At 43.8% G+C, this 288,358-nt stretch overlaps 1 protein-coding gene across 1 annotated transcript; it reads right to left on the bottom strand.

Annotated features, from left to right (window-relative positions):
* Positions 1–77,163: 77,163 nt before the first annotated feature.
* HIP1 (huntingtin interacting protein 1) lies at positions 77,164–251,328 on the bottom strand. Its single transcript, XM_077480445.1, has 30 exons — positions 250,239–251,328; positions 201,085–201,148; positions 189,251–189,393; positions 189,006–189,062; positions 188,533–188,613; positions 179,652–179,728; positions 170,038–170,099; positions 156,736–156,876; positions 145,829–145,886; positions 145,617–145,692; positions 141,851–141,991; positions 138,275–138,372; positions 136,383–136,455; positions 133,490–133,673; positions 129,298–129,386; positions 128,416–128,532; positions 123,227–123,328; positions 115,337–115,469; positions 115,169–115,255; positions 114,475–114,564; positions 109,147–109,283; positions 106,124–106,234; positions 104,373–104,431; positions 104,171–104,264; positions 103,951–104,051; positions 101,589–101,694; positions 100,037–100,160; positions 97,525–97,586; positions 96,471–96,579; positions 77,164–78,316 (listed from the first exon to the last, which is right to left on the bottom strand). The coding sequence occupies exons 1-30, from the start codon at positions 250,254–250,256 to the stop codon at positions 78,306–78,308; spliced, it is 2,805 nt and encodes a 934-aa protein (XP_077336571.1). The 5' UTR covers positions 250,257–251,328; the 3' UTR covers positions 77,164–78,305.
* Between the last annotated feature and the right edge of the window lie 37,030 nt (positions 251,329–288,358).

Genomic DNA, 288,358 nt, shown 5'->3' with positions numbered 1-288,358 from the left:
GTTAAGCAGTTTGCCATCTTCTCCCTGGGCACCAAATGACCATGTCCCGGCTCTAATCCTAATGTGCATGGACACATAGGGAAGATTTACTGAGACTGGTGCACTCAAAATCTGCTGCAGCTGTGCATGGTAGCCAATCAGCTTCTAATGTCAGCTTGTTCAATTAAGCTTTGACAATAGAACCTGGAAGCTGATTACTATGCAGCGCTGCACCAAATTTTGCACTCTCCAGGTTTAGTAAATAACCCCTCATAGGATAACATTGAGCTGCTTCTACAGGCAGAACACACTCTACTCCTGTAGAAGCAGCATCCGTTAAGCCAGTGTGCGTGGATCCTGAAGCTTTGCGTATTTTAGATAAATGATAGAAGCGTGCAACACTTGGATTGGTGATTTCTATAAACTGGTGTTCATCTTTAGTGAGTAAATGTTCATTATAGGCCTGGTATAAAAGTTGTCTGAACTCACTTTCAAGCGATGATGCAGGATCTAATTATTAATCTGGTATAATAATTATGGTCATTCAAAATGCTCATGGCTTCAGCATGGTAGTCTTTTTTTTTTTATCTTGTTCTATGATTCCTCCATGATTATCAGCCCTATGTTTCATAATATATTGGTATTGTTTTGAAGGTTCTGGAGTGCAATAATTTCTTGGCCACTTACATTTTTTTTATCTAAAATGGTTCTAAAGCTTCTAAAGTTTTTTTTATTTAAATGCATTTTCTTACCTGAGTCTCGAGCCAACTCTGTGCACAAGAGCAGCATCTCTCTCTCCTCCCTTCCTCTTCACAGGGTGGATTGATATCAGCAGGAGGCATTGGCTCCATAAGTATGAACAGATTTCATGTTGATCATTTTCTACACAAAAGGGATCAGCCAAAAGCTCAGATTGTGGTCTCTGTGATGTAATGAAGATCTTTAATTTCTTATAGATTTTCTTGCACATCTTATGAGAAAGGTTTAAAGTGATACTAAAGTCAAATTTTTTTTATTTAAAAATAACACTGTTTGAGATGTCTGTCACGGGAGCTGTGGTAACAGAGGCACGTGGGGGGACTGGGAGCACATGTGGAGTCCACTTCTGTAAATTTAAATAAATTGTGTATAATGAGTATATAGTGGTATTATATTTATAAAAGTAAGAGGAGCCCATAGCCAGAAGAAATGCAGGACATGGACAATAAGTGAGAAAGCGAGGATATCCAGAAAACGCGAACATAGTGTAAGAAAAGGGAACTGTGAAACTACTTTGTGATGTGATGGACTGAGCAACACCACATAACCACAAGGGAAAATATGTAAATAAGAACAGTGCTCAAAAAAGTGCTAAAAAAACATTAAAGTGAATGAAAATAAACTCACAGAGTAATTACCTTGTAGTATTAAGTCAATGTGTGTATGCACAGGATGTGCTGCCAAGGGGACTCACTACCACCAAGTGAGCATGTTAACTGATCCCAGCATGTCCAACATGTCCCTACCATCGTCACGCTGGCATGATGGAAGAGGAGAGATGTCCTCAGTGGAGAGGCCGAAGCCACCTACCGAGACTCACACAGCACAGCACTCCCCAAATGTCAACCAAGATGGCAAAAGAGCATGTGCCGGGGTTCTGTCAAATTCTCTAATCCATCAGAAACTCCAATTGTAATCGGAGTCAATCTGTGGATAGTATAGGAAAGGAACAAAGAGCAACAGAGAACACAGATCTGAAGTATGTTGGGGTCACGTGGTCAGTATGCCTAAAAGGGGGCATACCCAAGTATGAAATAAAATGAAATGAAAGAAAAAGAAAAGGGGAATGGGAGATTGGGACACGAGAGCCTACGACCACAAGGGAGGAGGCAAAGGAGGGCGGGCTTCTGGATCCCTGAGAATGGCTAAAATAGAGTGCACAGAAAATAAAGAAAGCCTTATTGGGGTCTTCCAACAACAAGAAATGCTGAGTCTCAGCCAGATACGCCCCGATAGTGGGCCGATACGAGTTGGAAGAGGAAAAAAAACAGAAAAGCTAATAGGAACTGGATGTTAACCGACAGGACAGGACTAGGAAACCTTGACCGGAAAACATGGAAAACATCCCAAGCAGTGTCATGAACCTTCCTGCTATTCAAAATAAAGACTTATTGATCAAGGCTGCTGCGTCAGCCAAATGGAAACCCAATCCATCACAAATACCAAAGAGAAGGCATGACGTCGGCATCTGCATCCGAGACCTGGGCCTACTGGTACTGGCCTAGGCAACGAGAAGGTTCCGGAATCCACTAAAGCCCCTGAGCCAGAAGATGCTGCTGGAGCTGCAGTAGGCTGACTTACCAAAAGTTCCATACTATTATGCCACCCCTGGCTGGACGTAGCTAGGAAATTAAAGGTAGCAAGGATTTGGGACAGAAAATAAACCACGGTCTGCAGGGTAACCTGCTCTGCACTCGTGCTTGGCGCTCAAGGGAACAGTAACCTATATAGCTGGGCTTTCCGAGCTGAAGCTAGGAAAGCAATCCCCCTGCGTTGTAATACTGCCATCAGATCAAAGAGTTGAAACTAGCTATGTGTGAACAATGAAGCCTCGGGACGGTCCAGGTTCCGAGAGAGGGTGAGCTACTGTGCTCCAACCCCCCCCCCCCCCCCCAGCTGGAGAAGGAGGGATAGAAGCGAAGTCCCCAATATCCGCTGCTTTAGACATGACCTGCATAACCGAAACTTGAAACCTGAAAACGTGTCCGGGTACTGAAGTAGATGGCAAGATGTAAATTTATGAAACAGAAACCAAGATATAAAGAATGTAACCCGGAAGAGGATGGGAACAAGAAACATGGGAAAACAAGAGAAACATGGGTAAACGAGAGAAACATGAAAACGTGAGTTGACATAGAAACAAAAAATTGCATGAGAAATGTAAATTGCATGAGAAACTTAATTGCATGACAAACTGCATTGGATGAGAAACTGAATTGCATGAGAAACGTGAGTTTGTACGAAATATGTAAGCAGCGTAAGAACAGATGAGGAGACTTGCCACCGAACAAGCTAATTAAAAACGATCACCTCAATCTGTTAAACCCATAGACGTGATGGGTAACCTGTAGTGGAAGAACATAGACAACCCAGCTGTGTGAAAATGACCAGAGAACATAACAGACAACCAGTCCATGACATAATAACACCCCTGGAACCTGACAAGTATGAGGATGTGGGTGCAGAAATGACAAGACCAACAGCACATGAATGTGAACCTAATGACAACACCACCCTACTGTATGTAGTAAGCGAGACCGAGCAACCTGCAATGCTAATACAGGAAATTGAAAATGAACATTCAGGGCTAAGGTACCCACAGACTTTGGTGGGTAGTAGTAAAGGTGTCATGGTGAACGTGCACGTATAACATATGGAATACAGGTGAGAAGATTGTGGGACGACAATCAATTAAAAACTAAACCTCAGCCCATAAGGATCTGTAGACGTGACAGATCCTAGATGTGAGTACTAACTAACGGAAATGCAGCGAATAAAAGGAAATTACATGAAAAGGCATATGACATGAAACGTGAGCAACATGGGAAACCTGAGAAACATGGGAGACATGAGAAACAAGAGAAACATGGGAAACGTGAGAATCCTGAGAAACGTAAGAAACATGGGAAACGTGAGAAGCGTAAGAAACACGGGAAACGTAAGAACATGAGAAATGTAAGAAACACGGAAAACATAAGAAACGTAAGAAAACATGGGAAACGTAAGAAACATGGGAAACGCGAGAAATGTAAGAAACATAGGAAACATAAGAACATGAGAAATGTAAGAAACATAAGACACATGGGAAACATGGGAAACATAAGAAACATAGGAAATGTAAGAAACATGGGAAACGTGAGAAACATGGGAAACGTAAGAAACATGGAAAACGTAAGAAACATGGGAAACATGAGAAAAGTACGAAACATTAAAAATTTAAGAAACATGAGAAACGCAAGAAACATGGGAAACGTAAGAAACATGGGAAACGTAAGAAACATGAGAAACGTAAGAAACGTGAGAAACATCGGAAACATGAGAAATGTGAGAAACATGAAAAAATGTGAATTGGCATGAGAAGTGAAAAATTGCATGAGAACCGTAAATTGCATGAGAACGTAAATCACATGAGAACTGTAAATTGCATGAGAATGTAAATCACATGAGAACTGTAAATTGCACGAGAAACGTAAATTGCATGAGAAACGTAATTTGCATGAGAACGTAAATTGCATGAGAACGTAAATTGCATGAGAAATGTAAATTGCATAAGAACGTAAATTGCATAAGAACGTAAATTGCTTGAGAACGTAAATTGCATAAAATTGTAAATTGCATAAGAACATAAATTGCATGAGAACGTAAATTTGCATGAGAAATGTAAATTGCATGATAACCACAATTGCCTGAGAAATGTTCTAGAACCATGTAGCCCCCAAGGACCCCCACAGAATATAATGAGATGACAGGTGATGAGCAAGTGTCATGACATGTCCACAGCCTGAATTAACCCCTGAAAACCCATACTTATCGTGTGTGCATAGCATGTGGTAACAGGGCACTAGCAGCGTGGCCCCAAGCAGGTGAAATGGCAGCACACCGCAGGCCGCCCTGTCTGCTAACTGTGCTACCACGGACACCCCCATCTGCAGCCTTACAGCATGAGGGGAAACGATTGGGCTGTGTGATGGATGCACTGTGCCCACTGACAGGCGAAGACGCTAATGAATTTGTGACGGAGCTCTTGTAGCAGGTGTCAATTAGGGAGTAGGATCGGGGGCAGTAAAAACCTGAAAATAATCCCCAGGATGCCCCCCCGAGCCGCCATGCCCCCTGCGAATAGGCTGACCCCCCCCCCAGCTCGGGGCGGTACCTGAGCGGGACAGGTGGCATCCGATGCGGGTCCTCCATAGATGCCACGCGCCCATGCCTACCCGAACCGTGACCACTGGCGAGATCCTACAGCCGACCGTGCTACTGCTCTGTAGCCGAAACCGGAAGTGACGATGTGACCTGTCCTAACCCAGAAATGACATGTCGGCTCACACGAGACCCTACGACCACAAGGGAGGAGGCAAAGGAGGGCAGGCTTTATGCAGCCTGACTCCTCCTACAAATACAGGCTGACATGCGGTCAGCCTTATACCTATTAACTTCCGGTTTCTTTAAACCAGCAGTAATTGGAGTTTTTGGCCAATTGGTGGTTTCGACACAACACTGACAGCCAAATAGAGTCCGGTGCAGGATATTATGAGCGGACATTCTTACTCCGCTCTGATACTAGCCAACAAAATGACAGCCACAGAGGCGGCGACAACTTTGTCCTCGTTAGCTGCTGTGCAGTAAAAACAGCTCAATCTTCCTGTACCAGTCTATATTCGGTGGCCAATGTTGTGTCCAATCACCAATTCGTCAAATTCTCCAATTTCTAAGGGTTTAAAGAAACTGGAAGTGAGACCTGCAAAACGACACCCAGAGGACATCACATGCACGGAGTGGTGGCGTGACGCAGATGTGCAAAAGGACATGCCTGCCCAAACCCCTGCCTCCAGCCAATGCGGACACAGGCAAAGGGGAAAGAGGAGGGGTGCCAAAAGTGCATTGCAGATCCTGGAAGGCAGACAGGACATCAGCCCAACAACCTCTGATCACACAGCACTGAATAAATACCAACAATAAGGAGCAGGGTGCTAAAAAATTATGATGTGAGCTTGTATGGCCTAGGAGTCCTAGAAACAAGTGAGCAGACCATGGTCGGGTCCACCATAGATTGCATAATAACAATAGGAAGATAGTTGCAGACTGTATGGTAGCCAATTACATACCTCCATCCCTGTCAAAGAATGAGCTAAGGAAGGGTTTTGGGACCTTTTGCACAGAGCAGCACAGAGCCTCCTCTTCTCTGGTCCCTCGCTGGCACTACTAGCCCCTCCCTCCTGCTGAGTGCCCCCACAGCAAGCAGCTTGCTATGGGGGCACCAGAGCCGAGCCACTGCTCGGTGTGTCTATTCAGACATGAAGCCCCCTCTCTCTTCTCATTGGCTCACTGACTTTTATTGAACACAGTGGGAGCCAACGGCACCCCACTGCTGTCTGAGCCAATGAAGAGGGAGAGTCCAGGACAGCAGACTCTTCTGCAACATCGTTGGATCTAGATGGGCTCAGGTAAGTATTATGGGGGCTGAGGGGTTCTGCTGCACACATATTTTTTTGTTATCCTATTGCACAGAATGTGTTAAGATAAAAACCTTCTGACAATTTAAGGGTTATTACAAGATTGTACAACTTCCTGTTCTCCATCCCATCTTTTATCCAATAAATCTATATTTAAAATTTTCAGTTTACCCAAGTCAGACATTAACTTATCTCTTAAATGGAGTATATACTCTGGTCATTGATTAACTTACCTTGTAAATGTAATAAGGAAATCTCATATTTTAAACTGCACTTTATGAGCTACAGTAGTTGTAGGTTTTGACTCAAATCATGAACTAAAATTGCAAATTAAAATGGTTGTGTCTCATGCACAGCACTGGATCGAGATGGGGCTTAGGTAAGCATAAGGAGGGGGGGAGTCTGTGACACAGAAGGTTTTTTACCTTAATGCATAGAACTTTGAGGCTTTAGAACCACTTCAGGTTCTCTTTCAGATGGGTAGTCCGGGGACAGTTTTTTTCAGAGGGCACAGCACTTCACCATGAGGGTGAAACAGCCCTAATAGTTTAACTTTAAAAAAAAATGAAGACAGGGGAAGAGGGGTTAAGCGAGAACCCCGGGACTTAAAGGTGCTGTATAAACATATAGTAAATGGATATTGACAGAATATGTATCGTAAAAAAACACTTTTTTTTTCATTAACAAAAGTACAAAAGTATTCACAATTAAATAATAAAAAAATAAAATTGGTTATCCACATCAGTATTCTAAGATGGAACACAACAAAAATATGTATCATGTATCACTTCAGAGTATACCACTCGACATGTTTCGCTCCTCCGAGCTTCCTCAGGAGTTAAAGGTACACTTAGTGGATAAACTAAAAACAATAAAGAAATACAAATCAAAAGTATATCATAAACACATTGCCATTGACAATAATCTAATGAGGTAGCACATTCCAATAGTGACCAAAGTACTGAGTATAGCAAAATTATGGCAATATATAGTATTCACATATTATAGTTGATTTAGGCATTTTTCAAAACGTAGGTCCATAAATGATCTTACCAACAAAAGCCAATTACCAAATGCGCCACAGAGTTTGGCCGTAGGCCGATGAATGACACTCAAACAGGGATTTGAATTAGGCACCGATATGTCCGACTGAGGGGGCCACAGGAGGGCTATTAATAGTAATCTGTATGGAGATTTAACATTAAATATATCGCCATTAACTGTCGTTAGGCATTTGAGTCGTATGAAGACTAAGTAGTAGGGATGAGCCGAACACCTCCCGGTTCGGTTCACACCAGAACTTTCGAACGGACCAAAAATTTGTGCGAACTTTATAACCCCATTGAAGTCTATGGGACTCGAACGTTCGAAATAAAAAGTGCTAATTTTAATGGCTAATATGCAAGATATTGTCCTAAAAAGGGTTGGGGACCTGGCTCCTGCCCCAGGGGATATGGGTCAATGCCTAAAATGTTTTTAAAAACGGCCGTTTTTTCGGGAGCACTGATTTTAATGATGATTAAAGTGAAAAAAAAGTTAAATATTCCTTTAAATATCATGCCTGGGGGGTGTCTATAGTATGCCTGTGAAGTGCCACGTGTTTCCTGTGTTTAGAATAGTCCCTGCACAAAATGACATTTAACGGAAAAAAAGTCATTTAAAACTGCTTGCGGTTTTAATATAATATCTGGTTCTGGCAATATGGATGAAAATCATTGAGAAAAATGGCATAGGTAACCCCCCCCCCCCACCCATTACCAGCCCCTTTGGGTCTTGTATGGATATTAAGGGGAACCCCGTACCCATATTAAAAAAAGGAAAGGCGTGGGGCCCCCAGGCCCTATATACTCAGAACAGCAATATACAGGCGGTGCAAACAAGACAGGGACTGTGTAGGTTTGTTGTGTTAAGTAGAATCTGTTTGTAATTTTGAACTGGTACATTTTTAAAGTGTAGCTCCAGTCAAATAAAAACTATTTTTAAGCTTTTTGGAAAACATAGGGAAGGGTTATCACCCCTGTATAATTTGTTTTGCCGTCCATCTTTTTTTCATCTCACTTCCTGTTGTCTCCTTCCGTTTGCAAGTAGGAGACGTTTGTAAGTTGGATGTTTGAAAGTAGAGGCCTGCTCTATATGCTCTGCAGAAATGGCGGAACAAGGTGTTGTTGTTGCTACAACACTGTAAGCCCTCAAAGTGATTCTTGGTGGGTGCTGGAGCGCCCTGCTGTGAATGATTATATCTAGAATTGTAATTACATGCCATTGTTGAACAGTGGTAGAAAAATTGGGCCTTTGGTGGTTGTGATGGTGGTACTGGTGCCACAACACTATAAGTCCTCCCAGTTACTCTCGGTGGGCAACGGAACAGGCCCTGCTGTGAAATATTATATCAAGAATTGTAAATTTCATGCCCCTGTTAAAAAGGTGCTGAAAAATTGGGCCTTGGGCACTGCTTGCTGGTGCCACAACACTGCAACCTCTCCCAGATACTCTAGTTGGAGTGCAGGAATGAGCCCTGCTGCAAAGCATTGCATCAAAAATTGTATTACATGCCCCTGTTAAACATTGGCTGAAAAAATGGGCCTATACTCTGCAACCTCTACCATATACTCTAGTTGGAGTGCAGGAATGAGCCCTGCTGCAAAGCATTGCATCAAAAATTTTAATTACATGCCCCTGTTAAACAGGGGGTGAAAAATTGGGCCTTAGGCACTGGTGCTGGTGCCACGACACTGCAACCTCTCCCATATACTCTATTTGTAGTGCAGGAATGAGACCTGCTGCAAAGCATTGCATCAAAAATGTTAATTACACACCCCTGTTAAACAGGGGCTGAAAAATTGGGCTGGTGGCATCACCCAGAACCAAAAATGTTCTTCCAAGATATCAGCGTAGGAGGAAGAGGATAGACAGTCAACATAACAGGACAGTCACTCAGCATCAGCGTTTGAAGTCTTGAAGGGATGTGATATATCAAAAAAAAATATTTGGTTACATCAGCTTCAGGTGCTTGGTAGCTGGTGGTGATCCAAGACTGATTCATCTTTATGAAGGTCAGTCGATCAACTGAGTCAGTGGACAGGCGCACCCTGTGACAAAGCCACCAGCAGCACTGAAGGTGCGTTCACGAAAGAGCGCTGGATGCAGGACAGGCCAGTAGCTCAATTGCATACTATGCAAGCTCTGGCCAGTGATCCATCCTCAAGACCCAGTAGGCCAGAGGATTTTCGGTGGGAAAGTCTGACCTTGCCCCTAGGTATTCCTGTACCATGTAAATCAGACGCTGGCGATGGTTGCTGGAACCGATCATACCTTGGGGCTGCGGACTAAAAAATTGTCTGAATGCATCGGTCAGACGGGCACTTTCTCCACCGCTCCTTCTGACCGAAGCCTCAGCAACACATTGTCCAGGACCAGGAGTTTGTAACCTCCTAGTCTCTGGGAACGCATTGCACAGACCTTTCTGCAAGGCCTCCCGGAGATGTCTCATCCTCTGCTCCCTCTGCAACGGCAATATAAGGTCGACAACCTTACCCTTGTACCGTGGATCAAGGAGAGTGGTCAGCCAGTAATGATCCCTCTCCTTGATCTTAAGAATACGAGGATCCTTCCGCAGGCTTTGCAAGATCACGGAGGCCATGCAGCGTAGGTTAGCTGAGGCATTCGGTCTGGATTCCTCTGGGTCACTAAGGACAACATGATCCGCAGCCACCTCCTCCCAGCCACGTAGAAGTCCACGGGTTTCTTGGGACTGTAAATCATCCCCACAAGACTGCTGCTGCTGATGCTGAGTGCCAGGCTCCACCTCCATGCTGACACAATGATCCTCCTCCTCCTCCTCCTCGTCCTCTTCCTGTGTGATGGGTGGGACAGCAGGAACACTGTCTGGATAAAGGGGGACTTGAGAGGCAAGGAAGTCCTCCTCTTCCTGCCTCTGTTCTGCCTCAAGTGTCCTGTCCATTATTCCACGCAGCGTATGCTCCAACAGGTGGACAAGAGGTACAGTGTCACTGATGCATGCACTGTCACTGCTCACCATCCTTGTGGCCTCCTCAAACGGTGACAGGACAGTGCATGCATCCCTGATCATGCCCCACTGGCATGGTGTGAAAAAACCAAACTCTCCTGACCCTGTCCTGGTGCCTTAGTCGCACAGGTACTCATTGATGACCATCAGCTGTGTGTGCAGCCGCTGCAGCATGGCCAACGTTCAGTTCCACCTGGTGGGCATGTCACATATAAGGTGGTTGTTGGGCAGGTTCAACTCCTTTTGGAGCTCAGGCAGCCGAGAAATGGCATTAAATGATCGGCGGAAATGCACACAGTTTTTTCTGGCCTGCTTCAGGACATCCTGTAAGCCCCGGTACCTGCCCAAGAACCGCTGCACCACCAGGTTAAGGACATGAGCCACACAGGGCACATGGGTCAGTTGTCCCTGTCGGAGGGCGGAGAGGAGGTTGGTGCCATTGTCGCAAACCACCATTCCTGGCTTAAGCTGGCATGGCGTCAACCACCTCTCGGCCTGCCCCTGTAGAGCTGACAAAATATCTGCCCCACTGTGGCTCCTGTCCCCCAAACAAACCAGCGCAAGCACGGCATGGCATCGTTTTGCCTGCGTACTTGCGTAGGCCCTTGAACGCCTACGGAGCACCACTGGTTCCGAGGACAGAGCACTGGAAGAGGCCATGGAGGAAGAAGAAGAGGAGGAGGTGGAGGAGAGAGGTGTGTCACAACCAGTAGTAGCATTTTAGAGGCGTGGTGGCGGAACAACCTCCAACACTACTGCACCTTGTCCTGCATCCTTCCCAGCTGCCAGAAGAGTGACCCAATGGGCCGTGAAAGACAGGTAACATCCCTGTCCATGCCTGCTGGACCATCAGTCAGCGGTAATATGCACCTTACCACTGGCCGCCCTGTCCAGCGAGGCAAGGACATTGCCTTCCACATGTTAGTAGAGAGCCGAAATCGCCTTCCGTGAGAAAAAGTGGCGTTTGGGGACCTGCCACTGAGGAATTGCACATTGCATAAACTCACGGAAGGGGGCAGAGTCTACCAACTGAAAAGGCAGCTGTTGAAGTGCTAGCAATTTAGCCAAGCTAGCATTCAACCGCTGGGCATGTGGATGGCTGGGAGTGAACTTCTTTCTACGGTCCAGCAACTGGGGCAGGGAAATTTTCCTGCTACAATCGGACGTGGGTGTACTGCTAGCAGAGTGCCCACAATTCTAATTCTACACCTTCATTCCTCTCAGTGCAGGTTTCAGAGAGGACTGAAGGTCTAGTGGGGTTGAAGATGCCAGCTGATGAGGAGCAAGGAGAGGTCCACTTTGTTCTTTGGTGTGGGTCTTTGAGGTACGCTTGCCAATGAGCTGCATGGCAGCTCAACATATGTCTGGTCAAGCATGTGGTGCGAAGTGGCTGATGTTTTGGCCATGCGAGATAGGCTTGAGACATATGTTTCAAATAGCAGCGGTGCGATCTGATGCACTTGTCTCAAAAAAGGCCCACACCAAAGAACTTTTAGAATAACGCGCAGAGGCAGCACCCTGCACAGGCGGAGCTCTGTGGTGTGATTCAGTCAGTGTGCTGCCCCTAAGCTGGCACCAGGAGGGCATCCTGCCTCGTTGGAGATGCCTCCTACCAGGCACCCATGTGGAGTCAGTGACCTCATCATCCCCTCCCTCTTCATCACTGGAGCAAACCTGGCAGTATGCTGCAGCTTGTGGAACATGACTGCCAGATTGCTGTCCTTCTTGAGCATCCCCTCTCTCTGCCCTCACGCTACTGCTTTCCTCTAGCAGAGTATCGTCATCAGAGTCTCCAAACCACTGGGCATCCTCCTGGAGAATGTACCCAACACTGTACTCAAACTGTTCGGGGGACTCCTCAGGAGGACATGGTGGGTTTAGGGAAGGAGTGACTGATGATGACATTGAGACGAGGGAAGAGGATGCGTTGGCAGCTGTTTTGCTAGTACCCTGAGCCTGGGTGAGAGAGGATGAGGAGGATGAAGAGGGCTTGGTCATCCACTCTACCAAGTCTTCGGCATGATGCGGCTCAACACGTCCAGCAGCCGAAAATAAGGACAGGTGTGTCCCATGGCCACGTGCTGATGACGATGCGCTGCGTCCACGACCAGCACTGTTGTCTCTAGACACAGAGCCTGCTTGCACTCTTTTATTGGCTCGTGCCTGTCTGCCTCTCCTTGTTGGCCTTCCAGAAATGGTAATGGCCTTCAGGGAGATAGGAAAACCAGCAATTGGGTAGTGTATATTGTGCTGGAGGCACACAACACCCACTAACTCCTGCAGATGCCTGTATGATAGAACATCAGCAATAAAGGGTAGATACAGGTGTATACTTGGCTGGAGGCACACAACACCCACTAACTACTGCAGATGCCTGTATGAGAGAACACCAGCAATAAAGGGTAGATACAGGTGTATACTGTGCTGTGCTGGAGGCACACAACACCCACTAACTCCTGCAGCTGGCTCTATTAGAGAACAGCAATAAAGGGTAGATACACGTGTATACTGCGCTGGAGGCACACAACAACAACTAACTCCTGCAGATGGCTATATTAGAGAACACCAGCAATAAAGGGTAGATACAGGAGTATATTGTGCTGTGATGGAGGCACACAACACCCACTAACTCCTGCAGATGCCTTTATTATAGAACACCAGCAATTAAAGGGTAGATACAGGTGTATACTGTGCTGTGCTGGAGGCACACAACACCCTCTAACTCCTGCAGATGGCTCTATTTGAGAACAGCAATAAAGGGTAGATACAGGTGTATACTGCGCTGGAGGCACACAACACCCACTAACTCCTGCAGATGGCTGTATTAGAGAACACCAGCAATAAAGGGTAGATACAGGTGTATATTGTGCTGTGCTGGAGGCACACAACACCCACTAACTCCTGCAGATGGCTATATTTGAGAACAGCAATAAAGGGTAGATACAGGTGTATACTGCCCTGGAGGCACACAACATCCACTAACTCCTGCAGATGGCTATATTTGAGAACAGCAATAAAGGGTAGATACAGGTGTATACTGCGCTGGAGGCACACAATAGCCACTAACTCCTGCAGATGGCTTTATTAGAGAACACCAGCAATAAAGGGTAGATACAGGTATAAATTGTGCTGTGCTGGAGGCACACAACACCCACTAACTCCTGCAGATGGCTCTTTTTGAGAACAGCAATAAAGGGTAGATACAGGTGTATACTGCGCTGGAGGCACACAACATCCACTAACTCCTGCAGATGGCTCAATTAGAGAACAGCAATATAGGTAGATACAGGTGTATATTGTGCTGTGCTGGAGGCACACAACACCCACTAACTCCTGCAGATGGCTGTATTTGAGAATAGCAATAAAGGGTAGATACAGGTGTATACTGCGCTGGAGGCACACAACACCCACTAACTCCTGCAGATGGCTCAATTAGAGAACAGCAATATAGGTAGCTACAGGTGTATACTGCACTGGAGGCACATGACACCCACTAACTCCTGCAGATGGCTCAATTAGAGAACAGCAATATAGGTAGATACAGGTGTATATTGTGCTGTGCTGGAGGCACACAACACCCACTAACTCCTGCAGATGGCTGTATTTGAGAACAGCAATATAGGTAGATACAGGTGTATACTGCGCTGAAAGCACACAACAACCACTAACTCCTGCAGATGGCTCAATTAGAGAACAGCAATACAGGTAGCTACAGGTGTATACTGTGCTGGAGGCACACAAAACCAACTAACTCCTGCAGATCGCTCAATTAGAGAACAGCAATAAAGGGTAGATACAGGTGTATACTGCGCTGAAGGCACACAACACCCACTAACTTCTGCAGATGCTGGAAACACTACACAAGGACGCCGCGCTGGCGGCCTTATATAGTGTGGGGCGTGTTCTAAACAGCCTGAGCTATAATTGGCCACAGGCATCCTGCCTGTGGCCAATCATGGCTCTCCTCGCTGACGGCGCTGTGATTGGCCAAGCATGCGGGGTCACAGTGCATGCTTGGCCAATCATGAGCCAGCAATGCACTGCGATGGCGCAGTGCATTGTGGGCCTTGACCGCCACACGAATTTGGCACAAACGGGCCACAGAGTTCTGGCTTCACGGAATGGGCGAACAGCCGGTGTTCGAGTCGAACGTGCATTCAGGGTTTTCGCTATCCGATATGTTTTGATTAGTATTGGGTAGGTCACATGGACACCCAGGGCACAGTGTTTGGGGGGGGGGGGGCGGAGAATCAGCTGCTGTACTTACGCTGTGCCTGACTTGAGATTTGGGTAATCTGAAGCGGTGTATTTGGGATGCCTTACAACAGCGCTTTCCAGTGTCTGCGTTTCCAAAATTGAAGAGGAGATCCAGCACTTAAGATGGCGCTGCCATCGTAGGAAGTGGATTTATGCCCTTCTTCCGGTTTACTACTGATTCAGGTCAGGCTCATGCGCAGTACGCGAAGTTGATGTTTGTTACGTCACTTCCAGAAATGTCTTCCTCAACAGTGATAGGTTGGTGATACGCATGCGCAGTACCACTGGCATGGCGCTGTATGTGCCATCTTGCTATATCTAGCCAATCCCCTGTTCTGGATGCCCCTTCTCTGTATGCGTCCTCAACCCAGCGGGGACGTCAGACTACGCCGGGTTGGGAGAGCTATTTAAATGTGGTTTATTCACTGCCAACCTTCTGCCTCTGTCAATGCGCCTGTGGGATGCTACCTCTATTTCACCCCATGGTCTGTCAGTCTCTGATAAATTTATCACAGCAGGTATGTTGAGGGTTGTGCTTTGTTGTCTCAGTGTATATGATATATGCTGGAGGTCAATGATAAATTACCCCCTACTACTTGAATTTATATACTTTTATAGTAATACTGCTTGGGGGCTTTCCATACATTGCTGTTTCGCCAATGGGCTCAAGTTTACCTTATATGATCAAACCGGTCTACACCTATTGATGTGGATATTTCCTCTATATAGAATTCTCTGATTCTATGCAAACAACCAGGTAACCTACTTAGTCTTCATACGACTCAAATGCCTAACGACAGTTAATGGCGATATATTTAACGTTAAATCTCTATACAGATTACTATTAATAGCTCTCCTGTGGCCCCCTCGGTCGGACATATTGGTGTCTAATTCAAAACCCTGTTTGAGTGTCATTCATCGGCCTACAGCCAAACTCCGTGGCGCAATTGGCGTAATTGGCTTTTGTTGGTAAGCTCATTTATGGACCTCCATTTTGAAAATGCCTAAATCAACTATAATATTTGAATACTATATATTGCCATCATTTTGCTATACTCAGTACTTTGATCACTATTGGAATGTGCTACCTCATTAGATTATTGTCAATGGCAATGTGTTTATGATATACTTTTGATTTGTATTTCTTTATTGTTTTTAGTTTATCCACTAAGTGTACCTTTAACTCCTGAGGAAGCTCGGAGCAGCGAAACATGTCGAGTGGTATACTCTGAAGTGATAAATGATACATAATTTTGTTTTTGTTCCATTTTAGAATACTGATGTGGATAACCAATTTTTTTTTTTATTACTTAATTGGGAATAATTTTGTACTTTTGTTAATGAAATAAAAAATGTGTTCTTTTACGATACACATTCTGTCAATACCCATTTACTATATGTTTATACAACACCTTTAAAGTCCCAGGGTTCTCGCTTAACCCCTCTTCCCCTGTCTTCATTTTTCTAATTACGTAGGGATGTGGTGCTAAGTCTGTTTGTGTCTACCCCTGCTGTTGTATAGTTTAACTTTAAGGTGAGTACATTGCATTGTGGGTGTTAGGCATTCATGAGTTCTGAAAGTTGAAATACTGATCATGCCCCCCCAGAATTTATGAAAGAAGCTTTGGTATGGAAAGGCACAATGTTCTGCTCATTTTTGCAATGACAGTTTCCTGCCAAAGGATAAGACCATCCAAACATTTTTTTCGGTTGGGTGTTTTGGATGGAATCCCTCCACCCTTACTCTCCAGAAATATTTTCCTCCCAGCTTTCATTTGAACCAACCTGGCTTCAGTCAATATAATGATGTCACATTGCATCACAATTATTTTTTACATACTTTATGGCAAATTAAGACAATGGCACAGCACCCTTTTTTGGTGTCATAATGACCACTGAAAAACGTGAGACAGGACCAAGCAGACAAATAATTTTATGATTTGACCAGCTAGTATCCATCAGAAATTGCTAGTTCAGGTTTGAGTTGACTTCTCTTTTCATTGTCTCAAGCAAACAAGATTTATGATATGTCTTTGTGCAGCATACCAGTTCAGAATCCTTTTTAATTACTCCAGCAGCCAAATTGGTATACCACAAGCATCACTTAATGGGGGACCACGGTACGCATCTGGACTGACTCACTGTCCCATCTTGACCACCACAGTCCTGCCATTTATAAGCCGGTTGTTCCCTGTAGCCTTCACCGCTATCATCCTCGTAGCCCACAGGAAGAGGCAGAGCTGTTCTGGATGGAGGGTTTGCTTCCTGAGTTAACAGGCAGGTAACTGGTAATCACCAGCTTGTAACTCCCATCCTCTCTCCAGTTCCGCTGTGTCTCCGGAGAAACAAACTGTCATATCAGACTAGAATGCCCACCCAGACCAGAATCCAGTGCTAGGCCACCTTCTTTTTTTAAATCAATTTTTTACAGGATCATAAAGTATATCTAAACCCAAGAACACAAATGTAATATAATGTAGTTTACCAGTCCAAGCATGTGGTGGTTGCATTCATTTTCTTTTTTAAGGCTAAGAACAGTGTCTGCAAGTACAGAAAAATATACGTTGTTCATGCCAGTTGTTAAGGACACGAGGGCACTAAGGAGTGCTAAGGAAGCACACATGTGTGTGCTCCTGAGCTGGACTGTGTGCATCCATAGACACACACACAGCACCAGTGTCACACCCCTGCTCCCTTCTCAGAGGAGTTTGACTGACAGCAGCAGAAGCCTATGGCTTCCGCTGTCCTGTGGGGTTTAATTACTAAAACTGGGGAGTGCAAAATGTACTGCAGCTGTGTATGGTAGCCAATCAGCTTCGAATTAGTTCAATTAAGCTTTGACAAAAAAATCTGGAAGCTTATTGGTTTCTATGCAGAGCTGCACCAGATTATGCACTCTCCAGTTTTAGTAAATCAACCCCTCAGTGTCTTCTGTGAGACCAGGAAGTGAAGAGAATGGTGCTGCAGCTGCGACAGTGCCAAAGTGTTGTCAGGTAAAGGTTTAGGGATGGGGATGGGTAAAACGTGCAGTGGAGAGGTTTTTTTTTTTTTACCTTAATGCAGGGAATGTGTAAATAAATAAAAATTTTATTTTATTTTTTATTTTAATTTTTTTTACAAAGTTGTAATTTTAACAACCTATTTCTCCACACAAAATAAACAAACTTAAAATTGCACCCCAAAATGCATTCTGCTACTCTTCCTAAATATGGGGATAACTTCCTAAGTATGAGACCTTTTTACTGCATACCTATATAAAGAGACCCAAAATTTAAGGATCACCTTAACCACTTATCTACTGCACTATAGCCAAAAGACAGCTACAGCGCAGCTCTCCAGTTCTGGGAGGGTGTCCATAAATGTCCTCCCAGAACCATGCCTCCCATGCACCCCCTGGGCCATGCTTTGGGTGCGCTCTGTGATCATTGTGTCCTTTGGATACAGCTGATCACAGATCACAGGGACCCTTACCATGTGATCAGCTGTGTCCAATCACAGTTGATTACATGTAAAAAGACTTGCTGGTTATGAGCAGACCTTTGCTCACACGCTGTGTTTGTGTCAGGAAAGGAGTGCCGATAACTAGCAAGGCTATCAGCAGACTGTTTACACTGATAGTCAGGGTACTGATTATCAGTGCAGCCCCATCAGTGTCAATCAGTGCCCATCAGTGCAGATCAATGCATCTTATCAGTACAGCCTCATCAGTGCCACCTCATCAATGCCCATCAGGGCAGATTATCAGTGCCCATCAATGCAGCCTCATCAGTGCTCATCAGTGTAGCCTCATCAGTGCTCATCAGTAAAGAAGAAAAATGACTTATTTGCAAAACTTTATTACAGAACCCAGGAAAAATGTGTAAAAACCTTCGGTCTTTTATCGTTTCTTTAAAAAAAAAAAAAAACAGTGGTGATTAATTACCACCAAAGAAGGCTCTGTCTCTCTCAAAAACTGATAAAAATTTCAAATGAGTACAATGCTGCATAACCGTTCAATTGTCATTCAAAGTGCTGTATTACTGAAAGCTGAAAATAATTGGCTTGGGCAGGAAGGGGTGATTGTATTGAAATGTTTAAAAGAGAAGTAATTTTTTTGCAGTTTTATACTTACAGTACCTAGGTGGATGCAGCATTGGTTCAATGCTGCATCTGAACTTTAATGGCATCCCAGTCTTAGTCCGTAGGGTTCAATATAGAGTTGGCCCACCCTTTGCAGCTATAACTAGTACAACTCTTCTGGGAATGCTGTCCACAAGGTTTAGGAGTGTGTGTACAAGAATGTTTGACCATTCTTCCAGAAGTGCATTTGTGAGGTCAGGCACTGATGTGGACAGGAAAGCCTGGCTCACAGTCTCTGCTCTAATTTATCCCAAAGGTGTCCTATCAGGTTGAGGTCAGGACTGTGCAGGCCAGTCAAGTTCCTCCACCCCACACTCACTCATCCATGTGTAGCACCCTGATGTTTAGGCAGGGTTGCTATTAAATGTATTTGCCAAGCAATAGTTACCTTGGCCAATTGTTAGGAGGTCAATAGATTTTGCCCTTATTCTGGAATTGCTGCACTTCTCTCTTCTGTCGCTAGATGGCCGGGTATCTGGTGACATTAAAAAAGACAAGGGCATTGCAAGGACAGATTAGTAATGAATGGGGTGTCTCAACCAATAGGCAAGGATTTTCTTGGGTCCATTGGCCTGCTGGGAGAACTTATTTATTTTGGTGGAGTCAGGTGATCGGGATTCTGTGCCACCTGAACAGCTGTCTGGGTGGACGTGTGTTGTATTGCCCGGGCTGCTAGGCCAGAAACCTAAGATCTATACTGGGCGCATCTGGCTGCTTGGCTAGTTGAAAGCCTATCCAGAAGTAGTGCAGGGTTGGGACTGCGGTCTTGTAATCCAACCAGAAGTAACGGTTCCGCCAGCCGAGGAATCAGTCGAGGGTTAGAGGTAGAGGGGAAGCTGTCTCCACAAAAGGAACATCCACCTTATTACCAGAGATCATTGTGAGTAAGCTGAGGCCAGTACGAGAGCAGACTTCTCGCCAGCCGGGGACGGTGAAGAAGTGGGAAAGCATCAGAAAGTGCCAATTCAGGGACCCAGCGGGACAGCAGAGGTGACACTTGTGGAGTGCCACGCCAGGGACCTAACATGTCAGAAGGAGTAAAGCTTGAGCAGGATACTGAGTGCTACTGTGAAAGAGCTCAGGGGATCCACTGTCTAGTGAGAGAGACTGGGAGCTTGTTGAGTGAAGACACACAGTGAGTGAGTGTGGGGTAAAGAGAACCGTTCATGTTGCAGATAGTTGAATACCTTTACTGTTAGTAACAGTTACAAGATTGTTGCCATAGGAGACAGCGTTCCTACCTATACAGAAGTGTTGGGTGGCTGGAGGCCTTTTACCTAAGGATGCCATCCCCAAACTGTTCCTACAAAGTTCGAAGCATGAAATTGTCCAAAATGTCTTGGTATGCTGATGCCATAAGAATTCTCTTCCCTGGAACTAGACACACTACTAAACCTTGTAGACAGCCTTCCCAGAAGAGTTGAAGCTGTTATAGCTGCAAAGGGTGGGCCAACTCAATATTGAACCCTACCGACTAAGACTGGGATGCCTTTAAAGTCCATGTGCGTGTAAATGTAGGTGTCCCAATACTTATGGTAATATAGTGTACCTGAGTACAGCCATGCACATGCACAATCATTCATGTCTATGGGAGGCTAAATGCAGAACCTGAATGGGTGGGGGTGAAAGATGCCAGAATTTACATTGCGTGGGCTCAGCTATCTATGAGTAAGAGCCTTGTCCACATACATTATAATAACATAAAATAAAACAAATAACAAAGCATCCCTAGAAGTTTGGTGAGTTTACATTAATTAGGTTTTGGGGTACATATGATAGGAATTCATAGTTCTGCAAGTCTTCTGGTCCTGGGTGATTTATTAATGTTAAGTTTCCCAAATCTAATTTTAACTCTGTCCTCTGTTAACCATGGAGGTACTTTCTGTGATGTGTCATGAGGATAAACACTGCAGTTTTGGTTACTGAAGTCCCCCGATTCCCTTGGAATAAATTCAGTACCTTCGCCATCTCCCCATCCTTTGTAACCAGATGTCCTTCCTCATTCTTTATGGGGCCAATATGGTCTGTCCTCCATTTTTTACTGTTTACATACTTTAACCACTTTCAGACCGGACCAATTTGCTGGTCAAAGACCAGACCACTTTTTGCGATTCGGCACTGCGTCACTTTAACTGACAATTGCGCGGTCGTGCGACGTGGCTCCCAAACAAAATTGACGTCCTTTTTTCCCCACAAATAGAGCTTTCTTTTGGTGGTATTTGATCACCCCTGCGGTTTTTATTTTTTGCGCTATAAACAAAAATAGAGCGATAATTTTGAAAAAAACGCATTATTTTTTACTTTTTGTAATAATAAATATCCCCCAAAAATATATAAAAAAACATTTTTTTCCCTCAGTTTAGGCCGATACGTATTCTTCTACATATTTTTGGTAAAAAAAATCGCAATAAGCGATTATTGATTGGTTTGCGCAAAAGTTATAGCGTTTACAAAATAGGGATAGTTTTATAGCATTTTTATTAATAATTTTTTTTTTTTTTTTTACTAGTAATGGCGGCGATCTGCGATTTTTATTGTGACTGCGACATTGTGGGGGACCCATCGGACATTTTTGACACATTTTTGGGACCATTGTCATTTATACAGTAATCACTGCTATATAAATGCAGTGATTCCTGTGTAAATGACACTGGCAGTGAAAGGGTTAACCAGTGGGTGGCAGTGTAGGGGTTAAGTGTTCCTAGGGGTGTGTTACTAACTGTGGGGGGGTTGGGCTTTCATTTAGTGTACACTGATCTCTGCTCCAATCACATGGAGCAGAGATCAGCGTCACTAGTTGCTAGGCAGAATGGAAAAATGTTGTTTACACAGCATTTCCTCCATTCGGCCGCTCCGTGAGACGATCGCGGGGATGCCCTCGGCGATCGAGTCCGCGGGTCCCGCGACCGGACTCACGGGGGTCCCGACCAGCGCGGGAGCGCGCCGCCGATGGCACGGCGGCATTGAATATTGGACGTACATGTATGCCAATATGCCTGCCCGTGCCATTCTGTCGACGTACATCGTCGTGCGCTGGTCGGGAAGTGGTTAAGAATTTATTGGGATTTTTTTTGCTCTCCTTCACTATGTGTCTTTCATGTTCTATCTTAGCCACCTTATTGCACCCTTACATTTCTTGTTGCATTCTTTATAAAGTCTAAATGCTGATGATGATCCCTCAACCTTGTATAGAAGGCCTTTTCCTTTGCTTTTTATATGCATTTTTACATTGGAGTTTAGCCATCCAAGACTTTTGTTTGCTCTTTTAAATGTATTACCCAATGGGATGTATTGGCTAATGCCCTTATTTAATATGCTCTTAAAGCAAACCCATCTCTCCTCCATGTTCTTTGTTCCTAAGATTTTAGCCCAAATTTATGCCTTCTAGCGAGGCTTGTAGTTTAGGGAAGTTGGCGCTTTTGAAATTCAGTGTCTTTGTATTTCCCTTATGTTTTATGAAGCTAGTTGACCTGTTATTGCTGTTACCTAAATTGCCCCATATTTCCACATCCATGATCAGGTCTGTATTGTTGGCAATCAGTAGATCGAGTAAAACTTTATTTGTAGTTGGTTGGTCTACCATCTGACCCATAAAATAGTGCTGAAAGACGTTTAGGAACTGCCAAGCCTTAGATGAATGCGCGGTTCTCTCCACCCAGTCTACGTCTGGATAGTTAAAATTCCCCATTATGATAACACTTCCCATCATTGCTGCTAATCCAAATTGTGATAGGAGATCTGTCTCCCCTTCCTCCCTCAGGTTAGGGGGCCTATAGCATACTCCCAGTATTATTTTACCCTTAGCTTCATTGCTTTGGAGCTCTACCCATAAGGATTCCACCTCCTTCCTAGCTCCCTTAGTGATGTCATATCTTACATTCACTTGCACATTATTCTTGATATATACTCATACCCTCCTCTTTTTTTAACCTCTATACCCTTGCCATAAAGGGTATACCCTTGAATGTTTGCCAGCCAATCATGATAACTGTTACCGGTTGGCAGTTTTTTTAATTCTAACTGTGTCACCACTATACTGCATATCCATTATTAGATGCTATAAGCAAGTAAGTATGGGGCATTTTGCAAAATAGTGTAGGGAGTGGGACTGGCCACAAAGGGATGAGTGATGCAGTTGGCCACCTTGAACAAAACATGCATGCCAAAAATCCCTGTTTTTAACAAGATTGCGAGATATATGTAAGGGTGTACAGTATAGTAATGTTCAGAGCATTATTTGAGAACTGTATTGTATTGTATTGTAAATGTATTAATATGTGGTCACACCTCTCTAGCACCTACTATGATTGATAATATTACAGAAAATTGTTATCAAATACTTACTGTAATTTTCCTTTCTTGGTCTAGCCTCACGTCAGCACACAATGGGTTAACACCTCTTCTTGAGCCCACAGAACCACCTATCCCTAGCTACATAAAAGACAGCCCCTTACCCACTGAAGCGTTTGATAACCTAGCCTGCAACAGGCCACTAGGGAGGGAGTCCTGTGCTGACGTGAGGATAGGCCAGGAAAGGAAAATTACAGTAAGTATTTGATAACAATTTTCTGTAATCCTGGCCCTACCTCATGACAGCATACAATGGGATATAACTAGCTGAATAAATGGGTGAGCAAACACATGAAAAGAAACATTGGCAATCAAAGAAAAGTTGCCAAAGACAAAAATAATGTATATGTCTCATCCCAAACTTTGCAGAACTTGCTGACTGCACACCTAGCCTGTAAAGTTGAATGAAGGGCTAGCTGCCTCACATATATAATTTACTGAAATCATGGCATAGCTGCCCAAAAGTCTACCAGTTCTTCTGGTCAAAGGAGCCTGCACCTGTTCCTACTTACTGCATGCCAATCTAATCACCCTGGTAAACCAATAGAAGATGACTCAAGAACCTGATAGCAAAAGTAAAAGATTGTCCACTTTCCTCACGTCTTTGACCTTTGCATGTACACTGTTAGCAACTTATCCATGTGCAAGGGCCTGAAGTATTTCTGCTGTGTACTCAGTGACTCAATGTGAATGCTTGGAGGGACTGCCCCCAGATTTTCCTATAACCTGGGTTCCACTTTAGAATTGAGCTTTGGAGGTGTACATAGTATCACTATATTTGGTAAAAAGACACAAAAGGGATCTTTGCAGGAAAGTGCTGCAACCTCCAACACAATTCTGTCTGAAGCAACTGCTGTTAGAGGAAGTAGCTTTACCACTAGGAACCACAATGGAAAGTAAGCTAATGGAGCAAAGGATGCCTGTAGTGTACTAGTGCTTTCAGAACCAAGCCTAAGCCCCGTGAAGGGAACCAGAATCTCCTTGTTGGTCATATATGGATTACAGCCTGCATGAAGCATTTGTTCAATGGAGTTGTATGCCAGACCAACCCCACTTTTCAATCCATCGTTTTCTAAAAGGTATTGAAAGGCAAAGACACTTGCGCACCAGCTGATGGCAGGCCCCATCCACTGTTGGAAGTGCGTTGCTTATGTAGTGCCGGGCTCCTGAAGAGCATGCGCTATGTTTTTGTCAATTTAAATGTTTATAAGACCATAGTTGGATTTTAGGGTTAATTGTAGTAAATTATGGTCTCAGTATCAGTTTGGCTGGACTGTATTGTGTTCTGCTTGGCTATAGGTGTGGGTGTCACCTTTGGCAGGCATTGGAACACAGTCCAGTTGGACGCATTGGGTGCCAATCTTTCTCAAAACCAATCAGTGGGTGCATTGTCTCACTGTGTATTCTGGGAAAGGGTAATTAAGGTACTGAGGTCACATGATTCGGGGTTACGGTCCAGAGGATTCTTTCTGACTACCTAGTCCTGGTCCTCCTGACCAGCCCCCAGAGGCCCTCGTGGCCTGGGGTGTGGATCCATCCATTTCCGAGTCTTGTGGCTGGCTAGCCTGAGGCACAGTAACTGGAAGGAGGGTTCCAAGGTGGTCCGGTGCTGTCTCAGTTTTGGAGAGGCCCAGAAACTGAAAATGCAACCAGGGGAAGACTATTCAGAAGAGGGCCACGCACAAGGCTGGCTGCTCAGCAAGAGCCTGGAAGCTAAGCTGGAAAAGACACCAGGTGAATCCACACTCATACGGTATCGTTGGACTGGCTGCAAGATACTGGTACCGTATGAGAGTTCTCTAATTTCATCCTTCAGTTACAACCAAGTCTGTGGCAGAGACTTTCCATTCTAAAGTTCTACAACCAAGTCTGTGACAGATAGTGATGGACGAACTTCCGACGGGACGTTTCGCGAACGCGAACCGCGAACGCGGCCGGTAGTTCGTGAACCGTAACGTTCGAGGCGGGCCACATTGACTTCAATGGGAGGCGAACTTTACAAACCTACAGGTCATATTTGCAGCCACCAAATAATTACTAGTTGTGCACACATAGTCCCACCACATGGCCAATGACATAACACATGTATGAGGTGAATCTGGGATCGACAACTACAAGCATTCTTTTTTTATATGTGAAATTCTGACAATTCAGGACTCTGGAGCGCATGAAGGCAATAGAGGAGAGGGAAAGTCAGGGTAGGCAAAGAAGAGGGTGCAGGAGATGATCACCAGCACTGTGATATAGAGCACTGACACCTGCACCGTGATAGAGTCATCTGACACCAGCACCGTGATAGAGAGCACTGACATCAGCACCGTGACATAAAACACTGACATGAACACCGTGATATAGAGCACTGACACCTGCACCGTGATAGAGTGATCTGACACCAGCACCGTGATAGAGAGCACTGACATCAGCAGCGTGACATAAAGCACTGACACCAGCGCCATGATATACAGCACTGACACCTACACCGTGATAGAGTGATCTGACACCAGCACCGTGATAGAGAGCACTGACATCAGCAGCATGACATAAAGCACTGACACCAGCACCGCGATATACAGCACTGACACCTGCACCGTAAGCAGTCCCAGGGGGAAGTCAGCATAGCACAGGGATGGTGGGAGCCCCTCATAATGAGCATAGCACAGGGATGGCGGGAGCCCCTCATAATATGCACAGCAGTGGTACAGCCCCAGGAGTAAGTCAGCATAGCACAGGGATGGTGGGAGCCCGTCGTAATAAGCAACCCCAGGAGGAAGTCAGCATAGCACAGGGATGGTGGGAGCCCCTCATAATGAGCATAGCACAGGGATGGTGGGAGCCCCTCATAATATGCACAGCAGAGGTACAGCCCCAGGAGGAAGTCAGCACAGCACAGGGATGGTGGGAGCCCTTCATAATAAGCAGCCCCAGGAGGAAGTCAGCACAGCACAGGGATGGTGGGAGCCCCTCATAATGAGCATAGCACAGGGATGGTGGGAGCCCCTCATAATATGCACAGCAGAGGTACAGCCCCAGGAGGAATTCAGCACAGCACAGGGATGGTGGGATCCCCTCATAATAAGCAGCCCCAGGAGGAAGTCAGCACAACACAGGGATGGTGGGAGCCCCTCATAATAAGCAGCCCCAGGAGGAAGTCAGCACAGGGATGGTGGGAGCCCCTCATAATGAGCATAGCACAGGGATGGTGGGAGCCCCTCATCATATGCACAGCAGAGGTACAGCCCCAGGAGGAAGTCAGCACAGCACAGGGATGGTGGGAGCCCCTCATAATAAGCAGCCCCAGTAGAAATATGACACCTCTCAACCTCTTCAAACAGGAGGGTACGGGCATATAGTACTTTGTGCTTTTTTTGTACAAGGAAGTGAGCCAAATGAAGAAAGAAGGTCTGTGTGCTCGATTAAAAAAATCGTTTATAGACATATACATGGTCTACTGGTCACATGTGTTGAATTCCTCCGAGATCCATGCCTCATTCATTTTTAGAAATGTGAGGTAGTTAACACTGTCGTGAGTTAGGCGAGTATGCTTATCGGTCACGATCCCCCCTGCTGCGCTGAACGTCCTTTCGGACAGGACACTGGACGAGGGGCAAGCCAACAGTTCGATTGCAAATTGGGCAAGCTCTGGCCAGAGGTCAAGCCTGCCCACCCAGTAGTCCAGGGGTTCATCACTCCTCAGAGCGTCCACATCGGCCGTTAACCCGATGTAGTCGGACGCCTGACAGTCTAGGCGTTCCCTGATGCTGGATCCGGATGACACCTGTCGATGGGTCGGCTGAATGACCTCATATCCGAAGTCACCAACACATCTTCAAACCGGCCTCTTCTTGGGCGTGGGAATTGCTCCTCTGCCAGCGCACGCAAAAGCAGAATGCAGCATTTCTCGAAGCAAGGCCTGGAAGTGCTCCATTCTGACAGCCCTCTGTGACAGCGGTAACATTTCCGCCATTTTGTGTTTGTACCGGGGGTCTAAGTACGTTGCCACCCAGTACTGGTCCTTGACCCTTATGCTTTTTATACGGGGGTCCCTATTAAAACACTGGAGCATGAAGGCCCTCATTTGCACTAAACTGGAAGCGGTGTGGTGGCCTGGCTCCTGCTCATCATCCAGGATAATGCCGTCCTCTTCATTCTCCTCTCCCCATCCACGCACAACAACAGGGATCCCAGAAAGGTTTAAAGCATGCTCTTCTTACTCCTCCTCTTCCGCCCCGGCACCATCCTCCTCTGACTCCTCTTCAGACTCCTGTTGTTCACTTGTCTCAGATAGAGTAGCCCCCCCTGGGAATTAATCCAGCATTGCGACTTCCTCATCTTCCCGCTCCTGCTCCTCCACAGCTTGATCAATGACACGACACAATGCACGCTCCATAAAGAAGGCATAAGGTACCATGTCACTGATGGCGCCATGGCTGCGACTGACCAGTTTGGTGATCTCCTCAAATGGCCGCAGAAGTCTGCATGCGTCGTGCATGAGCAGCCACTGGCGCGGTGAAAAAAAAACAGCTCCCCAGAACCTGTTTTGCCGCAGAGTTCATACAGGTAGATGTTAACTGCACGTTTCTGCTGGAGCAGCCTATCAAGCATATAGAAGGTTGAGTTCCATTGCGTCGGGCAATCACAAATAAGACGTCTGACCGGCAGATTGTGTCGCCGCTGAATGTCAGCAAGGCGAGCTATGGCCGTGTAAGATCTTCTGAAATGGGCCGAGATTTTCCTTGCCTGCCGCAAGATGTCCTGGACCCCAGGGTATTTGACAACGAATCGCTACACGACCAAGTTTAAGACGTGTGCCATGCATGGCACGTGCGTAATTTTGCCCTGTTTCAATGCGCTAAGCAGATTGGCACCGTTGTCACACACAACTGTCAAATTGAGCGGTGTTAGCCACTGATCTGCCTGTGAACGCAAAGCTGAAAGGAGTGCCGGACCAGTGTGGCTCTTGGCTTCCAGGCACAACAGACGCAGCACGGCATGGCAACGTCTCACCTGGCATGTCAAATAGGTTCTGGGGAGCTTGGGCGGCGCAGCGGAAGAGATGCTAGCAGTGGAAAAGGAGGAGTCAGCCGAGGAGGAGAGGGAGGAGGATGGAGTAGGAGGAGGAGGAGACGAAGAGCCAGGCCTGCATGCAATCCGTGGCGGTAAAACCAAATCTACACGGGTGCCACAGGTTACATGCTTGACGGCCGTCAGAAGGTTCACCCAGTGGGCAGTAAAAGTGATATACCTTCCCTGCCCGTGTTTGCTAGACCACGTGTCTGTGGTCAGATGTATCTTGGCACCGACACTGTGTGCCAGAGATACATTCACTTGCCGCTGAACATGGCCATATAGCTCTGAGTTCATACAGGTAGATGTTAACTGCACGTTTCTGCTGGAGCAGCCTATCAAGCATATAGAAGGTTGAGTTCCATTGCGTCGGGCAATCACAAATAAGACGTCTGACCGGCAGATTGTGTCGCCGCTGAATGTCAGCAAGGCGAGCCATGGCCGTGTAAGATCTTCTGAAATGGGCCGAGATTTTCCTTGCCTGCCGCAAGATGTCCTGGACCCCAGGGTATTTGACAACGAATCGCTACATGACCAAGTTTAAGACGTGTGCCATGCATGGCACGTGCGTAATTTTGCCCTGTTTCAATGCGCTAAGCAGATTGGCACCGTTGTCACACACCACTGTCAAATTGAGCGGTGTTAGCCACTGATCTGCCTGTGAACGCAAAGCTGAAAGGAGTGCCGGACCAGTGTGGCTCTTGGCTTCCAGGCACAACAGACACAGCACGGCATGGCAACGTCTCACCTGGCATGTCAAATAGGTTCTGGGGAGCTTGGGTGGCACAGCGGAAGAGACGCTAGCAGCGGAAAAGGAGGAGTCAGCCGAGGAGGAGAGGGAGGAGGATGGAGTAGGAGGAGGAGGAGACGAAGAGCCAGGCCTGCATGCAATCCGTGGCGGTAAAACCAAATCTACACGGGTGCCACAGGTTACATGCTTGACGGCCATCAGAAGGTTCACCCAGTGGGCAGTAAAAGTGATATACCTTCCCTGCCCGTGTTTGCTAGACCACGTGTCTGTGGTCAGATGTATCTTGGCACCGACACTGTGTGCCAGAGATACATTCACTTGCCGCTGAACATGGCCATATAGCTCTGGGATGCCCTTCTGTGAGAAATACTTCCTTCCTGGGACCTTCCATTGTGGTGTTCCAATGGCCACAAATTTTCGAAAGGCCTCCGAGTCCACCAGTTTATATGGCAGTAGTTGGCGGGCTATCAGTTCTGACAAGCCAGCCGTCAACCGCTGGGCAAGAGGGTTATCCGGCGTCATCATTTTTTTATGCTCGAACATTAGGCCCACGGAAGACTGCCTTTTTGCAGAAAAACTTGAGCTTGGCGTGATGGAAGGTGGAGTGGAGGACAATTGTGAGGAGAGAGGCGAAGGAGAAGTAGAAGATGAGGCTGGACGGTGAGAGCCTGGAATGTGGCTTTGTGTGTTCCATTGCTCCCACTGGGCTCGGTGATGGCAGCTCATGTGCCTTCTTAAGGCGGTCGTCCCTAGGTGAGTGTTGGGCTTACCACGACTAATGCGTTGACTGCAAAGATTGCAGATGGCAACACTATTGTCAGCAGCGGACACGTTAAAAAAAGCCCACACTGCGGAGCCATGTGCCGGCTTCCTGGGAGCGCCAGATGTGACCGTACATGGTTGATGCCTCGCTCCTGATACATTAGCAGTCTGCTTTGTCCCTCCTGTGCAATGTAAGTTATTCCTGCTTCTCCTCCCTATCTGCTGGTCCATATCTCCCTCTGAACTCCCCTCCTCTTCCTCTCTTGTGGGCACCCACGTGACATCACTAGATACGTCCTCATCGACGTCACCTTCCCCACCGCTATAATTAGAGATCTCGGAGTAGGCAGCAACATCGGTGACCAACCTCCTCCTTGGGCTGATCTGGGTACTGTCGTCAGACGGCTGAGTGGCGGTTGTTGCTACCTCCTCTTCCTGATCCAATGCCAAGAGTGGCTGCGCATCAGAAATGTCTTGATATGGATCGGAAAATAATTCCTGTGACTCAAGCGGAAGGTATGTGGTGGTGGTGGTGGTGGTGTTGTTGGTGGTAGTGTCTTTGGGGGTGCACATAGCAGAGAGTGAAGAAGAGGGTGCAGATCGAGAGGATGAGGAGGGTGCAGAAGAGTAAGGCTGAGTGAGCCAGTCAACCAATTCTGGTGCTTTCTTCGACGTAAACGCACGCACCTTCTGCAATTTCCCACTTTGGCTCAAGCCTGTTGCTCCTGCCCTACCCTTACCACCCCTGCGGAAGGGCCTCCCTCTTCCTCTGCCTGTCATTTTTTAAATGACCCTGTGACAAAACTCTCAGTCCCTATACTGATAAAGGACTGCTGCAGAATAGGGCAGCAGTCAGCAGTAGTGCACCTCAACCCTATATATTGTGGACCTATACTAGGCCTTAAGGATTAGCAGACTGTACCTCACTCAACCCTATATACTCTAGTACGCTATACCTTACCAGTCCTTAGAAGGACCTTTGTGGAACTAGTAGGTTGTGATTAGCAGACTGTACCTCACTCAACCCTATATACTGTAGTACACTATACCTTACCTGTCCTTAGAAGGACCTTTGTGGAACTAGTAGGTTGTGATTAGCAGACTGTACCTCAGTCCCTATACTGATAAAGGACTGCTGCAGAATAGGGCAGTAGTCAGCAGTAGTGCACCTCAACCCTATATATTGTGGACCTATACCAGTCCTTAAGGATTAGCAGACTGTACCTCACTCAACCCTATATACTCTAGTACGCTATACCTTACCAGTCCTTAGAAGGACCTTTGTGGAACTAGAAGGTTGTGGTTAGCAGACTGTACCTCAGTCCCTATACTCATAAAGGACTACTGCAGCAGAAGGGCAGCAGTCAAGTATAATATTCTTTCTATATTTGGAAGAAAGAATATTATACATGTACAACCCTATTACCATACCAGTCCTGAAAAGGACCTTTGTGGACCTAATAGTAACAGCTAATGATTAAACTGACTGTCCCTCACTGCTACATACAGCTTCATGTCTGTCCCTATTTAAACTGACAGAACACAGGCTGCTGCAATAATAACTTGAATAGCACTTAAAACTATATCCTGTACTACTACACTATACCAGTCCTGAAAAGGACCTTTGTGGACCTAATAGTAACAGCTAATGATTAAACTGACTGTCCCTCTCTGCAACACACAGCGTCCTGTCTGACCCTATCTGCATTGAGAAAAGACAATCTGCTGCAACAATGACTTGAATAGCAGTGCCTCAAACCTATATCCTGAACTACACATATACCATACCAGTCCTTAAAAGAACTTTTGTGGACCTAATAGCTAGAGATTTGGGTCACTGCAATCTCTCCCTGCTCCACACAGCAACCTCTCCCTATAGTGACAGTAGAAAGAATGTAAAATGGCCGCCGGATCGGGTCTATTTATAAGTTAGGGGGAATGTCCAAGTGTCCATGTGCTGTAATGTCTCAATTGGCTGTCCTGTACCCCATGATGGATGTGTCATTATAGGTCAAAGTTCTTTTACACAGTAAGCACGTAAGTCCGCCGGGCGAACAGCGGCAATAGTCCGCCGATCGGGCGGACCGCGAACAGCCGAAATTCGCCGCGAACAGACAGCTGGGCGAACCGTTCGGCCATCCCTAGTGACAGAGACTTTTTATTCTAAAGTTCTACAACCAAGTCTATTGCAGAGACTTTGTTTTATCTGAATCACCTGTCGGATGCTAAATTCACCAAAAGGGGTTTTATCGGATGGTTGTAATATCCAGTTGCGAATGGCTATTTCCTGGATTGCAAAGCTAGAGACATTCAAGTGTCAGTAGTTCCAAGAGTACCTGAGCATTTCTACCCATACCCTCTATTCCCTACTGAGAGACTGTGTTCTGTTCAACGTTTTGCAAATAAAAATCCCTAAAGTGGATTCAAGTGTCAGTCTCTGTAGTTCGTTGGGCCATCAACCTCAGGAAACCCCTAGATGCGCACGAGGTCAAGAAGGTAACGGTAAGCCCAAAAATAACCAGCCGCTTCTTCGGGGGTCAGTGCTACACTTACACATGCATTAGCCAGCTTCATTGGATAAAGCTTGGAGACCTTTACTATAAAATTGGTCTTCTTAACAGAACTCTCCCATTCTTTTACTTTAGCTGACTGTCCTGAAACACACTGCCACTACTGCTAACAAAATGTTCAAAAAGTTTCTTGGTGCTGTGCCAATTCTAAAAATGGAAAACACCTGAACTGGAAGTGACAGCCGGTCAATGCAAATCATTATGACAAAAGGAGGCCCAAATCAAAACGTTGTTCAAGTAGTGGTAGAGCCTTAACACTTCAGTGGGGGAGGGGCTGTCTTTTATTTAGCTAGTAAAAGGTGGTCCTTTGGGCTCTAGAAGAGGATTTAACCCATTGTGTGCTGACGTGAGGTAGGGTCAGGAAATCTAATTTATCTAACCTATGTAATTTATCTAACCTACCAATCACTGACATTTTTTTCACTTCTATAGCTGTTTTTGTAATCCATATGTTGTCAAGGATGCTTTAAATAAAACAGAATGTGCAGTATAGATCAGTGTTTCTCAACGTTAGGGAGATCAGGGCCCAGTAAATTCATCCAAAACTTTCCAAGCCCCAATGTGATCGATGGGTAGATTATGATGGACCTCTTGTTGCCCCTGTTTTAAACCTTTCTTACTCTTTTCATAACAAACACTAAAACTGAAGAGAATAAAAGTAGAACATGATTGAAGTTGTATCCCAAAGAAACTGATCAGAATTCTTTGTTAATATATTCCCCAAATAAACCACTTGTGTACCTAGTACTTGATCTGACATTCAGGGGTCTGGGGTGCATACCACCTGCGACCCGCTCCAGCTGTGATCAAACATAGTGGGAGCCCAGCGGCGGATACTGCAGACTTGATGTTTGCCGGTACCCGCACATAAAGCTAACTGCAGACCATCCCTGTTCTCTTCCTAATAATATTGGCTGGCAGTTGATTAAAGCGGGAGTCCACCGGGACTCCGCGTTTTTTTTTTTTTTTTAGAAGCCAGCAGCCCGATCTCTAGATCGTCTGTAAGGTGCTGCCACCGCCATCTTGGGTATGGGAATCAGGAAATGGAGCCTTTCGGCTTCATTTCCTGGTTCCCTACTGCGCATGCGCGAATCGCGCTGCGCAATAAGGACGGTCCCCGCTGCCTCTGGGATCTGTGTGTTTCCCAGCAGGCAGCGGGGCACTTGCGGAAAGGGGCGTAATCTACGGCCCTTTCCGCAGAGAGCTATCCCGGAAGTGGGTGCAGAATACCTGTACTGTACAGGTATCTGCACCCCCCTCCCCCCTGAAAGGTGCCAATTGTGGCGCCGGAGGGGGGGAGGGTTCCGATGAGCGGAGGTCCACTTTAGGGTGGACCTCCGCTTTAAGCTAAGCTGCAGTTTATTAAGTCAGTGTACTATATACTGGGCTCAGTGTGCACGTAAAGCTGACTGCAGACCAACCCTGTTCTCTTCCTAATAATATAGGCTGACAGTTGATTGAGCTAAGCTGCAGTATATTAAGCCAGTGTACTGTATACTGGGCTCAGTGTTCAGGTAAAGCTTACTGCAGACTATTCCTGTGTACCTATTCCAATACATCAAAGACAGTATGTCTGTAAGGCCAACAAGGAGAGGCAGACAGACACAGGCCAATGAAAGAGGGCAAGCAAAAGGGCCATCTTTAGCGCAGGGCAAACGGGGCACCTGCCCTGGGCCCAATGTTTGTAGGGGGGCCCACACTGCTACCCGCGAATTGGGGCCCCAATGAAGGTTTTTCAGAGGACACGGGACGGGAGGCTGTATTCCGTGCTAGCCAGCTGAGAGGGGGCGGGGCCAAGAGCTCCACTGACGCTCTGACCCCTCCCCCGTGCAGCCTGTATGCTCAGAACAGAGCAGCTGTAGTGAGAGCCAGTGATCGGAGTGGGAGCGTCAGTGGAGCCAGTATAGAGGGGCGGGGCCAGGAGCTCCCACTCCGATCACTGGCTCTCACTACAGCCGCTCTGTTTCGAGCATACAGGCTGCACAGGGGCGGGGTCAGAGAGTCAGTGGAGCTCCCGGCCCCGCCCCCTCTCAGCTGGCTAGCGCGGGAATACAGCCTCCCGTGTCCTCTGTGCACTCTGCAAAACCTTCATCGGGGGCCCCAATTCACGGGTAATGGGGCCCCCCTACAAAGCATCAGTGGAGCTCCCGGCTGTTGTAGTGAGATCAGAGAATGGAAGCCCTGCCCCATACCTCTAAATGTATGTAGTGTGTTTGGCTGCTCAGGTATGTCCTTGCACCCATAAAATGCCTGACTGCTTAAACCCTGAGCTGTGGTATTCACCTGTTAAGCTGTGCGTTGCTAAAAGTTCTCTGACCATCACCTGTAGCATGTATGCAGTCTTTGATTGTCTCCTGCAGTATGTCCGCAGTCTCTGATTGTCTCCTGCAGTATGTCCGCAGTCTTTGATTGTCTCCTGCAGTATGCCCGCAGTCTTTGATTGTCTCCTGCAGTATGTCCGCAGTCTCTGATTGTCTCTTGCAGTATGTCCGCAGTCTCTTATTGTCTCCTGCAGTATGTCCGCAGTCTTTGATTGTATCCTGCAGTATGTCTGTAGTCTTTGATTGTCTCCTGCGATATGTCAGCAGTCTGATTGTCTCCTGCAGTATGTCCGCAGTCTCTTATTGTCTCCTGCAGTATGTCCACAGTCTCTGATTGTCTCCTGCAGTATGTCCGCAGTCTCTGATTGTCTCCTGCAGTATGTCCGCAGTCTCTGATTGTCTCCTGCAGTATGTCCGCAGTCTCTGATTGTCTCCTGTAGTATGTCCGCAGTCTCCGATTGTCTCCTGCAGTATGTCCGCAGTCTCTGATTGTCTCCTGCAGTATGTCCGCAGTCTCTGATTGTATCCTGTAGTATGTCTGCAGTCTCTGAACCTCTCCTGTAATATGTCTGCACTCTCTGACACTCTCCTGTAGTATGTGTATTAATGTGCCCCTTTACTTGCTCAATTATTTAGGATTGCTCCACTGCTCAGCGAGAGGTAATGATGTGTATTAGCCTGTAGCAACCAATCAGCAAACAGTAGTGATCTGCTTTAATCTCTAGCAGCCAATCAGTAAGTGGTAATGATGTGCATTAACCTTTAGCAACCAATCGGCAAGCAGAAATTATGTGTTGTAACCTCTAGCAACCAGCCAGCGAGCAGTAAGTATAGGCTGTAACCTCTGGCAAACAATTGCAATCACTGCGTGATCTGCTGCAGTAAACAGATTTTGAGTCTACCTGCTATTTTTTGTATGTCTCAGAATGGAGGGGGGGCCCCAAGAAAATGTTTGCCCAGGGCCCAATCAAAATTAAAGACGGCCCTGGCAAGCAGGCTCTGTGTCCAGAGGCAACAGTACTGGTCGTAGACTAGGTGCATCCTCATCAGCACGTGGCTGCGGGGCACACTTGACTTTTTTTTTTGGCAGCTGGCCATGTTGAGCCGCAACATGCAGAAGAGTTGGTAGAGAGGATGATCAAGCCGTCCTCATCCTCCTCATCCTCTCTCTCACAGGCTCAGGGTACTTTGTCTGCCAAAGCAGCTGCCAAAGCGTCCTCTTCCCTCAGCTCAATGGCAGCAGTGACTCCTTCACTAGCCCCACCATGTCCTGAGGAGTCCCCTGAATGCCATTTTTTTTCACGGAAGGCGATTACGTCTCTCTGCCAGCATGTGAAAGGCAATGTCTTGACCTCGCTGGACAGAGCGGTCAGCGGTAAGGTGCATATTGCAACTGACTCTTGGTCCAGCAGGCATGGACAGGGATGTTACTTTCACGGCCCACTGGGTGACTCTTCTGGCAGCTGGGAAGGATGCAGGACAGGGTGCAGTAATGTTGGAGGTTGTTCGGCCACCACGCCTAATTTGTCCTCGGAACCAGCGGTGCTCCGTAGGCTTTCAAGGTGCTAGGCAAGTACACAGGCAAAAAGATGCCATGCGGTGCTTGAGCTGGTGTGCTTGGGAGACAGAAGCCACACTGGGGCAGAGTTTCTGTCAGCTCTGCAGGGGCAGACTCAGAGGTGGTTGATGCCATGCCAGCTTAAGCCAGGAATGGTGGTTTGCAACAATGGCACCAATCTCCTCTCTGCCCTCTGAGAGGGACACCTGACCCATGTGACCTGGGCTTACAGGATCTCCTGAAGCAGGCCAGAAAAGTCTGTGTGCATTTCTGCCTGTCATATAATGCCAGTGCGCGGCTGGCTGACCTCCAAAAGGAATTTAACCTGCCCAAGAACCGCCTAATCTGTGACATGCCCACCAGGTGGATCTCAACGTTGGCCATGCTGCAGTGGCTGCACATGCAGCAGAGGGCCATCAATGAGTACCTGTGCGACTACGGCAACAGGACAGGGTCAGGGGAGCTTGTTTTTTTCCCCACACCAGTGGGTCATGATCAGGGATGCATGCACTATCCTGTCACCATTTGAGAAGGCCACGATGATGAGCAGTGACAGTGCATGCATCAGTGACAGGCTACCAAGCACCTGATGCTGATGTAACCGAATAATTTTTTTAAAAATGTCAGATCCCTTCAAGACTGGTCATGCTAATGCTGAGTGACTATCCTGTTATGCTGAGTGACTATCCTCTTCCTCCTCAATTTTAATGCTGATAGCTTGTAAGAACATTTTTGGTTCTGGGCACCGCCACCAGTAGCCCCCAGCTAAGGCCCAATTTTTCTGCCCCTGTTTAACAGGGGCGTGTAATTACAATTTTTGATGCAATATTTTGGAAGAGGGTTTGTTGCTTCGCTCAACTACAGTATCTGTGAAGGGTTGCAGTGTGGTGGCACCAGCACCAGTGCCTAAGGCCCAATTTTTCTGCCCCTGTTTAACAGGGGCATGTAATTAAAATGTTTGGTGCAATAGTTTGCAGCAGGGCTTATTCCTGCGCTCCAACTAGAGTATCTGTGAGGGGTTGCAGTGTTGTGGCACCAGCACCAGTGCCTAAGGGCCAATTTTTCAGCCCCTGTTTAACAGGGTGTCAGGTCACCTTGAGGCGAGGTGACAGATGCACACCGTAGAGATCAGGAGTGCACCGCAAGGTTGTGGACCCTACGGCTGACTGCTGCGGATGGTAGACAGGTCCCACCGGGGTTAGAGTGTAAGATTCCCTGAGGCGCGGAGTCTAAGAGCCAGCAGGTGTTCACCAGAGCCTCGAGTGCTGAGGATGGACTTGGCTGCAACTGGCTCCAGGTCGCGACCCCCAGGGTCCCCCAGCTCACACCCACAGTAGGCAACAGGAGGATAGGAATGGTGAGGGACAAAGCCAAGGTCGGGGCCACAAGCAGACAAGAATAGTCGGGGACACGCCAAAAGGTCAGGATCACAGGCAAACAGGGATAGTCAAAGACACGCCAAACTCAGTAACGGAAAACAGTAGAAGAGCACACAGCAGGTAACAGGAAGCTAACACACAAAGGAATGCACAATGGTTGATCAGCACTGATGGCCTGCAGTGCACAGGTTAATATAGGGCTCCCTGATAGGGCCTTGGGTGGAGCCATGCTTAGAAGAGAGGTTATAAAAACCACCAGGTGGAAGTGGTTGGCCTCTTAGTCTGAACACATGAGGGGAGGTAAGCAAACACAGGAAGATCACTGCATAACCATCACACAGGGGCTTGTAATTACAATTTTTGATGCAATACTTTGCAGCAGGGCTCATTCCTGCACTCCAACTAGAGTTTCTGTGAGGGGTTGCAGTGTTATGGCACCAGCACCTGTGCCTAAGGCCCAATTTTTCTGTCCCTGTCCAACAGGGACATGTAATTACAATTATTGATTTATTATTTCACAGCAGGGCCCATTCCTGCGCCCACCAAGAGTAACTGTGAGGCCTTACAGTGTGGTGACAACACCACCACACCGTCCACCCCCAAAGGCCCAATTCTTCCGACCCTCTTCAACAGGGGCATGTAATTACAATTCTTGTTCTAATATTTCACAGCAGGGCCCGTTCCTGCGCCCACCAAGAGTAACTGTGACGGCTTACAGTGCTGTGGCAACACCAACACCTAAGGCCCAATTTCTTTCGCGTATATAGGGCAGACCCCTACTTTCAAACATCCAACTTAGAAACGACTCCTACTTTCAAACAGATAGCGGCCGTTTACTAATCAAATAATCAAATCAAATACAATAATCAAATGACAGAGCGATCACTTGTAAAAGAACCGGCGTCATGTCATGACATCGGTTCCTCCCTCCCCTCTCTGTACCTATCGGTACAGTGAGAGGGGAGAGGGGGAGAGATTGCAGCAGCACTGTGGGCTGGATGTGTAGTGCCCACAGCACTGCTCAGTGACAATAATCTGCAGTACTCTGCCCATACTCTGCAACACTGTGCAATACTCTGCCAATACTCTGCAACACTGTGCAATACTCTGCCAATACTCTGCAGCATTGCAATACTCTCCAATACTCTGCAAAAATCTCCCAATACTCGCCAATACTCTGCAACACTGCAATACTCTGCAATAATCTACCAATACTCGCCAATACTCTGCCAATACTCTTCCAATACTTGCCAATACTCTGCAATACTCTGCAATAAATTTTAAAAGAAATGAAGATTTATTAAATTTTTTTACCAAATTTTCAGTCTTTTTTGATTAATAGCACAAAAAAAAAAAACAGTGGCTATTAAATACCACCAAAAGAAAGCTCTATTTGTGTGAATAAAAAGGACAAAAATTGTATTTGGGTACAGTGTTGTATGACTGAGTAATTGTCATTCAAAGTGTGAGAGCACTGAAAGCTGAAAAATGGTCTGGTTAGGAAGGGGGTTTAAGTGCCCAGTGGTCAAGTGGTTAAAAATGGCAATTTTTAAAACTTTTTTTTTGCATTAATTTATGTACCCTGGGGCAGGACCCGGGTCCCCAAACCCTTTTTTAGGACAATAACTTGCATATTAGCCTTTAAAATTCGCACTTTTGATTTTTCATGTTCGAGTCCCATAGAGTTTAACAGGGTTTGAAAGTTTGCGCAAACTATCGTTCCTTCGCAAGTTCTGGTGCGAACCGAACCGGGGGGTGTTTGGCTCATCCCTAACCACTATGAGATAATAAACACCTATACTATGTATAACCAGAGATACAGAATAAACAAGGAAAAACAGAGAAACTTCCAAGCCTGAACATAAATCTGAACATGAATAAGAGGAGAGGATTATGTGCATCACGTTCACTGACTGCACATGACACAAGTAAAACTAGATGACTCTATGCTAGACAAATATATCCTGTCATATTTTTCCTTCACCTTGGGCAAAAAGCAATGAGGTGTTTTATATGAAGAAATTCCAACATGCTTGATTATTGTCACTATATTACTACTGCTACTATATTTATCACATACCGCCATTTTGGGGGTTACTGCCACTAATGTTAAGTTACAGTGTTTTGAAAAAGTATTCATACCTCTTGAAATTTTCAACATTTTGTCATGTTACAACCAAGTGGCACATAATTGTGAAGTGGAAGGAAAATGATAAATGGTTTTTAACATTTTTACAAATAAATATGTGAAAAGTGTGGCGCGCATTTGTATTCAGCCCCCCTGAGTCAATACTTTGTAAAACCACCTTTCACTGCAATTACAGCTGCAAGTCTTTTGGGGTATGTCTCTACTCTCTACCAGCTTTGCACATCTAGAGAGTAAATTTTTTTCCCATTCCTTGCAAAATAGCTCAAGCTTTGTCAGATTGGATGAAGAGCGTCTGTGAACAGAAATTTTCAAGTCTTAGGCCGCGTACACACGCCGGGACTGTTCGCTCAACTTTGTCCGTCAAACAGTTTCAGCGAACAGTCCGCTCAAAATTAGCATGGACGGACTTGCCCACACACGACGAACGAACAGTTTGCTGAAACCGTGCGCGATGACGTGAACGGCGCATACGACGGGACGGAAAATACGACGTCCTATACACTGCATTACAACTTTCGGCGTGTAAATCCTTTCTGAGCATGCGCGGAACGTAGTTTGACGAACAAGCCTACACACGAGGGGACTGTTCGCTGAAACCAAGTTTCAGCGGACAGTTTTTCGGAATTTCCGAAAAACTTTGTTCAGCAGACTGTTCGCTGAAACTGTCCGCTGAAAGCCCACACACGGGCGGACTGTCCGCTGAAACACTGTTCAGCGGACAAAGTTGGGCGAACAGTCCCCGCGTGTGTACGCGGCCTTACACAGATTCTCAATTGGATTTAGGTCTGGACTTTGATTGGGCCATTCTAACATGTGAATATGCTTTGTTCTAAACCATTTCATTGTAGCTTTGGCTGTACGTTTAGGATCATTGCCCTGCTGGAAGGTGAACCTTTCCCCAGTCTAAAGTCTTTTGCAGAAAGGTTTTCTTCTAAGACTGCCATCCATCTTCCCACCAACTCTGACCAGCTTCCCTGTCCCTGCTGAAGAAAAGCATCCCCAAAACATGATGCTGCCACCACCATGTTTCACAGTGAGGATGATGTGTTCTGCCGCTCCTCCACAGTTAGCAAGGGCCTCTTGGCTGCTTCTCTGATTAATTCTCACCCTGGAATATGTTAGGAATATGGAGGAGCTTGATATTACGTTCGACTTAAACATCGGGTGTTCACCTAACAGTGAACATTATGGGGCGTTCATGGGAAATTCAAGCTCCGTGGAACACCCCATAATGCACTGCAAGATCGCAGTGTATTGCTGTATGATGATTGCACCTGACCTGCGCACTCTGCTGAGAGAGCCATAATTGGCTAAAGGCAGGGTGCGTTTCGCCAATCATGGCTCAGATAGCTTGAGTTAGATTAAGCAGGCAGGTTATTTAGTTAATGGCAGTGTATTTTTTATATATATATATATATATATATATATATATATACACACTCTGCATTTAGCATAGACTATATATTTAGTGTATGCTCTATATTCAGTCAGTGCAGGCAGTGTATATATAAATATATATATATATATATATATATATATATATGTATGTATATGCTCTGCATTCAGTGTAGCCTAAATATACAGAGAATTTGGTAGTGTACAACATATAATACACTTCAGGCGGCGTATTAACCACTTGATGACCGCCGCCCACACATTACATCGGCAGAATGGCTTGTACAGGTAAATGCCTGTACATACCTTTGAATTTTCCGCCTTGCAGGCGCGCGCCATGGGAGCCTGCCCGCGTTTCCTGCAAACTCGATGTTCGCCGGCGGCCCGCGATCCTAAAACAGAGAGGCAGAATGGGGAGATGCCTATGTAAACAAGGCATTTCCCTGTTTTGCCTAGTGACATGACAGGGATCTACTGCTCCCTGTCATCAGAATCACTGATTGCTGTCATGTCAGTGGTAGCCCATCCCCCCAGTTAGAATCACCCCCTAGGACACACTTAACATCTTGATCGCCCCCTAGTGTTTAACCCCTTCCCTGCCACTGTCATTTATATAATGATCAGTGGCTATTTATAGCAGTGGTCATTAACCCTGTCCTCAGGGCCCACTAACAGGCAGATTTTATGTATTACCTTGAGGAGATGCAGACTAGAATACTGCAATCACTGAGCAGCAAATGATATCACCTGTGATGTATTTCAGTTATCTTGCAAACCTGACATGTTAGGGCTCTTTCACATGGACATGTCCCTGTATGGAGCCCACTCTGCTGATCCCCGCTGAGCAGGAAGATGACAGGTCCATCTCTGCACACTGTGCAGGGACGGACCTGTCAGAGCGCCACTCTCCCCTATGGGGGATCGGATGACGACGGACTATAGAGTCCATTGTCACCCAATCCGATCCTCAGACGACGGACCTTAGAGTCGGTCATCACCCGGTCCGATCCGCAGATGGATGGAAAACTAGGTTTTTCCTCCATCACACTTTTTCGGACCGGAGAAGGGCGGTTGTCAGCGGACATGTCACTGCTGACATCCGATGCTCCGAAGAGGTCTATGGAGCGTCCATTCAGGGCGGACCTGAACTGACAGTCTGTGTGAAAGAGGCCTTAGTGGGCCCTGTGGACACTGATTTATAGCACTGATCACTGTATAAATGACAATGGTGACAATAATGTTGCAGTCCCGATAAAAATTTCAGATTGCCACCATTACTAGTAAAAAAAAAAATAATAATAAAAATGCCATAAATCTATCCTAGACACTATTTTTGCACAAACCAATCAATATACGCTTATTGCATTTTTTTTTTAATGAAAAATATGTAGAAGAATGCATATCGGCTTAAACTGATGAAAAAAATGTTTTTTTTTAATATTTTTTGGGGGATATTTATTATAGCAAAAAGTTAAAAATATTGTTTTTTTTAATCAAAATTGTCGCTGTTTTTTTGTTTATAGCGCAAAAAAATAAAACCTGCAGAGGTGAACAAATACAACCAAAACAAAGCTCTATTTGTGTATTACTTTAGAAACTGTTACTGTTCCTTTAGGACTGTTATGAACATAGGAAAGATGCACTACTTTACAGGCAGACTAAGGAGACCGCTCCAGGCACAATATTTAAAGGAATATTTAATTTTTATTGTTTCACTTTAAGCATTATTAACCACTTGCCGACCGCCGCACGACGATGTACGTCGACAGAATGGCACGGGCAGGCATAAGGGCTTACATGTACGTCCTTGCCTGCCCGCGGGTCGGGGGCCCGATCGGGCCCCCGCCCGGTGCCTGCGGCGGTCGGTATTCGTTCAGGAGCGATCCCGGACGAGGGGACGGCCATTCATTCATGGCCACCCCCTCGCGATCGCTCCCGACGAATGAAAATGTCCCGTGACATCACTTCCTCTCCTGTAATGTAAACACAGGAGAGGAAGTGATGTATTCTCTCCTCCGTGTCGGTATTTTTCGTTCCGGCACCAAGGAGAGAGCATCGGTGAGTTGCACAAGCACTACACTACACAGTAGAACATGCCAGGCACACTCACACCCCCCCTTTACCCCCCGATCACCCCCCAATTACCCCTGCCCCCCCAGTCACAGTGACACCAATTGCTTTTTTTTTTTTTTTTGCATTGGTGTCATTTGTGACTGTAATAACTGTTAGGGCAGTTAGGGTTAGCCCCCTTTAGTTCTAATGTGCCCCCCTAACCCCCCCAATAAAGGTTTAACCCCGTGATCACCCCCCGTCGCCAGTGTCACTAAGGCTGGGTTCACATTGCAGCGGTTTATGAGAACGAATGTGATTCGCACCGCACCGCAGTGCAAATCACATCCGATCTCTGTGCGATTCGAGTTCAGCCATACAGATAGTATGGCTGAATTCGTGTCGCACCCGCCGCACCCGCCGCAAATTCGCACGGGACCCTTTTTTTGGCCCGCAGCAGAATCGGATCGCATGGGTGTTCACACCATGCGATCCGAGTTTGCAGATCGCACTGCGATATGCGAACTGATCTGGGGGTGTCATTAACATTTCACTGACACTCCCAGCAGTTCGCATAGGGCAGTGTGAACTGCCGCCGGGAGGCATGCGATGCGGGAACCCGCCGCGGATTCATGGCGTTCCCGCATCGCTCCAGTGTGAACCCAGCCTAATAAGCGATCATTTTTCTGATCGCTGTATTAGTGTCACAGGTGACGCTAGTTAGGCAGGTAGGTATTTAGGTTCGCCGCAGCTTTTTATAGCGCCAGGGACCCCCATATACTACCGCATAAAGCCCCCTGATTTCCCCCTAGTTAACCCTTTCACCAGTGATCACCATATAACGGTTACAGGTGACGCTGGTTGGTTAGTTATTTTTTTATAGTTTCAGGGCACCCGCCATTTATTACCTAATAAAGGTTTAACCCCCTGATCACCCGGCGGGTGTCATTTGTGACTGTAATAACTGTTAGGGCAGTTAGGGTTAGCCCCCTTTAGTTCTAAGGTACCCCCCTAACCCCCCCAATAAAGGTTTAACCCCGTGATCACCCCCCGTCGCCAGTGTCACTAAGGCTGGGTTCACATTGCAGCGGTTTATGAGAACGTATGTGATTCGCACCGCACTGCAGTGCAAATCACATCCGATCTCTGTGCGATTCGAGTTCAGCCATACAGATAGTATGGCTGAATTCGTGTCGCACCCGCCGCACCCGCCGCAAACTCGCACGGGACCCTTTTTTTGGTCCGCAGCAGAATCGGATCGCATGGGTGTTCACACCATGCGATCCGAGTTTGCAGATCGCACTGCGATATGCGAACTGATCTGGGGGTGTCATTAACATTTCACTGACACTCCCAGCAGTTCGCATAGGGCAGTGTGAACTGCCGCCGGGAGGCATGTGATGCGGGAACCCGCCGCGCATTCGTGGCGTTCCCACATCGCTCCAGTGTGAACCCAGCCTAATAAGCGATCGTTTTTCTGATCACTGTATTAGTGTCACAGGTGACGCTAGTTAGGCAGGTAGGTATTTAGGTTCGCCGCAGCTTTTTATAGCGCCAGGGACCCCCATATACTACCGCATAAAGCCCCCTGATTGCCCCCTAGTTAACCCTTTCACCAGTGATCACCATATAACTGTTACAGGTGACGCTGGTTGGTTAGTTATTTTTTTTATAGTTTCAGGGCACCCGCCATTTATTACTAGTCTCACTAGTGTACCCCTAAATTTAGGGGTGTCTACTTTCCAAAATGGGGTCATTTGGGGGGGGGGTTTGTGCCATCTTGGCATTTTATGGCCTTCAAAACTGTAACGCCCTTAGAAAGCCTGAAGGCGGTGCTTGGTTTTTGGGGCCCCGTACGCGGCTAGGCTCCCAAAAAGTCCCACATATGTGGTATCCCCGTACTCAGGAGAAGCAGCAGAATTTATTTTGGGGTGTCATTTCACATATGCCCATAGCATGTGTGAGCAATATATCATTTAGTGACAACTTTGTGAAAAAAAAATAAAAAAAATTAAAGTTTGTAATTTTCCCGCAACTTGTGGCAAAATATAAAATATTCCATGGACTCAAAATGCCTCTCAGCAAATAGCTTGGGGTGTCTACTTTCTAAAATGGGGTCATTTGTGGGGGTTTTGTGCCATCTTGGCATTTTATGGCCTTCAAAACTGTAATAGGTAGTGAGAAGTGAAATCAAAAATTTACGCCCTTAGAAAGCCTGAAGGCGGTGCTTGGTTTTCGGGGCCCCGTACGCGGCTAGGCTCCCAAAAAGTCCCACATATGTGGTATCCCCGTACTCAGGAGAAGCAGCAGAATTTATTTTGGGGTGTCATTTCACATATGCCCATAGCATGTGTGAGCAATATATCATTTAGTGACAACTTTGTGTAAAAAAAAAAAAAATTATTTTTTGTCATTATTCAATCGCTTGAGGCAAAAAAATAAAATATTCAATGGGCTCAACATGCCACTTATCAATTTCCTTAGGGTGTCTACTTTCCAAAATGGGGTCATTTGGGGGGGTTTTGTACTGCCCTGCCATTTTAGCACCTCAAGAAATGAGATAGGCAGTCGTAAACTAAAAGCTGCGTAAATTCCAGAAAACGTACCTTAGTTTGTAGATGTGACAACTTTTGCGCAAACCAATAAATATACAATTATTGACTTTTTTTTTACCAAAGACATGTGGCTGAATACATTTTGGCCTAAATGTATGACTAAAATTGAGTTTATTGGATTTTTCTAATAACAAAAAGTAGAAAATATCATTTTTTTTCAAAATTTGCGGTATTTTTACGTTTATATCGCAAAAAATAAAAATCGCAGAGGCAATCAAATACCATCAAAAGAAAGCTCTATTTGTGGGAAGAAAAGGACGCAAATTTTGTTTGGGTACAACATTGCATGACCGCGCAATTACCAGTTAAAGCAGCGCAGTGCCAAATTGTAAAAAGACCTCTGGTCATTTACCAGCAAAATGGTCCGGTCTGAAGGTGGTTAAAATCACTGCTCCTGAAAAAACTGCCAATTTTAAAACCTTTTTTGCATTGATACATGTCCCCTGGGGCAGTACTCAGGTTCCCATACACTTTTTATGGCAATAAATTGCATATAAGCCTTTAAAATTAGCACTTTTGGTTTTTCATGTTCGTGTCCTATAGACTTTAATGGTGTTTGCGTGTTTGCACAATTTCTTTGCTGTTCGCATGTTCTGCTGCAAACCGAACCGGGGGGGGGGGGGGGGGGGGATGTGTTCGGCCCATCCCTAGTCAGGTACCATGAAACAGACAGAGACAGAAAATATAGTAAAAATCACACCTTTTAATAGAATGGTATAAATGGTTCAACTGGTAAACGTAGTCAAATCATAGCCAAATCGGGTAGTCACATAAGCAAGGAAATTGGGGAGCCAGAGATCAGCATAGTCAGATGCAGCAGGCAGGATCAGGAACCACAAGGGATGTAAGCCAAGCAAATCTTCAACAGGAACACAGCAGAGTCTCTAGATATGTTTGATCAAGGTAAAGGCAATTGATGAAATGAGCCAGGCAGTTTAACCAGTTGCCGACCGCCGCACGCCGATGTACGTCGGTACAATGGCACGGGCAGGCATAAGGACATACATGTACGTCCCTTGCCTCCCGCGGGTCGGGGGCCTGATCGGGCCCCCGCCCGGTGCCTGCGGCGGTCGGTATTCGTTCGGGAGCGATCCCGGACGAGGGGACGGCCATTCATTCATGGCCACCCCCTCGCGATCGCTCCCGACGAATAGAAATCCCCGGTGACATCACTTCCTCTCCTGTAATGTAAACACAGGAGAGGAAGTGATGTATTCTCTCCTCCGTGTCGGTATTTTTCGTTCCGACACGGAGGAGAGCGGATCAGTAAGTTGCACCAACACTCACACACACAGTAGAACATGCCAGGCACACTCACACCCCCCCTTTACCCCCCGATCACCCCCCCAATTACCCCTGCCCCCCAGTCACAGTGACACCAATGTCATTTTTTTTTTTTTTTTGCATTGGTGTCATTTGTGACTGTAATAACTGTTAGGGCAGTTAGAGTTAGCCCCCTTTAGTTCTAATGTACCCCCCTAACCCCCCCAATAAAGGTTTAACCCCGTGATCACCCCCCGTCGCCAGTGTCACTAAGGCTGGGTTCACATTGCAGCGGTTTATGAGAACGAATGTGATTCGCACCGCACTGCAGTGCAAATCACATCCGATCTCTGTGCGATTCGAGTTCTGCCATTCGCCGCACCCGCCACACCCGCCGCACCCGCCGCAAATTCGCACGGGACCCTTTTTTTGGCCCGCAGCAGAATCGGATCGCATGGGTGTTCACACCATGCGATCCGAGTTTGCAGATCGCACTGCGATATGCGAACTGATCTGGGGGTGTCAGTAACATTTCACTGACACTCCCAGCAGTTCGCATAGGGCAGTGTGAACTGCCGCCGGGAGGCATGCGATGCGGGAACCCGCCGCGGATTCGCGGCGTTTCCGCATCGCTCCAGTGTGAACCCAGCCTAATAAGCGATCATTTTTCTGATCGCCGTATTAGTGTCACAGGTGACGCTAGTTAGGCAGGTAGGTATTTAGGTTCGCCGCAGCTTTTTATAGCGCCAGGGACCCCCATATACTACCGCATAAAGCCCCCTGATTGCCCCCTAGTTAACCCTTTCACCAGTGATCACCATATAACTGTTACAGGTGACGCTGGTTGGTTAGTTATTTTTTTATAGTTTCAGGGCACCCGCCATTTATTACCTAATAAAGGTTTAACCCCCTGATCACCCGGCGGGTGTCATTTGTGACTAATAACTGTTAGGGCAGTTAGGGTTAGCCCCCTTTAGTTCTAAGGTACCCCCCTAACCCCCCCAATAAAGGTTTAACCCCGTGATCACCCCCCGTCGCCAGTGTCACTAAGGCTGGGTTCACATTGCAGCGGTTTATGAGAACGGATGTGATTCGCACCGCACTGCAGTGCAAATCACATCCGATCTCTGTGCGATTCGAGTTCAGCCATTCGCCGCACCCGCCGCACCCGCCGCAAATTCGCACGGGACCCTTTTTTTGGCCCGCAGCAGAATCGGATCGCATGGGTGTTCACACCATGCGATCCGAGTTTGCAGATCGCACTGCGATTTGCGAACTGATCTGGGGGTGTCAGTAACATTTCACTGACACTCCCAGCAGTTCGCATAGGGCAGTGTGAACTGCCGCCGGGAGGCATGCGATGCGGGAACCCGCCGCGCATTCGTGGCGTTCCCGCATCGCTCCAGTGTGAACCCAGCCTAATAAGCGATCGTTTTTCTGATCGCTGTATTAGTGTCACAGGTGACGCTAGTTAGGCAGGTAGGTATTTAGGTTCGCTGCAGCTTTTTATAGCGCCAGGGACCCCCATATACTACCGCATAAAGCCCCCTAATTGCCCCCTAGTTAACCCTTTCACCAGTGATCACCATATAACTGTTACAGGTGACGCTGGTTGGTTAGTTATTTTTTTATAGTTTCAGGGCACCCGCCATTTATTACCTAGTCTCACTAGTGTACCCCTAAATTTAGGGGTGTCTACTTTCCAAAATGGGGTCATTTGGGGGGGGTTTGTGCCATCTTGGCATTTTATGGCCTTCAAAACTGTAACGCCCTTAGAAAGCCTGAAGGCGGTGCTTGGTTTTCGGGGCCCCGTACGCGGCTAGGCTCCCAAAAAGTCCCACATATGTGGTATCCCCATACTCAGGAGAAGCAGCAGAATTTATTTTGGGGTGTCATTTCACATATGCCCATGGCATGCGTGAGCAATATATCATTTAGTGACAACTTTGTGAAAAAAAAAAAAAAAAAAAAAAAGTTTGTAATTTTCCCGCAACTTGTGGCAAAATATAAAATATTCCATGGACTCAACATGCCTCTCAGCAAATAGCTTGGGGTGTCTACTTTCTAAAATGGGGTCATTTGTGGGGGTTTTGTGCCATCTTGGCATTTTATGGCCTTCAAAACTGTAATAGGTAGTGAGGAGTGAAATCAAAAAATTACGCCCTTAGAAAGCCTGAAGGCGGTGCTTGGTTTTCGGGGCCCCGTACGCGGCTAGGCTCCCAAAAAGTCCCACATATGTGGTATCCCCGTACTCAGGAGAAGCAGCAGAATTTATTTTGGGGTGTCATTTCACATATGCCCATGGCATGCATGAGCAATATATCATTTAGTGACAACTTTGTTAAAAAAAAAATAAAAAAAAAAAAGTTTGTAATTTTCCCGCAACTTGTGGCAAAATATAAAATATTCCATGAACTCAACATGCCTCTCAGCAAATAGCTTGGGGTGTCTACTTTCTAAAATGGGGTCATTTGTGGGGGTTTTGTGCCATCTTGGCATTTTATGGCCTTCAAAACTGTAATAGGTAGTGAGAAGTGAACTCAAAAATTTACGCCCTTAGAAAGCCTGAAGGCGGTGCTTGGTTTTCGGGGCCCCGTACGCGGCTAGGCTCCCAAAAAGTCCCACATATGTGGTATCCCCATACTCAGGAGAAGCAGCAGAATTTATTTTGGGGTGTCATTTCACATACGCCCATAGCATGTGTGAGCAATATATCATTTAGTGACAACTTTGTGTAAAAAAAAAAAAAAATTTTTTTTTTTGTCATTATTCAATCGCTTGAGGCAAAAAAATAAAATATTCAATGGGCTCAACATGCCTCTTATCAATTTCCTTAGGGGGTCTACTTTCCAAAATGGGGTCATTTGGGGGGGTTTTGTACTGCCCTGCCATTTTAGCACCTCAAGAAATGAGATAGGCAGTCGTAAACTAAAAGCTGCGTAAATTCCAGAAAACGTACCTTAGTTTGTAGATGTGACAACTTTTGCGCAAACCAATAAATATACAATTATTGACTTTTTTTTTACCAAAGACATGTGGCTGAATACATTTTGGCCTAAATGTATGACTAAAATTGAGTTTATTGGATTTTTCTAATAACAAAAAGTAGAAAATATCATTTTTTTTCAAAATTTGCGGTCTTTTTACGTTTATATCGCAAAAAATAAAAATCGCAGAGGCAATCAAATACCATCAAAAGAAAGCTCTATTTGTGGGAAGAAAAGGACGCAAATTTTGTTTGGGTACAACATTGCATGACCGCGCAATTACCAGTTAAAGCAGCGCAGTGCCAAAGTGTAAAAAGACCTCTGGTCATTTACCAGCAAAATGGTCCGGTCTGAAAGTGGTTAAACAGCCAGGAGGGGCTGGCTGTGGGTTTGAGTGACGAGCAGGAGATTATCAACAGGTGAGCCAGTGTGGAAGGATGATTTTCTGGCAATTAACCGACAGCTGAGCAACCTGAGCACAGAGAAGGAAGGGCTAAGAGCCCAGCCCTGACACCTTGCCTGGCCTGTCAGTTTAGGTGGACGGCCATGTCTTGGTATTTTTACAGTTGTGCCATACACTTTCAATTTTCGGATGATGGATTGAACAGTGCTCTGTGAGATGTTGAAAGCTTGGGATATATTTTTAGAGCTTAACCCTGCTTTAAACTTCTCCACAACTTTATCAATGACCCGTCTGGTGTGTCCCTTGGCCTTCATGATTCTGTTTGTTCACTAAGGTTCTCTAACAAACCTCTGAGGTCTTCACTATTTATACTGAGATTAACTTACAGACAGGTGGACTCTATTTTTACTAATTAGGTGACTTCTGAAGGCAATTGGTTACACTAGATTTTAGCTAGAGTAAAGGGGGCTGAATACAAATACATGCCACACTTTTTGGATATTTATTTGTAAAAAAAATTGAAAAACAATTATAATTTTCCTTCCACTTTACAATTATGTGCCACTTTATTGGTATATCAAAAAAAAAATCCCAATAAATTACACTTACGTTTTTGGTTGTAACATGACAAAATGTGAAAAATTGCAAGGGCTATGAATACTTTCTCAAGGAATGTGTGTATGTGTGTGTATATATATATATATATATATATATATATATATATATATATATATATATATATATAAATAGATAGATAGATAGATAGATAGATATGAAAGAAAGTTCAAAGGTTGCTGCACATAAAAATTATTGTTTTATTTCATCAAATTCTTGAAAAAAGATTACATGGTAAACGAAGTTCCGTTTTGGGTATGCTCACGCCCTTCCTCAGATCAGAACAGTTCTGTCTGATCCGAGGAAGGGCGTGAGCAAACCAGCCCAAAAAAGAAATTTGTGTAACATGTCATTTTTTTTCAAAAATTTGATGAAATAAAAGAACAATATTTAAGTGCAGCAACCTTTGAACTTTCTTTCATATATATAAGGTCAGTGGGAAGACCTGTTTGCTGACACTAAATTTAAAACTGGGTGCGGTTCTCCTCCACATTTCAGTATATATATATATATATATATATATATATATATACTGTATTCACATTACCATTCTTTAGTTATGAGTCAGTATCATTTCACATTCTGGGGGGGTAACAGTTCATCTTTTCTTCCTTAGTATTTGTTTAGTTTATGTGGGAACACATATTGGCGACATTGGTGATTGTCACTTTATTTGTAGGTAGACTCATAGTAACACAGAAGTTTTATTATTTATCCTGGTATCCTGGTTATTTAATTAAGATGTTTTCTAACAGTAAGTAAGGCCGCGTACACACGCCGGGACTGTTCGCCCAACTTTGTCCGTCAAACAGTTTCGGCAAACAGTCCGCTCAAAATTAGCATGGACGGACATGGCCACACACGACGGACGAACAGTTTGCTGAAACCGTGCGCGATGACGTGAACGGCACGTACGACGGGACGAAAAATACGACGTCCTATACACTGCATTATAACTTTCGGCGTGTAAATCCTTTCTGAGCATGCGTTAGTTTGACGAACAAGCCTACACACGAGGGGACTGTTCGCTGAAACAAGGTTTCAGCGGACAGTTTTTCGGAATTTCCGAAAAACCTTGTTCAGCGGACTGTTCGCTGAAACTGTCCGCTGAAAGCCCACACACGAGCGGACTGTTTGCCGAAACACTGTTCAGCGGACAAAGTTGGGCGAACAGTCCCCGCGTGTGTACGCGGCCTAAGGGAAAGTGTTTTATTTTTTTGGTCTCGATTATATATAAAAATTAAACCTCGGTGGTTATTAATTATCACCAAAAAAAGGTGCCCTGAGCTAAATGATGCCAATTTGGATGGAGCTCTGCTTTGAAAGTAATACATTTCTCTTTTGCTTCCCAAACATACAAGAGACTATAGTCCATGGCAGGCCCGGCGGCAGCATGGAAAGCTGTAATTGGCTGGGCATGCTGGAATTTATAGTTCCTCATGTCAAACACAGCTCATTACTTTTGCCCAAAGTGTAGGTAAGTATGAGGGACCTATTTGTCTAGCACATAGTCCTCTGGTTTCACTTGTGTCATGTGCTTACAGTGAATGTCATGCATGTAATCCTCTCCTTATTTCTGTTGAGATTTATGTTCAGGCTGGAAAGATTTTCTTTTCTTCTTTGTTTACTCTGTAACTTTGGTTACGCACAGTGTAAATGTATTTATTAGTTCATTTATTACCTTATAGTAATATGAATGTAAATAACGGCTAAAAACAGGTTTAAATGCCATTGATACAATTGTTTCATTTTATCCTTTAAATAAAAAACACAGGCATGCATACTGTAAATATTTCTGTTAGGATACATTTTAAAGTGTATACAATGCCTTGAAAAAGTATTCATACCTCTTGAAATTTTCCACATTTTGTCACGTTACAACCAAAAACGTAAATGTATTTTATTGGGATTTTCTGTTATAGGCCAACACAAAGTGACACATAATTGTGAAGTGGAAAGAAAATGATAAATGGTTTTCCATTTTTTTTTTTACAAATAAATGTGTGAAAAGTGTGGTGTGCATTTGTATTCAGCCCCCCTGAGTCAATACTTTGTAAAACCACCTTTAGCTGCAATTACAGGTACATGTGTTTTTGGGGACGTCTCTTCCAACTTGTCACGTCTAGAGAGTGATTTTTTTGCCCATTCTTCTTTGCAAAATAGCTCAAGCTCTGTCAGATTGGATGGAGAGCATCTAATGAACAGAAATGTTCAAGTCTTGCTACAGATTCTCAATTGAATTTAGGTCTAGACTTTGGCTGGGCCATTCTAACACATGAATATGCTTTGAACTCAAAACCCTTCCATTGTAGCTCTGGCTGTATGTTTAGGGTCATTGTTTTGCTGGAAGGTGAACCTGTGCCCCAGTCTCAAGTCTTTTACAGACTCTAATGCCGCATACACACGACCGGACTTTCCGTCAGAATAAACTCTGATGGTCTTTCTGAAGGAGTTCGGACGGAGTTCTGCTGAAACTGACTTGCCTACACACGATCACACCAAAGTCCGTTCATTTAGAACGCGATGACGTACGATGGGACTAGAAAAGGAAGTTCAATAGCCAGAAGCCAATAGCTGTCCTTGCGTCGTATTTGGTCCGTCGGCATAGCATACAGACGTACGTTTTCTTTTAAAGGAATTGATTCCGTCGGAAAGATTTAAAACATGTTCCATTTCTAGGTCCGTCAGAATTTTTGAAAAAAAAAGTCAGATGAAGCCCACACACAATCGGAATATCTGATGAAATGATTCTGCCTGACCTTTTCCTGCCAAAAAGTCTGGTCGTGTGTATACGGCATAACTGGTTTCTTCTAAGACTGATCTGCATTTGGCTACATCCATCTTCCCATAAACACTGACCATCTTCCCTGTCCCTGTTGAAGAAAAGCATGGTGTGTTCAGGCCCAGGTGATGTGCAGTGTAAAGCCCCATACACACTATCAGATTTTCTGCTGATTTTTCCTTCAGATTTACCAAAACCATATAATATGGGGTCAAACCTTAGGAGTTTCAATGTGTATACAATCAGGCAGGCCCTTGCACTACATGATTTTGGTAAATCTGAAGACAAAAATTAGCAGAAAATCTGATAGTGTGTATGGGATTTTAATTTTCTGCCACACATAGCGTTTTGCTTTTAACTCAAAAAGTTCAATTTTGGTCTCACCTGACCAGAGCACCTTCTTCCCCATGTTTGCTGTGTCTCCCACATAGCTTCTTGCAAACTGCAAACGGGACTGCCTAGGGCTTTCTTTCAACAATGGCTTTCGTCTTGCCACTCTTCCATAAATGCTATATTAGTGAAGTACACAACTAATGCCGCATACACACGACGTGACTTTCCGGCAGAATAGGTCAGACGGAATCATTCCGTCGCATAGTCCGATCGTGTGTGGTAAAGGCTGATCATTTTTCTTTAAAAAATTCAGATGGACCTAGAAATAGAACATGTTTCAAATCTGTCCGATGGACTCAATTCCTATCGGGAAAACCGTTTGTATGCTGGTCCGACGGACCAAATATGACTCAATGGCAGCTATTGGCTACTGGTTATTGAACTTCCTTTTCTAGTCCCAATGTACATCATCACGTTTAAAATGTTCAAAACGACAAGTCCGTTCGTTTCGGAAGTTCACCGAAAGTCCATTGGGAAGAACATCTGACCTTTTCTGCCAGAAAGTCCGGTCATGTCTACGCGACATAATAGTTGTCCTGTGGACAGATTCCCCCACCTGAGCTGTGGATCTCTGCAGCTCATCCACAGTTATCATGAGCTTCTTGGCTGCTTCTCTGATTAATGCTCTCCATGCCGGCCTGTCAGTTTATGTGGACGGCAATGTCTTGGTAGGTTTGCAGTTGTGTCATACTGTTTCTATTTTCGGATGATGGATTGAGCAGTGCTCCATATGAAGTTCAAAGCTTGGGATATTTTTTTTTTATAACCTAACCCTACTTAAAACTTCTCCACAACTTTATTCCTGACCTGTCTGGTGTGTTCCTTGGCCTTCATGATGCTGCTTGTTCTCTAATGTTCTCTAGAGAACCTCTGAGGGCTTTAAAGAATAGCTGTATTTATTTTATTTTTTTTAAAAACAGATTTTATTCAGAGAAAGCATGTACAGAAATCTCGAACATTTTGTACAGAAACAGATTTTGAGACATCAAAACTTTAGTAGTAATACAGGAACAGGTATTTTAACATAAACAAATTTATGCAGTTTCGGGAGTTTTTGGTCCCAATCGGGTGGTCTAACTTGTGTAGAAATGTTTTGTCTTATTGATGGGACCAGAGACTTGCATTAACTACGTCCTCCTTTTCCAGTTGTCTGTTAGGGTAGATGTCATACCGCCTTGGTATGTGGGGGTCATGCCTATATGTCTCAGCCGCTTGGCGTGATATATCCCATGATCAATGGGAGGCCTGTTTAAGATTGGTTATAGTCTATGGGAGGTGGGGTGCGATTATCAAGGGGTTCTGTACCTAGTCAGGTCATGGTTGTGTATCATTGAGTAAGGGGGTATAGAAGTATGGGGGACCCGAGTGGGGCCGTGGTATGGGAGGGGCAGGGGCTAAATAGGGGGAGAGATGAAGTAGGAGGAGGGGGAGAAATAGGGAGGCGGGAGGAGGGAAGGTAGTGGGCCAAGGGGGGATGAGATAGCGGAGGCGGAGGGTGGCTGAGGGGAGAGGAGAGAGGAAGAGGGAAAGGAAGAAGAAGAGGGGGAGAAAAAAGGGAGGGGGGACAGCTATATTTATAATGAGATTAAATTACACACAGGTGGACTCTACTAATTAGGTGACTTCTGAAGGCAACTGGTTCCACTAGATTTAGAGGTATTGGAGTAAAGGGGGCTGAATACAAATGCACACCACACTTTTCAGATATTCATTTGTAAAATATTTTGAAAACCATTTATCATTTTCCTTCCACTTCACAATTATGTGCCACTTTCTATTGGACTATCACATACACTCCCAATAAAAAATATATACGTTTTTGGTTGTAACATGAAAAATGTGGAAAATTTCAAGGGGTGTGAATACTTTTTCAAGGCACTGTATCAGGCCAAACTTTAAAATTCATTATAACAAGTGTATGTCGAGCTAAATAGCTTTTTTTAGTTTTGGATAGAATGAAGAATAATTAGAACTCCTGCTGCATTTTTATTTCTATTCGGGACTCCTTTAAAGAGACTTACCCTCACTTCCTGTGTTGCTGACAACAAATTCACCAAACTGAATTTGAGGGAAAATCTGCAGGGAGACAGGCAGAAAATAGTTTTTACAAAGGTTCTGTTCTTCCCCTACATTTTTTTTTGTCTGTGATGCTGTCAGAGAGATAAGCCTGGTATACACTATAGGTTTTGCTGGGTTGAACAAAAAAAAAAAACAGTCAGCTCTGGTCGGAGCCACTGTACTAACTATGCAAAGTAATTTCAGCGATCTCCCCTGCCAAACTATTGTGTTCTGACAGGGGGGTGACCCCCTCGCCAGAAGACTCCAGTCAGCATTTTTCACCATTGGCTGGGAGCCAGTGGCGTAACTAGAACCTTCAGGGCCCTGATGCAAGAAACCATGAAGGGTCCCCCTGACCCCAGTCAGGGCCCTTCCCTCTGAGGCTGGCGGTGGAACTCCAGGGCGTGGCCACAGGTATGACCTTTGTGAGCCCTGTAGTTCCACCACTGGCATCAGTATTTTTTTTTTTTTTTTTAATCTGGCTGGGGAGAACAGACATCGGACTGAGTGGCAATGCATGGAGCAGGAGAGGGGTACTCTGAGGAGCCTGCCGAGGACACAGGTCATGCGGGGAATGCACAACTAAAGAGCAGCCAGTGCGATAGTCGAGCATGGAGCTCTGCTAGTCACCCTCCACCTCCAGCCACCCGTGTGCATGGTGCACTGGTACCCCTAGCTGCCTATGCTGCTGCCGGCCATATGTAGAGGGGGCTGCATGGGCCCCCTGCAGCACAGGGCCCGGTTGCGGTCGCTACTGCTGCACCCCCTATAGTTACGCCCCTGCTGGGAGCGCTGATTGGAAGTTGGTTGGCTTCTGCCAGACAAACCGACATACACACAGGCCGAATGTCAGACTTTTTTTTTAACCAGCAAATGTCTCCCGACATTCGGCCTGTGTGTACCCAGCTTTACCCTCACATATGTTGTCAGCAACGCAGGAAAAAAGGAGCCCAAAACAGGTGTAAAGTCACAACCAGAGTTCTAATGTCCAAAATATTTTTCTGTCCAAAACTAGAAAAAGATATTTATATTGATATGCATTCTACATACAGCTGCCACTATTACATCTAGGAAAGCATGGTGAAGGGAACACAAATGCCAGCCATTTTAAAATTCCTTGTTCCTGTGCACATACCCATTTTATTTCTATGTTATAATAATGCTAAATATATACACGTTCAAGCTTGTAAATACTTATGGAAAAACATCACTATAATATAAACCATAAAATCAAATAAATCTTCTCAAGACCTCGGCCTGCCATAAAAAGGACTCCACATTACATTCCAGAACATGATTTCCTACATATACATTCCAAAATACATATTATCATACAGATAAAAAAAACTTGTTCATCCAGTTCACCGGTTTATTAGGCTAAATTAACTCAGTTTTTCATTTGTGATCAAAAATACTAATATGCAAAACAGTGGGGAAGGCTCCCCGCTGTCAGAATACAACAGCACAGTGGGAAGGATTCCCCGATCTCCCTCAAATGTGTGAATGGGAGAACCAGAACTTTTTTTTTTCATGCAACCCACTGGTTAATTTAAAAAAAAGATCAATATATGGGCTGCTTTAGGTACATAAAGCACCAATATACTGTAAGGCCAGCCATACACGGAGAAAATTTCTTTCCTGCAACCCGTGGTTGGAAATTTGTTAGGTTCTCCCATTACCACAGATAGTGTTAATGTAGGAATCCCTTCTGCCGAGCCTTTGTCTTCTCCCAGTGGGTGGGCAAGGCCTTAGGCTGAACCGACCAAGATTCAAACTGTGTATGGGCAGGCTGAATATACCAGTTGATCGATTGGTTAACTTGGATACAACCAGCATGGGTTTTACTTTTTATCATCGCTAGCAGCTGCTATAGCCACTAGCAATAATCACTGTCTTTCCCCGGGGGACGGGGGGGCAGTTGCCTAACCCCCCCCCCCACTGGGAGAAGACAAATGCTCGGCAGGAGGGATTCCCGCATCAACACTGTCTGTGGTAATGGGAGAATCTAACAAATTTCTTACCTGCAATCCATGGTTGCAGGACAGAAATTTGCTCCGTGTAAGGCTGGCCTTACAGTATATTGGCGTTTTATGTACCTAAGTGGGGCTGGCTATACCCTGTTTATTTAAAGAGGAACTTCACTAACCCCATAACCATGCCTGTTATGCAAATCCAATGTTGGACTACTGAGATTTGCTGCTTAGATGCCATAGCCAGGATCCGTGGCAAAAAGTTAATATTTGCTGTTATAGGGAATATGAAGAATTGTTAAGGCTCGGTTCACACAGGGGCAATCCGACTTACAGTGCGACTTTGCAAGGCAATTTGGAGGCCACTTCAGTGCGACTTTGCGCAACTTACAACACATCTTGCCAATCACAGAATAGCCTGGGTAAACATGGGAAGTACCTGTGTAAATTATTTTCTTTTTCCTGTAAAGTCGCTTCAATATAGATGGAGATCGGCCTTGTAGGCAACTTGAAATCTATGGGTACAAGTTGCCTAGAAGTCGCCTTGAAGTAGTACAGGAAACTTTTCTGAAGTCAAAGCAGCTTCAGTAGTGTACATTAAGACGGTTCTCATTCACTTCAATGGAATTTCTTATGTCCAGCGACTTGGGGCAACTTGAGGTCTGACAAGTCGGATCCCAAGTCACTGTAGTGTGAACCGGCACTAAATGTGCCTAAGTAGTACCCGAAAAGATTTATCTTTTATCTGAAATTCAAAAATCAGTTTACTGAATCAGATCAGGCAGCGATTGCGATTGGTTGCTAGAGGTTACAGCTCACATTATGGCTCACTAAATTATTTGCTAGAGGTTACAGTACATGACTTCTGCTTGTTGATTGGTTGCTAGAGATTATTGTACATCGATACTGCCCACTGATTGGTTGCTAAAGATTACTGAACATCCTTACCACTCACTAATTGGTTGCTAGAGGTTACTGCACATTATTACTGCTCACTGATTGGTTGTTAGAGATTACTGCATATCCTTACTGCTCAATGATTGGTTGCAAGAGGTTAGTGTGCATCATTAGTGCTCACTGGTTACTAAAGTTTATAGCACATCATGTCCTCACTGCCGGCACACTATGGACTGGGGAGGTGAGGGGACCCATCAATGGGCATAAAACATCCAGGGTTCCTAGGACTCCTGGGATCAGTGGCAATGCTTGTCAAGAAAGGCTTGCTGGGAGTAGCAGTTCTATGCAAGTGGGTGCACACTTGCGGATGCCTGTGGGTACGTGAATATGCGCGTGCACATGCGTGTGTACAAGCACGCGATTACCGGCACCAGGCACACTATTTCAACTCTGCCATGACAAGGAAGTCCTGCTGTCTGATCTACAGCGTTCCCTGACAGATATCTGTGTTTCCTGATCCGTTGCTGTGTTTTCCGGCTTGCCTTGTGACTACCCTTTGCCATCCGCCTGCACCTGACCTCGGCCTGTCCACGACCTTGCATCTGTCTGATCCTCTGGCTCATCTGTACCAGCCTGTTACCAACTCGGCTTGTTCTGTGACTCTCCTTCAGCCTCCTGCATCTGTTCCTGTACTGCTCGTTTGTGTATGACCAGGCCTGTCTGACCTTCCTGTGTTCCAATCCCTGGGACCATCTTCCTGTATCCTGTGAGTGTCTGCCTGCCTGCTCCAGCTTCCAGTCTGCTGCATCTCACCTGCTGTTCCAGTTGTCTCAGCAACACCCGAAACTTCAGAACAGCCCTCCAGCTGTCGATCCTGCCAGTCACTTGTGCTGTCCTGTACTCCTGTGCTTTCTGTCTACTCTACCATGGGCCGCGAGTCAGGGATGTAAGAGAGGCTTCCCTCTGCATATCGGGCTCAACAACCAGGTACATGACAATACTGGGGGAGGGGGTAGGGGGTGATCAGTGCAATGCTGGGGGGTTGATGGGATCAGTGGCAGTGGTGGGGGGCATGGGATTAGTTAGAAGGCAGTACACAGTGGCAAATTCTGAATAATGTAGAGCAAAGCTGGAAATCTTTGGCAAGTATATAGTGGGGTATTCTACACTGGCCACCAATGTATTGGGGAATTTACAATGACCACCAATGTGAGGGGGAGATTTACACTGACCACCAATGTGAGGGGGAATTTGCACTGATCACCATGTAAAGGGGCATTTTACGCCACCCACCAATATTAACAGGGATTTCTACACTGAAAACAATGCAATAGGAGCATTTACACCAACCAACAGTGTAAGGAGGAATATACAATGACCTCCATATAAGGTGACACTTCTGCACCGACCACCAATGTTAGGGGGGATTTACACTGACCACCAATGTAAGGGCAATTCTGCATTTACCGCCAATGTAAAGGGAAATCTACTCTTTTTACCAATGTAATAAAGATTTTACCCTGATAACCAATGTAATGGTGAATTTTACATCAAAAACTCATAAAGGGGGATTTCTGCACTGGTCACCAATGTAAGGGGGATTTACACTCACTATCAATTTAAAGGGGGCTTTCTACATGGACTACCAATGTAAGGGAGGTTTTAAAACTGACCACTAATGCAAGTTTGGATTTACTTATTACCAATATAAAGAGGAGTTTCTACACTGGCCCCCAATGTAATGGGGATTTACACTGACCACTAATGTAAAGGGGATTTACGCTGACCACTAATGTAAAGGGGATTTACACTGATCACTAATGTAATGGGGATTTACACTGACCACCAATGTAATAGGAACATTCGCCGTAAACACCAGTGTAAGGATGGATTTAGAATGACCATCAATGTAAGGGGGACCCTCACACTGGCCACTAGTGTGAATGAAAAGATTGCACACCAAGCCCCTATATAATGAGAAGATTCCCACTGACCACCAATGTAACAGACATTTAGCCTACATTCACATTTGTGTTAGGAATGCATGCAAAATCGCTTTCCTGACACCACAGAACCGTGGTGCCTTTTAGCAGATACACAGCAGTTTCATTAATGGTTAATGACACTCTCACGCATGGGCTGGAATGTGTGTATTCACATGCACCAAAATTCACAGTGCTGTGGCACCATGTTATTTTGAAAAAGGGTTCCATCTCGAATTTGCTTACCTTTGCAGAACAGGCTGATGTTAGGCTGAATGACCACAGTTGTAGGCAGGACTTTCCAGCATGCCTCTTTACCTCCCCAGTGGGCAGCATTCAGCAGAAGTGAGGGTGGATATCACCCCAGGGGGGCATGATATACATATCAATGCCGCAGCAATTAACATATCAATGCCTCCGATCCGCAGCTATTTACATATTCATGCTGCCGCAATTTTCATATCAATGCAGGTTATTTACATATAAACACAGGATCTGCAGGTTAGTCATCTGTATACGGCAATAGGGCAGAGTTGGTGCAGCATGAGAAAGAGAACTTCACACTGAGATATTGAGACACAGTACGGAACTAAAACTTCAAGGGACAAGGGAATTTAAACTGGGATAGTTGGCAAGTATGAGTCTGCTGCTTTGGGCCCCACAACAATGATGGAGCCCAGGGCAGCTGCCTCTTTTGCCCTGCCTTAAAGATGGCCCTGTGAGCATGTCTAGGCACAGGAGCTGTATATCTCCTCGCAGAGGCATAACTTGAAGCTTGTGGGCCACGATGCAAAAGTTTACCTGCCCCCACCCCCACACTACTTCCAACGTGTGTGCAGATACATCCACCGCATGCCAAGATACTCAAAGTGGCTTAGGAGTTTTGTGCTCCCAGAGTTCCTCTTTACATCAGAGGACACTTGGCAGAGCTCCTTTCCCATCCCAGTACTGTACACAGCCCCCCCCCCCCCACACTACACAGGGTTGAAATCACATTCCTTTACACACAGTCTGTCAGTCTTCACAGGGTGTATCTGGCTTTGATGTTGCCCTTCTGACCTGTGAAATTCTCTTCTCAGAACGCTAGTGTAGTTGCAGATACACCCTGAGCAGATCATGGCTAACTGGCTGTGTTGTAAAGGAATGTGATTTCAGCCCTGCGGAGGAGGAACAGTATAGAGTGCTGTAATGGGAAAGGAGCTCAGCAGCCGGGCATAGCATGCACATCCACTGGTGAGGTAAGACACTGCTCAGTGTCTCCTAGTCACCAGCTGGTATTCTCTGTACCCCCCCCCCCCCGGGATAGCTACTTACCCCACTTCCCTGACAACTGAGGAAAAGACACACACCTCCGGGAGGTGACCTTCCCGCCAACACTGTCAGAGAAACCTTCAGAAATTGTTAAAACAAATCTCTTGACACCTCTTCGCAGGGGCCCCTGAAGGGATGCAAGCTCCAGATTTTGTGTCACATGGCTTTGCCCTCCCAGATCTAAGTTGTCCCCACCCCCAAAGCCCCCTGACCACCCCCTCCACTGCTATGTTGTGGAAGGCAAAGTAGAAGCCAGTACTGGAGCATGGCTGTGGGGCCCTAGGGCAGATCGGAGCTGGATTTTGTGGAGGATATGATAATATGACAGGGAGGCTGGAGCTAGCGGCGGAGTTGCGATTGTGACCTCTGCAACCACTTATGCTACACCCATGATCAAGAAAAATAAAATTAGTGGATTCCCCCATGTACACATTAGAGGTGGACGCTAGAGTCCTCCCCACTGTGCTATTGTGTTCTCACAGTAGGACTCCTTTACTGTCAGAATACACTGAACAGCAACCGGTTGGCTGCAAACGCTCATCAGCAGTCCCGTTCGAGAGCAGCCGATTATTAGACTAACACTTCTAGAACAGGAATGGTAATAGATGGATCGAAATTTGGCTGGGCCCTGCTGAACCGGTCAAATTTTGATCCATCTATAGCTAGCTTAAGGAACTGCTTCTGACTGACTAATCTCTAAGGTTTGGAGTGAGATTTGATCATGTCACTTTGACATGAGGAATCAAAGCCTATTCCACACAGGAGAACCACATGATTAATCGTTAAAAAAATTGTGATTCATTCATTCACGTAAAAAGTGCAGAGCCGGTTATCTGCTCACTCACAGCTTAAAGAAAAAGAAAAGAAAGAAACAACCATCTGGCAATTGTTTATCAACATTGCTCAGCACTGGGATATAAAAGGAAACATTGTAACATTTGGTTCTTTCAGATCAATGTCCATACACACGGTCGGACATTCTGACCACAAAATCTGTCGGATTTTTTACGATGGATTTTGGCCGAAACTTGTCTTGCATACATGTTTGCACAAAGTTATCATAAAATCCCATAGTTCGGAACGAGGTGATGTTATACACGTACGACAGGACTACGTAGAGGCCAGTAGCCAATAGCTTTCGTCTCCAAATTTTTCTGAGCATGCGTGGCACTCGGAAAATTTTGGATCCAGCTCTCAAACTTTTTCCATTGGAAATTCCGACAGAAAACGCCGGATAGAGACCACACACGATCGGATTTTCCGACAACATAATCCGATCTGACTTTTTCCGTCAGAATTTCCGACCATGTGCATAAGCCTTTTTCTGACACTTGTTTACAAATTAAAATCAGTATTTTCTACTAGAAAATTACTTAGGACAACCAAAGATTATATATTTATTTTTTTAACAGAGACCCTAGAGAATAAAATGGTGATTGCTGCAATATTTTACGTCACACTGAAAATGCGCAGCGGTCTTTCAAACACAATTTTCTGGGAAAAAATACATTTTAATGAACTAAAAAAAATTTAACAGTAGTCACCCCTTTTTTTTGTGTAACATGAAAGATGATGTTATGCCAAGAATCATGAGAGAATTGTGATCTTTAATTTAAGCAAAAGAATTGTGATTCAAATCGTGCAGCTCTACCACACAGAGATACAGTAATAAAGAAAGATTAGGTGCAGAGAGACCACAGGCATTGTTGCTGACTAGTTGTTGCCTACATTGTGCAGCATTTGATGGGCACAGTGGCAGCAATTGATGGGGCACAGTGGCAGCACTTGATGGACACAGTGGCAGCACTTGATGGACACAGTGGCAGCATTTAGCATTTGATGGGCACAGTGGCAGCATTTGATGGGGCATAGTGGCTACAATTGATGGGAACTGTGGTGGCATTTGATGGGCACAGTGGCTACAATTGATGGGCACAGTGGTGGCATTTGATGGTACAGTGGCAGCATTTGATGGATACAGTGGTTGCATATGATGGGCACAGTGGCAGCATTTGACAGACACAGTGGTGACATTTGATGGGGCACAATGGCTGCAATTGATGGGTACACTGCCTGCATTTGATGGGTCACAATGGCTGCATTTGATCAGCGCAGTGGCTGCAATTGATGGCACATTGGCTGCATTTGATGGACACAGTGGCTGCAATTGATGGGCACAGTGACTGCATTTTATGGGGCACAGTGGCTGCAATTGATGGGCACAGTAACTGCATTTGATGGGCACAGTGGCTGCATTTGATGGGTACAGTGGCTATATTTGATGGGCACAGTGGCTGCATTTGATGGGCACATCGACTGCATTTGATGAGTACAGTGGCTACATTTGATGGGCACAGTGGCTGCATTTGATGGGCACAGTTTCTGCAATTAATGGGTACAGTGGCTACAATTGATGGGCATAGTGGCTGCAATTGATGGGCACAGTGGCTACATTTGATGGGCACAGTGGCTGCATTTGATTGGCACAGTGGCTGCATTTAATGGGCACAGTGGCTGCTATTGATGGGCACAGCAACTGCATTTGATGGGCACAGTGGCTGCTATTGATGGGTACAGCAACTGCATTTGATGGGCAGAGTGGCTGCAATTGATGGGGTTTTTTTTTCAGTATTCTTCAGAATTTTTCAGTTTGTTTGCGCCACCCCAAAAATTTTGAGCACCAGCCGCCACTGCTCGGGAGCGTGCCAGCAAGTCTACCCCAATGCTATGAGGGCACTCAGAGAAGAGGAGGAGAAGACTGCGCCTGTGGGGGACAGTAGAAAAAGAGGTTTGGGGGGCTCTGTGCAATGCCACTGCACAGAGCATGTAAGTATAAAATGTTTATCATTTTATGAAAAAAATAATCACAACCGCTTTAAGTTGATCATGAACATTTCTAAGAAGTGTTTAGATTAAAATAAATGGCCTGTTAACATAACGTACCACTTCCAAATTCTTGCTGCAAGTGGACTTGGTTATATGACTGTTAGCTGTGAGCCTTGAGAAACATACTTGCCTCTCTGTAATAACAAGGGGCCAGTAGGAAAAAGCTGTTTGTTAAACCTCAGATGTTGAGAAATTCAGGAATTTAACAGAAGAAACTGTCAAGGAAATAATGTGGAGGTTAAACTAGAGTATGTCAAAATACTTTGTTTCCAAACCCACAGAGATATGCTTCCTTAAATAGACTCTGGGGGTTATTTACGAAAGGCAAATCCACTTTGAACTACAAGTGTAAACTACAAATGCAAAGTGCACTCAGAAGTGCAGTCGCTGTAGATCTGAGGGGGACATGCAAGGAAAATAAAAAACAGCATTTGAGCTTGATTGAGCATGATTGGTTGATAAAATCAGCAGGACTTCCCCTCATTTCAGATCTACCCTTCAGATTTACAGCGACTGCACTTCCAAGTGCACTTTCAGTGCAATTTCAAGTGCACTTTCCACTTGTAGTTTGCACTTGTAGTGCAAAGTGGATTTGCCCACAGTCAGTAAAAAAAAAGAAGGGCCTGCTCAAAGCTATAGCAGCCTCCCAATCCTGCTGTTATAGCCCCAGCTGTTCCTGGCTGTTTTGAATGGCAAAGTTTTGGCACTTTCTTATTGTGACAAAGCTTGACTACCCCTTTCTACATAAAGCACAGTCCTATTTGCCGGTGAAGCAAATATATAGTAACATATAAGATTAGGTAGAAAAATATTAAACAGTATATAAAGTATACTGTTACAGGCTTTTCTGTTGGACTTTGTTGAGTTTTGGATGAATGTTAGTGTTGGTTGGTGAAACCACTGAGCACAGTGGAAGACTCAGGTTTTAAACTCTCCTGAATGTGTCAATTTCTGAATAGCAGAAGACAATTTTTGTGTCACATGGCTTTGCCCGAGATCTTCGTTGCTCCCCCAAGCCCCCTGACCACCCCCATCACCCTGCATGCTATACCCAGCTGCTGAGCTCCTTTCCCATTACAGCACTCTATACTGTTCCTTCTCCGCAGGGCTGAAATCACATTCCTTTACAACACAGCCAGTCGGCCATGATCTGCACAAGGTGTATCTGCCTACTGCAACTACACTGCCATTCCGACCAGAGAATTTCAAAGGTCAGAAGGGCAACATGAAAGTCAGATACACCCTGTGAAGGCCAAAACTGTATGTAAAGGAATGTGATTTCAGCCCTGTATAGTGTGGGGGGCTGTATACAGTGCTGGGATGGGAAAGGAGGTCTGCAAAGTGACCTGCCAGGGGACCCTGTCCTCTGATTCTCCAGTGGTGATCCCTGTCCTCTGATTCTTCAGCGGTGATCCCTGTCCTCTGATTCTCCAGTGGTAATCCCTGTCCTCTGATGTAAAGAGGAACTCTGGGAACACAAAAAAACTCTTAAGCCACTTTGAGTATCTTAGCGTGCGGTGGATGTATTTGCACGCACGTTGGAAGTAGTGGGGAGGGGGGGGCAGGTCAACTTTTGCATCTGGGCCCACAAGCTTCAAGCTACACCTCTGGCTGCATAAACTGTTGGTGCTATATAAATCCTGTATGATAATATTAATAGTTGATAAAGTCGAGCAGATTAAATGTTAATTTCCTAAATTAGTCTATAGTTGATTTTGAGATTTGTTTTGGATTTTTGGAATATATAACCTATTTTCAAATTCAGTTTCTTCACTGGCTGTGGAACAGTTTTCCAGTATTTACTACATAATATAATCCATTTTTCTTCTGCCAGCACAATATTTCTTGTGTCATTGGCTACCTCCCAACCCTAAAGGATAAATTCTCCCATGCTTAAAGCGGACCTTCAGTCTATTTCTCACATTGGCTCTGTTTGAATAGTCTCCCCCATCTTAACCACTTCAGCCCCGGTAGATTAGGCTCAATGACCAGAGCACTTTTTACAATTTGGCACTGCTCTGTTTTAACTGGTAATTGCGCGGTCATGCAATGTTGTACCCAAACAAAATTTACGTCCTCTTTTCCCCACAAATATAGCTTTGTTTTGATGGTATTTGATCGGCTCTGCGATTTTAATTTTTTCTATATGAATGGAAGAAGACCGAAAATTTGGAAAACAATTTTAGTCTAACATTTAGGCCAAAATGTATTCAGCCACATGTCTTTGGTAAAAAAAAAAAAAGGGTCAATAAGCATATATTTATTGGTTTGCCCAAAAGTTATAGCGTCTACAAACTATGGTATATTTTCTGGAATTTACTCAGCTTTTAGTTTATGACTGCTTATATAATTTCTTGAGGTGCTAAAATGGCAGGGCACTACACCCCCCCCCCCGCCCCATGACCCCATTTTGGAAGGTAGACACCCCAGGGAAATTGCTGAAATTGCTTTATTTTTTTATCACAAGTGATTGAAAAATGACAAAAAAAATTAAATAATTACACAAAGTTGTCACTAAATGATATTGTTCACACATGCCATGGTTAAATGTGGAATTACACCCCAAAATACATTCTGCTGCTTCTCCTGAGTGCGGGGATACCATGTGTGAAGACTTTTGGGCAGTCTAGCTGTGTACAGGACCCCGACAACCAATCACCGCCTTCAGGCTTTCTAAGGGCGTAAAATTGTGATTCTATTTTGGAAAGTAGACATCCCAAGGTATTGTCTAAGAGGCATGGTGAGTATTTTTCAGCTCTCATTTGTTTTTGAAAATGAAGAAAGTAAAGAAAAATTCTTTTTTTCTTTTTTCAGAGGGGCAAAAAGCAGGTGTTAGAAGGTATCTGGGCTGATCCCACTAACACTGCATTTTTGGGAACCCTAAACTGCTGGGGACAATAGTATAGATCTGATCAGATCAGATATTGATCCGTTCAGACACTATACTACTAAGCCCTTGTACACACGGTCGGACATTCCGACAACCAAATCCGTCGGATTTTGTCTGTCGGATTTTGTCCGAAACTGGTGTTGCATACACACAGTCAGACAAAGTTGACGGAAAATCCGATCGTTCAGAACGTGATGACATTATTTCATTACTACGGGACTACGTTCAGGCTAGTAGCCAATAGTTTTGGTCTAGGAATTTGATCTGAGCATGCGTGGCACTTTGTCCGATCGGAATTCTCTACAAACGATCGGACTTTGTCCGATCGGATCATATTGTCAGAAAATTTTATAGCCCAGCTCTAAAACTTTGTCGGTCGGATATTCAGACGGAAACAGTCCAATGGAGGCAACACACTGTCGTATTATCCGACAACACGGTCCGATCGGACATTTTCCGTCGGAATGTCCGACCGTGTCTACAAGGGCAAAGGGAGGTGTATGGTGCGTGCGTGGGTGTTAGCGCTACTGGCACTAATCTGACGCTGTCTGTGGAGACACAGACCCTATCTCACACTAAAACTTAACTGATATCACCCACTAGGTGATCAGGGGGTTAAACCTTTATTTAGGTAATATATAGTGGGTGCCCTGACGCTATAAAAAAAACTATTAATATATATAAATAGTGATGCGCTAAAATCAATATCCTACCAACAACTAAAGTGCAATGTGCAAAATCCCTATCACAAGGGCAGATCAGTGCAGTGTACTGAATAACCACATGTACCAAAAAACAGAAAAATAAAAATACACATAAATATAAAAATAAAAATAAGGGAAAGAATCGCAAGAACCCCACCTAAGCAGTATCAAATAAAAATACTGAATATGTAACTAAATGATGTTACATCAATACCATGGATTGGTCAACAATGTGTAGATATGTGAAGAAAAGGTATATATACAATGCGTTTGTTCAAAATAAAAATTAAGACTGGTCAAAAATATCATCAATTCCAGGCATGTACTGGCCATAGGGACTATAGGGAGTTTCCCGGTGGGCCGATGGCTCAGTGGGCTGGTTTCAGTGATAGCCAGTGGCATCGCTGGGGGGGACTTTGCCCCGAATCTGGGGCCCATAGCCCCGAGTCACTCCAGGAGTCCCCAACCACAGGGTCCTGGCCCACTACCTGCCCTCTTTCTGGTGACCCTGATGTAAGGAGGGGCTCTCTGTGGACCCTGATATAAGCCGGAGGCTCTCTGGAGAACCTGATGTAAGAGAGAGGCTCTCTGTGGACCTGGATGTAAGAGGGGGCTCTGCGGGGACCTTGATGTAAGAGGTTGGCTCTCTAGGGACCCTGATGTAAGGCAGATGATCTCTGGGAACCCTGATGTAAGGGGAAGGCTATATGGGGACCCTGATGTAAGGGGAGGCTCTCCGGGGACCCAGATGTAAGGATGGGCTCTCTGGGGACCCAGATGTAAGGAGGGGCTCTCTGGAGACCCTGATGTAAGAGGGGATCTCTATGGGCTCTTTTGCGCAATGTCGTACAGTTTATATACTGTTTTTTGTGTGTTTGCAAAATGAAAGTGGGCTGGTCTGGATGAAGTCCAGGGCCAAATTTTTGTCCCAGTCCAGCCCTGATCAATCCTCTAGTCTATATTTCTGTGAATCTTCCCTGATCAAAACTGTCAAACGTTCACAGTGATTTTAAGTAACACCCAAGTGTGCAATCAGTGGCCACTGACAAGCAGACTAAACATCCAACAAGATATGTTTCCAATGCATTTGCTTGAGCTCTGATGTGTTAGCGTGCTGGTGTGCTCATAGGTGACTTTTCACATTCAGGAAACAAAAGATAAAAAGTATCATTGCGCAATGCTGTATTATTAAAGAACAAAGTCCCTGGATTGTATCCACTAACTTGAGCAAAAAGAATGTAGCGCTTTGACAAATGGTCAGACACAACAGCGCTTGTTGTAGGCAGCAGATCCACTGCTGACACTAATATACAGTGTCGTCACTGGCTCCGACACCGATATATATATATATATATATATATATATATATATATATATATACACCTTTTCTTCACATATCTACACATTGTTGACCAATCCATGGTATTGATGTAACATCATTTAGTTATATATTCAGTATTGTTCTTTGATATTCCTCAGGTGGGGTTCTTGCGATTCTTTCCCTTTATCATTTTTATTTTTAGATTTATTTGTATTTTTCAGTTTTTTGGTACACGTGGTTATTCAGTACACTGCACCGATCTGCCCTTGTGACAGGGATTTTGCACATTGCACTTTAGTTTTTGGTGGGATATTGATTTTAGCGCATCACTATTTATATATATTAATTGTTTTTTTGGTGACTGACCACAGCTAAGTGATTACAGCTTTTTTCATTCAGGCACTTCTCACCAGAGGTCCATATCTGCGCTTTAGTATATTTCTTTAGTAAAAACGAACTATTGTATTTTCTGGCGTATAAGACTACCTTTTACACTTAAAAAAAATGCCCAAGAATTGGGGGTCGTCTTATACGCCGGGTATACAATGCTGCCCAATGGATGTCAGCCCCCAAATGTCTGCTAATACTGTATGTGGCTTCAGCTACAAACAGTATACGCCGTTGAGCCAATCCTGGCGAGCGATGTATTCTATTAATGAATACAGAGCCTGCATGGATTGGAGTAACAACCTCTGTCCATCCGAGCAGGCTACATAGAGTAGCCTGCTCGGATTGGCTTTGAGAGAGAGAGAGAGAGGAAAGGGCTGATGATGCTACAGCCTCTGCCAATACAAGCAGGCGTTGTATTCATTAAAATAATACACTGCTCACCATACTTCCCTGGGTAAATCCATTCACTGATCTCCTACTACTATACATCCTGCTGTTTGCCTTTGAGGTCCCAGGCACCCAAGAGGGACAGGTAAATCTGGGACATACGACAGGGGGGTTATTAAATGCATTTTGGTGGACAATTCCCATAGAATGTAACCCAAAAGTGGTATAGGTTTGGTTAGTGAAAAATTCTACTTTCCAGAGTTGTGGCATTCAATAGATCTCTGTTTGTGTTATTATTGTTTAATTTACTTTATGACATATCACAGCATGGCGGATGAGTATTTGGCATTCTTGCTTTGTGTTTTTTAATGGTTCTAATGTTTTTTTAAATGGTGTTGCCTCAGAAGGGGGGTACTCTTATACCGCGAGTATTGCTCAAAATCTATGTTTTCACTTGAAAAATAGGGGGTCGTCTTATACGCCCAGTCGCCTTATACGCCAGCAAATACGGTAACCAGCGTCACCCGTGACACTAATACAGTGATCACTGGTGACAGGGGGTGATCAAGGGGTTAAACCTAAATGAGGGGGGATTAGGGGGGGTCCCTAGGCCTATCTGGACCTACACTAAGTACCCTAACACTGATTTTTGGCACTAATGACACCAGTACAGTGATAAAAAAAATATGAACACTGCACTGGGTGGAACAGTGACAGGGGGTGAAAGGGTTAACTGGAGGGGGGATCGGGGGGGGGGGGGGTAATCAGGGGGTGACAAGTGTACGTGCGTGAACTGGTGTCAGTGTAGTGTTGGTGCACTTACTCTGAGATGTCTTCTCTCCTCTCCCTTGAATGGAAAAGAGTTCCACGAGGAGAGGTGACATCACTTCCACTGCAGTGTTTACACTTATACATGCAGGGAAAGGATTTCATTCACCAGGACTGATCACCAGGTCCAGGCCAAAAACCATTGGACGGGCCTGGAGATTGATCGGTTCTGAAGCAATTCTGATCGTCGCGGCCGACAAGGGGGGGTGCGCCCGCTAGCTTTGATGCTCTGCCCAGCCGGACCAACCTGCCGCAGTGTAGGTGGCAGGTCCAGAACTGGTTAAATAGCATTGGAATGAAATCCTACAATCTTTTGTACATCTGTTCTTCAGTCTACTGTATGATATTCGTCTACCAGTGATGATGAACCTTGGCACCCCAGATGTTTTGGAACTACATTTCCCATGATGATCATGCACTCTGCAATGTAGTTGAGCAATATGGGAAATGTGGTTCCAAAACATCTGGGGTGCCAAGGTTCGCCATCACTGGCCTAGGCGAATAATGTAGGATCCTCTAATCCCCTTAGTACCTAGGATATTTTCAATGCCACAAGATTCAGCTGCAAAGGGAAGGCTGGAAGACAGCAGGAGGAGAGCCGGAGGGCGGAGAGGGGTGAAGACAGGCAGAGAAGGTCAGAGACAATTACTGCACACATGCAGTACTGAGTTACCGCCCATGCGCGAAGTCCCTACTGCTGTACTGCGCATGCGGGGCTCCTGCTTCCACACTGCGCATGCTCGCCCCGTGCTGCCATACTGCACATGCACATGCACATGATTCGTCTTTACTGAGGGAGGGGATTGTTACATCAATACTGTTACCAGGAAGCAAAAAGGGCGATGGCTTCAGTTGCCCAAAGTTAATATGGCAGTTGTGTCATTAGAGTAAATGCAGTTCCAAGATACATTTTTCAATAGAAAAGGCAGATTTTGATAAATTAATTAGATAAATCAAATTTTCCATATTGTTACATGCTGCTTGGTATTTTTCTGAAATATATCCAGTTTAACTAAAGTTCCCCTTTAAAAGGTTAGTGTACCAAAACTGATATTTCAGCTTTTTATAGATAGAGTTAAACCAACTGCCAGTTTCTCTCTGGGGCTTTGTGAGTGAGATATCTGCACTTGAGTTCCTGGGTTTACACACCTGCTGTGATTATTATAGGAGTCCCCACTCTAATGCTGGCCATACACGGATCGAATTTTGAAAGAACTTTCTTTTGAAAATCAGAAAATATGTGCGTTTTGTGATTCGATGGTGCCACCATTGATTTTGAAATTGGACCAAAACATCTAGGGGTGCCAAGGTTTCCGTGAATTTTCTTTTCTTGCACATGCACATTTATTTTTCGATTGCATTTCTCTCACGATTTTCCTATCATTGATTAGAAAATCGTTTGTTTTTTCAACTTCCAATCCAACATGTCCGATTAATAAAATTTGATGGCCGTACGAAAACCGGCTGTTGCTGCAGCCCACTAATGGTGCAAAATTTGTATGAAAATTCTTAGATAAGATTTTCCAAAGAAAGTTCTTTCGAAATTCGACTCGTGTATGGCCAGCATTACTCTTGGATTTTCTATATATTTTATTAAGAATGCGATAGGTAATGCCAAAACATGCAAAGTGGGTGTGTATACCAAAACCTCATAGGTGTGCAGTACGGAGTCAGGAACTGCATGGAATGGCATGATTTCAATGTAAGAGTATCTAGGACAGTGATGGCGAACCTTGGCACCCCAGATGGTTTGGAACTAAATTTCCCATGATGCTCTACTACACTGCAGAAGGCACAAGCATCATGGGAAATGTAGTTCCAAAACATCTGGGGTGCCAAGGCTCGCCATCACTGATCTAGGACATAAGAAACCAGGCCAAATTTAAAATACCTTTTTTGAGTGACCTCACCTTTTATCAGTTAACTAGGTATTTTTTTCTCCCTTTATCATCAATTACATATTTGGTGATTGTAGCAAAATAATTCAGCCATCATCAGATAACAGCAGGTGGCTTACTTTTGTAAGTGTTAAGATTTAACTTAAGATGTTAGGATGAGGGTATTCCTTTGAAGGACTTAACCATGCAGATATTTGAGCATAAGATTTTGCATAGTATGCATACTAGCTCATTATGCCTTTGCCAGGCAGGGTGTGTTTTTTATTTATTATTTTATATTGCCTTTACTTCCTCTTTAAAGTCATTCTAAACGACCACCTTGTAAAACAAGCCATTCAGTTTAAAATAGTAATGAAAGGCAAAATATTTTTGTATATATATATATATATATATATATATATATATATATATATATATATATATAAAAATATTATAAATGCCTATTTTCCCTTTTTTATGAATGATCACATTCCCTGCATAAGAACTGGGGGAAGGAGAAGTATCAGTAAACCGATCTTCTGAGTGAAAGGCTGTGCAGGGGAGGCATGTCAGGACAAGTCTGATCATTGGAGGAGAGCAGGCTGAGGTCTGACCACGGTGTGTTCTCCTGCTTAGCGTGGTCAGTGTTTCATATGAAAGCAAAAGGACTAGAAGGAAAGGACTAGCAAGAACACCAGGGATTTCACAAAAAGGAAGCAATACAAAGAGAACAGAGGACTTTCTCATGCAAGTACATGGTACTGCAGGCTCATATCTGGAATATGAAATGTTGGGGTAACAACACTTTAAAGCACTTCCATCAGAACTATTGCTTGATACTTACAATGTCTTGATCTTGACAGTTCCCTATAAGCTCAATTTCCTGATAGCATTTTTATAGTGAAAATTGCATTCAGCAAATGTTTAGATATCCTTTTAGATCCTTCTCTTCTCTTTATTTTCAGATCCTCACTAGAGGAAGGCGCTTAGAGAAGCCCACAGTTATTAAGTGTAAACACAACAGCTACATTACAATCAATACCTTCAAATGTCAGGAAAATGATTATACTCTGGAATTATCTTCAGTTGATTTGGATTAAGGTTTAATGAATCAATTAAGCACCTGGGACCCTTGGAATAAAGCAATATCTAAACAGATTTTGCATATTTTTTTCCAGTCCATGAAATTTAGCAAATAATAATTGGTGTTAAATTACAGCGAAAGAGAATTAAACAGAGACATTTTTAAAAATTCTTTGCCAGCTTATCTCTCATTGATTCTTTTTTTCATTGCAGGCTTACATTTTTTCTGTTTGTGAGCCCTCTTTAGAACTTCCTGTTGGGTAACAGTGCTCACTAATGTTGTTTTTGGTCCTTCGGAATAGCATATAGACAAACGGTTTTCCCGTTAGGAATTGATTCCGTCACCGTGTTCTAAACGAACAGACTTTGGTGTGGTCGTGTGTAGGCAAGTCTGTTTCAGTGGAACTCTGTCAGAAAGACCGTCAGAGTTTATTCTGATGGAAAAAACGGTCGTGTGTACGCGCCATTAGAGTTATTTTTTGAAGCAGAAAACCTTATATTTAGCAAGCACATCCTGCAGATCCATGTGTTTTAAATGACAGTGAGTAATTTTCCACCAGAGAATGCTTGGTGAAAGTCACGTTCACTGCTTTATAACTAGACCCCTTAGTGTCAGTCCATGCAAGAGCAGAGTTACCATCCTAGGACATGTGCTCCGTTTGTTGTCTACCATCTTATCTGAAGATGTACAGCACACATGCGCACACACAGCTAAACTCTTCACTGCAGGCACTGCAGCCTCAGGACTGCCCACTGAACACAGCTACAGTGCCTTGAATAAGTATTCATACCCCTTGAAGTTTTCCACATTTTGTCATGTTACAACCAAAAACGTAAATTTATTTTATTGGGATTCTATGTGATAGACCAACACAAAGTGGCACATAAAAGGAAAATGATGAATTGTTTTCAAAATAATTTACAAATAAATATGTGAAAAATGTGGCGTGCATTTGTTTTCAGATGTTGTAGAACCCCCTTTCACTGCAATTACAGCTGTAAGTCTTTTTGGGGATGTCTCTACCAGCTTTGAAAATCTAGAAAGTGAAATTTTGCCCATTCTTCTATGCAAAATAGCCCAAGCTCTGTCAGTTTGTATGGAGAGCGTCTGAATAGCAACTTTTCAGTCTTGCCAGAGATTCTCAAATGGATTTAGGTCTGGACTTTGACTGGGCCATTCTAACACATGAATATGCTTTGATCTAAACCATTCCATAGGAAGGTGAACCTCTGCCCCAAGTCTCACGTCTTTTTCAGACTCTAAGTCCTTGTACACACAGTCGGAAATTCCAACGGAAAATGTCCGATCCGACCGTGCTGTCGGATAATCCGACCGTGTGTGGGCTCCATCTGACTTTTTCAGTCGGAATGTCCGACCAACAAAGTTTGAGAGCTGGATATAAAATTTTCCGACAACATGATCCGATCGGACTTTGTCTGATCTTTGTAGAGAATTCCGATCGGACAAAGTGCCACGCATGCTCAGATCAAATTACAAGACCAAAGCTATTGGCTACTAGCCTGAACGTAGTCTCGTCGTAACGAACTAACGTCATCACGTTCCGAACGATCGGATTTTCCGACAACTTTGTCCAACCGTATGTATGCAACACCAGTTTCGGACAAAATCTTGTTTAGAGTCTAGATTTTGTTGTCGGAATGTCCGACCGTGTGTACAAGGGCTAACAGGTTTTCTTCTAACATTCCCCTGTATTTGGCTCCATCCATCTTCCCATCAACTCTGACCACCTTCCCTGTCCCTGAAGAAAAGCATCCCAATAACATGATACTGCAACTACCATGTTTCACAGTGAGGATCGTTTGTTCAGGGTGATCTGCAGTGTTAGTTTTCCGCCACACAACAAAAGTACTATTTTGGCCTCATCTGACCAGAGCACCTTCTCCCACATGTTTGCTGTGTCCCCCCTATGGCTTCTCGCAAACAAAACTTCTTATGACAACTTCAAAAAAACTCTTACTAAATACTTTGGACTGTCTTCTTTCTCAAAAGGGGTAATTTGGGGGGTATTTGTACTGTCCTGGCATTTTAGGGCTTCAAGAATTGTGAGGTCGTCAGTACATCAGGATTCATCAAATTTTCAAATATATATATATATATATATATACATATACACATATATACAAAATAGTTTGCAGACTTTATAACGTTTACACAGACTAAATAATATACACAGATTTGGATTATTTTTAACAAAGAAATGTAGCAGACTACATTTTGGCCTAAATATATGATTATTTGTTTGCAAAATGTGTTAACAGAACTTAAAGACATGTTTATTTTTTACATTTTCAGTACTATGATGTTTATCACTTGGGTACAGTGTTGCATGACCAAGCAATTATCAGTTAAAGTAGCACAGTCCTGAATAGCAAAAAATGCCCTGGCCATGAAGGGGGTAAAACATTGTGGAGGTCAAGTGGTTAATGGGCTGAGATATAAACTCACTATTCAGATTATTACTTTATGGTCCTCTGTGTAAGAGGGTGCCAAATACAATTTTTCACACTTTTATTAAAACAGTCTTAATCATAAAAAACACAATCAGATTACAAAAAAGAACCATGAAAAAACATGAGTTTTTATTGGTGTAAATGCAATAGTGACATCTACAAGTGGCACATGTAATGTCACATGTGTGAAGTCATTATAACATCATGGCCTATGTAATGTGCCTTCTGTTATCTCACAGTGTGTTCGGATTTAGTAGAGGCTTGAGTAAAGCCAAGTATCCCATCTTTCTGCATCCTGGATGGCAGAGCAGGAAATGAAAGAACCCGGGAGGAAAACCCAGGCAGCACCAACCACTGGAGAAATTCCAATTGAGCTTTGTTGTAAATCATATGATTTCTAGGCAAAACTTCATATCTGGGATTTAAATATGTGTAATTCCAATATTGCCATACATTTATTGCATAAACACAGATCATAAGAGTGTTTCATCCCTTCTATTATCACTGCAATCTGGACTGCACATGAAGGCAGCGTAATATTCTCATCTTCCAAACATTTCTAAATGTTTACTTTCATCAGTAATTTGATTAATATGCATCCAAAGTGATGGTTCAGCTTTGTGTTTATGTTCAGAGCACCAGAACTATAATTGTTCCCATGGAAACGTCATCCTCTAACGGCTGTACTCTTGGCCACCATCCTATAAGGCAAGTGTTATTGTCCATTTTCATCATAAGCTAATTTAAATATTACTGGATTATAAGAGCTGCAGCAATTTTCCTTTATATATCATAGAAGCTTAATGGTGCTCCTAGTCATTCAACGTGGAGTTGCTTTGGATGCTGCTATCAAGCACCTCTGTGATCCTGTAAAGCAGCCAGTCAAAGCCTATGGCGACCATTTCACACATGTTTAGGTTTGCACTGCCCCCCTGTGTGTGATCCTAAACTATAAGACACAAGAGACTAAATGGGTTTTAGGCCTCCAGGAACTGATGGTGAATGATGGTTGGCCATGAGAGGCAGTATAAAAGTTTGGCCAGATCTCAGCTACCTTTTGTGCACCAGTGGTGCTCCTTTAGAACTGTCTTTCTGCTTTTCTGTAGCCCATTGGAAATACTCAGTGCCAGCTAGACCTGGCCAGTCCTGGCTGTGTTGAGGAGAGTTGAATTGAATGCCATAGACGTGTGCTTTCTGAGTTATCCGCTGTGTGTGCATTCAGTATTGTGAGAGGACGTGTCATCGCACTTTATTCGGCATCTAAAATGAAAAAAATAAACAGAATAAAATCAAGTAAAATAAGTCAGTTTTTTAATGGAATTATTTTACCCGCATTGATTATTTTATCTCATGATAATTTTCTCCTTCATTCACACAAAATAGGTGCATAGGTATTAAAGCCCAATCTTAGGCACCAGCCCCTATTCCCTACCCCCCGGAGTCCCCTCCTGCATCAATATGCACATGCCAGTTACATGAGGTGAAGTCCCCTTGTTGTTGTCCATTTCTCTGGAGCTGGGCAGTCTCTCATGAACCAAAGAGCAGCACTAACATTATGACACATCTTATTCATATGGTAAGGGACTCTAATAGAATACGACCACTGTGGTCGCAAGTGACCCAATTCATTGCTGACACATTCGATTTACTGAACATCTGCTGTTGGGACTGCTGAGAGTAATAGAAGATAAGGTTATCAGCAACAATATGAGATTATTACTTATGCCCCATACACACGGTCGGACATTCCAACCACATAATCTGTTGTATTTTTTCCAACAGATTTTGTCCAAAAACTTGTCTTGCAAATACACGGTCACACAAAGTTGTCGGAAAATCCGATCTTTCGGAACGAGGTGACGTCAAAACATACGACGGGACTACGTAGAGGCCAGTAGCCAATAGCTTTCGTCTCCAATTTATTTCTGAGCATGCATGACACTGTGTGTTGGAATTCTCTACACATGATCGGAAAAAGTCCAATTGGATTTTGTTGTTGGAAAATTTTAGATCCAGCTCTCAAAGCTTTTCCGTTGGAAATTCCAACAGAAAAAGTCCGATAGAGCCCACACATGATCGGATTTTCCGACAACATAATCCGATCAGACTTTTTTCGTCTGAATTTCCGACCGTGTGTATGGGGCATAAGACTACTGTTTTACTATATTAGAAATGGCACTGCTCTTAACTGGATTAAAAGGGATCCTCTCGCATTGACCGCCTGGAAAAGCCTGGTCAATGCCAATGTCACCATGTATAAAATAACGTACGATTCCAGGGGCTGTCCTAAGAAGTTTAATAAAGTTTGGGGAAAATAGATTGAATCTAGGGATACTGTGCAAACTGACATTTAACAGGATTCTTTTGTGACAATAGAAGGTGGGAGTGGTACACATTGTAAGAGATAACTGAGAGATCTTGGTGATGAATGGAGAGCAGCACACAGTACAAGAGTTTATGAAGGAGGTTGCTCTCGGTTTTTTGTTGACTTACTTAAATGAGAACATGTTACTAATGTTTTTTGAATCTTCCAAAAAAAAAAAAATATGATTGAAATAAGCCATATAGATGAGTGGATTTTCATTTCTGGTCTGAAATGATATATTGTTTTATACACTCCAAACTGTACCATGCATTGTTATATTTCTAGACATGTATGTACAATTGGCAAAAAAAAAAACTTTTAAAGGAGAAAATACCTGGTTTATGGCTAGCTAGCTGCCATAACACCGGTATTTTTTATTTTTTTACTGTAGGCTATTCTCTTTCCAGTAAAAAGAAACATTATGACACTTCAGCTCTGTGTCCTGCATTATTGTATGTCAATGCAGGATCCACCCTGCACTTGTCTTCAGGCTTTTGGGTTAAATGGGGCTGGGCGTCATTCAGTTTTGAGGATGAAGGACATCTTGTGGCTAAAACTAGGCTTTTTTGGTTGACACATAGAGATCAAAAAAAGGTACCAGTCTGACTGCGAGGCACAGGTGCACGACTCAAGATTCTGCTTCCTTGACTTCAGTACATCTATTATAAAAAGTCTGCATCACAGTGAAGTTTCAGAATAAAACATAAATATAAAATTACATAAGCCTGAAATACAGCCCCACAGTGGAGCCGAAGCATTTCAGACAGTTTAGCCCCAGTCATATCTACCCGCTTAGATCTGCAGTACTCCATTAAATACATCCCTGACCAGAAAACAGCAGGCAGGATTACAATCTATGCCAATTAAACGTGATCACAAATAACATGCAAAGAAAAAGTGGCAAAAAAAGATACGTGAGCAAGGAAAAGGCTTAACCACTTTCAGACCGGACCATTTTGCTGGTAAATGACCAGAGGTCTTTTTACACTTTGGCACTGCGCTGCTTTAACTGGTAATTGCGCGGTCATGCAATGTTGTACCCAAACGAAATTTGCGTCCTTTTCTTTCCACAAATAGAGCTTTCTTTTAAAGGTATTTGACTGACTCTGCGATTTTTATTTTTTGCGATATAAACGTAAAAAGACCGCAAATTTTGAAAACAAATGATATTTTCTACTTTTTGTTATTAGAAAAATCCAATAAACTCAATTTTAGTCATACATTTAGGCCAAAATGTATTCAGCCACATGTCTTTGGTAAAAAATAAGTCAATAACTGTATATTTATTGGTTTGCGCAAAAGTTGTCACATCTACAAACTAAGGTACGTTTTCTGGAATTTACGCAGCTTTTAGTTTACGACTGCCTATCTCATTTCTTGAGGTGCTAAAATGGCAGGGCAGTACAAAACCCCCCCCAAATGACCCCATTTTGGAAAGTAGACCCCCTAAGGAAATTGATAAGTGGCATGTTGAGCCCATTGAATATTTTATTTTTTTGCCTCAAGCGATTAAATAATGACAAAAAAAAATTTTTTTTTTTTTTTTACACAAAGTTGTCACTAAATGATATATTGCTCACACATGCTATGGGCATATGTGAAATGACACCCCAAAATAAATTCTGCTGCTTCTCCTGAGTACGGGGATACCACATATGTGGGACTTTTTGGGAGCCTAGCCGCGTACGGGGCCCCGAAAACCAAGCACCGCCTTCAGGCTTTCTAAGGGCGTTACAGTTTTGAAGGCCATAAAATGCCAAGATGGCACAAACCCCCCCCCAAATGACCCCATTTTGGAAAGTAGACACCCCTAAATTTAGGGGTACACTAGTGAGACTAGGTAATAAATGGCGGGTGCCCTGAAACTATAAAAAAAAACTAACCAACCAGCGTCACCTGTAACAGTTATATGGTGATCACTGGTGAAAGGGTTAACTAGGGGGCAATCAGGGGGCTTTATGCGGTAGTATATGGGGGTCCCTGGCGCTATAAAAAGCTGCGGCGAACCTAAATACCTACCTGCCTAACTAGCGTCACCTGTGACACTAATACAACGATCAGAAAAACGATCGCTTATTAGGCTGGGTTCACACTGGAGCGATGCGGGAACGCCACGAATCCACGGCGGGTTCCTGCATCGCATGCCTCCCGGCGGCAGTTCACACTGCCCTATGCGAACTGCTGGGAGTGTCAGTGAAATGTTAATGACACCCCCAGATCAGTTCGCATATCGCAGTGCGATCTGCAAACTCGGATCGCATGGTGTGAACACCCATGCGATCCGATTCTGCTGCGGACCAAAAAAAGGGTCCCGTGCGAATTTGCGGCGGGTGCGGCGAATGGCTGAACTCGAATCGCAGAGATCGGATGTGATTTGCACTGCAGTGCGGTGCGAATCACATCCGTTCTCATAAACCGCTGCAATGTGAACCCAGCCTTAGTGACACTGGCGACGGGGGGTGATCACGGGGTTAAACCTTTATTGGGGGGGGTTAGGGGGGTACATTAGAACTAAAGGGGGCTAACCCTAACTGCCCTAACAGTTATTACAGTCACAAATGACACCAATGCAAAAAAAATTAAAATAAATGCATTGGTGTCACTGTGACTGGGGGGGCAGGGGTAATTGGGGGGGTGATCGGGGGGTAAAGGGGGGGTGTGAGTGTGCCTGGCATGTTCTACTGTGAAGTGTCGTGTTGGTGCAACTCACCGATCCTCTCTCCTCGGTGTCGGAACGAAAAATACCGACACAGAGGAGAGATTACATCACTTCCTCTCCTGTGTTTACATTACAGGAGAGGAAGTGATGTCACGAAGGATTTCCATTCGTCGGGAGCGATCGCGAGGGGGTGGCCATGAATGAATGGCCGCCCCCTCATCCCGGATCGCTCCCGAACGAATACCGACCGCCGCAGGCACCGGGGGGGGGGGGCCCGATCGGGCCCCCCACCCGCGGGAAGGCAGGGACGTACAGGTACGCCCATATGCCTGCCCGTGCCATTCTGTCGACGTACATCGTCGTGCGGCGGTCGGCAAGTGGTTAAAAATGAACACAAGCCAATAAAACCATTCAATACAGCAACCTAAACTTAACCCTTATAAGCAAGGGCTTTTTTACTCAGAGAATAGGTGCAGGAACTCCCCCTTTCCGAGACATCCATTGTCTCCGCCCCTACCCACCTCGAGCCCTATTCCTTGGTTCCACCCCCTACCCACCTCCCAGTACCGCACCTTTTAAAGAATACAGAGCCACGTATAATTTTGTGGTGCTCAGTAATTTGTATGGAATTTGGTAATGATAGCAAGAAAAGCAGTAAAATGGATCCCCTGCAGCCATTAACAAAAGAGCCCCACGCCAGCAACAATAGATCCCCCTACCAACAATGGATCATACGCAACAACATTTCCTCTCTACTAACAATAGACTATTGGCAGCAAACAACAGATCTCCCTCAGCCAGCATCAATAGACTCTCCATCAGTCAACAACAATAGATCCTTCCCTCAACAGTAGATCTCTCCCAGCAACATCTGCCCCCCCCCCCAGCAATTTAAGACCCAGCCCCCACCGACAACATTAGACCTCCTCAGCAACAATAGACCCCCCCCTGCAAAAATAGACCCCTCTAACCAAAATAGATCCCCCAATCGATAGACCCGGCAGCAGACCCCAGCTTTTCTCGCCATTACATACAGTCAGTGCTGGAGGTGCTGGAACTGCGTTCCCCCGCCTTCCCGCTGAAAAAAAGCCCTTATATTATGTATTTTGTAATATCTGCAAGTAACAACACCACAACAGAATGAACCAATTGTTAACAACCAGGTTTGATGTTTCCTGTCCTCAGATATATAGTAAGTAGACTATAACAAAAAACAAAACAAAAAAAAAAAACAGGTTGGGAGCATGGAGGGCTTTCCTACTAGAAAAGCGACACCCCTTGTGTAGAACATCATACAATTGCTTATCTGAGAAAAGAACAGGAAGGTTGTGTTTAATAATCTTAACAAAATTTTGATATTGTGCCAAGTAAGTAGTTACAAACATGACAGGTAATTTTTAGATACTAAAACTGGATATTGCAAAATCTGGTGCTGCTCCACATTGAAACCGATCAACTTCCAGGTTTTATTGTCAAAGCCTAATTGAACAAGCTGAAGTTGGAAGCCGATTGACTACCATACACAGCTGCACCAGATTCTGAGTGCACTGGTTTTGGTAAATCACCCCCATGGTGTATTTTCTTAACCACTTTCCGCCCAGGCTATAGCCGAAAGACGGCTACAGCGCGGGCTTCCAGTGTCGGGAGGGCGTCAATAGACGTCTTCCTGTGATCACTCTGCTCAGCGCGCTCTGTGGTCCTCAAGTCCTTCGGATTTGGCTGATCACAGAACAGGGTAAAGGGCCAATCACAGCCCTTTAACACATGATCAGCTGTCAGCCAATGACGGCTGATCACTGAAGTAAATCGGCTTTTTTTCCCTCAGCGCGAGAGAGAAGGCAGAAGACCGTAACCGGCTTCTGTTACAGGGACATCAGTCCCCTCAGTGCCAATGAGTGCTGCTAATCAGTGCACACCAGTACTGCAATCAGTGCCCGCCATTACTGCCAATCACTGCCCACCAGTACTGCCAATCAGTGACTCCTATTAGTACCCATCAGTGCCTCATCATCCGTGTCACCTATCAGTACTGCCTATCAGTGCCACCTATCAGAGCCCATCAGCGCCACCTCATCAGTGCCTATCAATGCCCATCAGTGCAGCCTATCAGTGCCCCTCAATGCAGCCTCATTCATCAGCGCACATCAGTGAAGGAGATTGGCAGGTCTCGATGGGTCCCTGTGGACATCAAGTTCATGCGCATCCTCCAACCTGAAAGACAAAAAATTTCACTCTGAAGGGCCGCCCTGCCGCAGTATATGTGTGTGGACTGGTCCTAATGCGGCTAAAGCAATTACCTCTCTCTGTTACCCAATATGGATAGTCCCTTTCCTTTAAAGAATATGTAAACCCAGCACTTCATATTCCTGATATGTGCCTGCTGTACCATGTACTTGTATGAGAAAGTATCCCGTTGTCTTTGTATTGATTCCTTTGTGTGAAATCCCTGGTGTTCCTGCCTGTACTCTACTTTCCTATTAAAAATTGACCACACTTAGGCTGCTTTTTACATTTGGAGTTTTGGTATCTCAAACAGAATCGCTGTGATTCTGCCTGCGATCTCAAATTGTACTAAAATCGCAAAACGCATGTTCGGGTGCCATTCATTTTTAATGGCACCTAAAACGCAGAGCAGTTATGCCATGATTATTATACAATAAATCACAGAAATTTGCAACAAGGAAAGCTTTTCGCTCAAAAAGGAGCAGGGGCTTCTTTTGGGTGACAAGCTTCATACTTTGCGGTTTGTCATGATTGCAGCGCGATAGTCGCAGCAAAACTGCACCATGTTTAGGAACCCGAACGTGCGTTTTGCAATTGCAGTGCGATTTGAGATTGTGGGCAGTATCGCAGCGATTCTGTTTGAGATCCCAAAACGCCAAATGTAAATGGAGCCTTAGCAGGAGAACACACTGTCATCAGTTCTCTAGCTATGTTGGGAACTCAGCCTGCTCTCCCCCAATGATCAGACTTGTCCTGTCACCCACCCTGCACAGCCATTCACTGGTTAGCTCGGTGTACTGTTGCTGCTTCTCCTCCCCTCAGCTCTTATGCAGCTGAGAACAGAGGAAACGTGATCACATAAAAAAGCAAAAAAAAAAGAAAGGTATTTATAGTGTCTATACACAATATGTTTACCTTTCATCTCTATTTTAAACAGAATGGGTTGTTTTTCAAGGTGAAGCTTTATCATAAACTTTGATCTTTCCTGTACGGTAAAACACTCTAATCAAACAGTTATTTAGCTGAACAATTTCCTCTGGCACAGGTGAATTCACCTACTGGAATATTTCTCTTTGTGTGTGGAATTTCCAGCACATGGCTTATGAAAAGTTTTAGTATAAACAGTTCCTGTAGCTACATCACCTTCCAATGTATATCTAAGAATAAAGGAGTTTATCAGTGACGGCTGGTGGGCAAAAAGTTTGGAGGGTGGCAAACAGACCTGGCCCCCGCACTAGGTGGCCCCCGCTAGTGCGGGGGCTAGGTCTGTTTGCCACCCTCCAAACTTTTTGCCCACCAGCCGTCACTGATAAACTCATAAGTGCTCTGCTCCCAAGCCCCCAGGTCTAATCTTGTGCTTCAAAAAAATAAAAAACCCCATCCATGCGTCCGGCACCTGGGGGGGGGGGGGGGCCTCTGCTCTCTTAACCACTTGCTTACTGGGCACTTAAACCCCCCTCCTGCCCAGACCAATTTTCAGCTTTCAGCGCTGATGCACTTTGAATGACAATTGCACAGTCATACAACACTGTACCCAAATTAAATTTTTATCATTTTTTCCCCACAAATAGAGCTTTCTTTTGGTGGTATTTAATCACAGCTGCGAGTTTTATTTTTTGCTAAACAAACAAAAAAAATGCAAACTAAAAAAAAGAAAAAAAAAATCATGTTTAATAGTTTGTTATAAAATTTTGCAAACAGGTCATTTTTCTCCATCATTGAAATGCGCTGATGAGGCGGCACTGGTGGGCACTGATACGCTGCACTGGTGGGCACTGATAGGCTGCATTGGTAGGCACCGATAGGCACAGATAAGGTGGCACCGATAGGCACAGATAAGGCGGCACTGATGGGCAAAGATGGGCACAGATAAGATGGCACTGATGGGTGGCATGGATGGGTATCACTGATGGGTGGCACTAATGGGCACTGATAGGTACCACTTATAGATGGGACTGATGGGCACTGATAGGTGGCACTGCTGGGCACTGATGGGCACTGGTAGATGACACTGATGGGCACGGATATGTGGCACTGAGGTGCAGCAATGTTGTTGAGGCAGATTGTGGGCACCGATAGGTGGCACTGTGGGCACTGATGGGTGGCACTATGGGCACTAATGGGTGGCACAGATGGGTGGCACTTTTGCCCTTCCTTAGGTGGCACTGACAGGGGGCAGGTGGGCACTGATGAGCTGGCACCAGCTCGCCATGATCGCGACTGAAGTCCCTCTCACAGCCGCCGGTGATCGGCTTTTTTTTCTCCTCACGCTGAAAAATAGCCGATTACCGACTCTGTTGTCATCACATGATCAGCTGTCATTGGCTGACGGCTGATCATGTGGTAAGGGGTCGGGATCGACCCCTTACTCCGATCTGTGATCAGGCGAGTCTCATAGACTCGCTGATCACAAAGCGCGATGTCGTCTCGGCAGCGGTTAATGGATGGGCCGCCACTGGAGCTTATCATTTCACTCATGGGGTAAATTGTAGATTTACAATGGCAATAAAAAATAGTGCAGTAATTTGCCATAAAATGTGATCTGAGCCTCATCTAAAGCCAGTCATACATGGATCGAAATTTGCTGGGACCCTGCTGAACGCTCTGAGCTTCGACTCTTGTTTGTGCTAGCTGGTTGTACACAGGTTGATCCATCGGTAGACTTGTGTACAACTAGCCTGTTGGGTTTTTCCTAAACAATCAGTGCCGTTCCCCTGTGAGTACTGTCTATTTTGATGGGGGAATCGTGCAAATTTCTTTCCTGCAACCCATGGTATTCATACCGTGTGTGGCCTGCCTTTTGTCACAATAGACAAACAATGTACTTTAACCACTCGCCTACTGGCCACTTATACCCCCTTCCTGCCCAGGCCAATTTTCAGCTTTCAGTGCTGTCACACTTTGAATGACAACTGCACGGCCATGCAACACTGTACCCAAACAAAATTTTTATATTGTTTTTTTTCACACAAATAGATCTTTCTTTTGATGGTATTTATTCACCACTGGGTTTTTTATTTTTTTGCTAAATAAACTGATAATAGCCGAGAATTTAGAAAAAACAAAACAAAACTTTTTCATAGTCTGTTATAAAAATTTTCTCCTTCACTGATATGCGCTCATGAGTCTGTCATCTACTATACCAGATAATGAGCGCTTTAAAGGGATTATTCTCAGAAAAAATACTAAACTCCTCATTGATGATCTTCTGTTAGTTTGAAATGGTTACCATTATGGTTGTCCTGATACTACTTTTTGAAGACCGAGTACAGGTACCGATACTTTTTTCAAGTACTTGCCGATACTGATTACCGATATTTTTTTTTATTGTCATGTGACAGTGGCACTTATATGCAGCACTGATGACGCGTTGACTTACAGTTGTTTTTTTTGTTTTGTTTTTTACATTTTTATTTTATTACAATTTATTATTTTTTTCATAATTCTTTTACATTTTTTTTTGTGGGGGGGGGGGGGGGGGAGGGGACGATGTCAGTGTGTTTTTCTTTTTTTTTTTACAATTTAACTTTTTAAATATTTATTACAATTCTTTATTTATGTTTTATCAGCCCTGTTGGAGGGATATCAGGGGTATTAACAGATCATTGACCCTGTTCATTCAGAGTAGGAAAATTATAGATTTACCGGATTCCGCTCTTTATCCTGACTTGTCAAGGACAAAGGGGAGACCAGAGCTTAGCATGGAGGGGGGGCAGCAGCACGGAGGAGGTACAGGAACATGGAGGGGGAACAGCAGCACAGAGGGGGGACAGCAGCATGGAGGAGCATGGAGGGGGGACAGGAACACGGAGGGGGGACACCAGCACGGAGGAGCATGGAGGGGCAACAGCAGCACAGAGGGGGGACAGCAGCACAGAGGAGCATGGAGGGAGGACAAGAACACGGAGGGGGGGACACCTGCACGGAGGAGCATGGAGGGGGGACAGGAGCAAGAGGAAGACACAGAGGGGGGACTGGAAGAGGATACAGGGACAGTCAGGGGTGATTGGTGAGGCGGTGGGAGGAGTTCCAAACTACGATCCCCTTGTATAGATTTCAATAAAGCATCTGACTGCCGCGGGATGGAGAGGAGGAGAAGTGGCTATCAGAGGATATATTGAAATCTATACAGGGGGATCAGTGCTTGTAACACCCCCAGCGCGGCACCGATCACCCCTGACTGCCCAGGTATTGGATCAAGAATCAGAGGATTTACCCGAGTACAAGTACTTGGGTAAATGCTCGGTTTCGGAAATAAAAAATAAGAACTAGTATCAGGACCATAAATGTTTAGATGATTTTTTAGAATTGTGCAAGTGCAATGAAGTAAATCTACAATTTTCTCTATGAGTGTAATGATAAACTCATTAGCTTTTTAGATATAACATTGGAAGGTGATATAGCTAAAAGCATTGTTTATACTAAAACTTTTCATAAGCCATAAGCTGAGAATTCCACATTAATAGCACAAAGCTGTCATCCTGAGCACACAGATAGAGCTATACCAGTATACAAATTTACCAGTGTCAGGAGAAATTGTTCAATTAAAGAACTGTTTGATTTTATGGTGAGTTTTTAGAGTGTGTTACCATATAGGAAAGATTAAAGGAAAGGACCTTTCCATACTGGGCAATGGGGAGAGATAAAGGAAGTGTAGAGAAGAGCGGGAAGGTTTTATTATTTAAGAGAAGACATCATGGGGAGGGTGGGGGGGAATTCAAACAAGCTGCTGCAATGCTTTTCTGGTGTTAAATGCTTTGAGACAGTTTTGCTACTGACAGCAACTTGTGCACCAAGTTCAGGAAGTTCTAATTTGCTCCACTTCTACGTTGTGGCGCAACACCTACTCCAAGTTCAAAATAAAATACTTGACAGCTTGTATTTAACAAAAGTAGTGGCTAGGTAAGCCCAACTTTCTTTGGGCACACAGAGAAAGATTTTGAAAAAGTGTCCCCCCATGCGTTCTAATAGTGGCGCAGCATGGGCCAATTTGAGTACACATTCTAGACAGGTACATGAATTTGGACCCCCAGTGAGCCACTTTTAGAATGCATGCAAGACATGTTCTCAAAATCCGTGTGCACCAGTCTTTATGAAATCTAGCAAATATGTAAATTAAAACAGAATAGTGACAATTATGTCACATTTGTAGCAGCTTAAAAAAATATCAAAATATTGTTAAGATTAAGAACTTTCCTGTTCTTTTCTCAGATAAGCAACTGTACGATGTGCTACACAAGTCCCCACACTGGGTTATTTGTTATCTCTCAGTAACTATGTACTTTATGATGACAGGAGATGTGAAAAATGGTTGTCAACAATTGGTTCATACTGCTGAGGAGTTGTTACAAAATATTACAGATATTACAAAACACATAAAATAAGTAAAGAGGTTGAGTCTTTGACAATTGGGGAAAAGTTTCCAATTAGACATTATACATATTTACTGCAACACCAGTAATGTTGTATATGTTTGTAGCACCCTCCTAGATAGGTGCTAGGTTAGGTAAGTGTTAGGCTGGGTTCACATTGCTGCAGGATGCGGCTCACAGCAGGGGTTCAATTCGTCCTTGTTCTCCTTTTCAGGGACAAATCAGGGCTGAATTTTGCCTGAATTCAGCCCTGAAACAGAGCCAAAGATGCACAGGACTACTGTGCAATCCGCTCCGCAGCCGAAATTGAGATATGTGAACCGGCTCCATAGAGAGCCGGTCACAATCTCCTGTCTTGCGAAATGGATGCGGACAAACCCGCACCCAATACACACTAGTGTGAGCCCAGCCTTAGTGTTCGTTTCTGATAGGTAATTTTAGTTGCCACACTGTGTAGTCAGTGTGGCTGTAGTGTCGGTTAAAGAGGAAGTAAACCCTGATGGATTTACTTCCTGTTTGATTCCCTGCAATGGTAAAGCATAATGAACTACTATGCATCGCATAGTAGTCCATTATGTGTCACTTACCTGACACAGGAGCCAGCGAAGTCACTGCTGTCCCCTTGTGTACGGAGCCTCCATCTTCTTGGTGGGTCTCGCTGCTCTGGCGCTGTCATTCGACGGAGCCGCAATGACGTCACTCCCGCGCATGCGCACGGGAGCCGCCACTCGGGGCACATCGCCGTTAACAGTGGCACGCTTAGTACGCATACGAGCCGCTGTCTATGGCGCATTCTCTGTAGGAAGCGGTACCTGTCTTTTGGCAAATATCTCCTAAACCGTGTAGGTTTAGGAGATATTTCTTGGGCCTACATGTAAGCCTTAATCTAGGCATACATGTAGGTCAAAGTGGTTTGTAAGGGTTTACAACCACTTTAAGATAAAAGCATAGCTTGCCTCACTGTACTCAGTGAGCTGTACAATGGTTTAGTCAGGCCTGATCTATGTGTTCTGCTGCTTCTAGTCTGTCTGATAGCTCACTCTTTATCCAGGCAACTTGAAACATTTCTGGATGATAGGTGTGGAGCTACAGTGCCTTGAAAAGTATTCATACCCCTTGACATTTTCCACATTTTGTCATGTTCCAACCAAAGACGTAAGTGTATTTTTTTTTTTTTGGGATTTTATGTGATAGACCAACACAAAGTGGCACATAATTGTAAAGTGGAAGGAAAATTATAAATTATTTTTTTACAAATATCTGAAAAGTGTGGCACGCATTTGTATTTAGCCCCCCTGAGTCAATACTTTGTAGAATACTTTGTAGAACCACCTTTCACTGCAATTACAGCTGAAAGTCTTTTGGGGAATGAATCTTCCAGCTTTGCATATCTAGAGAGTGAAATTTTTGCCCATTCTTCTTTGCAAAATAGCTCAAGCACTGTCAGATTGGATGCAGAGCATTTGCGAAAAACAGCAATTTTCAAGTCTTGCCACAGAGTCTCAATTGGATTTAGGTCTGGACTGGGCCATTTTAACAGATGAACATGCTATGATCTAAACCATTCCATTGTAGCTCTGGCTGTATCTTTAGGGTCATTGTCCTGCTGGAAGGTGAACCTCCACCCCAGTCTCATGTCTTTTCTCTGTATTTGGCTCCATCCATCTTACTATCAACTCCCTGTCCCTGGTCAAGAAAAGCATCCCCATAACATGATGCTGCCACCATTATGTTTCACAGTGCGGATGGTGTGTTCAGGGTGATATGTAGTGTTAGTTTTCCACCACACATAGTGTTTTGCATTTTGCTTTTAGGCCAGAAAGTTACATTTGGTCTGATCTGACCAGAGCACCTTCTTCCCCATGTTTAATGTGTCCCCCCCACATGGCTTCTCACAAACTGGAAACAGGACTTGTTATGGCTTTCTTTCAACAATACCTTTCTTCTTGTCACTCTTCCATAAAGGCCAGATTTGTGGCATGCATGACTATTAGTTGTCCTTTGGACAGAGTTACTATAGGCCTCTTGGCTGCTTCTCTGATTAATGGTCTTCTTGCCCGGTCTGTCAGTTTAGGTGGATAGTCATGTCTTGATAGGTTTGCAGTTGTGCCATACTCTTTCCATTTTTGGATGATGGATTGAACAGTGCTCTGTGAGATGTTCAAAGTTTGGGATATTTTTTTAACCTAACCCTTCTTTCAGCTTCTCCACAACTCTATCCCTGACCTGTCTGGTGTGTTCCTTGGCCTTCATAATGCTTTTTGTTCACTAAAGTGCTCTAACAAACCTCTGAGGGCTTCACAGAACAGCTGTATTAATAATGAGATTCAATTACAAACAGGTGGATTCTATTTGCTAGTTAGGTGACTTCTGAAGGCAGTGGTTCCACAAGATTTTAGTTAGGGGTGTCAGAGTAAAGGGAGTTGAATACAAATGCATGTCACTCTTTCTAGATATTTATTTGTAAAAAAAATTGGAAACCAATCATCATTTCCCTTTTACTTCGCAATTATGTGCCACTTTGTGTTGGTCTAGCACATAAAATCTGAATAAAATACATTTATGTTTTTGGTTGTAACATGACAAAATGTGTAAAATTTCAAGGGGTTGGGAGACTGTATTTATTCTTAGAGCACACAGAGCTCTGGGTCTTGTCCCGAGTGAAGGTATCCAGCCTGAGGGGGCATGCTGCCCTCTGAGGCATGTGCTGCCATGAGGAAGCCTCAGCTCTGTGTCTATTAAAGGGGACACTGGTTGGTGTCCTGAAGAGCTCTGTCCAGACACTTTCCTATTTAAAGGGACTTTGCTCTACCCGCTCTACTATTAAAGTTTGCTCATTAAGGAAAACCAAGTCCTGAGTTGTACATAGTTCTTATTCTTGGAGTATTCCCCCACTTCCCTCATCCCTATTCAAGTTATCAAAAAATAAAAAACAACAAAAATAACATCCCCTAGACTGGTCTTTGGAGAAAGAGTGAATGAGCCTGTTGTGTGCCTGGCTGTGGTGCTTGTTTCAAAGACCTGGACAGTATTTCCTGGTGCGCCTACAGTAGTAGTGCTACATGTTATTCAATGCAAAGCCTGATCTGTCTAGTATGTAGGATGTATTGTCAGACCTCACCATATTCGGATTGGTGAGCATTATTGTGATGGGGCTAACCAAAAGTTGAAACAACTGTCTAATAACTTCATACAATTTAGAGACAATATGCCATGTTTTTGATTCCATTGTAGAGAAAGAATAAATACCTCGGAGAGTGTAGATGATTCACATTGTCTTTTCTATGGTGGATTTTCCATCTCCATACCTCATGGTCTCAACCATTGTTGGGATCTGGATCTTTATTTGAAATGATTTCTGATGTAGACATCACTTTCTGATCCTCCTATAAGGGGTTATATTTAGGTGTCAGGTCACCTGCGGGACCAAGTGACTTGGAGCACACTACGCAGGGTGTGCACCCAACGGCTGACTGCTGAGGGTCAATGGTTCTGAGAAGCAGCTATACAGGGTCACAGTCAAGATCCTGGACAGGTAGCTAGAGCATAAGATTCCTCAGGGCGTGGAGGATTGAAGAAGCGCGGCTCCCACCCCAGTCAAAGAAGCATCCACTTCAATAAAAAATGGATCCCCAGGATTAGGTCTCCTCAAGAGATGTCCAGAAACAAAGGTGTGTTTTAACTCATGAAATGCAAAGACAGCTTCTGAAGGCCACACCTTGGCACCCTTCTTGGCCAAGATGATAATAGGCATAGCAATGGAAGAGTAATTCCTAATAAACTGCCTGTAATCATTTGTGAACCCAAGAAAGTGTTGTGTCACCTTGAGGCTGACAGGGAGAGGCCAGTTAGTAATGGCTGAGACCTTTCCAGGATCCATATGAAGACCCAAACTAGAGACAAAACATCATAAAAACTGGACCTCAGAACATTCAAAAGAACACTTTTCCAACTTGGCATACAGATTATTCCCTGGACACGAACAACCAGGTTTTCAGAAAATATGAGAATGTCATCCAGATAGATGACAACAAATGGAAATAACAGATCCCTGAAGATTTCACTGACAAAGTTTTGGAACACAGCTGGGGCGTTACACAGACCAAAGGGCATTTGCAATTCCCATCTCTAATGTTAAATGCAGTATTCCATTCATCGCCTTCCCGTGTCTGGATAAGATTGTATGCACCCCTAAAATACAGCTTAGTAAAAATGGAGGCACCTTTCAACCTGTCAAACAGTTCAGATATTAAGTGTAGGGGGTATCAATTTTTGATTGCCACAGCGTTTAAGCCTCAATAGTCAATGCAGGGTCTTAAGGTACCATTTTTCTTGGCAACAAAAAAGAACATTGCTAGCACAGGCGATGAGGATTTCCAGATGAAGCCTTTTTCTAGATTTTCAGCAACATATTCTGTTGGTAGGTACGACCCTTGCTCAGAGTTGCTCCAGGAACAAGGTCAATAGCACAGTCAAAGGACCTGTGAAGAGGAAGCACCTCAGCTGATTTTTTACAGAACACATCCCAGAAATCACTATATGGCAGCAGATTGTGATTGAGGTTTCTGAACCGGGGGGTCCTAAGGAGGCCTGAAGTGATCCTGAATGAATAGCATCACCTGGGTCTGATTAGATTCCTGGGTCTCAAGACTGTGGACTATGCATACAGCTGATCATCGGTGGGTAGAGTCACATCAGCCGGTTCCATGGGCCGAGCAAACTGTCAAGTCACCTGCAGAACCAAGTGACTTGGAGCGCACCGTAGAGGTTGTGTACAAAACGGCTAACTGCAGTGGATCGATGGTTCTGAGAAGCAGCTACACAGGGTCTCAGCCACAGTCCTGGACAGGGAGCTAGAGCATAATATTCCCCAGAGCGCGGAATCTAAGAGCCAGCAGGTTTTCACCAGGGCCTCTGATGGTGAGGATGGACTTGGCTGCAGCTGACTTCAGGTCGTGGCCCCCAGAGTCAGGGAAACAAACAGACAGGAATGGTCAGGAAAACAAGCCAAAGTCGGTACATGGGAATCAAAAATATAGCACACGCGAGAATCAGCCAGAGAAACCTTCACACAATTGTTGCTCGGGCAAGGCTTGCAGTGCGTGGGATAAAATAGTGTTTCCTGTTAGAGGCTGGGGTGGAGCCATGCTGAGAGAAGATTACTTAAAGAGGAGGTCCAGCCAGGGTGAAAAAAAAGTAAAAGTCAGCAGCTACAAATACTGTAGCTGCTGACTTTTAATATTAGGGCACTTACCTGTCCAGGGAGCCCGCGATGTTGACACCTCAGCTGATCTTCGGATCGACTCCCGCCATTCCTAGTATGGGAACCAGGCAGTGAAGTCTTTCGGCATCACTGCTGGTTCCCTACTGTGCATGCGCAACGCGAACTGCTCTTTCTAAATGGCTCAGTAGCAGGGGAAGGAGGGGGCCTAACTTCTCGGAAGTGGGAAAGGGGACCTGTCAAAAACAGGTCCCCCGCTCCTGCCTAAAAGGTGCCAAATGTGACACCGGAGCTGGGGAAGAAAGCTTATAAGTGGAAGTTCTACTTTTGGGTGGAACTTCTGCTTATAACATACAGGTGTGAGAGCACGGTCCCTAAAGCTGATAAACAGACCGGAGAGGTAAGCAGACAGTCAGGGCATGAACATTACTGCAGATTCATTAAAATTAGGTTTCTGTGTTAAATGGTTCTAGTGGTTTATGTTAGTTTTTAGGCTTTATTCTTGCTTATGTATCTTTTTCTGATACTCTTTTTTTTCTTGCTTGATATTTGTGATTATGTGTAAGTGGTGTACAATTTTATCCTGCCCGTTGTTTTCTGGGTAGGGATGTATTTATTGTAAGTACTGCAGATCCCAGGATGAAGCATGAAGCTATGACTAAGGTCAGATTGGCTGAAACATGTCAGCTCCCCTGCAGGGCTATCTTTTAGCCTTATGTACTTAATAAACTTTCTGTTCATTTTGTTTATGTTTTATTCTGGAACTTCACCATGATGCAAACTTTTTATTGTGGAAGTTATTTGGTGGGCAAAGACAGTGAGTTGCATTTTTTGCTTTTCCACAGATTGGAAGCCCAACAACATAGCTGGTTTTCAGCTTTAAAAATATAATGTGTATCTCTAGCAAATTATCTTTTTAATGTCAGATAGCGTAGGGAACGGTTGAAACCATTCTTATGCTGCATACACACGACCGGACTTTTCAATGAACTAGGTCCGACAGAACAAATCCGCCAGACAAATTGATCGTGTATGGGCTTCATCGGACCTTTGCTGTCTAAAAATCAGAGGGACTTTAGATTTAAAACATGTTTCAAATCTTTCCAACGGACTCGAGTCTGGTCGAAAAATCCATTCGTCTGTGTGCTAGTCCGACGGACGAAAACCGATGCTAGGGCAGCTATTAGCTACTGGTTATGAACTTCCTTATTCTAGTCCAGTCACATGTCATCACGTTCGAATCCGTCAGACTTTGGTGTGCTTGTGTGTGGCCAAGTCCATTCGTTCAGAAAGCCTGTCAGAACTCCGCCGAAAGTCTGTCGGGAAGACCATCGGACCTAGTCCGTTGAAAAATCTGGTCGTGTGTGCACGGCATAAGGCTTTTTTTTTTTTTTGATCTCCTTTCATATCCTGTCCCAGAGAAACACAAAAAGTATAAGTAAATCTCTACATTGTGTGATCATAACAGGTGTTCCCACTGCAATCACTTTCTGTTTCAGTGACAATTAAAAATATATTCCTATAGATCTGTAAATAATTATTTATGACTGTGAAAAAATCTGCAATTTACTTACCATCTCCCCAGCCCTCAGAGACACCAGCTAATTCATAATGCTTTTTCCTTAGGTCTCCCAGCTTTTCTCTCTCCTTTTGCAGCTGGCTCTCTAATTCAAGAACACGCACCTGATATACATAAAAAATTGATTTACTTCATAGTGATCATACGTGACTCAGAGGACAATAGTATGTTTTTTATTGTATGGCAGATGGCACTGTGTAAAGTGTAGTAACTACCAACAACCAAACAAGTCCTTATTTATGCAACCTATGAATAAGAACACTGAAACCGGAGTGCTTGTTCGGGATAAATGTACACCAATAGACTAACCACTACGAACTCAGAGAATAAACAGTATAGTGTTTTTAGCGATGGGCAAAACATTTTTTTTCATTTCTTTTAAATGCAGTAAATATGAAATATTTCATAGAAATGTTTAATATTTCCTATTGCTGACAGCAAGTGGCAGGAACATTAAAACGTTTTAAAGGTTCAGAGGACACCTCATTTTGCGACCTGTATAACAGAGAGATCAGATGGCACACACATAGACACAAGGGCCTTCTAAGGTAGCCCATACAAGAGTCAGTTTTTTTTTTTCTGTAAACTATTGAGTTAAAGGAAAAAAACTGACTTGATTCCATCATCCACACACTCAGTGTGGATGAAGGAATCCTCCCCACTGTGCTATTGTATTTTGATAGCGGGGATACCTCCCTGCTGTCAGAATACAGCAAAAATCCAACAGGGCAGTTGTACAAAAGTCATTCGACAGATCAACTTCTGTACAATCTCCCTGCCCATACATGGATCTTGGCCTGTCCCTGCTGAACCGGAACAAATTTACATCTATGATTAGTCAGCTTAAGCATGCAGACAATTCTACGCTTTCTTTTTTGATACTCATAATTACATATTTATTAGTGAATAAATATTTTTTGTGCAGAATAAAAATAATATAAACATCAGTTGTTAAAAAAATGACCAAAAACATTATACTTTCCCTTTACTGTAATGTTAAATATTGTAATATTATTTTTATGTATTAGCAATAGTAATATGGATATTACCTGGGTATCCATCTCTTGTCGCTTAATTTGAGTTAGCGTTAAGGTAGAGAAGTCCATTGTTTCTGTAAAACCAACAAGAAACAAATTATTAAGTGAAACATAGAATTCTTTTAACCCTCAGGTAATAGTGTAATTGTTAGAATTGTTTGCTTAGACTTACAGTGCCTTGAAAAAGTATTCATATCCCTTGAAATTTTCCACATTTGGCCATGTTACAACCAAAACATAAATGTATTTTATTGGGATTTTATGTGATAGACCAACGCAAAGTGGTACATATTTGTTAAGTGGAAGGAAAATGATATATGGTTTTCAAAATGTATTTACAAATAAATATCTAAAAAGTGTGGCATGCATTTGTATTCAGCCCCCTTAACTCTGATACTCCTAACTAAAATCTAGTGGAACCAATTGCCTTCACAAGTCACGTGAAGTCAAGTTAAGTTAGTAAATAGAGTCCATCTGTGTGTATTTTAATCTCAGTATAAATACAGCTGTTCTGTGAAGCCCTCATTAGTTTGTTAGAGAACCTTAGTGGACAAACAGCATCACGAAGGGCAAGGAACACACAGGTCAGGGATAAAGTTGTAAAGAAGTTTAAAGCAGGGTTAGGTTATAAAAAAATATCACAAGCTTTGAACATCTCACGGAGCAACGTTCAATCCATCATTCAAAAATGGAAAGATTATGGCACAACTGCAAACCTACCAAGACATGGCCGTTCCACCTAAACTGACAGGCCGGGCAAAGAGAGCAATAATCAGAGAAGCAGCCAAGCGGTCCATGGTAACTTTGGAGGAGCTGCAGAGATCTACAGCTCAGATGGGTGAATCTGTCCACAGGACAACTATTAGTCGTGCACTCCACAAACCTGGCCTTTATGGAAAAGTGGCAAAAAAGAAAGCCATTGTTGAAACAAAGACATAAGAACTCCCGTTTGAAGTTTGTGAGAAGCCATGTGGGGGACAGAGCAAACACGTGAAAGAAGGTGCTCTGTTCAGATGAGACAAAAATTTAATTTTTTGGCCTAAAAGCAAAATGCTATGTGTGGCCAAAAACTAACACTGCACATCACCCTGAACACACCATCCCTACCGTAAAACATTGTGGTGGCAGCATCATGTTGTGGGGATGCTTTCCTTCAGCAGCAACAGGGAAGCTGGTCAGAGCTGATGGGAAGATGGATGGAGCTAAATACAGGGCAATCTTAGAATAAAACAGGTTAGAGTCTGCAAAAGACTTGAGACTGGGGTAGAGGTTCGCCTTCCAGCAGGACCATGACCCTAAACATTCAGCCAGAGCCATTCAGCCAGAGCTATAATGGAATGTTTTCGATCAAAGCATATTTATGTGTTAGAATGGCCCAGTCAAAGTCCAGACCTAAATCCAATTGAGAATCCGTGGCAAGGCTTGAAAATTGCTGTTCACAGATGTTCTCCATCCAATCTGATAGAGCTTGAGCTATTTTGCAAAGAAGAATGGGCAAAACGTTCACTCTAGATGTGGAAAGCTGGTAGAGACATCCCCAAAAAGACTTGCAGCTGTAACTGCAGCAAAAGGGGGTTCTACAAAGTATTGACTCAGGGGGGATGAATACAAATGCGTGCCACACTTTTGACATATTTATTTGTAAAAAATTATGAAAACCATGTATCGTTTTCCTTCCACTTCACAATTATGTACCACTTTGTGTTGGTCTATCACATAAAACCCCAATAAAATACATTAACGTTTTTGCTTGTAACATGACAAAATGTGTACAATTTCAAGGGGTATGAATACTTTTTCAAAGCACTGTATTGGAATAAAATGTTTTAGAAGGATTTCTACACCAATATTTTCTACAGTAATCATTCATTCTTCTTTCAATATAATGGATACATGTATACAGATCAGAGCAGCTATGGCCCCCAAGGAGACATTAGGTTAGGTGCATGGGGTCTGGTGACTGTGTGGGGGCCCTGCCTGTGGAACAAAATGTTTTTTTTTTTTCTTCCCATTCTGAGGTAGTAGTGTAAGGAATGCATTTCCAGATCCAAGTGACTCAGCTTCACCTATAGCCGCATATTTTCCTGCAGCTGCAACCTGCCACAAAGTTTACATCCTGTGGCTGAAATGTTCATCATTGCACTGGGAGCCTTCAAAGATTTTTATGGGGCTGTCTTCAGAGAATGGAGGTACTTATAAAAGTAAGTGGCTGGAGGAGATGGTTGGTTTACAAAAATTAGCTAGCCAAAGTGAATAAAGGTACACTGACCATTAAATCCTGTATAGTATATTTGTTATTGAACTGTGATTGGAAGAGGAATACAAATGAAAATTATTTTGATTTATTTTGTAGCCAATATTTGAATGCTTTGTTATGGCCATTGTCAACAACAATAGAATAGCTATAAATCACAAAGTACACCCAGTTATGTCTTGTATCTGTCTAGGAGCTTGGTTGGCCTTATTTCGACCCTGCCGGTTGACACCTCGAATGGGCACATTACCAAAAGAGCATTCTACTTACCTACTTCATCAATCTGGGATTTAACTGATTTTGTGGAAGCCACCACACCAGCAGCGTTGTGATTTACCACTTTCGAGGCTTGCATCAATTTGGTCAGGTTAGTGCTGTTCTTCTCCGCTTTTACCTACAAAGAGCAGTTGTGTGACAATAATTCTATTATGAGGTCTAATCAAAATGCAAACAAAATGGGAACAATGTAGTACAACAGTAGACTTTTCAAAGTTTTTTAATAAATTACAGTCTTTAATGGTGCTTTGTTCAAATGCAAAATAATGTCACATCTTTATTTATGACAGTTGGAAACTGAATGGGAAACTCTTAGCTGCTTGGGATTGGCTGCTGTCAGGCACCACAAAATGATTTGCCCAGATGCTTTGCTTAAAATCTATGCATTTTGTTACTTCTCTAAAAAATACAATCTTGATGGCCAGAGTTTAAGTGTAGCATCACAGCCACACAAACTCTTGCCCCTCCAATATAGGCATTTCATCAATCTGGACGTGAAAAGACATGACCACACTGCTCCCGAGATGGAATTGTTACTCAGGTGCAGTAGGGTCTTCCACACATGTACCTGTCCATGGGGAAGTTACTGGTGGCTGCCCTCACTGTGCTAATCAGAAGTCCGTACACAAAAATAATTGTTTACATTATACTGAGCTACCAGATACCCTAAGATGAGGCAGGCTAGGTCACATTGTACTTTGTGGGTGTCAACACAGTTTCAAATGTAACAAAGAAAACTGATCGGTTCACTGTACCCAATAGAATAACCACAGATCCATAACCCAAAATCTAGGCACATTATTATGCAAATTTTGACCACAACTTCCGTAATTAATATTTGGTCGCTCTCCTGCACCCTTCTATTGGCTAGTGAAGCTATCCATCATCTTTGTCGCCAAGAAGAAAGCATTGTAGATGGGCCAAGTATTATTTACAGATGTAACAATGACTGTGTTATGAAATTCCTTATTTTCCACACAGAGAATGAGCAGAGGAGTTGATTTACTAAAGGTAAATGTGCTATTCCCTTTGCAAGGAAATATTCATCAGAGCTTAGCGAATATGTTGAAATTTCACTTTGTAAAGAATACTCAATAGTGTGCATGAAAAAACTGCATTTTTGATTGGTCGACGGAAGTCAGCACAGCTTCACCTCATTTATTAAGCTTTGAGGCTAATTCCATTGCAAAGCGTAACTTCCTTTGCCAAGTGAACAGCCTTTTTGCCTTTAGTAAATCAACCTAATTTAGTCTCCTCCTTTAGATTGTAAGCTCCATGAGCAGGGCCCCCCTATTCCTTCTATATTTAACATTATTGTAATTGTAATGCCCCCCCCCCCCCTCTGCATTGTAAAGCACCGCATAAACTGTTGGCGCTATACAAATCCTGTATAATAATAATAGCGCTTTTCACATTAACCTTTATATCTTAGATTTACTCATATAAAAGAACACAACACACTGAAAGTATTTCTCTAAGCATGTCAAGGTTAGTCAATAACAACTGCCTTGCATCATCCAAAGCGCATGTTCTTATTAAGCCATACCTTGGAAGCTGCTACAAGCTGGGCCGTGCTAGCTGCAATTTCATGAGAACATACAATAATATCTTCAAATTTTCCCTGCCCTTGGACAACAAGGTCCGCAGCATCCCTGGAAAACATGACAAAAAACAAAGGAACAGTAAAACACAAGATGAAGCATAACATCATGTCAGAAAAAAGTAATAAATACAAACATGAGTCTTGACTACATCTACATATTTAATATTTACTATCAGAATCTACGATAAGAACCAATTTACACTAACAGTCAGCCATACAGATGAAATCACCCAAGTTGACATGCACACACGAACATTTTAAAGTAATAAGGTAAACTTGAAGCTAGAAGCCCACAGGGGTTGGATGTCTCTGAAACTCACCTAAAGGCTAAGCAGTAAAGCTAACCTTTCTCTGTCTTAACTATAATAAAAGACATGGAAGACTTAGAAATCCAACTTTGTCTATCCAAATACAGCCAACTTTGACAAAAAGTCAGGCTGATTATGCAAGGAGCATTCTGTTTCATAGAAAGTTTTTCAGTGTCTGTACATTTACCGATGTCTCAGGGGAGTTATGTATTAATACCTCTTATGTTTCTACTGCTTTAGTTACATATGCTATCTTTAACTATCCATCAATTCACATGTGCCAAGAAGGTAATTCTATAATTCAGTTTAATGATGCACCTTGAAAGCACCTGGGTTTGTACCATGACCGTATTCAAATTGAACTAGCTTATGGTAAACTGAACTTAAAGGAGGGCATATCGTGTTAGATGAGACACATTCAATATGTAACCAATATGCCCCACAGGGTGGAGTCAATTTTAGCAATTGCCCCAGAACCACATTTCCTATTAAAGACAAAGAGGTGAGAAGGCAAGCGGGCTCCTATTGGCCCATCACACTGCAGTCTATTATCAGGGTACAGGCAATTTATACAGCACTATAATTCATTTTCAGGGCCACACAAATCAGTGTTTTGAGATGGCACTAAAAAATTTTTATCAAAAGACACAGCTGCAGCCAAGGCACCTGTATGTGGGTATTTTTACACAATTCTCTGTTTTGGTAAAGATAGAGATTGTGTTTTGTTCCCATATGTTATTAAACTCATTTACAATACAGTCAAACTTCCAAAAGTGCCTCTTGCGATGCTGTGTAAGTACTTGACAATTATATTACTATGATTTCCCCTTTCCTGCCCACCCTACGTCCCTTTAACTGAGCTCATGTGCCCGTGAAGGGGGTCAAAGTTTTGCCTAGTCGAATGACCACTGCGATTGGTTATCTCAGTGAGCATGCTTTCAACAAAGAACCCTTTTTCTACCCATGTAAGGCACATGTGCAGTGGCAAGGAAGGAGTAGGGACTTTAACACCTACAGCTACTCATATGCAAAGATATCTGAGCTGACTGCATGCTTGCTACAGACTGGCTCCTAATCATGTGAGACATTTCATGTGACCTTATGAACAGGATCTGATTTTGATCCGACTTTGAGATGAGTGCGACTTGTTCTTTGACCAATCAAAACAATTCCTTTGGTTCTGGTAAGGACGAAAACTTGCGCCAAAATTATAAAACATAAAAACAGCGTAGGGTCCCCCCCAAATCCATACCAGGCAGGATACCCCCATACCATACTGCCATAAAGCACCTTGTCCCTGTGATGATGGGGACAAAGGCCTCTTCCCCACAACCCTGGGCTGTGGTTATGGGGGTATGCAGGCAGGGGGCTTTTTGGAATCTTGTTCTCTGGAAAGGCCAGATGACCACTGTATCTGGGCAATTTAGGGGGATTTCTGTGTGAAATTTCAAATAAAAAGGCTGTTTCGAGCCCCAGAGGTTCAGTCACCTCAGTAGCAACAGCTGTGGTGTTCCCTCCCATCCTCCCTAAGTCGCAGCTAAGAACTTTATTATGTGGCTAGTGTCACCTTTCAAGGGGGACAGTTTATTTTAAACAAAGTTAAACAAATTATTTAAAGGTGATAAAGCTATATGTTGAAAGTGGGGAGATTCCCCTTTAATTATACAGCTTGACTAGCAGTGGATGAACTGTTTTACGTGTTCTAAAGTTACATTTTTAATATTTTTGAAAGCCAATAATATTTTTCCAATCAAAGGTGTTGGTGTGTTTTATTGTGTTTAAATTTTGCTGACTGCTATTTCATGAGGCATCCATGCAGCCATTCACACTTTGTCAGTCATGGTAGGCGCATGGACATCCTAAAACCGTGTTATTTAGGTTATAAAGGTCTATTGGTCCTGTTTTCTGGCTTAAGACCTGACACTACAAAGCAACTTCCTAAGAAGGGAACTGTCCCATCTTTCTATATACTGATGTTGAGTATAAAATATACTTACACCATAACAGTGGCTCCCCACCCCACAGCCTTGGAAGCAGAAATCAGCCCCTCTGTCCACCGTGAGTTTCTGGCATAGAACTCTTTTGGAGATGCTGCTCCCTAAAAATAATTAGCACACAATAAAGGCTTTGCAAATACATGCATAGAAAAAGCTGAATTTCTCTGATTGTGTGATGTGCCTGAATAGGAAGTCACACAAAGGACAAGGACATACTGACCCCTCCACTCTCCACAATCTCCTTCTGAAGATCCTTTGAGGCCAGAATCAAAGCCTGAATTCCCTGCATGAGATCCGTACATGACCCCAGAATCCTGCAAAACAAAGTCACACATGTTGTGAAGAACTCTCATTTCAAAACATAGGCTTTAGACTCATTTTATTTCTTGGATATAGAGTGTTTGAACAAATAAGTAACTTACTGTTCATTGACTTGTAATTTTAGTCCAGTGTCATCTGTTCGAGACTTCTTCAGCATTTCCTGAGGGGAAAAAAATGATTATTGTATGCTGTCACACAAAGTATCAAGGAACAATCTTTTGCTTTTATCGGTGTCTGAATCAGACAAGCAAAAATGTTTATTTTAACTGGTATTTTGTGTGTCACTGGGTGCTTTTGTGACCATCCAATGAACTGATGTTGCACATGCACGATGTCATCTTGTTGCTTTTAAGCGAAGCATTCTTATGGTGGCCATACACGCTTCCATAAATGATTGATTTCTTTTCTGATCAATATCTTCCAATAGGAATAATTGATCTACTGTATAGCCAACAACCCATTTAATCGATATGTAACACGGGGGAAGTGAATTTTGGTCAATAGTGACGGTACAATTGTAACTTATGATCATATATTATTTATTGTAATTCTATTTCACCATGTAATCTTATGATCAGATCTATCAAAACACGATTGTATTCATGAACAATGTATCTCAGTGCTGCCAACAGATACAGAGCCGATAATATTCCACCCTGGCCGATCGATTCAGTTTGATGAAATTCAATTGGAAGGAAAGGTATGGCTATTTGATTGTTTGCAGATTTCATTGTTTTGACAGAATTGTGCATCAATCAGATAAAAAAAAAAAAACAATTGAAGCGTACAGTATGTAGCCACCATTAGTGCCATATCACACTAGCTATCTTGTTGCCAGCACCAAGATAGCTAGTGTAACATGACTCTTATGCCCCGTACACACGATCGGATTTTCCGACGGAAAATGTTAGATGGGAGCTTTTTGTCGGAAATTCCGACTGTGTGTAGGCTCCATCGGACATTTTCCATCAGAATTTTCGTCACACAAAATATGAGACCTGGATCTCAAATTTTCCAACAACAAAATCCGTTGTCGGAAATTCCGATCGTATGTAGACAGTTCCGACACACAAAGTTCCACGCATGCTCGAAATCAACCAGAAGGGCCGCACTGGCTAATGAACTTCATTTTTCTCGGCACGTCGTATGTGTTGTACGTCACCGCGTTCTTGACGGTCACAATTTTCGACCAACTTTGTGTGACCGTGTGTATGCAAGACAAGTTTGAGCCAACATCCGTCAGAAAAAATCCATAGAATGTCCGATCAATGTCCGATCGTGTGTACGCGGCATGAGGATACCCTCCTGCACATTCCAAATGTCTCAAATGATTTAACAGTTTAGGTACTTGAGTGAAGGTATGCAACTAGTCAATGATTTTGGGGTCTGGCTATTAAACAGATTACATGACACGGAGTGGACACTCTGCTGTGGAACATGAGTCAAAAAGGAAAATATAAGCTGTCAAAAGTCCTGTGAGAGGCCCAGATAATTCCAGCAGGTCTCCCCTCTTTGTGGGAGTCATTGGTCAAACTCCAGTTCCGTTTGAACTGCTCTGCGGTACCTGAAGTGAATTGATAGGACCGGGTGATATCAGTGGTCTGCAGATGGAGCAGATAGGGATGAACGTGGTACTGGCAGAAGACAGTGTGGCATCTAAAGAGGAAAAATCTGCAGGTGCATAATGGGTCTCCAGCTATTTCCACCTACTAAGAATATATCATATAGGTGATTGTGTATGGTTGTCATCAGTTTAAGAATTTTCTTTATCCCCCATGATGATAGAAAGAACATGCTGAAACCACGTTTTTTTTTTTTTTTACTAGGTAATACTAATAAAAAGAGTGTTTACCTCAATCCTGGCAGCAGCCGTTTCTACAGCTGCTGCTGTGGCTGCCATTTCTTTCTCCACTAGGTCACCCAACTCCTCCTCTTTGATATCAAGTGATGGAGGACGCAACTCCTGAAAGACAAACATCCAAATTATTGTTACAGGATACACTGTATGTCTACCAATGTTATGATGACATGGGTTGTCTTAAAGGCAAACTTCACTTTTAGGAAGCAAAGAACAATGTAAATATATAACCACACTGGCCACCCTCACAGTAGTGCGTTTTGTAGAACACCATTGCTGATTTCACTTTCATACTGAAAAAGATGACATTCCTAAGCTGCACAGTCTGTGTGACATTGGAAGAGGCATTTTGCACAGTAATGTGAAGCTTAGTTGTGTGAAAGGATGGCGTCAATGAAGTCCTTGGGGAAGTCCTAGATAGAAAATGAAAATTTTACTCTCCCCGGAGTTCCCCTGATATTACTGATTAGCACTGAAAATGTAAATTGATCCTTTTCGTCAGGACTCAATAAAAGCCTGTGGTATAGCCAAGAAGAATATTTGTGGAAATGTTAAAATTAGTGTGAAATATAATTACAACTGGGATTTCTAGTTCTTGGCACAGAAGTTCTAACCAAAGTAGGTCATATCACTAGAGGTCCCTACTGTACCGTAATTACACCTGATTACTAATGACTGTGTAAATACTACAGTTAATCAAACATTCTTATCCCCGTACGACGCGGCTGCTGGGAATGGATGTGATTAAAACTCCTTGTGAAATACTTTAAAGCAGAGTTGCTGTTACAGAAAAAAAAAAAATTTCTTCAAAATAAAATGAAAAAATGGATTATGCTCTGAACCAAAAGAAACTTTCCTACTTACACGTCTCTCATTCCAAATGATGACAAAATTGTCAAATATCACATACACCTATAAATGTCACAAACATCTATAAAAGTTGGAAGTTATTGCAATATATATATATATATACATACATATATATATATAGATATATATATATATCTATATATATATATATATATATACATACACTCTCCAGCCACTTTATTAAGTACATCTGTTCAATTGCTTGGTAACACAAAAATGCTAATCAGCCAATCAGCCAATCACATGGCAGCAACTCAATGCATTTAGGCATCTAGACATGGTGAAGACGAGTTGCTAAAGTTCAAACACAGGATCAGAAAGGGGAAGAAAGGGGATTTAAAAGACTTTGAACGGGGCATGGTTGTTGGTGCCAGATGGGCTGGTCTGAGTATTCCAAAAACTGCTGATCTACTGGGATTTTCACGGACAACTATCTCTAGGGTTCACAGAGAATGGTCCGAAAAAGAGAAAATATCCAGTGAGAATGGGTAGACTGGTTTGAGATGATATAAAAGCAATAGTAGCTCAAATAACCACTCGTTACAACCAAGGTATGCAGAATACCATCTCTGAACGCACAAAACATTGAACCTTGAACCAGATGGACTACAGCAGAAGACCACACCGGGTACCACTTCTGTCAGCTAAGAACAGGAAACTGGGGCAACAATTCACACAGGCTCACCAAAATCAGACAATAGAAGATTGGAAAAAAGTTGCCTGGTCTGATGAGTCTCAATTTCAGCTGAGACATTCAGATGGTAGGGTCAGAATTTGGCATTAACAACATGAAAGCATGGATCCATCCTGCCTTGTATAAACAGTTCAGGCTGGTGGTGGTGTAATGGGGTTGGGGATCATTTCTTGGCACACTTTGGTCCCCTTAGTACCAATTGAGCATTGTTTAAATGTCACGGCCTATCTGAGTATTGTTGCTGACCATGTCCATCCCTTTATGACTACAGTGTACCCATCTTCTGATGGCTACTTCCAGCAGGATAATGCACCATGTAACCAAGCTCAGATCATCTCAAACTGGTTTCTTAAAAATGACAATAAGTTCACTGTACTACAATGGCCTCCACAGTCACCAGATCTCAATCCACTACAGCACCTTTGGGATGTGGTGGAAAAAGAGATTCGCATCATGGATGTTCAGCTGACAAATATGCAGCAACAGCATGATGCTATCATGTCAATATGGATCAAATGGTTCTAACACCTTGTTGAATCTATGCCACAAAGAATTAAAGCGGTAGTAAAGCCTGCTTTGTTATTTTTACCTACAGGTAAGCCTATGATAAAGCTTACCTGCAGGTCAAATGAATATCTCCTAAATGTCCACCATTTAGGAGATATTCTACCTGCATGCAGCCAGTGACATCACTGGCGCATGCGCTCTGAAGGTCCAGCATACCTTACTGGAACTTCAGAGCTTCATGCCCAAACCGAGGACTTCTGCACAGGAGTGACGTCATCGCAGCTCCAGCCAATCACACAGCCAGAGCGCGCAAACCCCCCGAAGAAAGACCAGTGGAAGATGTCAGCCATCTCAGCAGTGACATTGCGCCTCGGGAGGGCTTAGTTCTAAAGTAAGTGTTGTTGTTTTTTTACCAGCCATGGTTTATAACCCCTTTAAGGCAGTTCTGAAGGCAAAAGGGGGTCCAACACACACACACATATACTGTATACATAAACACATAGGGACCAAGCTCAACTTTTACAATTGGAGGTTTGCACACACTTTCAATTGCTTATATATCTAGATCTTCCAGTCATTTTGTAATACTGTATTAACTAAAAGTAATCTCTGCTTATGGATTTTTTTTTACCATATGCTTAGTTTGAATTGCCCAGGTTCCAAAGAGGTTCATGTTAAAAAAATAAGTTGTCACACAAAAATTGCAGTTTCATCTCTCCAGAATGTATTGGAAATGTTTGAGTGGTTGCTACTGGCAAATAAATTTGAGTTTTTTTTTTTTTTTTTTTTTTAGAAATGAATAACACAAAAGTGCCCAAAGGGCATTTTCTCCCAGCTAAATGTCAGCTAGAATTTAGGTTCCATTTTCTGTCCATTGTTTGCATCTTTTATAATACCACCAGCACCACGTCTTCAGTACCCAACTATGGCAGTCATCCATCTTTACCTGAGCGATACCAGCTATCAACTTGAGTGTGGCAGTAATTTGGCTGCAGTCCACGTCATTCTCTGCTTTTTTATTCTGTAGACTCGAGAGATAGTTAAGAGCTTCTGTGCCACATGTCCGACAGCTCTCACTTAACTCTGAAATAAAAGAAAAAGTACAGATTAGAAGAGCAGTGATGTCAAATGCTAAAAAAAAATCCAAGTATATATTCATGTAAAAAAGCCTTAAATGTATTTATACATACTAGTAGTGATGGGCTCAGGCGTGTTTGGATCAAGCCCACCTGGAAGCCGGCACTGCACACCACTAATCATAGGCAGAGTGTGTATGTGCAGCTGCCGGTTGGGAAATGCCTCACTGCCTATGATTGGCGGTGAAAGGGCTCGGGCGTGTTCAGATTGGGCCCGCCGGGAAGCCATCACTGCACACTGCCAATTATAGGCAGTAAGGCATTTCCCGAGCGGCAGCTGCACATACAGTGGTGTGAAAAAGTGTTTGCCCCCTTCCTCATTTCCTGTTCCTTTGCATGTTTGTCACACTTAAGTGTTTCGGAACATCAAAACAATTTAAACAATAGTCAAGGACAACACAAGTAAACACAAAATGCAATTTGTAAATGAAGGTGTTTATTATTAAAGGTGAAAAAAAATCCAAACCATCATGGCCCTGTGTGAAAAAGTGATTGCCCCCCTTGTTAAAACATACTATAACTGTGGTTGTCCACACCTGAGTTCAATTTCTCTAGCCACACCCAGGCCTGATTATTGCCACACTTGTTCACAATCAAGGCATCACTTAAATAGGAGCTGCTTGACACAGTAAGGTCCACCAGAAGATCCTTAAAAGCTACACATCATGCCGAGACCCAAAGAAATTCAGGAACAATTGAGAAAGAAAGTAATTGAGATCTATCAGTCTGGAAAGGGTTATAAAGCCATTTCCAAAGCTTTGGGAATCCAGCGAACCACAGTGAGAGCCATTATCCACAAATGGCGAAGACATGGAACAGTGGTGAACCTTCCCAGGAGTGGCCGGCCGCCCAAAATTACCCCAAGAGCGCAGCGACGACTCATCCAAGAGGTCACAAAAGACCCCACAGCAACGTCCAAGGAACTGCAGGCCTCACTTGCCTCAGTTAAGGTCAGCGTTCATGCCTCCACCATCAGGAAAAGACTGGGCAAAAATGGCCTGCATGGCAGAGTTCTAAGGAGAAAACCACTGCTGAGCAAAAAGAACATCAAAGCTCGTCTCAATTTCTCCACAACACATCTTGATGATCCCCAAGACTTTTGGGACAACATTCTGTGGACCGATGAGACAAAAGTGGAACTCTTTGGAAGGTGTGTGTCCAAGTATATCTGGCGTAGAAGGAACACTGCATTTCATAAAAAGAACATTATACCAACAGTAAAATATGGTGGTGGTAGTGTGATGGTCTGGGGCTGTTTTGCTGCTTCAGGACCTGGAAGACTTGCCGTGATAAAAGGAACTATGAATTCTGCTGTCTACCAAGAGATCCTGAAGGAGAATGTCCGACCATCTGTTCGTGTACTCAAGCTGAAACGAACTTGGGTTCTGCAGCAGGACAATGATCCTAAACACACCAGCAAGTCCACCACCGAATGGCTGAAGAAAAACAAAATGAAGACTTTGGAGTGGCCTAGCCAAAGTCCTGACCTGAATCCTATTGAGATGTTGTGGTATGACCTTAAAAAGGCCGTTCATGCTCGAAAACCCTCTAATGTAACTGAATTAGGACAATTCTGCAAAGATGAGTGGGCCAAAATTCCTCCAGGACGCTGTAAAAGCCTCATTGCACGTTATCGCAAACGCTTGGTTGCAGTTGTTGCTGCTAAGGGTGGCCCAACCAGTTATTAGGTTTAGGGGGCAATCACTTTTTCACACAGGGCCATGATGGTTTGGATTTTTTTCACCTTTAATAATAAACACCTTCATTTACAAATTGCATTTTGTGTTTACTTGTGTTGTCCTTGACTATTGTTTAAATTGGTTTGATGTTCCGAAACACTTAAAGGGGAGGGCCACCCTGAAAAACAAAAAAATGTTAAAAATTACAAAAAATCTAAAAAAAAAAAATGAAAAAAAATTTTTTTTTTTACTTACCAGAAATGCCTGTTGCTAGGCACTTTCTCCTAATCTTCCTCTTCCTCCTCCGCGGAGATCTTCTGTCTTCGTCGCGGCGTCTTCTGGGTAATGAGTCGCGCTGTGTTCTGGGAACTGTGTGTTCCAGAACACAGCGCGTCCCATTCAGAAAGCGCTGCGGGACTCGCGCATGCGCAGTAGCTGCGGGACTCGCGCATGCGCAGTAGGAAACGGGCAGTGAAGCCATAAGGCTCCGCTGCCTGTTTCCCTTACAAGGGATGGCGGCGCCGGGACCCGAGAGCCGAGGGACGGGTCGGCCTCGGGCGGCTGACATCGCGGGCGCCCTGGACAGGTGAGTGTGTTTATTAAGTCAGCAGCTGCAGTGTTTGCAGCTGCTGACTTTTTTTTTTTTTTTTTTATAACCGGCCCTCCGCTTTAAGTGTGACAAACATGCAAAGGAACAGGAAATGAGGAAGGGGGCAAACACTTTTTCACACCACTGTACACACTCTGCCTATGATTGGTGGTTTGCAGTGATGGCTTCCCCGCGCTCTCGATCTGGACATCCCACCACATACTAGTTAGCATTTCTACCTAAATATATCCTGACATCAGAATTATGTAATCCCTGTAGAGCAGCACTGAATCTGAGAGAATGTAGCACAAAACTTTTGGCTGTAATGCTTTGCATGGTGATGGCAGACTAAAACTGAAGGAATAAAAGTGCACAGATGACTATATTAACCTTCTGCTGTCCATTCAAAGGCTCAAGAGGAAGAGATGACTAAGGAAACTCCACCGGCCATTTTCATTAATTAAGTAACCCATAAAATAGAAACATGCCATTTCTATGGTTTTTGGTGCAGTCGGCTATTAAAATGCACATGTGTGCTATAAGGAATTACATTAATATAGGATATATCATTAAAATATATCCTGAAATTATTATTTTCTCCTGGAGTTCTGTTTTAAGGTGCCTCATCATTTGCACTTACTGCACTTGGCTAAGGTTTGATCCCTAGGACAAGCTTCTAATTTTATTGCATCTAAACATTTATTATGCTCTTGTCTATCATCTCACGCTAGCAAAAACACGGGCTGGTGAATTATTTAAGTTAGTATGGGAATAAAGCCTGGCACACCCTACAAGTTTTTTTCCCGTTCAACCCAATCAGAGCCACTGTACTAATGATCCGATGTTAGTACAGTGATCTCTCCGCTGAGCTGTTGTGTTCTAACCAGCCATTGACTGAGAGCGCTGATCTGGAGCTGGTCGGCTGCTGGCCGGCTTCTGTCGGGCCGACTTCCATACACACAGTCTGAATGTCGGCTGGTTTTTAATTGAACCAGCCAATGTCACCCGGCATTCAGACTGTGTGTACAGGGCTTAAAAAAAGCCTCAGATAGTCATGAAAAATTCTGAAATTCAGGCTAAACAAGTATTGCCTAAATACAAGAGGTTTTATTATTTAAAGTGATGCTAAAGGTTAATTTTTTATTTGTTTAAAATAACAAACATATCATACGTACCTCCATTGTGCAGCTCGTTTTGCATAGAGTGGCCCCAACCCTCCTCTTTTAGGGTCCCCCGGTGGCTCTCACGGCTCCTACCCGTATTAGATAACGTCCTAGGAGAAGTGCTCCCCTGAGGGGGTTGCCTTGTGGGCACGCTCCCAAGTCCATTATTTGCGTCCATAGACACGAATGCCAGAATCGGCCCCGCCCCTCGGTGCCCGCGTCATTGGATTTGATTGACAGCAGCGGGAGCCAATGGCTGCGCTGCTATCAATCCATCCACTCAGGAGCCGAGACACCGGCTTTTGCTGGTGTGCTTGTCCCCGGGACAAGATAGAGGGGGTACAAGTAAGTAAAACGGGGGCTCTTGGGGGCTGCAGCATTACAGGAGGTTTTTCACCATAGAATGCATTGAGGTGAAAACCTCGAAGGATTACAACCCCTTTAAATATTGGTGTCCTTTGTGTATTTCTTCCAGGTATGTGCGTTAATCTAGTTGGAAACAATGCCTGAACTTTGCCTCACTGCAGGAGTTTCCTGTAATAAATATTGACCACTGCTGCCCTCTTTTCTTGTGCAGGGTAAATATTGCTGACCTCTACTTCTAACTATTTTAGTGGCCTGGCTGCCATGCTGGTCCAATGACTAAAATACATTCTGAACATCTAAACCAGAACATGCATTTAACAAGTGTAACCAGAACTTATGATAAAAACCCCTTTTCAGTGAGCTATGCATTCAGCGTGACAGGCAGGCAACTTGTATTTTTAGAAACAAAGGTCAATAATGGAAATCTACAAATTTCCCCAGTAGAGGTTTCCTTGAAGTGACAGATTTTACAATAAAGTAACCAGATGGAATGCGAAACTGAGATCCAATAGAATGTGAAAAATTCAAAGCAGAGCTGTTACATGCAGAGCCTCTTTTCTACCACAAGATGTCCTAAATCTCCTGGGTTAAATTAGTGTCACCCAGTGGCAGCTGGTGCTTCATCAGTCGGGGGGCGGCAAGCAGACCAGACCACATACCCCCCAATCACTGCAGCCCACCACCACGCCAGCACCGTGTGCTGTCCAGGGATGCCAGCTTAATGTGGTCGACGGCAGAGGGGGATCAATGTTGGAGAGGTGTGCGCTGACACAGGGGCAATCCATGGAGGAGCTGACAGCAATTAGCATGGAGGGGCCTGGAGGATCAGACTTTTCGGCTGGTGGGTCAGTCGGTCCTTGGCATCATGGCGGCCTGCGTCTCCTCTTTTCTCCTCCTAGGCCAATTGGATCGCTTCTCCTTTCGCTAATCGGGAAACGGGTCTCGTGACCCACTTAATGATTGGCCGGGAGGAGAATCAGTGTGACAATAGTGAATATTCATTTGCTATTGTCACACAACTGGGTGGGCTCAGGACACAGTGCTCTTTTTTAAGCTTATTAGAGCCTCTGGCTCTAATCATGTGCTTAAAAAAAATTGGAATCTATGTGTCCGGCGCCCTGCATGTAGATTAGAGGGCTGGACGCATGGATGAGGGGGCGGCCCTGCGCCCTTACTGGATGGGCCGCCACGGGTGTCACACCCCCAGGAAGACTGAGGACCTATTGTGAGTGCAGGACATCATGGGTTTGCCCCATAGTGCCCAGCATTCAGGAATAAAAATGTAATTGCTTAAAAAATGCAGAATTTCACTGGGCACTAGTATAAGCATGAAATACTCACTGTCAGAGGTTCTGGTCTGAGCTCCTTGTAGGATCACATCACCGATTCTATGTGCAAACTGAACCAGACTCGGCAACAAACAGTTCACATCTAGGAATAGAGACACATAAGCAGATAAATCTGTGATTTTCAAATACAAACTGCATGTGATACAATTTATATCTGTATAAAATGTCTTTATTTTCAATAATCCAGGGTTAAAAAATAAATAAATATGGCTAAATATATGACAGCATCCCAAACTATAGTGTAACAGCTACTAGTGTTAGAATGTTTGAGGGCATTCGGAAACATTATGGTCATATTCTTAAAGAAGAAATCAAGGCCGGTAAAAAAATGAACTCTATAAAACATTAGGTAACACAAAGTTTTGTGTGATATGTAGGATGGAAAGTCACCTCCATGGCCTGTATGAATCTCTTATAACATGATTACATAGACATGTAGTGCATTTATTTAACAACAAAATAGGAAATGATATCTATACTGTATGGCAGCCAGATCAATACTTTATTTCCATTGGCAACCTAGAAACGTGAAAGGCTGCAAAGCCTTATCATATAAAACCTTCTGCACTGCACTACATTTTGCCTGCCCTCTGGTTTGATCAGGCCCCTCTAACTATAGCGCATTTCCTCCACTTGCCTGCTATACTCTTTACATCTTTTGGTCCTTTCCCATCCTTTCTTCTCACCTGAAGTTTCCGACACATGTTTTTTCCACGCCTCCTCTAGTTTCTCTGTGCTCTCTACAGCTGCTACTGTTCTGGAGATTAGAAAGTCTGGAAGGGAAAAGATGGTGTTTGGCTTTAGAAAGGTAATGCCTATACTGCAGATGTATGTGCTTTTCATTGTGTACTTACCTGTAGATAAACTCCCGCTGGTATAGAGTGGCTCATCCAGTTGTTGGAGAGATTCCTGTATGATGGACTCTGCTTCCTGTAGGATGCGCTGTACAACACTATCTTCAATTTCCTTTATTTGTGCTTGGCTTTCCTATGTAGATAGAAAATATTATTTCATATTAGTAATTTAACCATTTCCGTATCACTATGTTGTAAAACAAAAACATGGGGGGGGGGGGGGGGTTATGTGTAATTCTGGAGTGCAATTTATAAAGGCACTTCAGAAAACACACTTGGGTGGGCAGTTGCACCATGAATGGCCATGACCTGAGCTGTGACTGGGCAGCTCAGATCACAGTGATGGCGTACCTTCTCGAGCTCCATGAAAGATTTTGCCTCATGGGGTAAGGATGATCATGAGAAAAGTGAGGGATCAACCCAGAACTACACGGGAGGGGCTTGTGAATGATCTCATGGCAGTTGGAACCACAGTCACAAAATAAACCATTGGTAACAAAATATGCCACCGGCAATCCTGCAGTGCCCGCAAGGTCCCCCTCCTCAAGGAGAAGGCACATGTACAGGCCCATCTGAAGTTTGCCAATGAACATTTAAATGATTAAGAGAAGGACTGGGAGAAAGTGCTGTGGTCAGATGAGACCAAAATTTTGCTTTTTGCCCTTTTTTTAGACCCCGTGTATGAAGGAAGAAAAATGCTGACTATGACCCTTAGAACACCATCCCTACAGTCAAGCACAGAGGTGGAAACATTTTGCTTTGGGGCTTTCTCTGCTAAAGGTATAGCCCTACTTTGCCGCTTTGAGGGGCCAATGGATGGGATCATGTATTGTAAAATCTTGGATGAGAACCTTTTTCCCCCAGCATGACAATGACAAAAAAAACTAGAAGTGACTCTCCCCCCTCCCCCCATCGGCTGAAGGAGACACCGATACAGACTTTGAATGAGTGAGGGGAAAGGGGGAGGAGGGAATTTGGAGGACCCAGGAAGATACATCATAGCCCAGGGGAGAGGCGTTACAGTCTCCCAGAGGAGAGCTGGCAGATAACTGCCAGAGATAGATGAGGAGACTTCACTGTCTGAATCACACTGTCTCTGCTTCCGGGTTTTAGCTGGGGACACGCTGACATAGAAACAGAGTGTGAGAGAAACATGTGAAGAATGTGCTTGTTCTAGATAGCAGTCTGGGTGTGCACCTCTTCACCAAACACACCCACACATGTCCTCCAGAGGGAGGGAGTGAAGGAGGGGCTGGATTGTGGAGATGTTTCCACCCCCTGGAAACATTTGAACTAAGAAAGAACCATTAGAGGCTGATTCTGGGATCTTTAAAAGACTATTCTACAAAAACTAAAGGACTGGGGAAAGAAAGAAATGCAATGCAGGTATGAGGGTAGCATGTACTACATATGTTTGCATTCCCATATTTCTCATTTAAGAATTTAAAGAAGATCTGTAAAGAAGAGTGGATCAAAATCCCTCTTGAGATTTGTCCAAACCTGGTAACCAACTACAAGAAACATCTTGCCTCTGTGTTTGCCAACAAGGGTTTCTCTACTAAGTCATATTTTGCTTGGGAATCAAATACTTATTTTACATGTGTCTTTTTCTGGATTTTTGGTTGATATCTATCATTTAAAATACACCTATGAAAAAAAATTAGAGACCCTTCATTTCTTTGTAAGTGGGAAAACGTACAAAATCTGCAGGGGATCAAATAATTATTTACCCCACTGTACAAATGAGGCAGGTATCATCATTGAGGTTGTTACAGAAGCCGTATTTGTGTTTGTACTTTCTTCTCAAATTACATTTTATTAAAGGAATGAAGGCATTAAAGGAATATATGTTAAAACTGAACTCCAGGGAAATAAAAATGCAATGCTCCTTGCACTGCCCCCACCACTTAAATTAATTAATTAAATGCTCATTTAGGTCTAGGGGTCGCTTTCTCAGGCTCCTTCTGTGCTGTATGTCCAATCCCTGCAGACGTCGCTTCCCGGGAGTTACAGGTGTTCTGATGGGATCAAGACCAACATAGGGCCCACAGCCATGCAATAAATGTGAGGATGCCAAGGGACAGTCCAGGGGGGGGGGGGGGGCAGTCCCACGAACAGGGGAGATTTTTCTTTCCCCAGATATAGGCATTAATTATATTATATTTCAACCTGCTGAATATTACCAGAGTTTTTTTTTTATTGTGCTTACAAGCAGTAATATGTTGAGGTATTGAAAGAGGTTTCTCTAAAAAATAATTTAAAAGCTCAATTAGAGGAGATCATCTTCTAGACCTGGTACTGAGAAATGGGGATTGATGGTCAGATGTTGAAGTGGGAGAAAATTTGGGCTGTATTTTGAAAAAATAAATTAGAAGGTTGGCATAAAAATGTCAGGGGTCAGTAATGGGTAGGCACAAATACCTTGAAGGCAATTAGACATGTTATATGTTAGACAAGTTACTAAGAGTAACGATAGAGAAAACCATGGTATGGTTCACTACAGAGGTAAGTAGGATAAGGGAGAAAAAAAAATCAGCATGTAGGAGATACAATAAAAAGAGAAAGAGTAGGAAATTGCTAAATCCATTATGAAAGGAGATAAAACCTTTTTAGGTAAATCAATGGCAAGAAGGAAAAATAATATTAGATCAAAAAAAAATTAAAACTGGCTACAATAAGTAAGGTGAGAGAGACCAGAATGTAGCAAAACAAATTGAGGATTATATTGGTTCAAGCAGTGAAGGTTTATTTTCAAAGACAGAGGCAGCAGATGAACTGACTTGCTTAAAGAAGTATTAAACCCAAAACCAAAATGGATTATATTACAGATTACCAATCATTAGATGTGGTGACTGCATCAGTTTTCTTTAATTTGGCTTTTTCCCCTCTTTTTTCACCTGGTGACCTGGCCAGTTACAAACCTCCTGTATTAGTAATACACAACTCTGGAAGAATCAGAACAGGAGGCACAGCAGACAGCAGCATTGTCAGTCTGGGGGAGGGTAGTGTTAAATGTGTTAGCAGATTTAAATAATATAAGCTGAACTCCAGCACACGCTTTATAATCAGTTACAGCAAACAGTTTGTTTTCTTTTGCGAAAAAAGGTTTTGCATAATTAAACAAAAGCTGATAATTTTAGTTTAATGGTTTGTCTCATCCATGTAAACTGATACATTCTGCTGGAGAGCTTGTGCTTTTGAAAAAAAAACAACAGACTTACTTGGATGGAACACCAGATGAATACAGATGAAAAAAGCCTGAAAAGGAAAATTAATGCAGCCATCACATCTAAGAATTGGTAAGCTGCAATATAATAAATGTTTGCTTCTGAGTTTAATACTGTATTATAGCTTAATAAAGCAATGGGTCCTAATTGTAGTTACCCCAAAGTTCTAAGAGAACTTTGAGGTATAGTTGTTGGACCATTAAATTATCTTTTTAACCACTTGACGTCCACGCTATAGCCGAATGAGGGCTACAGCGCGGACCTGAATTTCCGGGAGGTCGCATATGACGTCCTCCCCTTTGCTCGCTCCCCGCAGGGCAGCGTGGGCACGCGCGGCTCACGGTGTGATCACTGAGTCACCGGGACTCAGATGATCACAGATACGAATAACAGGCCGATCCCGCCCCTTACCACATGATCAGCTGTCAGCCAATGACAGCTGATCCTGTGTGTAAACAAAAGCTTGGTAATAATTTTTTTTTCTCCTCACAAAAAAAAGCCAATCACTGGCTTATGCGCAAGGGACATTGGTCACGAAGGTGAAGGAGGCACATCTGCCTCATATGTGCACACCAGTACCCGATGCCATACCACCTGCCATTGCCACCTTCCAGTGCCCACAGTGCCGACCAGTGCCACCTATCAATGTGTACCAGTGGTGCCAATCAGTGCCACCTAGCAATGCTAACTATCAGTGTATCCTACCAGTGCCGATCAGTGCCCATTATTGCCACCCATCAGTGCCCATCACTGCCACCCATCAGTGCCCATCACTGCCAGCTATCAGTGCTACCTATCAGTGCCACCTATTAGTGCCACTTCTAAGTGCCCACCAGTGCCACTTATCAATGCCCTTCAGTGCCACCCATCAGTGCCAACTCTCAGTGTCACCTCTCAGTGCACACTAGTTTCGCCTATAAGCACCCACCAGTGCCATCTTATCAGTGCCCATCAGTGCAGCCCATCGGTGCCCATCAGTGCAGCCCACCGGTGCCCATCAGCACAGCCTCATCAGCGTACATCAATGAAGGAGAAAAATTACATGTTTGTAAAATTTTATAACAAAATATAAAAATATATCATTTTTTTTATATAACAAAAAATAAAAACCCAGAGATGATCAAACACCACCAAAAGAAAGCTCTATTTGTGGGGAAAAAATTATAAAAATGTCATTTGGGTACAGTGTTGTATGACTGCGCAATTGTCATTCAAAGTGCATGAGCAATGAAAGCTGAAAATTGGCCTGGACAGGAGGGGGGTTTAAGTGCCCAGTAAGCAAGTGGTTAATCAGTCATTCCCATGACTGGCAGACAGCTGATCCATAAGAAGGGTAGCGAGGAAGAAGCTAGCAAGTACAAGTCAGCAAGTTTAACATCTGTAGTAGAACAACTAAAAGGATAAATCAATGATCATTTCAAAAATACACCTTTTTGGTTTTACTGAGGGCAGATCATGTTAGGCTACTCTGACTGGAATTTTGACTATATTACAAATATTTTGGACCAAGCATTTGATAAGATCCACAAAACGATCTCATAATAAAGCTGTATAAGCCAGGACTTAAACCTTGGGTGCTTCAGTGGATACACAGTTGGATGAAGAAGTGTAGTTGTTAATGGGGTTCATTCAAGACAGAAACCAGTGGCTAGTGATGTACCACAAGGCTCTGTACAAAGCCCTGTTCTATTTAATTTTTTTGTAAGTGAAACACTTGAAGGTTTGGTGGGCCAGGTAAGTCTTTTTGCTGATAACACACAGGTGTGCAATAGGGTTGGTATGCCTGTAACATGGTATTTGGTTTGGTATTTCTGGAAGATTGGTCAAATGAGTTCAATATTTCCAAATGCAGTATAATGAATCATCTGAAACAGTAAAATATTGGGGTTACAGTGTTGGTTGGAATTACAAAAGCAAAAAATTTGGGGGTGCTTATTGACTGAAAATGGGCAAACAGTGTGGAAGGGAGTGGGTAAAGCAAAGAGAATTCTGGCGACAATCACTAGAGGAATCATTAGCAGGGGAAAGAAGGTCCTGATTCATCTACATAGATCTTTAGATAAACTGAATTTAGCAAACTGTTTACAGTTCTGGAGACCTCACTTCAAAAAGATATTGATAAGATAGAACAAGTTCAGAGACAAAAATGGTATAACGTCTGGGAGATTAAACATATCAGTAGTAGTAGTAATGTGTACAGAGGGTAAAGCCCCATACACACGGGCCGAATGTCGGGAAACAACGGCCGGTTCCAAAAAAAAACAATGATGTTGATATGTCTGACAGAAGCTGACCATGCATGCTGCTGACCCCCTGATCAGTGCTCTCAGCCAATGGCCATCCCGTTGTCAGAACGCTCAGCTCAGCGGGGAAGATTGCTGTACTAACCTTGCATGGTTAGTACAGCGGCACTGACTAGAGCTGTCAGTTTTTTTGTGCAAACCAAAAAAACTGTTATGCCGCGTACGCACAATCTGACTTTCCGGCAGACTAGGTCTGGAGGACCGGAATCCGTCGGACAATTCGATTGTGTGTGGGCTCCAGTAGACTTTTTTTCCCCAAAAGTCAGACGGACCTAGAAATAAAACATGTTTCAAATCTGTCCACCGGACTTGGCTTTTTAGTGTGCAAACCGTTCGTCTGTGTGCTAGACCGACGGACCAAATACGACGCAAGGGCAGCTATTGGCTATCGGCTATTGAACTTCCTTGTTTAGTCCCGTTTACGTCATCACGTTCAAAACTAACAGACTTTCGAATAGACTAAGTCCGGTCGTGTGTGGCTAAGTCTGTTCACTCAGAAAGTCCATCGGATCTCCGCTGAAAATCCGTCAGGAAGACCGTCGGACCTAGTCCGTTGAAAATTCCGGTCGTGTGTTTACGCGGCATTAGTGTGTACCTGGCTTAAGGGGAATGTGACTGAAATCTTTAAATACATTAAGGGCGTGAATAAGGTTCGGGAAGCAATATTTTAGTTTGAAGCTAAGACCAAGAAAATGAAGACATGACTTCAGACTAGCAACAGGATAGTTGAAAGTTAATCTTAGAAATGATTAGTATCATTTCATCAAAAGAGTAGTTGATGCTTGGAAATATTTATTGCAGAGGTAGTCACTGAATTTAAATATGCTTGGGATATATTAAGACAAAAAAAATGAAAAGCAAATAAAAAAAAACATAAAAAGGGGGCAGACTCAGCTTGGTCTTTTTGTGCCGTCACTCTTCTATGTTCTATACCTTCCCACCTTTCACCACCTTTTTACATTCTCTATACAATTAAACAAACATGCATTGCAACAGAGGACTACAATTCCACACAGTGACCCATAGCAGGTGGGCAGAACTCAAGCAGAGAACGCTCATCAGTGAGGGTCACAAGAAGATATAAGAACTGTTGGGTGGTTAACCTTACAGCATCTACTAAAAATGGATATGTATATGGAGGTTTCTTCTTTGCCTCTTGTGGCCCCACAATCAAATTAGAGGATCTCAGTGGCCAGCAAGAAACCCCCTATATGAATCCCTTTCTCAAATAAATAGGTCATGTGTAATCAATTCATTACAATGATTAGAACCAGTTACAAAAAGTAAGCCAAGCCATGCTCATGTGACGGACTGGGGTTTATATGGTCACAAAACAGACACCCCAAAGCAAAGTAAATATTCATTTTTTTTTTATATTTCTAAACATGTCCCTTCTATTCTATTAATAACCAGTAGATGGCAGAGAAGGTACACAAACAGAGTCTATATAAGGCCACACACCATGTGACTGGAAATTAAACTACTTCCAGCCATAAAGTCAGTGGTCATATCTCATGCTGTTTGTGTGATTCTTTGCAGGTATGTACTCTAAATTGTTCCTAATCTGTATTAACCTGTGATAGAAAGATTCCTAAACATCTTGAGCAGATGCAGAAAAAGTCTCAGCAGATTTTATGCTATAGTTTTTCTGTAATTAGAAGTTTAGAACAGCATGTGTCAGAAACAAGTGAAAAGTGCATAAGAACATGAAAATACTGCATTAGTCAGAACAAATGTCTATGATAAACACTAAACCTTTCTAAATAGGTATATTTAAACCTGATTTATTGAAAATTGCATAGATTTATAGAAGCACATGTTTTCTGTTATTTAATATAGAAAAAAACCTATTGTATGTAAAGCTTATGTATTGCATCATACAGACATGCAATGTGCACCATCTAGTGGTTAAAAAAGAGTACTACCATGAAAATATTTGTATTAAAGCAATGCATTGCTAGTATGATTATTGCACACTTAAAGTGTACCAGAGAGATAAAGATAATTATCTATAACACTGAATAACAGGGATATATATGTTATTAAATTTAGTAATGTTCATTGTTGTAACTATGTTTTAAAATACTTTAGTTAAAATCGGTATTATATATATTGTTAATGGTTATAAACATGTGACTATAAAAATGTAAAAGATGTATTGTTATGTAAAATTAAACTACTTCCAGCCATAAAGTCAGTGGTCATATCTCATGCTGTTTGTGTGATTCTTTGCAGTCCACGCCAAGCTGATCACCTTGTCTCATCGCGTCTACAATCATCGGCTCTCTTAATTCACATTTTGAGGCCGGTAACACTCAGAAGTCATTCTGTAAAAAGTGATGATAATTAAACCAGTATACCTGCTTGGAAGCTTGCATGCTGCTCTTCAGAAGCTGAATCTCCTGTTTACTGCTCTCTAGTGCCCCCTGTAATCCATCCATTTGTTGTATTTGCTCCTGTGCCTACATATAAAAAAATACCCTGATTTATTCACAAGACCTTTTCCAGATCATTCTTTAAACTGTAATCACATTGTTAAATGAAATAACCTTTACGTCTTTAACAAGGAAATTCCCTGCTTGACACTTTTGCTTAATGAAGGTAAAAAAAAAAAACTATTTCATGTACAGGTCTCTGGAATATTATTCATGTTTTACAAATGAATTGAAGTCTCCTTTATTCCCCTCTGGAGACATTTAATCTGGAAATGTAACATCCTGTGTTGCACTTCATTAGGTTTCATTAAGACTAATCTTCTAGTCTGCTTACTTCACTTGCTCTTATTCTGAACTGTTTGCAAACTACAGTGCTGTAAGTCAAGATCAATCAAAAAGGGTAAGGAAATAAAAAAAACAACCTAAAACTTAAAGGGGTTGTAAACCCTTGTGTTTATTCACCTGAATGCATCCTATGATGGAAATTTCATCTGGCGGGGACACGCTCTTCCTCTGCCCGAGGTTCTTGGCTCTTCTCTGGATAGATTGATAGCAGTGCCGCCATTGTCTCCCGCTGCTGTCAATCAAATCCAATGACGCGTGTGCCGGGGGCGGGGCTGAGTCACACATTCGATGGCTATGGAGGGCGAATTATGGACTCGGGAGCACGCCCGCAAGGTAAACCCCCCAGGACAGAGCTTCTCCTTGGGGGTTATCTGATGTGGGGATGAGCCGCAAGAGCCACCGGGGGAGCCCAGAAGACAGTGTTCAGGGCCACTCTGTGCAAAACGAACTGCACAGTGGAGGTAAGTATGACATGTTTGTCATTTTCGGTCTCCCTGCATATCAGGGAGGCTAGCAGGTAAATTTAGGTGTTCTCTGCCTGCCAGGGAGCAGTGATCTATTGATAGGGTCTGCTCATTGTGCTCAGGTGCTGCTCATGTTGTCTACCTGTTTCGTGCTGGTACAATAGGACGAGGCATACTGGACAATGGGAGGAAAGATGACAAATGGGAGCATAGGTATAGTTACAGCCCTTTCTATTGGCAGAATCAGGGCCACAGGGCATGCTGGCTGACTGCATATATGCCTGGTGCACATGTGTTCGGGATCTTTGGCTGGAGAGTGGGGACCCTGAGAGAGGGGGCTGCTGCCCCTCCTCTGTACAGGCTGCCATGCGACCTCAAGTGGTCAACTTGAGGGCCAGAATTGAGGAAGCTGCATCCAAGATGTCCTGCAGAGCTGACTAGGTGGGAGACGCATCTAGAAGGATCTGTTTCTGGCTACAGTGAGTACAGACCTATGTCTAAGGGCCTGTTGTGTGAGAGCATCCCTTCAGGCTAGAGAAGTCAGTGGACGAGTGTCAGATAAAGGGGGTACTAGTAGGTGTCCTGAAGAAAGGTGGTACATTGAGTCTGCTGCTGAAATAAGCAACAGACTTTTCTTCCCACGTGGCCATAGTGTGGTCTAGCAGTGAATCTGCTATCCAGGTCAATTTATTGGGGTCAAGTGAGAGTTGTCCTCATCTGTGCATAATTGGAGTATCCCACTAATCCCTTCTCCTATCCAAGTTCTACCAATAAATACAAACAAAACCAACTGGGTGTAGTGTGGAAATCCCCAAATGTCTGGCTGCAGGAAAATCCGAGGGAGACCCAGGGACAACTATACTCAGAAACCCCTACAAGGGCAGTGCTACAATAGGATGAAAAACAGAATATAATAGGGAGCTAATTTATCAAAAAAACTGCTAAATACACCTCTAACGCACAGGTCCTGTACTTTTTATATAAAACATTTTCATTCCAGATTTTTTTTCAACTGGAAATCACCCTGCATTTTTTTGTGTCTTTGAATTACCGGTATCTGATATGAATGCCAGTGTGGGAATTACAAAAACGGTAGGCTGAAAACACTGTTGTCAGTAAAACCCCTGTGGAAATATGGAGCCTGTCACTGTCCTATTTTTTTAACTTAGCAATTTCAGAGTCACTGATCCGCAATAAGTATCCAGTTGAGCAGCCCTAACTTTCCTGATAAGTATGTTTATTTACTGGTCTGTGGCTAAAAGTATTGGAACTACTTGGTTAGAATAACAGCCAAGAAACTAGCCAGGAGTACTTCACTACTGAGTATAGCTTAATGAGACGTATAAAACATCAATTTAACCAACCATAATAGAATGGATAGCTATAAATAATACTGCCTTACCATAAACAGGAAAATTTCCAATACAAATCAGAGGCTCGTGGCGTTGCTCGCATTAGGCACCTGTCGAGAACCTGTCTTACCTCTCCAGTCATTTCTCAGTAAACTCACTTCCCTCTTCTGCAATATGCCATAGAATAGACTCCAAATATATCTATTCTAGTTATTACCTTTTTATGCATTGTTTTATGTAAAATATGCTAGGTAATCAGCAGCTACATGTAAATGTTGAGCTATTACATACCAGAAGTTTATTATATTAATATATTGCACACCGCTGTGTAACAGTCTATTGTTACAACACTGTGTACTGTACAGCTTTTATATGCCTTGTTACTACATGTTTTATAAATAAAGGTCAGATAGGGAACTTACAAAAATGGCAACATACCGTATATACTCGAGTATAGGCCGACCCGAGTATAAGCCGAGGCCCCCAATTTACCCCCAAAAAACTGGGAAACCTATTGACTCGTGTATAAGCCGAGGGTGAGATATGCCTGTCCATCCCTGTGTGTGTGTCCATCCATCCATCCATCCCTGTGTGTGTGTCCATCCATCCATCCATCCCTGTGTGTGTGTGTGTGTCCATCCATCCATCCATCCCTGTGTGTGTGTCCGTCCATCCATCCATCCATCCATCCCTGTGTGTGTGTCCATCCATGTGTGTGTGTGTGTGTGTGTGTGTGTGTGTGTGTGTGTGTGTGTGTGTGTGTGTGAGGCCTTGTGTGTCCAGCCTACCTGTGTCCCCAGCCTCCGTCCGGTCCCGAGCCTCCGTCCGGTCCCGTCCCGTCCCGAGCCGAGCCTCCGTCCGGTCCGGTCCCGTCCCGTCCCGAGACTCCGTCTGGTCCCGTCCCGTCCCGAGCCGAGCCGAGCCGAGCCTCCGTCCGGTCCCGTCCCAGGATCACCGCTCTTCGTCGGCGCCCATTTTCCTGTTCAAATGCCGCGCCTCCCTGTCTGTGATAGGCGGAACACAATTTCCCAGCAGTCTGTGTTCCGCCTATCACGGCCATCCTTTCATCCTCGTCCGTAGTACGAGGATGAGCGGATGTCCGTGATAGGCGGAACACAGGCTGCTGGGAAATTCAGTGTTCCGCCTATCACAGGCGAAGGCGGAGCCGGAGGCGCGGCTTTTGAATTAGAATAGAATGGCCGCTGTCTGTCTGCTCGACACGCTGATCGAGCAGGCAGACAGCGATGACTCGAGTATAAGCCGAGGGGGGCACTTTCAGCCTCAAAAAAGAGGCTGAAAATCTCGGCTTATACTCGAGTATATACGGTAGTTTAAAACCTATTATAAAAATGTGGAACTCATAAGACCACTAGAGTCTAAAAATAAGAATACAGCTTTAGTGTGTTCACATTTTCGCATTGACAAGGATTTACAGTACATCCGGAAATTATTCACAGCGCTTCACTTTTTCCACATTTTGTTATGTTACAGCCATATTCCAAAATGGATTAAATTTATTATTTTCCTCAAAATTCTACAAACAATACCCATAATGACCACGTGAAACAAGTTTGTTTGAAATCTTTGCAAATTTATTAAGAATAAATAACGAAAAATATCACATGTACATAAATTCTCACAGCCTTTGCCATTACACTCAAAATTGAGGTCCAAGGAATTGTCTGCAGACCTCCAAAGACAGTATTGTATCGAGGCAAAGGTCTGGTGTAGGGTACAAAAAAATTCTGCAGCATTGAAGGTCCCAATGAGAACAGTGGCCTCCATCATCCATAAATGGAAGAAGTTTGGAACCACTAGGACTCTTCCTAGAACGGGTCACCTGGCCAAACTAAGTGATCAGGGGAGAAAGACCTTAGTCAGGGAAGCGACCAAGAACCCAATGGTTACTCTGAGCTCTAGGGTTTCTCTGTGGACAGAGGAGAAACTTCCAGAAGAACAACCATCTCTGCGGCACTCCACCAATCAGGCCTGTATGGTACAGTGGCCAGAGGGAAGCCACTCCCCAGTAAAAGGCACATAACATCCCACCTGGAGTTTGCTAAAAAGGTACCTGAAGGACTCTCAGACCATGAGAAACAAAATTCTCTGGTCTGATGAAACAAAGATTGAACTCTTTGGCCTGATTGGCAAACGGCACATCTAGAGGAAAGCAGGCACCACTCATCACCTGGCCAATACCATCCCTACAGGGAAGCATGGAGGTAGCAGCGTTATGCTGTGGGAATGTTTTTCAGTGGTAGAAACTGTGAGACTAGTCAGGATCAAAAGAAAGATGAATGCAGCAATGTACAGAGACATCCTTGATATAAACCTGTTCCAGAGCGCTCTGGATCTCAGACGTGGGGTAAAGGTTTCTCTTCCAACAGAACAGCCACCCTAGGCACATAGCCAAGATAACAAAGGAGTGGCTATGAGACAACGCTGTAAATATCCCTCAGTGGCCCAGCAAAATCCCAGACTTGAACCTGATTGAACATCTCTGGAGAGATCTGAAAATGGCTGTGCACCAACGCTCCCCAACCTGATGGAACTTGAGAGGCCCTGCAAATAAGAATGAGAGAAACTGCCCAAAAATAGGTGTGTCAAGCTTGTAGCATCATATTCAAAAAATACTTGAGGCTGTAATTGGTGCCAAAGCTGCTTTAACATGTAGTGAGCAAAGGCTGTGAATACTTACCGTATGTACATTTTCATTTTTTTAATACATTTGCAAAGATTTCAAACAATCTTCTTTGACATTGTCATTATGGGGTATTGTTTGTAGAATTTTGAGGAAAGTAATTAATTTAATCTATTTTAGAATAAGGCTGTAACATAACAAAATGTGGAAAAAGTGAAGAGCTGTAAATATTTTCCTGATGCACTGTATAATAGTGATATAATGTTGTGAGAAAAGCAGATGTGACTCAGGTAGATGGATTGCCACTGTCACCTTTCTCTGTGTGTGCTCATTAACACGTTGATATGAATCCTCCAGCCCTTTCTTGGAGCGTTCCACATCCCCCAGAGCTTCCCGAGCCAAAGTCATCTGTTTGGTGACTTCTGCATTCTGACAAAGAAAACACAGACATCATTACCTTTTCCAAACAAACATCCACCTTTTACAGTATGTTAACATGTTTGGCAATAGTGCTAGCAAGAAAAATGTTTGGCTACAGTAGAATGTCAGCTTAACAAGCCAGTGTAGGGCACAATGATAATTCTCAAAGTTTAGAATGGCCAATGAGGTTTTAGCTTAAAGGAGAAGTAGGGTCAAAGCTCTTTTTGGCCCTACTATTTACAGTATGTGGGTCACAGGAGTGCAATGTTGGCTGACGTCACTCAGCTGATCCAGACTCTGTTGAGATCCTGACTTTAGTGTCAGGATCCACCCAGATGCCTGACTGGCAGCTGGCTCAGACTCTCAGCCCCCTCCCGTCCCCTCCACAACCACATGCTCCAGTAAATGCTGGAGGGGCAGAGCAAAGAGCCAGTGAGGGAGGAATAGTGCCCCAATTTTGATGTCAGTGGGAGGAATTGTTGGTGTCAGATGACAGAATAGTGTCTCATATCAGTGGAAGGAATAGTGCCCCAAGGGAAGGATGAAGGCAAGCAAAAGGCCTCGGGCCACAGTTTAGAGACCACTGTCCTATGGCTTTGGTATTTGCAAACAACTTACCATGAACAAATATTCAGATTAGGAGTTCTGACTTTGCGCTAACTTTCTAAACTGCATGCTTGATTTGGGTCAGTACCTCTGAATATATTTAACTCAAAAACAGAATTATGTTGGCCTTTAGACAGTTCTGTTGTGTCAATTGAGAGAACCAGTTACCTTTCTGAGAAGGTCTGCATGACTCTGCACCAGTTCTGCATACTTCTCCTTCAGCTTGGTGTATCTTTGCTCATTAGCTATAGATTTTCCTATAAGAGAAAATAAAAAGTGGGTAAACACTGCTATGCAGGGGCGGACTGACCATTGGGCCACTCGGGCACTGCCCGAGGTCCCTGAGCCACTAGGGGGCCCCATCAGGGTTGCCAGCCTCAGTAAAACCAGGGAAAGTATGTAAAAATCTGTGTTTCTTTACATCTGTCTCTAAAATGTCCCTTACCAACATCCTTTTGGTCCAAATATCCGAAGATTATAGCTGCCCCACCTCTCCAGTACCTTCTCAGTCAATAGAAACAGGTCTGTGTATACTGTGTGTACATGTATGTGTATACTATGTGTGTATACTGTGTGTGTGTATACTTTGTGGCCCCATAATCTCCTATTGCCCGGGGGCCCCATGAGTTGTCAGTCTACCCCTGCTGCTATGTCTTCAGGACTATAAGTGACAATAAGCCACCAAATATTAAAACAAAAAGCAACAAAAAACACCAATTAGTAAAAGATGGCACTAAAAATTTGTAGTATTTTCTCTACAGACCTACATGTTAAAAGTGCAAACTGAATGTATGAATGAAAAGACCCTCAAATTGAACTGAACTCTAGAAGCTAGGCCTGAGTCTGTACTGTGTTTGTTGCCTTTCTTATCCTATATGCCAGGGATTGGCAACCCCCTTCACTGGTGCCGCAAGCGGCACACAAAGCTTCTTTTGCCGGCACTCGACCCCTCCTCATCAACAGAGCAGCACAGGGAAGTGTCAGTGAGACACTAATGCATTCCAAGGTCAGAATTCCCCACAATCTGTACCGAGGGGCAGGCACCGTGTCCCCACACATTGTAAAAGAGGGGGGGGGTCCCTGTTTCCAGAAGGAGGAGGAGGACTGTCATTGGCCACTGCTAAAGCCAATCACAGTCCTGCAAGCCCCATCCACCATCTGGAGGAAGATGACTTGCTTGGTTCCTACTACCAATCTCAGAAAGAAGGAATTTCATTGTGATTGAGAAAACCACAATCCAGTAACAGTTTGTGGAATCTGTTGAGCTTCTGGGAACTTTGTTGAAATTATTCCTGAACCTTTGCGTCAGTTACTACTGAACCCCTGCACTTTGTGTCCCTTTAAGCCAGAACCAGTATTCAGCGCAATAAAAATCGCCCCCCAACTTTTCCTGTGGCGCAGAGCGCTGCACTTTTTCTCAGCTGCGGGGGCCCAACTTATGATCCTGCGCACAAGCCTACTGAAAATGCCCCTGACCTGAGCTCATCATTGCGCATCCATTCCAGATGTTTGTATGTGACATCACATACATCACATACATTACATACAAGCACATGGGCTGAATACAAGCGTTGGATCAGCAGGATGAGTGTGTCAGGACAGGTAGAGGTGTCTCATCTGCACTTCCTTTAACCACTCTGCATATCACGCATATTATACATAAGAAGAAGGTACAGCGGTGGAGCAGATGAGCAGGAGGGTACATCGGTGCGGAAAATGAGCAGGAGGGGTTCAGAGGTGAGACAGATGAGCAGGAGGGTACAGCAATGGGGCAGATGTGCAGGGGGGTACAGTGATGCAAGAGATGAGAAGGGGCTTCAGCAGTGAGACAGAAGAGCAGGGGGGGGGGGGGGTACAGTGTTAGGGCAGATGAGAAGGGGATTCAGTGGTGGGACAAAAAAGCAGGTGGTAGATAAGTGGGGCAGATGTGAAAGGAGGTGTATTGGGGGGACAGATGAGCAGAGGGTTAGAGAGGTGGGGCAGTAGAGCAGGGGGAACAGAGGTGGGGCAGAAGAGCAGGGGGGTATAGAGGTGAGACAGATGTCCAGGAGGTACATTGGTGGAGCAGATGAGAAAGCGGGTTACAGTGGTGGGGCAGATGAGCAGATGGGTTCAGTGTTAGGACAGATGATTCAGTAGTCAGACAGAATAGCATAGGATTCGGCAGTGGACTAGATGTGCAGGGAGGTACAGTGGTGGGACAGAAGAGCAAGGGGGTACAGTGGTGGGGCAGATGTGCAGGAGGTACAGTGGTGGGAGAGATGAGAAGGGGGCTCTGCAGTGGCACAGAAAAGCAGGGGGGGTACAGTGATGGGGCAGATAAGCAGGGGGTTACAGTGGTGGGGCAGATCAGCAGGGGGTTCAGTGCTGGGCCAGATGATTAAGGGGTTACAGTGGTGGGAAAGGTGAGCAGGGGGGTTCAGTGTTGGGGCAGAGGAGAAAGGAGATACATTGGTGGGACAGATGAGTAGGGGGTTACATCGGTGGGGCAGAGGAGCAGGGGGGTACAGAGGTGGGGCAGATGTGCAGAGGGGTGCGGAGAAGAAAGGCGGTACATCGGTGGAACACATGAGCAGGGGGGTACAGTGGTTGGACAGATGTGCAGGAGGTACAGTGGTGGGGCAGATGAGAAAGAAGGTTACAGTGGTGGGGCAGATGAGAAAGGGGGTTACAGTGTTGGGAAAGATGAGAAAGGGGGTTACAGTGGTGGGGCAGATGAGCAGATAAGTTCAGTGTTAGGACAGATGAGAAGATGGTTCAGCGGTGGGACAGAAGAGCAGGGTGGTACAGTGGTGGGACAGATGAGCAGGGGGTTACAGTGGTGGGACAGATATGCAGGGGGTTACAGTGGTGGGGCAGATGTGCAGAGGGTTACAGTGGTGGGGCAGATGAGAAAGGTATTACATTGGTGGGGCAGATGAGCAGGGTGGTACAGTGGTGGGGCAGATGGGCAGGGGGTACAGTGGTGGGGCAGATGGGCAGGGGGTACAGTGGTGGGGCAGATGTGCAGGGGGTTATAGTGGTGGGGCAGATGAGCAGAGGGGTACAGTAGTGAAACAGACTTGCAGAGTGCAGGATGTTAATTTCTCACTACTAAAGTAGTTTACAGCATTTACTTTATTAAAAAAATCCTTTTAGTGATTGAGAGTTTGAAGTTGACATTTCTGTGAAAACCTTTTTTGGCACACTGTGCTCGAAAAGGTTGCCTGATGCTGCTAGATGCATTATGTCACAGCCTATTGCATTAGGGTGTGCACCTCAAATGTAATAAAACATGGACAGTGTTAGTAGAGTAGGAAACTTGTCAGTAGGGCAGAGGTTGGTTTCAGTAGGTTTTTATTTACATTTTTTTATTTTTTTTTTACAATTCTTTTTAGGAGTCCTGTTTAGGGCCTTTGGTGAACTATCCGCAGGGTAAAGCTGTGCCACATGGGGTGATTAGGGTGTGCCCAGGCACACCCAGCACACCCCCTGCGCACGCCTATGCAGTATGTATTGTATGATTTTCATATATGATGTGCTCTTATTGTGTTGCTAATTGTAAGAGTGTCTGTGTTTGTTGACAACATTTTTAATAAAGGCGTATCTGACTTTAAAAAAAAAGGGTAACATAAGACAGTATAGTAGCTGCCATATTAAGACTGTATAACTATAGTGACAAAGCAGGCTGAATTCTATTCTATATGGACTGACTTATTTTAAAGTATAGTGGAACAACATGTAAAAGTTAATATCTTAGAATCCAAAAGCGATTTAAAATGTCATTTCCACCAAGACTAATATTTCAGATGTTGATAGATGCTAGAGAGGTAGACAAACGTATGGTTTCTTGCATCTCTCATGGAGTCTGATGGCAATATCTCCAAGTTCCCAGGTCTATATACCTTGCTGGGGGCCATTATATTGGGGTCCCAATTTTCCTGATAGATTTGTATCTTGTTTTCATTCTTCAGGAATGGTAACACCCCAAGTAAAGTAAAGGAAAATCTAAGCATCTGTTGCGGGTAGGACCCGAGTCAGACACTTTTGAGGGGGGATCCCACAGCTAAAGTCCTCACTAAATAATACAGAGGGTGGTTCAGCCCACGTCTTTACCTAAGGCTGAAGCATGACTTTTCGGTGAACCAACGCATACATTGTAATATAAGCATCTGCTTTTAAACTAGAAATATGGCAAAAAAAACAAGAGTAGAGCCACACAGAACATTTATTTAGGTTTGTCCGTTTTGCCAAACCACTCCTTTTCAATTTCCAATTTTACATTTGTATTTATGATCAAAGTAATTGATATCAAAATATAGATTGTGTATCCTTTTTAAATAAAGATTGTATAGGGAGAAGCAAAAAAAGAACTCCTTACTCTCTATCTCTGTAAGATTCTTCTGGGCTTGCTCGGTATCTTGTTTAACCCTCTTTAAATCCTCCAGTTCAGTTCGCAGAAAATCATTTTCATCCACTGCCTGTTCCCTCAGGTGTTTCTGCTCCGCTAACTCTGCCTCCAGCTCTTGGATGCGCCCCTTCAGGTGAACAACCAACCGATGACTCTGAAATTAATAAACCGCATTAAATACTAGTAGAGAAAGTTCCTTTGCATCCTTAATGGCAGTACTACATCTGGGTTTAATCTAGGTCTCACTGCTAGGATAGGACAATCACTTTGTCAATAAAACTGTTAAAGCTAGCAATTAGTGGCAGTGTGTGTCATTACATGCTCCTAATATTCCTGTCTGCATCTTTAGCCCTTGTACACGCGGTCGGACATTGCAACGGAAAAGGTCCAATCGGACCATGATCCGACCATGTGTGGGCTACATCTGACTTTTTCCGTTGGAATGTCCGACCAACAAAGTTTGAGAACTGGATATAAAATTTTCCGACAACTTTGTCCGATTGTTTGTAGAGAATTCCGATCGGGCAAAGTGCCACGCATGCTCAGATCAAATTACGAGACCAAAGCTATTGGCTACTAGCCGCAACGTAGTCCCGTTGCAATGACCGAACGTCATCACGTTCCAAACGATCGGATTTTCCGACAACTTTGTCCGACCGTGTGTATGCAACACCAGTTTCGGACAAAATCCGTTGGAAAAAATCCGACGGATTTTGTTGTCGGAATGTCCGACCGTGTGTACAAGGGCTAAGACAACTTGCTGGATAAAGAAAAGGAGGAGGACCACTGATACATAAGGTCTCTGCAGACATAGGACACAGATCTGGAGTTTTTAAAAGAGACAAAAAAAGAGTCTTGAGATGGCATCTTGACATGATGTCACAATGAGTTTTTACATTTTCAAACCAAACAAGGTAACTCAAGAACATAGAACTGGGAAGCCCATATAAAAGAGCAAACAGTCCCAATAAAAGCATCTAATAGAAAGAGAGCCCTGGTATTTTTCAAAGCATTTTGAAAAGTTGAGCAGTTAGAATGTCAGAACAATTTCATATATAGATTGCAGAGGTGGGAAAATAAATTCCTAAACTGTCACAGGATTCACAGAAGATTCTCAATAAGCCAAACACAACCCACCAAGAATGATTGTTACTGCAGTTACTCTAAGATACCAGCGGAAATCAAAGAGCAGCTATATTGGTCTCTGTATATACTGTAACAGGTTATGTAATTTAAATAATTAACCAATTGCCTTCAGAAGTCACCTAATTGGTAAATAGAGTCCACCTGTGTGTAATTTATTCTCAGTATAAATACAGCTGTTTTGTGAAACATTCAGAGGTTTGTTAGAGAACCTTAGTGGGCAAACACCATAATGAAGGCCAAGGAACACACCAGACAGGTCAGGGATAAAGTTGTGAAGTTTAAAGCGGGTGTAGGTTATAAAAAAAATATCCCAAGCTTTGAACATCTAATGGAGCACTGTTCAATCCATCATCCGAAAATGGAAAGTGTATGGCACAACTGCAAGCTACCAACATGGCCATCCACTTAAACTGACAGGCTGGGCAAGGAGACCATTAATCAGAGAAGCAGCCAAGAGGCCCATGGTAACTCTAGAGGAGCTGCAGAGATCCATGGCTCAGGTAGGAGAATCTCTCCACAGGATAACTATTAGTGGTCCCCTTCACAAATCTGGCCTTTATGGAAGACTAGCAAGAAGAAAGTCATTGTTAAAAAAAAAAGCCATAAGAAGTCCCGTTTGCATTTTGCAAGAAGCCATGTGGGGGACACAGCAAACATGTAGAAGAAGGTGCAAAAATGCTATGTATGGTGGAAAACGAACACTGCACATCACCCTGAACACACCATTCCCAGCGTGAAACATGGTGGTGGTAGTATCATATTTTGGGGATGCTTTTCTTCAGCAGGGACAGGGAAGCTGGTCAGAGTTGATGGGAAGATGGATTGAGCTAAATACAGGGCAATCTTAGAAGAAAACCTGTTTCTTCTAAGTCTGCAAAAGACTTGAGACTGGTGTGGGGGTTCTTCTTCCAGCAGGGCAATTACCTTAAACATACAGCCAAAGTTACAACGGAATGGTTTAGATCAAAGCATATTCATGTGTTAGAATAGCCCATTCAAAGTCCAGACCTAAATCTAATTGAGAATCTGTAGCAAGACTTGAAAATTGCTTTTCACTGGATCTCTTCATCCAATCTGACAGAGCTTGAACTGTTTTGTAAAGAAGAATGGGCAAACATTTCACTCTCTAGATGTGCAAAGCTGCTAGAAATCTACCCAAAAAGATTTGCAGCTGTAATTGCAGTGAAAGGTGGTTCTACACAGCACTGACGCAGGGGGGCTGAATACAAATGCACGCCACACTTTTCACATATTTATTTGTAAAAAAAATTGAAAAGCATTTATAATTTTCCCTCCACTTTACAATTATGTGCCACTTTGTGTTGGTCTATCACATAAAATCCCAATAAAATACATTTACCTTTTTGGTTGTAACATGACAAAATGTGTAAAATTTCATGGGGTATGAATACTTTTTCAAGGCAATGTATGCCATTTGTACTGTTAAGTCAACCCGCAGTAACTGCGAGCTGCTAGCTTTAACAGTTTAACATATATTTTTCCTAGAGCTGATGAGGTCAATCAAGCTTAGATATGGAGTTGCTGAAGATCCAAAAACAGAGAACATTATAGTAAGTATTTACTTTCCGATTGTCGGTATGACAGCATAAATCACATGCATCCAACATTTGCATAGGTTATCTAAGACCGTGTACAATACTGTCATTCTCATTCATTTTTTCATAAGTTTTTCAATCTTGAGAGATTGAAATCTCACCTCTGCTTTGAAGTTTCCTAGTTCATCTCTTAGAATGGCAATTTCTTTATACAGTTGCTCTATCAGTCGATCTCTGTGACAAAGAATTTAACAGAAAGAAAAAGCAACAGAAGTTGGAGGTCATTGACATTCTATTTCGGATTTATGAAATAAAAACAAAACCTACATTACATCAGGCATGTTGTTAAATACCCACACCTAGTAGAGTATTTTTTTCCCCCAGTGTTACTATACATTGTGAATTCTCTTGCCCTTAAAGATGTGATGAAAACTTCCATCAAACCATACCTGAACCAGACCAGAACTCCACTTGGACTTAACAAAGTCTATATCCTACAAGTCCTTGCGAAAATATGCAGAAAAAATCCTGGTGGTCAACACACAACATATTAAAAGTGCTTACCTTTAAGGTTTAAATACAGGTAGACAAATAAAGGCACCTATTGTGACAGAAGCAGTGGCAAAAGCAATGTAAATGTGGTAGATGGCAATTGGCATAGAACAGGTAGTCACTTGACTGATCCAATTGAGGACAGGTGTGTTTGGGCCTGAAATGGAAATGCCTACACAGGGTCGAGGCAGAATATGAGAGGGACACAATGGGTGTGTATTCAGGCCAGACTGTGCCTGAACAGATAGGGATTTGTGCAAATTAGAGGTCTGGCTGGAAAACTGTCAAGAGAGACTGCTTGTGATTAAAATAGCCAGGAAGAGTGAATCAGTATAACAGAGCTTCTGAGTTAATAGGCCAACAGAAAGCCAGACAGTGAGTTGTCTGGCAGGCTGTCTGTTATGGAGTGGCCAGACAGCAAGAGCCATGGCTAGGAAGCTGAACTCTGAATTTCCAATGGGTTGCTAAATATGGGACTGTGTAGCAAACTTCTGCATTGCTTTTGCATTCAATGTCTACTCCAATGCATTTTCACATCTCAGTAAATGGACCGGCTCCTTGAAGTGTTCTGTTTGATGATGATCACTACAAAATATGGACATCTTACAGAGCTACCTGGGAGCCTCAAAATCTAGAGCACATATGTCAAATACAAGGCCCAGGAGCCGAATCTGGCCTGCCAGGCCATTTCATGTGGCCCTCACACCCAGGGAGAGGGGTGGAAGTGAGACGTGGACAGCCTGTAAGAGCTGAACCCTGTATACTGTGCATAACACACCCCTCCCTAAACCTGCACTCTGTATGTAGCGCACTCCTCAACACTGCACTCTGTACACAGCTAACCCCTGAACTCTGCACTCTGTACATAGGGCATGCCTGAAACTTCACTGTGTACAAAGTACACCCCTGAACCCAGAGTTCAGAGGTAGCGCACCTCTGAACTCTGCACTATGTACATAGCACACCCCTTAAACTGAACTCTATACATAGCACACCCCTAAACTCTGCACTTTATACATAAGGCATCCCTGGACTCTGCACATAACACATTGCTGGTATTTATTGCCCCTTTAGGTTCTTCACACTTTTAGTGCAATAATACAACCGGCCCTTTGAGGTCAGCCATAATACTGATGCAGCCCACAATGAAATAGAGTTTAACACCCCTGATCTACAGTGTTCTAAAATGCAAATAATAACTTTAGTTCCTGGAACCAATGCTTGGATTTGCCACCATCTCTAATCTCATTATTGGTAACTATAAGGCAAGGCAGACAAAAGGGTTCAGGCCCAGGCTCAACCTCAGGAGCCTAAAAAAATTCCCATAGGGTGACATGAGTTTTGGGGCTCCTCAAACTCTCGGCAAGGTAATGTAAATGTCTTCTTTTCATATCTGCCCTTTAGGTTTGGTAGCTTTAATGTAACAATCACTATTTCAGTACAGTATGCAGAACATCCACATATTTTAAAGTTAACCATATATACATGTGTTAAAACATACTTGTCATCCCTGGTCATGCCATTTTGGCTGCTGAAATTAAACGGGTCATTGTTGAAGGAACTTCCAAAGATATCATCAAACTTATTCTCAGGCATACCCTGCAATTCAAACAAAAAAACAAATTTAGTGTATGACAATTAAAATGTTATATGCTAAATGTTTCAAGGTAAATCTAAGTGATATCTATTGTAATATTTATGTTTAGGTTATACTGTAGGGTTATAATTTTTAAGTTACATACGACCATTACATTCCGCAACATTTTATATTATGGTATACCGGAAACACAAATACACTGTTAATAATAAAGAACAAAAATTATGAAGACCCTGCACATTAAAGTGACACTTTTATTGTCCCAACCAGCTGATGGTGGAGCAAAAGTTAAGTAACCATTTTTCCTTTGTGCTACATGGGCAAAGGAAAGAGTGATTTAAAAAAAATAAACTTTTCAAATTTTTAAATGGAAAAGGTAACTATATAAAGTATCTCTCAAAAGAAATCAGAACTTAGGAATAGTTAAAACTTTTGTTTTAAATGCATGCGATACTACACTTCCAAAGTATAATGTTATATGTAAGTATGCCCTTTGTCTGCCTTGTCTACCCTATTTAGAGCATCAGGAACTTTTACACAGTAGCTCCTGCAATTTCTCTTTACATGAGCCACTTTCTACTTATGATTTAATTATGTTTTTATGGGGCCAGGCACACTCATCAAGACATCGCTGAAACTGATATTTACTATCTGTCTACGGCACTTGATTTTTTTGGTGTGGGAGGTTTAGCCCTCATTTCTAGAGGGACAACCTTGGGCTGATAAAGAGACTGAGTATTAGGGAGAAAATCCAGGGGGTGCTACATAGCAAAGCACACAGTAGAAATGGAATAATGAATTTGCCTTCACTATACCAATGGATGAGTACAAAAATAAATACATTTTTACTATTTATTACTAGTTTAGCTGCTCAATAATTTATTACTGGTTTTCGATTATTTGTTAAGTACTGTTGCAAAGTTATAGAATAAACCTACACACTTACACATGTTATTTTTAGGAGTGGTCCCGATGTTTGAGTAGAACATTGGGTGTTTGTTGGTTTTTAGAACAAACGAACATATGGGGCGCTCGCGGCAAGTTCCCCACCACAGAGCACCCCATAATGAACTGCGAGATCGCAGTGCATTGATGGCTGCTGATTGACCAAAGCATGCACCTGACCTGCATGCTTTGGGCAATCACAGCGCAATGTGATGTGAAAGCCATGATCGGCCAAACATGGCTCAAGGGCTAAGTCCAAACCCCACACTATATAAGGCTGCTGCTTAAATGGTGGCCATTTATAGTGAATGAATGGAGATTAGGCAGGTAGTTAGTGTAGTGTGCAGTCAATCAGTGTAGTACATATAATACAGTTCAGAGTATATAGTGCAGTCCGTATAGTATATATAATACAGTTCAGAGCATATAGTGCAGTCCGTATAGTATATATAATACAGTTCAGAGTATATAGTGCAGTCAGTGTAGTATATATATATAATACAGTGGAGAGTATATAGTGCCATCAGTGTAGTACATATAATACAGTGGAGAATATATAGTGCAGTCAGTGTAGTATATATAATACAGTGCAGAGTATACAGTACAGTGCAGAGTATATAATATAGTGTACTAAAGTGGTTAAAGGGAACCCTATGAAAAAATTAAGAAAAAAAAACTGTGTGCCCCCCCCCCCCCCCCAAAAAAACCAATACCAGGCACTTTTGGTCTGGTATAGGTTTTAAGGGGAACTCCACGCCAATTATTTTTTAAAAATAGCATGGGGTCCTCCCCAAAATCTATACCAAGCCCTTTGGGTCTGGCATCGATTTTAAGGGAACTCCACGCCACAATTTTTTTTAAAAATTACATGGGGTCCCCCCAAAATCCACACCAGACCCTTATCCAAGCAAGCAGCCTGGCAGGCCAGAAAACCCATACCAGGCTCTTTAGGTCTGGTGTAGGATTTAAGGGGAACTCCACGCCAAGCATTTTTTTAAAATAGCATGGGGTCCTCCCCAAAATCTATACCAAGCCCCTTGGGTCTGGCATAGATTTTAAGGGAACTCCACGCCACAATTTAAAAAAAAATGTACATGGGGCCCCCCCAAAATCCATACCGAACCCTTATCCAAGCAAGCAGCCTGGCAGGCCAGGAAAGGGGGGGAACGAGCCCCCCCCCCCCCCCCATGTGAATGGGTATCGGGTACATTGTACCACTACCCATTCACCAAAAAAAGTGTCAAAAAGTAAAAACCACAACAAACAGTTTTTGACAATTCCTTTATTAAAAAAGAAAAAAAAGTGTCCTGTGATGTCTATCCATCTTCAATCATGCTGCCCGATGGATTAAAAAAAATGTAAAAGCTCTGCCGTGATGGTAGGCCTCTCATGACTGCTGTCTCTTGGGTTTGACTGCTGTTTTATAGGCAAGGGCGGGGCCACCCGGTGATGTAACCGAGTGACCCTGCCCCATTCTGACATCATGTAACATCAGAAGGGGTGGGGTCATCCGGTCACGTCAGAGGGTGGCCCAGCCCTTCCCTATATAAGAGCTCTCAAAGCGAAAAGACCACAGTCACCAGAAGGCCTCCCATGGAGGCGGAGTATTTTTTGTTTTGTTTTTTCAATTTTTTACGGGTCTGTCGGGTGGCGTGATTGAAGATGGATGGAGATAGCAGGACACTTTTTTATTTATTTATTTTTTTATTAAGGAATTTTCAAAAACTGCCTGTTGTGGTTTTTACTTTTTGACACTTGTTTTGGTGGATGGGTAGGGATAAAATGTATCTAATACCCATTCACATAGGGGGGCAGGATCTAGTGGCCACCTTCTTAAAGGGGGCTTCCAGATTCCAATAAGCCCCTACTCGCAGACCCTGACAACCAATGGCCAGGGTTGTCGGGAAGAGGCTCTTGTTCCCATCAATTGTTCCCCTTAATATCCAAAGGGCCTGGTATGGACTGGGGCGGGGGCCTACTCAATTTTTTCCCTTGATTTTTCAACTATATTGCAGCCGGGAGACGGCAATACATTACAGCCGCAAGCAAGTTTAAATGAGATTTTTTTCCTTTAAAAATGGCATTATTGCTGCGGCACTGTTCTACACATCACTTTACAGGCAGACTAAGAGGATCCCCCAGGCATGATATTTAAAGGAATGTTTCATTTTTATTTTTTTCACATTAAGCATTATTCATATCACTGCTCCTGAAAAATCAATCGTTTAAAAAAAAAAAAACAATTGCATAGACTTCCCATAGACTTTAATAGGGTTTGCATGTTCGCTAGAACTTTTTGCCTGTTTGCGGTGTTCTGGTGCGAACTGAACCTCCATATAAGTTTCCCCTTAGCACCTCTGTCTTCATGCACAAAGTTGTGTATAATAAGCCATCAAATCTCAGCAAGAATTCCCAAAGATACCTTCCAAACATGTAATGTGACAATGTAAAGAACAATTATATTTGTGCAATCAGTTGTGCTGAGACTGCACCGTGTTAACAAGACAATATCCAGTAAAATCTATCATCACCTACCTGAGAAGATGAATCCATTCCAACAAGATCATCTGTCTCCACTAACGTCTCACCATCAGGAGGGGAATTTCCCGTAGGTATGAGAACCACCGGACTGATGTGTTCAGACAAGGCCGACGCCCTCAAAAAATTTGGTGGGTTCTACAATCAAACCAAAAAGTACAATTAAAATATTCTATATTTGCTGTGATGATCCTGTCAGACATAGCCACATACTGTATATCCTGAAGTAAGGTAAAATATTAAAGCGGGAGTCCACCGGGACTCCGCGTTTTTTTTTTTTTTTAAAGCCAGCAGCTACAAATACTGCAGCTGCTGACTTTTAAAATAGTGACACTTACCTGTCCAGCGCGCCCGCGATGTCGGCACCCGAAGCCGATCTCTAGGTCGTCTGTCGGGTCCTGCCGCCGCCATCTTGGCTATGGGAATCAGGAAATGGAGCCTTTCGGCTTCATTTCCCGGTTCCCTACTGCGCATGCGCGAATCGCGCTGCGCAATAAGGACGCTCCCCGCTGCCTCTGGGATCTGTGTGTTTCCCAGCAGGCAGCGGGGCACTTGCGGGAAGGGGCGGGCACTTGCGGAAAGGGGCGTAAGTTACGCCCCTTTCCGCAGAGAGCTATCCCGGAAGTGGGTGCAGTTACCTGGATTATCCAGGTAACTGCAACCCCCTCCCCCCTGAAAGGTGCCGATTGTGGCACCGGAGGGGGGGAGGGTTCCGATGAGTGGAAGGTCCACTTTAGGGTGGACCTCCGCTTTAATGTTATAATAGTCCATAACCAATCTATGTATTAAAAATACATTAATGTCACACATTCTATGATGAGCAAAGTGCAGTAACACAACCAATCAGAAACCTTCAAACTGGTTGTAATAACTTATCACACTTCGCACATGCTCTTTTCCCTATTGCTGTTTACTAGATCTCTGGAATACATGCATATTTCCTGAGTTGTTTCCCTTTAACCACTTCAGCTCTGGTAAGTTTTACCCCCTTCATGACCAGGTCATTTTTTGCGATACGGCACTGCATTTCTTTAACTGACAATTGTACATTTGTGCGACAATGTACCCAAATAAAATGTTTGTCCTTTTTTTTCCCAACAAATAGCGTTTTCTTTTGGTGGTATTTGATCACCTCTGCAGTTTTGCGCTACTAAACAAAAAAAGCAATAGTTTTTATGACAATTTTGAAAAGAAAAAACAACAATGCTTTCTGATATAAAACATACCCAATAAAAAAAATGTATAAAATCAAATTTCTTCATCAATTTAGGCCAATATGTATTCTGCTACATATTTTTGATAAAAAAAATCTCAATACATGTTTATTGATTGGTTTGCGCAAAAGTTATAGCATCTACAAACTTTGGGATATTTTTTTTTTTTATTTAATTTTTTTTACTAGTACTAGTAGTACTAGTACGGGACAGCGATATTGCGGTGGATAAATCGGACACCTAACTGACACTTTTTGGGAACCAGTGACACTAATACAGTGCTAAAAAAATATACACTGTCACTGTACTAATGACACTGGCAGAGAAGGGGTTAACATCAGGGGCAATCAAAGGGTTAAATGTGTTCCTAGGGAGTGCTTACCAACTGTGGGGGAGGTGCTTTGACTGGGGAAAGGTAAAGATCCGTGTTCCTGCTTAGCAGAAACACAAAATCTGAAAATTCCCCACTCACAGAACTGTGGACATAGGCAGACTGCCTTCTGCCTGTCTCCCGAGCGATCGGTGGGTCCGCCAGACCTGCTGATTGGCTCCCGCTGTGTCCAATCACAGCGGGGGGGGGGGGGGGGGGAGGGTGTCGACAGAACAAGCTGGAAGTAATAACCATTGATGTGCCAACTAACAAGATTTCTGGAAAAAATCTGGTATTTTATGCACTTGTCAAACAGATATAACAAAACACCTTCATTAGTATATTTAAAAGACCAAAAATAAAAAATAAGGAAAGTTCATTGTTGGGGTTTACATACATTTTAAACACTATTACAGAAGAATATTGTGGTGACCCCACTGGCAACTGTTCTAAGATGATAACATAGAAGATTTTTTTACATATTTAGTGGCATAACGCTTCTAAAATAATTTAAAATTAGTTCAGTCCCACCACATAATTAATATTATTTTATTCTTGTTACCATTACCTAAACCTTAAGCCTATTTAATGTATCAAGATAAACATATTCTCATTTTTCTATATTGTAAGATTTCTTGCTCACAATAAATTGATGTCATTTAGTTTTAGCTCAACACTGGTTTACATTCTAAGATTTAGTAAATAAGGCAAAGAAAATGTGCACATGGATGTAACTCGCAGCAACCAATCAGAAATCATGCTTCTTTGGCTACAATGCACTTGCCACAGGTTACTACTGTTTACTGTTCCTAGTTTAATGCTATTTAACCACTTGCCACCTGCGCACAGTAGAGGCACCTTGATGCACCCGTACATCATAGTGTACTTCCTGGTTTGGTGGCCGCACACCCTGCTGACTTGTGCTGTGATTGGACACAGCAGGAGTTTGTCAGCAGGGAGCAGCGAATAATTATGGCTGTACACCTGCTGATTGTCTGTCTTGATCAATCTCGCTGTTTCTACTCCCTGAAATCAACTCTAAAGCCTCATACACACGATAGGACTTTGTACAAACTTTCCCTTGGATTTTTGTACAAAGGGCGTCGGCCCTGAACTTGTATTGCATACACACAGCAGGACTTTTTCAGCCAACTTTCACCAAATCATGTGGTTTTTCTGCTCTTTACCGCCACCTTTGGTCAACTTCTGTATTGTTGTCTGATCTTTTGCATTGGTTCTGAGCATGCCTGTTTGTACTTTGTACAAAAGTCCTATGGTTTTCTGTACACACGATCAGACTTTGCTCCATCGGACTTTTGTTGCCAGAAAGTTTGTCCGTTCGCACAGCCAACAAAAGTCTGATGAAAACCAAAAAAGTTTGTTCGATGGAGCGTTCACACAGTCGGATGTTGCTCCAAAACAGCTAATTTGCATGTTTGTTGTCAAAAAGTCTGATCGTGTGTATGGGCCTTTAGTTGAGGAAGAAAAAGCAGTCAAATCTGTTAGCAAAATCAGCACACATTATACTTGTTAGGCACATAGTTACTCCCTTGATGTTAACCCCTTCCCAGCTAGTGTCATTAGCACAGTGTACAGTGTTAACACTGTATTAAAGTCACTTGTGATGTCAGTGTCAATTAGTGACCCTCTTAGCCAATGTCTTTAAGCTCCAGATTGCCCACCACGCCATCACAGTCCCACTATAAGTCGCTGATCACAGCTATTAGCAGCATAGTGTCTATAGCTTCATAAATTCTAGTATATGTACAGTACCATAGTTTTTAGATGCTATAATTTTTTCATACAAACCAATTAATATACGCTTTCTGGGATTTTTTTCTTAAAACAAAGTCATGTAGCAGAATACATTTTTGCTTACGTTTATGAAGAAATTTCATTCTATTGGATATGTTTTATAACCAAAAGTTAGAAAATACATTTTTGAAATTTTTTCATTTATATAATAAAAAAAAACATTAGTGGTGATCAAATGCCACCAAAAAAAAGCTCTATTTGTGTGGAGAAAATCATATAAATGTAATTTAGTACAGTGTTGCATGACCACGCAATAGCCAGTTGAAGTAGCACAGTGCTGAATAGCAAAAAATATTGTCTGGTCATGAAGGAGGTAAAACCTTCTGGTGGTTAAAGTTTATTTTAAAAAAAACAGAAAGCTTACCTCTGGAAGCTGGGGAATCTGTAACAGACGTTTAAAGTACTGTAGGTTACTTGAACGGTAGAACAAATCTTTCAGCCTGCATAGAAAAAAAATAACATATATGAATACTACCATCCTTTTTGCCCCATCCAATTGTTTTTATATAGACAGCTAAAGTTCTATATTTAAAACATGAATAATTATCTAATGTGTTACAGCGGGATTTTCCTTACTTCTGAAATTGTTCCATAAAGCGATCTCGATGCCCCTGTAATGTGTCTGTGGGGAGGCCTAAAATACACAAAAAGTTATCTTAAAACACAGAGCTTCACAGGAGGTCAGTTTCATATGGAAATGGTTAAAGCAAACCTGTGTTTTGTCCATTCAACATAAAGCAATGGTTAACTTTACTGCTGGCTCCATAAACTGCTTACACTTGTTTTCCCTTTGCTGCCCAGCTATCAGGAGTGAAGATCAATGTGAAATACTGTTTATGGGGGCAGGTGGACTCCCCTTCCTGCAACATGACTGGTACTTGATTATTGATCTATTGGGCAGCCAGCAATGTCATATTGGTGCAGGAAGAATGTTAATTATCAAGGGAGAGGTAGGTTAGGTCAGGTGTAAGTATGTACAGCAGGCCAGGCAGCTATTTTAAAGGTAACTGCAGTTTCATGAGGGAAAAAAAAAAAAAGAAAAAATAATAAAGCGTATACAATTGCGGCACAAGTCATATTGTAATTGAAAGTTATTAAATATTACTTTTCCTTTTCAATCTGTAGCTCTGCAATTTTTTGTGAAATGCAATGCAATATGACTACTTACATAGCTCCCAACTGTATCTGATTTCGAGGGACTGTCCCTGATTTGGAGTAATGTCCCTCTGTCCCCCATTCCTCCTCATTTGTCCCTCATTTTGGTCTGATCTATATAGTTGTATATAAAATGCACTTTTTATCTTTCAAAAAGTGTTTCCCAGTGCTAAACGTTTCATCCAAATTCTAAATTGCTGCATTTGTAAATTCTAAAAGCCAATATAAAGGAATAGTAGTGGTAAAAAAGCCCTTGTGGGTTTAACCAATTTTGTTTTTTTTGTACAATTTTACTTTAATTGGGCATGGCAAGGGGTGTATCCTATGCCTGCATACATTTGATGATAGGTGTCCCTCATTCCCATCTCAAAAAGTTGGGAGGTATGTACCTAGAGGTACAAAATGTGTACAGAACGCCCCTCAGAAACATAATTTCTTGCTTGTGCAATTGGCTCACCGATTTTCCCAGAAATCTGCCCTACGATGCCTGAAGGTTGATTTCAGGCATCCCCCGCAACCAAATTGTTATTTTGGTGAGATACCCCCAATAGGAAATCACGTCTAAAGGGATGCCGGCCCAGCAGCTTTTCTCATTAGTGTCCTGCAGGTGCAACAGCTGACTGATAATTAACCACTTCCCACCCGGCCAATGCACATATACGGCCGGGTGGGAGCCATCTACTCCTGATAGGACGTTCAGGAACGTCCATCAGGAGGAGCGGGATCGCGCGCGCGTGCCCGCGCAGCGGCGCGATCCCGATGCACCCGTGTCACCGGGACACGGCGCATCTCAGATCGGCAGGAGGGCTCTGTGATTGGCCCTCCTGATCAGATGACGGCCGTGTACAATCACGGCCGTCATGTGATGTAAACAAACAGCCGGTTGCTAGGCAATCGGCTCCTCCTCTCCTCACACAGAAGTCATCGCTGAGGAGAGGAGAGCAGATTGCTGCAGCCGGCTGATGATCAGTGAGTATGAGCTGTTTTTTACAGCTTTTTACTCACTGATCTTCAGTCTAGTGTAAACACACAACACACCACACAGTATAAACACAGTCCCCACATATGTCCCCATAACACACATGTCCCCAAAACATACATGTCCCCAAAAAATAAAAACACATGTCCCTAATAATAAAAACATGTCCCCCACATATGTCCCACTAAAATCACATGTTCCAATGATTATCTGCACACATATGTACGTGATCACCTGCACACATATGTACATGATCATTTGCGTACATATGTCCGTGATCACACAAACCAATTATTATACACTTAACGGAATTTTTTTTACCAAAAACATGTAGCAGAATACATTTTGGCTTAAATTTATGACAAAATTTGATTTTATTGGATTTCTTTTAAAATAGAAAAAAGAAATATTGTTTTTTTTCCAAATTTCCGCTTTTTTGCGCTTATATCGCAAGAAATAAAAAACGGAGTCATGAATAAATACCACCAAAATAAAGCTCTATTTGTGCGAACAAAATGATAAAAATGTCATTTGGGTACAGTGTAGCATGACCGCGCAATTGTCACTGAAAGCGCTAGAGCGATGAAAGCTGAAAATTGGGCTGGGAAGGAAGGGGGCGAAAGTGCCCTGTATTGTAGTGGTTAAGAAACCACTCCCATTAGATTCCCTTCCCACATGGGCACAAACAAACACACAGTGATTTATTCAGAATAATAAAAGGTAGGAATCTGCAAAAACTTTGTTAAAACCCCTGCAATGTACATAGATCACTCAGAGGGGATTCTTTTTTCTCAACAGTAGAGTTACTCTTTAAGTAGACCTGTTACCTTGGGCTATTTAATCACGCTATGGTTGCTCACAGGTTACCAGCAGCCTATCTGGGATGCAGGTTCCTCAGTATACCTCATGCTGAATCCTATTTCTATGGAAAAAACAGCAGGGGGTAGAAAAGATGTTGAGAGGTAATGTAGTCTACAGGGATCTCAAGGAGTGGCAGTGTCCAGGGTAATTACATTTGTTACAAAAATGGTCAAAGACCATCCACAACAGCAGAAAGAAGTCATCCAGCCATGATTTAGTGCTAGCATTATTCAAAGGAATTGATGCTTTCTACAATAGAGGCCAAAGAAGGAAAAGATGCTGTGTGTCGCATATCTACATACATCTGTACATTATTTGGGGTATAGTCATATCTTATTTAATAAAAGCAGAACAATATGGGACGAGGTTAACGAGTCTAGCCAGGAGAAGAATACTCTCACCTGGACCTGTGAGTCTTGGATAAGCCGGGGGGGGGGGGGGCAATGGAGGAGAAGAGGCAGAAAAGACAGGAGATCGGTGGGGGGGGGGGGTTTATCCTAACCATTTAACATTTCTGAACTAGAGAAGTAAAAATGGATGAAATGGTCATAGTAGGTCCTGATCCACCATATCAATGAAGTGGAGGGATGACTTCAGCTGGTTTTAACATTAACAGGAAGAGAAACAATGATAAATACAATACAACCAACAATAAAAAATGGGATGAGAATGCATTTTGTGAAGGAAGAAAAAAAAAAAAAACCCTTCTAAAACCCTGGTTGCTTTGTACTGCTGTCCCCTTTTAATAGAGTAAATCAGAAGACAAGTTATTGATCATACTGAGGTATGACTGACACTTACAGGAAAAATCTTACCAACTACAGAAAGTGAATTGACAAATTTTATAATTGAGGTTTTCCTGTCAGCCTTCCTTTAAATCAATACAGCTGCAGATATCATACAAACTTGGCCGAGTTACAACCTGAGGAGGAGGTCAAGAAGAATAGTTCTCCAATGTATTTCCTGTTGTATGGAGCTTTATTTAGAGTAAAGAGATAGTCAACCCAGTGCAAATATTTGGGTTTTGAGTAGGTGCTAGAAGACAGAATAATTGCTCAACTTTCAGAGGCTTTGGTGTGAGGAGATCTTTGCTGTTTCCAGGTCTTCCTACCTCCCACCACAAAGTTGGGTGTCTCCACTCTGCTAGATGTTTTACTTAAATTGCAAAGATGACTTTAAAATGTAATCACCATTGCAAGCCACAAAGCCAAAAATTCTAGTGAGAGATCTATTCCCGATGGATATAATAAGAGGGTGAATGAGTACAACAGTTGCATGGCTCATGTATCAGTTTTGATGCACTCATGTAAGACTTACGATTCGAAACCCAGAATGTTATGACTGATCACTCACACAAGAGACCTCAGTAACTTAAATTATACAGTCTGCTCTCACAACTTCTTTCACTTTGTTGTTTAACTAATGAAGATAATGAAAGGAAAGTCCGGTTGGCTGCACACCAAACTGAGATCCAAACACCTTTATTCACATAAAACCATGAAGAACATGAGGAGCACTACATGTACAAGGAAAATATGGCTTACATATTTCGCACACAAATTGTGCTTTATCAAAGCACAATTCATGTGTGAAACATGTAAGCTGTGTCTTCCTTGCTTTTACATGTAGTGCTCCTCATGTTCTTCATGGCTTTATGTGAATAAAGGCGTTTGGATCTCAGTTTGGTGTGAAGCCATCCGAACTTTCCTTTCATTATTGCTTCAGTTGCGACATGGCGAGCACCCTGCAGTAAGGAAATGATACTGTTGGAGCCGGATCACCTGTGAGTAGTGTGGACCTCTTGTTTGTTGTACTGAAACTAGCGAAGATGTTGGGTGTAGTAAGAACATTGAAAAAAAAAAAAATTCTATCTGGGTACCTTGGGCTTACCACATCATTAGCTCAGTGAAATAGTTGGAACAGCTGTCAGTTTGACAGCTGGGTCCTGGACAGTGTCCTACAAAGCCTGCAAATAGTGTCTGCAAGCGTCATTCAAAAATACATTGTAAGAATATAGTGCATATTAGGGCATATTGTAAAGTTCTTTTGCACGCAGATCAAAAAGGATAATTTTATCTGCATATAATGTTCTAGGAACATAGCAAGTGAAAAAAGAAAAAAATATATTTTTAAATAAAATAAAGTGCTATGAAAATACAATTATCACATATTTTTTGGAATAATTAGTTCCCGATGGGACAAAGTACAACCATGTCTAACATCGCAGCAAGTATTTTAGGGAACCTATTAAGATGGGACAAAGTGCTACCTACCTGTACATTGTCCCATCAGTAATAAAATAATGTAAAAAAAATTGTGATAATTCTTCTTTAAAGCTGATCTTCATGTTTAAGTGAAGTTTAAATAGTTTGTTTGGACCAAGCTGGTACAAATAACCTATTTACTTCACTAATAGATGCTGATGCTGTATGAAATGTATGTATTCTCAGCTACATACAGTAAAGACCACTGTGTTCCGACAGTGAAATGGGATCTTTTTTATGCTCCTCAATCAAAACCGAGTCGGAGTGAGCACTGCTCAGCCATTCAGAGGGAGCTTTGCATTTTATGAATCAAAACAAAGCTTCCTCTAATTGGCTGAGTTGGAGACTGTGACATCTGCCCATTTCTCCTCCTCAGCCAATCAGTGGAAGGTTTGTAATCATTCATAGAATATACAGCTCTTAGTGAACACCTTGGTGGCGCTAAGCCTGATTTTGTTCTGGAAGCATGATGGGAAGCTCCCGTCCTGCTGCCAAAGCGCCATGTACTGTATTTAGCTAATGCTGCATACAATTTATACAGCCCTCAAAGTTGCTGAAAGCTATTTGTTCCCTTTTTCAATCATCTATAATTTTTTTACAGACTTTTACACGTTTTTTAACATTCAAACCTAAAACTTTTGTTTGTTTATGAGAATTTTGCTTTGGGCAATTTTGGAGCAAAATACAGATTTATTTAAAAAGCCTTTATTTCATTTGTAAATACCTTTGCTAGCTTTGTACCAGAAATATAATTTTAGTGTTATTATATGCAGTTACAAATGAAAAAAATGTGAACATTTAGGCTCCATGCACATTAATGGTTTTTTAAACTCCTAGAAGCTGTTAGCAATTTTTTTTTGCTTCTATGAGCTAAATCGTGTTATCCTATGTGTCCATGCACACTACTTTAGGCTATTAGCATTTTTTAAACTTCAGCATCTAGGAGCAGGAAAAAATTGTTTTTGTAGAGTTTCCTTGGGTGTTTTTCCAGCAAAAACTCTCCTAAATGCTGCTAAATGTGTTTTTTGAGCTTTTTTTTCCTTTTACTACAAAAATGCCAATAAAATGCTAATGCACCTAAACGCTCCTAAAACCCCACTAAAACGCTACTGCAAAAAGCTATTACCAGCGTTTTTAATCCAGTCATTTTTCCAGCAATTTTTTACCTTAAAAAAAAAGAGCCTTAATCTATATTTAAAATAGCTGTTTTAAAATAACACTAATCAGAGCAGAAGAAAGGATTTGCATTTAGAATACAATAGAAAATATTTTTTTTAATAATATTGCCATAAGAAAGTTTTATGTGTCTATAAATCAATGGTATATGTGTTACTTTGGTATTCTAAGTAAGAAATAAGTAATTGCTTAATCAAGAGCTGAAATGTAAAAATTATTCAGGTCCATAAGCCATACAACAGGTGCAGGAGCTGTAGTAGGTAATATACAGACACTAGGTGGTGCTGCTGCAGCTTCTGAAATCTATACACAGCATCTAAATACAGATCGCAAACTAGTAGTTTAACCACTTCAATACAGGACACTTATAAACCTTCCTGCTCAGACCAATTTTCAGCTTTCAGCTCTCTCACACTTTGAATGACAATTGTGTGGTCGTGTGCGCTGTTCCCAAACTAAATTTTCACACAGCTTTTTTTTGGTGGTATTTGATCACCTCTGGGGTTTTTAATTTTTGTGCTACAAATAAAAAAAAAAGAACGAAAATTTTGAAGAAGAAAAAAGTTTTTTCTTTGTTTCTGCACTGACGGGCACTGATGAGGCAGTACTGATTGGCACTAATGAGGTGGCACTGATCAGATAGCACTTATATGCAACACTGATAGGCAGCACTGATAGCCCTTGTACACACGGTCGGACATTCTGACAACCAAATCTGTTGGATTTTGTCCGACGGATTTTGTCCGAAACTGTTGTATACACACGGTCGGACAAAGTTGTCGGAAAATCCAATTGTACATAACGTGATGACATTATTTAGTTACGACGGGACTACATTCAGGCTAGTAGCTAATAGCTTTGGTCTAGGAATTTGATCTGAGCATGCGTGGCACTTTGTCCGTCGGAGTAGGCTACACATGATCGGAGTATGTCCGATCGGAGCATTTTGTCGGAAAATTTTACGGACAAGTTGGAAAACTTGGTCCGTCGGAGTCCGATGGAGACCACACACAGTCGGATTATCCGACAAAACGGTCTGATAGGACATATTCTGTCAGAATCTCCGACCGTGTATACAGCACTGATGGGCACACATAGATGGCACTGATTGGTGGCACTGGAATGCACGTATAGGCGGCACTGATGGGTGGCACTTATAGATGGCACTGATAGGCAGCATTGATCAGAGGTGCTGGCAGGCATCACTGATGGGCACAGAGTACCATCCCTATTTGGCAATTATTGCCATCCCTTTTGGGCTCTAGTGGGCCTACCTGGTGGTCATGGGTGGGCATTCTTGCTAGCCATGGGTGGGCATCCCTGGTGGACCTGGGTGGGCATCCATGGGGGCTGCAATGAAATCAATCAGTGCAGACCCCCCCCCCCCCGTCAGGAAAGCAGCCTATCAGCTCTCTTCTCCTGCGTCTGTCAGCACAAGTAGAGGAAAAGCCAATACACGACTTTTCCTGTTTACACTAATCACTGTGATTGGACACATCAGATCAGATCATCCATCAGAGACTCTTTACCTAAATTGGAGATGTGTGTGCCCCCACAGGCGTGTGATCGCGGCTTATCCTGCTGGACGTCATATGATGCCCAGTCAGGTTAACTGAACCACTTCCTGGCAGTCGTTCTGCTATAGGCCGGGCAGGAAGTGGTTAAAGAGGAGTTCCAGCCTGGGGGAAAAAAATTTAAGTCAGCAGCTACAAATACTGTAGCTGCTGACACTTACTATATGGACACTTACCTGTCCAGGGAGCCTGTGATGTGGGAACCCCAGCTGATTTTCGAATCGGCTGTTGAATGCTGCCGCCTCCATCTCCACTAAGGGAGATGGGCAGTGAAGCCTTTCAACTGCACAGCCGTTCCCTACTGCGCATGCATGAAAATTAGTGCTTTATAAGAAAGGGCAATAGTAAAAATGTAAAAACAACTGCAACAAACCAATCACAAAGCAGAGGAAGCACTGGTAATCCTCAAAGGGATAGTGAATTGAAAACATTTTCCACACTTGCAGATAAAATCATCAAAAAGGAGTGAAAAACATTTGTAGAATGGGTGTCAAAGGCAAGGGCAGGGGCAAGGCAAGGTTAGAGGATGAATGTACATCCTCAAAACAGGTTTGCATCTGTGGATTGTGGATTAACCACCATAGTGACCTACAAAGCCCCATAATCAGAGGCAGCAGAGAGAGAAGGAGCACCTGGGGGCTTGAACTGACTTTAAACACGTTCAAATGAATCCAAGGATGGATACAGAGAAACCCACCCCCAGACTTCCCTCCAAAACAGCCCCATAATCCACACAGTGTAGTGCACTGTAACCCATCACAGGAACTCCAAAGCACAGGAGTGATTTCCCCCTATGTGCCCTTGTACAGCAAATAGGGGGACAAAGAGGTATTTACAACAGCTGCATGAGAAGGCCCTTGTAGAAAGTGGCCTCATGCACAGCAGGAGGGTGGGTGGCTGTCCTAGAAACTGGAAAAAAAAACAGTGCGGCAAGAAAGAGCAAAGTGCCTAAAACCAAAATGGCGCTGATGCTCCCAAAGAGGTGTATACAGATTACAGCCTTCACCCCAAAGGGCCCAGCCTAAAGAGACAAGAAAACATTGTTCTTGATACAGTGTCTTTATGCAGCAATCATTCAAGAACTTCTCCTAAGTCCCCCAAAAGGGTAGTAGCAGTGATAGATATTACCCAGGGGGGCATAACAGTAAGCATATTCCCTACACCACCAGAGAGGACCTCCACAGTGTAACCTCTGAGAGGGGGAAGAATCATATTCCATGAACAGGAGAAGAGGAGAAGACAATACTGGAGACCCTCCGCTTACCATATCACTGCCCATGTCAGGATACCGAGGTTCCACCAGGAGAAAGAGCAGAGCACCACTCATTGCAACCAGGGTGCTGCTTGCCTAAGGCAGACACTGGGGTTTATTTACTAAGACTGGAGAGTGCAAAATCTGGTGCAGCTGTGCATGGTAGCCAATCAGCTTCTAACTTCAGCTTGTTCAATTAAGCTTTGACAAAAAACCTGGAAGCTGATTGGTTTCTATGCAGAACTGCACCTATTTTGCACTCTCCAGTTTTAGTAAATCAACCTCACTAAATCAACCTCACTGTGACAGGAAAGCCCAAGGTAACTGTTCATGTGTACCCAGAAGTTAAACCTCCACAGGCTGGCCTTGCCAAAGCTGTCACAGCCATTCCCACACGTTGCAACAAGGAATCCCATGCACTCAATGGCTGGAACTTTGGAGACTACCAGGATCTACATTATCAGACATTTCACCAGCCAGAAGAATGGCAAGAATATTATCTTTAATGGTAGAAATATATAAAAAAGATTTCTTACAAGGAAACAATAGAAAGGAACAAGGAACGAAATACTAGTACGGGGAATTATATCTGAACTGCTTAAAGCAGCGGTCTCAAACTGGCGGCCCTCCAGCTGTTGTGAAACTACAAGTCCCATCATGCCTCTGCCCAGGGGAGTCATGCTTGTAACTGTCAGCCTTGTAATGCCTCATGGGACTTGTAGTTTTGCAACAGCTGGAGGGCCGCCAGTTTGAGATCCCTGGCTTAAAGGGATTGTAAAGTAAAACATTATATTTTTTTTAAATAACAAACATGTTATACTTACCTCCAGTGTGCAGCTCGTTTTGCACAGAGTGGCCTCGAGCCTGCTCTTCTGGGGTCCCTCGGCGGCTGTCTCGACTTCCTCCCGCAGGTACTTCTCCCATTCATGCTAACTCCCTCGCATGGTGAGAAGCACCTGAGGGCGCGGTCCCTTGATACAGCCGGCGGCTATAGCCGCTCGCTGTATCACATGGCCCCGGCGCTCCGTGTCAGTGGATGTGATTGACAGCCGCGCTAGCCAATGGCTGCGCTGCTTTCCATCCATCCACTCCAGCCAAACAGCGGCCAGGCTGAACGGTGAAGAGGACATCGGGGGCGAGCGCGGGATTTTCGAGGGGTGAGGTAAGTAAAACGGGGGGACTGGGGGCGCCGGCAGTGTCAGATGTTTTCTCACCTTAATGCATAGAATGCATTAAGGTAAAAAAACATTTGCCTTTACAACCCCTTTAAGACTAGACTAAAAACAAAGCTCTTTAAGGAGGTGAAAGGGTTTACTCACCAGCAATGATGAGCTATTGTTTTTTAACCACTTCTGCTGGTGGCAGTACATCCCAATATCATTTTTCCAAATATTTTGTGAAACTGAGCCAATTAAGAACAATACTAACTTAATTTAGTTTATGGCCTTTGTAATAAAGTTAGTGTGAATCTGTTATAAAAGGAACCCTTGCAACCAATTCCAATTCCCTTTAATAGATGCTGATCTACCTTCACTACATCTTTACTGACCCAGAACCTGAATTCAGCTCACAAGATCTGTCTTTAAAAGCTGCAGGTCAGTAACCTACCAATGATACCAAGGATCAACAAGACAGCCAGACATCTCACATTTTCAGTAAAGGACTAGCAATGACAGAACAGATATTCTCTCATTACAGCCTCCACTGAATCCTTAAAGTGGTTGTAAAGGCTGAAGGTTTTTTTTCTATCTTAATGGATTCTGTCCATTAAGACAAAAAATCTTCTGTGTGCAGCAGCCTCCCTCATACTTACCTGAGTTCATTTTCGATCCAGTGATGTTGCACAAAACTCAGCCGTCCCTCCTTATTGGCTGACACAGCAGCGAAGCACCATTGGCTACCACTGCTGTCAAAGTCAAAGAGCCAACGGGGGGGGGGCGGTCCAAGCGATGGGTCCGTGTCTGAATGGACACACAGAGTTGTGGCTCAGCTCCAGTGCCCCCATAGCAAGTTGCTTGCTTTGGAGGCACTCATCAGGAGGGAGGGATCAGGAGCCCCGAAGAGGGAACAGAGAAGAGGAGGAACAGGGCTGCTCTGTGCGAAACCACTATAGTATAACATGTTTGTAATTTTTAACAAAAACAACAACAAAAAAAACAAGACTATAGTATCACTTTAATGTTGTTATGGTAAGCAGCTTCTCTTCTCTTCAAAATACTTACATGAGTGCAGCTTGAAAAGTAATTTCACAGTGTAATCATACAGATGGCTGCAATCTAAGATGACCTGTATGAGAGGAGAGAGGCGGCACTGGCCAGCTGCAGTAACAGACACTGAACGCGACATGTCCAAAGATTTAAAAACTGTAAAGAAATTAGAAAAAGTAATTAACTTTTATTAAATACATTCTACTTAGCTACATATTCCCATGATGCTCTGCTAAACTAGGAAGCTATGGAATTTCATTTTGAAATGAGAAGGCAAAAGGAGCAACTTTTATTATAAGATCCGACAATTATGTTATTAGTCCAGTTTACTGACAGCTATGACATTGTAAATACAGGTTGTACAATAATCACCTATGTAAATACCTACAGTACGATGTCTCCATATGTCCATACAGGCTCTTGAAGTATCATTTGCATTAACAGGAAATGTTAAAGTGACATATGTCATAACTATTGCTATCCCACCTAACAGTAGCTGTGCAGAGATCATGTTGTAAGCTCCTTATTGCTTTCTTTCTCCTGTAAAAGAATACTTAGCAGTAGTGTAGCTGTGTATATTTGCCTTAACTTGCTTTCCTCTTTTCTCCATTCATTGGAACAATTTTTTTTTTCTATTGCCTGGGGTCTGCCAACCAAAAAAAAAAAGAATTCAAGACAATCAAGATAGGAGGCATGGAGCAAGCTGAACACACCAACTTCTGAAGGTAAAATGTCAATCTGTACACATTTTTCACTGCTGCTATCTAGTGATTGTTAGATAACTGTTGCAGGAGAGAGGGTACAATAAAGGGCTCACAATGGCCTCTACTTACAGGAACTGTTATATGGGATATTATAAGGAATGGCATGAGTCCCTTTAAATCGCATTGCTTGTCATGCAGACACAGTTGTGAATCTTCAAGTGTCTTTGCAACCTATGCAGATAGAGTAAATCTGAGGCTCCGTTGCTGTCAGTGTGCATCTTTCCATTTTACTAATTGCTGTTTTGTAATCTGTTTAGCCATTTTTTCTGTATTTAATTTAAGTAAGCTACATTGATAAAGTGCTGTACGTGATCTTTGAGAACAAAATATTATTATGTTTAGTATAACCATGCTGAATGTAACTATTTATAAGTTCAGAAAGTTTTTTGTTTTTTTACAGTTTGGCAGGTGTGATTACCTTTTTTTACAAGTTGTCATGCCAGTTAGCTACTGAATAGTATTTAAATCTGGCTAAAACAATTAGCCTAAGGCCTGGTTCACACCTATGCATTTTTCAGTGTGTCTTCAGTTTGACAGAAACACACTACAGTCCATTTAACATGGTTTTTTATGGGTCACGTTCATATCTGTGCATTTTATGGAAAGGGCCAAGGACTTTTTGGTGGTTTTTGGTTCCATGGACTTCAACGGATCAAAAATGTGTATTGAAAAATGCAAAATGTACCTTGAATATGCAAACTGCAACCTGCATAGGTGTGAACCAGGCCTAAATTATAGTGTGCTGCTTCTTTATAACTATGCCTCCAAGTGCTCACATTTCCCCATTGGCAGAAAACAAAATGAGTCCAATGGATACTACAAGCACCTGCACAGTGATAAAAGATTAGGAAAGGTAGTGTATTATATTTATAAAGACGCTGCAGGTAGGAGGGCGTGCTTAGCATGACTCCTGGGATGTATGACATAATTTTGGTCTAGGCCAGAAACCAGGAAGCAACTGAAGGAATGTAAAAAAATAAAAAGGTTAAAACAATTAAAGGAGAAGTCCAGTAAAATTTTGTTTGGCTGGGCTTCTCCTATTGATCAAAATTAGTTTTGCACTCCTGTGACCCATTTTCAGCAGAGAGCAGTCTAAAGTACGCTCTCTGCCGATGTCACAGAAATCAGTCCAGGCACCACGTCTGACTGACACCCGTCTCAGCCTCTCAGCGAGCCGGAAAATTATGGAAAACCCCCCAACCCCATACTTCTTTTTTAAATATAATGTGTTTCTCTATCTATTTACTAATTCTAGCAGCATAAGGATTAAACATTGTAGTAAACCCGCTGACACTTTTTTTTATACCCCTGCAAGGCAAAAGGCATAATGAGCTAGTATGCACTGCATACTAGCTCATTATGAAATACTTACCTTAGAACGAGGCGCCGGAATCTCACCCGATCCACGCCGAGGTAGCTGACAGTTTCCCTCAGCGTGTCTTCCGGGTATCACGGCTCCGGTCCTGTGAGTGGCCAGAGCCACAATGTTGTCACTCCTGCACATGCACGCGGGAGACTTTTTTCTGGCAGGGTCTGGCGTCTGCCGGGCTTTCAGCCGAGAATCCCCTGTGCGCATGCGCCGCTGCAGTCAGTGGCTCATTGCGAGGGGAATATATCTTAAACCATACAGGTTTAGGAGATATTTTTTTTACCTACAAGTAAGCCTTATTATAGGCTTACCCATAGGTAAAAGTTTCAAATTTGACTATACAACCACTTTAATCTTGACTGAGAGAGCTTAGTTCCTCTTTAACATACCGTATATACTCGAGTATAAGCCGAGATTTTCAGCCTCTTTTTTGAGGCTGAAAGTGCCCCCCTCGGCTTATACTCGAGTCATCGCTGTCTGCCCGCTCGATCAGCGTGTCGAGCAGACAGACAGCGGCCATTCTAGAATTCAAAAGCCGCGCCTCCGGCTCCGCCTTCGCCTGTGATAGGCGGAACACTGAATTTCCCAGCAGCCTGTGTTCCGCCTATCACGGGCATCGTCTCATCCTCGTACTACGGACGAGGATGAGACGATGCCCGTGATAGGCGGAACACAGGCTGCTGGGAAATTGAGTGTTCCGCCTATCACGGACATCCGATAGGCGGAACAGCAGTCAGTGGGAAATTGAGTGTTCCGCCTATCACCGACGGAGGCGCGGCTTTTGAATCCTAGAATGGCCGCCGACGAAGACCTGAAGGACGGAGGCTCGGCTCGGGACGGGACGGGCCGGGCCGGGACGGGCCGGGCCGGGACGGGACGCAGGCTGGACGGGACGCAGGCTGGACGGGACGCAGGCTGGACGGACACAGGCAGGCTGGACACAGGTAGGCTGCACGGACACACACACACACACACACACACACACACACACACACACACACGGATGCATGGACACACACACACACACACGGATGCATGGACACACACACACACACACACGGATGCATGGACACACACACAGGGATGGATGGACCCACAGGGATGGACGGACACACAGGGATGGACAGGCATGTCTCACCCTCGGCTTATACACGAGTCAATAATTTTTTCCAGTTTTTTGGGGGTAAATTGGGGGCCTCGGCTTATATTCGGGTCGGCCTATACTCGAGTATATACGGTAATATAAATAAAATCCAATAAAGAAAGCAGGATTTTCTAACACTAGTCACAGCAGGTAACCTTGGAATCCAAATGCAGAAATCTCACCAATATAGTCCCCAAGAAATATTTTAAAAATGGTGAAGTGGTTTGTATCTCTAGCATCTACCAAGAACTAAATTATCAGTTTCATGTGGACTGACAATATGCTTGACCATATTGCTTACTGTGAAATGACAAATACACTTCAAACATTCCATCCTATGTCAGTTTTAAACAGTTAAAAAAAAGCCCTGCCCTTGGTGGCCTGCAAACAAAGTGTCACACTATACAGCTCCCTCCTAACGACATATAGTATCTGGCATATGGTGCAGGAAGGTGTGACGTTACATGTAACTATACACTTTATGAAAATGGTGCTGTTCAATTATGTAACAATACACAGCAAGGTGCAACTTCCTTTCTCATTGCTGCATAATAATTTCCATGTCACAATAAGTTACTCTAGAGGTCAGAGGAAGGAAAGGGCTTTACTTTGGTAATATAGTGAGCGCAAGTTCCCTATTCTATAATTCTATATTGTAATTGTGTTGTCCCCCCTATACATTGTAAAGCGCTGTGTAAACTGTTGGCGCTATATAAATCGATAATAATAATAATAATATTCTAACAGCTGCTGCCAGCACCCTTATTCCGTGTACACACGACCGGACTTTCCGGAAGACTAGGTCCGATGGTCTTGTCGATGGACTTTCGGCGGACTTCTGGCGGACTTTCCGAACGAATGGACTTGGCCACACACTATCACACCAAAGTCCGACGGATTCGACCGTGATGACGTACAACCAGACTAGAATAAGGAAGTTCATAGCCAGTAGCCAATAGCTGCCCTAGTGTCGGTTTTCGTCTGTCGGACTAGCAAACAGATGAACTGATTTTTCGACCGCTCTCTAGTCCGTCGGAAAGATTTGAGACATGTTCTAAATCTAAAGTCCTTCGGATTTTTCGACAGCAAAGATCCGATGAAGTCCACACATGGTCGAATTGTCAGACAGATTCGCTCCGTCTGAGCTTTGCTGCTGAAAAGTCCGGCCGCGTGTACACGGCATAAGAGGCACGCTCATTGGAATACAAGACATCATTATTCTCTGCCTCTAAAACACAGTGAGGTTAGTCAAATTTTTGGAATTCTTAGCCAATCTTCACAGCTAAGTGTACACTAATATTTTAAGCCTACTAATAGTACTAAGTATCTACAAAAGTTAATTGAATTTGCACACCAGAGCCAAGTGGTTCTTCTACTAATTGAGCATAAATAGCTATAACATTAAAGAGGATCTTTGCCCTAAATAGGGAAGAGACTTTATAGAAAACTGTATCAATTCTTGTTGGTTTTCTGACTCTATGAATCCTAATAATAAGATATGTGGCTCCCATAGCACCCAGACAGATTAAGCTTCAATGCTATCCAGATAATGTGTCAGGGAAGAGTGGATTCTGTGCAATTTGGCAGTGCCAGTATGACCATTAGTGACACATCTGCTAATATCTGATGTTATTTCAGCTGTCAGGGCATTAACATAAGCAGGTGGTTATTGCAGAGTTAAATTCTATAGTGGCAAACATTTGACTAAATATTTTACCACATTCATAATGCATATTTGTTGGTCAGATTTGTCCACATGTTGGCCCAATCGAGACATATTTCCCAAAACATATGCTCCACACCGATATCATCTGGAGTAATTGTGCCCCATCAATGGTGTCATTGGGCCCCATTGTTGATGTCATTGGGAGGAACTGTTCCCCATTGTTGAAGTCATTGGTAGTATTTGTGCGCTATCATTGGTGTCTTTTGGAGAAATTGTGCCCTTGTTGTTGTAAGTGAATAAAATTGTGCTTCAAGGGCCAGATAAAAGCAAGAAAATGGTCGCATCTGGCCCTAGTTTGGAGGCAACTGCATTATTCTATGAAGATACTGCACAGCCCACTGTTCTTGGGGAAGGGATTGGGATTGAATGGATTTTCGCAATCACTATAATTTACATAAGATTAGGCCAAGGCTAGGGGTGTTCATTCAGTGCATAAACATGCATGCTTGGCTTTGCATAAATATATTTTCTAGGAAATACCTTTAATTGTCCCATTGCTATCTAATACGAATGACTAGACACAGACTGTAGCACATCTTAAGGTTGCAATACACAGCTCAACAAAAGTTGATTGTTCAATTGACTTTTGTTGACAGAGTCTAGTGAAAAATTGTTGGTTGAACAGCATCTAAATCCAATCAGATGCAGGCATATTCTGACAGTCTTCATAAGGGATGGTGATGGGGTGGTAACATCACAACCTCCACCTTGTTAAATCAGAAAACATATTACATTCACTGAGAAAATACAAATGTTCTCTGAATAATGCCTGTGCCATTCAGTAAGCAGAAGGGAAGCTCTCCAGAAAAATAAAAGCTTGGCACATTCTAATCCTGCTCAATGCAATCTACAAGTAAAAAAAAAAATTTGATTGGGGTTCCACTTTACTATCATATAAACTATCTGGTGGTATAACATCGTCTATAGGAAAACGCGACAATACATAAATAAAAGTGACAATACATAAATATAATACATATGCACAATGCATTTCCTATATTGTTTAATTTAACTTTCTGACCCTGCTCATATGAAATTGTTTCTTAAGCAAAAATAGCCCTAAACGTTCATTTTTTCTCAATAAAATACTTCTGTTCTCTTTTATAAGTGTGGGTTGTCGAGTAAACAAAGTGCTTGAAAAATGTACCAAAGGCAATTACAGTGATACACTCAATGTAATGTCACCAGATCACTAAGGGAAATGAAATTACGTGGCCTTATATGGAACCAAATACTTCTGTGACGTCAGCTCTATTTCTGTGAACTTTATTCCTGTGGTGTATTATTCCATTTCTGTAGCTCGGACTATGCATATGAATCAGAACACAAACTATAACAGTTAAGGTTCGTCTTTAATAAAGGTTACTGCATGATTAAAGCCTGTTTATATCTATTTCTCTTATTTTCCATTTTGATGATAAACCACTTCATAACTCTAATCTGTTTATTAACATTCCTATTTATGATGTCCTGTGCTAAAGATACATTAAACTTTTAACGTCCAATAGAAAGTTTAGTTTAATCAACTAAATATATTCTAGGTCCATCAAAAGGTATAAAAAGTGTTGTAGTTTTTTTATTTATTTTTTATAAAGCAGCCACAGCCTGGGAAGAAAAGTATCTCCTTTGCCAGCAGCTGTATGAAAATACCATCTCTCTGTGTGTGGGAACAGTGGTCTCTCTCCAAAGGTCCAACATATCTCCTGCTGAGTCAGATCTATAGCTCTGCAATCAGTAAAGCTCATGCTCTTTGCTGATTGGAGAACTCTAGTTCTGACTTAGTTAGTGAGGGGGGTGTCAGACAACATATATGCATAGTTGCCAACTGTCCCGAATCTCCCGGGACATTCCCGGGATTAGGACCTTTGTCCCGATTTAATTTTGTCCTGGGAAATTCGGTTAGTCACTTTTTTCGCCGCCGGCCGCTAGAGGCCATTTTAAAGAAGACCAGAAGCTGGTCTACAATAGAGATGCTGCGGCACCACCCACCCCCGCCTCGCTGCCAGTGTCTGTGAGGTGTAATGGAAAGAGGCAGAAGGTGGGCGACACCGCAGCTCAATGTCTTTCCGTGCAGAAACGACGGTCTGGAAGTCAGAGGGGGCAGTCTGGATGTCAGGGACAAGTGAGTCAGAGTCTGGATGTCAGAGGGGGGGCCAGTCTGGATGTCAGAGGGGGGGCCAGTCTGGATGTCAGAGGGGGGGGCCAGTCTGGATGTCAGAGGGGGGGGCCAGTCTGGATGTCAGAGGGGGGGCCAGTCTGGATGTCAGAGGGGGGGGCCAGTCTGGATGTCAGAGGGGGGGCCAGTCTGGTTGTCAGAGGGGAGGCCAGTCTGGATGTCGGGGGCCAGTCTGGATGTCAGAGGGGGGCTAATCTGCATGTCAGAGGAGGGCCGGTCTGGATGTCAGAGGGGGGGCCAGTCTGGATGTTGGGGGCCAGTCTGGATGTCAGAGGGGGGCCAGTCTGGATGTCAGGGGGGGGGGCCAGTCAGGATGTCAGAGGGGGGCCAGTCTGGATGTCAGAGGGGCACCAGATGTACGGAGGACTGATGGGGACACCAGATGTTAGGAGGACTGATGGGGACACCAGATGTTAGGAGGACTGATGGGGACACCAGATGTTAGGATGACTGATGGGGACACCAGATGTAAGGAGGACTGATGGGGACACCAGATGTTAGGAGGACTGATGGGGACACCAGATGTTAGGAGGACTGATGGGGACACCAGATGTTTGGAGGACTGATGGGGACACCAAATGTAAGGAGGACTAATGGGGACACCAGATGTAAGGAGGACTGATGGGGACACCAGATGTAAGGAGGACCGATGGGGACACCAGATGTAAGGAGGACTGATGGGGACACCAGATGTAAGGAGGACTGATGGGGACACTAGATGTAAGGAGGGGCTCCGCTGATAGAGACACAGATGTGAGGAAGGCTGCTCTGATGGGGCACCTGATGTAAGGAGGGAGGGACTCTGCTGGGGGCACCTGATGGCATCTGGTATCAGGCAACATGGCTAGTGACGCGCTCATGGCTCCCACTGATTCTGCTTTATGGTGAGTTGAATGATTTCATTTTATTTTACAATGTAATAATAGATATAATGTGCTTCAATCATCCTGACACCATAACAATCATGGCGCCGGGATGATTGAAGCGCTAACACCAGGTATTTGGAGTATCCTTATCTGCTGATTGTTAAACTCTGGAAATCACATATTGCTATTGTAGTGTAGGATCTGGGGCTGCTGTCCCTCCATCCCTCCCCCTTTTCCCTCTCCATCCCTCCCCCCTTTCTCTCTCCATCCCGCATTCATAACAGACTCTAACCACAGCCCTTTGAGCCACGCCCATGCAAGCAACGGCCACTATTTTACGTAACCCACGCCCATATTTTCACCTTTTCCTATGCCATGCCTATACCAGCATGCCCCGTCCCTTAATTATAATACAACTCTGCCTACAGCCAAAAAAGTCTGCGGGGATTTTTTGTCACTGTAAATGTATAAACTTAGCCTACTGCCAGTCAGTAGGGCAGTGGACAGTGTCAGTAGAGCAGAGGACAGTGTCAGTAGGGCGGCGGACAGTGTCAGTAGGGCAGCGGACAGTGTCAGTAGTGCAGCAGACAGTGTCAGTAGGGCAGAGGACGATTTTAGTATTAGAACACTAAGGAGGTTGCTAAGTTTTTAATAACAGTGGTGCTACATCCAGTGCAGGTTGGTGAACACACACTGGACTGAAACATGAAAGTGTGACAAAATAAGAAAATGGTGAGATTTTAGTGTGTGGCACTCAATCTTGTCCTCCGCCTCCTCTCTTGGTTCAGCCTCCAGCAACAGTGCTCCTTCTGGTCCCCTGACTGGCTGACTCAATCTTAGCTGGTTGTGATTTATTTACCTAACACAGCCTTTCTTCTGTGCTCTAGTACTGTGCTCCTCCCATGTGGCACTCCGGTCCTCCTCACAATGCCAGGACACACAACGAACGTCGCCGAGGAAAGCAGGTAACCGGACAAACTTCCCCACCTGTTTGCTCATATGACTCCCTGGCAGCCTATGGCGGTGCCGCCCCAAGGTTCTAGAAGGGGCGGGACTTATTGTGAGGCAACATGAGGCAGGCTGAGAACAGTGCTGACAGTCTGCTGTGCATGTCAGTCTGTGAAAGAAGAACTTGGCTTCAATGTCCCCTGGCGACCAGACTCGATGGACCACTTTTTCAGCCTTCACGTTACAAAGTTTGTATGTTGATGCTTCTAAATATGGCCTTATTATTTATACATCATTGGCCACTGGTCACAAAAGGGTTAAGGTCTACTAACTGTATATTTCAACGTTCAAGGCAGAATGCAAACTGGACCTCCTCTTCTTACAAATTTATGAAGTAACATCCTCCATTAGAACACGCCTTGGAAAGGAAAATGTGTCTTTTCCCACTGAGATAAATTCCACAATCAGAGCTTTAGCTTTCTGTTTCTGTTTATTAGGAGAACTACAGGGGGCTTTGTGTTGCATAAAGTCGGGGCAATTTCCCATGTCTTAAAACCAGAGCAGGAAGTAAGATAATATCATTTCTTTTTACAGTTTCCTCACTGAAAGATTTCTCCCCTCCTCTATTCATGTGGCAATTTTAAATGTTTCCCATCACTTTCTATAATGGAGACAATGATCCCCTGGACCGATAGTGGGGATGAAAATCCCCTGAGGAGATGCAGACAGAAAAACAAAAACCTGACAGATGTTCTAAACCTTCTACATTTCATCCAGAACAAAATAAAAGGCTGGTCTTAAAGTGGTTGTAACCCTCAGTAATGGAATCTGAGCAAAGCACAGATATCTGTAATGTTTACTTATTTCTCGCCAAAGCTCTAAGTGTCATTTCTCTCTGGTGCTTCATTCCTCTGTTATCAGCATGAGTCATTTCTGAGCTTCTAAGTAGAGATAGGCAGAACACTTCCTGGTTTGTTTCGCGCCAGAACTCTCAAACATTGCAAAAGTTTCGACCCGAACGACAAACCCCATTGAAGTCTATGGGACCCGAACAGGAAAAATTAAAAGTCCCCATTTTGAAGGCTTATATGCAAGTTATTGGCCAAAAAAGGGTATGGGGGCAACTGCCTTAGGGGACATGTACCAATGCAATTTTTTTTTTAAAAAGATTGTTTTTAAAGGAGCAGTAATTTTCATGATGCTTAAAGTGAAACAATAATAAATCCCTTTAAATTTAGTGCTGGGGAGTCCCCTTAGTTTGCCTGTAAAGTGGTGCATCTGTACCGTGTATATAACATGCTGCAGCTAAACTGACATTTATAAAGAAAAACAAATTACATTTAAATAGATTTTCCCTGCAAGCTTTATTTATTTGGGCAAGCTTGAATTTAGATGCTGGGCATAAGGGGGCGGCAGGGAGTGTATTTTTTTTTCGATGCAGCAGCTGTGGCAGAGAAGTTTGCATGCTATACTCTACAGCTGGTGGTGTGCTGTTGGCAGACGTATTGCAAGGACCTGTGACACCCTTTACAATACCATCATTCCTGTCAGTGGAGGTTGATAAGAGGTCATGAGATATACCCGGGGGGGGGGGTTGACATGAAATGTGAGGAGTGGGGAGGAGAAGAATTGTGTTCCTTGTGTGTTGCTTTCAGGTGCTCTTGGCTCATTTGCGTTCTTTCTCCCCCCTCACTTTCCTCATCTGCTCTATTCGGCACCCAAGATACGTCAGTGACATCATCATCATTCCCTCCATCCTCATCATCACTGGAGCCAACTTGGCAATATGCTGTGGCTGGGGGGAACATGACTGCCATTTTGTTTTTATCAATGTTTTCCCCTTTCTGCAGGTTCATGTTACTCCTTTCCTCTACCTCAGAACCAACATCAGAATCAAGTAATATCTGTGCATCCTCAAGAAGCAAGTGGCTGACACTGTGTTCAAATAATTCAGCTGACCATGGTGCTGGGGCTATGGCAGGAGTAGCTGTGGACAAGGAGGCAGAATAAGCTGTTTCCGGTGGCTGCTGTGGAGTACGCTAGCTAGTGCTGCTAGTCTCAGCTTGGAAGATGGTTTAGTAAGCCAGTCCAACACCTTTTCTGTATTCTGTGCCTGTATAGCAGGGGCAACATCACTAAACAGGAACAAACGTGCCCTGCCTGAGGACAGACCATGTCCACCTTTGTCTGTGGACACAGACGCTGCTGGCCCCCTCATAGTGGCATGCGAATGTCTGCCTCTCCTTGTTGGCTTCCCACACATGATGGGGGGGGCTTATTACCCAAATTGAATAGAAATTGTGTGATGGCATGCACAACAAAACAAAACAAAATTATACAGCACTAAATGTTATGTAATGCTGTGTTCAACACTGCACTACACTAACGCACTACACTGAAACTACACTATATTGACACACTACACTAACACCACACTAACTCTACACTCAGAGTCAAATGTTATGTAAAGCTGTGTTAAGCACTGCACTACACTAACACACTACACTGACACTATACTCACACACTATACTAACAATACACTAACACTCTACACGCAGAGTCACAATAAGTGAACACACTAACTCGCTAGTAGCAATCTGAGCCCTTCTCTATCTCCACTCCAACACAATGCAAAACCTTCCTATGGGAAGTTACCTTTTATAATGTGAGGTGGGACTATGAGCATTGAGCCATGATTGGAGAAAGTCATCATCACTTTGTCCAATCAGGGCTCTGACAGTGCTCTGGTGTCCTAATTTGCGAAGCCACAGGTCAGGTGCAAGGATTCATCCAATTAGGGCCCTAGAATGCACTGTGAAGCATGGAGTGCATTGTGGGACATGGCATAGATGGCAGATGAAAAACACCTCTGGATTGTATGCAGTTTGATGGCTGAGCCTGTCCTATCCCTCTTGCCGGCATCATGGATATAAGATCATGGCAGCTGTCAGAAAGCCCAGAATTCCTGCACAAACGCAGTCTACCTTGTGGCAAACCCTTAGGGTTTGTGTGAACTGAGGGATAATGCCGAGGACAGTCTAAAGTGTTTGATATTGGAGAAATTGTTGGAAGAACAACAGCATAATAGCTTTTTATAATGTGAACTATATACTGTATGCATTATACCTTTCTATCCAGCAGGTGGCACTGTGGTGTGTATCTATGGTAATGTAATCAGAGGAAGTGTTATCTTTCTCAGTGTATGTGTTATCGTATATTCCTGCTTCCTGTTCCATGATAAAGACATGCTGAAAAGACATATTCTGATATTCCTCCATGAAAGTAAAGTGTTTGCTGTATCCAAGAAGCTTCCAGCGCATAATTTCAATACTTTGCACAACAGGAATGAACCTCTGAAACATGTTAGACTGCCCTCAGCATTATCCCTCAGTTCACACAAACAAGGGGTTGCCACAAGGTAGACTGTGCTCATGGGCGTCCGCAGAACTTTTTTCAGGGGGGGGCATAATTTTAGGGTCACCCATGCGCCACCCCTTTTCGACAATGTCATTATCACATTATGGTCAGAGACTGCAGACGTAGTACAATACCTAGGATAAGTAATGGATAATGGCCAACAGGCCCTCTTAACAGACCCAGCGAAACTACAGCAGGCAGAAAGTTGGGCAAGGAACCTGGTGAAAGCCGTCATCTCTTCTTCCTGACAGGAGAAAGGGGGGGTGACCGGGAGAAACCTGATAGCCCGCAGCTTGCCATTCTCTTGTCACAGCGCCGCCGAGTTCTCTGCTGGACTGAGCAGGGAAAAGACCCCGCAGTCACACTACACGGATAGGGGGGCTTGACAGCACCTTGATAGTGTCACCCCACTGGTGGGTTGCACATGGGTGTGTGCTGCCCACACCCCGATAGTGATGGAACTGTGTCGAATTTAAGATCTGATCCCTGATTCCAGGGGGGGGGCACTTGACCCCCCTTGCCCCTACCTGCGGACGCCCATGACTGTGCTTGTACATGACATTGAGGAATTCTGGGCTTTCTGACAAAAAGGTTTTTAACACAATCAGCACTTTTGAAGGGGTGTAGAGAAGAGAAGACTGCAGATAAATGTAGGAGGATTTGTTTAATCTGTGTATCATCAGAGGCCTGTCACTTCACTGGGTACATGTGAGGGTTTACAACCATGTTAACATGCACTTTCAACAGGAAATGGTTAATTGAAGGATTGTGTTCATTGCAAACAACTAGATGCTAACGTGGATTGATCCTGCAACATTGAAAACTCTCCTATCTTGTCGGTGCTGTGCCACAAAAAAATGTCAACAAATTATACATATATATTTTATAAAGAAAATATGACACTTACCTGCATGAAACAGATTAAGCTCCCATTCCATGTAATCAAATATCTCCACAGTGAGTTGAAAACTGAATAGGATCAAAGTATAAAAGAAAAGGAGTAAACCAAGAAGCTTCCACCATCACAGCCAAACCAAATAGTGTACTACAATGCATACAATTGTAATGGTCATCACCTTATAGATAAATACCCGTGAGTTACATACATCATTTTTTTGGTTGGCATTTCTAAAAATAGGGAGACTAATTCCCTTCTGAATACTGACATTATTTATTCAGATATTCATTAGAACTGTCATGTAAAAACAGGCTGCTCTAGTTAGCTTTATAAGATGCCTGGGTCTGCTGCATGGATTAAGAGCACATTAAATACAATCGAACTAAAGAAAACATGAATGATCTATAATAAATGTACAGGGGCACAAACAAGCCATGTACATTGAAAAACAACACACGCAAAAAAAAAAACAGTAAATGCCATGGCTGAAGTCTCATAAAGACGTGGTTAAACATTTCAGCTAAAACAGGAAGGTGACCAGACATAGTGGTTGGAAAAATACTACAGTACTTGGTTTGACAGCTTCTTTTGCCACATGCACACAAAGGCAAAATCTGATCACTCCTTGGACCTGAGGTGGTAGTTTTTTTGTATTAATGTATGACCAACAAGTTTGCAAAAACTGTGACTTATCAAGTCTACACAGAACAGGATCTCTAACAAATATTTGTCTTTTTTGGAAATCTAGATAAAAGTACCTAATAAAATGGTCACCGTGTGTTTGTGAACTGAGCCCTCTGGTTTCCATGAATGATTCTTTAGGGTCCTTTGTAAAGATAATGGCCTTATTTAAGCAGGAAACATATTAAACTCTACAGTTAACCCTTCCTAAAACCATATTAATCCCCAAAATGCATACAGTATCCACTAAGTTTTGGAATTATTGGCATCAAGAGACCACAGTCCTGGGCCTAGATTTCACAGCACCAATTTCCAGACACTTACAGATAATGATCTGCATGGAATTAGAATGCTCTTAGTTAATTATCCCAACACAAAAATATAATCAGCAGCAACCAATCAGATCTTTTTTTTTTTTTTCCTAGTTAATATGCATTATAGTTTTATTTTGCTCTAATTTTGAATTATCAGCTCCTATGCATGCTACTTTAACTGACCTTCCACACTATTGACTAAGATATTCATCCTGAGTATAGTAATAAATAAACATCTAAAGTGATAAAACAGACATCTGACCGTTTTATACTTCACGGTACACTATAAAGTGGTTGAGATAATTTAATCAATAGAATTCATTGAATTACAAAAACCAGACCAATGGATTTGAGATAGATGATGGTCTTCATGTCTAGGAAAACAGACATAAAGAATTCAATGCAAAAAGATGGATAACAGTTCCAGGTCATAATATCGTTCAATCTGTTTCCTTCCCCACTTTTTTTCTCATAGTGATAAAGAAGAAGCAGCTCTCTCTCAGCACTGTAAATCAGCAATTCCTAATCTAAAACTAGGGCATGGTAACTTCTTCTGTGTGTACATAACATACACATTCCATTGGGAATTATATAAGTAAATGCTGACACTAAGAACTGTGAATATTGTGTGGAGGTTGCCAGTCATGAGATCGGAAAGAAGAATAAAACATGTTTAGAGCATGAAGTTTATTTTTTTTAGCTTGCAAACTATTTGGATTATTTGGCTACATTTATCTTATCCTTCACTCTCCTGATGGCAAAAACCTGATACCCATTTAAATGTAATTTTTAGGGACTCATTAATGACTGGAATAGTACCACTGGTTGGAGTATGGCCAATGTGGTGCCTATATTTAAAAAGGGATCAAAGTCTTTACCAAGTAACTATAGACCTGTTAGTTTAACTTCTATAGTCAGGAAGATACTGAATAGTTTAATAAAAAAAACACATATATGAGTTCTTGGTGGAAAAAAATATTTTAAGCAACAGACAGCATAGATTTATGAAAGACAGAAGTTGTCAAACAAACCTGATTTATTTTTATGAGGTAAGTAAAACTTTGGACAGAGGGGTGGCTGTGGACATGATATAGTTGGCTTTTTTCAAAAGCGTTTGACACAGTTCCCCACACACGGCTCATGTGTAAGATAAAGTCTACAGGTTTGAAAAGATTAGTTTATAAATGGATATAAAACTAGCTAAAATACAGAATTCAGAGAGTAGTGGTTAATGATTCCTACTCTGAAATCTAAGGTTATCAGTGGTGCACTCCAAGGTTCAGTGTTGGGCCCCCAACTTTTCAATATCTTTATAAATTATATATGGTCTAGGATTCAAAGTATAATTTCAGTCTTTGCAGATGATACCAAGCTATGCAGTGGAATAACGTCTTTATAGGATGTCTCCAACTTACAAGCCAACCTCAATGCACTGTTTCATTGGGCAACAATGTGGCAAACGAGGTTTAATGTAGATACATGTAAAGTTATGCACTTGGGGGCTAAGAATATGCATGCATCATACATACTAGGGGGGGGGTATAACTGGGGGCATCCATAGTGGAGAAGGATCTGGGTGTTTTGGTAGATAATAAACTTAATAATAGTATGCAATGCTAAGCTGCAGTTTTCAAAGCTAGCAAAGTCCTGTCTTGTATTAAGAGAGGTATGGACTCCAGAGAGAGAGATATCATTCTGCCCCTGTACAAATCATTAGTAAGACCTCATCTGGAATATGTAGTTCAGTTTTGGGCACCAGTTTTCAAAAAGGATATTGGGAAACTGGAGAAAGTGCAGAGAAGGGCAACCAAACTGATCAGAGGCATGGAGGAGCTTAGCGATGAGAAAAGATTAGAGATTAAGGGGGGATATGATCAACATGTAAAAACACATAAGGGCTTCATATAGGGAACTTGATGTTTAGTTAATCACTTTAAGGTCATCACAGAGGACAAGGGGGCACTCTTTACGTCTGGAGGAAAAGAGATTTAATTTCCAAATAAGGAAAGATCTCTTCACAGTATGAGCTGTGAAAATGTGGAATAAACTCCCTCCAGAGGTGGTTCTGGCCAGCTCAGTAGATTGCTTTAAAAAGGCCTGAATTCTTTCCTATGTGTACATAATATAACTGGGTACTAACATTTATAGGTAAAGTTGATCTAGGGAATATCCGATTGCCTCTCGGGGGATCAGGAAGGAATTTTTTCCACTGCTGTACAAATTGGATCATGCTTTATTGGGGCTTTATGCCTTCCTCTGGATCAACTGTGGGTATAGATTTTGGTTGAACTGGGTGGACTTGTGTCTTTTTTCGGCCTGTACCATATATATAGCCAAAACCTTTTATTGTGTTTCGGATAAAGTAGATAAGCGTTAAAACACCTGTTCATTGATTTGTTGCTGTTTATATAATGTTTTCCCTCTTCCCTCACCTCTGGTCCTGGAGATGCAATATGGCAAAACTAGGGTCTTCGGTTCAAATCCCAACCACGGCACTACCTGCATGGGTTTCTTCCGTGTACTCCGGTTACCTCCCGCACTCCAAAGACAAACTGGTAGGTGAAGTGGTTCTTGTCTAAATTGGCCCTAATATGTGTATGCATTAATGTGAGTTAGGAACCTCAGAGTGTAAGCTCCTTGAGGGCAGGGACTGATGTGATTGTAAAATATACAGTACATAAAGCTTTGGTTAAATCTGTTAAACACCTGTAATAAATAAACAAATAATGAAATTGTAATATAGTGGGGTGGGTGATGTGAAGGGGCAGAAGCTCTGCATTGGCGGGGGGGGGGGTACATGACACTACTGTGGGGGGAGAGGGGCAAAGGACACTACAGTAGGGGGGGGGGTGATGTGAAGGGGGTAGAGGACACTGCACAAAGGGAGGAAGAGAATGCTACAGTGGGGGGAAGGGGGTAGAGGACATTACAGTGGGGGAGTGTTGTGAAGGGGTAGAGAGAGAACATTGCATTAGGCGGGGGGGGGGGGTACAGAACACTACAGTGAGAGGGGCTTGTGATCAGAAATGGACAGAGATTGGGCGGAAGAAGACACTGCTTTCAGGGGGCAGGGGACACTTTGTGAGGGGGCAGAAGACACTGCTATTGGGGGGGGGGGGGTAGAGCACACTACAGTGGTGGGGATGATGTAAAGGGGGCAGAGGATGCTTTTGAGGGGGTAAAAGACACTACTGGGGGAAGGGGACAGAGGATGCTACAGTCAGGGGTATGATGTGAAGGGGGGCAGAGGACACTGCTTTGGGGGAGGGGATACAGGACACTACTGTGGGGGAGGGGGGACAATACAGTGGAGGGCGTAATGTGAAGGGGGCAAAGGACACGGAATTGGGGGCTACAGAACACTACTGTGGGGAGGAAGGGGGCAGAACACACTTCAGTGGGGGGAGGGATGTGAAGGGAGCAGAGAGAGGACACTACATTGGGGGGGGGGGGTGCAGAGAACACTACTGTGGAGGGAGGGGACCGAGGACACTGCTATGGGGGCATACATATATACACTATATTGTCAAAATTATTGGGACATCTGCCTTTACATGCACATTAACTTTACTGGCATTCCAGTCTTGATCTGTAGGGTTCCATATTGAGTTGGCCCACCTTTTGCAGTTATAACAGCTTCAGCTCTTCTGGGAAGGCTGTCAACAAGGTTTAGGAGTGTCTATGGGATTGTTTGACCATTCTTCCAGAAGCGCATTTGTTAGGTCAGGCACTGATGTTGGATGAGAAGGCCTGGCTCATCGTCTCCTCTCTAATTCACCCCAAAGGTGTTCTATCGGGTTGAGGTTAGGACTCTGCGCAGACCAGTCAAGTTCCTCCACCCCAAACTCACTCATCCATGTCTTTATGGACCTTGCTTTGTGCACTGGTGCGCAGTCATTTTGGAACAGGAAGGGGCGATCCCCAAACTGTTCCCACAAAGTTGGGAGCATGAAATTGTCCAAAATATCTTGGTATGCTGACGTCTTAAGATTTCCCTTCACTGAAACTAAGGGTCCAAGCCCAACCCCTGAAAAACAACCCCACACCATAATCCCCCCTCCATCGAATGATTTGGACCAGTGCACAAAGCAAGGTCCATAAAGACATAAAGACATGGATGAGCAAGTTTGGGGTGGATACAAATACTGTAGCTGCTGACTTTACATTTTTTTGTTTTTTGGGGGGGGGGGGGGAGACAGGAGATCCTCTTTATTTTTTTTTACGTTTTTATCTAAACACAAACAATAAAACACAGTATGTTGTTGTACAGGTTCCTGCAATGTAAACAATGCATTCCTCTTTTCTTGTTTTAATGGCCTGCTTTTACCATTTGCTGACCGCCGCATGTATATATATACGTCAGCAGAAGGGAACGGCTGGGCAAATGGCCGTACAGGTATTTGCCTTTGAATTTGCCGCCATGTGGACAAGTGCGTGCCACGGGCGGCACGCACGCGACCCTGCCGGGAGCTCGGTGAGTAGGATTGCAGGTCCTGCAGACTTGATGTCCATGGGGATACCCGTGGAGCTGAATAACGGGGAGATGCTAATGTAAACAAGCATCTCCCAGTTCTACCTAGTGACACTGTCACTGATGATAGCTCCCTGTGCTCGGTGAAGTGTCATTAATAGCCACGCCCTCTAAGAGTTATAATCACTCCCCATGACACACGTAACCCCTTCCTAGCCCCCTAGTGGTTAACCCCTTCACTGCCAGTGTAATTTTTACAGTAATCAATGGAATTTTATAACACTGATCGCTGTAAAAATGACAATGGTCCCAAAAATGTGTCAAAATTGTCCAATGCGTTCGCCATAATGTCGCAGTCACGATACAAATTGCCAATCGCCACCATTACTAATAAAAAATAAAATTATTAATAAACATGCCATAAAACTAACCCCTATTTTGTAGACGTTATAACTTTTGCGCAAACCAATCAATAATCGCTTATTGCCCTTTTTTTTTACCAAAAATATGTAGAAGAAAACGTTTTGGCCTAAACTGAGGAAAAGAATTGTTTTTTTATATATTTTTTGGGGATATTTATTATAGCATAATGTAAAAAATAATGCGTTTCTTTCAAAATTGTCGCTCTATTTTGTTTATAGCTATTTTTGTTTAAAAACCGCAGAGGTCATCAAATACCACCAAAAGAAAGCTCTATTTGTGAGAAAAAAAGGACGTCAATTTTGCTTGGGAGCCACGTTGCACGACCGCGCAATTGTCAGTTAAAGCGACGCAGTGCTGAATCGCAAAAGTGCCCTGGTGTTTGGATAGCCAAATGGTCCGGGACTTAAGTGGTTAAAACAAAAATCACACCAGCAAGACCACAGACATTTCCTGCCCTAAGGTGACACTGCTTGCTCGGTTCAGATTTACATCTAATGCCACGTACACACGACCGAACGAGTCCGTCGGACAATTCGATCGTGTGTGGGCTCCATCGGACCTTTGCTTGCCAAAAATCCAGCGTACTTCAGAAATAGAACATGTTTTAAATTTTTTCACCGGAACTCTGCCGGACCGAGAAATCCGTTTGTGTGTATGCTAGTCCGACGGACAAAAACCGACGCTAGGGCAGCTATTGGCTACTATAGAAAAAAGGGAGGTAAAGGTGTGCTAAGGACCCTAAATTGTTACTAAAAAATCAAAAAACTGCACCAAAGGTGAAAACCAAAAACCTTAGTGGTAAAAGGAGGGGCTGCCACTACCTTACATATTCAACCTGAAAGGTGGAAAAAACGTAAATAAATGCTAAGGTGGTAGTAACGGCGCTCGCCTGCTGTTAGTTGTACCTGCAGGAGACTCACCTGCCGCTAACTGTACCTAGTCCCCGCGGGGATCTATTTCAAATTAAAGGGTGTAGCTGAAGTGAAACCTAGTTCATTAAAGTGCTTAAATGGTAATGTCTCACGCAAAGATAAAATTATAAAAAATTATGAAAAAGCAAATAAATATTCCACATGTGCAAATCGCTAGCAATATGAAACGTGCATAAAGATATTATAGAAACCCTAACTCACATTATGTTAATACAGAAACTTCAATGCACTTACTGCAGTGTTAAAAGTGCATATATGCATTTGTGCAAAACATACATTAAAAAAGTGCTAAGTGCTTAAAAAGGTGCCACAATATCAATATCAACTGTGAAGAAAGTGCTACGTGCTTCTGAAAGTGCCACAATATGTAAATCCAGTCCTTTGCACTTTATAAAATCGCTAAATGAAAGCATGCAATTTTTAGGTTGATACAAAAATCCAACGGCAGAAAAACAATAATAATCCAATCAGAAAGTCCTTCTGGAACAAAAGTGACAGTGTGCTTCAATGTTTAGTGGATTCCTGGATTGTAACCGGTGCGATTTCCGTGTTTAGAGACAATAATTCGCACTCACCAGCTCCCTCGCCCCTTAAGGGGTTGATGCGCCTCCACAGTGTGAGCCCCTGTGCCGCTATGTAGAGCTGGTCCAGTTACCATCCAGTAATTTTTCAGATCCAAAGATCAAATGGGCATATATCAGAATGAACCCTCCACACCGAGCGATATCCCACTCTCTTCCACAGCAAGGACAATCTGCTCTCCAATCAAAGGGAGCTGGTGAGTGCGGATTATTGTCTCTAAACATGGAAATCGCACCGGTTACAATCCAGGAATCCACTAAACATTGAAGCACACTGTCACTTTTGTTCCAGAATGACTTTCTGATTGGATTATTATTGTTTTTCTGCTGTTGGATTTTTGTATCAACCTAAACATTGCACGCTTCCATTTAGCGATTTTATAAAGTGCAAAGGACTGGATTTACATATTGTGGCACTTTCAGAAGCACGTAGCACTTTCTTCACAGTTGATATTGATATTGTGGCACCTTTTTAAGCACTTAGCACTTTTTTAATGTATGTTTTGCACAAATGCATATATGCACTTTTAACACTGCAGTAAGTGCATTGAAGTTTCTGTATTAACATAATGTGAGTTAGGGTTTCTATAATATCTTTATGCACGTCTCATATTGCTAGCGATTTGCGCATGTGGAATATTTATTTGCTTTTTCATAATTTTTTATAATTTTATCTTTGCGATATTGCCATTTAAGCACTTTAATGAACTAGGTTTCACTTCAGCTACACCCTTTAATTTGAAATAGATCCCCGCGGGGACTAGGTACAGTTAGCGGCAGGTGAGTCTCCTGCAGGTACAACTAACAGCAGGCGAGCGCCGTTACTACGACCTTAGCAGCTATTGGCTACTGGCTATGAACTTTCTTATTCTAGTCCAGTCGTACGTCATCACGTTCGAATCCGTCTGACTTTGGTGTGATTGTGTGTGGCCAAGTCCGTTCATTTGGAAAGTCCGTCGGAACTCCGCCGAAAGTCCGTCAGAATACCGTCGGACCTAGTCCCTCGAAAAGTCCGATCGTGTGTACGCGGCATAAGTAATCTTTTGTGAGGGTTTATTTCTACTTTAAATAATTTATATAAAAAAAAAAAAGGTGCTCTTATACACAGCTTGTATACTTATGTTTCTGCTAATATGCGAACACTGATTGCTGGCTTCTGGGGAAGTATGACATTAAATGTACTGGTATTGTAAAGTAACACTCAATTATAAGTTTTAATAATAATAAATCATAATTGAAAATGTTATTAACCTCAAAAACAAAAATAATATATGGTAGCTTACCAATCCATTAATGTGGAGACTGCTTTTGTTTTTTTGGGACTTTTCCGTTTGTTTTTATCTGGTGATCCAGCCAGTAACACACCTCCCTGTTTTAGGGTGTCACAAGTCTGGATAGAGGAGCAACAGAGACACCTTGGAATACCAGCATTGTCAGTTTGGGGAGAAGGTACTGTAAAATGGACTAGCAGATTTACATTGACTTTACTAAAGTTGGCTATACACTAGTAGATTTTCCAATGAATGTTTGTAGGAAAATTCTCAGTACATTTGATGACTTGACCAATGTTTGCTTTTAACATTCAATTTTGGAATGAATGTAATTTTCCAAACAAAAACCACATGCACTGTTTTCCATCCTGCTCCTTCAAATGATCTCAGCACTGCGGTCTTAAACAAGTGTTGATTTGACCCCACTAGCAATTAAAAATGTGAACATTTTTAAGACAAAGAATTTGAAAAGAAATTCTACTAGTGTATAGCCAGTTTCACAAATAAAAGTTATACTCCAGCTAACACTTTTTGGGCAGTTACAAAAACTGTTGTTTTTTTCTATTAGGATAAAAGTTTTATATAATGAAATAAAAGCTCACCATCAAAAGCACCTTTGGCAGTGTTAAATTGTTTGTCTCAACCCTCTAACTGCCTCTTTTACTGGACAACTTCATTTGTTAAAGGAAGTTTAAAAATAAATGGTAGGATCACCAAATGAAAAAAAAAGCCTAAAAAAGGAAAGTAATGTAGCCATCACATGTAAGAATTGGTAAGCTGCAATAGAATAAATTTTATTTAAGGGGTTAATACTTCTTAAAAAATACAAGATTGACTATAATGTTTGGCAAGCCATTGTTAGTGTCTGGCTTGTCACAGTAACAGTTTGAGCAGAGTAAAAAAGAAGTTTTATATTAAGCAAATGTATTTAAGGTAGGAAAAAAACTTACAAATTATTGACATCATTCTCTCCAGCCTCATCCAGCTGTCTGTCAGTCATCTGAAGGTTGCCTGGGAAACGAGGGTTCTAGGCATGGGTAACAGAAAAATGATGAAATATTGTGCATAGGAGGAACAGTATTAAAAATGTTATTTAAGATCTGCAGAACAAAAGAAGATGTTGAATTAGCAGAAAGTGAGAGAGAGAATAAAGCATGGAGAAGTAGGAATGTGATCATTAAAACTGAACTCCTAGACTTCCGGCTCCGGCACCATAATAGTCTGATAGACTCACAGAGGCAGAACAACGCATATCATCTCTGGAGGGTGACCAATATCAAACAAATGTTGTTATGGAGAAGTACCCTGCGCAACAACTCCTGAATGAATAGAAGATTTGGAAAATCGTTTGAGGAGGAACAATTTAAGAATAATCAGTCCTCTAGAGACATACAAGCCCGAATCTTTGCTGGACATCTGCGTCACTCACATACAAGAGGCCCTGGCTCTACGCTTTAAATGTGTGACTGAACAAGCTTACCACATAGGTGCTCCAGAAAATAAAAAAAAGAACCCCAGACCTGTAAATGTCAAATATCTTAACTACATGGACCGTCTTGCTATCCTGCAAAGTTATCAGAAAGCCCGTTCTGTGGGATTCGAAGGACACAAGCTCCTAATATTCGTGCATTACTCAGCAGAGGTGTTCCCACAAATGACAGGAATTCCAAACGGTCTGCTCAGAGCTCTTTAAGAAAGGCATCTGCTTCACAATGGCATATCCTGCCATACTCCGCCTGCAAGCTCCTGATGGGAACCAACGCACACTCCACACTCCCAAAAAAGCAGAATCCCTCCTTTGCTCCCTCACACCCAGACCAGCGGCAGCTGATACATTCGTGGATATCATCAAACAGGGACCCAGGGAACAGAGAAGCCCCAGGAAGGATCCTCCTAAATGTCTAAAACTGACCACAACACCGGATCCAACTTATCAACACCGCTGAGCAGTCTTTTAACCCAGATGTGCCTTCAGGTTTGTGGTATCTTTGTGCACCCTCCTGCCCTAGGGGACAAACTCAAAGAAGATGCCAGTATACACCAACAAGGCTGATTTCTCTTGCTGAAAGTCTAAAAATCCTTTATATAAATGTGAATCTTATAATATTGTAAAGTGTTTAATCCTCAAATCCTGGTTTAAATTCCACATTCAGCATATTCCACTAGGAGCTATCTATAGTGGTATGCTTTAATTCACACCCCTATTATGCACGCACATAAGAGGAGTTGTAACCGGGTTACTCGTTTCTTTATTCTTTATGCCTTCAGGCTAGCGGTATTACTGGAAGTGGAATTCACATGCGTAAAAAAGTGAAGTCATATATTTACACAGTTTACTGGTTTAGCCTTATTCTTACTCTATTTTTACTCCTATCTCTTTCTCTCTCATTCAGTATGGGAAACAACATTCAGTATGGGAAACAAGCATTTGCCAAAACTGTACCTCTGTAACCTATGAGCAGAACATCCAATTCCCCTCACCAAATAGCGAGTGCAGACATCGAGGGATCTCCCATTTCCATGTCCCACTTGACATCACACAAAAGTAGTTTTGTGGAATGTTAAGGGATTACATTCCCCGGCTAAGAGAATGGAAATCCTCGGACATTTGAAAAGGCTCAAAACAGACATAGCTTTACTACAGGAGACCCATCTCTCTGAAGATGACTTCTCCTGTATGCAAAAACTTTGGGTAGGCAAAGTCATTGGATCAGCCGCCCACGGAAGGAAAGCAGGGATGCTGATCCTTTTTCACAAATCTCTATCCTATGACTTGGTATCAGAACATAAAGATGAAGAGGGCCGATTGATTTCAGCTCACATTAAACTCCCTTTCAAAAAACTGTTGATTACTAATATATATGCTCCAAACTTGCTGGATAAAAGGTACTTCAGTAAACTATCAGAACAGTTCCACACTTAAAAGGAGGGGAATTCAATATGATCATGTCGAATAGTGATTATAGGTCCCCAAAACACACCAGAGCATCCTACACAATCCAAAGACAAGACACTCAATTTTTTCAGATGATTACTGCTCTGCAATGAGTCGATCCATGGTGTATATCACACCCATCTGACAGAGAGTATTCTTTTTACTCTCCTGTTCACGAACCTTTCACCAGGCTAGATTACCCTTTCTGCACTGCCTCCCTTCTGCCCAGCATTAGAGAATCCACAATTCCTGATCTGGTCATTTCAGACCATAGACCTATATAAGTAATGCTCACACACTCCTTACCTAGAGATAATCACAGACAATGGCGCTTTCCCTCCTATCGCGAACAAAATGGAACATTCAAACGTGTGTTAGAGACCGCATGGTCAGAGTATGAGGAAACAAATGCCTCTCATAGGGTAAACCCCAACCTTTATTGGGAAGTGGGCAAAGCTTTCTTGCAAGGCAGGATCATATGATATGTCCATACTCATACTCAAGAAAAACACCCCAAAAAAATTATCTAGAAGCTAGTAATAGATTGCGCTTAGCACAAACCCGGTTAAATGAACAACACACTTAAGACAACTTAAAACTTTGGCACAAAGCCAAGCAACTTTTTGATGTCTGGGCTGATAACATAGAAAACATCAAGTCATCATACACCCAGCTGCAATTTCATAAACATGGGAACAAAGCTGGGAAGTTACTAGCCAGTCTATGCAGGGGACCATATCATCCAACCCACATCACTTCCCTAAAGGACACCAAAGGTACCTTCTCCTCTTTGCCGAAAGACATAATTAAATCTTAGAATATCAAAATTCACTAGTCCTCCTAAAAATAGACTCATTTGACATTATTAAACTCCCCAATAAACCATGAAGAAATATCTGAGAATATAAAAAAATGGCAAATGGCAAAGACCCGGGCCCATATGGGTACACTCCTGAATTTTTAAAGTTGACCAAAAAAATGCTGGCCAATACGCTACTGGAAGTCTACAATGGCACGTGGGATGGAGGCCCATATTTACTATCGGGACATCAGGTAAACATAAAATTGATAGCAAAAAAGGGCAAACACCCTGCAGAGCCTAGCTCATATCGCCCAATTTCCCTTTCAAACGTGGACTCTAAAATCCTCTCAAAAATAGTGGCATCCTGACTATCGAACATCATGCCTTCTTTGATAAACCTGCCACAAGCTGGTTTTACCAAAGGAAGGTCAGCCTGTTCCAATATACGTAAGGTCCTAGCAGTTCTGGAATATGCGAAAGCACACCTCCAAGAAGACATAGCAATCATCACATTAGATTTCGACAGTGTGAGCTTTCAGTGGCCTTCTTTGGTCATGCAAAAATTTGGCCTCTGGCCCCTTTTGCCATTTTATCCACAGTTTATATTCAGCACCTATAGCCAGGGTTGTAACTGCAGCACAACTGCAGCACATATATCTGAGACAGGTTTGTCCCCTCTCCCCACTTCTATTCAGTCTAGCAATAGAACCCCTCTCCTCCTCAACGACAAGCCCCACTACATAGAATCCCTACAGGTCGCGAAGAACTGTGGGTAGCCTTATTCACAGATAACATACTAATGTTTTTCAGCAGCACCATCTATGGCTACTGTATATCCAATATACAACAGATTTTTGACCCATTCCATCTATGTTCAGGCCTAAAAATAAACGTTCACAAAAGGGAAGTACTCCCTCTAAATGCACAGAAATCATGCAAATGAGCACTATCATCCCCCTTCCCCACCAATAACAAACATATCACCTACCTATGTATAAAAATAGGTAGAGAACCTTCCTCCCTCTACCCTTACCAACTATCCCCTTCTACTCTCTTAAATTGTGGGTGAATTAGAAACCTGGATGGAGCTTCCTCTATCACTCTTTGAGAGATGTGCCCTGTTCAAGATGGTTTGTTTCTTTCTGTACCCCCTCCAAACCATACCATTGATTATGAAACACAAAGATATCCAAATAATTAATAAGGCAGTATAGAGTACAGTAACTTATATCTCCCAAGGAGCGAGGGGGGATAACTTTCCTAACATCAGAGTGTATAATTGATCTTGTCTGCTGAGAATGGGGATAGACTGGATTCTCCAAATCTCAAAATATTCCAACTATGAGGTAGGATCAGCTATGGTCCATCCCTATAACCTATCTGCACTACTACATAGCTCATTAAGATTGACTCCCAAACATATTAAACAAAATCTACTAATCCGGGACACTATAATAGCATGGAGGGAGAGGGGGCAAAAAGCTGGGACTCTCTCCATATATCTCCAAATGCCTATTCACGGGAACCCAATGTTTCCACCAGGCCTACAATACGAACCATTCTCACAATGGAAAGATAGGGGTTTAATAAACGTATTCTCTATGTATGATGAAAACACGGGATCTCTCAAGCCATTAATCTCTCTGGCCAAGGAATTCCACCTTCGAAAACATCGCTTCCTTTAGGTTTCACAAATTTCAAACTTTACACACAAGACTTGTTCAAAAAAATATCAGGTTTCAGTCGCCCCCAATAGACAATCTAATTGAAGTTCAACATTACTCAGTCTCAGACATATACAAACCACTGAACTGAATCTTTACAAAATCACTGCACCATACCCCATCGAAATCCTGGAGCAAGGATATAACTGGAGATGATATCATTGACAAGAAGGATATGCAACTACCTTAAAGTGGCTGTAAACCCTTACAGACCACTTTTTACTGCAGGTAAGCCTATACTAAAGCTTACCTGTAGCTACCCAGGATATCTCCTGTATTTGCATGTGCCGACGTCATCGGCACATGCGCATTGAAGCAATGGCACGTATGTGCCATTTGCTTCAGTGAGTGTGCCATTGAGTGTGCCATTACCAGCAGCTCCCGTGCCTGCATGGGAGTGACATCATCGCGGCTCCGGCCAATTACAGCGCCAGAGCCACGACACCCGGAAGTGATGTCACCAGCCGGTGCTGTGTATGGGCACCGCAGCGAGGGCTTCAATCTCAGGTGAGTATTACATAATGAGCTAGAATGCTATGCATACTAGCTCACTATGCCTTTGTCTTGCAGGTGTTAGTTTTTTGGGGGGTTTTCAAAGTGGGTTTACAACCACTTTAAAATTGATAACAAATGAATCCTGGAGGGAAACAAGGTTCAAACTGCTTCATAGAGCTTAAATCCCATTCTCCACCAACCATCCAACACCAAAGGAGGTCACATGTCCTTGGTGCTTATTCCTCAGACCATCTCTATTCCATCGTATAAGGTCATGTCCGGCCATTTCAAAATACAGGGATCCTATCATTTATCCAGGAAATAACGGACTGCCAGATATCAAAGGATCCCATGCCCCTCCTGTTTAGATACCCTAACAAGAAGAACCCCTCAGGGGTCTCAGTTATATCGATGCTACAAGAAACTACCAATGGACACTTGTACGCTTGCTCGTTGCTTGTAGGATTTTATTCCAGCACTGGATTTCTTCACTACCGCCCACCTTTACCAGAAACTAAAAGAGACCTCAAGTTCCTGCTATTCATAGAAAAGCTCAACGCCATACTACCAAATATCGGCCAAAATAATAATCTTTGAATTCAGGTGGGGCTCTTTCATAGACAAATGTCTAACGCCGTCTGAGAAATCCTTTCTACAGGATTCTTTAATATGCATATCTAGTGATGTTATTATCCATACTGTAGATTTTACATAACAATCAAGTTTGTATTCTATATCCAAGAAAGGTTAAACAGCATTCAGTATGGTTTTTCTAGTCTCTATTTTTGACCATACCTAGGACCTCTGCCCAACCGAGGAAGATGAGAGGAGATAATCCCAAGGTGTCCCTTCTCCTCTTCTTCCATTTCTCTCTCTCTCTTCCTTCTCTTTTCTTTTCTTTCTTACCTGCGGGTCCCCCCCCCCCCCCGGTACAGTGAGATCACAGCTGCCAGGTTTGGCATTGGTTTCTTGCTTAAATCTAAGACCATTTTTAGTTATACATTGTCCAGGTAACATGTATTTACCTTGTAATGTGAAACAATCTGTTTTGTATTGTGAAACAGTCTACCTTGTAATTTAAAAAAAAACAATAAAATATACTTAAAAAAAACTGAACTCCTGGGAGGTATGAAAAACACCTTTTAATCCAATTATGTGTTCCCTTAAAAAATCATTATATAAACTTAGTTCATGACTGTCTTGATTTTAACCTTTTTGTCATCCATTGCATAGTATTGATGTAACGTCATAGATTTTGGTCTTTCAGAAAAGCAGAATTCAAACAGGGAGAGGCAATACTCCAAACTAGTCAGAGCTCTTCACAGTGCACATGCTTACAAAAAGGGAGAGCACAGAGATGACCTCACCAGTTTTCTGCTGCTCCCCAAGGTCCAGTTAAGAGGTTAGGGTGGACCAGGCTGTATTGCTAGCTGCAGTGTAGTCTACAGAGATGTCCAAGATATGCTTTAGATTGTAAATATTATATAGTACACCCAGTCCACTTGGATATAACTTTTGTAATGACATTTTAATTTAATCTGTATCGTCGTTATAAGTGAATTGTTGATATTCAAGCACACTGGATGTACCATTTACTATTTACAGTTTATAACAATTATCCTTTTGGTTTAAAGTCTGCACCTAATTATTAAGAGGTATTACAGTACATAAAAAGATACCTTGGCTGCTTTGTCTAGCAGGAATGTCTGAATCACAACACTGGCTAAACTGAATGAGATATCCTTTTGCAGGTAAAAAAAAAAGTTGATATGCACATATTTGCAATACTTAGCTTTTAGCACAGAGTTCAGTTTTAGAGTCAAATAACACTTTATTCCGATGTTTTCAACAGAGTATATTGCACAGGGTAAAGTAAGACAATAGACAAAATACTGAATTCCAAGTGAAGTACAATATAACAGTGAAAAAAATACACACATGCTGAAAACAAATTAGCTGAACTAGCAGGCTCAGGGCCAGAGGCCGTACATAGGATAATGGAATTCATAGTGCAAGTACAAGCATGTGTATAGAAACAGAAACAATACAATGGGACAGGAAAGGGTTTTATGAGGAGTCAAAGTGAAAGACAAAAAAAAGACAAAAAAGGGGAGTATAATCAAGGATGAAAAGGAAGGACCCGCATGGTGCCTGTATTAAATAAAAAAAAGGGTCTGAAGATTTTGAAAGTTCCAAAAATGCACAGAAAGAAATGATCAGGAGAGAAGGAAAATCACTGCAGGAGAGGTAGAATTCCAGTGGTTTTAATTTTGGAAAATGACCCAGGAATTATTAATTATTAATGAAAGGGAAACCTCAGAGACAGCTTGAATGTCACAAATACACATGGAATTGTATAAGGAAAATACTTTTTGCCATAACAGTGACAACCCCACCAAACATGAAAAAAGGAGCCTTCTTCTTCTATGTACCTCTAGCAGGTATTGGGGGAAGAAGCAAACATGTAACTAGGGTCCTGTTCCAAAAGGACAATCTTATAACTCTTCCCCTGGAAATATGAAGACATTGAGAGTTTGTGCATGAAAAGGAAACATTTACTCCAGTTGTCCACTAATAACAATGTATTCAAAGAAATTTTCCCATTAAGATATGAACGGAGGATCTGTCTTAGAGGTCCCCTCTCTCAAAATGCCATACAACTGAGAAACAGTATGGTCAGGGTTAAGGGATCGAGAGAGGAAATCTTCCAAACTAGGAAACTGTTTTAAGTCTATGTAAGAAGCCAGTGAGCTGAGCTGAGGGTAGCCGGTTATTGCCAGACAATGAAGATGGGGAAAAAAAGTCCAAGCCCTAGAGATAGAATAGTCAGGAAGGAAAAGACATATTTAGGGCCAGTGCTTCTGAGACAGGGTCGCTATCACAGCTATCATAGCTGTCTGTAAACCAGGTTTGAAGAAATTATTATCAAATTTAGGAGTTAAAGAACCCTTACAGTGGGAGAATTTGTGAGGGATGATTAATCTGCCCCATAGAGTAAGAGGCTGTGCCACAAAGGGAAGGGAGGAAGGATGGGGACGTTAGGTAGGGGCAGCCAGGGAAGGTCCAATTGGAAGATATCATGCTCTAATTGGATCACTTATTTGTGGGTTTGTGATAGACCCAGTCAGAGAGTCTATTTAGTAGAGTGGCTTTGTGGTACAGTTCAAAATTTGGTAAACCCAGGCCACAGCTTTAGTTTTCACAAGAACTGCCATTTTAAGATAGGGTCTTTTGGGATTACCATACAAATTCAGTGATTTGAGTTTGGAGTTGGGTAAAGAAACCCCAAGGTGGAATAATGTGAATCATATTGCATATATAAAAGAAACATGGGAGAATCTCCATCTTTAATGTATTGATGCGACTGAACCAGAAAAAGTTTCAGTTCAGTTCAGGTTTAAACAGCTATACAAGCAGGACTGGCGCTCCCACTAGGCGAACCATGCAGCCTGGGGTTCACTGCTGTCTAGGAGGCACAGCCACGAGCACTGACTTCCCCATTAGCCTGACCAGGGAACACCAGGGGGCCCTACACAGGGCTGGGGCACTGACTGACTCTAGAGAAAGCAGCAGCCATGGGGGACATCCGTCATGGCTGTTGCAGAGGAGGCCAGCAGCAGCTCAGCCTATGAGGAGGGCACAAGGACAGTGGAGGAGGCTGGCACAAGGACAGCTGAGCAGGCGGGCACAATGTCTCTGGATGTAGCTGCTGCCCCGGTGATTTTGCTCTCTAATCCTGTTGTAGACACCCATGCAGCCCTAGGCAAGACCAACGACACTCCGCACCTAGGGATGATAGTCTTGCCTAGGGCGTGAAATAGTCAAGCACCGGCCCTGTATATAAGTGTGCAGATATCAGGTTTTTAAACGCTTACCTTTGTGTGGAAATCCATCTTCGTGTTCAGAAGCTTTAAATAGATGCTACATAGCTGTCCATACCCGTCACTAAGATGCCCCTATAATGCACACAAATGGCAACCTTTTGAATTATGTTTAGGAAACTCAGTTCTCTACATTGGAAGGTACTGGTAAACAAAATACAATATAGTATTGATTACTTGATCTCTGTTGATCTTGAATAGAAAATGTCTATCAAGAGAATGATCCTATCCTAATTTGAAGAAGTTAATTTTTAATTAAAAAAAATAAAAAAATAGACACCCCAAAACAAAAAAAAAAAAAGAATGCCCCATAGTATGGTTTTCCTTTCATGCACTTCTGCCAATCTACAGTAAAGAACCTGCTCTTTGATGCAGAACCGGGACTGACACTCAACAAACAGAGAGGTACTTTAACAAAAGTGGATTTTTATGAAGTGATATAAAACTAGTTGACAAAATGCTCTTACCCACATCCGGCTCATATCAATGAGCTCATTTTTGTAACGCAGAGAGTCTTTCAAAACCTGAAAACAGGGAATACATGCAAAATATATCAGATAGGGAACTTTGTGAAAGCCATTGATGGGTAATTTTACATTCTGATAAATGTTTTATGAATTTCTTGTCATCTAAAATGCATGTCATGTATATGGGTATTCTAAGATATTGAATCTGGTAAGTGTACATGCTGTAGACTGCATTCCATACTCACATTGGGGTGACCATCTCGCAGCAACTTGTGAAAAACATGGCAGAATTTCCAGCAGAGAACTGCATTGCTGGACAGTGGCAGGCGGTTCACAGCTACCCAAAAGGTCTGAGCCCCCTTCTCATGATGTGTCCCCAAAATACAAGGTGGACTTGTGTTAAGAAAGCAACTCATATGCCTCAGAAAACAGAATAGCAATAATAACTATTAACATAAATAAAATGCAGTACAAATACATTATCATTGCACACAATTAACTTTGGGTTGTGACAAGGAATTGCTGGGCCATTACTCCTTTGTCCACATCACCATTTCTTTTAAAGTTCCAATGTAAAAAAAAAAAAAAACAGAGGCCACAACCCAATTTCCTATACCACAATAAAACATTATTGATCCAGTGATCATTCTCTGTCTGCCTGAGTTCCTCTGGCATGCATCACTCAGGAATGAGCTTACTCATACTCGGCAATTAAAGCCCAATTGAACTTTCATTTTAAATCACCATCAAATTCTAAAAGTAGAAAGGCCTGTCTGCAGACTGCATGCTGCACAGAAGAATCCCTTGCTCGTTTTGTGAAAGAATGGACTCTCTGAAGATGTCCAACACACCCATGGCTAAGTCAGTGCTAGAGTCTCCAATCAACAGGGATCATGTAATTTGCCAATTCCAGAGGTATAGGTCTGATGTAGAGGACATGTCAGACCTCTGCAGAGAGACCAAGGCTTCGACACACAGAGCAAGGATCTTTAAGTGTAGCACACTGGCTTTTTAACTCAGGTTGTGGCCGCCTTCTTAGGAAAGTGAACTTTAAAACTTTGCACATCTTTTGTTTTGATGCACAAAACCTGGGTTAAGAAAGGTGTCAATAAATTGACAAAGTCTACTAATTATAGTTGTGAGAGGAGAACTGCTTTGGCTCATTACAAACTTTCAAGACTGACCTCAGTTTTGAGCTTCAAAGCTATTCCTCGTCTCAATAAAAAATAAGAGGTACATTATATAAAAATAAGAAATGTGTTTTTTTCTTATAGCGACCAAGGCCGCACTCTTTAGATTTGCAAATTTAAAAGTTGAACATGTGTCTATGCCTCTGCAAGCATTTGAAAGTATTTTGAAGGTATTTTGCATGTGTACTCCTGGAGTTACCCTCATGACAATCTATTGACATTACACAAGCGTGTTTTTAGTGTTGCTTATACTGTATGTTTTAAAAGGCACATCATTCATTGATCATTCCCCCCCCCCCGCCACCGAAGATCACTGTAAGATTACTGACCGCGAATGTTGCCCTGATCTTGCAAGCCTCCCAACACCTCTGACACGCTGGGATCAAACATATTTCAAAGTGATAATGCATTTTACTTAAGATTCTTGAAGCAGACAAGAGCAAGAATAAGTGTTAAAATTTTACTCTTGGTAAATAGTATTGACGGAGCATAAGTTTAGTCTGAACATCTGTTTGCTCATTCAACCAACATCTGAACTGGCAGGGTGTTTGAGAAATGAAGGCTTTGCCCAATCAGGGCACAGAACACTGGCAAAGTCATAATTGGAGAAACTCTTAATGACTTAGGCCAATCATGGCTCTTTGCTCATAGACCCACCCCACACTATAAAAGATTCCTTCCCATAGGAGCAATTAGTGTGTCAGGCCAGTTTTATTGCAGTAAATTGTAGTGCTTCAGTGCAGTTTTACTGCAGTACCGTATTTATCGGCGTATAACACGCACTTTTTCCCCATAAAATCAGGGGAAAATTGTGGGTGCATGTTATACCCCGATTGTCAGCTTCTCTGCTGTTCTGGGCGGCTTTTGGCTATTTTCGTCTATTTTTGGCCACAATCGGAAAGCCGAAAGCCACCAAGAACGGCCGAGTCTGGCCGAAAGCCACTGAGAACGGCCAGGCCGTCTTTAATATTGATTGGACCCTGGGCAAAAATTTTCTTAGGGCCCCCCACCGCCCATGCAATTTCGTTTTCCACCTTCTCTGAGACATAAAATAAATAACAGCTAGACTTAAAATCAGTTTACTGTATCAGATCAGGCAGCGATTGCGATTGGTTGCCAGAGGTTACAGCATATAATTACTGTTTACTGACTGGTTGCTAGAGGTTACAGCACTCCTTAAGGCTCACTGATTAGTTGCTAGAGGTTACAGCACATTTCTGCTTGTTGATTGGCTGCTAGAGATTACTGTACAGTAATACTGCTCACTAGTTGCGATAGGTTACAGCACATCTTCTCCTCACTGCAGGGGGGCATGATATACCTATTAATGCTCTTGCTGGGTGTTTGGTGTGGTCCTGTACCTTTAAGGAGGGGTGGCTCCCCTTCAGTCCACCTGCCCTCATCTAACCATCAGAATGCATGTGCCTCCACTGCGGGGACACCATGTTAGTGTTAGGACCACAGATACCAGGGTGCCTTGACGTGGCTCTGTGGCTCACGCATGCGTTTGCAAATGCGTGTGGACTAAACCCCTGTTTTTAACGCATACTGTTAGACAGGTTAATTTGGTTGTCTGCGAGCTGGTGGTAAGTAGGCTTTGGTTTTTTCCCTGGGCATTCCCCAGACCTTGTTGTTACCTGTTGTTTAGCCTTCCAAAGCCACTTACTGCGATAGCCAGCTATAGATGAGGGCGGTGGGCAAGTTCTTGATAACACAGTAGTGTTTGCATTGGTCCAGCAGCGCACCAACACCTTTGCTGCCATTGTGCTCTTGCTGGGTGTTTGGTGTGGTCCTGTACCTTTAAGGAGGGGTGGCTCCCCTTCAGTCCACCTGCCCTCATCTAACCATCAGAATGCATGTGCCTCCACTGCGGGGACACCATGTTAGTGTTAGGACCACAGATACCAGGGTGCCTTGACGTGGCTCTGTGGCTCACGCATGCGTTTGCAAATGCGTGCGGACTAAACCCCTGTTTTTAACGCATACTGTTAGACAGGTTAATTTGGTTGTCTGCGAGCTGGTGGTAAGTAGGCTTTGGTTTTTTCCCTGGGCATTCCCCAGACCTTGTTGTTACCTGTTGTTTAGCCTTCCAAAGCCACTTACTGCGATAGCCAGCTATAGATGAGGGCGGTGGGCAAGTTCTTGATAACACAGTAGTGTTTGCATTGGTCCAGCAGCGCACCAACACCTTTGCTGCCATTGTGCTCTTGCTGGGTGTTTGGTGTGGTCCTGTACCTTTAAGGAGGGGTGGCTCCCCTTCAGTCCACCTGCCCTCATCTAACCATCAGAATGCATGTGCCTCCACTGCGGGGACACCATGTTAGTGTTAGGACCACAGATACCAGGGTGCCTTGACGTGGCTCTGTGGCTCACGCATGCGTTTGCAAATGCGTGCGGACTAAACCCCTGTTTTTAACGCATACTGTTAGACAGGTTAATTTGGTTGTCTGCGAGCTGGTGGTAAGTAGGCTTTGGTTTTTTCCCTGGGCATTCCCCAGACCTTGTTGTTACCTGTTGTTTAGCCTTCCAAAGCCACTTACTGCGATAGCCAGCTATAGATGAGGGCGGTGGGCAAGTTCTTGATAACACAGTAGTGTTTTTCATTGGTCCAGCAGCACACCAACACCTTTGCTGCCATTGTGCTCTTGCTGGGTGTTTGGTGTGGTCCTGTACCTTTAAGGAGGGGTGGCTCCCCTTCAGTCCACCTGCCCTCATCTAACCATCAGAATGCATGTGCCTCCACTGCGGGGAAACCATGTTAGTGTTAGGACCACAGATACCAAGGTGCCTTGACGTGGCTCTGTGGCTCACGCATGCGTTTGCAAATGCGTGCGGACTAAACCCCTGTTTTTAACGCATACTGTTAGACAGGTTAATTTGGTTGTCTGCGAGCTGGTGGTAAGTAGGCTTTGGTTTTTTCCCTGGGCATTCCCCAGACCTTGTTGTTACCTGTTGTTTAGCCTTCCAAAGCCACTTACTGCGATAGCCAGCTATAGATGAGGGCGGTGGGCAAGTTCTTGATAACACAGTAGTGTTTGCATTGGTCCAGCAGCGCACCAACACCTTTGCTGCCATTGTGCTCTTGCTGGGTGTTTGGTGTGGTCCTGTACCTTTAAGGAGGGGTGGCTCCCCTTCAGTCCACCTGCCCTCATCTAACCATCAGAATGCATGTGCCTCCACTGCGGGGACACCATGTTAGTGTTAGGACCACAGATACCAGGGTGCCTTGACGTGGCTCTGTGGCTCACGCATGCGTTTGCAAACGCGTGCGGACTAAACCCCTGTTTTTAACGCATACTGTTAGACAGGTTAATTTGGTTGTCTGCGAGCTGGTGGTAAGTAGGCTTTGGTTTTTTCCCTGGGCATTCCTCAGACCTTGTTGTTACCTGTTGTTTAGCCTTCCAAAGCCACTTACTGCGATAGCCAGCTATAGATGAGGGCGGTGGGCAAGTTCTTGATAACACAGTAGTGTTTGCATTGGTCCAGCAGCGCACCAACACCTTTGCTGCCATTGTGCTCTTGCTGGGTGTTTGGTGTGGTCCTGTACCTTTAAGGAGGGGTGGCTCCCCTTCAGTCCACCTGCCCTCATCTAACCATCAGAATGCATGTGCCTCCACTGCGGGGACACCATGTTAGTGTTAGGACCACAGATACCAGGGTGCCTTGACGTGGCTCTGTGGCTCACGCATGCGTTTGCAAATGCGTGCGGACTAAACCCCTGTTTTTAACGCATACTGTTAGACAGGTTAATTTGGTTGTCTGCGAGCTGATGGTAAGTAGGCTTTGGTTTTTTCCCTGGGCATTCCCCAGACCTTGTTGTTACCTATTAATGCTGCCTTTATTTACATATCAATGCCATTGGCCTCAGCTATTTACATATGCATATGACTGCCATTTACATATGAATTCTAGTATTTACATGTAAACACAGGTCTGCAGGTGAGTCATCTGTACACAATAGGGCAGAGCTGGGCAGCATTAGTAGCAGTACAGGACTAAAACTTCAAGGGACAAGGGAATGTAAACTGGGATAGTTGGCAAGCATGAGGCAGATGCTTTGGGCCCCACAACAATGACAGGGGCCAGGGCAGCTGCCCCTTTTGCCCTGCCTTAAAGATGGCCCTGAGAACGGCCGAGTGTGCTGAAAGCCGCAGAGAATGTCCGAGAGCTACCAATCGCCGCCGAGATACACAGGACATCTGCTCTGTAACTCGGTGGCGTCATTTTTAAAAGGCAAGCCTGCAAAAGACACTGACAAGGCTGCAAATGACTGACAAGGCTGCAATAGAAGGCTGCAAATGACTGACAAGGCTGCAATGGAAGGCTGCAAATTACACTGACAAGGCTGCATTAATGGGCATTTAAGTGTAAGTTTTTTTGCTTAAACTTCCTTCCTAAAAGGTTTTTTCTTTAAAATTCCCTCCTAAACTTGGGCTGCGTGTTATACACCCATAAATATGGTATATTAAAGTGTATCAGTGTAGTTTTACTGCAATCTATTGTAGTGTGTCAGTGTAGTGTGTCAGGTCAGTTTTACCTCAATGCATTAATGTGCATTTGTACAGTTTTACTGCATTATATTGTAATGTATCTGTGCAGTTTTACTGCTGTATATTGAAGTGCGTCATTGCCGTTTTACTGCAGTATATTGTAGTGCGTCAGTGCAGTTTTACTGCAGTATATTGTAGTGCATCAGTGCAGTTTTACTGCAGTATATTGTAGTGTGTCAGTGCAGTTTTACTGCAGTACATTGAAGTGACATTTCTGTCAGTGGCAGTTCTCAAGTTAAAGTGCATCAAACCCCACTTTCCATTGATTAAAGCGCATCCATCTCTATTACATTTTGGTAATAAGCCCCCTCCCCATCATGTCTGGGAAGCCAACAAGGAGAGGCAGACATTCCCATGCCACTGTGAGGGGGGCAGCAGTGTATGTGTCCACAGACAAAGGTGGATGTGTCTGTCCTCAGGTAGGGAACCATTTTCTCTGTTTAGTGATGTTGCCAGTGCTATCCAGCCACAGCATGCAGAGGAGGTGGTTGACTGGCTTACTAAACTATCCCATTCCTCCTCATCCTCTACCACTCAAGCAGAAACTAGTGCACAGTCCATCACAGCTGCAAAAGTGGCTTATTCTGCCTCTGTGTCCACAGATACCCCTGCCATAGCCCCAGCACCATGCATGGAGGAGTTATTTGAACACAGCATCAGCCACTTGCTCTTTGATGATGCACAGGCTTTACTGAGGTTGGTTCTGACTAAGTAGGAACATGAGCCTACAGAGAGGGGAAAACACTGATAAACAACAAATTGGCAGTCATTTTCCCCCAGCCGCAGCGTATTGTCAAGTTGGCTCCAGTGATGATGAGGATGAAGGGGGTGATGATGAGGTCACTAACGCAACTTGGATTCTGGATAGAGCAAAGGAGGCAAGTGAGGGTGAAGCACAACCCCAATGAGGTAGGATGTATTCGAGAGGCAGCCATCATGAAACAGTAGCGAGCAGTCACCCTAGTCCATCAGATTGTGGAGCCCACATCCCAGTCTGGGCCTTTTTTGCACATGTGCAGCCAATCACACTGTTGCAATTTGCAAACTTTGCCTCAAGCAGATCAAGCGTGGTAAAAACACCAGTCATTGGGGTACCACATGCTTGACAAGGCATTTAACCTCCCACCACTTAGCCCGTTTGCAAGAGCACCTGAAAGCCACACTTATTTTTAGATAATGTACTTATTACTGATAAATGAGACCAGGGACAGCTTTGAAGCTCACAGCTGAAGATTTGTCTTCACTAAGTTCTATCTTATAGTGAGCAATGAGTCAAGTAGCTGTAGCTGCATAACATTGGAGCTGTGTTTGCCTGGGTCTATCACTGTTTATTGGGTTATTCTGAATATATTTTGGTTCTGCATTTTCTTTTTGGTTCTTTTCATGAAGGATGCTATGAAATGGGCAATAGAGGCAATGCGTCTCTGGGAAGGCTCCCTTTTCTACCAGTCCTGGTGACCATGGTCATGGATTTAGCTATTCTCTATTCAAAATCAATGTTTTAGCTACTACATATAACTCTTTAATGACATATATTTTATCCAATTTCAGATGCAGCAAGCTCCTAAAAATGCTTCTGGGCAAGTTTCTTTTCACATAATTCATTTTTTCTCCTTTAGAGACACCCAGAAGCTTACAGTAGGCTTAGTCAAGAATAAAAGGACATTTACATCGCTTAGCAAATGGTCACTGGCAATAAAAAAAAAAACACTGATGCTCAATGTCAAGATGAAAACAGAAGCTATGGTTCATAGGCAAAGTTCTTATATGAATTTAAATAATTATTTTCAATGCTGGTAACCTATAGTTTAAAAAAAAGGAAAACAAAGAATGTTGTATCCCAGAGATTACAACTATTGCTGACACTGTAATGCAAGGCTACAGTCACAGTTGGCAGTTAGCAGAACACAGTGTCATATCTACAACCCGGGAGGAATTGAGCCTTTGCAACTTCCACCAGGAAGACCTCAGATTACCATCTGAATCACAAGGAAATGTGGAAATGAAAGCTGGACAGGAAACACAACCGAGTGAGTGTTTTCCGAAAAAGGAAATTAATCATTTTTGTCTGCTGAGTCCACTGGTAATGACAGCATCATCAGCAACAAACTTTTAACTCTTTAACATGCTAATGACAGTAATCCCCATCTAATATACCGATTAACCCTAATAATCCAGATAGCAAATAATTGTGCTGCAAGTTTGAAAATGACTTGCTAAGCTAGTGCTAGACTTGCCAGGCTTAACACGTTTGTTCCACAATTGCAGCAAGTCCGCATTGCATGACTCCAGATCAACTTTCTTTGCAACCATTCTGCAAGTCTGCTGCAAGTTCCGGTTCAGTTATGTTGTGTTATAGTTATCCCACCACAGGGGGCACTGTGGCTGAATTTTCATCACTCATCTCTGCTGTAAGGTTTTTCTTTAATTGGCGCTGGGGAGTGGTGTGCAGAGAGGTGAGTGGTATCCATGAGATCTGACATGGAGTTCAGAGAGGTAGAAATCAAGGAGTGACTAACCCTAATATCCCTTTGGTGAAGCACAATTTGGAATGTTTTATTTTTCCTTGTTTATATTTATATGCTAGCAGCTCACCTTAAAGCGGAGTTCCACCCAAAAATTGAATTTCTGCTTTTCAGAATCCCCCCCCCCCCCCCCCCCCGTGTCACATTTGACACCTTTCAGGCAGGAGGGGAGAGCAAATACCTGTATAATCCAGATATTTGCTCCCACTGTTGGCCATGGATAGCCGTAGTATATTTATGCCATATCCGGCCCCTTCTCCGTCCCCCCCCCCATTGTCTTCTAGGAGACACACAGGTCCCAGAAGACAGCAGGGACCAGTAGTATCGCGCAGCTTGACTCACACATGCGCAGTAGGGAACTAGGCATGCATGTGTGTGATATATATTACATATACATACAGACACACACACTCTTATGATAGAGCCGGTACAGTGAAAGAGAAGTAAGTTAGCACTTCATGAATGGCAGAACTTGTCAGAGGGAGATATTTCCCATCTCCCTGCCTGCACACAGAGCGATAATGCTAATATGCTTGGGGTGATTAGGGTGTGCCCAGGCACACACCCTGCGCATGCCAATGATCACCAGTTAATTGCAAGAAAAAAGAAGCAAGCAGCGCAAATCTATAATGCCATAATCTGGTGATAGTGAACCCACTGCTATTAACCTAATCCCTTACTGTACACATGTGAAATACATTCAATCCAACAATCATATAATGATAAACCCTGTATCATTGCATAAAATAATTCATCTATCATACAAATGGACTTTATGTGTTGTTATGTGTTATGTGGATTAGGTTAATAGCAGTGGGTTCACTATCACCAGATTGTGGGATTATACATTTGTGCTGCTTGCTTCTTTTTTCTTGCTAAAAATGGAGACTTGATTAACTCTGGTTATAGACTTGCAGAGCTCTTGCTATAGATGTACCACTGCAACTTTGCTCTTGCTAGTGACTTGCCACGCAAATTTGTTACAAATTGGAGAAGTGTCAACTAGAACTTGTGCTTCAAGTGTTCTGAAAGTGTACAACTTGCCAGGGAAGAGGTGCAGCAAGTTCAAAAGACTTACAATTCAATAATGCCACAAAGGTGTGGCAAGTTATCCTTGCTATCTGGGAAACTGCTTGCAAAATTTTAAATAAACTTTAACATCAGAAATATTGAAGGACTACATTGATCTTTGCCACCAAGAGAAACAGTGGATTGTACCACAACTGAAGTATATACAATTCACTGAACACAGTTTGAAGCGGGTAGGACATTTTGAAAATGATAAGTGAATGGGAATTATGGCATGATGTACCCACTTTAACTGAACAATAATTCTAACGCTCAACTCTGAGCAGGGTACCATGTATATAAAAATCCAAGAAGCATCAGGATCAAAGGTAGACTGGTTGGGAACTACTAGATGCACAAGGGTCTCAGACAACTAGAGTCTCATACCAGATTTGTATATATAGAAGTAATCATGTGGAGTTCTCTTTAATGCCCAGCCTTGTGTTAGGTTGACTAATACTTACAGGGAGCAAAGTAACTCCAGGATTCTAGGCTAGCAAAGAAGCAGAGATCTATGGCCAATGTTCTCAATGAGACACATGGTACGCTTAGTTGCCACAGGATGAGTCACTGCACAAGTTGTAAAGGCAACAATATGGTACACTAGACTCCAATGTTGCCAGCAGACACAAAGCAGTATCAAGGGAACCTGTGATTATACAATCTGGTTTTGTTTTTATTTCTATAGTGAGCGACATTATTTAAGGGTGACTAGAGCACTTAACCAACCAATACATTTTGTTATGCTGGCAATACATGATATCTTCTTGGATCACTCAGGATATCCCTAACAGAATCTCTATCTTCTTCCAACTGCCTCAGTCAAATGTTGTTCCTCCCCCAATGGATTTTCCATAACTTATAATAAATAAATGAGTAGTTGGCTGAAATAGTGGTATCCTAATGATGGCATCCTGGGAGGAAGAACAGACACCTTGTACATACGGTCAGATTATTGAACGAATTTTCATCCGTTTTTTTGTTTGATACTAGTCTCAAATCAAAAGTGAAGAGGGTACTATCAGAATTTTTTTGGACAACAGAATTCATCATCAGAAGTGATGTAATGGAGGTTATTTACTAAAGGAAAATCCACTTTGCACTGCAAGTGCACTTCGAAGTAAAATCGCTGTAGATCCGAGGGGGGCATGCAAGGAAAATAAAAAACAGCATTTTAGCTTGCGCATCATTGGATGATAAAATCAGCAGAGCTTCCCTTCATTTCAGATCTACCCCTTAGATTTAGAGAGACTGCACTTTCAAATGCACTTGCAGTGCAAAGTGGATTTGCTTTTCGTAAATAACCCCCATTGTGTTGAATTGTTTTGTATGTGTTCTTTCATTTCTGAGCATGCCTAGTCTTGCTCTTTGGATTTTTTTTTTATCAGAAAACCATACTAATGAAAAGAAAATCGGATGTTGTGGTCACATCAGACAAAAATTTTCAAGCCTGCACATCCAGTTTTTGTCTGCCGAAAATTCGTAATTGGATTTCAAAAGCAGCATACTAACGATCGGAAAATTGGCAGATCGTTCATTGGGCGAAGTTTATCTTCGGATTTTCTGACCGTGTGTATGGGCCTTAAAGGGATTGTAAACCCTTTACAACCACTTTCACCTACAGGTAAGCCTAGATTAAGGCTTACCTGTAGATGCTAATATCTCGTAAACCTACGTGGTTTTTCCCCTTACGATGAATCGTTCTGCGCATGCACCGATGTATTCGGCATAATTTAGAAAGGGCACGCTGTGCCGTTTCTAGCTGGGGTCATGCCGTGACTGGCGGCTCCCATGTGCGTGCACGGGAGTGACGTCATACGACTCCGGCCAGTCACAGAGCATAGTAGCCTATTATGCTTTACCTTTGCAGGGAAACAAAGAGGAAGTAAAACCCATCAGGGTTTACTTCCTCTTTAAGAGCTATACGAATGTTGTGTGTGAGCGAAACCATTGGTTCTTATGCAAATCTATGTCAGTATAGGGTGGGAAGTGAGAGAAAATATCTCTAAAGTGAGGTAAACCCCCTACCAGGCAGTTGCCATTAGAATAAGTGTCCCTCCTGCAGGATTTTAACCTCACCTTTTTATTGACCGCTATTTATTTATTTTTCCTCACTTGCAAGGCCAGTGGTCACCAGGATCAATAGAGAGAGTAAATCAACCCAGCAGAGACACAGAGATCAATCAAAAGCTGAGAGGGGTTCTAACCTTTCCCCCACTCCTTCCAAAACGAAAAACAAAATGGCTTTAGATTTATTTTATATAACTTATTTCTGCTTTTTACAGAAACAGTTGCATAGAAAAAAAATTTTTTTTCAAGAACAGAAAGTTAACAATGCCAATGTACTTAAAAATAAGAGAAATGATCATGGCCAACAGAACCACATCTAACATATCATTAAAGTCGCATCTCCAGCTGCTAAGCCAGGACCAGCCTTCTCCTCCATTCTTTCAAAGTAGCGTGTTTTATGAATATGTAAAATATTAATTCTATTCCTAAGAATAGCCTGACAGGCTGTCAGATCTGCCCTGTGGGAACAAAAAAAAAACAAAAACCTTATGTGCTCTACCAATTGGCATTCCCTTTCTACCCCCGCTTTAAACCTATAAAGGTGTCACAATGCTACACTTCTTGTTGTAAAGGCCCATTTAGAAGTAATTGTGATCCCTTCCTCCCACATGCCCTGCCAGAACACCATTGTGTTGCAGCCTTGTGCATCCCCTGCTTCTTTCTTTTCAAAGGATATTTCTTGCATGTTTTTCTTTCACAGCGGCTTCTTGAGTGTTGATAGCTTTGTTTATACTCACAGTCTGAAAAAGGAAACAGAAGAGAGAGGTGAGAGAGGACCTACACACAACAGACTGATAATAAACCAGTAAAGGCAACATTCAGCATTGCAGCTGCTTCTCCGCCACCCCAGAGCCTGGTGGATAGGCATTAGAAGGGATTTTAAAAGCAACAGCTGGAATGCCGTCCCTGGCCCAAATTCTCTCTGCGCCAACTGAATGGATGTGTATTACATGCATCACAAACATTTGATAGTTCTACAAATCCACGTAAAGCGTTATACTAAGGTAGACTGCCCTTAACAAGCTACAGAACATATTACAACTTGGTTTATGAAAATACATGACTTAAACTTAAAGGGTTACTAAACCCAGGAGCCTGCATTCACTATATCTGGTCTCCCACGGTACACAGAACATGGAAATGCAATTATTTTAGTAAATATAAACTGCTAAAAACCTTTTCTCATCAGCAGTATACAGTATAGCAGTCCTGTGACTATTAATGTCCAGCCAAGTACTGGTTACAACAGGGGACTCAAACCGGTGGCCCACCAGCTGTTGCAGAACTACAATTCCCATGAGGCATTGAAAGGCTGACAGTTACAAGCATGATTTCCATAGACAGAGGCATGATGGGACTTGTAGTTCTGCAATAGCTGGAGGGCCGCCAGTTTGGGAACCCTGGGTTAAAGCTTTTAGGAGTTTTCTGACTATCCTATGAGGCAGCAGGAACCCTGACCCTCTGTCTGGACAGTGCTTATTGGCATTGTGCTGATCACATGCACTCGCCCAAGAAAAAAAAAGCTCTCTAGCAATACTCACCAAACTGAGCATGTGCAGTTGACTCCATAGACTCTGTGTTATCAAGAAATTATTTGGGGACAGTGGAAGGAGGGGAGGATCAGAGAAGGCAAGATCAAGCAACCTTTTTACACATTGCAGAGGATTAACCCCTTAGGTTCCACAGTGAGTATAACCAGCATGCTCTACTGCATATACAAACTGATTTTACTGTTGTGGGTTTAGTAACACTTTAATATGTAAATAATTGTGAGCTTGACGAAATATAGGGAAATTAAAACAAAGATGGAATAGTGAGGGGAAATATTTAGCTAGAAAAGAGCTACTTGTTATCCCTAGACTACAGTTATGAATTTCTATAAAAAAAACAAACAAAAAAAAACAGGCGAATGGTACATACACCAATTGGTAGATTGACTTCTGTATAACTAGGATGCCCATAAATGGATCAAAATTTGGGCAGTCCCTGCTAAACCGGCAAATTATCAATCTATGTATGGCTGGCTTAAAGCGGAGTTCCTCCTTCTCCTCAAAAAATTTAAAGTCAGCAGCTATACATACTGTAGCTGCTGACTTTAAATATTAGGACATCGACGTCGGCACCGCAGCTGATTTTTGCATCGGCTGTTGTGTGCTGCCGCTGCCATTGCCGGTAAGGGAACCCGGCAGTGAAGCCTCTCAGCCATGTCCCTACTGCGCATGCGCAAAGTGTGCTGCTCTCTCCTACAGACCCCACAGTAGGGGGAGGGAGGAAGAGGGGGCCGGACGCTCCCCCCCCCCCCACCCAAAAGGTGCCAAATGTGGCATCGTGGGGGGGGGGGGGGGGGAAGACAGATTAGCTGAAGTTCTACTTTTGGCTAAAACTCCGCTTTAAGAGAAGAGATTTCCAGAAGACATATGTGAGCTGATCTAGAATCAGATAACATGAACCTGCGCATTCTGTATTCAGATCTCTATCAGTTCACTTCAGGAAAATTTATGGTAAAGAGGTTAGACAATTAAACCTCTGTTTTCAAACTAACAGTCATTTTGCAGGTAATTATTGCATTAAAACTCTCACAACCCCTTTAAAGAATATATTTCATCCAAATTTATCTCTTAAAATCTGATGTACGCTATTGCTAATCCATGGGTGGCCCTGTAAGCCCACCAGAAAACTGTCACCTGTACTGGGCCAATCATAAGGAGCTGAGGCAAGACATGTGTATCTGTGAGGCTGTGGGAGGCAGAGAATACTTTGGCTTCTAATGATTGGCTGAGTACAGTGACAGCTTCCTGTTGGGATAGCTCAGGTTGGTTCAACCAAGGATCCGAACATGCTCCAGCTCATCTCTAGTAGGCACCACTTAGCTTGACAAAATTTTGACAAAAAAAATCAAAGAGTCCAGGTGGAAAATTGTCAGCCGTACAGTGACTGCATCCAATCAGATAACTCAGAGTACAATTACTGACAGCGAAGATTCCTTCCATCCACACTGTTTGGTGTGAATGAGGGAATCCACAGAATTTTCTTATACAGCCAGTGGCACTGAGGTGGTTTTAAGGCGTTTTATTGCTAGAAACAGCACTTGTAAAGCGCCTCCTATTCATTTCCGTGTGTCTTTTCACACTGCGGTGGTGCACTTGCAGACATTAGGAAAAGCCCTGCAAGCAGCATCTTTGGAGCAGTTTCGAAATGCTGCCTGCCCATTGAAATGAACGGCCAGCACCTGAAAAGCGATTTTAACCTTGTGTGCTTTTAAACCCTTCTTTGGCCTTCCATTGCGAGTTAAAAGCATCCTACCAGTGGCCAAAAAGTGCTGCTTAATTAGCGCTAAAGCACCACTAAAACGATCAAAGCTTTAGCGCTACCACGGCCGTGACCCCAGTGTGAAAGGGGTCTTACTGGTGATCCTGATTTTCCTATCTGATGCAGCCACTATTGTATTACATAGTTCTAGGCCAAGGAAGGGGCAATATGGCCGCTCCCTGAGCTCCCAGTAGGAATGGATGGGAGAGTAAGCTGGGTGAATCACTGCAAGGTTCAGTCTGACATACACTGAGGTAAACAGAAACTATTCTTTTGGCTGCTTTCCTGTTTTTATGCAGTTTATTTCCCAGAAGGAAAACGGAATAACAGGGCATGTCAGCCAAACACATTATGCCGTGCCCAGTACTTGATATCCCCGGATGGGGGGAACAGACCACTGAAATAAATAACTTCTCTATACAACAAGTGGTTTTGTGCCTGTGATCAGTTATGGGTCTTAAACTTGATAAACTTTATTAAACGTTATGCCTTCATAGCAGACTGACAACTTTCATACCTTTCATTCCTTAACTTTCATACTGCCTCTTTCATACCTGCTTTTTATATTATCTACCCGTTTATTATCATTTCCTAAACTACATCTCCTGAAATATTCTACAAAATGGGGAAATGTTTTTCACTAAATTAACAGACTACTTTCCTCTGAAAATTAGTCACAGCCACATTTCTGCCATACAGCATATTGAGAAATATCAGATACAAGCCCTTTACTAAGGAGGTGTGACCCTAAACTGTCCTGTCAGCCACCATGTGCACCAATGCTGAATATCACTTCCCCTGCAATAGGAAGGGCAGGCATATGTGGACACAACAGGGAATTTGCTGATTTGACTCTCCCTATTTTTTTTTATTTTTTTTAAGTATAACAGTGTTCCGTACAAAATGAAAGTACATTTCTGCTATGGGTCTGTCTATTTTGCAATAAGATTATAATTTTGTAATGTTATATACAGTGCCTTGAAAATGTATTCATAACCCTATTTGTGAGTTTAGGCACTAATGTTGGACAATAAGGCCTTGCTTGCAGTCTCCGCTCTAATTCATCCCAAATTTGTTCTATCGGGTTGAGGTCAGTACTCTGTGGAGGCCAGTCAAGTTCCCCCACCCCAAACTCGCTCACCCATGTCTTTATAGACCTTGCTTTGCGCACTAGTCCAAATCATTTGGTGAAGGGGGGAATAAGGTGTGGGGTTGTTTTTCAGGTGTTGGGCTTGGCCCCTTAGTTCCAGTGAAGGGAACTAGGCTACTTTCACACTGAAAACATCCGGTGTTAGTGGTAAAACATTGCTAGTTTTAGCGGCGCTTTACCATAGTTTTAGCGGCACTTTTCACCCACTAGCGGGATGCTTTTAACCTCCACTAGCAGCCGAAAAAAGGGTTAAAAGTGCCCATGTTGTGGCCCTGCCGAAGCGATTTGAAGGCCATTCGCCAGCGTTGCCCATTCATTTCAATGGGCAGGGCCTTTTGGGGGAGGTCTATACACTGGTGCTCCTATGGATTTTTTTATAACCTAACCCTGACTTGTACTTCTCAACAACATTGTCCCTTACTTGTTTGGAGAGTTCCTTGGTCTTCATGGCAGTGTTTGGTTAGTGTTGTCTCTTGTTTAGGTGTTGAAGCCTCTGGGGCCTTTCAAAAAGGTGTGTATATGTAATGACAGCTGATGTGACACTTAGATTGCACGCAGGTGGACATCATTTCAGTAATTATGTGACTTCTGAAGGTAATTGGTTTCACCAGAGCTTTTTATGGGCTTCATAACAAAGGTAGTGAATACATACGCACATGCCAATTATCAGGTTTTTTTTCTGGAAAATAGTTTTATGTATAAATTTTTCTAATTATACTTCACCAACTTAGACTATTGTGTTCTGATCCATCACATATAATTCAGATGAAAAAAACATTGAAATAAAGGCTGTAATGTAACAAAATAGGTAAAAAGCCAAGGGGTGAATAATTGTGCAAGGCACTGTAGACAAACATTCCATCCCTGAAAAATCTGGCTTTTGTCCTGTTATCCTTAAAGATATGAACATGAAGGTTATTGAGGAGAACAGAGCAGACACCTAGATGTGTTTGTACACAACTTTAGTGAGCTTTCAGTTGGCCCCAAGAGCCTCCAAACTCAGCATGCTCAATTCTGTACATCTGAAAATATGAGTTGAGGCCTGCACCTTCTGAAAAATAAATTCTGATATACCCAACCTTAAGGCCGGGTTCACACCACAGCGATGCGGGAACGCCGCAAATCCGCTGCGTTTTCCCGCATCGCACACCTCCCGCCGGCAGTTCACACTGCCCTATGCGGACGGCTGGGAGTGTCAATGATATGTTAATGACACCCCCAGATCCGTCCGCATATCGCAGTGCGATCTGCCGACTCGCACAGGAATCGGATCGCATGGTGTGAACACCCATGCGATCCGATTCTGTTGCGGACCAAAAAAAGGGTCCCGTGCGAGTTTGCTGCGGGAGCGATGCGAATTCAGCCATACTATCTGTATGGCTGAACTCGCATCGCTACGGAGATCGGATGTGATTTGCGGTGCGAATCACATCCGGATCTCCCCCCGCAGCAGTGTGAACCCAGCCTTAGAGTAAAGTTCTGGCCTCCCCCTTGCGAAAATAAAGTTGCGGACTGCCCCTTCCTAAAGTGGAGCCTGGACAGGCAACTACCTAAAGTTAAGATGTGGCTTGCCTCCTTTTTAAAGTTGAGCTATGCCTTGCCTCCTCCTAAATTAAATATTATTTATATGTGGAAGGCCGGAGTATTTATCTCTATGCATTTCACTGAAAAAAAAAAAGACATCTCCAGAATGAAGCCTCACAATGTAATTATAAAGGTACAGGCCATTTCACCATGTATAATCTCCTGCTTAAAACTTCCCCTGTGTGCTCACGACAATCCCAGCAGACCCAGTTATAGCTCTGTAGAGTGGCATCGGTGGATGTGGCAGTACAGTATCCAACACCAAATATTTTTATCTATCAAAAAGTATTTATTTATATCTATCACCCTGTTTCCTAAATAATATATTTATTTATATATCAATTTAAGATAATTTAAGATAATTCAGGCAGCTCAATAAAACAATACACTGCCTTTATGGCCAGCAATACATGGTTGGAATCTCAGCCGGCAGGAACAGGCCAAGATTCAAACTGTTAATGGGCAGGCTGAATGTACCCAGTTGATCGATTGCAACCAGCCTGCCAGATTCTCTTACGATTATCGCTAGCAGCTCCTATAGCCAATACAGATAATCTCTGTCATCTCCTAACAGGAATGGCTTCCCCCACAGGAAGCAGACAATAGCTCATCAGGAAGGATTCCCCTGTCAGCACTGTGTATGTTGATGGAGGAATCGTGCAAATTTCTTTCCCACAACCTATGGTTGCAGGAGAGAAATTTGCACTGTGTATGGCCTATTGATGTAGAGTAGCTGATATATTATCTCAACAGCTGGTATGTAACAGAACTGGCTGTAGTTGCTAATCCAAAAATGTAAATATCTAATACAAACACCGTAACAAAACTACAGAAAAGCAAGCATGAAAAAATGTGAGTCACTATAAAAACAATTTTAGGTTAAATAATTAAATCAATGGGTTTAGTTCCACTTTAAGGTGACATTATTCAGTGTAGTTTTCCCACTGGATGATACAAAAAAATAAAGGGAGGAGAGAGGGTGCGGACAGTTGCTGAGGCTGTCCTCTCATACACTCAAACCAAGAGGAAATGCTGAACAGGAACAGACCTCCTGGCCTTTGAATAATTTCATCTTGAAAGTTTTAAGATTTATCTTGATGAAGAATTATTTCACTTTCAATAATCAGTACTATCTTCAAACTCAGGGAGGGGGTCATTTTGTGCCACTGCTTATGCTAATTTGTATCTGGGTGGGTGGGAGAGACATATAACTTCTGACGATTGGTATGCACCATTTCTGGACCATGTCCTACTATGGTATAGGAACATCAGTGGCCTGTTCATGGTTTGGACTGGCACCAGAAATGGGCTACTGGACTTCATTCATGCTCTCAACTCCAACAATTTTTATCTGAAATTCACATTCAGTTTTAACACTACTCAGATCTCCTTTTTGAATCTGACTATTGCCAAACATTTGGATGGTACTTTACGTACAGACTTATTTCGTAAACTGATGGCTGGCAATACGCTACTCCATGCGTCAAGTGCCCACCCTCAACCACTGGTGTGCAGTATTCTGCACGGAGAATATTTGCGCTTACGAAGGCTTACGACTGTACCCTTGAGACAGATTTTTGGATACAAGCTAATGCTCTACGTGATCAGCTTCTTTTGAGAGGCTAATCACATACTAATCTAAGGAGGGCATTTAATTGAGCACTAGCTTGCCCTAGGAACTCCTTGCTTTACCCTCCACCTAAGCCTAAAAAAATGTAAACAGTCAAAGTTGTCACTAAATACTCTGCCCATCATCAACAATTCAGAAAGATACTGTCTAACCACTGGCATCTGCTCAAGAACACCATGTCCTGACTAGGCATGTGAGACCTACTCCCGAATTGGTGTTCCGGAGAGCCTCTTCTTTAAGAGATCGGTTGACCAACAGTCATTATCAAATACCAGAACTGTTGTCGACTGGGCCCAAGGGTACCTTCCAATGTGGAAACTGTCCCCAATGCCTATGGACCTTTGAGGGCACTAGGTTCCAGCTACCAAACGGTGAATTGTTTAAACCACGCTTCCATTCTGATTGTAGTAGGATGGGTGTAATTTACCTTATCTTATGCAAATGTAATTCCTATTATGTGGGTAAAACAATAAGAGAACTCCATCAGAGAATTGGTGATCATTAATATTATTCTAGTAGTGGCAAATTAGCCACTGTGGGTAGCCATATTGGCCTGTATCCCCGTTTTGACATCACGGCGGTAAAATTTCTGGTTCTTGAGTGTATTAAAGCCCAAAAGGAGGGACTGGGACAAGAGATTACCTTGTAATGAGAAATACTGTGGATTGAACGTTTGAATGCCACCACTCCTGGTCTCAACTAAATGATCTCCTACAAACCTTTTATGTCCTGGGCTGATTAATCTGCCAGACTTCATGCCTTGTTTTTAATTTTACGTTTTTGAATGTATCGTATTAATTGTGTGGAGAATTTATCTCCGACCATTACACCGTATTCTAAAAATAGCCACTGTATTTCTATTTGTGATGGTTCACGTTTTTGATTGTCTTGGGTTTATCCCATGCTCTCAGCCGATTGGTTCTTGCGTGCCTCCTCTTTTCCCTTTAAACAGCAGCCACGTGACTCCCCTGGTGGAAGTGGTTGGTCTTCGAGAAGGCCACTTCCCACTTGTATTGCCTTAGTTTTGGGCTATCTGCCCATTTGACATGAGTGTGGGGAGCCAAACCCAATGACGTCACACAGCGCCGGCATTTTGTCACCTTCCGGGTTGGGGAGATCATTTAATGTTAATGCTACCTGAATCATTAATGTGTACTACCTTCTAGTTACATTCTATCCTGCTGTTCCACTGTAGTAACAACTGTTTCCCCCCTTCCCCCTCCCCTCTCCCCCCCATCCCTTCCCCCCTTTTTTCATACTACACTCCTTCCCTTCCTTCCATCTCCTATCCCTTTCCCCTCCCTTCCTTCTCCTGTCCTTTCCCTCCCTTGCCCTCACTATGTTTCTCCTTCCCCAACCCCCCTTCTCTCCCTGCCCCCCTCCTTCCCCCTTCTTCCCTTTCCCCCTCTTTTTCCTTCTCCCCCCTTTTTCCTTTCCCCATCCCCCTTCCCCCACATCTTTTTTCCACCTTCCCTCCCTCTCTTTTTCACCTACCTCCCCTGTTTTTTGTTTTACCCCATTCCCACTCTTCCCCCCCCCCACCCCCCCTTGCTGTCTCTTTTCTTATATTTTCCCCTACTTCCTCTTCCCTCTTTTCCCCTGTCGTTTATTCCAACGGAATCCTGTATATCTCTTACCCATTACCCTGTACATTTTCACTACCTTAGAACCTTTACTCTCCGCTAATAATCCCACCACGGGGGGGAATCAATTGGCTTTTTTGAGACCTTTTTTGGCTTTGGGCTCTTGGTTAAGCAACCTCTCAATGTTATTGTTATTGCTGTTCTGTTAATATTATTTGCTTGCCAATGTGTATGTACACATGTCCTAAATAAGCTACCTGTTTTTATAGATTACTCCTCCTGACAAAGTGGCAATAAGACCGAGCAACTAGTAGAGGACCTTTAATCTATCAGGATAACTCCATTATCATATATCCCCTTTGGGAAAAAAACTATGAGTAATTATATACTGTATACTGTATGGTTTAATTTCCCTTTTTATTGAAATATTGATTCTGTTCAATTGTATGTTTTTTGTATGTAATAAATGAGAATTTTTCCTGAAGTTGATTGCCTATCAGTACCGGGATAGTCCACAAGCATTTCCTCTTGGTTTGAGTGTGAGGACAGCCTCAGCAACTGTCCGCACCTTCTCTCCTCTCTTTATTTTTATATAATATTTGGATGATAGTACTTTTTATACTTCAATATTTGAAACTGTTTATCTGAGGCTATACTCAAAAATTTCATTATGGATGATACAAAAAGTTATGTTTGTGTGAGATTCGGTGTTTTCAGGTGTTTTAGCACTACAAATAATGCCTGTAAAGCGCATGTGAAGCGGATTTTTTCCGACAGATGTTGGCTCAAACTTGTCTTGCATACACATGGTCTCATAAATTTGGTCAGAAATTGCGAACATCAAGAACGCGGTGACGTACAACGCGTACGACGAGCAGAGAAAAATGAAGTTCAATAGCAAGTGTGGCTCTTCTGCTTGATTCTGAGCATGCGTGCAACTTTGTGCGTCGGAATTGTGTACACGTGGTTGGAATTTACGACAATGGATTTTGTTGTCGGAAAATTTGAGAACCAGCTCTCAAATTTCGTGTGACGTAAATTCCAATGGAAAATGTCTGATGGAGCCTACACACGGTCGGAATTTCCGACAAAAAGCTCCCAACGAACATTTTCCATCGGAAAATCCAACCGTGTGTATGGGGCATTAGTGTTAATAGATTCATTGTAGGGTGAACTTCAATTAATCTATGAATTAATCTAATAGATTAATTGTAGGGTGAACTTCAATTAATCTATGGAACCTACACACGGTCGGAATTTCCGACAAAAAAGCTCCCAACGAACATTTTCCATCGGAAAATCCAACCGTGTGTATGGGGCATTAGTGTTAATAGATTAATTGTAGGGTGAACTTCCATTTCACCTGTTTTTTTTTTTTTTTCTCTCTGTACAAAAGAGGGCTATCCTTATATCAACATATCAGCAGTAAGAATTGTTATTTGTATAAACATTTAGTATGATCCCGAAAAAAAAAATGAGAGAACTGGAAGAGCCCACGATAAAAGAATGGTTCGAAAAAATAGACAATATTTTTAGGATGGACTACTTTGAAAGGGAGGAAGAAGGGGATAGCGAACCCCACAGAAAATGGGAAATATGTAAAACATTTAAATTAACGAAGACATATAGCGAGATTTATGGGTTGTAGGGATATTTTCAAGGGGGGAGGAAGGGGGGATAAAGTAAAGTTTAAAAGCATAAAGAGTTAGAGGAATAGGAAATAGACAGGATCAAGATCACGTGTGGACGGGTTAGGGCCTATGGAGTATAGATAAGGAATACCTGATATTGTCCTACAAATGTTATGTTTTTTCTGTGGTTGTATAATCTTATAGATATGATACGGTCCCTTATTTTCACTCTATTTTATTTGTAATGATGAAAAATTTACTTAAATAAAGAATAAAAAATAAAGAATTGTTATTTGTATGAACAACTACCAAGGTTAGATTTCAACTGCAATTTTTCTAGGTGAATTTGATTGTTGCCTGAGAAGGAATTATGACAAAAATGTGATACATGATGTCCTGTGCATCCATGCTACAAGTTACATTGCACAGCTCAAGATAAATAGTTATGGGAGTAATGACCCCACTTCTGTAAGGATGGCCAGATGCCAAGATTGAAGATCAGTTTATGAAGATTTGACACTTTGGATAATAGCTTTAACAGCTGTATCTAGTGGAAAACTCAAAAGGGCAGGTATAAGCCAATAAATTCAGTAGAAAAACAGTGGCAGTTGCTGTAGGTCACCTTGATCTTTGAACAGCAGGACAGAAATGATTATGCAGAATCCAGCAAAGGAAGATTGGATGATGTGACCTGGATCTAGAGTTCAGCTCACAGTACAGAAAGGTCAGCTGACAATCCGTCTTACAGCTGTTGAGCATCAACTGTCGGACAAAAATCCCCTGAACAGCGAAATGTGAACAGAGTACCATATGGACAATCTTTTCTCAGAGCGTCCATGTGATTGTGTCATGATGCATAAGGAACACTCAGGAACAGTGTGCATTTCAGCATAATGTTATGATGCACTCAGGTGTTAATCATTTTGATAACGTCCAACTTGTTTAAATACAGAGTCACTGCAGGTAAGACTGGATAAAACTGAAAAGACTGTCTTCAATATCACTATATACCTACCTGCAACTTAGTCATTTTTCATAAAAGTATTATCTGCACACCTCATACACAGACCCTGAACCAAAGAAATAAAAAATACTTTGTACCATAAGGGTTCATTACAAACCCATCAGTAATTCAGACTAACTGCTTTATAGCAATATAATACGAAAGGTGGGTGCACATACCTATTCATTCAGCAACAGGTAAAATTGCCTGTATTAGCGTTTTCAAATATGGTGCAAATTTATTTTAAAAAGTTTTGGATTAACGTTTTAAAATGTATTTATAAATATATAATAATATTGTGTGCACTTATTCACCTGCCATACCAGTGAGCACTTCCCTTCTCCACCTCTACATTGACAAGCACTTCCTCCCTCCTCCACTGCATCAATGTGCACTTTCACTGTCCTCCACTGCATTGACATTAAAGTAGAACTATAAGACCCTTTTAAGACCCCTTTCACACTGGAGCATTTTTCAGGCGCTATAGCGTTAAAAATAGTGCCTGCAAAACGCCCTAAAACAGCTGCTCCATGCACTCCAGTGTGAAAGCCCGAGGGCTTTCATACTGGAGCGGTGTGCTGGCAGGACATCAGAAAAAATCCTGCCAGCAGCTTCTTTGGTGTGGTGAAGGAGCGGGGAACTCAGCGCTCCTCCACCGCTGCTCCCCATTGGAGTCAATGGGGCAGCGCCGCGATACCGCCAGCAAAACGCTGCTCCGGCGGTGTTTTGCGGCCGGATTTAACCCCTTTTCTGCCGCTAGTGGAGGGTTAAAACCGCCTTGCTACTGGCCGAATAGCGGCGCTAAGATAAAGGTAAAGCAGCTCTAGAAATAGTGCCACTTTACCGCTGATTCCCGAGGCGGCTCGGTGTGAAAGGGGCTTAAAAGAGCTTTGACCATACTACTCTTGTGGGTCACTTATGCTCTCCTGTGACCCAGAATCAGCAGGCGAAAGCCAGCTGCGGGCTGATGTCACTGAGCTGCTCCAGTTTCTGGATCTATCCCAACAATATTGTTGGGATCCACCCAGAGCACTGCTGAGAGCCTGAGCCAGCGGCTCCCACCCCTCTCTCCTGCAGGTGCACTATTGAGTACTGGAGGGGCAAAGCACAGCTGCTCTGTGATCAGAGCGATGCTGAGAACTGAGCGATCAGTAGTCATGTTATTGCCCAGTTCTCAGGCTTAGAGCTAGCAGGGGACAGCTGCAGCATCAGACTGATGCTGCAGCCATATAGGTGTGTGTGTGTTTTTTCACACTTCTCTTTTAAAAATTGAAGAGCACACTGGCTTGGAACATGCGGGCATAAAAACATGTTCTGCTACTAAATTAACTGAACACCTAAATAAAGACCTAAAATGTACAATAATTAAAAAAATATATGCAGCTGCTTCTTTATTATCTTGCATTTAAATTTTTTTATTCAATTAAATTAAGCCCTTTTGCAATGCTAGTACAAATCCCCAGAGCGTGGTTTTATTTATCTTTACAGTCAGTTCATGCAATATAGTGTATGGTTATCACAGAGCAGTATGACTCCAAGCACTAATGTATTCCTAAACACACAAATTTATGTGGCGTAAACATAGACAAATAACTAGGACTCCTGCTTGAAAACATATATCTGGGTCAAAATATAAAAAAAATGCATAGAGTTTCAAAACTACATAGTCATCTATGCAGAAAATGTAAATGAAATGCTGAATTGTATGTTAAAGACAGTACGTAAACTGCAAAAGGTGTAATTTTAATACAATTTTTTTATTTATGTCTTCTCTGTGTCTTTATGTTTTATAGGAGACAGATATTTCTAAAATGCAATAAATGATATTCATACAGGAAACCAAGACCATATTATAACTGGTGATTTAAAAAAAAAATATCCAGGTTTTGAGTTAATGCTTTAAAGCAGGGGTTTCAAACTGGTGGCCCTCCAGCTGTTGCAAAACTACAAGTCCCATCATGCCTCTGCCTGTGGGAGTCATGCTTGTAACTGTCAGCCTTGCAATGCCTCATGGGACTTGTAGTTTTGCAACAGCTGGAGTTTGAGACCCCTGCTTTAAAGGAATGCTCCCATTTGCTGCTGACATCTCTTTGTATTAAAAGAGAAGTTCAGGATTAAAAAAAATATATAACATTTAAACTCACCTAGGTGGATGCAGCATCAATCCAATGCTGCATCTGTTCCTGCTGTCCCTGCAGTGATAACTGAGTGATCAAACACTGCTGATTACTCAGTTCTCAGTATTCTGTGAGCAGAGAGCCATTACTGTCAGTCACCCGGATCTCTGCTCTCCCCTCCAGCGCTCACTGGAGGGGGCAGGAGGGACTGGTTTAGGCTCTCAGTGGATTGCATAGAATGCATGAAGGTAAAAAACCTTGAGCATTTACAACCACTTTACCCTCTTGCAGTCCACGCTATAGCCGAATGACGGCCACAGCGTGGCCCTGAATTTACGGGAGGCTGTCATATGACGACCTCCCCTTTGCACGCGCCCCGCACGCCACCTGCAGGGCACGTGCTGTGATCACCGAGTCCCTGAGACTCGGGTGATCACAGATCCGAGTAAGGGGCCGCAGGGGCTGCATACTCAGTAGGATTACACTACCCACAGAGATAAAAACATTACATTTTTGTGTGGGTAGTGACCACAACTGCTGGTAAGGGGGGGAGCTGTGCCTTGCATTTTACACCCCCTTTTTTTTTTAGAAAACATTAATGGAATGCCACCTTGAGCTGAGTGTCCATGCATAAAAATGCAGGGTCACACAGAGACCTGCAAAACGCAGCAGAAAGATGCAGCCATGTTGCAGTGGACAGCTGCGAGGAAGAGCAAATGGGGCGCACAGAAAAGCATTGTTTACTGTGTGCCCCTAAGGACAGCTGCCTTTTTCCTTATGCAGAAAAACACAGCTCTTTTTGCAAGTGTGAACCGGTCCTAAGGCCTCATTCGCACCTGAGCGTAGCAGAAACGCACGTTGCCGCTTGCTTTTTTTTCATGCATTTTGAATGGCTGCCCTATGTGTGACAAACGCCCCAAAGTAGCTCCAGAACCATTTTGATCATTAAGCATCAGATGTTTTTTTCAGTGCGCATTTTGGTGCCTTAGTAGTGTGTTTTGCCACGCGGCAAAGTGCGCCTTCACTGACAATTAATGCCATTGCAGGACTGACCTGTGATTGCAGCGTGTTTTCAACATGTTTCCAAGACACGCAGCATAATGTAAATTTTTGTGTGTTTTGTCCCACATTTAGGAAACACGTAGGTGTGAATGCAGCCTTAGCCTCCACTCACACTTGTGCGAATCCAAACTTCAGGGTGCGACTTTGATCTGACTCTTTGGCACTATGTCGCCTCAAAAGTCATATCAAAGTAGTGCAGGCGCCTTTTCTAAGTCGCTGCAACTTTAAGTTGCTCCAACCTGAATGGATGCCATTGACAGCAATGGGCTGCAACTTGTCATGCGACTTTATATGTCCAAAGTCACACAAATCTGAAATTGAGCCTTAGTTATTACATCTGCTTCTAAAAGTGACCATAAAACTAAAGGTCTCATATCACTTCCACGTTGTTTATTTTTTTGACTGAATTATCTTCCCTTAAGCTGGTTATACAAATGAGCACATTTCTGGCTGTTTTTTGCTGAACTGGCCCTAATTCAGGAGTGGGTGGCCCTGTCAGTACCCTCCTGCTCGACATCCTACAATCTACAAATCAAAGGATCCAGGCGGATAATTCTCAGCCAGATAGTGACTCTAGCCAATCAGCTGCTGTCACTGCTTAGCCTCCGCTATATTCTGATAGCAGCTGGCGCTGGTTGGCAGAATACAATAACCTCAGAGGGTGATTTAGAAACTTAGATTTTTTTTTTTTTTTTTAGCCTGTAGGTTGAACTTAAAACATCTGTTAGCTTTGGGCATCAATGTTCTTTGAATATGTTGCATCCAGTACTGCTTATATTTGCCAGTAATCCATACAATGCGTATATTAGTTAACACATTCTAATAAAAGTTGATTTGAAAGCAATAATGAAATAGGGTTCACCAAACAAATGTTGCCATTCTGTGGAAGAAGTTTAAATATCAGAAAAATATACTGGACACATATGTAAAACATTGACAGATTCTGATACATTCACACAGTCATTTTGTTTTTAAATAGACTCTTATGCCCTGTACACATGGTTGGAAATTCCGATGGAAAAGGTCCGATCGGATTATATTGTCGGAAAATCCGATCGTGTATGGGCTCTATCTGACATTTTCAGTCGGAAATTCAGACGGAAAAAATTTGAGAGCAGGATCTCAAATTTTCCGACAAAAAAATCTGATCTTTTTCCGATCGTTTGTAGAGAATTCCGATCGGACAAAGTGCCACGCATGCTCAGATCAAATTACAAGAACAAAGCTATTGGCTAGTAGCCTCAACGTAGTCTCGTCGTAACGAACGAACGTCATCACGTTTCGAACGATTGGATTTTCCGACAACTTTGCCCGACCGTGTGTTTATCCAGTTTAGGATAAAATCCATCCGAAAAAATCTGACGGATTTTGTTGTCGGAATGTCGGAATGTACCGTGTGTACAAGGCATTACAGATAATAGTATAGTCACACAGCTCTGATATATCTGCATGCTCATGCGGTAATACCAGATTTCACCATCAGGGGTACTGCAAATGCTTTTCAACAACACAATGTGAAAGATTGCGCATAAGTGATGGTCTGTTTAGCAATCAGTAAAACATGCATGACTTAAAGGATAAGCATAACTACTAGAGCTGCACGATTCTGGCTAAAATGAGAATCACAATTTTTTTCACTTAGAAGATAGATCACGATTCTCTCACAATTGTCGCAGCGTAACATCATCTTTCACATTAAAACAAAAAAATTGGCCCAACTTTACTGTTTTTTTTTTTTTATTTTTTATTCATTGAAGTGTATTTTTCCCCAAAGAATTATGTTTGAAAGACCGCTGGGCAAATAGAGTGTGACATAAAATATTGCAATTGACATTTTATTCCCTAGGGTCTCTGATAAAATATTTATAATGTTTGGGGGTTCCAAGCAATTTTCTAGCAAAAAATATTGATTTTAACTTAAGAAAAAGTGTTAGAAAAAGATTTAGACTTTAAGTGGTTAAACTACCTGCATTTAGTTTTTTTAAAACTTGGCAGACTGCCTGGATTTTTTTTTCACACAGAAGTTTATCCCTTTGCTCTAATGCCCCATACACACGGTCAGAAATTCCGATGGAAAAAGTCAGATCGGATTATGGTGACGGAAAATCCGATCGTGTGTGGGCTCTATCGGACTTTTTCCGTCTGAATTTCTGATGGAAAAAAAAACAAAATCCGATCAGACTTTTTCCGATCGCGTGTAGAGAATTCCGATGCACAAAGAGGCACGCATGCTCAGAAAAAAATTGGAGATGAAAGCTATTGGATACTGGCCTCTACCTAGTCCCGTTGTACGTTTTGTATGTCACCTCGTTCCGAACGATCTGATTTTCCGACAACTTTGTGCGACCGTGTGTATGCAACACAAGTTTCAGCCAAAATCCGTGTGAAAAAATCTGATGGATTTTGTGGTCGGAATGTCCGACCGTGTGTATGGGGCATAAGAAGGAAGAGTTAGTTACAATGTTTCATGTTAAAACTTGTCAGACTGCCTGGATGTTTTCTTTTGACAGCTGAGTGAGCAGATAAGTCTCTCCACTTGTTATATGAAAGAATCAGCAAACTGCAATAGAGATTGTCAGGGGGGTTGAATCGAGATCACTATTTTTTAACAATTAATTGTGCAGGTCTAATAACTACCAACTTTCTAATATGAGTAAATGGGACACCATTTAGCGCTAAGTATCCAGGTAGAGGACACAACCTTGTCACGTTACACAGAGCAGAAATATTTATAATGCAAACGACACAAAAAATGATTTTGGTTAAACTCATGCTTTTTTCCACCAATGCTATTTCTTTATACAGGCTTTTCATATAACAAATGCAATAAATTTAAAGGTTGAATAAAAGGGTTAGGTTAGCATAAAACACTCATTCATGGGTACCGGAGAAGGACTGTGGGCAAAACACAAAATTTCGTGATAAATATGTAAAGCATTAAGATATTAAGAAAAATATACAAACAGCTCAGGCAAATGCAAATATTTGAACTGCTGTGTCTGCCAAAACATTTGTTATTCTGTTCAAAAGCTGAACTTCAGGCACAAAAGCTTTCATTTCAGTATATTTCCCATTAGCCGCAAGGAATATAAATCCACTCTGAGAGCACCAAATGCCTTTGCAATCTAAGAAAATACTTTGTAAAAGTAGCAGTGATATCATCACAATGCTGTACATGGACTGAGCAGAGCTGTGGGAGGGGTCCAGCAGGTAGACCCACTACAGGCTGACTGCAGAAAACCACAGGAAGGGGCGAGACAAGACCAGCCACTCTGTACAATAAGAAAGAGCGGCAATGAGTAGTCTTTATTATATGAAGCTTTTTTAAAAAGGCAAAAAAAGGGTGTCTGGATGAGAGTGGGTTCCACTATTGGCAAAGTAAGAGTTCCTACGTTGGCTGGATACCCTGGAGACCTTTCAAGCAGAGAGGAGACGCCACTGAGTTCATGGTTCCTGGCTCTACTCTGGAGAATACATCCATTGGGATATTTATGCTTGTTTGATTCGATGTCGTACGACATTTGGATCCATCTATTCTGGTAAGAGTCCATAAACCTCTTCTTGTTGCCAGGATTCACCTGCTCTGGATTAATTTTTTCATTGTGATTTTATTATTTTCACAATGGGACTGTCACTTTAATTGTGAACTTTTTTCAGGATTGTGGCCATAGGACTATTTCATACATGGTCTCATCCCATTTTGGGAACTTCAATGTTTTATTTAATATTTTATGTACCACTATTCATTTGTTAGCGCTACATTTTCGTTTAACACTTTATTTGAATATTTGTCACATTCTAGTGTAGCTGCTTTTTCATAGTTTTTTAAAAGTTGCGCAGTTATATTTCTATTCACAAAAAAGGGCGTCTCCTGCTTGGCACAGAACTGTAAAGCTGATCTTTTTCCTTGAAAGTCCTACAGGCAGGTGGACTGCTCCTTCCTTACTGTGACTGTGAAGCTGAACTTCTGGCTGATCTGTGATCCCACTGACTAATAGTCTGTTATCACTGATTCCTGAATTGGTCTGGAAGCCATAGGCTTTGTCCAGTTCCACCTGATGTCTTGTACAGGACCAGTCTCCATCCAGTCTGGCAATCTATTTCAGCTGTGCTCAAATATATCATCTTTTTCACCAGCCATCCTTGCCCAAGCAATGCCTGTGCACACGTCGCCAAGCCCCGTACGTTGTAATTCCTTGTCTATGGAAGTTCCTCTGTGCACTCTGCTCACCTGTCCAAAGAAACCCTGCATGCTGAGCAGTACCCTGTCCCTGGAATTTTTTATGTGCACTCTGCTCACCTTCTTGAAACCCTGCAGGCTCTGTAGTACCCTGTCCTTGAAAGCTCTCCATGATTAGGCCTTTTGTGGGGTGAAATGCATTGGAGTAGAAGGTGGACAGGTGAGACTATTTGTTGTGAATCCTCCACTTATTTTATTAAAGCTGGTTTTACATCAGTGATGGTATCAGTGTGCAGCTCATTGATTTCTAATTGACAAGCAGTCCCTATCCTTGGAAGTTCCATTGTACACTCTCTTACTTAGAAATCCGGTGAGTCATTCAGTTTCCAGTTCCCTCAATCCCCTGCGTGCTCTGCAGTCCCTCATAGCTTGTATGTGGTAATGATCCACTGCTCATCATTCCCCCTTGCTCACCTCTACTTGGCTGGTAGTAATCTGGAAGTGGGAAGCTGCTAACCCATCTCCTCCATTAGGGACCTTGAAGAATTCCTGTTCATTAGACTTCACTCACCAGCGAGCTCAGCCATGGTCAGGGTGGATTTTCTCTGGACTTGGTTGGCAGGTCGGAATTAGAAAATAGCCATAACCAATGGCTACATTTATTTGCTAATTCCCTCTAGCATTCTCCAGAATTTTCACAGATTGTCTCGTTACAGAGACAAAGGTATTTCCTATGCTCCTCAGCTCCATCTAGTGGGCATAATGTGGTAATTTACAACTGTCCAAAATAATACATTTATAAGGAAGAGAAAATAGCCTAATAACAGCTTAATAATGCAATTTTGCTGGATGAATTGATCTGCAAATTATTTATAAATAAACCCCCATGTGTTTTTACTAGCCTGGTGTTTCACTTTCATTTGTGATTACATTTTGTTTTGGATCCCCAATTTGGAAGTCAGAGTCATTGTCTCACCCAGATCTGATCTGCTGTGAGTCTAACAAAGGGAAAGGAAAGTGAGGCAACAGCCACTGTAGCTTATGGTGCATCCCACTCCAAGACAGATGTAAGTATTAGATGAGGTTGGAGGGTATGTTTCCAAAGGCAGCCTAAAGGGGAACTAGTAGACCTAAGGTCTAATTTTGTTCTTAGGTCTACATTAAAGTGACCCTGTTGGGGAGTTAGAAAAAGTCCAAAAATCAGTACCCTGTGATGAAAACAGCTTCATGCTTATCTGTCCGTCAAGGGGTTTGCAAAAACTTTGCATTATATCAGAGCTACAATCCTATCCTGCCCTCCTGGGTGTGAGGGATAGAGTGTCTCCTGCTGGCTGATTCTTCTTGGAAAATCCTAATGTGTCCTTCTGTGACTAGGGGTCACCATAACGAACTACAGAGACCAGTGGGAGGACCTTCTATTCGATCAGCCTGAGAAGTTAAACAGGATTGGCTTCAGGAGCTCAGCTAAAGTGCAAAGTTTCTTCAAAGAGAAGTATGGCCAAAGCTTTTTTGGTCATACTTCTCTTCTGCATCACAGGAGTGCATTTACTTTTGATCTCTTGTAACCCAGAGTCAGCTTATAGCGGGCCCACTGACCCACATCACAGACCCACCATGACTTTGGAAGGATCCCAACAATATTGCTGGGATCCACCTAGCTGTCTGAATATGGCTGGTTCTGGCTCTAACGCGTGGCTGAGAGGCCAAACCAGCTGCACCAGCCTGGCACTCCAGTGAACGCTGGAGGGGCAGAGCAGAGAGCAGTGTCTGACAGTCAGTGCTCTCTGCCCCAAGAAGATCGAAAACTGAATGATCAACGGTCATGTGATCACTCAGTTCTCAGTCTTAGAGCCGATGGGGGTCAGCTGCAGCCTCAGACTGAGGCTACAGCATAGAGGTGAATATAGATGTTTGTTTTTGAAATACCCCAAACTTCTTCTTTCAAATTGGTCATTGGATAGATAAGTATGAAGCTGTTTTCTTTACAGGGTACTGCTTTTAGACTTTCTCCAACCCCGTGATGGGATCACTTATGCTTCACAACATAAGCATTACAAAGTGGCAGTTTGATTCATTTGTACTGTGTGAAAACAACTTGGTATATGCTGGGACTCCCGTTTTAAGAAAGGTTGCCTGGGATGAATCAAAAACATTACTGTCTGGCACATCAATTAGATGTACGCACAGAATGTGTTTTTTCCAAACTCCAGAATTTCGAGGCTGGCTGGAGGTGTGGGTGTTAGTGTTTAGGGGCCTATTTTTAGACTGCAATGTGAGACTCCCTTGCCAGACAGGAAGCACCACTCCTTAGTCTCCGCACAGCTCAGTTTGTGCACCTTGCACAGCATTACTGCTTCCCAGCTTGATCCCTTTTCCCGCTGAAGGCTCAGCCCTAATTACAGACTTGATGTCATTAAACAGTGGTGTTCCCCAAAAGGTCATCACTGTAGGAGGCAAAAAAACGGTTATTAAGTGACATAAGCTCTAGCGAGCAGGGCCCTCTGATTCCTCTTGTACCAAATTGCAATGTAACTGTTATGTCTGCCTTTGTTTTGTCAAGCGCTGCGCAAACTGTTGGTGCTATATAAATCCTGTATTATAATAATAATAATAATATCTTATAGCCAGGTTTGTCCTCTGTTGCTTTGTTTCAGTTCATAATTTCACCCTTCATGCTGCGACTAATGGAGTCTCAAAGATTTTTGAAATAGAGAAATCCACACGGGAGTTAGACAGATGTCCATTTAATGGCTGCAGCAGATAGATGACTCTGGATGGTGTGTGTGTGCTACCTCTAGAGTCCCCAAGGGTAGCAATAAGTCCAGGGTGTATTCAATCGACCAGCATCTGCCCAGAATTATTCAGCTTTCAATGCAGAACAAAATTTGAAGTGTAAATTTTTTTTTTCTGAAAAGAGACATGACAAGTTAGAACCCCTGCCAGGTTGTTATAAGCCCTTGCACACACGGTCGGAAATTCCGACGGAAAATGTCCGATCGGACCGTGTTGTCGGATAATCCGACCATGTGTGGGCTCCATCGGACTTTTTCCATCGGAATGTCCGACCAACAAAGTTTGAGAGCTGGATATAAAATTTTCCGACAACATGATCCGAATTCCGATCGGACAAAGTGCCACGCATGCTCAGATCAAATTACGAGACCAAAGCTATTGGCTACTAGCCTGAACATAGTCCAATCGCAACGAATGAACATCATCACGTTCCGAACAATCAGATTTTCCAACAACTTTGTCTAACCGTGTGTATGCAACACAAGTTTCAGACAAAATCCGACGGATTTTGTGGTCGGAATTTCCGACCGTGTGTACAAGGGCTAAGAATGTGGGTTAAAAGCATTGGAGCCCTGGAGTTTTATTATATATTTATTTATGGTATTATGGTGGCTTAAAACTGGCTACTGACCTTTCAAATATAATCCAGTTCCTAATGAACCGGGCAAAATTCACTCTGTAGGTGGCCCTGTTGATTGTCTAATGCCCGATATTCCTTGATTGAAAAATTTAAGGAGCCAGGCAGAAAATTGTTGGCAGAACAACAGCTTCATCTACTGAAATGCAGCCGCTGTTCTGGTATTCTGACAACTAGCAGGGCCGGCTGTCAAAATACAATTGAGCAGCAGGAGATTGAGTAGATCTGTTACATCTTTTCTGTACAGCCTGCAGACTTAACGGAAAAAATCTGGATGTGTACAGCCCCCAGTGGTGGCCACTCCATTAGGAGCGCTGCCCCCCTAATCCATGCACCTGGCCCCTAATCTACATGCAGGTCGGATGCATGGATTTCAAAGGCTTTTTTTTTTCTTTTAAGCACATGATTGGCTTCAAAAAGGGTGGGCTCAGGGCACAGTGCACTGCACCCTAAGCCCACCCAGTTGTATGACAATAGCAAATAATATTCAATATTGTCTTCCTGCTTCTCCTCCAGGGCCAATCAGGAAGCGGGTCTTAAGACCCAATTGGCCGAGAGGAGAAGCGACCGTATTGGCCGCTACCAGGTAGGATGTACAAGGAGATATAGGAGATAGCTGTCCTCATTGGAGACATTTTTCTGCTCTGCATCGCCTCCAACACATAAGCCAGAGCCCGAACACATGAGTACCACCCACTGATCGACCTATACACTCATGGTATGACTTACTGACAACAGGGGACTGGGGTGGGGGGTCGGATGGTTTGTTTGCCACTGATGGCCAGCTTAACAATGGAGAATCTGAATATTGGGCTGGCAGCTTCTACACACCAAAAGATTTCTATGATCACCTTGGTTTATTATAAAGATGAGTTATTCTAGAATTGCAGCACCATGGCATAATATCAGTCTATATACATTTACTTTTTACAAGTATTTTACAGTATATAGCACCGACAATTTACACAAAACTTTACATATCTATTGTACATTTACATCAGTCCCTGCCCTCAAAGGAGCTTTCAATCTAAGGTCATTAAACTCACATTTATGCAAATACATACTAGAGCCAATTTACATATGAGCAAATTAACCAACCAGCATGTCTTTACAGTGTGGGAGGAAATCCACGCAGGCACAGGGAGAACATGTAAACTACATACAGAATAGAAAAACAAATACTTGCGCACATATGTGTTAGCCTGGTAGACCAAAATTCAGGGTGGACAAAAGATTTCAGACTTGCTGCCCTCCAGGATAAGGATATCCTAGCAATCAGACAAAAAAACTGAAAAAAGAGGGCGCACCAGCCTTGTGCACCAGCACCAGCCTTGTGCATTATCCTTTGATATATTTAATAAGAAGAAAACATAAGTTAAAACTACTCACAAAGGTAGAGAGAAAATCACACTTGTAATAGTCTTTGGCTTGTGACAATCCATGTACTGATGGCAGTCTCCAAATCCTGAAGGGAGGACATACAACCCGCTACTTCTGACGAATTTTGAAGGTTAACCTTCTTCCTCTGAGGTCAGGCAGGCAGTCGGTTTACATCCAAGCTCCCATAGAGGACAGCAGCTGTGTCTGTGTCCGCTCTGCATAAGCAGATAGATTTCCTACTGAGTCCGCCCCAGGTGAAGGCCCCCAGGAAACCAGTACAGGCTTATGTACAGTACATGTGCATACTTCTGCCTATGGCTCCACATACATTAGCAAGTGGGCGCTTTTAAAGTGTAGCGTGACCGCTCTGCACTGATGGCATGTGGTATAGCAGAAAGAAGTTGCTGAGTGGTCTTCAGCTTGTTCCTGATTATCTGCGATCTGACCTGCTGATTCTGTCTTTTCCATGTGGACCCCCCCCACCCCCTCATCGTCTCATTTTGGACCAAGTATGGGATATCTCGCCAATGGCCCATAGGCAGCATTAATTTAAAAAATGACTGGATTTACCACTTCCCTACTCTATACAAATATAAAACTATTTTGGCTACACAGACAAAGCAATGCTCATGTTTGTGAACCATCAGGAGAGGCAAAACAAATTTATAGGCAGCTGCGTTGTGGCCACTGCATACATTGTTTAAGCCGTTGCAATCTTATGCTGTTTGAATCAGTACACTGTAAGGCTCGATTCACATCTATGCATGTTGCTTTTGAGCGTTTTTGCAGTGCTTTTTGCGGTGCTTGCCGCGTTTTTGGACACGCGTTTTTACCGCGATTTTGCCGCGTTTTGCTGTTTTTTTTTTCTTTTTTTACACTGTGGTTGCTTAGCAACCAGATATATACAGTGAAAAATAATGAAGAAAAAAAACGCAAAACGCAAATCACGGCAAAAACACGGTAAAAACGCGGTAATAACGCAGTACTTGCGTTTTTGATGCAGGTCTATTAACTTCTATTACATGCAAAACGCTGCATTTTGCATGAAAAAAAGTCCCCGACCCTTTCCAAAAATGCAGAGGCACAAAAATGCATTGATGTGAACATGTTCCATAGGAACCCATGTTAAAAAATTTCCTTGCATTTCTGCAAAATGCAAAATGCATCAAAAAATGCGCTAGTGTGAATCGAGCCTAACAGACCTGGCATTTGGGGGATAGGTGTTACAGTAAGGGTCTATTCACACCTGTTCACTCTGCTGTGTTGTATTAACCTGTGTTAAGTTACACACTAACATGTGTTGGGTTAAGGCAGCCTATTCATTTTTAATGTACTTTCAAAGCATCAGAGTGAATAGAAAAACGTGCCTGCACCTTTATTCTTCTACACATGCAATTAATGCTACACAGGTGTGCTGTGGATGAGCGTTGGGGTGCCATTCAAAATTAATTGTATCACAACACAATTATATGAATTCAAAAGGACAGAGTTTAAGGCTGGATTCACACCTATGCATTTTTACTGCTTTCTACATTTTGCAGATTTGCACTACAGAACATGTTCCATAGGAAAACATGTTAAATGGACTGTAGTGCAAATGTGTAAAATTCAAAAAGCGCTAAAAATGCATAGGTGTGAATCCAGCCTAAGATGTACCTGTTTTCGTTAAAGCCCATTTCTAGGAGAAGGTGCTCATCTGCAGTGGGGCTGCCCTCATTTAGGCTTGGTTCACAACTATGCATTTTTTAGTGCATTTTCAGTTTTGCAGAAACACACTACAGTCCATTTAACATGGTTTCCTAAGGGTCACGTTCACATCTATGAAAAGAAAATAGAATAACATTTCCACACCGCGCTCATACAGATATGACCATATATAATACAATAATAGAGTCCATAAACCATCACCAAATGACTTTAATCAGGTGAAGTGAAGTATATCTTGAAAGTGAAATTTGAAAATAAAGTGCCTTTCTTCACCAGCTAATGAGCAAACATCCCACTCACCAGACCAAGGTGACACCCGTTACAGGTAGTCAGAAAAGCATATGTGACAAGGGAATGATATTCTCAAGGGAAGCAGCCCCACACGATGGATCTGTCAATGAAGGTAAGTATATCAAAAAGAGAACACGTCACTCCCGTTTTTCCTTTGGAACACAGGTGGAACGCGATCGGCGCGCCTGCTTGTTTTCATGGGCCGATCATAGTTTTCTTAACTGTAAGTGTCTACATGTTTTTTTACGCAAATAAATCATTACTAGCTACACCATGAGGAGTTCTCTCTTCTCTTTTTGATATACAGTTGTGCTCATAAGTTTACATACCCTGGCAGAATTTATGATTTCTTGGCCATTTTTCAGAGAATATGAATGATAACACAAAAACTTTTCTTTCACTCATGATTATTGTTTGGCTGAAGCCATTTATTATCAATCAACTGTGTTTACTCTTTTTAATTCACAATCACAACAGAAACTACCCAAATTACCCTGATAAAAAGTTTACTTACCCCAGTTCTTAATACCGTGTATTGCCCCCTTTAACATCGACGACAGCTTGAAGCCTTTTGTGGATGAGGCTCTTTATCTTCCCAGATGGTAAAGCTGCCCATTTCTCTTGGCAAAAAGCCTCCAGTTCCTATAAATTCTTGGGCTGTCTTGCATGAGCTGCACATTTGAGATCTCCTCAGAGTGGCTCAGTGATAAAAAAGTCAGAAGACTGAGATGGCCACTCCAGAACCTTCACTTTATTCTGCTGTAGCCAATGACAGGTCAACTTGGCCTTGTGTTTTGGATCATTGTCATGTTGGAATGTCCAAGTAAGTCCAATTCACAGATTCCTGGCTGATGAATGCAAATGTTCCTCCAGTATTTTTTGATAACATACTTCATTCATCTTGCCATTAATTTTGACCAAGTTTCCTGTGCCTTCGTAGCTCACACATCCTTATAACATCAGCGATCCACCTCCATGTTTCACAGTAGGAATGGTGTACCTTTCATCATAGGCCTTGTTGACTCCTCTCCAAATGTAGAGTTTCGGGTTGTGGCCAAAAAGCGAAATTTTGGTCTCGTCACTCAAAATTACTTTGTGGCAGAAGGTTTGAGGCTTGTCTATGTGCTGTTTGGCATATTGTAAGCAGGATACTTTGTGGCATTTGCATAGTAATGGCTTTCTTCTGGCGACTCGACCATGCAGCCCATTTTCTTCAAGTGCCTCCTTATTGTGCATCTTGAAACAGACATACCACATGTTTTCAGAGAGTCCTGTATTTCACCTGAAGTTATTTGTGTATTTTTCTTTGCATCCCAAACAATTTTCCTGGCAGTTGTGGCTGAAATATTAGTTGGTCTACCTGACTGTGGTTTGGTTTCAACAGGACCCCTCATTTTCCACTTCTTGATTAGAGTTTGAACACTGCTGATTGGCATTTTCCATTCCTTGGATATCTATTTATATCCCTTTCCTGTTTTATACAGTTCAACTACCTTTTCCCGCAGATCCTTTAACAGTTACTGTATATTTCTTTCCCCATGATTCAGAATCCAGAGACGTCAGTGCAGCACTGGATGAAAGATGCAAGGGTCTATCAGGAGTCTAGAAACTCATTGACCTTTTACACACACACACACACTAATTACAAGCAAACAGATCACAGGTTAGGATGGTTACCTTTAAAAGCTATTTAAACCCCTTCGTGTCAACTTATGTGCATGTTATCAAGCCAAAATCACCAGGGTATGTAAACTTTTGATCAGGGCAATTTGGGTAGTTTCTGTTGCCATTATGATTTAAAAAGAGCAAATACTGTTGATTGATAATAAATGGCTTCAGCCAAATACCAACCATTAGTGAAAAATATTTTTGTGTTATCATTCATATTTTCTGAAAAATGGCCAAGAAATCATAAATTCTGCCAGGGTATGTAAATTTATGAGCACAACTGTACTTACCTTCATTGACAGATCCATCGTGTGGGGCCACTTCCATTGGAGAATTCATTCCTTTGTCACATATGCTTTTCTGACTAACTGTAATGGGTGTCAACTTGGTCTGGTGAGTAGGTTGTTTGCTCATTAGCCAATGGAAGAAGGCACTTTATTTTAACTTTCAATATATACTTCTGGTGGTGGTTTATCGACTCTATTATTGTAATATTTATGATCATATCTGTATGAGCGCAGTATGGAAATTTTATTCTATTTTCTTTTCCCTTTTTAGGCCATTGGTCTCACTACTGGCTGCTTCATACATTGTATTGTACACAATATCAATAGTATTTATAGTTGTATTTCATTATTTATTTATATATTTTATGTTTATATTATTGTTACTTTTGGTCCAAGGTGCGCAGTTAAGCTAGTTTTTTCAACTCACTTTTTATCATGTTCACATCTATGCATTTTATGGAAAGGAACAGGGACTTTTTTTCTGGTTTTTGGTCCCATAGACTTCAATGGATAAAAAACATGTATTGAAAATTACAAAATGCATCTGGAATATGCAAACTGCAACCTGCATAGGTGTGAATCAGGCCTAAAGGTAGAAATAAGCAATTTCTCAATCTTCTCTCTCCCGGTGATCCAACTGGAGCAATGTAACTTTGTAGCAATTCACAAACTTAGGCAGGCCATACACGGTTCGAATCTTGGCCAGTTTAGTAGGAACCAGCCAAGATTCGAACCATGTATAGGCAGGCTGAATGTACCAAGTTGATCAACTTGGGTACAACCAGCATGCTGGGTTTTACTTGTGATTATCGCTAGTGGCTGCAATAGTCCTTCTCTGCTCTCTGTGCTGTTCTCTCTCTCCACTATCTTCTCGCTGTTTTGCAGGGTCTTCTCCCTCTGTTCTTCTGTTCCTCTGTTGATGTTGACTCAACGTAATCTCCCGGTGTAATGCTGGGTCCGCCGTGTGCAATGACTTATATTAGCATGGGGTGGGGCCACCCGAAGACGCAAGTTGGAGGCCACACCCCTTGTGGCGTGGCCTCCAAATGACATCATCGGGTGGTCCCGTCCCATACCAATATAAGTCATTGCACACGGTGGACCCAGCATTACACTGGGAGATCGCGTCAAGTCAACATCAGAAGAAGAACAGAGGGAGAAGACCCAGCAAAAGAGTGAGAAGACCCTGAAAAAGAGCAGGAAGGTAGCGGAGAGAGAGGACAGCACAGAGAGGAGAAGAACCGGACAGGGGAGTAGAACCGGCAGAGGGAGAAGACCTCGCCAGAAGAGGGAAAAGAGCTAATGCTGCGTTAATAAAATACTGTAAAAACCTGTGTAGTGTGTTTATTTTTGACCTTTTTTTTTTTTTTTTTTTTTTTAAGTGAGTGGGTATTGGTACCATGTACTCCATACTCATTCACCTAGGGTAGGGGGGCCAGGATGTGGGGGCCCCCTTGTTAAATGGGGCTTCCAGATTCTGACAGGCCCGCAGACCTAGACAACCTCTTTCTGACAACCCTTGCCTGGTGCTTTGGGATGGAGGTGCAGGGAACCCCCTGCCACAAAGCACCAACCCCCATGTTGAGGGCATGTGGCCTGGTATGGTCCAGGAATGGGGGTGCTCGCTCGTCCCCACCCCCTTTCCTGACCTGCCAGGCTGCGTGTTCGGATAAGGGTCTGGTATGGATCTTGAGGGGGAACCTCACGCTAAATTTTGGCGGGGTTCCCCTTCAAGATGCTCAGCACACAAGTCATCTTGATCTGACTTCTGGTGCAACTTATATTCAAATCAGTGAGCTCCCATAAGGATTTTTGATTCCCAGAGACAGGAAAACGCGGCTGAAATCTAGCGCAACTAAACGCAAATTAACTCCAATGCAAAACACGGATAAAACCGCCTTTTTCCTGGCTACGGTACTAGTTGTACAGCTTATTTTTAAAAGAACCGTGAGCGTGAGGCATAATGCCGCGTACACACGACCGGACTTTTCAAGGGACTAGGTCCGACTGTCTTTCCGACGGACTTTCGGCGGAGTTCCGATGGACTTTCCAAATGAACGGACTTGGCCACACACAATCACATCAAAGTCCGACGGATTTGAACGTGATGACGTACGACTGGACTAGAATAAGGAAGTTCATAGCCAGTAGCCAATAGCTGCCCTAGCGTTGGTTTTTGTCCGTCGGACTAGCATACACACAAATGGATTTCTCGGTCCGGCGGAGTTCCGGTGGAAAAATTTAAAACATGTTCTATTTCTAAAGTCTGCCGGATTTTTGGCAAGCAAAGGTCCGATGGAGCCCACACAAGATTGAATTGTCCGACGGACTCGTTCCGTCGGACCTTTGCTGTCAAAAAGTCCGGTCGTGTGTACGCGGCATAAGGGTTAGGTTACACAATATGTAGAGGATTAAGCAATAAGGCCAGGTTACCCGTTTGAAGTCAGGAATTTGTTTATATTTTAATTTGTTTCTACTGCTGTAAATTTGTAGTGAAACGTGGAAAATTAAAAATAAAAATATATATATACTGGATCTTAAAAAGTACAGTGTACCAATCATGAAATCTAAACTAAGATTTTAACTATATGCTATTGGGAAGTGATAATAACAAATTAATATTACATTTTGGAGTTTAAAAAAAAACAGAGCAGTCTGGTTCAAAAGAGAGAGAACAGCGATACAGGATGCAGCAGCCATATCATTAACCCCGGGGATTTCAGCAGTATCAAAGGGTACCACGCAGCACAGAGCCCAGCAGCTCACTTTTCTGAAACCGTGCCAGCGATAGATAAACTGTCATAGTCCCAGCCTGGCACGTCCATTCTAATTAAGAACGGGTGACTCCCTTTCACTGGATCATTCCTCCTACAAACACTGCACTGGTCACTACACCCAAAACTGACAATACATGGCTACAACTGGTTAGCATCTGAGAGGCATTTCAGCTGCTTCAAGCTTTTGAATTTACATTTACTTGTATGGGGGACCAAAGCAAACATAACACTATAAATCTATACACTATTTTACCAAAACTATTGGGACACCTGCCTTTACACGCACATAAACTTTAATGGCATCCCAGGCTTATGCCGCGTACACACAGTCAGACTTTCTGATGGGAAATGTTGGATGTGAGCTAGTTGATAGAAAGTCCTATCCTGTGTATGCTCCATCGAACATTTGCTGTCGGAATTTCCACACACAAATGTTTGAGAGCAGGTACTCAAATTTTCCGACAACAAAACTTATCGGAAAATCCGATCGCGTGTGCACAAGTCCGTCGCACAAAAGTTCAGGCATGCTCTGAATCAAGCAGAAGGAGCCGCACTAGCTATTGAACTTCCTTTCTTACGCTCAGAATTTTTGGCCAACAATTGTGTGACCGTGTGTATGCAAGACAAGTTGGAGCCAACATCCTTCGGAAAAAAATCCACGGTTTTGTTGTCGGAAAACCCGATCGTGTTTACGGGGCTTTAGACTGTAGGGTTAATGAGTTGGCCCACCCTTAGCAGTTAGAACAGCTTCAACTCTTCTGGGAAGGCTGTCCACAAGGTTTAGGAGAATGTTTAACTATTCTCCCATAAGTGCATTTGTGAGGTCAGGCACTGATGTGGATGAGAAGGCCTGGCTCTCAGTCTCCGCTTTAATTCATCCCAAAGGTGTTCTATTGGGTTGAGGTCAGCACTATGTGCAGGCCAGTCAAGTTCCCCCACTCCAAACTCGCTCATCCATGTCTTTATGGACCTTGATTTGAGCACTGCAAATCATTTGGTGGAGGGGGGTGTAAGGTGTGGGGGGGGTTTTCAGGGGTTGGGATTGGCTCCTTAGTTCCAGCCAAGGGAACTCTTAAGCCCCATACACACTATCAGATTTTCTGCAGATTTTTTGTCTTCAGATTTATCAAAACCATGTAGTGCAAGGGCCTGCCTGATTGTATACACATTGAAACTCCTAAGGTTTCACCTCATATTATATGGTTTTGGTAAATCTGAAGGAAAAAGCGGAAAATTTGACAGTGTGTATGGAGCTTAAAGGCATCAGCATAACAAACACATTTTGGACAATTTCATGCTCCCAACTTTGTGTGAACAGTTTGGGAATGGTCCTTCCTGTTCCCACATGACTGCACACCAGTGCACAAAGCATAAAGACATGGATGAGCGAGTTTTGGATGAAATTGAGCGCAGACTGTGAGCCAAACTTTCTCGTCCACATCAGTGCCTGACCTCATACATGCGCTTCTGGAAGAATGGTCAAACATTCCTATAGACCAGTGTTTCTCAATTCCAGTCCTCATGGCCCACTAACAGGTCATGTTTTCAGGCTTTCCATTATTTTGCACAGGTGATTTTATCAGTTTCACTGCCTTAGTAATTACCCCAGCTGTTTCATCTGAGGGAAATCCTGAAAACATGACCTGTTAGTGGGCCATGAGGACTGGAATTGAGAAACACTGCTATAGACACACTCCTAAACCTTGTGGACAACCTTCTCAGAAGAGTTGAAGCTGTTATAGCTGCAAAGGGTGGGCCAACTCAGTATTGAACTCTACGGACCAAGACTGGGATGCTATTAAAGTTCATGTGCGTGTAAAGGCGGATGTCCCAATACTTTTGGCAATATAGTATACATGAAGCATCTGAAATACAGAAAGAATGACACTGCTGCCTCTGACTCCGCTACCCTTAACTTAGAATCTCATTCTTTCTACAGCAGAACAAGATATTTTTTCCATGATGTAAATGAATAACACAGACAGAGAAACAACATCTTCAGAGCACGGGATGGGCAGACCTGTAATCTCTGGAACAAAGATCTTAAAGCAGAGTTCCAATCATATTTTTGTTTATAAAAAGTCAGCAGTTACAAAAACTGTATCTGCTGGCTTTTCATAAACAGCCATTCACCTGTCCCACGATCCAGCTCATCCATGCTGTGTTCTCCCCGTGTGCTCCCTCTGCAGCGCTGGCATCTTTACTATGGGCACTATGAAGCCGCAAGCTGTCACAGCTGGGTACCCACTGCATATGCACAAGTGGCACTGCACTTTGTGACTGGTCCTGAAGTCTTCTAGGACCTGCCATGTGTCCCAGAAGACTTTGGAAGGGAGAACTTCCACTTATGATTGCCTAAGGCGACTAGAACAAAAGTGGGAGCAGGTAGCTGCCAAAATTTGGTACCCGCTCCTCCCCCCTTTTTCCCCAAAAGCTCCATTTCACAAACAAGAGTGCGGGAGGAGGCCTTAAAGCGCAAGTTCCACTTTTGGGTGGAACTCCGCTTCAATAAAGATATACGCAAGACCGGAGTTTCCGGCAGAAAAGGTCAGACGAAATCATTTCATCGGATATTCCGATCGTGTGTATGTTTCCTCTGACTTTTTTTTTTCAAAAATTCTGACGGACCTAGAAATAGAACATGTTTTAAATCTTTCCGACTGAATCAATTCCTATCAGGAAAACCGTTTGTCTGCATGCTATTCCGACAGACCAAAAACGACGCAAGGGCAGCTATTGGCTACTGGCTATTGAACTTCCTTTTTCTAGATCTGTCGTACGTCATCGCATTCTAAATGAACAGACTTTGGTGTGATTGTTTGTAGGCAAGTCCGTTTCAGCGGAACTCCGTCGGAAAGACCGTCAGAGTTTATTCTGAAGGAATACCGGTCGTGTGTACGCGGCACAAGAGATAAAAAAAAAAACTGGTGAAAGTTAAGGAAGAATTCCAGGCATGGTATATTTTTATAGCTGCAATGGTCCACCTTGGATCAATGTAACTGTGTATGTACCATACCAGGCCAATGCCCCTGGAAGTTGGAAATCACTGTAGTAGACACTGTTACTCCAGCGATCTCCATTTGCTTCCAGGCCTCCAACGTGAACCGCTGGCCTGCTGCACTTTGAATTTACTATTACCTTTCTGGGGACAACCCAACATTTGGGATTTTCTTTTACTGTCACTTTTAATGATATACGTAAACAGGACAATGGAAAGAGTGAAGCTCCCTAAGGCAAGTCATAAATTATGCAATTTTCTTTTCTTCAACCATGGGGGGGGGGGGGGGGGGGGTAAATTGATAGATTGACTTCAGTACAACCAGCCTGCCCATAGATGGATCTACCAGCCAAATTTCTGTCAGTCTATGGCTGGCTTAACGGGGGCACAGACAGATGAATCCCAGTTAGACAGTTAGGACATGCTGGTGTGTGTTTGCATATTTCGCTTTCCAAAGCAACAAGGACTATTTTTAATCCTTATGCTGCTAGCATTAGTAGGAAAGTGTGTCATATATACTTGTTTTAAACTTTTTTTTTTTTACATTTCTTCAGTTACTTCCTGTTTTCTTGCCTCTGCAAATTATATCATATATCCCAGTAGGCTTCAAGAGGGGAGGAGGGGTTTTCTTAGCTAAGCACACCATCCTGCCTGCATCCTGCCGGCATGCCTGAGCTAATGACAGATAGATTCCAGAAAGTAAATGCTAAATTAACCATCTGCCCTTATTCAAAATGGCCACAGTCAGAAATGCTAGGGGGTGTTTTTCAAAGTGATTTCTCAGCAAAATAAAGCATGGAGACATGGATGGATGGGTGAGTTTGCTTTGAGTATTAAATTATTTTATTATATTAAAGCGGTTGTATAGGCAATTGTATAACTTTGACCTACAGGTAAGCCTATAATAAGGCTTACCTGTAGGCATAAAGAATATCTCCTAAACCTGTACGGTTTAGGAGATATTCCGCTTGCAATGAGCTGCTGACTTCAACGGTATATACACACAGGGGATTCTCGGCTGAAAGTCCGGCAGATGCTATACTTTGCCGGAAAGAAGTCTCCCGTGTGCATGCGCGGGAGTCGAGACTTCGCGGCTCCAGCCACTCACTGCGCTGGAGCCGCGATACCCAGAAGACATGCTGAGGGAACATGTCAGCTCGCTCAGTGTGGACCAGGTGAGTTACCAACGCCTCATTCTAAGGTAAGTATTTCATAATGAGCTAGTATGTGGTGCATACTAGCTCATTATGCCTTTTGCTTTACAGGCGTAGGGGAAAAAAATTGGGGGTATACAACCGCTTTAAATTAATAAATCAAGACCCCTTTCACACTGGGGCGCTTTGCAGGCGCTACAGCCGCAGCAGTGCTTTGCGGGTGGTTTTAACCCTTTCTCAGATGGTTTTAACCCTTTCTCGGCCGCTAGCGGGGGGTAAAAGTGCCCCACTAGTGGCTGAATAGCGCCGCAAAATTGACGGTAAAGCGCCCTTAAAAATAGTGGCGCTTTACCACCGACGTACCCACCGCCCCAGTGTGAAAGGGACCTACATAATGTTTTTGGTTTGCGGCACTCAGATCCAGTGTAGTTCCACTTTAATGCATTTTGATGCATCATACATTTTTCATGTTGACCAATAAAAAAACAATTTAGGCTTGTTAATAGGGGCTGAAAACAAACATATATGGCATTACATAAGCATTTTTATGCATAATCATTGACTTCAATAGGCATCAAAATGCACAAAAAAATTTACTTTTCAAAAACATACAGATGTGAACAGGCACTATCTATAATATTGCCTTTCATGGTATATGTGATTTAGTGCATTCTGGTGCGTGAACGGGGTCACAACCTAAATTCTACAAATATACTAAACAAAAGATAACATATAACTGTCTTTCTAATTGTACAGGAAAGAGAAAAAAGAAAACCCGGAGATAAAAAAAGGAAGTATTTCTGAAACTTGTAAAAGGCTGAATATTCTACATCACAAAGCAGAGAAAGCATAACGATTCTTGCCCTGTACTAGCCATGAAATTACCGATTTGCTTAATCGGCAAACATTCTGCAATAAGACCTGATCGTTGTCTCATATTCTGGAGGGTACGTAATCATTCCCAAACTTTAGGATGAACATGAAGCTGTATAATAGGCTTCATAAGTTGTCTGATCTTACCTCCTTTGTAACAATATTCCATCTGACAAACCCGCTGCACCTTTCAAATACTGCCTTTCTTATGTGATATCGCTGGCGGTTCTTCACTAAAGCACTACTGAACGCCGCATTGTGGGACAGGCGAAGGGACACATCTACTCTCCACATACATTGGATTTGCAGAGCTTTAAAAGCTTTAAAAGTGAACTTTAGTAAAAATGTAAAAGGAAAAAAAAATGCACCTGGTCTGATACTATGAATGAAGTGTCCCGTGTGCTGGTAGTTGCTGTGTTCAGTTGAATTCCTTAGTTCTGTGCCCCCAGAACCCCCCCCCCCCCCCCCCCCCAGGAGTGATCAGCTGCACCAGGGCTGAATATGCCCGCCCCTTCTGTGCCATGCGCGATTCATAGAAGTTTGGTTCCCACAATGAACAGTACACTATGAATTGAGGCTGTAATCATGGAATGCCTTTCATTGTGGGACCCAATAGTTTGGCTTCTATGAATGGAGGAAAGGGGTGGAAAGGGCGAGCATACTCAGCACCTGACGAGTCGGTACCTGTGGCAGCTGCAGCCAGTCATATTGACCACTGCAGCACTGGAAGATCACCTCTGGGCAGGGCAGAGGACTTTAGGTTTTAACCAAGCACATCAGCCTCAGGACACACTTCATTCATTGTAAGTACCATGCCTGGTGCTTTCTTTTTATATTTATTTTATTTTTATTTTTTTTAAGGCAAAGGTTTAATGCCCAACTCCAAGCAATGAAATGTAAATAGTGCATTTAGCATGAATTATCTTACTTCTCAGTCTTCATTTCACACAACTCTTCCTAAGGCCGGCCATAGATGGAGCGAATTTCTTTCCTGTAACCACAGACAGTGTTGACAGGGGAATTCCTCCGGTGGAGCCATTGTGTTCGCTAAGTGTAGTGGGCAAGGGAAGCAATCCCTGCCAGGAGAACACAGTGATTATTGCTAGCGGCTATAATAACCGATAGCAATAATCGCATGTAAAATCTGTCAGGCTGGTTTTACTCAAGTTGATTAATCGATCAACTTGGATACATTCAGCCTGCTCATACATGGTTCGAACCATTTATGGCCAGTTTTAGCCATTCTGTGGTGTAATGGATCAAAGTCACAGTGACCAGGTATTTTTCCCTACTCATTATCTTCTTGGGTTCTGGTCAATCGCTGCAGAATCACATCACATTTGGGATGCCATTGAAGGACAATCGTGTGCAGCATGTTGTGCTTGGGGCAGAATCACAGTGATTCTGCCCACGATAACAAATCATGAGATGTGAACGGGGCCTAAGGGTTTAATTCCCTATGAGACCCCTCTTTCCTGGCAGCAATCGCACAAGGCCATCAACAGGTGGGCGGTTAACTGCACCGGCCTACAAAGTGCCTGCCCTTTACCATTACTTCACTCCTGTGCTACCTGGATCTGCCTCTAACAATGCAAAGCCTTGTGGCTGAGAAGCCAAAATCTAGGCCTGAGTGTTGTCAGGTACATTACCAGGGGGGCAGCCAATGGCCTCCCCAGTCAGAAAGGGACACCCCTCCAGCCAGCCATACAACCCCCCCCCCCCGCACCCCCACCGCCTCTTGCTCAATCCATCGCTCGCCTGTCACCCACCAGGCCCCTCGCCAGCCCCGGAACTTACCCCATTCCATGTCATCCAGGCTTCTCCCCTGCATTTCCTCCCAAGCCCCGGTGGTCGCTTCTCCTCCCGGCCAATCAGGACTTAGGAGCCGTGGCCAATCTGGTTTCAGGATCCGCTTCCTGATTGGCCGGGAGGAGAAACAGGAAGACATTAGCGAATATTATTCACTAATGTCACACAACTGGGAATACTCCAGGCTCCAGGCGCAGTGCCTCTGGCTCTAATCATGTGCTTCTAAAAAGAAAACAAACAAAAAACATTTGAATCAATGCGTCTGGTGCCATGCATGTAGATTAGGGGTCGGACGCATGGATTAGAGATGTGGCGCCTCTGCGCCCTGAATGAGTGGCCACCACTGTTACCAGGCATGTGTCTAGCCCATTAACACATGCAACACACTAAAACACATGTCCAACTTCCTTATAATAAAAATGGTGTCTGTTTCCATCTGCAGTGCAGTGCTCTTTGGAAAAAAAATATCCGTGCATTAGGAGGCTCAAAAAAGTAAATGGAAGTGCATCAAATTAATATAGCATGCATTTTAACGTGTTGGCAACATCAATTAACAAGCCTTGGTCAATCTATCCCACTTCAAATATTCTAAATTCCAAAATGTGGGTGAATAGAATGCACCTGCCTGGTGCTACACAAAAAAGAACCTCTCTGCGCATGCATAGATCTTATTAGACTCTCAGACTTTCCTGGTTAGGGGGACTGTGATACACACTGTTTCTGCTTTAAATATAAAAAAAAATCTTATAATAAAAAAATAAAAAAACAAACAAACAAAAAAATATATGCATTCAATTGTAATTGAAAATGTCAGTACTGGCCATAAAATTCTGCGCCTTTAAAAATGATCCCCAGTTTCCTGCAGCCCCCAGATATAAACATGAACCTCTTATTGTAAGATCTTGCTAAACATTGTAACAACTGTTATGCAGGCTAGTAAAAATATTTGCTCTCTGCATTCTATTTTCCATAATAAAACTGAAGACTTATGTTAGGTGGGAGACAGATACATAGTTATTTTATTACATATTAAAATAGAAAGCTTCACAAAATATATAGAGCTAGACTGGCGGATTTCACTCAGGGCTTATTCAGCTGGGCGGTTGACAGACAACTGGGGGGGGAAATTTGAAGAAGCAGGGTAGACATTTTTATTTGGAGTGTATGAATTTATAGCAGTGTATTTGATCACAAAATTGAATGTTAAAACAAAACAAAATCTTTGAAGAGGTTTTAAGGTCAGAAGGTTTTTAATCTTAATGCATTCTATGTATTAAGATAAAAAGCCTTCTGTGTGCAGCAGTCCCCCTCAGCCCCCCTAATACTAACCTGAGACACCCTCTATCCTGCGATGTCCATGAGTGTCTCGGCTATACAAGACTCCCGATACTGTTTGGCTGAGACACAGCACCGGCGCCATTGGCGCCCGCTGCTGTCAATCAAATTCAGTCAGCCAATCAGGAGAGAGAGGGACTCGGCTTGGGGGGGAGGGGCCAGGAGCACAAAATAGGGACCCAAGAAGAGGAGGATCCAGGCTGCTCTGTGCAATTCCCCTGCAACAGAGCAGGTAAGTACTTTAACTACTTTTGAATGGCATTTGAATTTACTGAGAATTTTCATTTGAAATTTTACTAGTGTATATCCACACACTACACACTTTTGAGTGATGAAAAAAATATTTAAAGATTATAATTAGACATCTTAGCATCTTTCTCATAAGACACTGTAGAAACATTTATGTTGAGCCAGAGCAAAGAATGATGAGGTACAATGGCCACCAATAGATAGCAACCAACTGAATTTCATGTATTTAGAGCAGTGGTCTCCAAGCTGCGGCCCATGGGCCAGATGACGCCATTTGCTTGCTTTTATCTGGCCCTTGGGGCACGATTTTCTTCCACTGATACCAACAATGGGGCATAAGTCCCCCCACTGACACCAATGAAAGGGTAATATTCCTTCAAGTGACACCAACGTTCTGGCACAATTTCTCCCAATGACACCAAAAGGTAGGGCATTGTTTATTCCCACTGACATTGGGACCTTTTCTACTACCAATGGCCACAGTCTGGCCCCCCTTATGTCTGAAGGACAGTAAACAGGCCCTTTGTTTAAAAAGATTGAAGACCACTGATTTACAGTAATCCAAGACAGAAAAGATGATTGTTCATTAGTTGCTTTGTTAGAGTGGCCTCACACAGACTTATAGTGTTCAGCCATACCATTAAGACCACTGTCAAGTAAAGTAAATAACATTGATTATCTTGTTACAAAGGCATCTGAAAGTGAGTGGGATATATTAGGCAGCAAGTAAATGTGTTCCAATAGAAAGGTGTCAGAACACACAGAGTATCACAGTTTGTTGTGTATGGGGCTTTGTAGCCGCAGACCAGTCAGGGTGCCCATGCTGACCCAGGTCCACTGCCAAAAGTGCCTACAATGAGCATGTGAGCATCAGAACTGGATCACAGAGCAATGGAAGAAGGTGGCCTGGTCTGATGAATCACATTTTCTTTTACATAATGTGACTGGCCAGGTGCGTGTGAATCACTTACCTAGGGAAGAAATGGCACCAGGCTGCAGTATGGGAAGAGGACAAACCAGGTGAAGCAGTGTGATGCTTTGGGCAATGTTCTGCCGGGAAACCTTGGGCCCTGTCATTCATGTGGATGTTACCTCACACCTACAATCTGCCCTTGGAGCACTATTTCATCCACAGATATCAACAATGGGGCACAATTCCCTCCTCCAGTAACACCAGTGAAGGAGGACAATTCCTCCCAATGACACCAGCAATGGGGTCCAATTACACCATTGATGGGGCATAAATCCTCCCAATGACACCTAGGATGGGGCACAATTCCTCCCACTGACACCAATGATGAGGCATTGTTTTTTGCCTCTGACGTCTGGACCTTTTCTACCACCAATGGAATGGTCACAGTTTGGCCTCCCTAAAGTCTAAAATACGGTAAACTGACTCCTTGTTTAGAAAGTTTGAAGACCTCTGTTCTAGGGAATTAGTGGTGCTAACTATCAAAGTTTGACAACTAATCCTTCCCTCTCCAGTACAAATGTATTTTGAATTATTCTATAATCCCAGTATGGAGTAGATCATAAGGACCTAAATATGTTAAAAAAATAAAAATTGTTTTATTTTCCCCTAACATTTCCAGAAAAGTTACAAGAAACAGTATTTTGTTATTAATAGGTTCTTTTTATAGAAGCCAACAAATCTAGTAAAAGCAAGAAAAACTCTTCCTGTTCCAAAATACTCCCAGTCTAAAAATATTAGTATGACGCTTCAATAAAAATTTCCTCTGGTTGCAACACATTCAGACAAGGCCAAAGTGCTGGAGACAGCCACACAGATCAAGTGATAGTTAGCCAAGATCCCATATTTGACCATGGAATTAGATTGAGAAGAAATAGTAAGGTATTGCTACAGAATTTGCACCTATAACAACACAAGTAGAACAATATCATTATCACAGTCAAAGCGTAACTATGCTCAAAATGTAAAATCACATATTTGTTTCCACATTGGATTTCAATTATTTCTAGCCTACTCCTATTAATCTGAATAATCTTGAAGTTTGTAAACTTACTTTGTGAAGATTTACACATTTACTTCCTTGAATTCTGTGACACGTTGTCAGGTCACCTGAGGTCAGGTGACAGATGCACACCGCCAAAGTTAGAAGCACACCGCTAAGGTTGGGGACCCTTCGGCTGACTGCTGAGGATGGAGCTCTGGGTGGTTCAGGAAAGCAGCTCCACCTGAACACCGACACAGACCAAACAGGAAGCTAAAGTGTAGGATTCCTCAGGGTGCAGAATCTAAGAGCCAGCAGGTTTTTGTCAGAGCCTCTAGTGGTGAGGATGGATTTGGAAAAAATAAAGTCAGCTGCAGCTGACTCCAGGTTCCTGCACTTATTCTCTGAGAGAAAAAAAAGCCCTCTGTAGAAGGCAGGTTCTGGGAATTCTGTGACCCCGCAGTGCCCACTCACAGGACATAGGGAATAGATGTTACAGAATTCAAGGAAGTAAATGTGTGGGGATCTCCACAAAGCAGGTTTAGGAGCTTCAAGATCATTCAGATAAATAGGCGTAGGCTAGAAATAATTGAAAAAACAATGTAGAAAAGAATATATCATTTTATATTTTAACCATAGATAAACTTTAAAGGCATCTTTTAAAGTGTTACTAAGCCCGGGGCCTGCATTCACTATATCTGGTCCTCCACAGTACACAGAACATGGAAATGCAATTATTTTAGTAAATATAAACTGCTAAATACCTTTTCTCATCAGAAGTATATGGCCTCTTTCACACGGGCAGATCAGTAATGATCCGCCCCGTGATGATCCGCTCGCTCAGCGGGGATCGCTCCGTAGTCCCCGCTGAGTCGGCTGCGGACAGGGCGGTCTCCGCACACTGTGCGGGGACCGCCCTGTCAGCTCTCCGCTCTCCTCTATGGGGATCGGACGAGCACGGACCGTGTGTCCGTGTTCATCCGATCCGCTCTGCAGACGGATAGAAAAATAGGATTTTCCTCCATCTGCAGAATCGGACTGTTGCGAAGGCGGAGGAAATCGGGTGTCTGCGGATGTTCATCCGCAGACACCCGCTATTCCATAGGGATGAATGTATGCCCGTATTTCATCCGCAAACGGATGGATGAAATACGGACATATCATCCGCATGTGTGAAAGGGGCCTATAGCAGTCTTGTGACTTCTATGACTTCTTAAAGCTTGTAGGAGGAGTTTTCATACTGCACTGAGCTGTCCTATCAGTATGCAGGATCCCTGATCCTCTGTTTGGACAGTGCTGGTTGGCCCTGTGCTGATCTCATGCACTCTCCCAAGAAAAAAAAAAAAAAAAAAACTCTAGCAATACACACCAAACTGAGCATATGCAGCCTGACTCCATTTACTCTGTATTATGTGGACATGTTTTAGGGCAGTGCAAGAAGGAAAGGATCTGTGCATACAGGATCAAACAGCCTTCTTACACAATGCAGAGGATACACCTCTTAGGTTAAACAGTGAGTATAACAAGCATGCTTTACTGAATATACACATTTTACTGTTGTGGGGTTAGTAACACTTTAACAAAATATATTTTCCACCTCTCTCCATCTGTATCAAGGAAATTAATTTAGCAAGTTATAGAAAACTCAACGACATGTGCCAATTATGCTAACATTTAAAAACAGATTCTAGTACTTCTGCATTTTGCAGATATGTCCTTGTACACTTGGCCTATTTGCTAATGCAATAATTGCAAGTAATACAATAATCATTATTAATTTGTATATTTATCAAAATAGTATTTGAAGTGTAAAAATAACCTAACCTGCTACTGACACCACATTGGAGACACCTGCACATCATCAGTTGACCTATTCAGCTGCATGCATGCTCCTAACCCCAGGATCCTTTGGTATGCAAATATCCCTCCTGCTACCTTAGTCCATAACCCTGCTGAGCCTCCTCCTTTTTCCTATGCTTTGATTAAAGTGTGCCTGAAAGACACAGACGTTAGCACTGCCAGCCATTCAGAACCTCCCTTCTATAGTCAAGACTGGCCTTAAAAAATGTCAGATTGCTATTGCTATGTGGCCACTGACACTTTCCTTTTAGACACCTTCATACAAAATGCTCATATAATGGTATTGCTATATCTGTCCTAAAAGAGAGTCACTGTCATGACTTATGTGAGTGTGTATTTTCACCTTGAGCTGCTGAACTTTGTAAACAACAGGCTTTTTACAGTAAAGAACGGAAGAAATATGTTTTTGCATATTATATTTTAATACATTTGAAAAATATGTTTTAAAAAAGTCCTGAGCTCCATCTGCTGACTGCCTGTGACAATATAATATCCATATGCAATATGTTTTATTTGTTTGTATAGTTGTTTATATAATATAATAAAAAAGAATACATATTTGTAACATTTTAAATGTTAACCATAAGATGACCATAATAAATTAAGAAATAAAATATGTATTAAACCACCATATATTGCCTTTATTACCCACAATATTTTGTTACAGTATATTCATACAATGTATTCATGTTATACAAACACCTTCAAAGTGATTGATGGTGGGATTAGGCCTCCTCCACATGGGGGCGAAGCAGCAGATTCTTGTGGCTGGCCTTACAGGTGCATGCGAACAGCGGTGGCCGTAGTGACTAAGTAATGACAGGCTGAAGGAAGCCATCACTGTTCACAAGTATCCACACATGTAGTGGTTAACTGCGGTTAGAGACAGATGTCCGAGCCTGGTTGCATCTTTCAGTGTCCAGTGGTGATCATCCATCCCTAACTGCTGGTAACCACTGCATGTGCGCTTACCAGTGGAGGTTGGTGCTCAATATTTTGTAAGGGGTGGCAAACAAACTTCCCCCCACTCACTCGCACCACCAACAACCACCCACTACCACCCTCACTCACACCGCCACCCCGCCACCCCCTTCACTTGCAACACTGCCGCCACCACCCCTCCCCCCATGAGTGACGGACTGAAAGGCAGTTTTACCTTAAGAGATGAGGAGGAGTAGGGCTGCTGCTCCTCGCTCAATCTGAGGGAAGAGCCGGGGATTTTCCTCCCAGCCAAACAGACAGGCTTCTCATCCTGGTTGAATATGAAGTGGGTCCTCAGACTCCCTGGCCAGTCAGGTCTCAGGACCTGCTTCCCGATTGGCTGGGGGGAGAATCAGGAAGACAATAGTGAATTTTATTTCACCACTGCGACAAAACTGGGTGTGCTCAAGGCGCAGCGCTCTTCTCCCCGAGCCCACCCTTTTTTGAAGCCAATTAGAACCTCAGGCTCTAATCATGTGCTTCCAAAAAAAAAAACCCTGATTGAAATCCATGCGTCCGTCACCCTGCATGGAGATTAGGGGCCGGGCGCATAGATTAGGGGAGGTAGCGCCCCTGTGCCCTGTATGGACAGCTCGCCACTGGCGCTTACCATTTAAATAAGCAGAGCTAAACACAAATGCCTGTGATTTCACAGACCAGCGCCAATTGCCTGCATGAATGAGACCTAACTTTATTTTTTAAAACTTAAATTTAGTCACTTCCTGTGCAAATAAAAATAAGCTACAGGCAAACAGAACTGCAGAGTCCTTTGGGGATAGGCTCTCATTTACAATAATGCGTTTAAACACATCACAATGCCGCATAATGTGGTTTGAGCCATTAAAGAGGAACTCTAATCTAATTAAAAATAATTATGTTATAAAGGGCAAATATATAGATAATGTGTTTTGTACACACATATGAGTATGAGGAAGATATGTGATAGACTTAAAGTGTTACTAAACCCACAACAGTAAAATCAGTCTGTATATACAAAAATAAATTGTTTCCCCCTTTCAGCCAAGGCAAATTTTCAGCTCTGTCACGATATGAATGACAATTGCACGGTCATACAAGACTGTACCCATATGATCTTTTTTCCCCCACAAATAGAGATTTCTTTTGGTGGAATTTGATCACCTCTGCGTTTTTTATTTTTTGCGCTATAAACAAAAAAAAATGCTGACAATTTTGAAAAAAACACAATATTTTTTACTTTTTGCTCAGTTTAGGCCGATATGTATTCTTCTACATATTTTTGGTTAAAAAAAAAAAAAATCGCAATACGCATACATTGATTGGTTTGCGCAAAAGTTATAGCACCTACAAAATAGAGGAAAGATTTATGCCATTTTTTTTTTTTTTTTTTTTTTACTAGTAATGGTGGCGATCTGCGATTTTTGTCAAATTTTGCGGCGGAAAGATAGGACAGTTTTGACACTATTTTTGGACCATTCATATTTATACAGCAAACAGTGCTATACAAATGCACTGATTACTGTATAAATGTCACTGGCAGGGAAGGGGTTAACACTGGGGGGGCAATCAAGGGGTTAAATGTGTTATCTAGGGAGTGATTCTAACTGTGGGGGGAGGGGACTGACTGGGGGAGGAGATCATTCGGTGTTCCTCTGTACTGGGAACACACGATCGGTCTCCTCTCCCCTGACAGGACGTAGATCTGTGTATTTACACATACAGATCCACATCCCTGCTCTGTGACCGGCAATCGTGGGTGTCCGGAGGAGATTGTGGCCGCCAGGGACGCGCATCGGCTCACAAGTGACGTGGTGGGCATGCGCACCCCCTAGCGGCCGGGAAGCCGAGGATGTCATATGACGGACGCTCAGGATGAGAGGGACACCTTGCGGCCGTCATTTGACTATACGCGGGATGGGAAGAGGTTAAAGGATTTGATATGTGAGTTCATGTTTGTGCAACAGAAAAAATAATGAAATAACACACGTAAAAACTGTAATTTTAGCGTCTGTGTTTGCACAATAATTGTATGTGCAGCGATCAATGTAGGCAATTTCCTTTCTTTTGAAAGAACCTTCAATTATGAATTTTCATAGGCTTGGAAGCGTGTCGACTACAGAGACAGAATTTAGCTGTCCAGTGAATGGATGAGTCTACCAGCACCATATTAAAGTGGAGCTCGTTTCCTCCCACAAAATTTAAAGTTAGCAGCTACAAATACTGTATATTTTTTTTTTGTTCGTTTTTGTGAATTATTTTGTTGTTTTTGGTATTGCACAATAGTGATTATTATAGTGGGTGTAATCTTTATCACCTGTGGACCCTCCAGTCCGCACTGAACCCCTTACATCAGAGTCTGCACAGAGCTCCTTACATCAGAGTCCGCACAGAGCCCCTTACATCAGAGTCCGCACAGAGCCCCTTACATCAGAGTCTGCACAGAGCTCCTTACATCAGAGTCTGCACAGAGCTCCTTACATCAGAGTCTGCACAGAGCTCCTTACATCAGAGTCCGCACAGAGCTCCTTACATCAGAGTCTGCACAGAGCTCCTTACATCAGAGTCCGCACAGAGCTCCTTACATCAGAGTCCGCACAGAGCTCCTTACATCAGAGTCCGCACAGAGCTCCTTACACTGGAGTCTGCACAGACCTCCCTTACATCATAGTCTGCACAGAGCTCCTTACATCAGAGTCCGCACAGACCTTAGAGTCTGAAGAATTTCCACTTACTGTAAGGGGGAGCTCTGTGGACTCTAATGTAAATGGGAACCCTTATTTAAGGGGGGATCTCATGTAAACTGGTGTTCTGAGAACCCTGATTTAAGGGGGAATGCTATGGACTCTGGTGCAAAGGGGAGCTCTGATGTAAGGGGGTCTCTGGTCACCAAAAAGCCCCCCTCTTGCATCAGAGTCCACAGAGCACCCCTTACATTTGTTTTACACACTGGGAGGCAGGAGAGAGGGTGATCTTACTCACCCTAGGATGGAGGCTCAGGATGTCTGTATAATTTATCTTCTCTTCCTTCACATCTCCCCGAGTGTGTGGGCGGGGCAGACACAGAAGTAGAGGGGTGGGAAGAAGAGAAGCAGTCCATCTGAGTGGAGAGCTCAACTGTCAGCATCGGCTCTGAGGCTGAGCTGTGTGTAAGAGAGACACACAGCTCAGCCCATGCAGCCGATAACATAATTTGTAGTTCCGCCGGAGAAGGTGCAGGCATGGCCACATGGCGGTAAGTGAGCGGGGCCGCGTCTGACTCTGTCGCCACTTAGCTCCCACTGTATGGCCTGGACATAAACAGGCCACGAAGCAGACGGCCATGGCCCACGCGGCCCCCGGACCACTAGGCAAATGCCCGGTCTGCCCTATGGCCAGTCCATGCCTGCATGGCACTACATGCATAAAATTTGCATGTTCTCTCATGGGTTTTCCACAGGCACTACAGTTTTCTTCCCACGCTCCAAAGACACATTGGTAGGATAATTGTCTCCTATCTAAATTGGACCTAGTATGTGCATGTAAGTGAGTAATGCCCTATACATGTCAGGCGGGATTGGCCAATTGCTCCAACTGCTCTCTCAACCACTGAGGAAGAGACCCGGGAGAGCAGCTGCTCCTCTGCACATCACTGGATCGAGGTGGGGTTCGGATAAGTATTGGGGGGGGGGCTGCCGCACACAGAAAATGTTTTACCTTCTTGCCTAGAATGCATGAAGGTAAAAAAAAACTTGAAACCTTGAGCCTTTTCAACCACTTTAATAGAGGTACCATATCTAAAGACTGGTCCGCATAGAGGTCACTTTACATCAGAGTCCAGACAGACCTCCTTACATCAGAGCCCCCTTATATCAGAGTCCGCACAGACCCCCCTTACATCAGAGTCTGCACAGACCCCCCTTACATCAGAGTCTGCACAGACTCCCCTTGCATCAGTGTCCGCACAGACTCTCCTTACATCAGAGTCCACACAGACCCCCCTTACATCAGTAATCGCACAGACTCCCCTTACATCAGAGTCCGCACAGACCCCCCTTACATCAGAGTTCACACAGACCCCCCTTACATTAGTGTCTGCACAGAGGTCCCCTTACATCAGAGTCCGCACAGACCCCCCTTACATCAGAGTCCCCTTATATCAGAGTCCGCACAGACCCCCCTTACATCAGAGTCTGCACAGACTCCACTTGCATCAGTGTCCGCACAGACTCTCCTTACATCAGAGTCCACACAGACCCCCTTACATCAGTGTTCGCACAGACTCCCCTTACATCAGAGTCCGCACCGACCCCCCTTACATCAGAGTTCACACAGACCCCCCTTACATCAGTGTCCGCACAGACTCCCCTTACATCAGAGTCCACACAGACCGCGCTTACATCAGAGTCCGCTCAGATGTACCCTTACATAGGCTGAATGTTAGGTGCTATTAGCCAATGCCTCCCACTGCTCTCTCAGCCACTGAGCAAGAGACCCGGGGGAGCTCCTCCGCACATCGCTGGATCGAGATGGGGTTCAGATAAGTATTGGGGGAGGGCTGCTGCACACAGAAAATGTTTTACCTTCTTGCCTAGAATGCATGAAGGTAAAAACCTTGAGCCTTGTCAACTACTTTAATAGAAGTACCATATCTAAAGGCTGGTAAACTGCATTATATATATATATATATATATATATATATATATATATATATATATATATATTATTATTATTATTATTTTATTTATTTTTTTGGAGCGGGTGGGGGATGATACACTAGGGTTTCTCTAACTTCACAATTTTTAACACCTTGAAATACCATTGCAGATTTGATAGTATGTATATTGTGCGACCATATATGCTCCTCCACACAGCTGGTGTCCAACCACTTCATAAAATAATCTCTCTATAATAACTGTGTATCTTTTTTTTTTTTTTTTTTTTTTTAATTTGTGGTTACTCCAAGAAAAGTGAAGGTCATTTACAAAAAGCATTTTTCTAATCCAGGTGTGCAACTTGTATCTATCAGTCCTGTTTGTCAAATTCATATTTCCTGGAGCACATTTTTACCATGCAACTGTGATTGATTTACTAAAACTGGAGAGTGCAAAATCTGGATCAAAGGGGTGTCAGGTAAGTAAAGGGGGGCTGAGGGCGGTGTGGCTGACACCTAAACATTTTTTACCTTAATGCAGTGTATTAAGGTAAAAAATGTCTTTACAACCCATTTAACTGAACAAGCTGAAATTAGAAGCTGATTGGCTACCATGCACAGCTTCACCAGATTTTGCACTCAGCAGTTTTAGTAAATCAACTCCACTGGCTCCCTTTCTGCTACACAAAAGTAACATTTATATGATGCAGTAGCATGAAGTTAACCACTTCTTACCAAACACTTCAACTCTTGTAGAATGTTAACTATGTTACAAATTCGAACTGTCACAAGAGGTTCATCTCATAGTGATTTAATAAGTCATATTGCAATGTAGTTGAGCCATTGGAGATACTTTTGGAATTGGTTGTTTTCACATTTTATAAAGTACTGACATAAATAATAAACACAAAAACTCAAACATGTTTATAAACACACAAGAAGTGTGTGTTTCTTTTCCTGATAGCTTTACCATCAGCAGCCTGTAGGCTCCTTTGTGGCATGGACTGATATGAATGGTCCTAAGGTCTCTAAAGCACTTTGGAATTTGCTGCCACTATATGAATGAACTAATTAATTAAGTTGAACTATCATAGAACTGTCATTACATTTTAACACTTTTGGAGGTAGAGTAGTACAATTAAAAAAAATGAAGTCAAGGAGTTAAAAAGATAACAAAAGTTGCAAAAAGTCACCTCCCCCAGCATGCAAAGATGTACTCACCATTTTGCCAGCGTCCATGTTTCCAGCAGGATGTCACCCAGGCCAGCAGAAGACCCCTTGTTGCAGCTGTACACACACTCCACCTTCAATAGCCCAAATGGTGCTCAGCAGTTAGCAGGGAGCCCAGAGCCACATGATCCCTCTGCCCTCTCTTCCCCAGGGCCACACCAGAGGATCACCAATACAGGGACAACAAAAGCAACAGTCTGCCTGCTGGGGGGTGGGGGGGAAGGGGGCAGGGATGTAGATGAGCAGAAACTTGCTTGCACAGTGTTGTTTACTGAAAGCCAACCTGGGCAGGGAGAGAGCAAAGAGGGCACCGAGATCTAATGGTCTGATCAGGCTGGGCACTGTGTTTAGGAATTAGGGGCACACAACTGCATCGGTAAATCCAGGCAGTGATGAAGGGTGGGGGAGGGCACCAAGTGATGCAGGCAGGGTGCTCCACAGACAGCCATACAAAATCCAAGTAGAAGTAAATAGCATCAAATAGAAACTAAGCAGCGATGGGCAGATGAGAGTGAGACAGTTGTACAGAGGGAGTGTTGTAATAGGAAGGAGCACAGACAGATCAGAGAGGGGGTGGAGATGGGCTGTGCAGATCCATGCATAGGCAGATACACACTGTATACAGGGAGCCAACCACAGAGCATCCACTGCATGCAGACAGAGCACAAACCACAAAAGGGATGGAGGCAGCAACACCACTGATCCTCGTCTGCTCACACAGCCTGCAAATAGGAGGCCAACTCTCTTCCTGCTGCTAGATAGATGGGGTAGAGAGGCTGAGACATGGGCAGAGACAGGGGCAGCCTACAGAGAGGGAGGGGGAGCAGAAGCAGGGACAGCCTACAGAGAGGGGGGCAGAGGCAGGGACAGCCTACAGAGAGGGGGGCAGAGGCAGGGACAGCCTACAGAGAGGGGGCAGAGGCAGGGACAGCCTACATACAGAGAGGAGGCAGAGACAGGGACAGCCTACAGAGAGGGGGGCAGAGGCTGGGACAGCGGCAGGGACAGCCTACATACAGAGAGGAGGCAGAGGCAGGGACAGCCTACAGAGAGGGGGGCAGAGGCTGGGACAACCTACATACAGAGAGGAGGCAGAGGCAGGGACAGCCTACAGAGAGGGGGGCAGAGGCAGGGACAACCTACATACAGAGAGGAGGCAGAGGCAGGGACAGCCTACAGAGAGGGGGGCAGAGGCAGGGACAACCTACATACAGAGAGGAGGCAGAGGCAGGGACAGACTACAGAGAGGGGGGCAGAGGCAGGGACAGCCTACATACAGAGAGGAGGCAGAGGCAGGGACAGCCTACAGAGAGGGGGGCAGAGACAGGGTCAGCCTACAGAGGGGGGGTTGCAAAGGCAGGAACAGCCTACAGAGAGGAGGCAGAGGCAGGGACAGCCTACAGAGAGAGGGGAGCAGAGGCAGGGACAGCCTGAGGGGGGGGGGGCAAAGGCAGGAACAGCCTACAGAGAGGAGGCAAAGGCAGGGACAGCCTACAGAGAGAGGGGGCAGAGGCAGGGACAGCCTACAGAGAGGTGGCAGAGGCAGTGACAGCCTACAGAGAGAGGGGGGCACAGGCAGGGACAGCCTACAGAGAAGGGGGGCAAAGGCAGGGACAGCCTACAGAGAGGGGGCAGAGGCAGGGACAGCCTACAGAGAGAGTGGGGGGGGGGGAGGGGGGAGGGCAAAGGCAGGGGCAGCCTACGGAGAGGGGGACAGAGGCAGGGACAACCTACAGAGAGGGGGGGCAAAGGCAGGGACAGCCTACATACACAGAGGGGGCAAAAGCAGGGACAGCCTACAGAGAGGGGGGCAGAGGCAGGGACAGCCTACAGAGAGAGGGGGGCAAAAGCATGGACAGCCTACAGAGAGAGGAATCATAGGAAGGGACAGCCTACAGTGAGTGGGGGAGAAGCAGAGACAGAGAGGAGGGTTGCACAATGGAGCCCCTCAATTCCAACCAGACACAAGGGGAATGGACATTGCATGGAGCTGTGCTATTAGAATAATAATAGATGCTTGCAGCGACTGCAGGAGGAGCGATGATGGTGATGATGATGAAGGTGATGACGATGCACAGTCCTCAGAACCGTTCTTCTCTTCACCCCCCTTTATTGGGAATACAGACAATCACACTCATTCCATTAGAGGCAGATTAGCGGATGTGAGTTGTCAGTAACCCGTTCTGTGTCCTGGCTGCTGACGTTCCCTAAGCAGTCCCTCCAGTGATGCCATCTGCTCTTCAATGCTAGCTTGTCATGCCAGTTCATCCGCCCAGGCTCATTCATACTCCTCATTGCTGGCTTTCTGGGATTCCTCCTCCGGAATAATTGCATATATAAATACCTGAACTGAGTATTTTTACATGCCATGACATATTGAGGAGCAACAGTGCCCCTGAGGCATCCTAGAAATCTTTTGCTGGGCCAATACATGTTTGCTGCTCATACTTCGACTGAGTTATTTCTAAAGAGACGAGTTGGTTGCTTTTGTTTGTAAGGAATTCTCTACTAAAGTGTCCATCCAGCAGTCAAATCTGACCATATACAGTGCCTATTAAAAGTATTCATACCCCTTGAAATATTCCACATTTTGTCATGTTACAACCAAAAACATAAATGTATTTTATTGGGATTTTATGTGATAGGGGTCTCCAAACTATGGTCCTCAAATTGTTCAGGAACTACAATTCCCACCATGCCTAGACAGGCCATAGGGCAGACCGGGCATTTGCCTGGTGGGCTGGGGCTGCCCGTTCCGTGGCCTGTTGATGATCAGGCCGCACAGCGTCGACCGCAGCCTGGACAGGGTTAACACAAGCCACAGCTGCCATACCTGCACCACCAGAGAGAGAGTCACGCTGTACCCGCACCACCAGAGAGCCACTCTGTACCTGCACCACCAGAGAGAGCCACGCTGTACCCACACTACCAGGGAGCCATGCTGTACCATACCACCAGAGAAAGCCACGCTGTACTGCACCACCAGAGACAGGCACGCTGAACCGCACAACCAGAAAGAGGACGCCATGCTGTCCAGGACCACCAGAGAGAGCAGGTCAGTGTCACTGGGCAGTGTGGGCACAATAGGAGACAGATCGTACTAGCATTGTATGACCACAATAGCACTGGGACACTGTAATATAAATGTGACTCCAATTACAGTGCTCCTTTACAGTGCAGTTCCTTTTATATCACAGTGTCCCTGCCTATCACAGTGGAGGACCAACACCAACCACCCCCCGCAAATGTCTACCGACATCCCCCCCCCCCCCCCCCCCCCCCGATCCCTGGAAAAGTTGGCTGCTCAGTCTAAAATGCCCGGGCCTATTTTTTGTCCCAGTCGGGGCCTGTGCCTCATGTCTGTGAATGTCAGAGTTTTACAATGTCTCAAGGGATGTGTAAGATAGACCAACACAATGTTGAAAATTTTGCACATTCTTCTTTGCAAAATAGCTCAAGCTATGTCAGATTGGATGAAGTGTGTCTATGAACAGCAATCATGAAGATTTGCCACAGATTCTCAATTGGATTTAGGTCTGGACTTTGACTGGGCCATTCTAACACATGAATATGCTTTGATCTAAACCAGTGGTTCTCAACCTAACTAGTGCAATGACCCCTAAAATTCCCCAAGTTGTGGGGACCCCAACAGTAAAATTATTTCGTAGCGTGGGTTGTCAGCACCCAAGGCAAGACAAGTAATTTGCCCCCCTAACCCACGGACATTTAGTGCTCCCTTAGTCCCTTCCACTCATACAGTATTAAAATCCCTTATGGTACATTTTAGGATGTACCACTCTCTCTTTTGTTCTTCTTTCTTTCTCTTTTATCTCTCTCTATCCTAATTTCTTGTTTTTTTTTGTCTCCATCCCTCTCTCTAGCCGTTTTTCTTGTTTTTTTCTCTTATTCTTTCTCTCCCTTTTTCTTTGATCCTCCCCCTCTTTTCCTCTCCCATCCATGTATTCTCTATTTTTATTCCTTCTCTTAAGCCCCATACTTACACACTATCAGATTTCCTGATGGTTTTTGTCTTAAAATTTACCAAAACCATGTAGTGCAAGGGCCTGCCTGATTGCATACAAATTGAAACTCCTAAAGTGTTAACCTCATATTATATCGTTTTGGTAAATCTGAAGGAAAAAATCAGCAGAAAATCTGATAGTGTGTATGGGACTTTACTCCTTGGTGGGGGGAATTGGATGAGTGGCAGTGCTGGTGGTAGGGGTGGGATGATTGACAGTGTGTTTTGAAAGTGAACTGTGCATCTTAATACTGCTACAGTAAAATGTGAAAAAGGCTAAACAAGTGGACATTCCTTTGTTTCTGCAGGTGGACTTCAAGCCAGAAAAATGTGAGTGACCAAGATGGTTGAGTTCCTCCATGTTACAAGTGTATGGTGCCCTATGCCGATCCTGTTGCAGGAGGATGGTGGGAAGGACCTTGGCCAGCATGACTGTTGCTGGTGGCAAATCGGGGCCCTGCTAACACATGCACACTAGGGAGTGTACCCACCTAAGGGTAAAACAAATGTTAATGCCTAAGCACATTTTAGAAACATTGACATGTGTTGGTAAAACAGTTTCATACCATATTAGGCTTTCATTTGGTGGTAAATGGTAATGGATATCTCCTATTTCTTTTTTTAATATAAAAAAAAACTGGACCCAAAATTGTAAAAAATATATATATTTTAAAATTTAGCTGTTTAGCCATTAATGTCTAAACCGCTGACAACAAAAGTGAGTACACCCCTATGTGAAAATGTCCAAATTGGGCCCAATTAGCCATTTTCCCTGCCCAGTGTTATGTAACTTGTTAGTGTTAAAGGTCTCAGGTGTGTTAAACTTGGTGTTATCGCTCTCACTCTCTCATACTGGTCACTGGAGGGTCAACATGGCAAAAAAGGATCTGAAAAAAAGAATTGCTGCTCTACATAAAGATGGCCTAGGCTATAAGAAGATTTCCAAGACCCTGAAACTGAGCTGTAGCACGGTGGCTAAGAACATACAGTGGTTCAGCTCAGGATAGGTTCTGCTCAGAACAGGCCTCCCCATGGTCGACCAGAGAAGTTGAGTGCACATGCCCAGGGTCAGGGACGGGCCCCCGGCAATAGAAGCTCATGGGGCCCCCTTGGGTGCCACACCTGGACAGGGAGACATGGGGGGAGCACACGGGGAAACTGGAGGGAGAACGCACACGCACACACACACACACGGGGGATGCTCACACACACAGGGGGACACACACACACACAGGGGGACACTCACACACACAGGGGGACACTCACACACACACACACAGGGGGACACTTACACACACACACAGGGGGACACTCACAACACACACACATGGGGACACTCACAACACACACTCACACAGGGGGACACACACACACATACACTCGGGGACACACACACACACGGGCACTCACACACACAGGGGGAGACACACACACAGGGGGACACACTCACTCACACACAGGGGGGGACACACACGACACTCACACACGGGGCACAAACGGGAACACTCACACACACACACACACAGGGGGAGACACTCACTCACACACAGGGGGGGACACACACGACACTCACACACGGGGCACAAACGGGAACACTCACACACACACACACACACACAGGGGGAGACACTCACACACACACAGGGGGACACTCACGCACACACACACACACACAGGGGGACACTCACGCAGGAGGAGACAGACACACACACAAGGGGACACACAGGGGGACACACACTCACACAGGGGGCACACACACACAGGGGGACACTCATGCAGGGGGAGACAGACACACACACACACAGGGGGACACAAAGGGGGACACACACTCACACAGGGGGCACACACACACACATAGGGGGGGACACACACAGGGGGGACACACTCACACACCACACACACAGGAGGACACTCACACACACAGGGGGACACACTCACTCACACACAGGGGGACACACTCTCACACACACAGGGGGACACACTCTCACACACACACATGGGGACACACACACGGGGTGATACACACACAGGGGGGGACACACACACGGATAACTCACACACCACACACACAGGGGGACACTCGCACACAGGGGGACACACTCACACACACACAGGGACACACACAGGGGAACACTCACACACAGGGGGACACACACTCACACACAGGGGGACACACACACACACACACACAGGGGGACACTCACGGACACACAGGGGGACACTCACACACGGGACACACACACAGGGGGACACACACACGGGGACACACACACACGGGGACACACACACACCACACACGGGGGGACACTCTCACACACACAGGGACACTCACAACACACACTCAAACAGGGGGAAACACACACTCGGGGACACTCACACACACACGGGTACACACACACAGGGGAACACTCACACACGGGGGCACTCACACACACACACACACACAGGGGGAGACACACACACACAGGGGGACACACGGACACACAGGAGGACACACTCACTCACACACAGGGGGACACACTCTCACACACACACACAGGGGGAACATACACACAGGAGGACACTCACACACGGGGGCACAAACGGGGACACTCACACACACACAGAGGGGGAGACACTCACACACACACAGGGGGACACTCACGCACACACACACACACACACAGGGGGACACTCATGCAGGGGGAGACAGACACACACACACACAGGGGGACACCCACTCACACAGGGGGCACACACACACACACACACATAGGGGGACACACACACACACAGGGGGGGACACACACACGGACACTCACACACCACACACACACAGGGGGACACTCACACACAGGGGGACACACTCACACACACAGGGGAACACACTCACACACACACACACACACACAGGGACACTCACACACAGGGGAACACTCACACACACACAGGGGGGCACACACACACACAGGGGGACACACTCACACACAGGGGGACACACTCTCACACACACAGGGGGACACACTCTCACACACACAATTGGGGACACACACACGGGGTGACACACACACAGGGGGGGACACACACACGGATAACTCACACACCACACACACAGGGGGACACTCGCACACAGGGGGACACACTCACACACACACAGGGACACACACACACAGGGGAACACTCACACACAGGGGGACACACACTCACACACAGGGGGACACACACACACACAGGGGGACACTCACGGACACACACACACACACTCACACAGGGGGACACACACACAGGGGGACACTCACACACACGGGGGACACACACACGGGGACACACACGCACCACACATGGGGGGACACTCTCACACCCACGGGGACACTCACAACACACACTCAAACAGGGGGAAACACACATTCGGGGACACTCACACACACACACTCACACAGGGACACACACACACGGGTACACACACACAGGGGGACACTCACACATGGGGGCACTCACACACACACCCACAGGGGGAGACACACACACACAGGGGGACACTCACACACACAGGGGGACACTCACACACACACACACAGGGGGACACTTACACACACACACAGGGGGACACTCACAACACACACACATGGGGACACTCACAACACACACTCACACAGGGGGACACACACACACATACACTCGGGGACACACACACACACGGGCACTCACACACACAGGGGGAGACACACACACAGGGGGACACACTCACTCACACACAGGGGGGGACACACACGACACTCACACACGGGGCACAAACGGGAACACTCACACACACACACACAGGGGGAGACACTCACTCACACACAGGGGGGGACACACACGACACTCACACACGGGGCACAAACGGGAACACTCACACACACACACACACAGGGGGAGACACTCACACACACACAGGGGGACACTCACGCACACACACACACACACACACAGGGGGACACTCACGCAGGAGGAGACAGACACACACACAAGGGGACACACAGGGGGACACACACTCACACAGGGGGCACACACACACAGGGGGACACTCATGCAGGGGGAGACAGACACACACACACACAGGGGGACACAAAGGGGGACACACACTCACACAGGGGGCACACACACACACATAGGGGGGGACACACACAGGGGGGACACACTCACACACCACACACACAGGAGGACACTCACACACACAGGGGGACACACTCACTCACACACAGGGGGACACACTCTCACACACACAGGGGGACACACTCTCACACACACACATGGGGACACACACACGGGGTGACACACACACAGGGGGGGACACACACACGGATAACTCACACACCACACACACAGGGGGACACTCGCACACAGGGGGACACACTCACACACACACAGGGACACACACAGGGGAACACTCACACACAGGGGGACACACACTCACACACAGGGGGACACACACACACACACACACAGGGGGACACTCACGGACACACAGGGGGACACTCACACACGGGACACACACACAGGGGGACACACACACGGGGACACACACACACGGGGACACACACACACCACACACGGGGGGACACTCTCACACACACAGGGACACTCACAACACACACTCAAACAGGGGGAAACACACACTCGGGGACACTCACACACACACGGGTACACACACACAGGGGAACACTCACACACGGGGGCACTCACACACACACACACACACACACAGGGGGAGACACACACACACAGGGGGACACACGGACACACAGGAGGACACACTCACTCACACACAGGGGGACACACTCTCACACACACACACAGGGGGAACATACACACAGGAGGACACTCACACACGGGGGCACAAACGGGGACACTCACACACACACAGAGGGGGAGACACTCACACACACACAGGGGGACACTCACGCACACACACACACACACACAGGGGGACACTCATGCAGGGGGAGACAGACACACACACACACAGGGGGACACCCACTCACACAGGGGGCACACACACACACACACACACACACATAGGGGGACACACACACACACAGGGGGGGGACACACACACGGACACTCACACACCACACACACACAGGGGGACACTCACACACAGGGGGACACACTCACACACACAGGGGAACACACTCACACACACACACACACACACAGGGACACTCACACACAGGGGAACACTCACACACACACAGGGGGGCACACACACACACAGGGGGACACACTCACACACAGGGGGACACACTCTCACACACACAGGGGGACACACTCTCACACACACAATTGGGGACACACACACGGGGTGACACACACACAGGGGGGGACACACACACGGATAACTCACACACCACACACACAGGGGGACACTCGCACACAGGGGGACACACTCACACACACACAGGGACACACACACACAGGGGAACACTCACACACAGGGGGACACACACTCACACACAGGGGGACACACACACACACAGGGGGACACTCACGGACACACACACACACACTCACACAGGGGGACACACACACAGGGGGACACTCACACACACGGGGGACACACACACGGGGACACACACGCACCACACATGGGGGGACACTCTCACACCCACGGGGACACTCACAACACACACTCAAACAGGGGGAAACACACATTCGGGGACACTCACACACACACACTCACACAGGGACACACACACACGGGTACACACACACAGGGGGACACTCACACATGGGGGCACTCACACACACACCCACAGGGGGAGACACACACACACAGGGGGACATACGGACACACAGGAGGACACACTCACTCACACACAGGGGGAACATACACACAGGAGGACACTCACACACAGGGGCACAAACGGGGACACTCACACACACAGGGGGAGACACTCACACACACACACAGGGGGACACTCACGCAGGGGGAGACAGACACACACACACAGGGGGGACACAGACACACAGGGACACACACACTCACACAGGGGGCACACACATACACAGGGGGACACTCACACAGGGGGACACACACACACAGGGGGACACACTCACTCACACACAAGGGGACACACTCTCACACACACAGGGGGACACACACACACACATGGGGACACACACACGGACACTCACACACCACACACACACAGGGGGACACTCACACACAGGGGGACACACTCACACACACAGGAGGACACACTCACACACACACACAGGGACACATACACACAGGGGGACACTCACACACAGGGGGACACACACTCACACACAGGGACACATACAGGGACACACACTCACACAGGGGAACACACACACAGGGGGACACTCACACACACAGGAACACACACACAGGGACACACACACACAGGGACACACACACACAGGGGGACACACACACACAGGGACACTCACAAACACAGGGGCAACACTCTCACACAGGGGGACACACTCTCACACAGGGGGACACACACACACACAGGGACACACACAGGGGGACACACACACAGGGGGACACACACACGCACACGGGGACACACACGGGGACACACACACAGGGGGACACACACACGCACACGGGGACACACACACAGGGGGACACACACACAGGGACACTCACACACAGGGGGACATTCACACACACATGGGGACACACACACACAGGGACACACACACACACAGGGACACTCACACAGGGACACACACACACACAGGGGGACGCTCACACAGGGGGAGACACACACACGGGGACACTCACACACACGGGGGCACTCACACAGGGACACACTCACATACACACACACACAGGGGGACATTCACACAGGTGGAGATTCACACACACGGGGACACTCACAGAGGGGGACACTGTGGGTTGGGGGGATCCGGGACCCCATGCATCTGTACTGCCGCCCCCCCCCATCCCCATCACTTGTGGCAGGCCCAGGCTTCACTTACCAGATGCCGATAATACTTTTAACGGCACAGCTCCCCGCCGGCCCCTCCACTCTTCTGCTGTACCCGTATCACATGCCGCGATAATGCCGATTATAATACTGCGGCCCCCCCCCACCCCAAAGCACCTTGTCCCCATGTTGATGAGGACAAGGGCCTCTTCCTGACAACCCTGGTCGTTGGTTGTTGGGGTCTGCAGGCGGGGGTCTTATCGGATTCTGAGATCCCGGAATCCCAGATCCTGGCCCCCCCCACCCTATGTGAATGAGTATGGGGTACATCGTACCCCTACCAATTCACTTGAGGGGAAAAAAAGTGTCAATAAAAAAAACTAGACAGATTTTTAAAGCAATTTATTAGGCAGCTCCAGGGGTCTTCTTCCGACTTCGGGGGTTTCTTCCGACTTCTCCTCTCTCTTCTCCCGGTGTCCAGTTCTTCTTCCGCTATCCGGCCTCTTCTCCCAGTCTCCGGCCTCTTCTCCCGCTCTTTGGTTCTTCTGCTGGGCTCCTCCGCTATCTTCTTACAGCTCTGTTGCTAGCGTTGGCCCGGTCTTTTGCATCGTCTTCTTCCGTCTTCTCTTCCTCCGATGTTGACACAACGCTCTCTCCCGCTGTAATGCTGTGTGAGCGGTACGCAACAACTTATATAGGCATGGGGCATGGTCACTGGGAGGTGTCACCCGGTGACCCTGCCCCTTATGACATCACAGTTCCAACATGCCCGGGACTGTGACGTCATAAGGGGCGCCCCCCTTCCCCAAAGCACCCCCCCCATGTTGAGGGGCACTCCTCCCCGCCCCCCTTTCCTGACCGTCTGGTATGGATTTTCGGGGGACCCCCATGCCTTTTTTTCAGCGTAGGGGGTTCACCCTAAAATCCATACCAGACCTAAGGACCTGGTATGCTCTTGGAGGGGAGCCCGTGCCGTTTTTTTATTTAAAATTTGGCGTGGAGTTCCGACCTGAGAGCTGATTATTCTGTGATTGGCCACAACTTGAAGTCTTGTTGTAAGTCACCCCAAGTTGTGTTGAAGTCACCCCAAGTTGCGCTGTGATTCATACTCAAGTCGTATCCAAGTTGCCTCCCAAAGTCGTGTTGCAAGTCCTGTTGCCCCTGTGTGAATGGACTATAGGTATTCACAGCCTTTGCTGAATACTTTGTTGAAGCACCTTTGGCACCAATTACAGCCTTTTTGAGCATGATTCTACAAGCTTGGCATACCTATTTTTGGGCAGTTTCTCCCATTCTTTGCAGAAGCTCTCAAGCTCCATCAGGCTGGATGAGGAGCATCAGTGCACAGCCATTTTCAGATCTCTCCAGAGATGTTCAATCGGGTTTAAATCTGGGCTTTGGCTGGGCAATTAAAGGACATTCACAGAGTTGTCCCATAGCCACTCTTTTGTTATTTGGCTTAGGGTTGTGCTTAGGGTTGTTGTCCTGTTAGAAGATGAACCTACATATAACAAAATGTGGAAAAAGTGAAGCACTGTGAATACTTTCCGGATGCACCATAGAAACTATTATTACAACTTAAAGAAGAACTCAACCAGGTACTAGTTTTACCTAAACTGGAAACGCAACCAATCCACACAATCTCTTCATTAGGTTTTTCACATCAAAGTCACTATTCTAGACTGCTGACTTTGATGTAAGACTCCTTTAATATACATATCAGGCAGATTGGCATGCTGCTATCTTTTTCTTAATTGCTGGTGTCTTGAATGTGGAGCGGTTTTGAACCTCACACTGCTAGAAAGAGAAGTTATGGCTTGGTTTTTGGGTTGAGTGGTTCTATAAACCTTACTGATAGTAACAACATAATCCAAATATAGTTTAAAAAATATGCAAATGGGAAAAAAATGAATACCCTTATTTAAGAATGCTTTACAAAATGTAAATGTGTGCCAAGGGAAGGGCTGGATGTATCGGTGCCCCTTTATTTTTAAGAGGCTTCCAGATTCTGAAAAGTCCCCTCTCAAGACCCACCAGCACAGGTTTCTCCCAAAAATCCTTACCAGACCCTTATGTAGGCATGGAGCCTGGCTAGCCAAGAAAGGGAGGGGCAGCATGCACCCAACCTTTCTGAAATATACCAGCCCACACCGAGAGTGTGCCTTGATAAGGACCCCCCCGTAGGGTACCTTGTCCCCATATACAAGGCTTAGTTGATGGGGGAGATGAGGGCAGGGGAGCCTCCAGATATCTGTCCCTCTCTGTTGCCTGCTGTTACATGTAAGGGATACATAATGTAACACCTTTTGTTACTCACAAAACAATTGTAAATAAAAACATCCACGCCTTAAAAAAAGTTCTCTATTAAATAAATAAATAATGCCCCACAATGAAACTCCAACATCAATAACATCATCCAGCAGTGTAGATCAATTGTCATGTGCGGTAAACAATGACCCACTAATGCAAACACAATGACCCATGCCATGATGATCTACTTGTCACTATTCCTGTTGCAAATGACAGTTCCCCCACTGGCTGCTGAAAGTCAAGCAACTGGTTGGGGATACTGCCTGTATTTGGTCAATGACATTACCTAGCATTACTTGGCTTGCTTACAATGTCTTTACAACAAGCTGATAGGCAGTCCAAAGCTGCCATTTATTGGCAGAAGTGTAGTGCCTCACCCTAGACTGGCTACATTTAGTTTTTTTGGCTCACCTGTACTCACCTAAACAGCAATTTATTTTATAGGTCTGGTCAGGTCTATCCCTAAGCTTGGTGTTTGATTGCACCTGCCTGCTTTGGAAGAAGCTTCCAGAGATAGGGTAGGAGAGTTTGCCACTGGGCTATGTATATATATTGGACCTCAGCCTTACCCTCGGGAAGGCTGGGGGAAATAATAAATGTTTGGGAGGGTCTGATCAGAGCTTTTCTAGGAGGAGTTTCCCTAGGAGGTAGCATCTGTGTGTAGCAGTACCCCTGTAGGGGCTGCTGAAACTTGTGGTCCACCTGTCACCCGGCCCAGCCCGCCTTCACTTCACAATTACCTTGGAGACATGGAACAGTCCATGTACTTGTTTTTGTATTTTTATTGAGGGATTTGAATTTAGATAGGGAAGGGAATATATGGGATGCCCAGTAGAATTTCAGAACAGTCAATTTGGGGCAGAACTATGTACACTCTTTGTAGAAGACACTGATCCAAACTCCTCTTGCACAACACTTGCAGACTATCGCTCTCTCTCTCCTGCACAACACTTGCTTCCAGGTACAGCTAGCACATGGTTAGGCCCAACTCTGACTCAGTCAGGCCTTAGAAATTGCCATTTGTAGGCAGGCACCACGGGGCCCTTTTGGTGTAGCAAAAATATAATAGAAAATCTTTAGTGCTAGCTGTCTTATGGTGGACTACTGCTCCCAGTAATCCCTCTTCAGGCTCTGCCAGCCCTCCTGGCTGAAGTTGTCCAACTCCACTGCCTTTGACATCACGGTCCTTACCGCTGGCTCTGCACCCATCCCAGACTGCATGCTCCCAGTCCTCTCAGGCGTGCCTCCCAGTTCTCCCAATTGTGCTTGCCACTCACCGACCCTCCTGGCCTCACACACACTGGTGGATCTATCCTGAAGACTTGCCTGGCAGTACTAGCTCCTGCTGTCCTCCTTGACTACTTTCTGTGCCTCCTGTCCAGATCTTTCATGCGTTCTTGAATGGTTCCTGCACCCAAGCCCCAGGTCCAAGGTCAACCACCCCCCCCCCCCCAGTCTGGGAAGCAGCCTCAAAGGCCCACACAGCCTAGCACTCCATCCTCGGGTCATCCACCCGACAACAACCCCCCAGCACGGCTGACCCTGGGTATATCAAGGGGACCTTCCGCCTGCCAATCCTAGTTAGGGATTGGTCAGGGCTCCCTGAGACACCTCAGACAGCTCCACCTCCCTTCCTCTCCTCTCTTCTAGAATCCTCTAGAAGCCAGAGGGAGGTAACCAAGAAGTGATGTGAGTAACCAGCCTACACTGAGCCACTCCCAGCCCACACAGATCAAAAAAAACAGGCCTAGCTTCCAACTAGGCCTGCCTAAATTTACCTGCTCTCACCAAAAAAAACTCACCTCTAGCATCTACCTAGGTAGAGGGTGCTACATGTATCTTACAGAAATGTTGTTATGCCTCAGCATGATTATATGAATTAACGTGTTGCGGTGTCATGCATATTTGATATAACGCCTTATTTGTGATTAGGCAAACAAAAGTCCATCTTTAGAATAGATTTATGTGTAAACGTATATATGATATAAAAGTTTAAAGACCAATTGGTTTAAAGACCAAAGTGAAAACAAAGAAAGTGTCCTTCCAATTTCAATTGGTGAAAACATCCAGTGCTCCCCACAGGGTAGATTTGGCAAATATAACTTCTTGCCAGATATTAAGACTCTCCAAGGTTTATATGCGCATCAGTGAGTAATCACCCCTCACTTTGGGTATAAACCGCCTCAGCTGTTCAGACTAATTGGTGAACTCCAATGATACAAGTCCCCACAGCAATTATCCTTTAGGGAACTCGACACAGTATGCCATATGGAAAAGGAAAACAAACTCATTGTGCAGCATTTATTAAAAGCACACAAGAGTTTATTTCAAGGTTCTACTTACAGCAAAGATGAGTGTCACAACGTCACCGCTGCTCAGTGCCTAGGCAGTAAAGTTGGAGGGTGTTGGAGGAAAGTGTGTTTCCAATAATCCTATTGTAACATCTTTGCTGTAAGTAGATTGCTGCTGATCACCTCACAGTGCCATGAGAACATCTGCCTCTCCTGGTTGGCCTCCCAGACATGATGGGGAGGACTTATTAGCAAAATATAATAGAGATGGGGAAATATTTTCTTGGATGCACTTTTATCAATAGAAAGTGGTGTTTGGTGCACTTTAACTTGAGTATTCACTACACAGACACATCCCATAACACAATACAATATACTGAAGTAAAACTGCTCTGATGCACTTCAATACACTGCAGTAAAGCTGCACCAACACACTTTAATATACTGCATTAAAAGTGCACTAACGCACTTCAATATACTGCAGTAAAAGTGCCCTGAAGCAGAACAATATACTGCAGTAAAACTGTCCTGACACTCTACACAACACATTTCAATATACTGCAGTATAGCTGCCCTGACACACTAAACTGACACTAAAGTAAACAAGGAAGGTTACACTACACTCACGCCGTACTATCACTATACTCACAATACACTGATACTTTACACAGTAAGGCCAGAACTTAGGGTGGTGGGGGCCCCTGGGCTTGAGTAACTTTCGGGCCCTATCCTCTATACCAGTGATGGCGAACCTTGGCACCCCAGATGTTTTGGAACTACATTTCCCATGATGCTCAGCTACATTGCAGAGTGCTGGAGCATCATGGGAAATGTAGTTCCAAAACATCTGGGGTGCCAAGGTTCGCCATCACTGCTCTATACATTACTGTATTTATCGGCCTATAACACGAGCTGGCGTAAAACACGCAACCCAAGTTTAGGAGGGAATTTTAAGGAAGAAACTTTTAGGAGGAAAGTTTAAGGGAAAAACTTACATTTAAATGCCCATCAATGCAGCCTTATCAGTGTCCATCTGCAGCCTTGCCCATCCATCTGCAGCCTTGTCCAGTGTCATTGCAGCCTTGTCAGTGTCATTTGCAGCCCTGTCAGTGTAGCCTTGTCATTTGCAGCCTTGCCCCAGTGTCATTTGCAGCCTTGTCATTGCAGTCTTGAAGTTTAAAAATGGCGCAGCTGAGATACAGAGTCCTGTGTATCTCGGCGGCTCTCGTGTCCTCTCGTCGGCTCTCGGTGGCTCTCGGGTACTCTTGGCGGCTCTCGCCGGCTCTTGGGTCCTCTCGAGGGCTCTCGGGTCCTCTCTGCGGCTCTCTGGTCCTCTCGCAGTCCCGAGCGGAGCCAAGTGTACTCGGCTCGGCTCACAGTCACGCCCAGTCCCTGTGTTATGTCCATCATAGGGCTGAACTGGGTGTGACTGTGAGCGGAGCCAAGCCGAGTACACTCGGCTATGTATCTCCAGTCAGGCCCAATGGTAAGTCTGACCCTGTTCACAGTAGAATCACAATAGTTCACTATAGCACACAGAGACCCATTTTATCTATTTCCACTCCAATATAACACTGCAAATGGCTTCTCTGGGAAGGAAACTTTTATAATGCGGGGTGTGTGTATGATCAATGAGCCATGATTGGGCACAGTCATCATTTCTTTCTCCAATCATGGCTCTGACATGTGCCCTGATTGGGCAAAGCCTTCATTGCTTCTGCCAATCAGGGCTTCCAATGCACTGTGCAGTGCACAGTGCATTGTGGGGAGTTCAGTGGGCCAAATAAACAGTCAAACGCCCCGACAATTCGGGTGTTCGCCAAATGGGCAAACAGCCAATGTTCAGTCTGAACTAGCTTGGCACGAACCGTTTGCCCAACTGTATCCACAAGTTGTTTGTAGTGTCTATTTGTTCATTTCTTTCTAGTGTCCATGTTTGTTACATTAAAGTACATAAAAAAAAGAAAAAAAAGTGCAGTGGGGGTAACATGTTTCCTGTCAAAAGTGGAGCTCCAGTCTGCAGCCAGACCCCACCCCCTCTCGCTGCAGTACTCGCCTCCTCTGCAGTGCTGTGACTTGCATAAAGTAATCCCTGAGATCCAGTACCACTCATCTTCAGGTTGAAAGAGCTCTGTTGAAACATTACATTTTTTAATGTCACCCCAATAAACACCATTGTAGGGTACCACGGTAGACAAATGTGAACTGTCTGTGTGTGTTGTGGTGAGCCACAGTGAAAAAAATTCTGAATTGTGGTCTGCCTCACTGCATTACTTTTAAATAATTACAGGTGTTTATATAGCGCCTTCGATATTTTACACTTCGATTTGCATACTGCAATTTCACATCAATCCCTGGCCTCAAGGAGCTTGCAATCTAAATGAACATGCAAACAATCACACAGACACACATACTAAGGCCAATTTGGACAGGAGCCAATTAAATTGGCAGCAATTCTTTGATGCGTTGGAGGAAATTGGAGCACCTGGAGAAAATTGATGTAAGCCCAAGAGAACATGCGGACTCCATGCAGATAGTGTCCTGACCAGGAGCAGAGCCGAGGAGCCCAGTTAACACATACCTGAAAGAGTGTGTGCAATGATTTCTTGTCCTATGTAATGTAAATATAGCACCCTCTAGCTGGTGTGCTAGCTGTAAATAGGTTTGTTAGTGTAAGGAAATTGGTTTGGCTGAGAGCCAGGCCTAAGATGAATCTAGATCAGGGTTGAGTGTCTCAGGGAGGCTGGGTGGCTCAGCAAACAGCTTCTCTGGTGCCTCCTCCTGTTTTCTGGAACCTTAGAGAATCTTCCAGATGTAGTAGGTGGAGGTTAGGAGGAGCTGTTTGGCATATATATGAGGTCTTCGACCAATCCCCAATAAAAAGGGTCTGGAAGGGGGTAGGTATCTCATAAATAGGCATGAGTCATGCCGGCAGCGGCAGTCAGATGGAAGATGGAGATGGAGTGCTGAGAAGGCTGTTGGTGGCCCTTGAGGGTACCCCCGGTCTGGGGTGGGATGACCTTAGGCTTGGGGCTCGGGTGCTAAAGGGACCCTCAACAACACACAAAGGAATCCTTTGCTAGAGGCATGGGAGCAAGTGAGAGGACAGCAGGAGCAGGTCAGCATGGCTGGGAGATCACCTGAGAAGTCAGCCGAGTGGGCTGGTGAGTGTTCTGCCTGGGAGGACTGTGGAGAGAGTGTCAGTCTGGGAGGACTGTGGAGAAGTTGGCCAGGAGGATTAAGGAAAGGTGTAGCTGCAGCCAGGTGGGCTGGCAGTGCCTGAAGAGGTGTTACTGGGCTCAGTGACCATGGGAGGAAGTATTGAAAATGTGTTAGCTGTGTCACTCCAACGTTCTACAAGTATGGGGCTGTGAGTACCTGCCTGTATAGGGTCATTTCTACAAATACTTTTAAAGTGACACAGCTGGGAACCAATCAAGTGTGTGCTGGAGGAAGAGGTTGGAGGTGTAGATAGACTGTATATGGAAGTGTCCCTGAAGTTGTTTTGAAGTGGGCAGCCCATAATACCCCTTATCCTCCTCCAAGTTTACTACCCTCAATAAAACAAAAACAAAAAAGTCACAAACTGTTCTTTGATTCTGAACGACTGTGAGCCTGGATTCACACTATAGCGATGCGGGTCCCTGCACCTTTTTTGTGCAAATCAAATGCAAGTTCAGCCATACAACTGTATGGCTGAACTCGCATTGCACAGACATCACATGTAATCTGCACAGCAATGCGGGTGCGAATCACATGCAATGTCTGTGTTTGCATATGTGTGAACCCAGGCTAAAGATTTGGTGTGCCTGTCTGTGCAGGGTTGGGGATTCCATTTCATCTTCAGCCCTTAAAGGGGTTGTAAAGTCAGAAGGTTTTTTTATCCTAATTCATTTTATGTAGCAGCCCCCCTCGGCCCCCCAATACTTACCAGAGCTCCATCTCTGTCTGGTGATGTCCACGAGTGTCTTGGCCGTCCAAAACTCTCCCTCCTGATTGGCTGGGGCGCCATTGGCTCCCACGACTGACAAAGTCAGTTAGCCAATCAGGAGAGAGAGGGGGTGGGGCCAAACCACAGCTCCATGTCTGAATGGACACACGGAGCTGCAACTCGGCAAGGGTGCCCCCATAGCAAGCTGCTTGCTGTGGGGGCACTCAATGGGAGGGAGTGGCAAGGAGCACAGAAGAGGGACCCAAGAAGATGAGGATCTGGGCTGCCCTGTGCCAATTCCCTGCAACAGAGCAGGTAAGTATAACATGTTTATTTTTTTATAGAAAAAAAAAACATAGACTTTACAATCACTTTAAGGGGGTGTGCTACATAAAGGTATAAAATACAAATCAGATATACAGACGGCCTGTTACATAATTTGTGTGACTCTCTATGAATAATTCACAGTAATGACAATATGCTCATATATCCTGTAAATGTATTTGTTTGTTATTCCTGAACTGGAAATCTCTAGTAGGTACTGTAGTTACTGAAGCTATCAGCTGCTGAATGTAAGTAGGCCTGGTGTCACTAGTATCTACTAGTTTATGTAATGCTAATTTCTTCAAGCATTTAGACTATGTTCCCACTAGCCTGTGCTCTGAAAAGTGAACCACAGTAAATTGCTCTTTAGATTGTGGCTAAGCAGCCGCTGTCTTACGCTCAGAAGTTGATCCTGCTACCTCCTGAATGCCTGTTTTTTATTTTTATTTTTGCAGAGTGGTGGTTTATAATGGGGCTAATGCACCGCAACCACGAGGCAAGCATTTTGCTCGAGGTTGCAGTATGGCCTCATTGACTTCAGTGGCTGAGTTTGATAGGCAGTACCACCTGTCATGTTTAATGGGCACTATCAGTGCCCTTCCACACTTTTGGGGGGCAAACGGGGCAGTTACAGTTCCTTGAAAGAGTATTCATACTCCTTGAAATTTTCCACATTTTGTCATGTTACAACCAAAAATGGAAATGTATTTGATTAGGATTTTATGTGATAGACCAACACAAAATGGCACATAATTGTGAAGTGGAAGGAAAATGATAAATGGTTTTCAAATTTTTTTACAAATAAATATGTGAAAAGTGTGGCGGGCATTTGTATTCAGTCTGCCTTCAGAAGTCACTTTGAACATCTCACGGAGCACTGTTCAATCCATCATCCGAAAATGGAAAGAGTATAGCACAACTGCAAACCTACCAAGACATGGCCGTCCACCTAAACTGACAGGCTGGGTAAAACACATTTACATTTTGGGTTGTAACATGACAAAATGTGGAAAATTTAGGGGTATGAAAGTATAGCACCCTCTAGGTAGTAAGGTAAGGCCACCCTCTCTGGTAGTGTAGGTAGATTTAGGCAGGCCTAGCTGGTTGCTAGGCTTGTTTGTTTTCATTCTGGGCTGGGAGTGGCTCAGGGTAGCAGCTGATGATCCACAGGCAGCATCACTTCCCTGTCACCTTCCTCTTCCTTCTAGAATGTTCTGGGAGGAGAGGAGGGGAAGAGAGGTGGAGCTGGCTGGGGTATCTTAAGGAGCCCTGACCTAGATTGGCAGGGGGCAGGCCTCCCTAAATACCCTTTGTCAGCCCATCTGGGGAGGAGTTGCGGCTCCTGCCCAGGTGGGGGCTCAGATGCATCCAGGAGGAGTAACAAGATCCTGGAAGGAGAGGTATAGGAGAGAGAAAGTAGAGGGCAGTGGGAGAGAACATTCTAATGCCACGTACACATGACCATTTTTTCCATCAGAATAAAATCTGACGTTTTTTTCGATGGAGTTCTGCTGAAATGGACTTGCCTACACACGATCACACCAAAGTCCGATCGTTTAGAACTTGGTGACTTACAACACGTATGGCGGGACTAGAAAAAGGAAGTTAAATAGCCAGTAGCCAATAGCTGACCTTGCGTTGTTTTTGGTCCATCGGAACAGCATCCAAACGGTTTTCCCGATAGGAATTGATTCCATCGGAAAGATTTAAAATGCTCTATTTCTAGGTCCATCAGAATAAAAAAAAAAAAAAAAAGTCAGCTGAAGCCCACACATGATCGGAATATCCGGTGAAATTATTCCGTCTAACATTTTCTGCTGGAAAGTCCAACCATGTGTAAACAACATTAGAGTCTCCAGCAGGACTACTGGTCGCATCCAGGAGGGCTGGTGAGTGAGCAGAGGCGGGAGGACTAGGAGATTGCAGTTTGAGAGATGGATGCAGAACCTGTGGAGAGAGGGCTGTGGAGAAGGGCAGTGGAAAGAGGTCATTGCAGTTGGGCTGGCTGGCACTGCTTGAAGAGATCTTTCTGTGATTGGTAGTTGAATAGAGGACAGTTAGCACCTGAGGTTTTCTTGCTAAGAAATTACTATTTAATGACTGTAGATGCAAGTTTTCTCTGCTGAGATTTGTTCATATCCTAGCATGCATTCTAACATAGCCTATACATTAATCAATTGTAATGGGTTGCAGAGAAGTATTTATCAGTTTTTGCTGAATCAATCAATACAATTTCCCTCACAATTGTAAATGCAGCATGTCCACTTCTGCTGTGCCTGAACTGCTTTTTTTTTCCCCATATGAGTCAATGTGAATTCAAGCCTGAAGCATCTCACACACATCCCAAAGTAACCTCAAATAGGTGTAATTTGTGTCCTGAAAGATTGCAGTGGTTATGGGCAGTAAGTTCGCAACTCCACGTGACTGTGCCCTAGGAAGCTCACGCTCTGCAGCACTAATCACAGGTAGTGAGACATTTCCCAATCGGTGCAGCTACAGATCGGGAAATGTCTCACTGCCTGTGATTAGTGCTGCGGAGTGTCAGCCTCCTTGCGGGCAGGGGTACGTGGCGTTGTCAACGCGCCTGAGCTCATCCTTAGTAGGCAGTTTTCCAACAAAAATGTTAGCTCAGTTAGTGGCTGGCCCAGGCTGGGGAGAAAGAATTAATTTATGTGCTGTTCCTGGAGTTTTTGGATCCAGCCTGCCCACCTGTGATAAAAAAAAGGGGGGAGGCTGGGGTCCGAGGTCACCCTTAGCTGTGACTGCTGTGAAGGAGGTCTGCTGTGCCTTGCAGTCTGTTGGAGGCACTGGGAATCCTGAAGACAGCCAGGGCATTGAACACACCAGCTCTGGAATTTCCCCTTTAAAGGTACGCCTGGGCAGCTAAATCATTGTAGCTGGGGTTGGGTTATGGACGTTGTTCATGTTGTACTATAATGCCAAAGACTTCTCAGTAAAATTGCATCAACTGTTCTAAGCCTGGTCTGAAGTTATTTAAAGGGGTGCATGTTGGTTCTGGTGTATGAAAAGAACTTGGGTCAGCAAAGCACACAAGGAGTATGAAGCAAAGCACTACGGCAGGTCTACTCGGCAAGTCAAGCAGGAAGAGTAACATAGTTGCTGTGGTTAACCAAAAACTAGTGCAAGTTACATGCAGCCAGTCATAAAGCATGGTACCTGATATAGGTGTCAGGTCCTCTGGTAGTGAGGGGGTCGGCGTTCTTGCTCTGTCAGCGTTCAGTCTCCTGGAGCAACCGGGACTAAAACCAGGTTACAGTGGCCCTTAGCCTTGCCATATGGTATGGGAAGGAAGGAGTTAACAAATGCATGCATGGGGTCCACGAGATGCGCACTGCGGGACCCCATTCTGTTACTGTGAGCTAGGAAACAGACGTACGCTGGACTGGTGGAGAGGGTGTGGGCTCAGCAGCGTCCCTCCTAAATGCAATCAGCTATGGTGTGTAGCTGCACACAAAACAGCACTTCTCAGAGGAACTCTGTACTTTTTATATTGCACACAGTGACACGGCTCATCTGTAAGTCACAGATCTGCCTTAATGTTTGATTTTGACATGACCACAGTCTCCACCTAGACACGGGCATTGGTGAGCAGTTTAGAAAGGTACCCTGACATGCAGGGTAAGTGGCCCACATTTCTTTTTCAATCTAATGCTCATGCTTCGGGCTCTGTTATACACAACACTTGCTCAACCTTGCTTATTGTTAATTTCCTGAAAGCTTGCACAGTGCTGTTGTAGCGGTGTAGTTGCCACTAATAACAAACATCCACCATATCACCCCACTGCCAGACTCCATACATTACCTGCAGAGACAATGAAAAGTAATTTGCTGTGTTTTGTTTTTGGTTTATTGGGGGATACAACTTGGTTGGGGAAAGGGGTCTATGTGAGGCCCATAGAACAGGTTATCTTTGCCATCATATATTAAAGAGTTTTGTAGATTAGCACTTAATTTGAGCCTGAAGAAAAGATGCGCATGTTTAACAGTCACAGTCTTTTTCCCTGCATTACCATACAGACTATTGCTCCTTTTCTTGCATCACCGTGCACACTATTGCGCCTCCTCTGCTTAACTCCCGCAGATTATTGCTTCCAGAATTTCCTCACCCATTACCGTGTAAGGATCAGAACATTACTCTTGATCGTATAAGGGCGATGTCCCCAGAAACCCTCTCTTCCTGCACAAACTTATCCTGTGATTGTCAGCATAAAGTATGTCACATCTTCTGTAAGCAAGAAGGACCCACTCTGAAAATTTCTTAAGCTGGCTCTGGTTGCTCGCTGCTACTAGGCCAGAGGCCTGCAGCACCTCTCCCCGGAGGCCTAGTAGTTTAAAAGGAGTTCCCAGCCAGCCCAGCGTGCAAATCCTGTGCCCTCAGGCCACAGCGATTTGGCACATATCCCCACAGTCTCTCCTCTGATCCAGGACTCCTCATCATTGACCGTGTAATGGCGAGGACTTTGCTAATGACCGTGTAAAAGCAAAGTTCCCTTACAGACTTCCTGGCACATCCAGCCCTCCATTGTGGTACACTCACCAACCTTTCTCTGCCTTGAGTCCTGAGTCCTTGATAAAGAACTTGACCGGGCCATATGTTCCGACAGCTTTACCTGCCCCTCTGCTCCAGGAGTTCCTTATTAATCACAGTGTAATAATAAGGACATTGCCAACGACCATGTAAAGGCAAATTTCCCTCACAGTTCTCCCCAGGCCTTCTCCTGCGATCAGCGCACCACCCTCCAGGGTGCCCTCCTGCTGCTGTCTAGTACTCCCACATGAGCTGTCTACTACTCCAGTCCCAGACCCTGCCCCTCTTCCAGGACATTATCCCTGGAAGCAGGGGAGGCACCTCAGAACTAGAGCACAGGTGGCCACACGCACTGCTACACTAACCACTCCCAGCCCCCAGATCAAAACAGACAGGCCTAGCTTGCAGCATAGGCCTGCCTAAATTTACCTGTGCTGACATTCTATCTAGTAAAAATCCTATTACTAGTACCTACCTATTGGTAGAGGGTGCTACGTTGTCTATGCATGAAAACATCCCCTGATAGACACACAGGGGTTGATTTATTAAAACTGGAGAGTGCAAAATCTATTGCAGCTGTGCAGGGGAGCCAATCCTGATCAACCCTGATCTGTCACTATTGTGAATGAACCATAAGCGCTGCTTATCTGTGGCTGCTTGAATACACACACAACATCGACACACGTCTTGATCTCCAACTGGTACAGTCAAAGAATGCTTTTGATTCATTGATAAACATATAAGGCTGTCTCTGAATGGTGCAAAGCAGCCCCCCCCCCCCCCCCCCCCGCTTACTATGCAGAATTGCAGCTGTTTGGCACTGGACCCGGAATGCTGCTACTGTGAATGTAGTAGTGTTGACCACTACAGTAATTTGGATTTGCAGCTTACACATCTAGGCAGGTTCTAGGCACATACACATCTAGGCATCTAGGCAACTGAAGGAAGGGGTTAAACAGCATTAACTCTATTTCCGAGCTTTTAGTGGGACCACCTGTTGTATAAAGAGGGTGACAGCCAAGATCAACGGCTTGGGGGTTACAGCAGCGATTGCGCTGGTGGCTAGAGAACCGAGTGAAGACACCTGTGAGCACAAGGGCGGTGCTGAAGTTACCAGGAGTCAACATCCAAATCATGGATAATGCCTACATTAACTCTCACCTCATGAAGGTATGCCTGGGTCACTATACTATATTAGTTAGATAGAGGGACAGGATGTTATTCTTTGTGCATTGCCATGCGGCATTTCAACAGTATAGTTGCCTTAACCTTTCTGAGTCTGGTCTTAAATTATTAAAGGGGTGCATGTTGACTCTCTAGTCTTCCAAAGAACCAGGGTCTGTAATTGCACTATGGGGTATGAAGTAACATTACTACAAAGGGTTAACTCAGTAAGGACAACAAGAGGAGTGTAGATGCTATGAGTAACTGAGCACAGGAACAAGCTACAAGCATCCAGCTTAGTACCAGGTTAAGTGTAGTACCTAGTATAGATGACAAGTCCTCCAGTAGCAAGAGGGTTGGTATTCTGGCTCCCTCTCCAACAGTCCATCTCCTATAGTAACGGGGAGCAGACTAGCATTACGGAGATCTGAAGTCTGGTTTACGAGGTACAAGAAGGGCAGAGTTTAATGAGAGTACAAATGAGGTCCATGCTAGGTGCACGGCAGGACCCATTCTGGACTGATGAAGTGGGTGCAGGCTCAGAACGTCCCTTATAATGCAAACGTACAAATTACAGTGTGTATTGACATGGAACAAGTCACTTTTCAGAGGAACTCTACACTTTATTCCTGCACACAGTAAAGCTCATCTCTAAGTCGGGGAACTGCCTTAATGTTAGATTCTTCAGATTGCAGTCTTTGCCTGGTCCCGGGCATTAATGATTGTGCTCCCCATGAGAGTTACCCCACGTGTTAGTGGGGCCTCCATGGATCAGACTTGTTTTACCAGCACACTCTACAGATACTTGATTTGATTGATATCTGGAGAAATTGGGGGCCAAGTCACCAGCAAAAATGCGTTTGTGTGTTCCTCAAACCATGCTTGAATAATTTTTGAAGCATGGAAGGGCTCATTATCCTGCTGAAAGAGGCCACTGCCATCAGGGAATACCATTTCCATGAGGAGGTGTACTTGGTGACCAACAATGTTTAGGAAGGTGGTACATGTAAGTAACATCCACATGAATGCCAGGATCAAAGTTTCCCAGCAAAACATAGGCCTTTATCAGCTTGCCTTCTTCCCATACTGCACCCTGGTGCCATCTCTTTCCCAGGTAAGTGACATGACATACATGCACCCAGCCATCCAATTGATGTAAGGGAAAATGTGTTTTATTTCAGGACACTTTCTTCCAAGAGTCTGCATTTCCCAAACGACAGTTGTTTGGAAACGCGTCGGGTCGGAGAGTACTTGCAACGCTATTTGATCTAGTTGGCAGACTGACACCGCCACTAGAGATAATATTCATGCTGGAATTTTTTAACCTCTATGTAAGTGTATCTATACTATTTTTTTTACTTGATCTCCCTTTTTCAGTATGATCTTTTGAACATATCAGACTTATCCCTACAAGTGTATCAAGACAGGTTGTTTGAAATCTACACACCTGTGATCATTCTGGCACAAGCTTCCTTGATCTCTGTAATAGGGATCCATCAGATCTGTGTAAGAGCCCTCTCTCTTTTCGTGGATGGAACACTTTGCAGTTTTTCCTGAACACTGGTATTCACGGAGTTGAATATACATTCCACTTGTCACACTTTTTATTAAGTGTTTGGATTCACTTATGGACTTGAGTTTTCTATTCTATTAACAATTTTTTGTATATTGATATTTGATTAATGCACTTGTATTTTGCTATTTTGCATCACTCATTTGTGATAATTGTTTGTTCATACACTGTCATCATTTTTAAGTTTAAACACTTAGGTCAAATCCTTGATTTATTCACTTTATTTGGTTTATCATCACATCAGTTCACTATTTAAAGGAACAGCGCACTATTACTCATTTTTATTCACCTTCTTCTATTGCTCCATGGTCCAGTTCTGATGCTCACATGCCCAGTAGGCACTTTAGACTGTGGACACGGGTCAGTATGGGCACCTAGAGTTGTCTACAGGTAAATACCTTCATACACAACAAACTGTGATGCCCATTTTTTCTGCTTTCAACACATCAACTTTCCAAATGTTTACATGCTGCCCAATATATCCCACCCTCTTCCAGATGCAATTGTAATAATAATCAATGTTATTCACTTGACCTGTCAAAGGTCATATTAGTTATGGCTTATCGGTGTACATATAGTATGTATATGTGTATATATATATATATATATATATATATATATATACACAGTGCCTTGCGAAAGTATTCGGCCCCCTTGAACATTTCAGGCTTCAAACATAAAGATATAAAATTTGAATTTCTTGTGAAGAATCACCAACAAGTGGGACACAATTGTGAAGTGGAACGAAATCTATTGGATAATTTAAACTTTTTTAGCAAATAAAAAACTGAAAAGTGGTGCGTGCAAAATTATTCGGCCCCTTTACTTTCAGGCCGGGTTCACACTGCTGCGGGGGGTGATCCGGATGTGATTCGCACCGCACTGCAGTGCAAATCACATCCGATCTCCGTAGCGATGCGAGTTCAGCCATACAGATAGTATGACTGAATTCGCATCGCTCCCGTAGCAAACTCGCACGGGACACTATGCGATCCGATTCCTGTGCGAGTCTGCAGATCGCACTGCGATATGCGGATGGATCTGGGGGTGTCATTAACATTTCATTGACACTCCCAGCCGTTCGCATAGGGCAGTGTGAACTGCCGGCGGGAGTCATGCGATGCGGGAAAACGCCGCGGATTTGCGGCGTTCCCGCATCGCTGTGGTGTGAACCCAGCCTCAGTGCAGCAAACTCACTCCAAAAGTTCAGCGAGGATCTCTGAATGATTCAATGTTGTCCTAAATGACTGATGGTGATAAATAGAATCCACCTGTGTGTAATCAAGTCTCTGTATAAATGCACCTGCTCTGTGATAGTCTCAGGGTTTCTGTTGAAAGTGCAGAGAGCATCATGAAGACCAAGGAACACACCAGGCAGGTCCGTAATACTGTTGTGGAGAAGTTTAAAGCCGGATTTGGATACAAAAAGATTTCCCAAGCTTTAAACATCCCAAGGATCACTGTGCAAGCGATCATTTTGAAATGGAAGGAGTATCAGACGACTGCAAATCTACCAAGACCTGGCCGTCCCTCTAAACTTTCAGCTCAGACAAGGAGAAGACTGATCAGAGATGCAGCCAAGAGGCCCATGATCACTCTGGATGAACTGCAGAGAACTACAGCTGAGGTGGGAGAGTCTGTCCATAGGACAACAATCAGTCCTACACTGCACAAATCTGGCCTTTATGGAAGAGTGGCAAGAAGAAAGCCATTTCTCAAAGATATCCATAAAAAGTCTCGTCTAAAGTTTGCCACAAGCCACCTGGGAGACACATCAAACATGTGGAAGAAGGTGCTCTGGTCAGATGAAACCAAAATTGAACTTTTTGCCCACAATGCAAAACGATATGTTTGGCGTAAAAGCAACACAGCTCATCACCCTCAACACACCATCCCCACTGTCAAACATGGTGGTGGCAGCATCATGGTTTGGGCCTGCTTTTCTTCAGCAGGGACAGGGAAGATGGTTAAAATTGAGGGGAAGATGGATGCAGCCAAATACAGGACCATTCTGGATGAAAACCTGTTGGAGTCTGCAAAAGACCTGAAACTGGGACGGAGATTTATCTTCCAACAAGACAATGATCCCAAACATACAGCAAAATCTACAAAGGAATGGTTCACAAATAAACGTATCCAGGTGTTAGAATGGCCAAGTCAAAGTCCAGACCTGAATCCAATCGAGAATCTGTGGAAAGAGCTGAAAACTGCTGTTCACAAACGCTCTCTATCCAACCTCACTGAGCTTGAGCTGTTTTGCAAGGAAGAATGGGCAAGAATTTTAGTCTCTCAATGTGCAAAACTGATAGAGACATACCCCAAGTGACTTGCAGCTGTAATCGCAGCAAAAGGTGGCTCTACAAAGTATTAACGCAAAGGGGCCGAATAATTTTGCATGCCCCACTTTTCATTTTTTTATTAGTTAAAAAAGTTTCAAAAATCCAATAGATTTCGTTCCACTTCACAATTGTGTCCCACTTGTTGGTGATTCTTCACAAAAAATAAAAATGTTATATCTTTATGTTTGAAGCCTGAAATGTGGCAAAAGGTTGAAAAGTTCAAGGGGGCCGAATACTTTCGCAAGGCACTGTATATATCTATATCTAGATATAGATATATATCGTTATATCTATTTTTCAGCTGGAACGCAGTTCTGGCACCTCCAGCATGGAATGTATGTAATGGCAAGGGGTGCTAGGGTGTGCTGGAGTGTCTATAGATGCTGGCTGCTGGGAGATCTATTTTTGCTGGTAGGGTCTTTTGTTGCTGGCGTTGATCTACTGTTTCTTGGGGATATATTGTTGTGGGGGGTTCTATTGTTCTTGGGGGGATCTATTGTTGCTGGCTGCAGGGGATCCATTTTACTGCCTTTTTTGTTATCATTAACAAATTCCATATGCATACCTTAACACCACAAAATTATACTTGGTTCTAGAGATGCACGATTAATCGCAAAAAGATTGCGATCTCCCCCCCCACGCGATCTAAAGTCTGGATGACCCGTGATTTTTGTTTAGCCCCACCGGTTCCACCTAACTAGCGTGGAACGCAAATGGCGGATATCAGAACTGATGTCAGCCACCGGAACTGACATCAGTCTTCGGAGCATGTGATGCGGCGCGCCGCTGCCTGGGCATGGGCGGGTACAGTGGCCGGGAAACAGCAGTGAGTGTGCACTGCAATGTTGGTCTACAACTCCCAGCATGGCTGATTCTAGGGGGGTGGTGAAATACAGTACTAAGGACTGGAGTGAACTACAGCATGGCCCTATAGTGTGAGTTATTAAGTAATCAGGCTGGTGTACAGAAGACTACAACCCCCAGCATGGATGATTCTATATTATGGGGCACTGCAACCCCCAGCATTACTGTTGTATGGGGATTATGGCCGTATATGAGGCAATATAAACTGAAGACTGACTGCCATAAGGCCCTATAGGAGGTGGTGTACTGAGGACTATAACCCCCAGCATGACTGATTTTGGCTTATGGGGGACTATAACCCCCCAGCATGATTCTGGTTTATGGGGGACGACAACCCTTAGCATGCCCCTTTGTGGGGGGGGCATATAACACTGAGGACTGCAACTCCCCAGCATGACTTATTCTCTATGGGGGACTACAATTCCCAGCAGGGATCTGTGTATAGTAGTGAGGAGTTCTGAGTTTGATGACCTAATGTTCAGAGATTGTAAATTTTTCAAATAAAACAGTTTTTGAGAATCGTGATCTTCATTCTAAGCAAAAGAATCGTGATTCTAATTTTTCCCAGAATCATGCAGCTCTACTTGGTTCTATATTCTCTAAAAGGGGCAGTATTGGACAGTAGGTAGGGGTTGGAACCAAGGGACAGTGCTCAGAGGTGGGTAGGAGGCGGAGAAAAGGGGTGACTTAATGGGGGGGAAGTACCTGCACCTTTTCACTGGGAAAAAAAGCCCTGTATATAGATATATATACCTATATGCTATATAAATATGGTATACAAACACACATGTACATACTGTATAGTGTATATTCTTCTTTTTGATCTTTAAAAGCTAGGAGGCATTCTTCATAGCAGTCATGAGAATTTAAGACACATGGCACTGCAGGAGATGAGAATTTGAGACTGATTTTTGGCCGTGCAAAGCCTATTTAAAGAAGGGATAGATCTGCCACTGCTGGCAACATGAGAATTAAAACCACAGTTCCGGCCTTTATATTCCATTGAATAATAATTTGCCAGCTGCGTGCAGGATACTGAGGAGCTGTGTGTGAAGGTATAAGGGGGGGGGCTACCCAACTTTTAAGATCCCATTCACATGCAGCTGCCTCTATCTTCCAAACTGTCTTCTCTGAGCCAGAGATTGCTGTCTGCACAAGAGGTCACTTCTAATAGCTCAGAAAGCCTGAGAGTGGAAAACATCCACAACATTGAAGGAACTGGTCAAACTGAAGATTATAGAATAAATACAGACACAGATATACATTGTTATTGCAGGATGCTGTCTTAGCTTTACTAATGAATTATTAAGGGACATTCGATGAGCCGGATTTAGTCCGTCCGGTGGGACCATTAGAGAGCTCTTAGTCTAGCTGTCTTCATCCATTTCATAGGGAGCATATTTTTCCCCATCAGTACTAAAGGGGCCCTCAATGCAATATATGACAAATTGATATTTCATCGGGAATTATTGCTTAAAACAAAGAAGAGTGAAAAAAAAAAACATTGCAAAGATGGAACATCTCTAATACACTACTAAAAATGCATTCTGGTGATAAATGCTGGAGCTTGGTCTCAATAGTCCCAACATTTGTTGGTCTTCATTATAGGTTATTTTATTTTAGAATGTGTCTTAAAGACAAACTTTGATCCAAAATAAAGTATTGATCAGCGGTTATGGCCAAAGCCTTCCTGTATATTATTTTTAATTTTCTATACTGCCAGACCTTGGGTCTATGAGTGCCCATCCAAGCTATATGGCAGCTATATTTCTATTTTCTGTATGCTCTGCCACCAACCACAAGCCTCAGCTCTTCACATAGCACAGAGAGGCTTTTATGCACAAAGGCAAAAACAAAAAGTAATTGAAGTAGAAAATAATTTAAATAATTCATTACTTTACACCAGTGACAAAATCAGAAACAAATCTGAGGAGTAACATAGCTCAGGTCCAAATTAGCAATATTTAAGGCTAGCTTCACACTATTCATCATTGAAAAATGTGTGTTTTAATACAATTTAGGGCAATGTGTTAATGCATGGCACTTTGTGCGGTACAGTGCCATTCATTAATTTTGAATGACACCGTAAAACACACAAATACCGTAGGGGCCAACACTTCCATACCGGGGGCACACTGCAACGCCCATGTGCACGTGGCCCTGAAGGGACTCATATAAAACATTATCCTTCCTCAAACCATAAAAATTATATTTTAAAAATGACACTACAGTATATTACATTCTTATTAATACATAATTAATAAAAATATAATAATAAAAATAATCCATACACATCCACTACTTAAAGCAGCTTACCAATTCTTAAATGTGATGGCTGCATTTGTTTTCTTTTTTAGGCTTTCTTTCTTCTATTTCCATCTTGTGATCCAGCCAGTAAGCCTGTTGCAGTCACAGGGATGAGGCAAATCATGTGTCTCTGGCAGGGGTGCTTGCAATAATCGACTTTTATGTAAGACCTTTATCCCAAAAGGAATTTGGGAAGTTTGCTCTAACTGGAATTAAAAATGAAAGTGTTACTAAACCCAGGACCCTGCATTCACTATATCTGACTTCCCACAATACACAGAACATGGAAATGCTATAGTTTTAGTAAATATAAAATGCTAAATTCCTTTTCTCATCATCAGCATATAGCAGTCTTGTGATTTCTATCAGTGTCTGGTTAAAGCTTGTAGGAGGAGTTTTCATTCTCCTCTGACTGTTCTATCAGGCTGCAGGACCCCTGACCCTCTAACCAGACAGATCTGATTGGCCCTCTGCTGATCACATGCACTCCCCCATAGAAAAAAAAAATCTCTCTAGCAATACATACCAGACAGACAGCGCATGTGCAGAGTGCCCCAAGTCTCTGTTCTATCAGGAGATGGATTGAGGACACTGGAAGGAGGGGAGAGTCAGAAAAGACAGGATCAAATAGCCTTTTTACACAATGCAGAGGATTAACACCTAAGCTTCCACAGTGAGTATCACAAGCATTAGGAATGAGCTTCGAGTTTGAGTCGAACTCATGTTCGTCTCGAACATTGCCTGTTCGGCGAACAGTGAACAATTTGGGGTGTTCGCGGCAGATTCGAAAAGCCACGGAACACCCTGTACAAGTCTATGGGAGGAATCTAAAGTGCTAATTTTAGAGGCTAATATGCAAGTTATTGTCCTAAAAAGTGTTTGGGGACCCGGGTCCTGCCCCAGGGGACATGTATCAATGCAAAAAAAAGTTTTAAAAACTGCAGTTTTTTGGGAGCAGTGATTTTAATAATGCTTAAAGTGAAACAATAAAAGTGTAATATTCCTTTGAATTTCGTACCTGGGGGGTGTCTATAGTATGCCTGTAAAGGGGCGCATGTTTCCCGTGCTTAGAACTGTCCCTGCACAAAGTGTAATTTCTGCAGGAAAAAAAGTCATTTAAAATCACTCGCGGCTATAATGAATTGTCAACAGTCATTGTGAAAGTCATTGATAAAAAAAAAATGCGTGGGGTTCCCCCAAATTCAATTACCAGGTCCTTCAGGTCTGTTATGGATATTAAGGGGAACCCCGCATCAAAAAAAAAAAAAGGGGGGGTTCCCCCTAAATATCCATACCAGACCTGAAGGGTCTGGTATGGATTTTAAGGGGAACTCCACGCCAATTTTTTTTTAAAAATGCCGTGGAGTTCCCCCCAAAAATCCATACCAGACCCTTTATCTGAGCACACAACTTTGCAGGCCGCAGGGAAAGAGGGGAGGACAAGAGAGCGCCCCCCTCCTGAACCGTACCGGGCCACATGCCCTAAACATTGGGAGGATGCTTTGGTGGTCTGTGACCCCTCAAAGCACCTTGTCCCCATGTTGATGAGGACAAGGGTCTCATCCCCACAACCCTGGCCGGTGGTTGTGGGGGTCTGCGGGCGGGGGGCTTATTAGAATCTAGAAGCCCCCTTTAACAAGGGGACCCACAGATCCCAGCCACCCCTATTTGAAATGGTAAAGGGGTACAAAAGTACCCCTACCATTTCACAAAGAAAGTGTAAAAGAATGTTAAAAAAGACACACACGCCGTTGAAAAAGTCCTTTGTTAAAAATAAAAAAAATGTAAAAAAAGATTCCAGCGGTGGTAATCCACTCTTGCTATCTAGCGACGGATGATCATCTCTCCGGGGTCCAGCGATGGCTGATCTGATCCAGCGACGGGTGATCTCTCCCTCCAGCGCAGCGCATCCATCCTCTGTCTCCACTGGCGGAGTCACTGCGGGGATCCCGACAGCCTGACATTTCTTATATGAGGAGGGTGGGGCCACCCATCACCGGACCCTGCCCCCCTCTGATGCAAGTGGGAAAGCCTGGCTTCCCCAATGATGTGTGGGTGACCCTGCCCCCCTCTGATGTAACGCAGGTTTCCATTGGCAGAGGATGGATGGATGCGCTGCGCTGGAGGGAGAGATCACCCATCGCTGGATCAGATCAGCCATCGCTGGACCCCGGAGAGATGATCATCCATCGCTGGATAGCAAGAGTGGATTACCACTACTAGAATCTTTTTTACATTTTTTTTATTTTTAATAAAGGACTTTTTCAACGGTGTTTGTGTCTTTTATAACATTCTTTTACACTTTCTTTGTGTAATGGTACGGGTACTTTTGTACCCCTTACCATTTCAGACAGGGGGGCGGGTTCTGGGGGTCCCCTTGTTAAAGGGGGCTTCAAGATTCTGATAAGCCCCCCCCGCCCGCAGACCCCCGCAACTACCAGCCAGGGTTGTGGGGATGAGGCCCTTGTTCTCATCAACATGGGGACAAGGTGCTTTGAGGGGTCACAGACCCCCAAAGCATCCTCCCAATGTTGAGGGCATGTTGCCTGGTACGGTTCAGGAGGGGGGCACTCTCTCGTCCCCCCTCTTTTCCTGCGGCCTGCCAGGTTGCGTGCTCGGATAAAGGGTCTGGTATGGATTTTTAGGGGGAACTCCATGCCATTTTTTTTTAAGTTTGGCATGGAGTTCACCTTAAAGTCCATGCCAGACCTGAAGGGCCTGGTAATTGAATTTGGGGGAACCCCAAACTTTTTTTTCTTCATCAATGACTTTCACTGTCTGTTCTCTGTATTACGGGGAGCCGACAATTCATTATAGCCGCGAGTGATTTTAAATTACCTTTTTTCCTGCAGAAATGACACTTTTGTGTAGGGACAGTTCTAAGCATGGGAAACATGTGCCCCTTTACAGGTATACTATAGACATCCCCCAGGTATGAAACTTAAAGGAATATTACACTTTTATTGTTTCACGTTAAGCATTATTAAAATCACTGCTCCCGAAAAAAAACAGCAGTTTTTAAAACTTTTTTTTGCATTGATACATGTCCCCTAGGGCAGGACCCAGGTCCCCAAACACTATGTAAGGGGATGTAAGCTATGTAAGGGGACACTGTGATGGGGGAACCTCATATAATGGGGCACTCTGATGGGAAGAAATTATGTAAGGGGGGCGCGCTGATGGGAGAACCAGATGTAAGCGGGCCTTTCCGATGCAGAAACCTAATGTAAGTGGGCACTTTGACGGAAATACCTGATGTAAGGTGGCACTCTGATGGAAACACCTGCTGTAAGGTAGCATGCTGATGGGAACACATTACTTAAGGGGGCACTCTGATGGCGACACCTGATATAAGGGGGTACTCTGATGGTGGCAACTGACTTATGGAGGTAGTCTGATGGGGCACCCAATGTAATGAATTACTCTGGTATGGGCACCTGATGTAAGGGTGAACACTAATGGGGACATTTACAGAGTATTACCAGAGTGCATGAAGGAAACAGTAACAAAAGCGCCAGAGAGCTTGGCCCTCAATAAATACTCGCTCCTTCAGTGTTACCTACAACTCTGTCTTTTCCTCTTTATTTCCCCTGTAGCAAGGTCCCAGGTCTCCTTCAGTCTAATGAGAACCTCCAGGGCCAGAGATAGCTGACATCCTTCTGTATATGGTGGGCTGTGAGGCATAGTGAGTGTAAGGCAAGGTATATTTATTGGGCGCCAGACACTTCTTGGATGCAAAGAGATTTTATTTCTCTTAACAGAACTTTGGGAGAGAGGGTTAGAGCCAGGACACCCTTATGTAGTTACAATGTTAATTGCCAGACTCAGAGACTTTAAGCCCTTGTACACACAACAAATATTCCGATGGAAAATGTCTGATCAGACCGTGTTGTCGGATAATCCCATCCTTTACACCATCCTTACAAAAATAGCCCCTCTCCAAATCCACAATGTAATAGTTGGAGGGGACTTCAATGCTATTCTAGATCCTACTAAGGACACTACTAACCCCCTTAGATCTGCCCCCCCCTGATTTCACCCTTTGGTCCGAGACTTTTGGTCTCCAGGTGGTTTGGCGGTGGAGACATCGGGAAGAGAGGACTTACTCGCATATCTCAGCTTCGCATAGATCAGGGTCCCGCATAGACCTTCTGTTTGGGACTGCTTCTGCTTTATCTCAGGTTGGGGAGGTCTCCTATCTCCCGGCTGGTCTCTCAGACCCCTCGCCGCTGGAGCTGGGCTTGACTCTCGGTGCCTCCCATGAGCCGGGATGCTGGAGGTTAGCATCCCACTGGATAGGCAACCCACAGATTCAGGAATTAGTGGAGCCCAAGCTCACCGAATGCTGGGCGCTTAATGAGGGGTCAGCTTCCCTTGCTGTGGTCTGGGAGGCAGGCAAGGCTCATGCCCGAGGAGAATATGTCTCCTCTATCAAGGCAGTGAGATCCAGCTTTGCATTGCGGACCGCACAACTGGAACAATGTGAAGGGACGGCACTGGAAATCTTTACAAAGAGCCCTAGATCTGAAATTTTTTTGACTCTAGCCCAAGCGAGAAGGGATTTGAAGCTCCATTACACATCGCTGGTGCACTCTGATACACAGAAGTTTGTAGCCAAGCTTTTTGAAGCAGGGGACAAAAATGGCAAACTATTGGCCAACTTGGTGGCTGAACCCACACTTCAGACAGTGATCCCTAGAATACAGTCCTCCACTGGTGGCCAGATTACAGACCCCGAAAGTATTCTAAGGGAATTTCAACTTTTCTATATTAATCTGTATGATGATCCATCTTCTGACTCGGTAGAGCCCAGGTTGGAGGATTTAGGGGGATTCACATTGCCCCTCCTGTCTGAGGAGGACAAGGTAGCACTGGATAAGCCCTTAACACGACAGGAGATAGAGGACGCAATCCACTCCTTGCCCAACAATAAATCCCCGGGCCCGATGGCTTGCCTGGGGAGTGGTACAAGGCACACTCTGCCGTACTGGTCCCCAGGCTGACCCAGTTGTTTTCGGATTGCTTGGAAACAGGCCGGTTGCCAGATAGTATGTATCAGGCACATATAGTAGTGATACTCAAACCTGGGAAGGACCCCACAAACTGCGCATCATATCGGCCTATCTCACTGCTGAATTATGACCTTAAGATATTAACCAAAGTACTAGCCAATAGACTCATGAAGGTCCTTCCATCCCTTGTCAACATAGATCAGACTGTTTTTATGCCCAGCAAGACATGTCCACAGACATAAACCTCAGACGAGTCTTTACTCATCTCCAGCTCCCTCCTGAGGAGAATGCCTCCCGTGTCCTGGTATCCTTCAACATCGAAAAGGCCTTCGATACTGTTCGATGGTCCTATATAATGCAGGTTCTGAAGGGCTTTGGCTTCAGCCTGGTTTTCAGGAAGTGGATCGGCATACTATACAAGACTCCCACTGCCCAAATTAAACTTAATGGTAGGCTTTCGCCATCTTTTCCAATTAGGAGCGGAACAAGGCAGGGGTGTCCTC

This window comes from Lithobates pipiens, unplaced genomic scaffold, assembly GCF_037356315.1.
Source record: "Lithobates pipiens isolate NorthernLeopardFrog02 unplaced genomic scaffold, aLitPip1_a1.2 Scaffold_16, whole genome shotgun sequence".
Lineage (NCBI taxonomy): Eukaryota > Metazoa > Chordata > Amphibia > Anura > Ranidae > Lithobates > Lithobates pipiens.
Note: the sequence above shows the minus strand (reverse complement) of the source record. Positions and strands in the feature narration are given on the sequence as shown.

What these genes read in the sequence shown, in the direction of transcription:
- HIP1 (XM_077480445.1), bottom strand. An exon ending in TTTATGGAACAATTTCAGAA is followed by an intron (nt 145,693 to 145,828) that starts GTAAGGAAAATC and finishes TTTTCTATGCAG; the next exon opens with GCTGAAAGATTTGTTCTACC. An exon ending in ATGCAGACCTTCTCAGAAAG is followed by an intron (nt 128,533 to 129,297) that starts GTAACTGGTTCT and finishes TTTCTTTGTCAG; the next exon opens with AATGCAGAAGTCACCAAACA.